The sequence below is a fragment of the Opisthocomus hoazin genome, chromosome 3 (genome assembly GCF_030867145.1).
Source record: "Opisthocomus hoazin isolate bOpiHoa1 chromosome 3, bOpiHoa1.hap1, whole genome shotgun sequence".
NCBI lineage: Eukaryota > Metazoa > Chordata > Aves > Opisthocomiformes > Opisthocomidae > Opisthocomus > Opisthocomus hoazin.
In genome coordinates this window covers 48,987,179-49,275,536 of record NC_134416.1, presented here as the reverse complement: position 1 = coordinate 49,275,536, position 288,358 = coordinate 48,987,179, and the positions used below count along the sequence as shown (strand labels likewise).

Here is a 288,358-nt window from a genome sequence, read left to right as displayed (position 1 = left end):
ACACTGTAAATGAGACCCCACTCTTTCACTGGCATCATCAGATTAACAAACTGGCGAGTCAGACGAAAAGGCATCAACTCCGGCACGCCCAAAAACTAGCCAAGGGAAAGGACAGTCAAAAGCAAACAAGAATTAAGAAGCCTTGGAACAGAAAGATTAGAAATAAATATTTTGCTCTTTTTAAGCTTTGAAGCCCTCTTTGTCACTTCACTGAAAATAATGTGCAACACGGTCGAACAGGACCGAGCTGTGACATCAAAGCTCCAGTCATGAATATTTAGTGACAGAGGTTGAAAGCATGGCTGAACCATACCAAACACCACCCTACAGACTCCATGACACTCTATAGCTCCCTGCTTGCCTGAGAACACCTGGAAACTGAGATTTTATTCTATTAACTAGAAGTAACTTGTAAAGATTATTTTGCATCAGAACAATGGCAAATGAGGAGCATCAAATTTAGTACTGAGAATACACGTGTAATTGCACATACTAAATGCAAAAGCTGTAACAAATTAATTAGAAAGCAAATACCTGCGTAGCTGCGCCAAAAGCGTATCCAAAGTCTATTCCCACCATGCCACCCGTCTCCTTGTTAATCATGAAGTTGGACAGATGTCTGTCTCCAATGCCAAGTATCCAGTGGCTGATGCACATCAGCGCATGAGAGCTGGCGAAGTGGGACCGCAGAGCCAGGAAGGCCTCAGGAGACGTACTCATTTTCACAAAGGCTCGCCTTAACGAAGCAGAAGTCACTTGCTGCATGCAGGTAAAACCCCAACATTCATTTCACAGCATGCAGTCATTAACGGCGCACTTACCGCAGCAGGTCTTCTGGCACACTGCCTTCCCTGATTCTGAAAGACTTCACTGTTTCTCTACAGCTAGCGTTTCTGAAAATTAATGAAGGAATAATGTTAGCTATTGAAACAACAGCCCACTGGATGTTAAAAGTTAAGAAGTGTACATGGCCACATTAGCACATTTTGCTCACCCCAGTAAGCAGTACAGCACGCCACACAGAGTTTGCCCAGAATTTTTTATTTAGCCAGTGTGAGGTGAGTGGAGGTGATTGGGAATTTACTTCAAAAGCACATTCCGTATCTGAATGCAAGTATTAATGTCGACGCACGCAGTTAAACAAGTCAAAGTTTTCCTCTAGAAAGCAAGACGCTTGCTTAAGCAGGTTAGGAGCTCATCAGAAATGCTGCGCTGGGAACTTCGCTTCCCCCCTCTACAGTGCTCGATCTAGGCAGGTGTGGAAATTCCTCGGAGTGGATGCCCAAGTCGGGACCCAAATCACCAAATACTCTTAAATTCTCAGCGAACCACAGTGATTTTCTCTGTCCACCTTCAGCAGGTGCGCTGGCTCTGAGGCAGCCTACCTAATGACATAATCAGGAACAATATATCTAGAAAATACAGTTGAAGGGGAGAATCTGCTTCTAGATGCTCTCTTAAGGAAGCAAGCAAGCTGCTGGAAGCATTCCTGTGCTCTGGTGGGATTTTGGCAGTACTAAACTCCTGCAGAGCATTTCCAGCAAGACAAAGCAGTAAAATGTGAAAAAATCAGATCTAGCCAGCACACTGTAATGCAGATCATATTTTTCTTGGAATTTCTACAATTCTCTGTGTGTGCACACTCTAGTTTCTATATTTTACATGCAGTTCTCTTAAAACCTACCTGTACATAACATGGTATCGAGCGATGCCTTGTGCTTTCGCACTCATCTTGGACAGCCACTCAGAATAGGTAGCACGAGGTCCTTTTTTGCTAGGGACCAAAAAAAAACAAACAAACAAACAAACAACACACTGATGATTTCCCTATATTATGTTACCACTCTCTACTCGAATATCTGTAGGCTGTGTGCTGCTATGACCCATGTGACCCATGAGATTTTTAGGCACAGGAGGAGTCGGGAAGCTACAGCCTACATTAATTTTAGCCTTGCTATGGAAATAAAGTTTATGCAGCCAGTCCATATGCTGATCCATCCATCTTCTTTCCCCCAGCTTTGAATGCACTTCAGTCCTATTTGACAGAAGATCAGACATCTCAAAGGTGTTAACTTGTCAATATGTACTGTGAAAATTAGATGCTGCCTTGAGAAGAAAGACCCAAACATATTTCTCCAGGGAGGGAAAGGCTTAACACAGTCTCCTGCCCATTTGAGAGGCATTATGTAGCCTACCACAGTATGTGCTGCTGTTTGTCCATCCAAACAGGTAGGGAATGCAGGAAGGCAGTGCGTTATCTCCTCAGTGTGTACAAGAGGGGAGCAATGGGGGCTTGGACTTGAGGTATTAATCCATAAGAAGCCAGTCTTCATTAGCTGCACTGCTTATAAAATAATTTGATATTTTTCTCCCATCTTAACTAAATACACTAGACATTAAACTTCTATTCCAGAGAGGCAGCAACTTAGCAGAGCACCTGCCTTCTCTCTTCCTTCCAAAGCATGTTCTGAGACATAGAGACCCTTTCCATTTAAGAAGTATTTATCATTTATAGGCTGCATAGCCCATCGCTTTTGGAAAAAGAAAAGGATTTCAGAACTTCAGAAAGTTCTTCCCCCTACCCCAGCCAAAATATTGCCAACAAGGATTTCATTACAATTTTCCTTTGCCAGTGCTGTCATTCAACCATAGCTCAATATAAGTGTCTTAATTGACTTGATTGCAGAACGCATGGGAAAATATTTAAAGTCTATATACAACAATAAAATGAAGCTATTTTGGGGGAATACATCATTAACTGTTTTTAGACACTGATCTTTTACATTTAATATACTATAAATTTTCTCCCCTTACAAGGCAGTTCCATGTGAATCCTCCTCCACTTTCCCAGTGGAGAATCCCATTGAGACCAAGGTAATACCGCTGCTGTTCACAAGAGCGAACCAGACAGCAGTAATGCGAGGAACTGCAGCAGTTCCTAAACTGCTCACAAACCAAATAACTGTATAAATAAAGACTATTTGGAGTCCAATCTCCGTGCTGGAGGTTCCTCCAACCTGCCCTGTAAACAAGAAAACTAGCAAAAATAAATGGTGACAATACTTTGACAAACCTAAACAGAGATTACCTACTAAGAACAACATTGGTAAAAAACCCCCGTATTTCTAAATTCTAGGATAGAAGCAGGCCAAAATGCCAGAATGAAATCAATTTTACAAATATTCATCCTCCAGTTACAATCAAGAGAAAGCAAGCTAATTTATTCAAACCCAGCATTTATATAAAGTCAGAGTGTTCTTTTACAGTTGTGTTTTGTGCATCTGCTGCCGATTCCCCCCCCCTTCCTTGTCGCTGAACCCAGGCTCTGATCAGGCCTGCCTTTGCTCTGCTCCCCTCCACTCCGCTCCCCCCTCGCTGACCTACGTCCATTTCCTGCCTGATCAAATCTAGAGATCAAAATCCTCTGCTTGTAAAATCAATTCGCTGACAAGGAAATGGTGATGATAATGACGTCACACCTGATTGTAAGCCTCTTGTTTAAACAAGCTGGGTGGAGGATATCCCAGGTACAGTGGTACTCATTAAACAAACAGTTGCCAATTACTAATTTGGGTCTGGAAGTACAAACTGCGTCCTTGCTTATAGGTACTTTTATTTCATTCTTTAAAAAAAAAAAAAAAAAAATAAAAAAAAAAGAAAATGCTGCCACAAGATAGTCAGTACCAAAAATCCCATTAGTAGTGGTCTCTATTAAAGCAGACATCTAAACCAAGCATCACCTGTTATAGTTGATGTCTTCCTCTTCAGTCATGCTATTCTTCAGGAATTCTTTTAAAGTACAAGTATTTTCCAACCACTGGATGAGTCCCAGTCTGGAACAAAAGAAGTCAGAGATGTGAAGAAGTATCTCAGAGCTGAACTTCAGAGGAACACCATACATGGGAAGCAACACATTCTAGTGCCGGATAAAAGGTTGAAAGCTACCAACTTCATTATACTCTGAAAAACAGTTTCCAGACAAAGCAATTTCAGTGTTGTTTGAAAGGAAAAGGAAAAAAAGCTAAGCCAAGACACAAAACACTCTGAACCCGAATCTGGCACACACACAGAGGAATCTCACCTTCCAACATCCCAGCAGTAATAGATGTTAACATAAGGATTTCTGTCCCTTCAAGATAAAGCCTACCTTGTTGTCATGGGGATGACCTGGTAAGTTTTTAATTGCATATTCCTTTGGCTGCAGGTAGCATCTTGGGAAAGGATAATGTTCATTACATCAAACAGCTGCTCAATACGTTGGTCTTGTCGCAGGTCTTCACCACCTTTGACAAGAAAAGGATACTCCCGCTCATCACTGCCTCGGATCGTTATACGTTTTGGCTTCCTCAAGGATTCCATTACACTTATCTTGGAAGATAAGACAGGAAAAAGTAAAATATTTGTGACAGAAGTCTTGGCCTTATATAATCATTACTGAAATTAAGCATATCTGTCATTCCTAGATGGCATAATCAAGTTGCTCAGTTACTACTGGAAAAACAAAAGCCCACTTGCAGACCTTCCTTTATGTGCTGCAAGATGCACACAAGCAACGATCTTGCTAGCGTCAAATTCTTGAAATGGAATATGGACACAAATTTGTACCACACAGGATTTTGACTCAAACTTAAAAACCTACCCGTTCATCAAATCCAGAAATTTTTGCGTGGTACTCTGGCAGTGGTTTCCCTGTTCCATCATACTGACCTGACGTGGTAGTGGAAAAAAATAAAAGAAGAAATAAGTTACACAGACCGATTTTTTTTTTTTTTTTAAGTGCATTTAAGAACAGAACACTTCTAAATATTTTGTCAAATTGGCAGAACGATAACTATGTACAAAATATTTTAAAATGCATACAAATCCAACATACACATCACATGATTTTATCTGTGAATTACTAATATTCTTTCCTTGTTAAGCTGTTTGAATTGCAGCTCTTAGTAGTTTCAGAGGACACATTCTTTTTGAACTAGATTTAAACATGTATTAGATTTATATATCAGATTTCCTGGAGTTAGGCCTTTAAAAAAATACTAAGCTCTTAGGTAAGAGATACAATTTTAAAAATCAGGACTACAGCTTAAGAACAGATTTAAGAAGTGACGAATGAACAGAGTTATTTCAGATGAAATCTACCTCAGCATAAGCCCAGAAAGAAGGGCCATATAGCCAACATCAGAAGTAGAGCTCAAGAGTAGCAACCTTCTTGTAAGGGACAGTTCACCATTGACACTGAAGGGGAACTTACCAGGAACCTCTAGTTCGTTCCTCAGGAACTCGGCTTTGAATTCACTCATCCACGGTGAACATTCTTTCAGGTTTCCAGGTTCTTTATGGTTTTTGCTCATTTTTGAGAGGAGAGAAGTTGCAATCACATCAAAGTCACTGGCCTTCATCCCCAACAGTTCTGAACCGCCTGTTCCAAAGTGACGATCAAAGTCCTTCCCAAAAGTCTGAGGTTCATTTATAGAAAGGAATCCTGTTAACACAGTCCTAAGAACTCCCCAAGAACACCAGAATGGTACCTTCCTATCTGCACACACAGCTTCATCGGATCCCCTAAAGTATAGCAATTGTCCTTCAACTCTTTCCCCCCCCCCCCCCTTTTTTTTTTTTTCTTCTCCATTTTTTCTAGTCTGCCAGAATCTTTTCACTGCCTGTTCGGTAGACCCACCAGCTGTTCTCAACAGAAATATCCACATTTTACCAATTGTTTATTTTACAAATGGAAAAAAAAATTGCAGATGGATAAGTTAATTAATCTTCCCCCTTCCCCTTGAATACGAATACTCTCTGCTTCATGGAAGCTGTGGGGTTTTTGTTGGATTTTGGGTTTGGTTTTTTCCTGTTTTTTGGGTGGTTTGGGTTTGTTTGGTTCTTTTTCTTTTTTAAACCTGCAGCAGCCATGCTACATAGCAAGAAAATAGAGCCTAGCTGATTTAATATATAACTGTTTTGCTAACCAATAGATACATGTACACATAATGCATGTCATAGAGCTTCACGTATTAAGAGAATTTTCTGTGTCATATTAGAAAATATCAATTTAAATGTTTTATTTAATATCATATTTATTATTCATGATTTGTCTGGAGATAATTTTGGATGTAAAATGCATAAGCCCATATTTTAAAAGTATTTTAAATATCCTGACAAAAGAAAAGCGCAAAGACATTTCATACTGATCCATTTAATGCACAAAATAAGTATTATCTGCAAGTAGTTGACTGATTTGACTTCTTGTGCTCATAATTCAAAGTTCTAGAAAAAACAGATGTCTCTTCTTGGACCTCACTGGTATTAACGGCTTGGAAAGATATGTAAGCTCACTTGTTTTTTCAATGCCTGACCATTTTTCTCCCAAGCTATGAAGGACACAGCTATTTCACTGAAGTGAACAAAAATACAGAAAATATTATCCTTCTGAAGAACAGTCAACATCTTTGTCTCTTTAAATCTATTTCCAGACGATCATCTGATTGCTTTCTCTCTTCTGTTCTTTGACTTCTTTTAAAATTCAAGGCATCAAATACTTAATAGCCTTAACACTGTATTTTAATTCATACAGTCCATCAACAGTGTTTAATTTATGCATTACTGGAATTTCATATTAAAATAAAAGCAAGGTTCTTATTGTTCAAGTTACATTTGAATGTGCACATAAATATTACATATCACAAAAGTACTCCACAAATACGAGGAGTTTTATGTGTCGGTCAAGAGATACAGCTTTTTTTTTTCCCTGCAAGGACACTAGAAACTATGCAGTTATCCTCATAGCACACTTTGTTTCTTCACCAATACTGTATCAAGAAGGCAAAGAATTCAGAGTCTGTGCACCATCACCCTGACCCTCTGCTGCTGCAGCCACTGGTGTGAAAGGAATACAGCTCTCCCTCTTCCCTTCCACGGAGAGCAACAACCCCACCACCCTCTTCCAGCATCTCCCTTGCTCTTCTCTCCCCATTCAGTTGATTCAGCAGCAATTAAAAATCCATCAGCACTGCTTGCAGTATCCTCTACTACTGCACATTTCAGCTTTTTAAAGAGCCATGGATGTTTTTGCTGAAGTGGGCCAAAGTGCACACAAATCATCCCAACAACCAAATGCAGACTGCCTCCGTCCTCATGCCTGCCAGGTCCCTTGCTGCACTTGTACCCTGTATGGCTTAGCCTACAGCTGCTCTCCCCCTCTGCTCCCACCCTGACAGCAGCATGTCCACCAAATTCTTATCCCCATACTCTTAAGTTTAAAGTCATTATCATCAGAGACCCAGCTTACCTTGCAGACACATATTCACAGGGCTAGTATGCCCCTAAACTCCTAATTGCCCTTTCTGCTGCTTTGTCACCTTACCTCCTCCCAACTCCACCTCACCCTCATCCTCCACCTTTCCTGCTTGTGGGGAAGAAATCTCCCTAGAGAGGAAGGAATCTCCCTAGAGACACTCAGGTAAGTTTATCCAATGCTAATGTGACACAAGAGTGGCCAGAGGGGAGAGACCTGGATCCACCCAGCCCTGGCGATGGGGCTATGTGCGTGCAGCACAAGGGTACAGCCACGCTTCTCCAGAAGTATCACTTTCCTGGCCCCCAGCAATTCTCAGCTCAGGGATTTCTGGACACAGAAGCGTGCATTTGTATGTAAAAACTCTCAGAGCATTTTCCCCCTCTCCATGCTATTGTGTATTTGCTATTCGAACCTGTAATACCCTGCAGCAGGAGTTCAGCACTGAAGTGGGTACTGAATAAGGAAACACTTCTCCCTGTTTGTTTTGAACCTGCCACTGCCATCGAATATCTACTTATGCTTGGCACTCCTGATGTTAAGAGCTTTATTGTATCTGGCCTCATTGTGTCTTTTCCAGTTGGAGGAATGCTAAGGTTGTTCCTTCTACAGAGGTTACCCTGTACCTCTGATTATTGTTGCGGCTCTGAACCTTCTCTGGTTTCATTGTATCTATGTTGAGAACTGCAGACCAGGACTACAGTGTTGAAGAAGCAAGAGTCAGAGAAGGCTGCTATGTCAATGTATAAATCCATGTTTTTTTCTCTATTGTTAATAATGACTAACTGTCGCTTTTCTTTCTTGACCACTCTTGAGCATTCACAGCCGATGTTTTCACAGAGCTATCACAAATCAAGATTTTGTTCTTGAACTGCAACAGTCAGCTCAAAACCAAAGAATTTGTATGTGAAAATATGTAACAAATAACTTGCCCTACATAACTCAGTATCAGCAGCAAATTTGAGTAGCATAGTATAGCTAAATACCCTAAAGCGCTCATACAGCCTTGGCAGCAGGATAAAAACCAAGGCCAGATTCCTGTGCAGGTTCACGGATGGTCAGAGAGGCCCAGGCCCCCAGAACCCGGCAGCGCACAGAAAGGGGAGGCAGAAGCTGAGCAAGAGGGAACATATAGTCCTGCAGGGCAGTCAGAAGTGGAAGCTGAACTATGATAAGTCCATAGGTGCTAGCAAAGAAATCCCAGACTTGTACTCCTGACCTGATCTTTTGTCTCATCAAGTTCTGCAGCATCTGTAAAAGCTGTGATCTGGTCCCCTTTTTTGACTTTCTAGTCCTTCTGGAAAAGCACACGATGCCAACACTATTCAGTAATCATACATACCTGAACAAACCTTTTCCTCAGCAATCCAAGGCCAGGAGCCTCTAAATTTCCCAAATTCTTGTACATTCCTTCATACATTTCCTTGAGCTTATTTTTGTTCCTCTGAGCTTTTACCAACTCATTTCTGACATCCTCAACCCAATCCTGCAAACAGAAGGAGAGAGATGAATACTGAGAAAAAGTTTACTGACCCTCACTGTTTGGTAAGCTGCTCAGATTGCCGTATTTACTAACAGTCAATTGATGTATCTTTTGACAACCAAAAGGCTACGGAAATATTTCCCTTTCATTCTGCCTCTCAGTAAAATGTTTCTACTTTATTAAGATAATTATGTTTACCACCATAGTGTCTAGTGCAAACTAAGAAAGGGCCAGGAGTGGTACCAAACAGAAGACAAGAATTCTTTGGACAACGGGGTCAGAACGCAGACAGAGAAGCCCAGCAGAGAGCAGGGAAAAGGCGTAAGAACACAAGTAGTCAGAAGTTACAGAGATGCCCACAAATGATAATTCTGTAATGGTTTCAGAACGATTAAGGAAGACTGACCACAGGGCAGGGCAGAGACCCTGAAGGAGAAAGCTGAAAAGAGCTGGTGCAAAACAGCCAGCTGGCACAAAGAGGGAGACCCTCGCCAGTGAAATCTGCTGACAGCACCCCGACATCATCACCAGTTGATTCTGGGTTGAAACACTTCCTGTGGCTGTGGTGTCAACCGAGCTGTGGCACGCTCTGCCCAGCACTCGCTTTCCTCAACAGAGGGTGAGGAATGAAGGGGAAGCAGGGGGAAATAAAAAAAAAAAAAAACACAAACCACTTTACCTTAAAAAGCATTATAGGATTAGAGAGCTGTTCCAGGGAGCGAACAAAATCTTGAACTACTCCTCCTCTGTCCAACTTATTCTTGATCCTTTAAAAGAAAAAAAAGTGCATCAGAATGCAACAGGAACTACCATCACCACCTAGACTGCAGATAAGCAATGATCCAGATTGCCTGCTATATTCAAGAATCTGGTAAAATAATCTGGGGGTAGGTAGTAGGACTCCCTCAGAATTCTCTTCTGGGCTGCATAACTGTCCTTGCCATGCAGCTCCCAATTTTTTAACTGTCTCACTACGAAGAGTGGTTGGGGAGCGGAAAGCGTACTTGCAACAGCAATGGGTATTAACCAGACTATACATCCTGTCACAACAGTTATTCAAGGGCGACAGATTGTGAAGCACAAGACTTTATCTTCTTCAGTGCAGAAATTCGGCAAACACATCAGAGATTTGAAACAAGGCAAAAGGACACCTAAAATTGTATTAGTGGTTCTACAGCACTGTGTGATAAAAGTTGACTTTTGCCTGGGGATTAACCCAGGTTTCATTGCACGGCAAAATGGGCAAGGAGGGCATGCAGAGGAAGGCACATGCTGCACACCAAATACATAGAGAAGAAGACAACAAAGAGCTGTCATTCCCCAAAAGACAACATGCACCTATTTCCCTGGCCCTCTCTGAAGTCTGGTAAGAGCATCTATTCTGTTTAAATATCTCTGCTCTCGCTTGGTATTACAATGACTCTAGATGTCCAAGCTAGCTTCATCTTCATCTTTGACGGGTACTGAGTTCTCACTGCTGTGAAGTCTACCACAGTAGGAGTAAGATTTCCCTTCAGCCTCAGCAGAGAGGAAGAGCAGAAAGAAACTTTGACTGCCACAGAACTACCAGTAGAAGGGGCTTGCCTCTCTTTGGTTGTCTTGTTTTTCTTTGAAAAAATTCTAACTTCCCACAGCCTGGGGACTATACGTAGTCAACACTTCAGAAAGTATTCAGGCCACCAATCCAAGTATGTCTAATACTAACAGAGCTTATGTATTGGTTTTCCTTGTGCCTTTAAATGAGAACACAGCGCGCACGGGACTACCCTCTAATGTTTCTCATGCCCCCTAAAGAAAACAGTTTCACTAGAAAAAATAAATAAATCTCTCCACTCCTGAATGAAACAAACATACAAAAGAGCTACTCTGATTGCAAGTTCACCTTTCTACAAACTCCTTGTTCTTATAACCAGCTGCAGTATCTCTGAAACAGTAACTTTCACTGCTGATCATGAAAGGGTAGATGATTGCTTGGGGATAGGTATTTGCGATCTCTTCAACAGTATGTTGCACGGCTACTGCTTCGTCCTTGTCAAGTAGTGCCATCATCTGGCTAATCCAACCAATGAACTGCCAACAGGGAACCGCAGAAAGCTGCAAAAACACAGACACCACTTTCAGCTTTCATCCTCCTTGAAAATACCAAACATAGCAAACACAGACAAAACTGCTTTGTAGCCCAGGCTGACAGGCAGAAACACATGAAAAGGAAACACAGAATGTCAACTAGGTTGCACAAAACATTCCCCAATAAAGCAGATATTTCGTTATTATTACTATTGCCACCACCACCACTGCTGCTTCACAGGTTTTCCATTACCTGTCCATTATGCAGCTTGTTGGTGAAGATGAGGCTTTATACTCAAACTTGTGGCTTTTCTGGCTGGAGGCAATAAAATAATTTTAAATTGCTACACAGAAACAACTGAAAAATTTGAAGGGGTAGTTCAGACACCATTGGGTTGAAGTTCTGATTTGAGCAGAAACACCAGGAAAGGGAACACTGGAACTCCTACTGCAGTTTTGTCCTTTCTTCAACTTTAAACAGGTTTGGGCTTGCTGACAGATATTCATTTCAGTAAAGCACCCCCCTCCAATATACTTCAGGCTCACTTCCTTCCATAAACCGTACCACTTCTTTCAAAAAGAGTGCGGCAACATGTTTTCTTGTGATAGCGAGAGGCCAGACTCTGACTCCTTTCCTCCTATCTCATCCCTTCCTACCTTTCTAACAGAGATTAAGACCAGACTGCCAGTACTTATCTCACAGAAAGACAGAGGAGAGGACAAAGAACTGTCTGGTGAACTCCTTTTCTGGGTGAGGCTTGTCAACTGGACCAGGCATCGGATTCTGTTTGAGCCATCAGGGTTTCACTGTGGCCACACCTTGTGCACCTCAGCCTCTTTTGCTACGTTCTCAGTTTTTTGGGGTAACTAAGCCGTGTTTCTGTCTCTCTCGAGCTCTTCCTCACCCTGTGAGCACCAGCACAATGATAGGGGCTTGGAGAGGAGGGCAGGCCAAGGCAGGAGCAGGCATGAGTCACAGAGGAGCTCTCGGCTTATCCGTCCCACGGCAGCAGGGAAGGCAGCATGGCGCATGGTATCCTGCCATGGAATGTCAATGGAGGACAGGCGTGGAAGAGAGGAAGTGGGAAACACAAAAGAGGAAGAAGCTGTAGTAACCTCTGAAGTGAAGCAGGACAGGGAGAGGTGGGAGATATGGAAAATGAGTCTGAAAAGCTGCTGGCTTCCTGCATACAGCAAACTCAGCCTACAGAAATAAGATACATTCCTCACCCTAATACTAACAGCTGTTATCAGCCCATTTAGATTGTTCTGAAGGAAAAAAAAAACAACCTCCAACCCACAACATCGTTTTTCTCCAGCAGCTCTCAAAGTAACATTTGGAATCAGAATAACGATAAAAAGTTAAAAACTTTTCAGAAAAAAATTTCAGTCCATATGAATTAGACTCAGTAAGTTAGAGAAAAGACAAGGAACAATGATGGGATAAAATTTATCTGATTTACCTGAAGCAAAACTTACCAGTCTAACCTCTCTGTCCATCCAACCTCCACCCCCACCTTTTAAATTTGATTTATAGCAACATCTGCTGCCAGGAAAATGGAAGCAACTAACCTCTCGTGTCACTAGACCCAATGTCTCCGCTGGATATCTTTCAATTATTTGCAGCAGTCTAGGAAATCTCAGCCTGGCTTCTCTGGAGTTCAGTTTTAAAGCTTTTATCATTTTCTCCACCACAATAGCTGGGAATAGCTGCAAATCTGCAGTTTTAATTTCTGCCAAGAGACACGAAATAAGAATTATCAGAAACACCATCACTTGTTCCACATCTTTGATCATACGGGACATTCATCCTTACAATTCAGTGTCTTTTTTCAGTGTATTTTGTATTTTTACTTTGTTCTCCTTCCCATCTGTTTGAACTGCACACATCAGCAACACATGTACTTGGGGACTGTAAGGATTAGCTTTATCATGAAGCTGCATCACTGCTGGTATCTTGCCTGCTTTAAATACAGCACTGCTGTGGTCTCGGAAGGAACACGGGAAGCATCTGCTGGATATGATATATATCTCAAGTGAGAGGGAGACTACGAGTGATTCACTAGCACCAAAGCTAGCAGTAATAGTGGGGGGGAGAAAAAGGAATATAAATACTTTTGAATGGGAGAACAAACTGTTCCATTTAAACTCAAACTGCATTGCGCAGGGAGATCTCCTGGGTATCACAAAAGCTCACATATCACAGATAAATCCCTCACATGCTTAGGAGAAATTCTGACTAACCAAGCAAGCCTTCTTCTTCCTGACGCAGATGCTGGTCACAGAAACGGACCAAAGTCATATACGCGTCTGTAACTCCCACCACGTCTACGTGTTCCATGGAGTGGGACTGCACCTCCTCTTCAGATTTCCTTGCAGCACTGCTGAAACACTGAAAAGCCTTCCTATGCAGACCTGCCAACACCTGAAATTCAGCCGTAAGAGAAAAAAAGACACTTTAGCAAGTAGCATTCAATAATTCTTTTGAAACTGGAGCTTGGCTACAAGTGTTGAGTAAATAAAACTTTAACTGTATTAGAAGTTTTGAGCAGCTGATAGAAAGGAAAAAGATTGGGACCTTATTTCTAGCAGTAATTTACAGAATTCTAATTTCCACAATTTTCAATGGAAAAAACCACATTTTTAACTTATATTAGTCTTTGGATGTGTTATGTGGATTTTTTTATAACTGCAAAAAAACTAATGCTACTAGCATTTCTGTAAACAGTTAACAGAAAACATAATTAAAAAATGCTGGTTTTTTCCTATTAAGACATATCTGCAACATCTGCATAACAGCTATGGTTAAAATTTGTCTTAAAAAAGCATGCATCAAACTATACTAAAATCTGATACCTTCTTCCCTATTACAAACACAGTCATATTGATCATACATTTCAAATGCAGTTCATGCAATGAAGGACTTGACAAGATCCTTTACAACTCATTAAGTTGAGTACATATGGTCTTATATTGTCACCAAGCTTACCAACCTCAGACATTGCAGCTATTGTAGTTATTAAGTAATATACAAAATTGCTGCAGAATGAGTTGGAAAAACTGAAAAATGCTGTAACTGAAATTAAAGAGTTTGCATTTCAGGTAGATAGAGGGAAACTACCAGGGTCAGAGTACTGCTTAATACTAAGCTAAAATACGGGTAAGCTCCTTAATCTTACAGAAATATCTGGTATCCCAATATGACTCATCTGACACAGAAGAGCTTTTATGCTCATCGTTTAGATTTCCTTAAGAAGAATGCTTTTAATAATCAGCTAATAAATGAAGCTTAAGCTTTTGCTCAAGTTTCTACAGACCTGAAAATTTAAAATACTTTTTGCAGGAATCTCTTCTTTATCTGCTTTTCTTTAACAACCATAAAAACATAAATTAAGAACAATTTTTTGATGTTTTATACTGATACAGTTCACATCTAAGGGTCTTCATAGTGGCTTTAGAAATTAATAGAAGTCAGTCAGCAGTGGTACTTCTTAATCAATTTGACAGACAAGAGGATCAGTGCCACAGCATCTGGGACAACCGACAACATAGACAATTTTAGATGCAGCACAGTCTGTCACTGTATTCTTCAAATGTGCACTTCACCAAAAAGGCAAAGATTACCTGCACATACTCTGTCTCAAAAACCCTCCTCTATCACTAAAATTATTCAGAAAATTCAAAATAAGTGTATCAGTATCACTACCAGTATTATAAATATCTCTTTAAGAAATAAGATAGTCTGACAGCATGAAGAAGCTCAGAAACGTCCAGCTGATGTGAAGGCATTCTCTGAGGATCATGTTCCCAAGGTTCGTCCTGCCACTGTGCATGCAGGTGCTATGACTACGTCTTGCCTGCCCACACAAAATGCAGCAACAGAGAAACACAAGAACACTCTCCCAATTAAAATGGCTACAGTGCTGCAGAACTCCAGGACAGCAAACACCAGACAAAACAGTAACCACAGCATTTTGAACAAGTTTTTTTTTTTTTTTTTTTTTTTTTTTCTTCCCCTAGCTGGTGTTCTTGGACAAATTCCTACTAACAGCAGATGGGTTTCACATTCTCTGTATATACATCCATACTCATCAGTACCTACTGAAATACTGATGACAATACTTAAATACCTAAAAGCTTTTCCCTTCCCATTTACCTTTCCAGGACTCTCAAGATTTTCTCCTGATAGTACAGATATTTTTCCAGCTTTTTCTTCCTCTATTTGCTCAAGACATCTTGGATCCTGACTAAGAGCACTGGCCATGATGTTATACGTAGTACCCAGAAGAAGATTCTGGTTTCGGAAGGCCATTATGTTCTTGCTAAGATAGTCAGATTTGGTATCTTCTGTTGGAATTCAAAACCAAAGTTGGTAATTTGACAACAAAGCAGCTTTGTATACTAAACATGAAGCAAACAGAAGGTTGTTACCAAGCAGGGAGATGGTTTTTAACATTGAGAGTATGCGTTCAGGACAACTCTGGCTCCGGCTGTAACTATGTGTAAAGCGGCAATAGGCGTAATTCCACCTCACCAGCCAGTCTTCCCTTGTTTTGGCTTCTTTGCGTAGGTCTTTCAGAAGCTTCTTGGCAACTGAGAAGCTGTTCTGTATTCAGATTAAGACAGAATTTTCAGATAATATATCTGAAGAGGAAATAAAACCTTTCTGCAAACAAATTAAGGGATGAGAGGATTTAGATAACACAAGTAAAGCTATAATAAGATGAAGAGAGGTCCGCTGCTTGTTGGGTCTCATATTTAAAACCAGATTTGTGCTAATGGAGAAGTTTGAAAAGAGAAGAATAGCGGTTTGACAAATTCAGGAAACTGAAATAATTTGATCTGCATGACTAAGCAGGCATTAACTGTTCTGCAGTACAAACACATAAGAAATGTAACTTAGTTTATAAGACCATTAAGCAAATCACTTTTGCTTGTGTTTTGATGAAAAGTTTCATATAAGTAACTTTAAAGGAAATATTTTCATTTACTCCTTTAAGAATGTATGATCTACACAGCACTAATGTGATATTTGGTTATTTCAGTGCTTAAAATAAACTCTTGTCACTGATTGCAGATTTCTCCAACATCTCAGAACATGAGGGAGACCTTGCCTTAAATAGTCTGGTCTCAAGCCTGAAACACTAAAGGCCCATTATCAAAGAAGGGTATGTTTCAGTCGTTTTAACAGTCAGATCCAAAACAGAATTTCTAAGTCACTTTGCTTTAGTTCTTCACAGAAGTGTTAACCTAACAGCACTAATGAAAAACATAAAAAAAAAATCCACAAAATGTTTCATCATTGCTGTCTGAAGTAAGATATATTGATTCAGCCTGAATTTGATTTGTTTTCTTGTACAGCAGAGATTATTCTTAAGTGAGAAAGCACCATGTTTGGTTGGAAGCATCCCTTCCATTAAAGACTGAAGCATTTCAGACACTTTATTTATCTCCCCTTTAGAGGGTCGGAAACCATCTGTGGATCAAAGGGGACATCAGGCACATTTCCAGTAATGACAAATTATCATCAAGTTTTTAATTAACATCTATTCATTTGTTTTCTTTCTCTGTGGAACGGACTTTCTTGAGCTTTCAAAATGTTCTGGACCGCAGGGTCAAAGAAAGATAAGGTCTGCCCTGCTGAAAATGTGCCCAAGACTACCTACAAGGCTTTTCCAGCTGTAGTTTCTACGTATTTTCTCACAAAATTGGAAGCTACTGGACAGTACAGTCACCTGTTTCCTGGCACTTTCTATCATCTTCATTTTCATGTTAAATTTGCAGCTTTTAATCATCGAGTATATGTCTTCACCCTGTTGATCCACTTCCATTTGGTCACCAGCACCGCATTCTTCATCCACCTCCATACTATCATCGGCCTGATCACAGAGAAGTTTCTCCTGCAGTTTGTCAAGAAAGAAACACCTGCACAATGACAACAGGAGTACAAATCACTCTGGTATGCATCCAAGGGAACGCCCAGTCAAAAGCGTTGATCTGCCCGACAGTAAACAAAGCTAAGAAAAAATGGCAAGCTATTGCGATCACCTTTAGCAAGGGCTAAACATACTCGTTAAAGTCTAGAAAGGGACAACGAGAGACAGATTGAACCTGAGGCATTCCAGGATCTTGAACTGAGAAGACCAAATATTAGAAAATGTCCATAACAGAGAGGGATTTTTCGTTAGTTTGTTCTTTTAAAATCGTAACTACAACGTTTAAGTTCATCAAGCCATAACCTGCATTCCAACTTGACAGAAGTGCAAACAAACAGGAGTTATGTTTCTACAGCGTAAGCGTCAGGCTGTATTTTATGTCAACTTGCAATAAAAATATATATGACACCAAGACAAGTCAACAGGTCCTTTGAAATTTGCATTGCAGAAAAGATTGGTGACCATACTCGACTTTTGAAAGGGAACTGCCATGAACCAGTGCTAAACACTTTTCATTCTACAACCAGTTCTATCTAATATAATAGCATCTCTCATTATGTAGACTGTTATTCAATGCAGAGGATAACATTGCAGTTTGGTGTGGGGCTTAGCGTTAAATAAAGGCACATTCTGTCACTACTTTAAGATGAGACAAAGGTTTAGTACAAACACATACGAGTGTGACACTGACAATCATTCAAGTCATAAATTTTTTGAGACTTTGTAAAGTACTGGGGAGAAGACAAGTCCAAGAAAGCTGGTTAAAATTCAAGGCCTCCTCCAAGCCCAGGAGCGATGCATCCCAGCAAAGAGGAAGTCAGGCAAAAATGCCAGGAGGCCTGCATGGGTGAACAAGGAGCTCCTGGACAAACTCAAACACAAAAAGGAAGCCTACAGAGGGTGGAAGCAAGGACAGGTAGCCTGGGAGGAATACAGATGAATTGTCTGAGCAGCCAGTGATCAGGTTAGGAAAGCTAAAGCCCTGATAGAATTAAATCTGGCCAGGGACATCAAGGGCAACAAGAAAAGCTTCTACAGGTATGCCAGTGATAAAAGGAGGGCTAGGGAAAATGTGGGCCCTCTCTGGAAGCAAACAGGAAACTTGATTACCCACGATATGGAGAAGGCTGAGGTACTCCACAACTTTTTTGCCTTAGTCTTCACCAGCAAGCATTCCAGCCACAACGCCCAAGTTGCAGGAGGCACTGGCAGGGACTGGGAAAATGAAGAACTGCCCACTGTAGAGGAAGATCAGGTTCGAGACCATCTAAGGAACCTGAAGGTGCACAAGTCCATGGGACCTGATGAGGTGCATTGACGGATCCTGAAGGAACTGGCAGATGAAGCTGCTAAGCCACTATCTGTCGTATTTGAGAAGTCATGGCAGTCTGGTAAAGTTCCCACTGACTGGAAAAGGGGAAACATAATCCCCATTTTTAAAAAGGGAAAAAAGAAAGACCTGGAGAACTACAGGCCAGTCAGTCTCACCTCTGTGTCCTGCAACATCATGGAACAGATCCTCCTGGAAGCTATGCTAAGGCACTTGGAAAATAAGGAGGTAATTGGTGACAGCCAACATGGCTTCACCAAGGGCAGATTGCGCCTGACAAATTTGGTGGCCTTCTGTGATGGGGCGACTGCGTTGGTGGATAAGGGAAGAGCAACGGATGTCACCTACCTGGACTTGAGCAAAGCATTTGACACTGTCTTGCATGACATCCTTGTCTCCAAATTAGAGAAACATGGATCTGATGGATGGACCACTCAATGTATAAGGAATTGGCTGGAGAAGGACTTTTTACAAGGGTATGAAGTGATAGGACAAGTGTAATAGCTTTAAACTGAAGGAAGGCAGATTTAGATTGGATATAAGAAAGAAATTCTTTACTCAGAGTGGTGAGGCACTGGGACAGTTTGCCCAGAGAAGCTGTGGCTGCCCCTTCCCTGGAAGTGTTCAAGGCCAGGTTGGATGGGACTTTGAGCACCCTGGTCCAGTGGAAGGTGTCCCTGCCCATGGCAGGGGGGGTTGGAACTAGATGATCTTTAAGGTCCCTTCCAACCCTTACCATTCTACGATTCTATGACTAAGCCATACCATGTATTCTGCCTAATATTTAACTGCAATAAGTTCTTCTGTAGATATGCTTTCCTGACACCCCTAGATAATGAAATAAAATACAGAGCACAGTGGGTATTAGCAGAGCTGTTGAAGAAGTTGTCCCCCAGAAAGGAGAAAAAAAATCTAGATTTGCACTGGAAGAATGGATTGGGATTAAGAAAGATACCACATTGAGGACAGAAAACTTTCAAATTCAAAAAAGCATTCCAGTTTCTTTGGAACTAATCCAAAGCAGCCTCCAGAGGGCCTTTGTTCTTTCTAGCAACAGTTGCACAGCAGAAGTCTCCAATTACAGCACTGGTCATTAACTTTCCTATAAACACGTGAAGCACTGATAGTGACAGGGCTGGGCTTCTTCTGTACACTCCCTAATTTTGGAACTGTCTACAAAGTAGGTAAATATTTTTATTCATAATGGACTGGCCTTTAGGGTGCTGTTTCACTGAGCTAAATGCAGCTGATACACTCAACTACAAGTACATGTGTTTATAGGGCTGCTGAAGTGAGCTAGCTTGTACAGTGTATGTAGTCACTGATGCAAGAAAATGCCAAACTAACAGCTATATTTCCCTATCAGAATACAGTTTATTCCCAGTCCACTTCTCAACCTCCTTTTGCTTGTCACCACAAGTTAGTCACACAAAAAACAGTTATACTGATAAAGCCATCACAACAGTTAGAAGTCATACATTGGATCAACAACTTCCCCCATATGAAAACAAGCAGCACTAGAAAAAGCACCTCAGAATTCAACAGGCAGACAGAACTAAAGCTAATCCAAGAATGTAACTGTACCGATTTGTAATGATATCATCCCAGATGTTCATAGGATCCATTTTAGCATCTGGATATCTGCTTGTCCAAATTCTGAGAAGTCTCTTAAGGGAAGTCTGTGAAGCTAAGTTACCTAGAAATGAAATAAGAATACCTTTAATGCATCTAAATCCAAACAGCATGAAGAACGCCTAAACCAAACACAGTCTAACATTCCAATCACAGAACTGCAACAAAACAACCCACTTGCATTTCTGGGCTTGCATTAAATACACTACTTGGTGATCATACTGCTTTTGTTTATGGTTGAAGCACAGAAGATTCAGTAAGGATACTAGTGTCATCTGTCACCGCGAATCACCATTGGGTAGGTATCTTTCCATACAGGAATCCACTGGAATATAGTGGAACCGTTAACTAAATTTAATATATAATTCAGTTTACGCACATAAATTTGTATTTCACGTCTGCCTTGGTAGCTATAAATTATATACCACATACATCTTTTATCTCTACTAACCACTATTTGCTACCAAAAGTGACCCAAACAAACACCTTAGTTTAAAACTATAGCTACACTTTTAAAAGAGATACTTAACTCTTACCACAATAGCTAGGCTAACGAAACTTTGCAGTACAACACAGAATTATCTTCAAGCCTATCCTACACAACTGCAACAGTTCTCACTGTCAAGACAACAGTAAGCAGTAATTCGAGACCTATGCTACTTCAAACAGGAGTTTAGACCTCTAACTGTGGTCACAGAAATTCAAAGTTCAGGCAACTAGGATTATTTAACAAAACACAAGGAAAATCACTTAAGAAAAAAAATCTTTACTTCTCTTGGTCGTAAAATTGATGAAATCCTGTATTTCTGTCAAAGCTTGTACAGACTGCAGTTTGGTCATTCGACTCTGATATAACAAAGTATCTATACTGGAATAGCTCTGCAAAGAAAGGGAGAGAATGGAAGATTTCACATACAGAATTTATAAAATGGTTCTATTCAGTGCTCTAACAAACTATTTATGTGATGTTGCTATATATTACGCTCTACTACCCTACCTTTTATGCGTAGTTTAATAACCTGTAATGTAAAAGCAGCTCTGCTCTGGACAAGTATAGAGGCATTTTCTAGCTGCAATTCCTATTCTAGGTTTTAGGACAGTCCTACAGTCTAATCAAAACTTGGTAACGGATGGAACTTGTAACCTCTCAATGTAATACCCTCTTTTCAAGTTTGTTCTAGGGACAGGAGGCTTCTGAAAAAAATGAATGAAATAAAATGCTATTAATCTTTGCAAACAATTACTCTGAAAAATTTCTAATAGATGACCTCAGCAAAATAAAACAAAGTAAAATGGGAGGATGCACCCTGCTGGCTGGCCAAACTCCCATCATTGCAAGCAGTGAATTGAAAGGAAGTTTTATCATATGATTGGAAAGCACCTAGAAGTCATTGTATTTGGGCCAGTGTTTCCCTCGAGAGTATAATCTAACAGCAGTAACAGCATCAACAGTTTCATTGTTCCATGAGTCCATACAGAAAAATCCTGTCAGAGATAGCAGAGATTGTTACCTGCATGAAGATCTGCATGCCATTGCTAATGTAATATTTGGCTCTGTCAAAATCATCTTGCAGAATGTAAAGGAGACTAAGCTCTTGGCTGTAATGCATTTCTATAACGGCTTTCTTCTGTTCTGTCTTCATTGCTTCATCAATAAAAGTTAGCAAAGTCTGGTCATTTTCCCCCCCGAGCAGTAACTTCAGCTTACTGCGTATTATATAGGGCAGATATGTCTCCTATAAGGTGAAAACACAGTCTTTATTTCTAGGAATGAAATATTAGATGATCAATTTTTTGTTATCAGTGGCAGATCAAATAGATATAAAAATATTTTGAATGGTTTTCTTAAATGTTTTCCCTTTAGACAAGTTCCAATTTGCTAACAAATCACAGCAGTCTTTTCCGATAGGCTTAAGACATTGTTAGCAAATTCCACCAGTTTCAAAACCAGTAGTTTGGTAACTCAAAACATGTAATAAATAAAAGTGATAAAAGAAACAAAAACACTGCAAGAAGATAACAAAGAAGATAAAGCTGATGCTGTATCATCAGCCATAGACTCAAGGTAAAAATTAAACATCCTAAAAACAGCAGAAGTAATTGCTTCAATTACTTTATATATCAGACTCTCTGTTCATTTTCATGATAAAAGTAACCCTAATAATACAGTACATTTTCTATTCCATTTCCACCCACAATCACGCTACTGCAAGACATCCTTCCAGTGATAAAACCAGTGCAGAATCAATGATTGATTTCTAAAAACCTGAAAAAATGGATCATTCCATGTTTTGCTTAGGTCTGGAGGTTTTCCACTATCAATATTAATTGTAGCACAATACTCCAGTGACTTCCACTCTGTGAGGTGGTCATAGCATTCCAGAGATGCAAGTTCCCAGAAGTCCTTCTCGGCTTCTGTTGGCTCCCCATCTTGCCAGTCTTCTTTAGAGAGTGCCTAGGGAATGAATTTGAGGGGGAAGAAGGTTCTCAGCTGGAATCTGGCACTAGTTTCAATTCTAAGTCACGAGGAAATTAAGAATAATTCATTGTCTCATAAAAATATCTATCTATTTACCAGAAGGTGACAGCAGGATTAAACGCAGAAAAATCAGGCTTCTCAGTATTTATATACAAATTAATTTCAGATAGCCATCTTCAGTAAACCTGCATTTTTAAGCAGCTCAGACTTTAAAAGAAGGTTTAAGAGATCCTTCTTCATTTTTACCCACTACAGTTCAAATTTTCTTTGCCATGAACACATGCAGTTTGCTCTCGGAGTACTAGTGAGCCCATGGTGTTTTTCACTTGTCTGCCTAGGTGGTTGCATATGTGAAGCTTTGTAGCAAACCATAAAAACTGTCACACTTACCGCTCTGCTATGATTGCTCATTTGTTTCCATGTCTTTACAGACTGAACCATCAATCAAACAACACACAAGGACATTTTACACAATATGCTGTTTCTCAAAATGTTTAACACTTGGCTTATTAGTTTTAAGCCAGGAGAGATTTATGAAACAAAAAAATCTTCTTGTTATTTTACCTCATCATAATATTTAGCTGCTTCAGCATAATCACTCCTTGCTTCTGCCAACAATGCTTTCTGTGTAATTTCCTTAGTCCCAATCTTACCACTGAAAATGCCACGAAGGACATCATAATCCCCAAGAGATCGGTAGAGCCTAGAAAAATTGAAAAAGGAAATGTTTAAATTAGTCAAACAGAGATAAGTGATTTTAAAAAATAATAATTCAATAATAAGCAGTAATAGTACTGGCTTGTAATAGCAGAAAATTTAGCAGGCATGGTGGTGTTGGGTTGACAGCTGGACTTGATGATCTTAGAGGTCTTTTCCAACCTTAAGGATTCTATGAAAATATAAATGTATGATCTTATATAAGAAACACCAAATTTTTTTTTAACTAGACAGACTTCATCTTGTAGGGTAATAACTGAACCGTGGAAACTCCTACAGTTGAAAACCTACGAACAAGGTGTTTTTCAGCCGTCTGATAGCACCATCAGGGTGCACAGCTGTTAAGCTTAACTGCTCTAACTGAAACATAGTAATTAACTGACAAGAAATTAAAAGCACATCTAAATCACGGAAAGACTAAAAAACAAATCCCACAAGCCATAAAGGCAGAGTTCTTCCCAAGGCAAACCTAAAGGGAGTAAATTGTCTCAAACAAGAATTTACTTAGCAAGTTCAATCCATCTGATCACATCTGGGGGAAGCTCTGTCTGCCCACGCATCCGCTTGGATGGGGGCTCCTCTGCAGGGGACAGAGCCATCAGGGCGTGCTCCAGAAGAAGGATGCCCACTGGCTGCTGCAAACTTGCAAGGCAGCTCGTGCTCACATTAGCTGAATCCAGTTCTAGTAGCTCTCTGTGCTGGTAACTCATTTCCTGTAAAATAAAACAAAACAAGTGTTTACTTGGTCTAAAACTATACTGATAGTCACCTTTGACAGATCACCTATCTGGTATCCCTTTTCTTACAGTGCAAGCTTAGGAAACAAGCCGTTAAATCTCCAGAAGTCCTCAGCTCTGGGAAAGCTGGAATCTTTTCACTCTGTGCTGTTGCCCTTTGGACAGAGAACAGTAGGGAATAATCCCTCTGCTTCGTCTGTCTCCAGGGCACAGAACAACTCTCCCAACAGAAACACAGGGGAAGTGTGGGAGAGGTAGATGGACACATCCACAACTTCAGTTTTCCCTTTGGTTTGTTGGCAGCGTGGTGCCCGCTACGTAACAGCTGCGCTTCACTTAACCTACCGAGCAGCGCACTCCTGCCGTAAGCCAAAGGCACAATTAACCACGATGCCTTCTCCGAGCTGGAGGCTTTCTATCCACACGCTTAACCCGGTTTTAGCGTACCACAGCTTCCCGTTAGACTCATTTGGTACTGTACTCGTCTAGCCCTGCCCACTTTAAAGACACGACAATATTTCTAGTAGATCTTTATCTTATTTAGCATAAGTCCAACTACAGAATAACGTCTTTTTCAGGGATAAACATTCTTGTTTACCTGAAGGTTTTTTTAAAATACTTCAATCATTATCCCCAAAACAGGTAAATATATTGAGAAAGTAGCAGACAAGTTTATTAAAGCCAGGGTGGTTTTTTCACTTAAGAACCTAATGGAAAGTTGAAATAATATCTTAACCAAACAGGAAAAAAAATCTACAGCATAGAATAGTGGTAATATAACTTTCATTACAAGAAACAGCATCGAGTTTTAGGACAAAAAATAACATTTGATTCTTGCAACACAGCATGTTCAAGAATAAGAAGCATAAAAGAAAAAAAGGTGTACTATTTGGAAAATGAACAGGAGACTGTGAGAACAATCAAGCTTCACTTCTTTGATCAAAGGCAACCACCACAAAAACTGCAGAACAGGCATCTGGCATAAGCAAACTCATTACACAATTTGTGTAGTTGAGACTCTCACACCAACAAATTTGTACTCAATAAAAAAGGGAAAAAGAACCACTTCTTGTAGCTTCCTGAGTTACAGACCAGGTGGATTCCAATGAGGGGTTAGCATACGCTGCACCTGCTCCTCAGGCAATTTCAACTAGCAGTTTCCATCAAAGTTGCACATGTGCCCCAGACACTCTTATGTACGGGCACATATTCCTTGACTGTCAACTTTTAGGCATTATGTCAGGGATGCAGTGCCAACTGCATAATCTAAAAAGTTACAAATAGCTGTGCTAAGGTAAGACCAAAAGCCCCTTCTCAGGGATGCCTCGGAAACAGTGTAAGAACTGTGCAAATGTAACAGTACATCCAGAGAATTAATACTTTCCCAAACTCACAATTTACAGATATTGTCTCACATCAAAGAAGGTATCTTTCCATTTAGTGCATTTTGGTGACTATTTGACCACTTCTCTTCTGAAAGCAGGGCGAATGTTCCTTCCTCTGTATGCAACGTGTTCTGTCTTTACTTGCATCGCATGTTCAAAGATTAGGATGAATGGCATCCAAGCTGGCCTGACAGCTGAAATATTTAAAAGGCAATTATATGTTCTTCAGAGGCCAGGTATCTCTATGGAGTCTATGTAAACCTTTGTCATGGAGTTAACTCCTTTCTTAATGTTTCAGCTGGCTTTCAATCTGTCCTGAAAGCCAATTCCAGAGCCTCAGAGTCAATTTTAAGATTATACCTGCAGATGAAAACAGCTCTTTCTATTAGCAAGTTACTCTCCTGATGGGACTTGAACATGTAGAAAACTAAGAAGTCAAACAACCAGAAGGAAACGGCAGTGCAGCAGGAAGCCTTTCTGAAACAAGCCAGTATTACACTGTTGGTATACAGGCAACAGAAGCTGTATCTCCAAATGGCCAAGACATTAGGACAGCCTTTGGGAGCCCAATGACAGTCTTGGCACTGTGTGCTCCCACTCTGCCATCAGTCTCTCCTGATCAATATGAACTCTGTTCCCTGTTGGGGAAAAGACTTCCTCTCACTGTTATGCAGGATGCTCAAATACACAGGCTGAGGCTTGCGTTCGTGCTGCTGTTCTTTTGTTATTGAATGGGGATGAGATACTCTTATCATTCTTACAAAGTCTGTATTTTTGACTAATTTTAACTTAACCTATTTTCTGAGTATTCATTTTACATCTATTCAGAAACAGAGTAGCCTAAAACAACAGTGTTATTAATAGGGTCTAACAGACAGCATAATTCAACACAAATATAATATCAAGACAGAGAACCAACAAATGCAGTGTCAAGAGGGAATATAAACAGATAGCTATTGTGAGATGCTGGCTCGAAAAATACCAAGACAGCGCAGAAAAATTCCCATAGCGTTTGACCTTCTACGCAGCTGCACAGAAAAAAAGTAAACAAGAAATTACATTTTTTCAGATGTGTAAATACGAGTACTAAGAAGCAAAGTTTGTCACTGTTTAAAAATCAGTCCAAACTAGACATTTCTCCTGTATTAGGAATGACATCTACTGTCACAGAGCATTTAAATTTCTGTGACAGAAAGAATAAACCATTACCTGCCACTCAAAAAAAGATTACTCTGAGAGCTACAAATCAGACACAACATTGAGATCAACACAGCTGACAAGAAACATTAAATACAGTGACAATGAGTATGTAACAGGTGCTTGGACAAGTTTTTTTTATCTCCCTGAAAACCAGGGTAAAAGATGAAGTTCTCAACCTGTTCCAGGTCAGTATATTCTCACAGTAGCAAGGGTTGTGTTCCCTTTCCAGTGAAACAGCAGTGGTGCACGCACTCATTCTTCAGTGGAACAGAGTCCTTCCCTCATTACTGAAAGTCCCCAGACAACTACTTCAGGGGACTAATTTGAAAAAATAAACAAGATCTGCTAACAGCAAAGTCTGACAGCTACTGATATCCTCAAGACATCAAAGTATTCCTCAGTGAGCACTTCCCAGAAACAGGAAGATAAGCACACGACACCCATGTAACCCTTTCAATTGTTGTGGCTTTCATTTACAATCAACTCTCTTCTTGTTATTGACTCTACACATGATAAACTGTGGAAACCTTGAAAAATCAGTTCAGAGGCATGAATTACCTTGTTCACCTTAATAAGAGTCACTTGAAACATCCATTTAGTTAACAATTCTCTTTCCATCTCTGTCTAAATTTCAGCAACAGTATTTAACCTTCACTACCACTGGGTTTATCACACATTCAGACAAAGACATTGTATTCAGTTACTTTCATGCCATACAGCAGGATTTACCTGGACACACGCAATGAATGGCGGGAAGTAAGACAGGCTCATACTCAGGAAATTATTGAAGTCATTAAGCAGCTTCTGGATGATGGCTTTTTTCTCAGAAGGAGTTTTAGTTTTTTCTACCTCATGAAAAATTCCACCAAACAAACTGCTGAAAAGCTGCTTGGCAAATGTTGGATCTTTCTGTAAATTACAACAAAAGCAGTAAGGCCACTGAATTTTGCTGTGATAAAATAAACTAATAAAGCTAAATTAAGATATATGACTCACCCTGTACCTAATCCCTATGTGGACACTTCAGGAGTGTGATATTTAGTCTGGCACACGTTACACCTATGCTGGGCATTACTGTACTATCCATTCAAATCCCATCTTAATTCTTCTACATAAAGAAACTCTAAGACAATGTAGGTTTCAGGCCAAAGTGTTGGTGGAGAGAAAGGAATTTACAATTTTTACATATTTACAATTCCCACTACAGGAACCAGACACCCAGTACCATCTTACAGACAGACACCACTGCTAGTGAAGAGGGTTTCAGGAAAAAACCAGAAGACATCAATGTGTGAGGAGACCCGGACCTAACATTGAGGGAGCCAACACAGAGAGACAGAGTGTCCGTACAGACAGACAGTTCCATCTGAGATTTAAAGACATTTTTTCAACCCAGACACACTTTTGTATGTGTAACATAATCCTGTGTATCCTAGTCTACCATGGGACTGGATTTTGGTCTAACTCTTGATCTAATGCTCTGCACATAACTCATGATTGCGCTACTTCCTCCTTTTACACAGAGATAAGGGACCATCAACATGAATTAAATACAAAGGTTATCAGAAACACTGTGACTTCCCAAACATTGTAAAGTGGGATAAGTTCAGTCTCCAGTTTCTACCGCTCTCAGGTGTGAAAAGGAATACCGGATCAGCTTTACCAAGTAGTCTAAGTCCAGTCTTAGACACAGTAACTTCATTCATATTTTTCCCACTCCACTATAGCCATATAAAAGAATAAAAATGGCTGTTTTGTTACTGTACAGCAAGATGTCCTTTGCACACATCCTTGGTTTCCTAAAGACCGCTACCATCTGTTTCTCAAGCAGAGGAACCCAGAGGCAATGGACAGCAGGCGATGTCTCAGGTCCTCAGTGTTCAACTTGGCTGCTCAGGTGAGGCAAGCCACCAGGCATCTTCTCCTATCACTGCACTGGCCCGGAGGTAGGAGAAACACTTCCTCAAAACAGATTTATTAAATGCGTGTCACAGTGGTTGACTACAAAACAACAAATCAATTCTGAAAGCAGTTGCCCAACCATACATCATTTTCCCTACAAGAACAGAAAACTCCACAAATGACCTTTGAAAAGCAAACAGACCTGGGCAAGGCCCTGCAGAGGGGCAATGAGACTGCAGTATTCAATCTGGATGTCAGGAAGGTCTCCTACTCGGTAACTTCTGTACAAAGTAACCTGGGCATCATACTTCAACTTCAGCTCAGATTTCATCTCCTGAAATGCATTGCTCATGTTAGAAAAATAATGATCATATTACTTAGAAAGAGCTGTATCTAGGTAAGACAAAATAAGGAAGAGCATTTCTGAAGCATTTTATAAAGTTTTGCCATGCATATTAAACAAATACATTTTCTATAAAGCTGCAATATTGTTAAACCCAAAATTATCTTACTCATTTAAAAACTCCAAAGTCTCGTTCATAGACTTTCTTCAGTGTCCTGGGTTTGGCCAGGACAGGGTTAATTTTCACCGGACTCCAGGAGGGGGCACAGCCGGGGGGGTGGGGGCTGACCCCACCTGGCCAAACAGAGCCCGGTATTCCATACCATGTGCCGTCAGGCTGGGTCCCGGTGGGGGGGGCGGCGGCGCCAGCGGGAACTCGCTCGCGGCTCGGGAGCGTGCAGCCGGTGCAGTCCGAGAGAGCGGGTCTGTTTTTGTCGTGTTTTCTCCTTATCTGTATCGTTGTTGTTCCTGTTTCCCTCTGTTTGCTGTTCTGTTAAACTGCCCTTATCCCGACCCACCAGTTTCTGCCTCTTTCTTTCCATTCTCCTCCGCACGCCGGCGGGGGGAGGGGCGGCCGCGTGGCGCTTTTGTTGCCGGCGGCAGCCGAAACCAAAACATTCAGTCATTAGCTTTTAATATTGTAGTTCCTGCTTCCATACAAGTAGTATTTAAGTCACTTCAAGAGAATTATTGTCACTGACAGCTAGTGAGCTGCTATGGTTTAGTAAGCTACTGCCTAGCAGCTGAGCCACAGTAGTCCATTATGTGATGGTTTTAGCCTGGACCAGGTGCAAAGTAAAATGAGGTTGCTAAAGCTAGTGTGTTTTATTTCACACAGCGGGATGGGGAGAGGAAGGAAGAAGGATCATAGAATCATAGAATAGTATCGGTTGGAAGGGACCTTTAAAGGTCATCTAGTCCAACCCCCCTGCAGCAAGCAGGGACATTTTTAACTAGATCATGTTGCTCAGAGCACTGTCCAACCTGGCCTTGAATGTTTCCATTACCCCCTGTCTTATCGCAACAGGCCCTGCTAAAAAGTTTGTCCCCATTTCTTGTAAGGCCCCTTTAAGTACTACAAGGCTGCAGTATGGTCTCCCCTCAGCCTTCTCCTCTCCAGGCTGAACAGACCCAACTCTCTCAGCCTGTCCTCACAGAAGAGGTGCTCTAGCCCTCCACTCAATTTTGTGGCCCGCCTTTGGACCTGCTCCAACACATCCATGTCCTTCTTGTGCTGGGGGCTCCAGAGCTGGAAGCAGGATTCCAGGTGGGGTCTCACCAGAGCAGAGCAGAGGGGCAGAATCACCTCCCTCAACCTGCTGGCCACGCTGCTTTTGATGCGGCCCAGGACATAGTTGGCCTTCTGGGCTATGAGTGCACAGTGTCAGCTCACGTCAAGCTTTTCATCCACCAGTACCCCCAAGTCTTTCTCAGCAGGGCTGCTCTCAATCCCTTCATCCCCCCGCCTGTACCCAGGTGCAGGACCTTGCACTTGGCCTTGTTGAACCTCATGAGGTTCACAGGGGCCCACTTCTCCAGCTTGTCCAGCTCCCTCTGGATGGCTTCCTGTCCTTCAGGTGTGTCAACCACATCACTCAGCTTGTTGTCAGCTGCAAACTCGATCACACCGTGTATGTTATTAATGCAGATATTAAACAGTACCAGTCCCAATACGGACCCCTGAGGCTCATCAACCTGGTAGAACTGATTCCTAGTAAAACTTAAAGCAAGCCGTAACAAAACTGTTGTAAACTGCAGTTGTTAAGTAGCTGCCCTGTCTTTTGCTGAGGCTTAAAGGAATACATTTAAATTGAACAAGAGCTACTATCAGATATAGAAAAAAACCTATCTCTTCCTCTGCCTTTCTTCCTTTTCATAGCACTGGTACGCTATAAGGAAATCGGCAGTAAGTTTAAAGGCTGGAATTTTATTTTTAAATACTGCCACTACCAGTTAAACCAGTAGACATTGTGTGGATATATACATTGGTAGAACGGAAGAAGGAAACAGAAGAAAGCTTGAAGATTTTCTTCTCTTCCGTAAACCCTTCCTAATTTTGCTGTTTGATCCCATTTTTCTTCTACACAATTTCAAAGGGATGGTTTTAAAAAACTTTTAAGAGAAATATGCTGGGAGAAATTCGGACTTTGCTAAAGCTATGCCCAAATACTTTCTTGCTCAGGATCTACTTTTTCCTGTTTTGCCCCATCAGGTATGGTATTAATGCAAGCCACCAAGTTCTATGTGTGTTTATGTACAACAAATATCTTGAAAAGTTAAGAGATCCTGTCAGCATTCATAGTCTCCTCTGGTCTTTTATTGCGGAGTATCACAGGGTATTTTGTTGGTTGCATTTTGGACTGTCATACAGAATGCATTTACAGGTTCTCTCTTGCATGGTGGGAAGGAATGGTAGCTTTAGACTGCAGGTAAATAGAAATTGGCTAAAATAGGTGTTTGTGTGGTTCTTCCAGACATAAATTCTGTTTACATAGTTGTCTGCAGCTGCAAAGGATTATAACAGTGTCACAAGCTGGTAGCTCTCAATCCCAAGTTCCTTTTCTCTTGATCTAACTGCTATCATTTTTGGACGATAACATACATTATTTTCAGTAACATAAATATCTGAAAAACTGTTACGGAGCTTAAAAGTACTAAAACTTATTGTAAGCACATAACACAACCACAAAACCCACATAGTACCATGTTTCCAGCCTTGATAAACACTCAGCATATTATTATTACTGTCATTCCTTCAGGTTAAAAGTACACAACAGTTCTGGTTAGTCCATCAGCTGTATCACAGTTTTGAGTTCACCTTCAGACACTGGATAATGTACCCCAACTATTTCTGCAGACTACTGCAGCTTCAAGGCTCCTAGTTTCCAGGGTGACAATTGTAAAGAGCTTCCCATAGCTGTTAGGGACTCCATCACATAAAATCACTTCATATATACTACGTGGTAGACTGGAAGTGTTAGCATGAGTGAGAAAAGAGCTGGATGATAAGTAACACCATTTAACTTTAAGCATATAAATAGCATGATTTCCAAACAAAACCTTCTTAAGCTCTTAAAGTAGCAAGCAGCATCTCACGCCTACCCTTTCTTCACAAAGTTGCTTCTAGAGATGAAGTACAAGACTGCAAATGGCATTGGGACTTCAGGTTTTAAACTTATTTGGGTTGACCAACCTTTTCTCTTTTCTGTTCAGCCACACTTTTTCTAGCATAAATCAGACTGAGTTTCTCTTGATCTTTCAAGAAACGTCTCCGCAGCCTTAGAATTTCTGCTCGTTCTTCTATACCTAGGGAATATACAATCATGTCCACAGCTTTTCCCTCCTCAAGCAAATTTCAAATTCAAGGCAATAGCATCATTAATAACAATCATCATCTACATATTTACTAGCTTACCAGCTAGTCTCCTAGCTTTCATATCCAACAACTCAGTGCAAGGCCTTTCAACAAGAAAGCAAATGGAAATAAGTGAAGTTGCTCTTAGGAAAAGAGGTAATAAGCATTTAGATAAAAATTTTAAGCACAAGGATGAGGTATAAGAGGTAAACTATTGTACTGGGAAAGGCATTAAAACTCATGAACAAATTTGCCCTATGGGATGGATTTACTTTAAGCTCTCAAAGGAAAATATGGCATTTGCACTGTATTCAATAAAGTATATAGCTCCCTACACAGAAGAGGTGCTAAATATATTCAAAGACTGGATAATAATAAGTTACTATTACAGAATTGTCACTGGATCAACTCCTGCTCAGGAGAGAAAATGTCATGGAGAAAGGCCACTTTATGGACTGTTCACTTCAGTCCATTTCCTAGGAAAGAAGAGTGAGCAGACAAAAACATACCACTATAACTGGTATTCTCTTGGCAGAAGAACAGGGACTGACGGGAAGGCAGAGTGAACTCTCTCTTTCTAGTTCAGCACGATCTGTGCAAAACTGCCCTGAAATAACCTCTCAGGTATCGAAAAGGTCAATCTTTACTGCCTGAATATCTATTCTCATCTTTCCAGTCAAAATTTTAATGACAAGGTAGACATGGGTGAAATGGGGAGTAAATGGGGAGAAGGAGCCTAAGCCACTCCAGAGCAGTACTGATATTTTTCAGATATCGGCTGGGTGGATGAAGGAGCATTCTCAGAAAACAGCAGATAGCTCTAATGCCAGATTGCAATCTGTTACAGATCATGTCAGCACAGCTGAAATGGACTGGAAAAAATACATTTAAAGAGATAAGCAGTTAAATTTAAAACAGAAGGGACTGAGTTGTCCGACATTCATGCTACGATCATCTTAGGGAGAGGTAGGAATGCAAAGATCACACTGGCTGGTTTCTTATCCAGTCAGTTCTTCTGTCTAGCAACATACAGTTTTGCAATTACTAGCACAATTCTAGCTTTTTGCCACATGTTATGTATCAACGCACATTCCTGGAAACAAAATCTCAAGTTAAACCTCAGTCAGATGCCTCAAAGATAATGGACTGCCAGCCACATAACTGACAAAGATGGTGTACAAAAATGTAATACTTTTATAGAAATTGCACCATAAGTCTTACAGACCTTTAGTTTTGCTGTCCAGCTCATCTCCAGGCAAACGCAACTTTTTTTTCCCAAAATCCGGCCCCACTGGTTTAAAGGATGTTTGTTTAAATTTTTCACTCCTTTTGTTAACCAACAGCATGGTGGAAGACAAAGATTCAGAGGATGAAGGAACTGCATACTCTGCCAATGTGTCAATGCTGCTTCCAGTTAGCCAATTAAAAGAACTTCTACCACCTGTAAAAAAAAAAAAGTAAAAAAGCTGTAACACATCTGAATGTAAACCAGGTGAAAACATCTATGAAGCAGGTCGTTTTCCTTCCCCCAAAATATAATTCCCAGTGTTTATAGGCATAACAGATTTCAAGCTGCTAGATAAGAAACAAAGCAGAAGATAAGATATATGTGAGACTAATAAATATATGATTGGATGTTTTTTCTCATAATGCAAAAAAAAAGCCCTTGAAAACAAAATATTAAATGCATTTCCACTTTTACACTAGAAATTCATAAGCAACAGGAATGAAGAGAATGAATTCATTCCTACAACTAAGAAGAAAATTTCAGCAGACGCTGGTCTGGACTTACTGACATGCTGTGTAGGTGTAAACTCATATTGCCATTGGGTAGCCCTCACTCGACCACTGACTGACCCAGAAGCAGAAAGGGATCTTTCTTGTGATAAATTCCTGTGGATACTCTGAGAAGCTTGAGTCTCCACAAACATAGGTGTGAGCACAGTACTTCGATAACGCCAGCTGGAATCAATTACAAAGTCCTAGGAACACAAAAAGATTTTAATGAGAACAATAAGAATGAGGACTTTTTCCTTCCTTAAGACAGGATGGCAGAAGTTAAAGTACAGTATTTATAACACCATCTCAGGTACAGAGGCAGCACTGGACTATTAAAAAACCAAATACATAAAAGTTCTCCACAGTCCAGCAAAAAAGCTCACTAATTTGGACTGGTCAGCAGAGGACTGATCTACAGTTCTTGTACTAGTATTCCTATTTCTCCAGTTTTTCTCCACCTTGTGGGTGCTTCTCTCCACTACCCTCTTTTTTAAGTATTTAATTATTCTACACATCAGCTACACTTGGTATATATAATTATTTTAATTAAATCTTACTTTTCTGAAAAGAAAGCAAAATTATCGCCCCCACAGAATCATCAAAATTCTGTTACTGTGCATAAACCGTGACTGTTGCAGCTGTTAACTATGGAGTACAAAACACACTTTAAAAAATCTCCTTCACTATGTCATTCTTGTCCCAAGTGGTAACCACAATACAGAATGAAATTTGACACATGGTTGCACACAGGATAACACATTACAATTCACCTGAAACTTGCACTCAGACAGTGGATGCTCAAATATTTTTCTGGAATAATCCGGGCTCTTGCTAGTCATTTCAAGCAAAAAATTTGTGATTAGACTCAAGTACTGTGTTTCAATCTTGGTGGAATATAAAGAATTTAACAACGTCAGCATGCGATCGAGAATATTTGCAGGTAACCTTGTCTCATCACTCCAAAAATTCCTAACAATTAATCTGCAAAGGCAAGAAATAAAGTTATTCTTGGTTATCTGCAAACAGAAAACACAACACTATCAAAAAAGTCAATTTAAAAAAACACAGTAAGATCGTAACACCTTCAACTAATCCTTTCATGCCATGGATCTGCCACCGAATTATAACAAATTCCTCATTCATCTACCATGTTCTATGCCATTCGACTGACATTAAATGCTTACTCTGAACAAAACATTTTTATTATGTTGTTTTCCTCTTGAAAAGTGCTAGAGGTCGATAAGCACAGAGATCTCCTCTCTTCTGCTTCACCAAAAAATTAAAAAAATCCAGCATCCTCCAACCTGAATCTATTTTTGTGTGTCTGTGTATAGCGAAGGCCGCTTCGTTGTTAAAAACTCCAGAAATGTAACGCAGCATTAGGTCTAACATACTGAAACAACTTCTCCATGGCTCAGAAGTTTGTTCAAAATCTCTGCTTCACTTAAATTTGGTGTAACATTATGGGACACAATTTTGTAAATTAACTTATTGGAAGAAAAGGAAATAATGTTATCTCACTGTTACTCTGATATTAAAACACTTTAAAAATCTCACTCTTCTGCGATCAACAGAGCAATACAGGGATTTGTTTACTCACTGCAGTTCAGCATTCTCATCAATCAGTCCTTGAAGCAGGATTTCTCTTGCCAGTTTGAGTATTTCCTGAGAATCAACATCTGCTTGGCTTTCTGGATCACTGACGTTAGGAGAAAAATGTTTCTTAATGACTTCTCGCAAACAACCCGTAGTAAAATAAGAGGATGAGGATGGTGAGAGAAAAGGAGGAACATGCCCTTCTCACAAAAACCTGAGTTTGGCATGACAACACTGCATTTTTTTTTTTTATAATGTGAGGTCTTCACTGCCAAAAATGTCTTCTCTCTCCACTACTTAGAAAAGTAAAAACCAGAGAGCTAAATAATGCATGTTAGGTATTTATTATAAAGGCCAAACAGAAGTAATTCTGAGTTTGCAAGGTTAAAACTGAGAGAAGGGAAGAGAATTAGCCTTTCCCAAGTGATGCTGGAGTAAAAATTGCTTGTACTTTTTCTTCACAAAAATTACCCATTCAAATAGTTATCTTGGGAAAAAGCATATAATAGAACCCAACTAAGTTTGATGATTCAACAGCAACCCGCTTATCAAACTGAGTACGTGTCTGTTCCCTACTCTAAGGGGTCAAACAAAAAGAACATCTTTATGACGACAGATTGAAGGGATCCAGGTCATGCCAAAGTGCCTTAACACACTTTCTACCTACAAGCAAATTTCTGTAGTGCATAATCCTTACTAGTTACAAATTCCGGCAACAAGAAAAAAACTGTGAGATAGGACCTCTTATGCCATCATGCTGTGGTGATGCAATATCCTAGTTCTGGGCTAAAGTTCAGGTCTGAGTTTTTGTCCCTTAGTGGAAGTGATAAAATTGCCACCAAAGGCCAGAGATACTTCGGCAAACCACAGCCTCGATGCTTCTGAGAGCTGGGAAAATCCTGCACCGAGAGACATGAAGCTGGAAGACAATGTTACAAGCACTTTCACTCTGCCTGTGACAAATCACTGAAGGACAGCATCTGCAGTGAATACACACCTGTAATTATCATAAATCCACATCAGAATATCATACATGCGCTGTCGACATATTACGGAAGGGTGAGAAATGAACCCTGTCACTCCAGGAAGAAGTTCTTTAAGTTCTAGTGGTTTTAGTTTAAACAGCATCTTGTACACTATATCCAAACAAACCCTTTGCCTTTCATCATCCCTAAAAAGAAAGGAGAAAAAGAATAGTTCCATTGCTTTTCCCTCACTGCTACACACAGAATCAGAAGATCAGTTTAGGTTTTAGCAACAATAAATATTTGTTTTTGCTTAAAGGGTTTTACATAAATACTTTTGAGCTCAACCTAAGAGTAAGAATCCAACTAAACTAATACATACTACAGATATTTACATCCCAGTGGTGTTTCACCTTATCACTATTTAGGGTTTTTTCACTGTCAGATAGCCATCTTAACACTTAACTCCCAGACTCCATTAGCTCAAGTTAGGAAAGCAGCAACCAAAAAGTGAACGTGAATTATAAATGCTTCTGAAGGTAAAAATGTTGTGGCCAACACAGAAAATGTTACCAAAAAATTAAGGCTATGCAACCACTTTTCTAATCACATGACCACTCACCTGTGATTCATGATCTGGATAAAGTCTTTACTCTTTAACTGCAAGTGGAGATCAGGTATTTCTTCCGCTCGGCACATTATGATTTCCAAACAGTAGGTTTTCATCACACCATGAAGTTTGTGTATCAAAAAGAATACTGCATTCATAAACCTTAACATAACCAGAAGCCCACAAAGAAAAGCAAGTTATTTTCTAATAATCCTCTAGATCTACAACAAACATTCCACGTAAATCACAACATACCTGTCAGCAAGAGGTGGAAAATTCTTAACAACTTTATTCAAGCATTGAATAAACTTATCCTGTTGGATGTTCTGATGATGTTTTAATTGTCTTATGACACAATCGTAAAGTGGATCTTCACGTACCTGAAAATGAGAAAGACAGTAAGACAAGCATAGCCATGAAATCCATAACCACCTTAATGACACATATGTCTGCTGCTGTACTGTTTTGATTGTAGTGCATTGCACTAGGTGAGATCTACCCATTTCACCTTGACATTTATGGTGCTTCATGGCTGTTGTACAGCTGTGCCTGGCTGAAACACACTTGCCTATTTAAATAACACATTTCTGAGCTTCCTTTGATTGGTTTGGAACCAATGCCTTAATTTTGAAATACAAGTTGCTTAGTATGCTTACACAAATAATACGTAACTTCTCATTTGATATGGCAGATTTCCAACTAACGAACATAAAAAAATAGACATTTTTAGTGAAAAGGTGAAAAATAATCAGCAATCTTCACTTAACGTCAAAGAAATAAGCTTTGCATAGGACAAAATATGTGCACAATCTTTGCTCATTTTTTCAAAATACTGCTTATAATGGAACTTGGAAGACTGTGAAAGAGAAGACTGCAGAAATTCAATTTACAGAATATGCGCTACAAACAGTGAAAAAACAACCAGAATGCAATTAAGTGGGGAAAGAAGTAAGAAAAGTGTGCAGAGAAGTAAGAATAACCTACAAGGTTATTCTAATAACCCGCTTAGGCAATATCTTGGTATTTTTGTCTCCAACAGAAGCTGCAGAATCATATTTAGGGGAAGCACATGAGCCTGGCTGCATTTTGTCCTCTTTTTCTCTTATACAACCCAACATACATCTTCATTAGATTAGGAACCTTAGAGAGTACCTTGTTGCCTACTGTTTTTAGAACCTGTTTAAGGATTTTTTTTCTGCATGAATTCACCTAATTTCTCTTTGAACCTGCTGATGTTACTTACCCCTAGAATCTATCTCGGCAACGAATCCCAGGAGTTCATTAACTGTTATGTAAATAAGTACTTGTAGCATCTGTCTCCAACTGATTTCTGTGATCATCAAGCACTATCCCCTAGTTCTAGTACTGCCGGATTTGGTGAGTAACAGTTTTGCATTCACCTTATCCACTACCTAGAAAATAACTGGATTCTAAATTAAAGACAGTACCTTTACCTTTTACATCAAAACTTACAATTATTAAAATCCCTCAGATACAGAAATTCAAAAGATAGCCTCAAATCTCCTAACTTGCTAATTTTTTTCTTCTTTAAAACAAAACAAACCAAAACTTTAAATGTACCATGCCACTGTTGCTGGCTGCTAAAAGCTGAAGAAAGCCTCAGAAAGAGACCATTCAGTGTCAGCTCCAAAACAGCCAGGCAAAAACTCTGCACTTAGACTGCTCTTTAATTCTTTTCCTTGAGTTAATAGTTTAAACCTTTCACAGAATCACAGAATGGTAGGGGCTGGAAGGGACCTCTGTGGGTCATCTAGTCCAACCCTCCTGCCGAAGCAGGATCACCTACAGCAGGCTGCACAGGACCTTTGTCCAGGCGGGTCTTGAATATCTCCAGAGAAGGAGACTCCACAACCTCCCTGGGCAGCCTGTTCCAGTGCTCCATCACCCTCAGAGGAAAGAAGTTCTTCCTCATGTTCAGACGGAACCTCCTGTGCCTCAGTTTGCGCCCATTGCCCCTTGTCCTGTCACTGGGCACCACTGAAAAGAGCTTGGCCCCATCCTCCTGACACCTACCCTTCAGACAGTTATAAGCATTTATTAGGCCCCCTCGCAGCCTTCTCTTCTTCAGGCTGAACAAGCCCAGCTCCCTCAGCCTCTCCTCGTAGGGGAGATGTTTCAGTCCCTTCACCATCCTTGTAGCCCTCTGCTGGACTCTCTCCAGTAGCTCTTCATCTTTGTTGAGCTGGGGAGCCCAGAACTGGACAGAGTACTCCAGATGAGGCCTCACTAGGGCAGTGTAGAGGGGAAGGAGAACCTCCCTCGACCTCCTGGCTGCACTCTTCCTAATGCACCCCAGGATACCATTGGCCTTCTTGGCAGCCAGGGCACACTGCTGGCTCATGGTTAACCTGTCGTGCACCAGGACACCCAGGTCCCTCTCCACAGAGCTGCTCTCCAGCAGGTCCGCCCCAAGCCTCTACTGATGCATGGGGTTAACTTTAACTTGATCTGTTGGACAAAGAGTGTTGAGTTTTAAATACATCCATTTTTGGAGCTGAATTGAGTAGTCCTATAAAAGATCTAAGTAGAATGAAGTCAGGAATGGTTAAACACAAAGTACAGTTCACTTACATTTTCTCTCTCAGCAATGTATTGAAGAGCAAGTCCCAACACTTCTGCTGCAGCTGCATAAACTTCTTTATACTTTAACAAGCCCATGTTGCTGGTCAAAGCCTGAAAATACCTAACACAAAAGGCAGACCTGTTGTAAGCCACTATTCCAGCATCCAACTTCAAACTGAAGCAAGAAACCCTCACTTGAGCTGCCTAGGGAAACAGTGACTGATTTTAGATGAGTTGAAACATCACAACATGGATTTCCACCTGCAGTGTCTCAAATTCCTGCTTTGGCAATTCCTGACACTTAATTGCCATGAAACTGCTACCCTGGGGCCCACTGTAAAAAAGCTTACATTCTTCTAGATATTTTCCAAAATAAATGTGGCTGCAGTTTTCAGCTAGTAAAGCATTACATCTGACAGACAACAGCAAAGGGATCATGGGACAAACAGTTCCAATAAACAAGCAATCCAGCTCCCATACTTCATGCTGACAAGATAGACGTACTCTCTTTGTCTTAAGCTTTTATCAAAATCATTCTCCAAAAAGCTGCGTTGCTCACCTGACACGATCTATTTCACACTTTGGGTCAAAGGGAGGTAAATTGTTCGCAAGAACAATTCCCAGCAGCTGAATTCCCACCGAGTTGTCTTTTGTATCAGGGTCTCCACTAGAAAACTTTTCAAATATTAAACTGTTGGATAAAGACATAAAAGTAGTGATATACATGAAAAACCCAAAATATACACAGCATAAATCTCTCACTCTCTGTGTATATACAGATACATACACACACACAACCCGAACAAAACCAGCAGAAAATATGTATATATGCATATACCCTCCCACCAAAACCAGCAGAAAGCATATATTCAGAAAGAAGTAAGTATTTAGCTTCAATGAAGAAGTCTTTGCAAAAAAACAATTAAAAAAAAAAAAATCTAAAAAGAGATTCTAAGTCCACACAAATTCTCTGCAACAAGTTCAGGAGCACAGCAGATCGCAAAAGTCCTACTTAGAGTGCACCAATATTCAGTGATAATACCCAAAATTTCAAACAGAACGTCAGGCCTTTGTAAGACTACTCCTGCTTTTGTTGTCGCTGTTGTAATCCTCTACACGTTTTCCGTGTCTCTCTCCTTGTTGCTTTGCAAATTAAGTTACAACCTTTGGAGAAGTAAGTTCTGAAGTTCTACTGACAACTCTAGAGGCAAAAAGTTTACTACTGCAGTTGAATTTACCTTTTCATCCCTTTGATAACGTTCACTTGTATTCTTGAAATATTGATGAAAGAAAGCAATAGTCTAAAAGCTTACCTGTAAGGTATGGAGAGACAGTTCTTCCAACACTCTATAACTGTCTTTATGATTTCCAGATTGTGTTTGAACACAGCTCTTTTTTGGTGAAAGGCATTCTTCATCAAGAATTCAAGCAATCTGTTAGCTAAAATCTCATCCTTAATATTCCCCTACAACGAATAGGAGCAAAAATTAACAATAGCGGCTCCAACACGAAGACATATATTGTTTTATGAAAGCAAGCCAGTAAATAAGCCATTCTGGTCTGATGCAGCCTTCTGATTATTACCCCTCTTGGTAATGCAGGTTGGCGGGGACGAGATCACAGAGAGAAGTCCTAAGGCCATCGAAAGGGACTTCAGGGCACTGGGGCGACTGGTTGAGGGATCAGGGGCGCAGGTGGTGTTTTCCTCCATACCTTCAGTGGCAGGGAAGAGCACTGAAAGGGGCAGGAAAACTCACCTAATTAACAAATGGCTCAGGGACTGGTGCCATTGGTCAAATTTTGGCTTCTTTGATCACGGGGAGGTGTACACTGCACCGGGCCTACTGGCAACAGGTGGAACTCAGCTATCTCAAAGGGGGAAAAGGATTCTTGGCCACGAGCTGGCAGGGCTCTTGAAAGGGCTTTAAACTAGGTTCGAAGGGGGAAGGGGACATTGCCCAGCTCACTAGGGACGAGCCCAGGCTTGGCATGCCAGGGTCAGGGGTGAGATTGACAGCCCAGCTCAAGTGTGCCTACACCAATGCACGTAGCATGGGCAATAAACAGGAAGAGCTGGAAGCCATTATACAGCAGGACGGCTACGACTTGGTCGCCATCACAGAAACGTGGTGGGACAACTCGCATGACTGGCATGCTGTCATGGATGGCTACAGACTCTTTAGGAAAGACAGGCCAACAAGGAGGGGTGGTGGAGTTGTTCTATATGTGAGGGAGCAACTGGAATGCATTGAGCTTGGCCTGGGGGCAAGTGAAGAAGGAGTTGAAAGCTTGTGGGTTAGAATTAAGGGACAGGCTCACACGGGTGACATCACGGTGGGTGTGTACTACAGGCCACCTGACCAGGAGGGGGAAGTTGATGAGGCCTTCTACAGGCAGCTGCAAGCAGCTTCACAGTCACAGGCCCTGGGTCTCATGGGGGACTTCAACCACCCTGACCTCAGCTGGGAACACCACACAGCCAGGCAGGTGCAATCCAGGAGGTTCCTACAGAGCATCGATGATAACTTTCTGATGCAAGTGGTGGAGGAACCAACAAGGAGAGGCGCTCTGCTGGACCTTGTACTAACAAACAAGGAGGGACTGGTGGAGGATGTGAAGGATGGAGGTAGACTCGGCTGCAGCGACCATGAAATGGTCGAGTTCAGGATCCTGCGTGGAGGAAGTAGGGTGATAAGCAGGATCAAAACCTTGGACCTCAGGATGGCTAACTTTGCCCTCTTCAAGGAGCTACTGGGAGGAATCCCGTGGGCCAGGGCTCTCGAAGGCAGGGGGGTCCAAGAGAGCTGGTCGCTGCTTAAACGTCACTTCCTCCATGCTCAGGAGCAGTGCATCCCCCTGAGAAAGAAACGTAGCAAAGGAGGCAGGAGACCTGCATGGTTAAACAAGGAGCTTCTAGCGGAGATCAGGTGGAAGAGAGAATTTCCATAGAATGTGGAAAAAGAGGCAGGCCACTTGGGAAGAGTACAGGAATGTGGTCAGAGCGTGCAGGGATGCGACGAGGAAGGCCAAAGCCCACCTGGAATTGAAGCTGGCAAGGGATGTCAGAAACAACTAGAAGGGCTTCTTCAACTACATCAGCAGCAAAAGGAAGACTAGGGACAATGTGGGGCCGCTGCTGAATGAGGCGGGTGTCCTGGTGACGGAGGACGCAGAGAAGGCAGAGCTACTGAATGCCTTCTTTGCTTCAGTCTTCAGTGCCAAGGCAGGCCCTCAGGAATCCCAGGCCCCAGAGGTAAGAGAAGAAGGCCACAGAGAAGATGTCTTTCCCTTGGTTGAGGAGGACTGTGTGAGGGATCGCTTAAGCGATATAAACGCCCAAAAATCCCTGGGCCCTGATGGAATGCACCCACGAGTGCTGAGGGAGCTGGCGGATGTCATTGCTGAGCCACTCTCCATCATCTTTGAGAGGTCCTGGAGGACAGGAGAGGTGCCCGAGGACTGGAGAAAGGCCATTGTCACTCCAGTCTTCAGAAAGGGCAAGCAGGAGGACCCAGGGAACTACAGGCCAGTCAGCCTCGCCTCCATCCCAGGAAAGGTGATGGAGCAGCTTATCCTGGAGGCCATCATCAAGCAAGTGGAGGAAAAGAAGGTTATCAGGAGTAGTCAGCATGGATTCACCAAGGGGAAATCATGCTTGATCAATCTGATAGCTTTCTACAATGGTGTGACTGGCTGGGTAGATGGAGAGCCATGGATGTTGTCTACCTTGACTTCAGCAAGGCTTTCGACACAGTCTCCCATAACATCCTCCTAGGGAAGCTCAGGAAGTGTGGGCTGGATGAGTGGTCGGTGAAGTGGATTGAGAACTGGCTGAATGGCAGAGCTCAGAGGGTTGTCATCAGCGGCTCTGAGTCTAGTTGGAGGCCTGTAACTAGTGGTGTCCCCCAGGGGTCAGTACTGGGCCCAGTCTTGTTTAACTTCTTCATCAACGACCTGGATGAAGAGTTGGAATGTACCCTCAGCAAGTTTGCTGATGACACCAAACTGGGAGGTGTGGTAGATACACCAGAAGGCTGTGCTGCCATTCAGTGAGACCTGGACAGGCTGGAGAGTTGGGCAGAGAGGAACCTGATGAGGTTCAACAAAGGCAAGTGCAGGGTCCTGCACCTGGGGAGGAACAACCCCATGCATCAGTAGAGGCTTGGGGCGGACCTGCTGGAGAGCAGCTCTGTGGAGAGGGACCTGGGTGTCCTAGTGGATGACAGGTTGACCATGAGCCAGCAGTGTGCCCTGGCTGCCAAGAAGGCCAATGGTATCCTGGGGTGCATTAGGAAGAGTGCGGCCAGGAGGTCGAGGGAGGTTCTCCTTCCCCTCTACACTGCCCTAGTGAGACCTCATCTGGAGTACTCTGTCCAGTTCTGGGCTCCCCAGTTCAACAAAGATGAAGAGCTACTGGAGAGAGTCCAGCGGAGGGCTACAAGGATGGTGAGGGGACTGAAACATCTCCCCTACGAGGACAGGCTGAGGGAGCTGGGCTTGTTCAGCCTGAAGAAGAGAAGGCTGCGAGGGGGCCTAATAAATGCTTATAAATATCTGAAGGGTGGGTGTCAGGAGGATGGGGTCAAGCTCTTTTCAGTGGTGCCCAGTGACAGGACAAGGGGCAATGGGCACAAACTGAAGCACAGGAAGTTCCGTCCGAACATGAGGAAGAACTTCTTCCCTCTGAGGGTGATGGAGCACTGGAACAGGCTGCCCAGGGAGGTTGTGGAGTCTCCTTCTCTGGAGATATTCAAGACCCGCCTGGACAAGGCCCTGTGCTGGTAGGTGACCCTGCTTCAGCAGGAGGGTTGGACTAGATGACCCACAGAGGTCCCTTCCAACCCCTACCATTCTCTGATTCTGTGATTTTTGAAGTTGGTATCTAAAAGAAACAGTGGACTGATGTATAATATAATTTTAAGTGCATAATAACAAACTCATTCCTTACCAAATTCTCACAATAATAATAAAAATTAATTTCACATTTCCTTACTTTGGGAGTGGTTACACTTGTCCAGGAAAGCACAGTAACTACTATTTCCACTACCATGTAATGAATTCCTTCACCTCCATTATTCCCAGAAACAACAAGCTGCAGCAGTGGACCAAGCCACTGCTTTGCATAAGGTCGGAAAACCTATGGAGAACAGGAGAATCAGTGGTCCAGTACAAATTATCCTGCTATTCAATAACCTATTTTTCAATAGTCATTACAGGTAAGACTGCTAAATCAAACTCTTATCACCTTGCTTAACCTCTGAAGCAACAACCACAAGGATTTTGAAATAACTTTAAAATAGAAAGTATTCATAACTATATTTCTCACTTCTGCTTAGCAACCTTTAACCAAGTATTTGCATAAAGTTAATTACTTCAGTAGGACCCACATAATACTTCTCTCATACAGAAAACCTGTCCCTAAAGGATTTGAAAGAGCATGCCATTCATCTACCCTCCTATTTAAGACAGCTTTACTAATGAAGTAGCATTAAGTGGGTGTTAAAGCTTCTTGAATTAATTCTGGAATTCAGCTTTTTTGTACTTTGGATTATTTCAGACAGAGAAAGTACACTTTAAAATCACCATATGAAATAGGATGAGAATGTTTTATCCAAGAAAGCAAGCTATAAAATGTTTCTTCTCAGGCAAAGACACATTAAGCTATCTTAGTATCTTTTCACAATCAGAATATCATTTAGCTCTAAGGTTTTCCATAAGACTCATCTGTGACTGTTAATAAAACATTCTATTTGCTCCTTCAAAGATGGCAAACATAATCAGCCATTTGTCTTGCCTAGTATCAATGAGTCAATTACTTACAGTTCACAGAAAACACATATTGTGGACACCCTCTACTTACAGAAGTAGAGTTTGGGAGAAAAAGTATTTATATTACATTTAAAATACTGGCACTATCTGAAGTTTTGGGCTATGACGGCACCCTCTTTTATCACAGTAAACTACTTGATCTGAATGCCCCAAAAGTCTCAGCTGATGAGTTACACAGTTGATACTGTAATACAACCTATTATGTCAACAGAAAAAAAAGACAAAAAAATTACTCACATCCTCAGTATTAACAATAAGTTTTGCTATGAACAGGCGAATATTTAGTGGTACTGATGGGTTTCCTAATTTGCCATGCAGAAATTTCATCCAAAGAGGAAGATCTACTGGAACTGTCCCCTGAAATTTAGAAGAGATGAGCAAAAATCAGCTCACTTCTTGGACCAAACAGGCTTACCAAGCCAAAAAGCCCCCAGCTCAAGCCACACAGGACTCCTTATAACACAGCCATGAAATCAATAAAACAAAGGGATTCAAGCACGACTCTCTTTTCTTGGTATAACTGGTGAAAAAATGCCAATTTTTTGGTTAATACTGGCCTCCTCCACTTTGGGTGTGATCTGGTTCCTCTGCATATGTTTAATCAGAGTGGTCATAGAAGCCATACATTCATGTTGGTTGAGTTCATCCATTTCCAGTTCCATTTCATCATTTAAAACCATGTATTGCGTGGGCTCCTGAAAAAAAAAAAAGCGCTACTATAATTAACAACAACACTGTATTTCCTTTTACATCATGATAATGCCTTGAATCGTTCTGATCTTATCTGCGTTTACAGATTTGACTATACGCTCAATGCACACAATAGGCAATACATCAAGTGTGTGGTTCAAACAGACACCTCCCAAATACATGTACCAGCTGTGCACATCTTTTACTTTCTGTGCCAATAGATGTAAATCTCATGTTACTCTGACTTTACTACCTGCCAGGATAGGTGTGGCAACTGCTGGAAGCAGGAAGAGTTATCTGAACCTCACAGAAACTACTCCATTTCGTAGCTGAAAGAATGTGTTAGCACCTTCTACAGGAGCTAAGCCCTATTTTTATGCATGTCTTGTTTCACACTGATTAGCAAACACAGCAGCTCTCTCCTTTACTACACAGAATAAATCACAAAAGAAAATTGTTTATACTTAGAAATTATAACATTACTACACAAAGCAGATAGAAAGCACATTTCTGGTTAACTTCACTGCAGCTAAAATGCCTCCTTGCTCCAAAATACTTAAACAGTCTATCTTTAATAGACACTGAAGACCAAATCCGTCAAAATGACTGTTAAGATTGGTATACTCTTACAAGCTTTCTTCCTGTTTTATAGCAAATGTCTATCCTATCAGTATTACTGTTGATGAGACATCTCTTGACCGCAGAAGGAACACAACTTCAAGTCTTGGAAGATACTAAATGCTGTTCTTCCAGAAGTAACAGTTAAATACAAGGTGCCACAAACAGAGATACAAAAATAATGAAGTGTTTCATTATTTATTCCATGCATTTGATACAACCAACTTGGTCAAGTACCTTTAAAGATCAAAAGACGAGGGAAATGAGTAAACAAGGTGCCTAACAGCAAAACAACCATCACAGGATACTTCTGAGTGCATACAAAGTCACAAGCCACCTTTTCACAGCTCAGGCTGGACTTCACTCACACTACTCAACTTCAAAAGCCCAAGGTGGGGCTGTGCTTTTCTCCAGCTGTAGACAGTGGAGAGAGGCAAGAAGAAAAACAACCAACAGAACACGGCTCAGGTCCCCTCCCTCATCTTCTGGAGGAACCCATTCCGAGTCAAGTAGAGCAAGTACAGGAGACTATAAATTTCCTCTTTCTCAACCCCAATAAATGTATGCAATTGCTAGAAGGGAAAAAACTTTTCTTCCTCACAGTATGTAAGTCACTAAATTACCTTTCTCCTGAAATGAGCGCTGCTAGCTGTAACATCTTGGGAGCTGTAAGAAAAACCTTGGACTCCAGTAGAAAAATCAAACTGACTCATTTCCTCACTCAAACTGCTATCCATCATGTATGACGCAGAAGCTAAATACTTGGGTTCATCTAAATAGGAAAGAATAGATCAGTAATCAAGGTAATTACAAGAAACAAGCCCTTATTTGCCACTAAAACTTGAGCGTGGGTGGGAATTGGTTGTTAGATTAAGTACACTGAATGCTTTTATTCATTCCTGCTACTGCAGAAGCCACTTAGCAACACATCAATGAACACCGTATGAAAGTTAAGAAGGAATTTTTTTTGCAGTCATAAATGACTTTCATACCCTGATCGCTATTCCCTGCATCCCTGGCCTCCTTTCTAATAGCAATGTACCGCTTCTTCCTTTCGAGAGGCACCTAAACAGAAAGAAATAAAGATTGAAAGTTAACTAATTTTTTATTTATTTACAATTATTTATTTAAAGAACTGCCAAAAAATGATCAAAAACATTGAACAAGAGTGGAAATCCCATATTGTAAATCATTACAATTAATCTACAGAACAAAAGCTAAATTACTTCTTCCTACAGCCATTTATTACCAGAGTAAGTGTGCTAAAAAGTGTATTAAAGTCATATGCACTGCAGGTGTGTTCTAAATTTCAAGTCTGGATTTCTCTCAGAAAAATATATTTTAAAACATTAGAAGAGTACTCCATTTTTTATTCACTGCGGAATCCTCTCTCTCTCTGTATGTGAGAATTGACCTGGTCTACAGTGACTACACTGTTAAAAGCCATACTGATCTTTTTACTTCAGAACACTAAAGCCCAGAAATTGCACTTACCTCAATTTCTACAGGAAATGTATATTGATGCTTCAGGTCTATCAAATTTTCAAAAATCAGCAAGTTCTGCAAACCAAAGCATGTTTGGAAATATCAAAATTACAATGCTGCACACAATAACAATTGCTTTGAATGTATTTTGTTTCTTCTTAAACAACAGATCAATGTATAATATAGAAAATATGGCATGTTTTCTCTTTTAGATCAATACTTTCAAGAAAATTTTGCCATTCAACTTCTCAAGAATTCACAGCACAGACAATGTGCTCTGTAAAGAGGGTATCTCTTATTCAAATATATTCCAAGCACTGGAGAACTTAAACAATAGGTCTTTTTCTCATATTTTAGAAAACTGATTGAGTGTGGAGGGAAAACATGGTAAATGTATCACCTCTTCACCCATTCCCAAACAGATGCTAAAACCTTAATCAGCAATAAATTGCATGAAGGATGCAAGAAAGTCAGCAACATCTCCTTCTATTGCCTCATTGGGTAGTTTGTTAGTGTGATTGCATGTCATTCATGTTTGATTCTTTCATTCTTTGCAACCAGGTAAAACCACTTTGTGTCTCGTGCTCTGGAAGCCTTTCAACGGCAACAACAGCTTCTCACCTTTTCTGATTTCTCTGTAAAAAGAAAGCCTTGATAAAATTTACTTTCAGTGAAGACACAACTGATAACAGCAATAGCACAGTTATATGCTGCACAGTGATACTGTCTCCTCTTCTCCAACAGCTGACTTTCTCCTGCCATGTTTTCTGTAAATGTATCGTAGCATGACCTTAAAACACAAACAGGGAAGAAAACAACATCAAAACTCTTTTTACAAGAAGCAGAGGAAAGGCCCCAATCAGAGACCAGTGAATCAAGATAATTTCAAAAGATCTTTATTATTACAGCAGTATCAGCATTAAACCACATCAGACTTGTTCAAGTTCTCCGCAGGTATATTGCACTAAAAGGGAACCACTCAGCAATGACAAAGCCAACTTCCTTAAGTATTTACACAACAGTGCTTAACGTCAGGAATACGATGATAGGCCATTTGTTCAAATACATGCATAAATCCCTCTCATGGTCCTTTCCCAAGAAATTACAAAGGGACAGGCATGCTAAGCTATACTACAGATGAGCCAGAGAAACCAGTTTAGATGCAGTTTTTATAGGTCTTTTGGCCATAGCCATTTATAGATCTTCTGCAAATCATAGCCAAGTATGATTGGATATGTCCTCATAGGACATAGTAATGCAAAATAAAATTAAAATAAAAAAAATGAGCTGCAACTCAAGTATTTTTTTTTTACGTCTGAATAATAAACTAAATCATATTAATTGGCATATATATGCCAACTATATACTAGGAACTAGCTGCCCATGGTTTGGATGGGAGTACTCTTCACTAGATAAAGAACTGGCTGAATGGCTGAGCCCAGAGAGTGGTGGTGAACAGAGTTAAATCCAGCTGGGGGCCGGTCACAAGTGGTGTTCCCCAGGGCTCAGCGTTGGGTCCGGTCTTGTTTAACATCTTTATCAATGATCTAGATGAGGGGATTGAGTGCTCCCTCAGGAAGTTTGCAGATGACACCAAGTTGGGCGGGAGTGTCGATCTGCTTGAGGGTAGGAAGGCTCTGCACACGGATCTGGACAGGCTGGATCGATGGGCTGAGGCCAGCTGTATGAGGTTCAACAAGGCCAAGTGCCGAGACCTGCACTTCAGTCACAACAACCCCATGCAATGCTACAGGCTTGGGGAGGAGTGGCTGGAAAGCTGCCCAGCAGAAAAGGACCTTGGGGTGCTGGTTGACAACTGGCTGAACACGAGCCAGCAGTGTGTCCAGGTGGCCAGGAAGGCCAACAGCATCCTCCCTTGTATCAGGAACAGTGTGGCCAGTAGGAGTAGGGAGGTGATTGTGCCCCTGTACTGGGCACTGGTGAGGCTGCACCTCAAGTACTGTGTTCAGTTTTGGGCTCTTCACTAGAAGAAAGACATTGAGTTGCTGGAGTGTGTCCATAGAAGGGCAACGAGGCTGGTGAGGGGTCTAGAGAACAAGTCTTATGAGGAGCAACTGAGGGAGCTGGGGCTGTTTAGTCTGGAGAAGAGGAGGCTGAGGGAAGACCTTGTTGCTCTCTGCAACTACCTGAAAGGAGGTTGTAGTGAGGTGGGTGTTGGTCTCTTCTCCCAGGTAACTAGCGATAGGACGAGAGGAAATGGCCTCAAGTTGCGTCAGTCAAGGGAGGTTTAGATTGGATATTAGGAAAAATTTCTTCACAGAAAGAGTGGTCAGGCGTTGGAACTGGCTGCCCAGGAAGGTGGTGTAGTCACCATCCCTGGAGGTGTTTAAAAAATGTGTAGATCTGGCACTTCAGGATATGGTTTAGTAGGCATGGCGGTGTTGGGTGGATGGTTGGGCTTGATGATCTTAGAGGTCTTTTCCAACCTATGATTCTATATTCAGTATTAATCTTTTGTCCCCCTCTGTAGTGGCGATTATACCAAATTACACCTACTGGGTGTGCTGCTATACTGTGAAATGTAAATGAAAATCCATCCCATCCTATCATCAATCATATAAATACCTATCTTACAACACAGGACCACACTTTACATAAAAGTGTAAGTATACTGAAACTGAAATTGTGAAAACACAAATTAAAGGCCAGGAATCATACTGAAAGGCAAAAATAGAAGCACAAGCTTAACAAATAGGAAAAAAAATGGCAAGAACAGGAGGCGAAAGTCGTCCTGACACAGGATTGTAGTCTACGCTAGATATCATCCCATCAATGCAAATTCAATGCTGTGTACTCCATTTAAAATCAAAAGCTACAAAACAAATTACATTTACCCTTGAACAAATCAATCTTCTGCTTTATATGGCATACTTAAAAAATGTATCTGCCCAAAACCTAATTAGAAAGTAAATGGAAATAAAAGAAATAATAGTCTTACTTTATTAGTGTCTTGGTAAGTTCATTTCCTTCTACACTCATAGAGCCACGGTAAGCTTGGTTAATTTTAGAGTCCTTGGAGTAAACATCCTCTTTTGAAAGACGCACATACATCACTTCCAGCAGCTTGTAATATCCCATTTTCTTGGTGACTTGCGTTTCAAAAGTATGTTCATTGGACTGGAAATGAATAAGCAAAACCTCAGAAAGATATTTCATGGATCCAGCCCTTCCAAAGTAGCTCCACAGTTACTTTAGTTTCTACTAAACAGCCTTCAGCTTACTTTTACCTCCTAAAACACAGAAAAGAACTGATGATTTAAATAAAAGACTGACAGATCCTGAGTTCCTGTGTCATACAGTTATTAAAATTATGTTGACCTGCTCTTTATCAGGTGAGCTGTCATAACTACAAATGGCCTAAAGCATGGGAGTAAAGTAAGCAGAATACCAAGTAACAGCTCAGACTCTTGACAGCTGTAAGCAAAACACGCATACCTGTCACCATAATGGGTATCATTCATGAGTTTCTTTCTGCACCTTACTTTGGTTCCAACACTTGCAGCAACAGAAGCATGGTACAGGTGGCCCTACAGAAGTCTTAGTTTTAGCATTTGCTTTTAATAACTATTACTAAATTCGGATCATTTCAGCATCTTGTTTGTCCTGCTGCCTTTAAACAGCTGCATCAGCAAAACCAAGGGAGTGAAGATCTCTGGCAAGAGCAGGGACCTCCACTGACAACAAAATCACTGCCTGCAACTATACTGTAAATTGGAGGATAGGCTGTAAACACAGGAAAGAAAATCTATGCTCCTAATCCCTTGCTGAAGGATCTTTGCAATGATGAGAAGATGTGTTTCTTTCTCTAGAATTAAGGCATCTAATTTAAAATCTTTTATTATGGAGGTGGAATATCTCTCTCTTACAACGTAATAAAAGGCTACAATTTTATACAGCTTTTATATTTCAAAGTTAGAATGGGTTTTTGCTTTTGACAGGACTTCAGACCCCTTTAGATATATATAGATAGCATTCCAACTTCAGTTTTACATACAGTAGATACGCGAACATACATTAACTTCAAAGAACAGTACGTTGGGGAATAAAGAAAAGTTTCTCAATAATAATCAAATTATGTAACTGGCACAAACTTCTGCTCCAAGATACAGAAAACTGGAAAGCAAATGGTTTCCATTAGTGTTTCACTCAAAGTTAAGCAAAATGTACATACCAACACCAATATTTTATTTGACCTTCCCCAATCCTCAAAAAACAGTAATTCATACCTTTGTAAACCGGGAATTAAGTGTATCCATAGCCTGTACTATAATCTTGCCAAAGAATTCTCTCAGTGCATCCAAGCTGCAGTGCCACAAGAGAGTGAGGAGGGAGCGATCCATAAATGCTTGACGAGTAGTATTTGAAAGAAGGTCTTCACTCTGGAACATTTTGTGAACAGTGTCCAACAGCATCACCTGTTTGTCAGTGGTGCTCCTAAACAAGATAGAAATCTCAAGATGAAAACACTTTTACTAGACTCCATTTATGTTTCAAACTCCTGTGACATTTAAAATTTTTATTGTCTTCATTCATTCCCTCTTGGCTTATCGTTCTACAAGGCATGCAAGATCAGATTGAATCACCACTTATTGCGAAGCTCTCCAAAGAAAATCTCCTCTTCTTACTCTGCAACAGATGGTAAACTTGTTTGTATATCTTTGCTAGTTTAATCCAAAAGCAATCATTAGCTTTCTCAGTCCCTTTTCAATGAACAACCTAAAAAAAATTAAATTTATCTGGTACAAGTGAAGGATGGAGGCAAACAAGAAGGTAAAAAAGGAGAAGACTTCACTGTTATCCAGTCCTTCTTTGGCCTAACAAGTGTTTCACTACTAGATGAACTGTTGTTCTGAATAATTTTATGAAAGTTAAAGTTTCAAAATGGGATTTTGGTATAAGGTAAGTGACTTCGTCCAGGAAACTACATGCCCCAAAACAGTCACTACTTAATAGCCCATCGTGAATTGGAATGTTTGGTTTGGAAGACACTGAAGACCTCTTCTGTGGACAGAGTATGTTTGTGTCTACAATTCACCACCCCAGAAACATTCAGTTAAATAAACATCTTTTCAAAGGAGTTCAGCAAAATAATTCACTATCAGTTTAAGTGCTATCAACTTCAGTGATCATATGGGTATACAGGGACAGCAAATACAGGTATCGCAAGCAATTAGTATCTTCAACTGAATTCTACAAGAACAAGCTGATTTACAGAAGGCTTTACAAAATTTGCCCAGGCATTGGAAGCATCATCTGGAAATTGGTGTCACTTGTTCACAGTTCACAAATGTTTTGGAAGTGTGATGACCAAAGCAAAATCTGAAATAAAACTATGATGTAAAACTTTGTGGTGTAAATCATCACTATTATAAGTAAAACATAACAGAGAAAGCACATTTCCTTCAGCAAAAATTCAATGAGAACAAGATCAAAATCCAACAGACTATACTCACCTTCTGGAAATTCTTTTGAAGCTGGCTTGAAATAAGTCCTCCATGAAATGTATGTGGTCTCTACAGAGAACTTCTGTCATCAATTGTAACAACATTGGACTCTGAGACAATTCTAATGCATCTAAAAACTGAAAAAGAAGTAATGCATAACATAGGAAGCCACAGTAGATCAAATCAATTCCATCTAATTATGTAATTATTTTTCTATAAATATTTTTCAATGTACATCTGATCAGAAGCAGATGCACAAAAGGATAAACTTATTTAATGTGTATCTGTACATTCAATTTCTGGATAAAAACATAACTCAAACACAGAAAAGCTGATTTCCTTATGTAAACTGAAAGTCTCTCTCTAATTCCAGATCCTGTGACTTCAGTAAGGCCTTTGACTCTGTTCCCCACAGCATCCTCCTAGAGAAACTAGCTGCCCATGGTTTGGATGGGAGTACTCTTCACTAGATAAAGAACTGGCTGAATGGCCAATCCCACAGAGTGGTGGTGAATGGAGTTAAATCCAGCTGGGGGCCGGTCACAAGTGGTGTTCCCCAGGGCTCAGTGTTGGGTCCGGTCTTGTTTAACATCTTTATCAATGATCTAGATGAGGGGATTGAGTGCTCCCTCAGGAAGTTTGCAGATGACACCAAGTTGGGCGGGAGTGTCGATCTGCTTGAGGGTAGGAAGGCTCTGCACACGGATCTGGACAGGCTGGATCGATGGGCTGAGGCCAACTGTATGAGGTTCAACAAGGCCAAATGCCGGGTCCTGCACTTGAGTCACAACAACCCTATGCAACACTACAGGCTTGGGGAGGAGTGGCTGGAAAGCTGCCCAGCGGAAAAGGACCTGGGGGTGTTGGTTGACAACTGGCTGAACATAAGCCAGCAGTGTGCCCAGGTGGCCAGGAAGGCCAACAGCATCCTGCCTTGTATCAGGAACAGTGTGGCCAGTAGGAGTAGGGAGGTGATTGTGCCCCTATACTTGGCACTGGTGAGGCTGCACCTCAAGTACTGTGTTCAGTTTTGGGCCCCTCACTACAAGACAGACATTTGAGGTGCTGGAGCGTGTCCAGAGAAGGGCAATGAGGCTGGTGAGGGGTCTAGAGAACAAGTCTAATGAGGAGCAATTGAGGGAGCTGGGGCTGTTTAGTCTGGAGAAGAGGAGGCTGAGGGGGGACCCTATTGCTCTCTGCAACTACCTGAAAGGAAGTTGTAGTAAGGTGGGTGTTGGTCTCTTCTCCCAGATAACTAGCAATAGGACGAGAGGCAATGGCCTCAAGCTGCACCAGGGGAGGTTTCGATTAGATATTAGGAAAAGCTTCTTTACTGAATGAGTGGTCAGACATTGGAATAGGTTGCCCAGGGAAGTGGTTGAGTCCCCATCCCTGGAGGTGTTTAAAAATCGTGTAGATGTGGCACTTCAGGATATGGTTTAGTAGGCATGGCGGTGTTGGGTGGATGGTTGGACTCAATGATCTTAGAGGTCTTTTCCAACCTATGGTTCTATGATTGTTTCTACACATAGTTCACTTAGACTTCCAGTCACACTTATGTTAAAGATACAGACCTTCTTAACACAGTCTACATAGTTATTGTGCTTCAAGGTTCCTTTGGGAAACTCATCAGACCTCATGGGAAAATTGAAAGCTACAAGTTGATCAAGAGCGTTCCTAAGATCACTAAGTTCCTTTCCAGTCAAATTAGTGAAGAATGGGAGAATTATCACTGCTTGGCCCTGAATAAAAAAAAAAAAAAAAAAAAAAGAAATGCCATTTCACACACAAAAAATTATTCTTTAAGTATGAAACAAGCTGAATGGGACCACAAAACAGTAGCAGGGGCTGCACTTACTGATTCAGCGGCTCAGTGCACTGATAAAAACACATTCTATAGCTGCTCATCACTCAAGCGCTAGGTCAGAAAACAGCTTTGGTCACTGCTGGCTGGGAGTTAAAAGCTAATTAATATCTCATGGCTGACATGGCTATGAATAAGACCTCATTTTTCTTTTAAGCAAGTATCCATTCTCAGACAAGTCACTGATTTAATGCACCACCTGGCAGCTAAAGCAAGTTCCCAAACTTTATTCTGAATGCACGGGGAAGTACAAAACTGTCTAGGTAACTGCAGGCTGCCAGAGCAGCAACTATGCAAAGCTGCTTCATAAGTACCGAATTTTTAATCTTCTACTCCAAAGCTTACGGTCCAGCATCTTTTAGAACTTCTGCTTTCAGTTTGCGGTACTTTACCTCCCTCTCCTGACCCAAGGCACATATAGCAGTTAATCCATTAGTACTGGTCTCATACTTGCAGACATGGGCATTAAAATCCTGGCAGATGTTCATAAGTTCCACTATAGGAAATGTCACTCCTTGCTAGAAGCCTGATTAGCTGTCATTTCTCAAATGGATACTTTAGAGCTCTAAACAACATATAACTGACAGTAATTTTTTTCCTAAAAAATACATGCCTTTCATCTGGGCAAGAACAAACAGAGCACCTAAAACCAAAACATGATATCTGTGATACTGCCTTCTGCCTGAAGAACAAAAAGGATGATTTATGAGTTTTAGGATGTTGAACAGGAGGGAAAAAAAGAAGCAGCAGTGTCTATGTTACTGGGCAAACTAAGGTAAAATTTAAGCCCAATAAAAGGGAATTTCATGAACGACTAACATTCTAATCTGGGGAGGATGGGGAAGCCACCGAAGTGAGCAATTTACCTTAAGATTTAAGCCTAAATTCTGATCAGTAAGTAGACTGGTATAGGTATTGAAAACAGCTGTAAATGCCTCATGATTGGTATTGAAAGAAACTGAAGAGTCTATCTGGAATGACAGAAGAAATAAAAAAATTAGTTGTTTTTTTTAAGAATTAGTCAAAGGCATCACTGTATTAATGAACAATAAAAACTCCATAAGCTATAGCATTGTTTATTTCCAAAAATACACTGAGTTAACAGAAAGCACATACAGAGTGATTTTGGTTTTAAAAGGACTATAAAAAAGAATTCTAAAAGCTCCTACACAGTACAAATAAAATCATAACGTTGGATATTTTTCCAATTCAAAAAAATACTAAGCTCCTTCTCAAAGCCAGATTTCCTACTGCTCGCTTCACTGACAGCTAATACAGCAATACAGCTCACGTTCTGTGTCCTAACACATACCTTTAAAACAATTCAAGTTTAAAATAATTAATTATAAAAAAGAAAAAAAATTCTCAGTAAGTGATCTTGGTGTATATTTGCATACAGCTAATTTTACAAGTTCTAAATAAGCCATATAAGCAGATAAATCTATTTTCTTTCTCTCTTTCGAGAACATAAGACCAAAACAGCAATGTAACAGAAATTAACGGTCTTTGAAATAAAGATCTTTCTGCAGACTGTTGATAAGGGTAGAACTCCCCTATTGTGACTTTCTGGATGCCAGCAAGACAAAGAATGTTATAAGAGTCCGCTCAGTTTCAAAGATTACTCTCTGCACTTGTACCAACTCTCCAGAAGGAAAAGAGGCAGCTGAAACATGACAGCAATTGAAAAAAACAAATATAAAAAAGGGGCAGGGGAGAAGTGAACTGCAAAATCTAGTAATTTCTGCTTGTCCAGATATTTTTTTGTACTTGGCAAAAACCAGAAATTAGATTCTGATATTTTCTAACATTTTTTTTCCTTTTTTTTCCCAAACATAAAACATTAGAATGAAATAGCATCTCTTTAAAACAAGATACATTTCCTACAAAATTAGAAAAGTTCCCTGGATTTCGTAAAGGAACGCATACCTGGAGAACTTTTGCCAGCAAGGTCAAGACTGCCATTTTGCTCTCAGGAGCTGAACCTTTGGCCCACCAGCTGTCAAGTTTCTTCCAGTTTCTTAGAACAGCTGTGACCAGTTTCACTCCTTGCTGCTTGCGTACCGAACGCTCCCTGAAACTCTGATCCAACATACCGTTCAAAATGCTACCAACCTGGAAGGAAAACCAACACGCAGATTCTTGCACCGCAAATGAAAGGATGATATGATCTCTTCACTGGTATGGGCAATCATAAAAAAAAGCATCACATAGCAATGCCACATTTAAATCTCAAAATGATACAGTATAAGGCTCTCTGCAGGAAATTAAAAGCACACATTTTATAAAAAAAGACACTTCTATCCAATTTACTGCTGTTTTACTCAGAGTATAATGCAGCAATTCCTTCCCATACCTTATGTGTAAATATGAAGAAATACATGATAATCCAGAATAACTCTAAAGATAAATACTTGAAAACTTTATTTACTGTGAAGCTGAGAAATAGCACATATGCTAACTTATTTGCATACATTTTGAAAAGAAAAAATAAACTATGGCATACCAGATATGAACTCAGTATGCTTCAATCTCTTTTCTTCAAAAACTAATGGTCTCTGACTTTCAAACCCAAATTCTGCATTCTCCTCTCGAGTAATTTGCAACCACCTAATAAACTGGATTTATGTTATCTCAGCCTTGTAATTTCACCAGATTTGGATGGGTACAGTAAAATAAACCTTTTTTTTTCCTTCCTGTACATCAAAAATGCATAAAACTAAAGAAGAGATATCTTATCAAATGTGATCCATAATATATATGTGGGTCTTTTTTAAAAGTCAGAGAAAGAAGAACAGCAGGCAGCAGACAACAGAAAAGTGTTTGTTTGACCCATTCTGGCTATTTGCCTTAATTAAATTAATGAATTGAAGACTTTTAATACTATTACCATATGCAGCCTGTGTAAATTTGTAGCCTATCATTTATAAGAGACACTTTTACAAGTAAATCTATTGTGGCATGCTCTGCACAGGAAACACTACAAAGTCATCACAAGCACCAGCCTTTTAAAAGATACATACATCTCTCTACAATCAAATTAACGAATTTCTGGTATCACAGAAAACTATGCTCCCAGTGTTTTAAAATGTTACTTGGAAGTAACACCTTTAAGCATGACACCTTGGATTAAAAAAGATCCAATAATTTTTCACAGGATTATCTACTTTCCTGAGCATCGTTTTAAGCAAAAGGGAAAGTGGACTTCTGATCTTTCTTTCTGACCCTTCCATCTGTCAGAAGCCCTTGAATATATTTCCGGTCACGGGGGGTTGTGTCTGTGTATACGTTTGTCTCTCTGTTCTGGTCCTGTGGACTAAATGCCCATTAGTGGTTGGAGTTAATTTTGAATTTTAGTTTTATCCAAAACAAATTCAGTCTGCATGCTCTGAGACCACTCTAAAATTAAAATCAAAACACAGTAAATGGCAACAATCAGACCTGCTTTCAAAGGACATTCTTGATTTGAAGTACTATGCATAAAAAAAATCCTGAAATTCCTAGATTTCAGGATAGGTAATAGGTAAGCACTTTCCACTCTGTTTGATGTGAGAGGACAGACAGCCTAAGTTATGTCAGGTTGCCAGAGGTCATGAAGCTAGCACCAGTAGGCACCAGTAGGACAAGACAAAAAAAACCCGAACAAAGCCTATCAGTGCAATACTGTCCAAAGTGCAACCAAATGCACTTTTTCCCCCACTACACACTCAGTTACATCCACCTATAACAACAAAAAAAAGTGTCACTTCTGACATTCCCATTTGACTTTATCCTTTTAAAGAAGTCGTCTAATACCATTTGGGGATTGCTGACAGATGATTCCATAAGCTGGACTATGATCACATCCAGGTTTTTGAGCAGCTGTTGATTGATGGTCTCTGAGAACAGGCTGTAGAAATACTGTCCATGAGAGAAATTGATCAGGTTCTTCTCTGATGCTCCTGACAATGGCACAGATAACACCACTGTGTTCAACAGCAGACTTACTAGCTCCTCACACTGTGAAAATTAAGGTGTAGAGACAGAGTTACTTCGAGCACAATAAGTTCACTTATTTCTTAGAAAAGCACGTGAATTTTTAAAAGCTTCCACCTCAAACTCTTATGTTACTAGAAAGAACAAAAATAAAGTATAAACTGAATACTGAAATGCTTGTTATCTATAATTGTCATTCAATTAACCCAAAGAATCCTTACAGTTCCTCTGTAGGATTATGAATAAAACATCAGCCTTATCTACCCAAAATATAGCTAGAAGACTATTGATAATGAGTATTAAATGATGACTCAGTATTAAAACTAGAGAACAGCATCCTACCTGGTCATCAATAGCAAAGGCCAGCTGCAGGAGTCTATCAGCTAATCGCTTACTGTTGATGTCTAATGATGGAAGAGATGTCCTTTCACCCCCAGGTGCAATACCTTTATAAATGACTGAAAGAAGCTTAGAACCAACTGAGAAATGAGGCCCTTCATCCTACAGAAATAAACAAACAAGTGACAATTAATATAAGCTGAAAAAAATAACATAAAGGCCTTCCAATCTACCTGAATAGCTAATGAAAACACTTAAACTCCAGGTCATTTGCTTATAAAGTGACACAAATACACCATGACAAGACACCTTTCTAACTGAGGAACAAGATTTTTAACCAGACAATCTTGTCATGTACAAAGTTCAGAACAAATTAATAGTCATTTGAAAATCTTCAAAAGACTCTGATCCCTCTCCCAATTTTTTCAGATAACAACACTACTACAGAAGTGAAATGAACAGCTTAGTGAGAATGGATGGGCCACAAAACGCAGCTCCTTGAATATCACCAGCCTACAATCACAGCTTTAGCTTTTATTTAGATGTAGAGGATACGTGGCAAACAACCCACAGAAATTAAGTATTTTCTCAGTTGCTAAATACAGCCTTTCTTACCAGTAGACAAATTCTTTCGGTTCTTATGGCTGCTGCTTAGACTGTTTTCCTTCAATTGCCCAAAGTAAAATAGACTGATCACAATCAGAAAATTAGTGGAAAGAACTCTTTTGAATAACACAGCCTAGAACCCCACATCCCAACTGCTCTCCATCCTGTTTTCCTGCAACTCAGAGCCACTATATTGCTTCTGATCAGTCAGAATGTATTCCTTTTCTAACTTCCCTCATCAGCTTGAATGTTCTCTGTTTAAAAATTGTTGAAAAATGCCTCCTTTGTAGGATGGCAAATCCTGATTTTTTTTTGAGCTTTCAGTCTTGTGAAGCTCACTAAAAGCAAGTTTTAGGTAGATTCTGGTTGTCTCCAGGCCCTGGAAATCGGAGAAAGATAGATAATTATGACGATTGTTCAAACCTAACTATTGTGCTGCTCAGATTTGTAGAATAAACATAAAACATTTATTTCTGATCCTATTCAACACCAGCTCTTCACTGTTGATCTTGAAGACGTTGTGGAAAATGAGATCATTTGATCTGTTCTCTGTTTTCACACTGGCCTTTTACACATGAAAAGTTCTTTATTGTATAAAAATATTCACCATTATTTTCTGGATAAACAATTACCTGATTGTGAAGAACAGAATGAAGCAGGCCAGATTTCTGGAGTTGCTTGCAGGCAGAAAGGACAGCACTAAACCTAACTTGATCAAAACGTGCATCTGAATTAAACAGATCAACAGAACAAAGGTCCTCGAGGCTAGTACGAAAAGAGAAGCAATAACGTCATATTGGTGGGGACCTCTATGTGCAACTGTATGCAATGCTATTTACTTTGCATTTCTCACGGTTAGTGGCATTTGGTCTGGATTCATGCTTAACAGAAAGCCCCTACTTACCTCTGCCATGTGATTCTTTTTTTTATGCACAGTTTCAAAGATTCCTTATAGGTAGATTTCATCAAAGCTTTCATGAGTCTTACAGAGATATCTGGGAGATTTTTCATGACTTGCACATCAGCAGTGTTAAAGCCTACATGTGATGGGTCATACACTGTCATCACCAGAAGCTCTATAAGGCTTCTATTAAGCAATTCCTTCTCAAGTAGCTATAAAGAACAAAACATTAAATAGAAGCTTTATTTTAAAATCCATATAGATTTCTCTATTTTTTTCTTCATAACTTATCATTTGTCCTTGTATCTAAAATGAAACAAAACATGGAACAGTAACTATTCTCACTAAGTGACATTCTCTTTCTCTACAAAATGTCTGACTTTCAATCAATTGTACTAATACACAGAAATTAAGTATCAACAAAAATACACATAGGCTATATGCTGTCTCATCAAACTGCACATCTTTTATGCCCACATAGGCCTGTTTCAGTCTTGATTGTACACCTGTTTGCACCTTGAAATCCACATGTGCAGCACCTCTGTGCATGCTATTAGACATTAACTTCAAACAAGAGATAGTCACAGTCTCAGAACTAAACCTGGTGGTGTGAATTTCGTAAGGACTCATAAGTACTGTATTTTATGTAGTTAAATACAGTTTATACTGCACCAAAGCTAGGCAGATGGAAAGACCTTTGTATTTATACTGAATTCAAGAAAGAATTGCCACTATCTGCCTTTCTGCCTTTTAAGCAGCTATCACCTCCACACATTCAAGGTCATCAGGACTCACACAAGAAATATTCATAGCAAGTACTCCATACAGAATGACAATTTCATAGTCAATATACAACTGGAATATAGAGGAAATATTAATTCCTCTAATCAAAATGATATCAACCACTAAAATTCAACTGTGCAGTATAATTCTTTTCACTTACACAAAGATCATAACAGTTAGTGACGCTTAGTCATCAGTTCCAATTAAAGCATCACTAAAGATGATGTTCTCCAGCAAACTAACCTCACAATGAAAACACAAATCTTTAACTACATAGAAAATTTGTATCTTTTATCCAATACAGATTTCAGTGTCTACCTTCCAGAAATCCTGCTGACACGTTTCCAAGATCATCGTGACAAACTCCATGATTCGGACTATAATGGTACACTTGCTGTAATTATACACATCTCTCTCTTGTGGACTGAACATGCTGCCTTTTGAACTGCAATCAAAGCATTGCTCTGCTGCTTGGATATCATGCATAGCAACAGTTTCAAGGAAGAACTGCACAGCTTCCAAGAATGAGGATCTTTCATTTACACCTAAGAAGAATCATACTAAGTTGAACTGATACAGCAGCTCTCAACTTCTAAATACATTCTTTTGTGTTTGGAAAAAAACAGATGAACCGAGATCACAAACACAGCACCACCACACCTTACACCAGTATTTTCTGAAAGTCCTATGCCAGTTCCAAATATTCACATTCTGGGGAGTGAAGAGTAGCGTTCTACTTACCAATCATCACAAGCACTTACTAATGATGATGATGATTTAGGCTTGTGTGATAAAAAGGATCAAAATTTTAAATTCCTAGTTTTGAATAATTTAGCATTATGCTAACTGCATCCAACAATGATCTCACAGTATTGTTTTAAACCAAGAGATGACACTCTCTGTTTTAAACCAAAGATGACACTGACAGACAGACTACCTAGAACTTGTACAAGACTTCATATATGAAGTAATTGTGCAACTGTATTATCAGTGATAAAAAGCATTCTGTTTAGACCTACATGAATAACTAAAAGAAAAACTTTTTAAGACACCTAATGGCTACACAGGGTATTACTATGCACCTGATGAAAAATCAAATACAAGGATTTTGGACCTGATGCAGTTGAAGCATCAGAAGTTGCAGAAAGATGACATGTACAGGGCTTGAAGTGAAAAGGGGACTTCTTTCATTGCTTTCTGGTAGCTGCCTACAGACATTAATAAAGAGTAGGTAAACAGCTTTGGAAGGATTTAAAAAAAAAAAATCTATCTCTTAGTAAAAGAAGTTGCTGGTGATTGGATGACAGAGAAAAAGAAATTTAAAGGTATATTTCTAGGACTAAAAGGAAACATTTTAAGATACACTGTTAACAAAGTACTTCTCCACCAAAAAACATCCAGTACAACAACTGCTATTGAAACCTTTGCCAGAGTTCATAAAATTCCTCAACTTATCATTTAAGAAAAAAACACTTATAGTCCAAATTAGGAACTCATCTTGGATGGGCTTTGTGTAACAGACATGAATGAATCTAACGCAACAGTTAATCACTTACCCAGTATTTCACGAGGTTTGATCATTCGCAGCTCAAAAAACGTATTGTAGCAGTCCAGTGCTGCTAAGAACATATCCATCCACCGCATAACAGTCTGTAAACTGAAGGGCTCCTGCATACCACGGAGAGTTGGCTGAGAAAGGATCCCAGATGGACTTTCGGCATCACTGCCACCTCCTTCAAATTTGTTAATGAGGAAAGAAACATCTCGGTTTTTTAGAATATCAGCCAGCCAGGAGGATGGAGACTTGTTTCCTGATAGAAATAATAAAAGAAATACAAATTCTTTAGGAAAAACACATTTCAAACTAGGAAGGAATTAGAGGCAAATGGACTGACCTTCCCAAACTTTGTGTTTTAAACTGGATCTTCTAGTGGAGAAGGTATTGGTTCTGGTCTAGCCTTAGTCATACTATGTAAATTACCCACAAGGAAGAGGTCAATGTATGAAAAGCTCCCACTAGTTCCCAGTCAGCAAATACTGCCTTAATAGCCAGATACAACAGCAGTTCAGGGCCTGTAAGTTCTCCTTCCTGGCTGGAAGTTTGCAATAAAACCTTCTTTTATGCCCACAAACCCCCCACAGCCCTTGAGGTTGTCAAAATATTTGATTTCCAATATGAGAAACTACTCAGTTTCTATTTAACAGCACTGAGTGAACAGACATTTACTTAAAAAATCATTGTTTTGTAATTCATACTTTTCATAGAAAACCAAGGGAAGGTATTTAGAAAGCAAAGATAATAGTGCATTGTGACTTACAATACCTGGTAATAAAGGAACAAATTCATAGAAGAGCTCCATGGCTTTATGTCGGCACTCTGTCTGAGGTCGTCCACACTGCATTAAGAGCCACTTGACGACATCCAGAAGACTCACTGACTTAGTAGCTGGAAATCCTCTGCACAAAAATATTAGGGATTAACAGTCCTCACGACATCTACCAAGAAGTCATAGACTTCCAGTTGAAAAAAAAATCAAAACGTTTCATGAGCATTAGGAACGTCCTTTTATCTGTCTAACCACAGCTCATCGGCAGTACAAGATGGAGCTCTTCTACAAACACATCCTGCACCGCTTTCCTTTCTCCCCACTCTACTATGGATCCTCAGAGCACAGCCTTCACAGAAAAATTTTAGAAATCAGAATCAGGTCTCTTTCCTTTTCTTTGTAACACTCATAGAGACAAAAATGGAGATTAAAGCTTAAATAAGCCCCCACAGTCTTCCCTCGTCCCTGATTATCCAGTCTCCTAACTTCACATATGCCACAGCAGTGAACTAACTCCCAGGCTCCACTTGGCTGTTTCTTTAGGTTCACAGGATAATTCAGGTCAGAAGTGACCTTTGGAGGTCTCCAGTCCAACCTCCTGCTCAAAGCAGGGTCAGCTATGCAATCAGACCAGGTAACTCAGAGCTTCATCCAGCCTGATATTGAATCAATTCTTGCTGCTTCCACCTTTTTCATTATCCTTTCATCACTGATCATCCTACTGCAGCTTGTTGTACTTCTGCTAACACTTAAAGCAATTTAAAAAAAAAAAAACAACAAAAACTTGGGAGTTATTTCCTCCAACTCCAAATGCTTTGTAACACCAGTGCTAACATTATTATAATCACTGCTGTGAGGATCACATGCTTTTCTTTCCTCTCTGTCCTTGCAGACTAAGGCAATCTCTGTTCTGAGCTCACCACGCTGGAAGAAAGAATGATCACCATCATCCTTTTTCATCATGTCCAGCATTCCTCATCAGTGGTTCGACAGACATATCAAGGAGATCTCTATCAGCAACAGTCACAAGATGAATTCCTCATTCAGTCCTAAGCATTAATGGAACTACATACATTGTTAACCAAAATGTAACATTTAAAAAGCAAAAAAATGGCAAATTGCTGACCGTGGTACTCGCCGCTTTCCTTCCTTGTTCAGAGAAGATGCTTTATGCTTGATTATGCGCTTCAGGTGATTAACAGTATCACAGCATTGTTGAGTGGTACCTGTTAGAAAGAGAGAATTGACATGCACAATAAGTGCTAGTAACTTGGTTAAATGAATCATGGTATTATTACTATAGAAATGGCGCGAGAGATTTACACACAGGATAATGTCTATGACCTCTGCTACTCTGCTTCTACAGTAAATTTTTCAAGGCTGCAGAACAAGATCATAAAATAGCAGACAGGTCAACATGGCTTAAGCCAACTGTGAGGCCTCTGCTACAAAACTGTGTATTCTACGCTCCATGCTCATGCTTAGAGAAACTGTAAAATTTTCCCACAGTTTTCCCACATGCCTATTACTTCTGGAGCCAATTCTATTATATCCTGAACTGTTTCTCTGAAAGAAATAAATCTTTGTAACATCGGTTTTTGGTTTTATATTCTAATTACTAGCAATTGATGAAAGAGCGTGAAAAAAAGAAAAAGAGAAGAGCAAGCTTACTGAAGAATCATTAGTGCTGTGGAAGAGGTCACAGATTCTTCACACAGCTACATACTGTTGTAGAGAAGAACGATCAGGTAAACAGGAAAGGGTATTGCAAAATCATGGAGATCTTCCATAGAACACAAAGAAATTCTCATTTTTCAAGCATTTTGTTTGTTACAAAAGAGTAGACACCAAGATTTTCATCAAGCTACATTTTTACAACGTGTAACTACAAAACCAGGACTCAAATCAAAAGCACCACTAGCATTTTTCGTATTACTATGAAACTGTAAATCATCGTAAATGTAAAAAGGTTCTTCTCACGAGCATAAAAACTCCCACCTTTATATGCTGCAAGGAGTCGATTCAAAGAGTTCCTAGCTAGCTATCAACTGACCTCTCCATCAGTAACGAAAAATAATCCTTCCTTTATTGCAAAAGCAAGCATATTTACTTTTCCTCCAGTTACAGATTCATGGTTTGGTTTAGTTTTTCTTTTTTAATCCAAGATTCAACAGAATGACTTTTTTTCTTCATTCCACAGTTAATTAGTTTAGCTTACCTAATGATTTCTCATCTGTATGGGATAAGGCTAGACTTTCCATAAATACAACCAATGCTTCAAATACAAACTGCTCCACCAGAGAATTTTCTTCCCTTTAAAAATCAGGAATAAGTATGATGAGAAACATGAGTAGAAGAAGCACTAAGTATGAAATTCTAATTAAAAAACAAATTAAAATATTGTAGAGATAAACTGCACAAGATATTTGTATGACAAAATACATCTAAACCACTCTAAAAGAACAGCAATGAAGATTCGCTGATCATCTTTAAAAGGCATAAGTAGCTTCCCATAAACTTGTCATAGAAATTTAAGCCTCTACATACCCGACTTGCAGAAAGCCTGAACTACAAAATTATAATTAAAAATTACTAATCTGAGTAACTAATTTTTACAGCTATTGAATTAATTAATAGAAGGAGCACCAGTGGATGACTATTTGAGTTCTACGCTCGATTCTTTTTATCTCCTTGAATCTTTAGTCCAAGTTAGCTACTGTTCTGAGCTCTGTTTGCTCACCTAAATTCTCTGTAGATGCTGTTAAAAGCAAGTGCTGCACCCAGTCTCTTGAAAGCACTGGGATGAAGAGCAAGACTATACAACCGTTTAAAAAGAGACTTGGTGTTTGCTGGGCTTTTCTCTTGCTGTCTTGGTGTTGTCTGCTTAATAGACCATTTCAAAAATTCTCGTATGCACTGACCACAGAAATCTCTCAAAGTGCTGTCAACTGGGTCCACTATGCCACTCTGAAATTACAAAACATTATTTCATTACAAGAATGAAAAAAGGGCAGTTATTAGAGCAGCTTATTTACACAGTATTATTTTTAAGTTAAAAATAAAAGTACTCACACTTTTCCAGAAGTAATAAAGCTTCAAAATTAGCACTGTGCAAGTAAGGGGCAGTATCACCAGCCCTCACAGCACTGGATTAGGCCTCAAAGATCTGGATTTCTATTTCCATCTCAGCTACTGAACAGTTCAGAATCCTTGACTAAGTCACTTGTCTTCTGATAAGCCAGTTTCCCCTGCTTAGAAGTGGTGTGGCAACACTCACTTTAATTTACAAAAAGTAGTTCAAAACCTCCTGATCCATCTTGCCTCCAGCCACTTCAGCTCAGTGCAAAAGATAGTTTTAAGTTTAAAGCTTTTGCTCCCAGTGAAAGCAAAAAAGCTTAGAGGAAAATTAAGCACACATTTACATTCAGAGTGGGGGAAAAAATTAAGAGTTTCAGTATTTCCTTGTACACACTGCTGATAAAAATAGTGTTTCATTAATCCTATAATCACTCTTAAGATGTTACTGCATTTTGAGAAGGTCAAAGAAATAGAGAAATCCGTCATCAAAATCTCGGTTAAGAAACATTAAAAGATCACAAAATTGATAAACTGGTTACCTTCTCTCAGACAAATAAGGAGTCATAATATCTGTTTATGTGCTCCTGGTTCTTTCTGTAGTAAAATGATGCTAGTTTAAAAGAAAGTCATATGGCACACAAAAAAGAAAAGGAAGACTTATGACCTACCAAGATAGCTTCCAGTAACACCACCGTATCTTGACTCTCAAATTTTTTGTTGTTCGTAAACCAGTGAATGAGTTGCATGACTAAAGGCTCATACAACTGTCTTGTTACCTGAAAAGAGTAAAAGCCAAATACATTTCTAGGATGAATATTTTTCTATACTATTTTGCTATTCAAAATATGTAAGAATAAAAAAAAAATACTTATTTGAAAAAGGGTCTATAAAATGAATAATCAGCTTCAGAACACATTCCCATATCAAGGATTTAAAAAAAAAAAAAAAGTAATCTGGTTAGCTACTTTCTATTCAACTAGTCTCAAAAGATCTCTGAGCTTACTTCCAGTAAGATCCTCTGAGACAGAAAAAAACTGCATCCCACAGACTGATATGCCGACACACAGCCAGGGAAACAGAGTTTGGTTTTAAGCTGTATTTTGACCTAAAAATCTCTCTTAACCTTTACCACATACATTATTCTAACTTGCTGAATTTCAGTAATTCTACGTATGAGTCAACCTCATCAAACACTGTCATTCTATTACAAGAAGGAAAGAACTATTAAATATACGTGCTTACATACATACATGCTTACAATACAATGAGTAATTCCTGTGCACATTGGTTTGGACCAATGCAGATGTTATTTACCTATGGTTTATATTCAGCCACGTGCCAGCAAAAAGAATTTCACCTAAATTGGTAACATAGCTTCCTGTATATTTTAACAGAACACATATCCCTTTAGTCTGAAAATATAATCTGGATACCAGGGTCCAAAGAGCAGTCTGAAAAGGCACAAGACCTGTAATTTCAGTGGAGCTGAACCTATGTGTCTATTCTGTTTTGTATAAAGGAGGAGAAATATCAAGTTCAGGTGTTTGAATTAAATACATCATCCTCAGCTATGAACGAGGCAGCTATTCATTCTCTCCCAAATGCTATTCTTGTGGATTGTAGCTATGCACTCGTCCATTATTGAAATAATGAACTCAAAATTAACTTATCACAGAAAAAGAAAAATATGGAAATTAAATACAGCAATAAAGAGCAGCTACTACCACAAACACTTTGAATGAAACATTTGGGATACATTCTAACAGGATAGCTTCTAAATAACATTATAAATTAATTCCCACATTGAGAGGTACTTTAAACAAGATAAAACACTTATAAATTAATCTCTTCACCTGGTCTACGTCACAAGCAAGACGAAGCAGTACTGGAAATATCCGCTTATGTAACTGATACATGGGTGGGGGACCCTGATGTCCTTCTGGCATCTGAGATGCTTTCCCCAACATATACGTGACTATGCTATGTAGCAGCTCACATGCAGCAATCTGAAATTTAAAAATCCCTTTGGTTATGCATCCATTACTTTCACAGAGAAGATAAAATTGTAGGCAGGAGAGAATGAGTCAAAAGAAAGGGTGTACTTGAGAAATCATTCCAATCTATGCTAAATCACCATTCCAGGAATAGATCATGTCCATGGAAATAATTTACGCACATTCTAACCGGCCTTTCTCCAGATGTTTTAGTTTCTATCCTGGGCAGTCACTGTTCAGTTGGAGAAAATTCATCACTGCATAAGTCACCCATGAGCGTGTGTTCAAGGATACCCTCTGTTCTGGACTCTCTTTGGGCATCAACATCCCAGTCCAACAAAGCAACAAAGTATTTGCTTAAGCGCTCTGTTGGACTGGGCCCACCAGCTCATAGGCTAGGCATGAGAATGAGGCCCAACAACACTGATGGTCGATCAACTAGTTTAAAAAACTCATTTTTATGTGAAGTCTAACTCTCAAAGCACAATGGTGTCTGATACAGCTTACAGCAACTTCTGCTCTTTATTTTTTAAACACTCGGAATAATCTCATCATGAATGAGCAAGAAAGAAACACATTGCTACCTATGAATTAAAACAGGTATTTCTTAAGGAAGACATTATTTTATGCAGTATTTATCAGCTATCATTAAAAAAAGATACAGAAAAAACATCAATACTTTTGTTTGTCTGTCACTTGCAGAAAGAGCCAGTTCAGTCACACGAGGCAAGAATAAATCCAAGTAGATGACAGGCTTCATATCTGCAAACGGTACAGCAAAGCTCAGACGCTTCTCAGTGTCCCAGGATACACATTTCTTCATCATCTCTTCCGCAGAGGTAGCTAATGCATTTGAAAACACGAAAACAAGAAAAATAATTAATAATATACACAGAACAAGTATTCCTGTAGCTCAGTCAAAAAAAATCTGCAACCTTCCAACTTCAGCTAAATTGCCATAAAATGTTAATGCTTTATAAATCACTGGATGTTACAAATACCAGAAGTATGTTAGAAGGCCAGTTTTATTTGCACTTCCAAACAGATGTTTAGCCACCACGTGGGAAAACTAATTGCATTTCAGAAGACAGATGCAGCAGCCTCCAGTTTCAATACTAGTAAGTTTGGAAACAATTAAAAACCCAGAAGACATTGAATCACACTTGATCTAAAATACTTCTTTAAGACGTACAATACACTATTGTTGTCTTCTACTGTTCTAAACAATCAGACAGGAAGATCCAACATAGACACTCCTGCAGTTGCATAGAAAACGACTACATTTGTGGCTATATCCTCCAAGGAAAACTGCCGTACTAACTCCTCTCTCCCTATAGTCCCATATTTGTTAGTTTGGTTAACAAAGTCTGACCACACTTTAATTTCAAGGGAATAATGCTACTTTCCCACAGTATTTCTGAATAAACAACAGAGAAGTACTTGGCAAGAAGAAAACAGGTTGTAAATGCAGAAAAAAACAAATGTAAGCACTAAAAGAAAGGAACAAAACTTCTATACAACTAGATTAGTTTTTAGACTGACTAAATTTTGCACTGTATTTCTCCCTTGAAGTTCATGGTCAGGTGCTTACACTATAATTTTCCATTTTTGTTTTAATTAGATGTTATGATATTTAATAATTAAATTATAAAGCTTATTCACAGACTGAACAGAGAAGAGCAGAAAAACTTTTTTTTTTTGAGGAGGCACTCTTATGGAGCTCTACTACTTGGACACACTAAAGGCATAGTGCACCTTAAACTCTCTAGTGGAGAAGTAAGCTTGCCGAGACTTAGGCAATTCACTGGCTGCAGTTCTGCAAAACCAGATTAAGTGAGAATTGTAGTGAAAAGGGGGAAACAAGTACTGAGGAGTTAGACTGGCACAAAGTTTTAAAATAGCTTTGCAACCAGAGGGCAAAGGGGGGTGTGAATAAGTAAATACATATACTCAGATCCATACACTTTTTGCATTTAACTGAAGTTTTTCTACACACTTTCTGCATTCCATAGTAAGTCAATGAATACTTTGCTCTCCTAAACTCCAGAACTGAATAAAAGCAATTTTGTTTAAACAAGACCAACAAAAAATAGCTTTCCTTGAAAAGCTCATGCACTCTCATAAAATGATGTTGAGACCTCACTGAAATCAACTTTCAAAAGACAGTAGAGGCATGTAAATATTTTTTTTTACATGGACGGGACACTCACCTGTAATTAAGTTGTGGTTGATCTGCCCTCCCAAAGATCCAAGAAGGCGTGCCACTCTAGTCCTTACTGCTTCCAAGGAGGGACTGTCATCCTAAATAATCCAACTGATTTATATTAGTGAAGGAGGAGTTATTCCTATGCATAAGTAACTTAGCTTACACAGTACATCACGGTTTTAAGTCTCTTACTAACATATGGATGAAGAAGGTAAAATGAAGAACTTGTGGGGAGGACAACCACATCAAAGAGGAGAACAGTTTTGGTTCAATAAGCAAAAGAGAGGAAGACTGGAAAGCATTCTCATCACATTTTATGGGCTTTGAATTGCTGTTTCTGAAGTAAAGGTTAACATTTTATCATCGCAGATAACAAATACCTGCAGAATGCTGTAATAGTCTAAAAAGTGGAAATAAATCTGAAGTAAAAATTACTCTTTTACTTTGCTTTAATCCCAGAACTCAAAGTTTAGAATCTGTATCTTTATGTAAGCAGTCAGCTGATTTTCATAATCAGCCGGTATGGGATATAAAATTCACTCATTTTGTTTAAAGACCATTAGGTTGAAAAGAGTTCTATACATATATGAGTAAGTATTAGCTTCACATCTAAAACAGGTTTATTCCAAGCTAGTTTGAACACTGGAATATACAACTAAAACTACACTTATTTTGAACTACTTGAGAAGTCACTGGTCAAAATGATCGTACGTTTGACTTCTAAGACTGTGAACCTATCCAAAAGACAACTCAAAAAAAGGTCTAAAAACGTTACACATTCACAAAATTGTATTTGCACACCGCAACACTGCTAAGCTGGGACCTAATTCTAGGTTTAGGAGTTAAATTCTTGTTTCAACAATATATTAGTCCAGCAGTGATGCTGACTTACAAGATTCCTTCAGTTCACTTTCCTGCTCCGTTCCCATTCTCACACTAGAGTATGACAATTTTCCAACTGTGCTGATGCAACAGCTTTTTGAGCCACGTTGTAGAACAGGTTTCATTGAACTGATCTAATGTAGAAATAACCCTCAGAAAAAAGTTATGTATGCAAGAAAGGAAGGGAAACAGCGGGAAGTGATTAACTCACATTTAACTTTAAAAAGAAACAGCGTTCTTACCAATGAAAAAGTCTTTGCTTTTCTTAAACGCTGTATCACAACCTTATTAAATCCCTTCTGGGCTGCTCGAGAAAGTTTCCTTACTTCCCAGTTATTCTCGGATTCAACTGATGAATAAAAAAGCAGCATATTAATATTAGTTTATTGTAGCTGCACTTCACGCACCTACTCACAGTTTCTTTAAAAAAATCCACCCTCTTTTACCCTTGTTTCTATTTTAAGGATATGACAATTATTCTTTCATTTTAAATCTTTATTAGGCAAAATAAGTCTCTATTAGTGAAAACTAAGCTGATTTAAGGATACAAAGGACAAATCACAGAGAAGTGTCATATAAAATGGCTACAGTTAATGATTGTTTGGTAGTAGTAAATAAATGCTAGTTTAAGAAAAAGGTAAATTTTGGGCTGTAACAGAAATAACATTGTTGCAACCACAAGAAACACACAATGTAGACAAAAAGTATGCCACATTCATAATTCTAGGTGTAACTACGCAAAAACCGTTTTCCTCTCCCTCAACTAAAAATTCATTGCCTGTATGTACCTGTAGAAGTAGAGTTTTTCAAATAACCATCAAGAAGAGGTAGAACATCCTTGTAGTAAGGTTGCATTATTTGTCTGGGGATGTGAGCTGACCAGTCTTCCAAAGCATCCAGTCCCAGATCAGCCATTGGGGTACAGCTAAGGCCCAGCTTAAATGCATTCTACATGTCAAATGTAAAACCATTAGTCTTGCATTTTTATTGACTACTATTATTTAAAGGTTAAAAAAAAACCCAACCCATATTTGAAAGCATTTCGCATACAATACATCTTCCATCTTAACAATTTCTGTCTGCTTAAGATCTCACTCAGCATCACCACAGGAGATATATACCAAATTGCAGCATAGGCACTAACAGAGTCAGCTTAGTGCAAAAGCAAATTCTGACAATTTACTTGTTTATCCAAAAAGTGAAATATTCTATCTCACTGAAGACAGTGCAAAGCTTAACAGTTATCATTCTTACTCAATGGGATACTAACTTTGCTCCAGAATTCTTGTGTTTCAGGAAAAAAAAAAAGTTTTAGTTGTACGTCACTTGGACCCACCTGCAGTGCGGGAATATAGGCTGTGATATCAAGCATGATGATGTCATGTGGTAAGGAGAGCAAAAAATTGAGACAGGATGCTAACAACTCATCTTTATATTGTTTCATTTTTGCTGTAACCTAAAATTCAGATAAATAGGTCAAGAACAATCCTAAACCTTGTAAGATCTTGATTTAAGTATATCAAGACCCAGGTAAAACAAACAATTCAAAATCAATACTGGAATCTCATTCACCTGTAGATGGTTACCAAGAAGTATTTAATGCACATTTATACACTTATTGATGTACATTTGAGAAAGAAGTGACCAAAGCGCCTCTTCCAACACTAAGTAAAAAATGGTGAGAAAAACCCCACTATGTTGCATAATTCAAACAGTTGTAATACTTCTACCATATATGTATAACTTCCCAAAAGATGTAATTTTGATTGAGTCATTTATGCTTACATGCAGACTAAGAAAGTTAGCCAGCAAAGTAACTTACCTCTTTTCCAAACTTTACAAACAATGCAAAGCAAGACCTCTGTTCTGGGTCTTCAGGACATTTTTTGAGACTCTTTGGACTGACGCCCTACCAAACAGAAACCACAAGTCAATGGTATTAAAAAATGTAGTACACAGTACAAATACGAAGCACAAGCTGAACTCAAATCATAGAATCATAGAATCATAGAAAGTTTTGGGTTGGAAGGGACCCCTAGAGGTCATCTAGTCCAACCCCCCCGCAGAGAGCAGGGACACCACTAACTAGATCAGGTTGATCAGAGCCCTGTCCAAGCTGGTCTTGAATGTTTCCAGGGATGGGGCCTCCACTACCTCTCTGGGCAACCCGTTCCAGTGTTTCACCACCCTCATTGTAAAGAATTTCTTCCTTATATCCAGCCTAAACCTACCCTGTTTTAGTTTAAAACCATTACCCCTCGTCCTGTCACTGCTGTCTCTACTAAAAAGATTGTCCCCATCTTTCCTATAGGCTCCCTTTAAGTACTGAAAGGCTCCCCGCAGGTCCCCTGCAATCAGGTCTCCCCGCAGCCTTCTCTTCTCCAGGCTGAACAAGCCCAACTCTCTCAGCCTGTCCTCATAGGAGAGGTGCTCCAGCCCTCGGATCATTTTTGTAGCCCTCCTTTGGACCCGCTCCAACAGTTCCATGTCCTTCTTGTGCTGAGGGCTCCAGAGCTGAACGCAGTACTCCAGGTGAGGTCTCACCAGAGCAGAGTAGAGGGGCAGAATCACCTCTCTCGACCTGCTGGCCATGCTTCTCTTGATGCAGCCCAGGACACGGTTGGCCCTCTGGGCTGCCAGCGCACATTGCCGGCTCATGTCCAGCCTTTCGTCTATCAGTACCCCCAAGTCCCTCTCAGCAGGGCTGCTCTCGATCCTTTCATCCCCCAGCCTGTACTGATAGCGGGGATTACCCCGACCCAGGTGTAGGACCTTGCACTTGGCCTTGTTGAACCTCATGAGGTTCACACAGGCCCACCTCTCCAGCTTGTCCAGGTCCCTCTGGATGGCTTCCCGTCCTTCTGGTGTCTCAACCGTACCACTCAACTTGGTGCCATCTGCAAACTTGCTGAGAGTGCACTCGATGTCGCTGTCCATGTCATTGACAAATATATTGAACAGCACCGGTCCCAGTACGGACCCCTGAGGGACTCCACTCGTCACTGGTCTCCATCTGGACATTGAGCCGTTGACCACTACCCTTTGGCTGTGACCATCCAACCAATTCCTTATCCACCGAACGGTCCACCCATCAAATCCATGGGTCTCCAATTTAGAGAGAAGGATGTTGTGGGGGACCGTGTCAAAGGCTTTACAAAAATCCAGATAGATGACATCCATAGGTTTTCCCTTGTCCACCCTTGCTGTTACACCATCATAGAAAGCCACTAGGTTGGTGAGGCAGGACTTGCCTGTCCAATATGAAATACAATGCTGTCCAATATGAAATTGGTATCTGAAAACCTGACATATACATTTGTTCTCTCAGCGCTTAGAAACTAACATTAGTACTGTGCACTGAGAGTCAGCTTTTTGGAATACACTTAGTATTACCCAAAATAAGCAAGACATATAGTACTGAAAAATAACTTCTCTATGGCTTAATTTTCTCCTTGCCCTCCCATCTAACAAACCATAAAAGAAAAAAAAAAAAAAATCCCTAATAGTGGATGCCTGAGTAACAAGAATGAAGGTGGAGTATGAAAAAGGCAATTCCTAACATCTACAGTGCACGCATCTGTACCAATGAGTTCCCAAATTTGCTTCACTTGGTGCCATCCCCAGCTGTGGCAGGGATAGTTCTGGGCTGAGGTGTGCTACACACACAACAGGATGACACAGCATCACTTTACAATAGCTTCATACCACAAACGGCGCATGGTATTTCTTGTGGAAATCAGTGAATGGAATACAAGTACACCCCAGAAATTGAGTAATTGACCCATACACGTCTCTGCTGTTCTGGCTAGGCTGTTTCTGATAACCCAGCTATCTTCTGTACTGTCTGTACTGCAAGGGTATTTCCCATCCCTCTGTTCATCCAGCCCCAGGATTTTGGAAAGAGCATTACACATGTATGGCGTCTCTTCAAGAACAGGACTTCTAGTCTAAATTTTAACTTTGCATGTGCTTATGTGCTTGTAATTATGGATGCACAGGATACTGAAAACATATGAAACAACTGGGTAACAGCGTCAATGAACTATTTCCCATAGTGCATAAAAGACTATATATAAGGAACCGCACCACCATTAATACAACATGTTACCCCTCTGTTGGGAAAAGGGATCTTACCTCAAAGTATTTTATTTTCTTGGCAATTTTCATAGTAACAGAAAGCAACTTGTAGAATCCACTAATAAGAGGTAGTCTTGTTGAATGTATAATAAGCTCATAACCAAAGGAATACACCCAAGGTTTAAAGTATTCAACATGCTTGTCTGGAAGTATCTCTCTAAAACAGATGCATAGAAAACATGAAGGGGGTTAGAGGGAAGAAATGGAATAAAATATTTGTGTGGTTTTTTTTTTTTTTCTCTTCAAACTTTGAAGTCACTACAAGAAAGAGAAGTATTGCTATAACAAAGCAGCTCCAAAGACGATGAGGGAATAATTACATGCTGCCTTCTGAGGCAAGCATAGGAAGATTTTTATTTTGGTTTATAGTGCAAAGCCATTTCTTACTCATTACATCTTGCTATTAAACTTACTTATGCAGCAGATTTCATTACTGAGACTCCAGTATTGCTAGGGGAAATCAAATGGACCTTCACAGGCAAACAATGCTGTACCTTTCATTTAACGCCCCACACTACGTTATGAAGACTGTATTTCTTGTCTCTGAAGTCTTTGGTATATACGGTCAGCATAATACTAAAAGTATCTACTAAAAGCATCTACTGAAAGACAATTATGCCCAAATAATGAAAGCTGCTTAGTTGTCTCATGTACCCTTTAAAAATCCGAGCTGATGAGCTAGGATGTTTTGATGGTTGGACTTGATCTTAGAGGTCTTTTCCAACCTTAATGATTCTATACGTGTGACCCAGATGTCTGAAACACACTTACTGTCTCCCTGCTAACCGGCTTGAGCATTCTGAAATTGTCACAAGTCAGAAACAGGCACCTTACATAAATCTCACTTTTAAATTGCTTCTAACCGCTTTGTAACTTCCAAATTACATGAAAACATATGAATACCTGCAGAATTCCACTAGATTTATAAAGGCAATGAAGTCTGTTGGTTTCGCTGGCTGAAGGTTTGAAGCAGGGTCAGAACTAGGCCCAACCAAAGCCCTGTCAGTTTCACTTTCATCCTGAAAACAAATATTGAAGCAAGAACACTGGATCTGTGATAACACAGAAAGCATTTACACCTTTGTAGTCTGACACAGAAAAATGACCAGCAATTGGCACATCAATAATTCAAAGAAATAATATGGATTGCTTGCTCATAAGGATAAAGCAAGCAGAAAAATGAAAACCACTAGATCCCAGAGTAGGCATGACAGATTCTGCGAACTTCTTCCAATTCTGATGTTCCCATCTCCTAACACTGCAATGCAATATCCAGAAATATGAAGTCAAACATTTTGACTCGTATGAATGTTACTTCAACAACACTGTGAGGAGGTATACAAGCATAATGAAAACAAAAAAGGGAATGTGATTTTGATTCCCCTACAACAGCAGAAGTTAACGGACAAGTCGTCAGTCTCACCTGTTCATTGACATCCAGTTTCTCAACAGTCAGATCCAACTTCTCAATAATCTTCAAAATAGATTTTATGAGTTCATCATATATCAAGTGACTCAAGGACTGCAGCGGCGAATTTTCGGTAAGAAAGTTTTCATCTTCAAAACCACATTCCTTTGTAGGAAGAAAACGTCCACATTTGAAAACACCAGTGAGAATTATCTCTTGAATTTACAAACCAAAACTTGAACGATTCGGAGAACTTGGCTTTAGACATTCCTCAGCTATGGAAGCCTAAATTCACCCCTGTTTAATTCATTTACCAGCCACAAAATCCAACCAAATCCAGGAAACAGCTCTTTTACAGCATGGCATTTGGAAAAAGTCTAGGGTTAGAAAAGCAGTGACAAGCCTCAGGATTACTTTTCCTTTTGTATTTCCATGTTAACTATGTTTTTACCTTCATTGTGTCACAGTTCAGTAGACTTCTAAAGAGATACAGATAGTCCTTATACGTCGGTACTTTCCATCTCCCTGTCCCAGCCTCTCCAGCTTCACGTGAGTCTTCCGATCCAGAAGTCTCTTTTCCAAAGAAATCCTGAAAGGAAACAATATTTTTCAGAAGCACTGCATACCTGACTCAAGCCAAAACACAACGTAAACTTTCTTCTGCAGGTAAAACCATGAAATGTTTACCTTTCTCATTTAATCAACCTGAAAAGAGCACAAAACCCCAGCTCCTTTCAAAAACCTCTAAAGCTTTTCTCCTTCTGGTGGTCAGTTATTTGAGAAAATCTATTATAATTATCCTGCTGCTCAGGATTAAAAAGCTTTAAAATCCTCCCTTAACGCAAACCTTCAGTAAAACTTTTTAAATGTCCAAAATTTGTTAACCCAGACAGAACACAGATGACCTTAAGTACAACCTACTTTGTTACAGACAACCTCAGCAAACAACTGCAGAGAACAAAAGTCTATTTCCTGTTATTTTTTTCATTCAGCACAAGAGGCACATCCTCATTGCACTGAGCAGATCTTGAGACCAGAGAACTGAGTCAAAATTCAAAATTGATGGTAAATATTTTTGCTTCTTTGTGCCTTCCCCTCTTTACTGGGCTGGATCTTCAAGAACTAGAATGTATACTCTAGGAAGCTAGATGAAATAAGTATGTTTAAAGTATGTTTTACCTTTGAAACTGTGATTGGCTTAGAGAAGATTCTGATTAATCCCTGATGCACTGAAACAACAAAAAAATTTGCCTGAACAGTCTTAAAAACGCACAGAATCCATATCACTCATTATGTTAGCAATTAATTAAATCAGTCTTCTATTTTCTACATCCTGCCAAGATGAGGGAGAGGCAAAATAACACACGGTTTTTCTTTAAGGACAATCACAGCCAAAACCAGAGCCATAACTCTAGAATGTTTCATAGGGAATCAATTTTGAACTTGCTTCTTACTACTTTTTCTCAATACTGCTTTGATTATTTCCTGAGTGTGAATGCCCATACTGAAAAAGGCAAACTCCCAATGACTCTCACAGACACGGACTTAAGATCTCCATTCCAGCATGGTGCTTGAGTGCACCACATCTCAAATCAGGAACATGGTAAACAACGAAAATTCCACAGCAGTAAAGAAAAGTCACCGTAAATAACTGAAAGAAATTAAAAGTAGTTTCTGAAAATCATTATAGTGAAATATGAGCATGCTGGAGGCTACTACAATTGTCAGCTACCGATGCTGACACATTCATTATTACATTTGCAGGATTGTATCCAACTAACTGCATCATTTTTACTATGTACAAATTCCAGAGCATAAAAACATTGCATTTCTAATAGAGATGACACTCACCCTACTTTCTGTGGTACTTTGTAGGAATAACTGAAAGGGTATTGAACAGATTTTTGTACATTTTTCTGTGAAATCCCTTTCTCACACAATCCTTCAGAGTAGGAATGTAAGTCTGGTGTTTAAACAGATTATCATAGAGTAATTTGGTTTGGGAGCAAGCTTTAAAGTTCACCCAGTCCAGTCTTCCCTGCAGTGAGCAGGGGCATCTACCACTAGATTAGGTTGTTCAGAGCCCCATCCAACCTGACCTTGGAACAAAATTACATTCTCCTGTCCTTGATGATAGCCATTCTGCCATCCAAAACAGCTGTTAAATGTATTCTTTAAGTGATTTAACAATGGATATTGAAAAATAACACAAGAACCCTAAACCTCCATTATCAGAGGACAGGAAAAGCATCATTTTTGTCCCAAAACAGCTATTCCACATGTCTCTCTTAAAACCAGTTAATCAATTTAATGGAAAAAACCCCAAACCAAAAAAATACAAGTCCCCCCCAAAACACCACAAAGTTATATATCACTGACTCACCCACAGTGCTAATAAAGCTCCAGAGAACTGGACCTTTTCCTGAGAGGGCTAGAAATACCTTTATTATAGATCTGCAACAGACTAACTGCATTTTTTCACTGTATTGTGGAAAGCTATTGATTTGCAGCACAACTAGGTGTTCAAGAACTGGAGTGTATACTTCAGGAATCTAGAAGAAATAAAAACAAAACACCATCACGCTAAGACAATGATTATACCTTAGTATCAATGTGAAGAATTATGCTGAATTATTTCAGCAGATACTTTGTTACAAGGGTTTACATCTTGACCTGCTCTGGGAACAACAGAAGACTTAGCAAGTGAATTCATCTTAGACACAAAAAACCCCAAAAAACACACAAAACAAACACAGTAAGAAAATTTCCTGGAACACATTATAGAAAGTAGCTCCTGAATAGATTCGCGCTTTGGTGGAACAAGTCTTAAGCTTCTTAGAAAAGTACCAATTTAACTAAACAATAATAACAAAGCAGTATAATCTGTTCATACTTCACAATCTGAACACAGAATGCAAGTGAAAGTCTCTTTTCTGCCCCAATCTTAGTTCCCAGCTCCAGCTAGGATCCAGAAAGACCTCACTAGAACACAGACGGCATAGCATCAGAGGAAAATCAAACTATCAGCCTCAAAGAACATGCTAAGTATCAGTACCAAAAGAAAAAGCAGTAACAAGAGTGGTATAAACACATAAAGGGAAAGGTAAGGCTAGGTCCAAATAAATAAAAACCTATTTATATCTGGCTATCATGGTTTTCATTACAAAGCACTGTAGCATTTTATTTAGTATATTACATACATTTTCTTAATTCAAATAAAATCCAATAAAGTATTCTCCTGATATTCTTCTCATCCCCTAGGAGCTAAATGTTATTGTATTTCAGATAAAGAAATACATTCTGTCATAGCTAAGTTCACAGCTACTACCTCCTTATACACCCATAGCTGCATATGAAAAAAATTGACTGGTACTTCAAATACTCCACTTACTGTATCTATATGGAATATCACACTTGCAATGGACTGGAGGAAACTTGGTAGCTGATACAGATGGTCATCTATTGTTTCTGCTTCTGTGAGGTACATTTGCTTACAACGCTGAAGAAGCTCAATGTACATGTCATCAACATCCTTAGAATGTATAGCTTTACAGGGCTTCCAGAGAGAAAACAAAATACTGATTCAGCAACTTCTTACAGTCAAGCAAACACATACTGTAGCACTAAAACCCAGCCAAGTCTTCACTGAACCACAGTAAGAATAATCTTTTAAAATTTTTCAGGAACTCAATACCTGTGAATAAACTAACTTTAAGACTTCTCCTTGCTACATGTATGAGAAACATGGTACCTGCAATGAATTAAAATAATAGTTCACTGATGCAGTGTAATTTACTCTAAGAGTTCTTGAACTTTCAGTGACATGATTTCAAGTCCAGCCTGAAAAGGATGGAGTTAGCCTGTAAATATCTTAAATATGGCATTATGGATGCTAATATTCACTTATACTTTGACCTAGCTGCATCAAAGTAGTAAGTGGCTTACCTTAATGTGGCTTAGCAAATTATCATTCACAGGCTACTACTATTTAACATTTAACCCAGCAGCCCAAATTCTGAACTTTTGTTTTGCTGGGATCTGTACAAACAGAGGATAAAGACTACTCCTAAACTAATGAAAAAGCAGAAAGCATCCCAAACTGTACTACAGAGTATGTAGTAATGCTTACATATTTCTACAGAATGATTTGTAAATGGCAGTACTTAGCATGAGCTAGGTCAAAAAGCAGTCTTTGTGGAAAAGGAACCAGCAACCAGGTCACAACCAAGAACTGTAGCAGGGAACTGACCATGGAAAAAGAATGGACTGATTAAGGTAATGACAGAATACAAGAGTTAGGCTAAACCTTGAATCTAGTCCGTCTAAAAACATGCTGACAAAATTACGACTATCCATTTATTATTTGTAGCACTGCAAGTACTACTTTATTTCTTTTACTGTCTAATCATTAAAACATTCTGCCTTGAAACTGAATGAATCATCGAACTTGTGTTCAGGCTAAGGCCACTACTTGGAGTAGCAGCAAGACTTGGCTTCCCCACAATCTACTAGGTGATGCTTGGCCAAGATTTAGTCTAAGCAGGCTAATAACTACTAATGTGTCTTAACATATTTGTCCATATTTACAGTATGCAATTTTAATTAACAACTCGTGTTCCGTAACATATATTTTTAACAAGGTTCTTTCGATTCAGTAATTTGAAATATTTAATTTTTTCTGGAAACAATACCTTTAACGCAACTCCTTTCTAGCTCATATCATAGACGAGGAAGACTAGGCTTGAATAAAGCACACCGAAAATTCTACAAAACAAATGCACTCTGCGCAACAAAATGGAAAGGACTCAGCTGTAACCATTCTATCAAATTTCCTAACCTTCTCTAAATAACCTTTGAGATTATGTCACCTAATCTTTGGTTTGAGAGAGAGGAAGAGAAAAAAAAAAAAAAGGAACGTCTAGAATTTTGGTATACAAGAGTGGGGGTACCACCACCAAGCACATAGGCTGTGGATACATAAACACCACCCTTTCTTTACAGAACTTTAACTTTACTTTCATATTCCTATTTTAACTGACTGCTGGCAAAAATTGGAAGCTGGTTCTGAATGGTGCTTCCTGACAAATATATCTGCCCTCCACATAAGTATATAAGCATGGTCTCATTTTTTTAATTTGCAGTTGTTTCACAGATTACTTCCCAGTGTCTTGCAGTCAGCAGTGCATTTTGAGTGTTCTGACTGAGATTCCTGCTCTGTAGGAAGCACATCTGAACTGCTTCCAGAGCAGAGCTGGTCTGGATTCTATCATGTGAAACACAGAGCTAACGAGGTACCGTCTGTACCTAAGTGATTAAGCACATCCCAAAGTTTTGTGACAGCTGTATACAAAGCCCCTGTTTTTCCACTTCAGAACTACTGCACAAGGAGAAGTAACTGCAACCCTCAATGCTGCAAGTGCTCCCGCAAAAATAATAATTATCAACCACAAAGCTTTTTATAGTTAAGTTCAACACTTAATCCACAAACAGTTGCATTCCCTATATAACAAACTGCGTAAAATTGTAAAATGAATAGTATGAGTCCTAGCTTTAAAACCATCCAGTATGTTCCTTTATCAGAGTACATTTCCTGCACATACTGCTGCAAAAAGCCCATATCCGCGAATGGCAATGGACAGCTCTTTGTTGCTCGAATCCATCCTTCTGATGATTCCATAGAACTGCTCCATGAAGAACTGCAAGGTGCTCTTGTGTAGCTCTGCATCCTTAGCTACCATCAAAGAAACCTGTACAACAAATAAAAAAGTTTCAAGATTTCTAGGAATGTGAGAAAAGCCACAGAAAATGGCAATAAATTTTAGAAGACAAGTCATAATACAAAGCACTTCAAACAAAATAATTATTTGTTAAACAAACTTACTGACCTTCCAAGCACCAAATATCCCCACTATTTCAAGAAATTTGACTTTGCTTTAGTCTCAGAGATGCCAGTGAAGATACAGTACCTGCTTGAGGAATGAATCTAGTGCAGAATGACTGGCTTTCTTCAGCTCCTGATTTGTGTGGCCACACCATTTACACATTGCTTCAAAGAGGGAGACATAGTTGTCTAGCAGTAAGGTACCAAACTGAGCAGCATGCCAGCTGAACAACTGTAAACCAGCTGCAATTTAAAAACAATTCTCACTGAAACACAGATTTATATTCCACTTTGCAGAAACCGATCAGACTATAAAAGTCCACATTAGGACTTTAGGTAGGTACACCTACCATGACTGAACTTAAGCATGAAAACAACCCTCCAAAATCCTCTTTTTTAATGTATGCAATTATGGAAAGCACAGCAGTGTTCTGAAGTAATTTATATTAACAGTGAAAAAGAAGGAGACTGTACAGGCTACAAATAATAAAACTTGATTGCACAATTCACGAGGATTTGGTTTCTGTGGTCAGGACATAGGCCCAAGTCCCCTCCTCCACCAAACTGCCATGCAGACAAATAGCCAGTTCAGAATATAGGCAATTTCACAATCCCAAATATAAGCATAAATTAAATTTCAAGATCCCTAATGAATGAATTTTGTTTTCCCAAACTACCTTTAAAGTGGGTTTTGCCTTTCACATTTGCCTTGGGCCTAGCACTCAAACTTTGCATTTTTGCAATTTCTACATAAGCCACTCACATTTCACAGGCCAAGTTCTCATTCTCTTCATGAACTACATTTGTTTCAAATTTCTTTCTCCTTCTTCCAGTGAAATTCCCCTTCTCTTTCTTTTTTTTTTTCCTTTAACCCAATCCACCGTCTTTTCTCCTAATTTGCTACATTACTCTTATTTCTACTCCTACCATGATTCCGTTCTCATACCAGGGTTTTGTACTACTCCAAAAGGGCAGATGGCATCAAGGGTAACGCTGCTGTTCACAAGCTGACTAAACCTTGCTTAGTTTAACCAAACACATGTTTAACTCTTCAGATTGCAACTTAAAGTACACCAGCTTTGCTCCCCAATCAGCTTAGAAGACCAAAGACAGTCAGTAGAGAATAAACAACTCCAGACAGAAGACACCATTGTATGTATGGTATCCACCTCAGCATGAACTGAAATAATTTACAATCTCACCTAGCTGTACCGCATATCGCTTCTGGTCAACCTGTAATATCAGAAAAGGTTTGTCATATGTCATTTCTTCTTCATCAGGGCTAATTCATTTATGTGGAACAATTAGCGCGTGGCGGATTTACCTGTGGGTTGATTGCCTTCACTGCAAAATCAAAAATCTCCTTTGCAGTCTGAGGATCTGTGAAACAATCCAGTAAGGGGTATTTCGTTACTGACACGCAAGAGGTAAAGACAAATATATTTTTCTCCAGAGCTTGGCACGAAGAAGCAATACTGGAAAGCCTTACACACCTCATTTTAAGAGGCAGAGACGCTTCTTCCTGAAACACTTTTAAATTTGAAAAAAAAAAAAGTACATCTATACTCTTTGATTTTTCTGAATACCCATGTTTCAACAGACATGCCTCTTCTAAGGGAAACACATCTCTGTATAAGCTGCATTCCAGCTTCAATGTGGCTCTCACAGCTGCCCCATCTCTGGTTAGAAAACAGCACTTCAAACATTGACGTACAGGAACACACTGATGAAGCCGCTCCACACAAAGATAGACTACAAGGACCGTGTAACTGGATAGGTCTTGCTTTTGTATAAATCATCTACCAGTGATGGTACCAGTGAGGAAATTTTAATTCCGAGTTCACTATGAGAAATGGTGCCGCTTGGTGGCTGTATAATGATTAAAATACAGCAAATTGTATAACTGTCTTTCACATAGAAATAGAACGTACCTTCATCCACAGATTTGGTAAAGTTGTACATAAGTGCAACCAGTCCCCTCAGACATCCTGCTACAACAGTTAGTTTGGGTCCCCTTGTAGCTGATGTCATCTAAAAGAGTGGGAATTGAAAAAAATATTATCCTTAAACTAAGATAAATTTACACCAAGGCTTCCCAGTTCCTAGAAGTGTAGACAAAATAACACATTCCAACTTAATACAGTTATGTCAGCACCCACCTTTATGAACACAAGCCCAGAGAAACATCCCCTACTTAGAAGTTTCACATGATTTGGGAGGGAGTTTAACTACAGAAGCATAAGAAATCCTTCGAAAAGCATGAAATACCTTCCACCACAACCAACCATAGCAAAACTTAGATAGCACACACAAATGTCTTAAAAGTGCAGAATCCAGAAAAGTAAAGTTCAGCAGAACTGTGATATTTAGTTGACGTGCAAGGACTTTGCAGCTAGTAGAGATCAAATCAGAAGCCACCAGTGCATGGCAAGACAACTTTTATTGGACACTACTGCAATGATCATTACATGCCACCTTCTCTTGCAGTTAATTGGTTAATGCGTTGTCACTGATGGCCTTAAATTTTTACTTTGAAAGTTTCTCAGAAGCAGAGAATGCAAACTTCAACAATCCTTAAGAAGTAGTCATGATTTCCCAGTTAGAACTCCACAAACTGTACTAGTTAGAATAGTATTCCAACATACAGCACTACACACATGAAAGGAAAAAAATCCAAAGCAATACAAGCGTCTGAAAAGAAATTCCAATCATACCTGTGTTTTAAGCTCTCCCAGATAAGCTCGGAATAGTTTTTCGGAGTTGTTAATCATGTCACTAGGCTGGACCTCTCCCAAAACTCCCAGAAGCTCATAAATCTTCTCCAGTACTAGAAAGTAATTTAATATTATTACAATATTATTACTGAAATCAATACTTTGACATTTCCATTGCAATTCCTATGTAACTTGCAACCATGAGAAAACCATCCTGATGGTTTCATTTTAATTGGTGATTAGCATGTGGAAAAGACGGCTCTTTATGATGTACATACATATATATATCTACATAATGACGTGAGATGCATCCTCCTCTCACATTAATTAGTTAAACGTGGTTTAGAAAACTCATTAATAAAGGCCATATGCACTGAGGAAGCATTTACCACTAATGCAAGTTTGCTGCTGGCCTTGAGGTTATGCTGGGTCTTTTAAGTACCACCAGGGTTAAGGCCAACAGCTAGCAGAAGTTTCTAGGCTTGAGTTCAGACTAAAGAGCTCTATGCAGGCGCAGCAAATTTTGTGAAGGCTAGACCTGCCAAGCAAAGATTTCAGCTGTAACTAGCCAAGACAATCAAACTAGAGCTCATATTAGTATGCTTAACATCATAAGTAACATAATTAGGAAAGACAGGAACTGATGAGTTCATATTAGAGGCAACTGAAGCAGGAAAAAAACCCGCAGCTCCGAGGACAAAACTAGTCAGGGTTGTAATAAGGTTACAAAGAGTTTTAGCAACAGAGCTGGGGTTTATACGAGCTTTAACAGGGACAGGCAAGCCTCTGCTTTTGCTAAGAGCACGCACTGGCGGGACCAGGACTACTCTTAAGGCTCAAAGTTACAGGGGAATATATGCGTATAGTTATGAAACAGGTATAAGAGTAACTTCCAAGGTTCAGATGCACCAGGTTAGCACTGAACCTGGAAAAAAAAAAAATTCAAGAGCCTAGCAAAGTTAGCTTGGTTAACAACAAGAAAGCTGGAATTACTTTCAGGATTTAGACATTCAGGGACAAATAACAACAGATTAGACATACAAACACTCTTTTACATTGGGAATCCTAAACCAGATCCACACTTGAATTCAGTATGAACTGCCATCACTTAACTCAGTTATACGATTTCTCCCTCATGTTAGCTCATTTATATATATATATATATATATAAAAATAATACTTGCATGCTCATATATATTACATTCTCACACATGTATATATATGAGAATACATGTCTGCTGGGGAACAAATAACTGATCACGATCAGAAGACCTGAACAAATTTTACTAGTTCTAAGGCATGACAGCTACCATTTTTAAACACATTTGCCATGAGAATAACAATTATACATTTTCACGGGGTACAATCCAACAAAAACTGAGTGTAAATAACACAAAGAACATTGACAGAAAAAACTAAAGCCTACCCGTATCAGAAACTTTACTTTTTATGGCAAGTTCCCCATAAAATTTATTAAATATCTCCCCAACTTTCATTTCTTCCATCAGACAGGAACGTCGTAAACTTTGGAGCAACTATGATAGATTAAAAAAAAATGAAAATTTAGGAAACTCATTACTATCACTACCACAATCCTAATTGGTCTAAATAAAACCACATTTCGTATGTGTAACTTCAGCTTAAGTATGCTATTCAACGACAGAGATTTAAGGTGACCGGTCCAGGAAAGAGTATTTGCATGAAATTTACTTTAACAACAAATTACCTTCCTGTACACATATAAACACAAAATTTATAATTTTTGATTCATTATATATATTATATATCACCTACACAAAAATTATAGACAGTATAATCATATATATATAGGTACATAAACTCCACAAGAGCATAGCCTTAGGAAGTCTGCAGTAGCCTTTATCATATTGTATTTCTCTCACTGTCGCTGTAAAGCCAACACTATCACTATTCACTTGCTACTGCAGACTATACTGATTTTCTGCGTGATATAGCACAACTATAGTAATACAACAGATTTTCTACTCTTTCTAGAAACAAGAGAAGTTTATAAAATGCATTTACCTTAATCAGAAGTTCCAGAGCTGGGATTTTACATTTTGCTGCTCTCTCTTTTGTATAAACACTCATGCAAGTTCTCTAGATAGGAAGGGAAATGTGACATTGTAATACTTGTAAGTAGAGCAAGGAATTCAAAGATAACAATGTATTCATCTACCGCTACAAAGTATCTGTTCCTAACAGGTTTAAGGTTTTCAAAAAAGACTAAACCAATAAAAATATCCAGTCCTGAAAGTGGCTTCACTGACAACACTGTAGCACTGTCTAACATTATAACAAATCCCAGCTCAAGCAAAGTGCAGTTTCTGGAATAAAGGGCACACATAGCAAATTTTCTGCCTCCATACTATCATTCCTTACAATACGTAGCTACCAATTTGAGATCAGAAAATGCAGTGGTGCAGTCAAACATTCCTATGCAAAGCAGTATATTCAGTAATCTAGACTCAAGGAACCTCATTGTTAGAGATATTGTAATTTCCACCAATTTCTGCATATATTGCAAAAGTAACAACTATGCAGGAAATTTTTTTTAAAATCACTATTTAAAACTAACCATCACCTACAGAAACGTTTAAAATATTACACCTAAAAACATTACACCTGAATTCTTAATTTAGTCTGTATAAATAACTATTATTTTCAATAATCTGTTTTCAAAATCAAATCTGGGCTGCATCAAAAGCAGCGTGGCCAGCAGGTTGAGGGAGGTGATTCTGCCCCTCCGCTCTGCTCTGGTGAGACCCCACCTGGAGTCCTGCATCCAGCTCTGGAGCCCTCAACACAGGAAAGACATGGACCTGTTGGAGCAGGTTCAGAGGAGGCCACAAAAATGACTGGAGGGCTGGAGCACCTCTCCTGTGAGGAAAGGCTGAGAGAGTTGGGGCTGTTCAGCCTGGAGAAGAGAAGGCTCCAGGGAGACCTTGTAGCAGCCCTCCACTACCTGAAGGGGCCTGCAACAGAGCTGGAAAGGGACTTTTTACAAGGGTGTGTGGTGATAGGACAGGGGATAATGGCTTTAAACTGGAAAGAGAGTAGATTTAGATTGGATACAAGAAAGAAATTCTTTACTCTGAGGGTGGTGAGACACTGGGACAGGCTGCCCAGAGAAGCTGTGGATGCCCCCTCAGTTCAAGACCAGGCTGGATGGGGCTTTGAGCAACCTGGTCTAGTGGAAGGTGCCCCTACCCATGACAGGGGGGTTGGAACTAGATGATCTGTAAGGTCCCTTCCAGCCCTTAGCATTCTATGATTCTGTGAGTACCAGTTATGTTATATAAAGAGGAGTTAATAAAATTCTCTAGTTGAAGAAACAATTCCACACTTCTGTGTTGTATTAATTACACTTTATGTCAATTAAATTATTTCAGCTCTAACAAGAACACTGGAGAAGGGTAAGGCAGACCAGGAGGGGTGAAGGATAGTTACAAATTTGTTACGGCATGAGACCCACCAGAATGGTGGTGGTGCCCAGTGACAGGACGAGGGGCAACGGGCACAAACTGAAGCATAGGAAGTTCCTTCTGAACATGAGGAAGAATTTCTTCCCTCAGAGGGTGATGGAGCCCTGGAACAGGTTGCCCAGAGAGACTGTGGATTCTCCTTTTCTGGAGATATTCCAAACCTGCCTGGATGTGGTCCTGTGCAGCCTGCTGCAGGTGACCCAGCTTCAGCAGGGGGGGTGGACTAGATGATCCACAGAGGTCCCTTCCAGCCCCTACCATTCTGTGATTCTGTACTTATGCTAGAATTGTTTCAACCATCCGCCAAAGACCTTCAGGAAATAATTTTCCTTTACCCACCTTAATGTTACAGGCATAAGGATGAACTTTGTCACCAACTTTTTCCATGAAGACACAAAGAAACTTCAATGCTTCTTCCCTGCAATCTCGAAACTGAAAAGTCAAAAAAACCCCACATAGTTTTAGCACATGTAATATAACATGCTGTTCACATAGCACTATCTCAACATTTCTTTAAGAATTACAGTTTACCAGCTCACCTCCTCGATGCCGAGGGATCTGTGGATGAAAAGGAGTAAGCCGTGCTCTTGGGAGAACAGCAGGGACAGGTGCAGCGCTGGGGGGAAGCAAAGGGCAGGCGGTTGGTTTCCTCTCCGGAGCAGGCAGGACTGGGCACCCCTCAGCCCGTCTCCTGGGGCAGAGGGCGCCTTCACCGCCTCGGCCGGGGCTGCCGCCGGCCACCAGAGAAACCGCAGCTCCAGGCGGGAGCTCCCGACCTCCCCGCGGAGCCGGGCGCAGGCCCTGCGGGACAATCTAAGGCGGGGGCAGGTCGGCAGAGAGGGGCTCGTACCCAGGCATTTTTACCACGGGAAATGGCTATTTGGGGGCAGAGGCCGTCCCTCCCGCGGAACCAACCCTCCGTGTCACGCCAGCCGCCCTCAGGCGCCACGCTGAGACAAGAAATCGGGGGGGGGGGGGGGGGTGTTTCCCCCGAACGTTAACGAGCCCTCCCAAGCCTCGCAGCTGCTGTTCTGCGGCCACCAGCGAGGCAAAGACCGGCCCAGGCCTCGCCCAGAGCCCCCGAGGCCCCCCAGCCCCCGCCGCCACCCCCCGGCCAGGCCGGGCCGGGCCGGGCCCGAGAGCGCACCCTGCGCGCTGCCCGCCGGGCTGGTGAGGCAGGTCTCGCCCAGGCTGCGGAGCAGGCTGTAGCCGTGCAGGGCCGCGCCGGCGACATCCCCGGGCTGCAGGCAGCGGTGCAGCTGGAGCAGGTACTCCTGGACGCCGGCCATGCTGCCCCAGGCCGGCCGCGGAGGGGGGCGGAAGCAGGCGCGAAGCGACCGCCCCCGGCCGGATCCAACGCAGCCAGCGGAGAGGGGGGGGAAGGCGGGTACACACGCTGCGGTATCGGGACTGGTGCACTCCGAGGCAGAAACGCGGGTAGACCTCGGCCAGACCATGCCGAGCAGACGGGGGCGACACGGGCGGCACGATCGCCTAACGGGCGGTGACAGCGGAAACGGTTTGGGGCATCTTTCTGCCTCTCGCCGCAGGATCGGCTCAGTACGCGCGCATGCCGCAACCTGAAAGCACTGTCTCTCCCCCCCCCCCCCCCCGTGGAGAATGGACTGTTCCGACCTCCCCACGCGTCCCTGCCCGACCGCAGGACTAGTTTTGCCGCGAAAGTCGGTCAGGTGGGGGCGGTTCCACTCTGGGCTTGGAGGGGGGCGGGGGGCGATGTGCGCTTTCTGAGGACAGGCTCCGTCTCGCAGCGCAAGAACCACCCCGCAGCACACTTCTGTCCGTGCTGCGGCGGCTCGAGCCGGCGCGACCGTCACCTTGGGGGCCCGGAGAGTTCACCTCCTTCCTCCTTTCCTTCTTCGTTCTCCACCCCCTCCCCCTTTCTAAGCCAGTTGGGCGCTCCCGTTGCGATCGCGCCTCGCCATTGGCCAGAAAGCCCGCGAGCGCGCGCGCCGGCGACTCGCTTGGCGCGGGGTGTCCGAGGGCTGCTGGGGGCCGCGGAGGTGGGTGCGGGGTCCCTGCTCTTCCCGGCGGCTCCGCGCTCGGCCCGTGCGGGGAGAGGGCGGGGGTCCCGCGGGTGCGGGCTGAGGGTGCGGCCGGTGGCGGAGCGCCCGCAGCCCGCGTTCTTCTCGCCGCTCCCCCGCAGGTAGGACGGCCGCGGGAGCCGCAGCAGCGCCATGTCCTCGCCCGCCTCCACCCCCAGCCGCCGCCGCGGCAAGCGCGGCCGGGGCAGCAACCCCCCGACTCGTAAGTGCTGCGGTGGGACGGGCCCGGGGGGAAGGCGGCCGGGGCCGGGGCCAGCCCGCGGGGCCGCGCTCCCGGCCGCCGTGCCCGTCCCTCGGCCTGAGCGCCCGCTCCGCTTGTGTCTGGCAGCACCGGATGGCCGCTCTCCTCCCTCGCAGAAGCGCCGCACGGACGACCCCACCTCCACGGGAGACCTGCAGCCCCTGCCCACCTCCCCGCCCGCCGACGCGCAGAGCCCCGGCGGCCCCGACGCGCTCTTCTCCAGCCCGCCGCAGTTCCGGCACTCCGGTACGGCGGGGCGGGGGCCGGTCGCGCCACTGCGGGCCGCGCTGGCGGGGGGCATGGCGGGGGCGCGCCTTTCCGTGCTTGAACACCGATGTGGCTTTAAAATGCGGTACCGCTTTGAAGTTCTGCAGCAAAGCTGGAGTAAAACCCGGGGTCTCTCTGGAGAGATGTTAACGCAAAGAAAAGTTCTCGGTAGACCGGCAGCATCGTTATCACTGCACTTATTTACTGACGCTGTGTTAACAAACCACTGGAATTGGCTGATGATACGGGTCCAGAGGAGGGCCACGAAGGTGATCAGAGGGCTGGAGCACCTCTCCTAGGAGGACAGGCTGAGGGAGTTGGGGCTGTTTAGCCTGCAGAAGAGAAGGCTCCAGAGAGACCTTATAGCAGCCTTCCGGTACCTGAAGGGGCCTACAGGAAGGATGGAGAGCGGCTTTTCACAAGGGTCTGTAGTGATAGGACAAGGGGGAACGGCTTTGAACTGAAAGAGGGCAGATTTAGATGAGATATTAGGAAGAAATTCTTCACTGTGAGGGTGGTCAAAGACTGGAACAGGTTGCCCAGAGAAGCTGTGGCTGCCCCCTCCCTGGCAGTGTTCAGGGCCAGGTTGGATGGAGCTCTGAGCAACCTGGTCTAGTGGAAGATGTTTCTGCTCATGGCAGGGGGTGGGAACCAGATAACTTTAAGGTCCCTTCCAACCCAAACCATTCTATGATTCTACAGCAGTAGATTTAGAAGAATGATGAGACAAATGCAGAGGCTGAATTCCAGTCTCCTCTAAACGCAAATGTCTTAATAATCATAATAAAGCTCTTTTTTTTTTTTTTTTTCTTTTTACAGCCATTCCTCTTGACTTTGATATCAGTTCGCCTCTGACCTATGGCACGCCCAGCTCCAGGGTGGAGGGTACTCCACGGAGTGGTGTACGAGGAACTCCGGTGAGGCAGAGGCCGGATCTTGGCTCGGTCCGTAAAGCCAGACAAGTCGACTTACACTCGGATGGGGTAGGTAGACGTCTCCGGATTTTGTACCTGACAACTTCTTTTTAAACAACTACATGCATGTTTGTGTATGCGTAATTTGTTTCCGCGCAGCCGGCTGAGGACGTAGTAGCAACCGAGCAGTCTCTTGGACAAAAGCTTGTTATTTGGGGAACGGATGTTAACGTAGCTTCATGCAAAGAAAAATTCCAGGTGGGTTAACAACTTATTTTTTCCTTTTTCTAAATGAAAAGCTAGTTTGATTTAAATACATATTAGTTAAATCTGATATAAAGTAGGTGTTTGTACTACTAAATTCTGCTCATCTTTCCCTTCTGTCTTCCTGTTACCTCTGACATTCAGAGATTTCTTCAGCGTTTCATTGATCCGCTGGCTAAAGAGGATGAAGACATTGGCTTGGATCTTAATGAGCCACGCTACATGCAACGACTTGAAGAGGTACCACAGCGAAACATAACCGTTCTTTCTTAGTCTTGCAGCCCACTGAGCTAAAGATTTCTTTTCAAATATCTTGCAGATTAATATGGTTGGGGAACCATTCCTGAATGTAAATTGTGACCATCTAAGATCATTTGATGAAAATCTTTACAGGCAACTGATCTGCTATCCTCAGGTGAAGTAGCGCACTTGTGTTCTGGCTTTCAAGTGGCCCTTTCGTATTCCTGGCTTCTAGTATGTTTGTTTAAATGCAGTGTGTACTTTGCATGTTCAGTGTAATCTCTGACTTTTTTTACTTAATATAAAATGCCTTGTTTCATAGGAGTTAAAATTTGATGGTAAATATTGCTATGCGTACCTCGTGCAAAACTAGCTGGTAAACTGCAGTGTTCAGAGTCTTGTGGTTGGTTGTGTGTTTTGGTGTTTCTTTTTTTTCCTTTCTCCTTTGCAATACATAAATGAATAAACCTCCTCTAAACAGTAAGTTTCCTATCATGTAGGAAAATGCTCAGCTGGCATAACTTTTAGTCATCCCTGGCTGATCAGAAGCACGTAAAATGCTTTATGCAAAAATACTTCATTCTATGATTTTATTTTTTTTTAACTTCTAAGCTTAACTGTTTTTAACAATTTTACACAGGAAGTTATCCCAACATTTGACATGGCTGCCAATGAGATCTTTTTTGATCGTTACCCTGACTCAATATTAGAACATCAAATTCAAGTAAGGCCATATAATGCCCTGAAAACCAGGAATATGAGAAGTCTGAACCCTGAAGGTAAACTTTTGATTACTTATCGCGTCGGAAAGAATCTTAAGGATTTATATAAGCTTATTGAATGTTAACGAAGACTGTATAAAACTGTACTTGTGGTCCATCCAGACCAATGTCTTTGGTTTATACAAGTTTGTTTCAGAAGCAAATGCTTCAGAGCCCAAATGCAGAGTAATCTGCCCATAAAGGAAGTGTTTCCTGGCATCAGCTACTCATGTTTGTAGTTCCACAAGCGTGAAAGAGTCTGTCTTTTGTATAAATACTTCTGTAAATTTGAGTAATTGTACTATGCATATATGATTCTTTTTGCTTTATCTTAGGCAAAATACTAGTACCTAACCAAATGTCTGCCTCCCACGTGAAAACTAACGTAACAGGAATTTGAAGGTTATTTTAAATTTTAACAGTGTGAAGTGATGACACAAGTCTCAATATTTCTAGATATCGATCAGCTTATCACCATCAGTGGTATGGTCATCAGAAGCTCCCAGTTAATTCCTGAGATGCAAGAAGCTTTCTTTAAATGCCAGGTTTGCGCTTTCACCACCAGAGTGGAAATCGATCGTGGCAGGATTGCTGAACCATCAGTGTGCAAGAACTGTAACACAACGCACAGTATGGCACTGATTCACAATCGATCCATGTTCTCTGACAAACAGATGGTACGTTGCGCTTAGGCAGTGGCTAAAGTGAAACAATTTCTAATTTTTGCTCCCTCACCCCCCTAATATCATCGATAGCATTAACGTATGTATCTTGAGACTGAATGTTTTGACATGGGAAATGTGTTTTGGAACACAAGAGCAGCTGAAATAACTTACCCAAAGGGCAAGTATCCTTTGGAGAAGAAATGCATTAAAAGGATGAAATGAAGTATGTATGCATCTTAATGTTTCCATATGGAAGCCCCTTTATATATAGTATGTCCACATCTATCTGGACTGGATGAATCTTGTCTGTAACAGCATTTGAGCAATACCAGGAACAACTAGCAGAATTCTCATTTTCATCGTATGTTTTTATTAGTAATCAGTTTTGCTGTTTGCCTGGGTGTATTTGGTTCTTGAGAAATGTTCCTGATTCAAAATTATGCTGAAGGCTGCTAATACAAGATTCTGTTCTATGCTCTGTGGAAGAGCTTTGCTTTTCTGAAACTAAAACTTAATGTTTTTTTGCTAGATCAAACTGCAGGAGTCTCCTGAAGATATGCCAGCTGGACAGACCCCTCATACGGTTGCGCTGTTTGCTCACAATGACCTTGTTGATAAAGTTCAGCCAGGTGATAGAGTTAATGTCACAGGTAAGACTCTGTTGAGTATTTCCATCCTCCTTTTTCACTGGTCTGAACTGTCTATAAAGGGACCTAATAGGATGCATGCTGGCCGCTGTCTTTGCAAGGCCATTCGGTTATCTTTGAAAAGTCATGGTGCCTGGCTAGGCTAATAGAAGAAAGCCAATGTCACTCCTAGGGCAAGGAGGAGACCTGGAGAACTACAGGCCAGTCAGCCTCATCTTGACCCCTGGGGAGGCGATACAGCAAATAATCCTGTAAACCATTTTTAACTGTATGAAGGACAAGAAGGTGATTGGGAGTATTCAGCATGGATTTACAGTGGATAACAACCTTCTACAATGACATGACTGGAGCAGTGGGTGTTGTTTATCTCGGCTTTAGCAAGGCTTTCACCACTGTCTCCCATAACATGAGAAGAGAAGGCTTTGGGGAGACCTTATGGTGGCCTTTCAGTATTTAACAGGGGCTTATAAGAAAGATGGGGACAAACTTTTTAGCAGGGCCTGTTGTGATAGGACAAGGGGCAATGGTTTTAAACTAAAAGAGGGTAGCTTCAGACTAGTTAGGAGGAAGAAAAGATTTAGACTGGATATAAGGAAGAAATTATTTACCATGAGGGTGGTGAAACACTGGCAGATGTTGCCCAGAGAGGTGGTAGAGGTCCCATCCCTGGCAACACTGAAGGTCAGGCTGGACGGGGCTCTGAGCAATCTGATCTGGTTGAAGATGTCCCTGCTTACTGCAGGCTGGTTGGACTAGATGGCCTCTAAACTTCCCTTCCAACCCAAAGCATTCTATGATAACATCCTCATAGACAAACTGATGGTGTATGGGTTAGATCAGTGGGCAGTGAGATGGGCTAAAAACTGGCAGAGCTGCTGGGCTCAAAGCATTATGATTGGTAGCACAAAGTCCAGCTGGAGGTCGGTCACTATGGGCGTACCCTGCGGGTCAGTGCTGGGGCCAAGCACTGCTGGATTTCTTCCCTAATGACCTGGGTGATGGGACAGAGTGCACCCTCAGCAAACTTGCAGACAAAAGCAAAACTGGAAGGCAGCAGTGCTTGATAGACCAGATGCTTGTGTTGCCATTCAGCCAACATCTTCCTGGGCTGCATTAGGAGGAGTGTTGCCAGCAGGTCAAGGGAGGTGATCCTTCCCCTCTACTGAGCACTGGTGAGGCCCCATCTGGAGTACTGTGTCCAGTTCTGGGCTCTCCAGTACAAGGGAGACATGAACATACTGGAATGAATTCAGCAAAAGGCCATGATGATAACTGGATACTCTCTCATATATGGAAAGGCTGAGAAAGCTGGGACTGCTCAGCCTGGAGAAGAGAATACTCAGGAGGATTGTACCAGTGTGTTTATAAATACCTGATTTGGGGGGTGGGGTGGTGTCAAGAAGACAGAGCCACCCTCTTTTCAGTGGTGCCCTGTGACAGGATATGAGGCAGTGAGCACGAGCTGAAAAACAGGAAGTTTCAGTTAAACATAAGAAAATTTTTAGTGTTTGGGTGTCAAGCCCCAGCACAGGTTGCCTGGAGATGCTGTGTGAATCACAGAGGACTTTTCCAACCTTAATGATTCTAAGATCATCAAGTCCAACCATCACGCCTGCTGAAGCATATCCTGAAGTGCCACGTCTGCACGTTTCTTGAACACCTCCAGGGATGGTGACTCCACCACCTCCCTTGGCAGTCTGTCCCAATGCTTGACCACTATTTCAATGAAGAAATTTTTCCTAATATCCAATCTAAATCTCCCCTGATGCAACTTGAGGCCACTGCCTGTCGTCCTATCACTAGTTACCTGGGAGAAGAGACCAACACCCACCTCACTACAACCTCCTTTCAGGTAGTTGTAGAGATCAATAAGGTCCCTCCTCAGCCTCCTCTTCTCCACACTAAACAGCCCCAGCTCCCTCAGCCGCACCTCACAAGACTTGTTCTCTAGACCCCTCACCAGCCTCGTTGCCCTTCTCTGGACACGCTCCAGCACCTCCATGTCCTTCTTGTAGTGAGGGGCCCAAAACTGAACACAGCACTCAAGGTGCAGCCTCACCAGTGCCAAGTACAGGGGCACAATCACCTCCCTACTCCTGCTGGCCACACTATTCCTGATACAAGCCAGGATGCCGTTGGCCTTCCTGGGCACACTGCTGGCTTATGTTCAGCTGGCTGTCAACCAACACCCTGAGGTCCTTTTCTGCCGGGCAGCTTTCCAGCCACTCCTCCCCCTGCCAGTAGTGTTGCATGGGGTTGTTGTGACCCAAGTGCAGGACCCGGCACTTGGCCTTGTTGAACCTCACGCAGTTGACCTCAGTCCATCCATCCAGCCTTTCCAGATGGCTCTGCAGAGCCTTCCTACCCTTTACCATCCTTAGAGATATTCAGAACCTGACTGGATGTGGCCTTTAGCAGCCTGTTCCAGCTGACTCGAGCTTGAGCCTGTGGTTGGGCTAGACAATCTCCAGAGGTCCCTTCTGACCTTGACGATTCAGTCATTTTGAGAATGTAGGTGAGGAAGAAGCAGTATCTTAAATAGTGTCTGCTGTCAGGAAGAGTGGTAACGTAGAGTAAGCTTTGTGATACTGTAACTACACTTTATAAACCACTTTGCTTCAAAAACTGCTGTACTGCTAGCTGTTAGAGATGCCTTAGAAATCTATTATTAAATTTGGCACTTATAAAAGGGGATATGCTGACTTGAGACATCAGAGCTGGACTTTCAAAAACATGAAGCCTTAACTTTTTTCAAAACACTTAAGCATATTCCTTGTTGAGAACGCTTGTGATAGGAATGTTAAACATGTATGAACCTGCAAAAATATGGTCTAGACGACTTCACTATGTTCCATTGACTGGGAAATAAAGTGACTAAAGTATTTAGGCCATTTTGAAAAGCTTGTCAAGGGAAAATGTAAAATTTTTGTGCTTTGGAATTATGATGTTTCTTATCTAATGCTGCGATTAAACATTCTATTTAGGTATCTACAGGGCAGTCCCAATTCGGGTCAATCCAAGGGTCAGCAACGTAAAATCTGTCTATAAGACCCACATTGATGTCATACACTATCGCAAGACAGATTCAAAACGCCTGCATGGTGTTGATGAGGAAACAGAGCAAAAAATGTTTACAGAGGAACGTGTGGGAATTCTAAAAGAGCTTTCTAAAAAAGCAGACATATATGATAGACTTTCTTCAGCATTGGCCCCAAGTATCTATGAGCATGAAGACATCAAAAAGGTGAATCAAAATCTGTATTTCTCTTATAAGCAATATATTTATATGCAAGTACATTTGTAATTATTGTTTGCTATTGAAATTACTTGAGGCTTCAAAATTCAAAAAACTGTGTCTTGAGCAGTCTTAAAACTTCATGGTCTTGTCAGGATGGAGTTGGTTGTAAGTGTATCATAATTCTTTTCATGGTATTAAGAAGTCCTAATTAGGGGGAGGATATTAAAAAGGCAGGAAAACAGCAGAACTGGGAAGACTCAATTGCAGTATGCATCTTGGGTGTTCTAGAAAGTCCAGATTACTGGTGATCAAATAAAAATAAGTAGCTGTAACATAGTAAGTGACTGCTGAAAAGAGGCATCCACAGGAGAACAGTGGCTTTACAATGACATGTGGTTGACCTTTACTTACGGGATGTTAAAACAATTGCTTAGATGTATCCAAGAAGGAACTGTTCCAATAAAATGCTCAACTGAGGTACTACTTTATCAGTGCAGAAACCACAGTCAGTAGCGGGTATGAAGGTAATGTCAGACACCAAACAATCCCTTTCAAGTATATTCCTTTGTTTTTTTTCTGTATAGATTTACACATTATCATTGTTCACAAGTTTCTTAAATGGCTAGAACTTGAATTCAAGGCCATACAATGATTTCCTGCTGAAATGGAAATAAAATAACAACAATTCCATTTGTCATTATCTCCTCACCACACTAATAAGGCACATCAGGTGTAGTGGGTGGAGCTGAGGAAAGCTAGAGACCCTTCATTAAGGGAGATCTTCAGGTTCTGACCAAAATCTCTTCACAACAACATAAAAAATTTCTATCTTTAATACTTCAAAGTGCTTGAAACCCGCATGTCTGGGAGCACCAATACTCGGGGGCCTTGACGAACGTAACGGGGCAGGTCATGCTTCTTAGAACTACTGAACAGGTTTTACTGATCTCTGCAAGTTGTTCTGAGTGAGAACAGAACTAACAGAAATAGCTCATTCCATACCCCTGCAAGGTTTCTGTGCTGTAAGGAACTGTGCAGAGGCTTTACATGAAACAGTGTATGGTTTTCTTCACTTTTTTCCTTGCTGTTTCTAGCTGTCGTTGTCACTGACTATCACTTTTTTTTTTTCATTGACTATCTAGCATATATATGCTCCCAGAGAGAAAAAAAATACTAGGAAATGGTAAATTTTTAAACTAGTAAATTTGAAAAGGAAAAAAAATCCTCCTTGGGAATTCTAGCTAACTGATAAAATTGCAAGCATATGTTCATACTAATAATTCCAGTACTTTCAAAATACTGGAAGTTCTTGACTTTTATTTCTTTACTAACACTGCAAGCATACACTTTTTTTTAGGAAGTATAAAGGTGGAAGCGATGGTAAATTCCAGTGAAATAAAGACCTTAAACACTTTTAATCTTTATGTGCAAGTAAAGAACTTTTATTGAAGTAACGTAACACAGTAAAGCAGTTTTCCTGAGAAGAAAATACTTGGTTAGTTGTAACTAAAAAAGATTATAAAAATGGCACTTGTTAATGATACAAAAAGAGGTAATAATACTTTTGGTCCTAGATTAAACATAGTCTTAGGGAAAACAATAGTTTTTCTGGATTTCCTGTTGTCAGTAGAATGTTATCAAAATTTTGATTACCTAAGTTTTTGAATAGATTTAGAACAAATCTAATTTGAAACTTTAATTATAAGCTCAGTTTGTAGGACCTAGCAGTTTAACTATATGTTTGTAATTAACTGGAATTGAGGATATCTATAAAGAATGAAAGACTTCTAAAAACACTTTCCAAGTGTTTTCTTTCACTTCTGAGTTAATTTTAGTGATGTTTCAGTTCATTAGATGTTTCAGTTCAACAGCTGGATTTGCTCTGTTATGTGATGTTTTGATTTTGTAGGGTATTCTGCTTCAGCTTTTTGGGGGATCAAGAAAGGATTTTACTCAGACAGGAAGAGGCAATTTTCGTGCTGAGATCAACATTCTTCTCTGTGGCGATCCTGGTACGAGTAAATCACAGCTGCTCCAGTATGTGTATAACCTGGTTCCTCGAGGCCAGTACACATCTGGCAAAGGCTCAAGTGCAGTTGGTCTTACTGCGTATGTGATGAAGGATCCAGAAACACGGCAACTGGTTCTTCAGACAGGTGCACTAGTACTCAGTGATAATGGTATTTGCTGCATTGACGAGTTTGATAAAATGAATGAAAGCACAAGATCAGTATTACATGAAGTGATGGAACAACAGACTCTTTCCATCGCAAAGGTGAGTCTCTGTTTAATTCCAGGTTCTCTGCACTAAGCACGGTATCTGCTAGGCAGCTGAAGCCAAGAAGTTACCAGAACAACAAAGGATTACACTTTTCTGTTGTCAGTGGATCAATCCCAGATTATGTAACAACTCATTTACAGAAGAACATGGCTTTTGCAGCAAACTGTAGTATTTCCAGGTGTTTTTTGTTCTTCCTTTGCTCTAAAAGGTTTTTGCAATGCAGTTTATCGCTACAGAACCCATTTAATAACACTGGTGGTCTCACGAAGTTGGCGGAGGGGGGGAAGTGTTGGTGGCACATAGCTGCAGCTGGTTTCAGAAATGTTTTTCATTTTGACAGGCTGGAATTATTTGCCAACTGAATGCTCGGACGTCTATCCTAGCAGCAGCTAACCCTATAGAATCACAGTGGAATCCAAAAAAGACGACTATTGAAAATATCCAGCTTCCTCATACGCTGTTATCAAGGTACTCAGCTCCCACTTGCATGTCTCATTTTTATGAGATGTTATTCTTCCTCTGTGAAAATGAGTAAACATAGTAGAACAGAACAATTGTGCTCTTTGTAGCATAGTGGAAAACTTCTGCAGCATTTATTTTAAATGCTGTTTTTACAGCTTCTCTGTGAGCAGAGAACTGTCTTTTATTGTTTACATACTGACCTTGAACACAAGATCTGATGAGAACTGAAGGATATCTTTATTTATTTGTATATTGTTTTTTTCTGTTGTTTCACGATAATCTCCTAGAAGAGAGTTATTCTGGAATTTACAGCATTGATAACTTCTTCGAAAACTCAGGATGTTTTTCTTAGCTCTATAAAACTTTGAAAATGAAACCGATGATTAGGGAACTTGCAGCAGAGGTGGTAGGATCTGAAGATCTGTGCCTGCTTCATGTTGTTCTGTAGAATTCAGTCAGGGAGGTGGCAGTGCTAGCCTTTTGGGTGGCAGCTATTAGAGCTACATTTAGTATCTACTGATCTAAATTAAACTGTGTGCTGCAGTTGCATCTTGTGAGGAATTCCCACACTAGCTAGGAAATTTGAAGTACACTGGTATACTGGATAGTCTGAGGAGAGCTACAGCTTAGATTTCAATCAAGAGCTGCTTAACTTAGCCATTTAGTGACAAATGGTACCTTAGTATGGGTGTACTGAATGATAATAGGCTTGAGCAGTATCTCAGTTCCATCATTTATTGGATTTAAGGTTATGAAAATACACGACGGTCTAGCTAAAAATGTCTGCCTGTAGTTGAGCATAGATGAATCTACTGTTTGTACATGATACACAGTTTTATTTGGGATTAAAGTGTAAGTGCTTTTTTATTTATACATGTATTTATTTACTTAGTTTTTATATGCATAAAATAACTATATAGGTATATGCTGTTGCCTTTCAGGGCAGTTTCTTTAGCAGCAAGTTTGTTCTGCGTATATGGTATGTGTGTGGATTTTTTGGTTTGTGTGGTTTCTGTTTTTTTTTTTTTGTTTTTTTAAGAAAACAAAAACTGTCAGCCTTGAACCCGGGATCTGAATTTTACATAATGTATCTCACTTTTGTAGTTTCTAGTCCATAGGATGAAAGCCAGTCTACTGTGCTGTTCTGTACTTCCAGAATTCTAGAAAAATTATCTATTCAGTTTAATAGAGAAAGTCTTGCTTAGAGTAGCAGGTAACAGTCAACTCCTCCCTCTACTTGTTAAGTCATAAACCCTAAAACAAAGTACTTTAAATGGCAGGAAAGTATACACACTAATACTGGATTCTTATCTCGTTCAGATTTGACTTGATCTTTTTAATGTTGGATCCACGTGATGAAGCTTATGACAGACGTCTTGCTCGCCATTTGGTTTCACTGTACTACCAAAGTGAAGAAAAGATGGAGGAGGAATACATGGACATGGCAGTGTTGAGGGATTACATTGCATATGCTCGTAGTTACATAAATCCTAGGTTAAGTGAAGAAGCAAGCCAAGCCCTTATTGAGGTAAAGGAGTTGCTGTTAATAATGTTCCAAGTCCTTGTCAAAAATGGCAAAATCCCCTGATATGTATGCTTCCTATTTATATATAATTTTTCTATCAAGTCTATTCAAGCATCTCTAAAAATGACCAGTATTTATAAAGGAAAGAAGGTTCAGTATAAAAGTCATTTAGAACTATGATCATTAGCTTTCAGACGTGCTGGTTTTGGTTCTATCATATTAAAAAAGGCATAAAATTATACTGAAATGAAATGTGTAGTACAGACACAAGCACTATTATATACTAGTCCTAAGTTTTTAAAGTGATTCAAAACTTGACTCATTATCATGGCTTAATTGCTTTATAAGGGAAATGTGTCTATGTGATGTGGTCATCCTTCGTTGCAGAAGAATTTGAAGGTATATGAGCAGAAATAGTGTTTGGAACAGCCTGCCAGAATTGCTTACATTCTGAAATAAGAGGTGGGGGATAAAGGGGACTCTGAAAATAATATAAATAACAGGATTTACTGAAATATTTAATTATTTTCTTCTTTTCAGGCATATGTGGACATGAGGAAGATTGGTAGTGGCAGAGGAATGGTTTCTGCATACCCTCGACAACTGGAGTCTCTGATCCGACTGGCAGAAGCACACGCTAAAGTACGCTTTTCTGAGAAAGTTGAAACAATTGATGTAGAAGAAGCAAAACGCCTCCATCGGGAAGCACTGAAACAGTCTGCTACTGATCCAAGGACCGGAATTGTGGACATATCCATTCTTACTACAGGTCTGTGTTTTCATAGTGATAAAGCTGGGATGTTATTGGGCTTTTGTAATTTTAAAATGTAGCTTAACTTGTCCTCCTTAGTTTATTTCTAAAAGCTGTTTTCTTTCTTTTTGTAAGGAATGAGCGCCACAGCCCGTAAGCGGAAAGAGGAGTTGGCTCAAGCCTTAAGGAAACTTATCCAGTCAAAGGGTAAAACACCAGCTTTGAAGTACCAACAGCTTTTCGATGATCTCCGAGCACAGTCTGATACAGTAAGTTTCCTGCCTTGTTTTTACAGTTTCATTAATTTTAAAAGCATGTGTTTTTTCAAAATCAGCATTATCTTGTTCTCAAATCACATTATGGAGGGAAAGGGAGACACTATTTTTTTCAACTGACGTAACCGGAGAGCCAATTCTACGGATAAATGAGCTGAATCTTTGCTGTATCTTAGTTTATTCTGGCTTCTGAAATAGCAAACTCAGCTTCAGGGTTCCAGACCAGATTTCAAATTGCGAAAAGAACATACTAAAGTTTAAAAAACTCTTAAGAAAACTGGTAGGAAATAAGGCACTTCTACAGTCTTTAAAATATTTCCTCCCTCCCCCGCTGCCTACCTTTACTTGATTTACTTCTTTTCTTTAAGGCTGTTACTAAGGAAATGTTTGAAGAAGCGCTTCGTGCCTTGGCTGATGACGATTTCTTGACGGTCACTGGAAAGACTGTTAGACTGTTGTAAGTTAGCTTTTCCTTGCAAGCCAGCTGTCACGGCTTTACTTAGCCTTACTTAAGTAAGTCAGTCTGCAAGATCTTCAAGACTTGGGACTATCATTTGCTGTGACAAGTTTAGCCTTTCCTTGCAAGCCGGCTGTCACGGCTTTACTTCGCCTTACTTTCTATATTGCTAGTCTGCAAGATTTTCAAGATTTGTTACTATCAGTTGCTATGACAAATGTAGCGACGATTAAGTGGCACTACTGTCAGCACAAGAAATTACAAAGGACCTAAAAAATCCTGAGCTGAGTAATGGTATTTACATTTTAGCTAAATGTAATTACTGATTATGTCAAGTGCAACATATTTTTATGAGGTTTTGTAGAACATGGTAACAACGTTTTATGTGTTTCAAATTGAATTGTAAAAATTCATCTTAAGTGACTTTTTAGTGACTTTTTAGTAAATGCAATTTGACTATTAGTACTGCTGTAATTTGAAATAAAGTTCTTGGACTTAAAAGGGCTCTTTGGCATTCATTTCAAGTGAAAATGAGCACATCCTGTGCTGAGCATTCTTCAATCTAGAATTCTGCAATTTTTAAGCTCTCTACAAGCATGAAGGAGCTTTGCACTTTTTTTTTTTTACTTGCGTGTACTTTGGTAGTATCCTCAATGTAAAAATGGCAGATAGATGCTACTTGAAACCAAATTTTCTTGCTACGCATTTAAGCATGACTGAATAAATTAAGTTACCCGCCTTTGGTGTAATCTCATCTAATCGGTCCTGAAAGAACAAGGTCCATGAGCACATGACTGGAGAATCTTCCCTCATTCCAGGCAGGGTAGATGCTTTCAGCCATTGCATGCCAAGAGCTGCTGTTGTTTTCACAGCTGAGCTAGAAGAGTTCCCTAATTCACTTCAGTACAGACAGCACCAGGCTGATCTCAGCTGCTCACTTAACCTTTTTAAGCTGAAACTCCTGTTCAGGTGTAAAACAGACTTCAGCTCCCTTTCAATTTAAGATGGCTCTTAATTCACCATCTTCTGGTTTTTGGGTTTCTTTTAAAGTAAAATGCTTATTACGAATTACTGTAGTGTGCATGGGGTCACTTGCAGAATAATCCCGCTAGGTGGCTCTTAAAGCCTGTGTGTATTAGATAGTGATGATTTGTCTTCAGTCTGTAGTGGTTTTTTGTTGTTTTAAATAAGTGAGGACTGCAACTGCCACTTTGTAATTAAGTAGATACAGAATGGAAATGATTGTAAACAGTCTTTTGATTAAGAAAAAAATCTGATTAAAAGATTTTAACCATCCATGTTAGTTTAAGTGTACACAAAGCAAAAGGAAAATGAAAGTAATTACTCAGACTATTTTCCTTACTCTATGCAATAGTCTCAAACTGTCTATCATAATTTAATGCTGTATTTACCCTGTGCTGTTAGCAGTTATAATTAAGCTCATTTAAAAAATGTCATTTAAAGACCGGAATACGTAACCAGGGAAAAACACTCCTGCTGGAAACCTGATATTCTTAACATCAGAAATGGCATGTAAGAAAGGCATTGAAGTCTTCTATACGTGCTACAAAAGGCATAAAAAAAAGGTTATATGCCTACTGGCAGATATTATTTGTAATAAGTCACTTTGAGAGACCATAGTTGAAGTGATCTGCTATCGTGTCTAACACTACAAAGAAAATCTGCTGGTGAAATGAAATAGAATGGTACTCTTCTGTTTTCCAGGCACAGAATGCAATTGAGGTGGGTGGGTGGGTGTCATTTGCTACCACTGTGACTGGTTTCAAAGCTGATGAGTCACTTCTCTGTGAGCACAGATATGATTGGAAAGTGACTTGATCCAAGTCATCCTTATTTTATTAGGTGCTTCAGCAAGAACAGATGTAAACTCCTAAGTGAGAAACATCTGTCAAGCTTATCCCCTGCCCATCATAACCAAAATAAGGTACTCCTTAAGACTTGTGCTCTACTCGGCCTCATCAAACTTCAGTCTTACTTTTGGCAGTTACCCGCGAACTGAAGTTTTAACTCCCTAGAAGGCCACAGGACTTCCAGGATTATCTCAGGAAAAGAAAACAGTGCACTGAAGACTGTATGTCAAAGAGCTGGTCAGGGAAGTTGATTCCATCCCGCTTCTGCAGTGTATTTATCTAATTTCATAATTAGAGCTGCTATGTAGATTGCTGTCTGGATACCACAAGTATGGACTGAAGAAAGTAAGCATTCTACATTTTTTTTTTTCTGACTTGGCAAGACCACATGTAGTCTTGTAAAAATACATGCATAGTTTACTTAAAAAGCATGGGATTCATCATCTGTGAGGTAAACTGACAGTCAATATGGAGGCTGTCATCCAATTCTCAGTTTGCATGGGCACCTTACCATAACGTTTACACACAGCCTGGCACCAGCTTGTGTTATTTAATGCTCACACCCAAAAAGCTAGTTAATTGAGGGTTGTAAGGTTTCGAGAGTACACATACAGTAAGCACAAGCGGACTGCCCTTCTGACTGGCATCTCTGGACTCTGAAGTGATAAGGAAAACAAGAGCATTCTATTTGCTACTATGAAAAATATTTTAGAAGTCATAAAATCTGAGCAGAAGACCTACTAATTCTATGTATATAATTACTATATAATTATTTTGTAGATCCCTAAAGCATTCTCTCACATTGCCTCATAATTTGATTGCAGCAGAAACATTCATTTGTTTTGTTCAGTGACTCCTGATTCCATTCTACCTCTTAACTGGATAGGGTAGGAGTAGGTTTGGATTGCTTTGCTGAAATTTGAGCCCCTTTTCTAACGAAATGTAGAGTTTCCAATTACTGTATTTTGTGAGTGGAAAGCTTACCAGGCAACCACTGTAAAGCCTGTATAATTTGTTTTGAAGTTCTTGCCACATCTTCAGGTTAAATTGTTTCTTGTATAGATGTTATTAAAAATCTCACACATTTTTATGTGGCTTTGTGGTCCAACTATCTCTTAACCGTTATCATACAAATTGTTTTTTCTAGTATGAAGCAGGCTTTTACTAGTGCAACTTACTGACCAACATGGATCACATTTGCTATGCATCTAGTTAAGACTCCTTTGTTAGTCTTGATGAAACATCAAATGCTTCAGACAAAATACAAGAAAAATAATAAGAAGGTTTCCTCTAGTAATTAAAACCTTTACTAGCTCTGAAGCAAGAGTGATATAGTCTTTCCTAGCCTTTTTTATTGAAAACTACTAGGTACAATAATATCTAGACTCTTAAAAATAAAAATAACTAGGTGTAGGAAAGCTACTAAACTTTCTTATGTGGAAGATATATCACAGGGTATCTCTGATGACCTCTAAAAGAAATGCTAGGAAGTAGAGGAGCTTTTCAACTTTCCTCCATTTTAAGAAGTTAACTTTATTACAGTCCTGGTGCAGGCTTTTTTGTGACTCACGTTACCTGTCTAATTCTCAAGAGATACTAAAAAGCTTGAAACATTCATCACCAATAGTTCTGAACGCCTCAGACACCAAAAAAAAAAAAAAGAAACAAATTGGTAAGCTAGCTGTTCTTAAAATTATTTTTTCCTGTCATAGTCTTTGATACTGCCCAATGCTGTAGAACTCAAGTGTCATTTCCTTCCCTTGTCCCCAAAAGAAGTAACCACAACAGACCCCTCAACAGTTTGGCATGTCTCACCCAATGAAGAAAAGCTTGGCACAAGCTTACTGACTTGGGAGCCAGGGAAGAGTTACTTCCCGGTTCTAGTTCTTAGCCAGGAGCACTTTCCAGCTGCCAATCTATTCCAGCAGCACCAGATCCAGATTTGAACCAGGAGAATGCAGATACTATTCCAGGACATAACTGCACATTACTACATCCACAATTTAAGGCCAGAGAGAACTGAGCCTAAGTATCCAGATACATAATGTCGATCAAGTGAGCTGAGCTTCCAACCTGATGCGTATGTGGATGGGAAGATGAAGAAAGGGGAGGCACTTCCATCATCCAGCTAGTTCTTAGCCCATCTTTCAGTCTGCGCAGAACAGCTATTAAGCTCTTAAGCTTGTACTCCGTAATAATGAAGCTCTAAGGATATTATATAGGCAGAATTTTTTTCATTAACTGGGCATCTCCTTGATGTCCCAACACCTGGGGTTTGTTTACCTGGTGTGCAACACAGCAGTATACACACAGAAGTGTTTTATTGCATATTTGTGCAGATATGGGTGTCTGTCCCAAGACAGCACACCTTGTTGACAAATCAACAGTCATTTATAGACTTAACATTACCATATTAATCTTCCTAAGACAAATATGCATTGTTATTCTATAAAACAATTTGTTAAAGTTTCTTCGTCCAGCATGTAAATTAGTACGCATACTCAGTTTCTTCATATTTTGAGTCTGCGGTATAATTGAGGTAGGTGGTCCACAAGTCCCATCGCAATCTCCCCCTGCCAGAATCACCTTCTCCCTAGTTACCTGTTTCTTTTGTGGTAATTTCAGCAGCTTTTCATAGCTCGTTAGCTATTCGTACAATTCATCACACCCTGGTTCTGTTTTGGACAGGTACATCCTTCTTATGAAACAATAACGCATTACTCAAAATCCTGTTTCTTCATTTCTCTAAACCTAAGTATAGTTAATTTTAAACTTTTAACTATAATAAAGGTAGGGCTTTACAAAAATACCTACAGCAGCAAGAGTCTGGTTAATTTCAATAATCATTTAACATTTTGATTCCCCTTTTTATTCCTCAGTATAACAGCCTCACAGTCTCTCTCTAAGTGAACAGTCTTGGCAACATCTGCCTGGTTAACAGTTCCACGCATACTCCATCACTGTATAACAGCTACATACCAGGATCACACAGTTCCTGTCACTTCTAAAAAATAATTGCCTCTGTGACCCTTAATAAAAGAGTCTCTTATGGAATCTATGTGATATAATAAACACTCCAACCAAACTGAAATCAATATAAACAAATGAGTACTAAGTAAACGTCTTTATGGGCCTGATCCAGCTTCTCAGCAATACAGGGGCTAGCTGTAGAAACCCATCTAATTACTTCCTTATTGTTCTCAGCTTCCTCTCAGTAAATGAAAAGAGCAGCCCCAGGCTGATCAAGAAGCTAAAGCAGGCCTAACACGGTTTTAATTGCAAATGTGAGAATGACCCCAACAGGTAAGCTATTTCCCCTGGAATAAACAATAATGCTCCAAAGTGTCTGGTATGGTGATTTTTTTATAGCAAAATACAATGCTGTGTAAACCTCCCTCAGTTGTACAAAGTAGCACAACTGCTTTATAAGGTCTATTTTATCTAAGCGCAACGGGCAGGTTAGAATCCTTGCATAACCCTTTTTGCAAAACTCAAAGATAGATGTTACTGAGAAACATTCCAAACTGTGTACTCTGCCTTCACTTCATGAAGAGGGGAAAAAAAAAAAAAAGAAAAATCAATCTATTAACTTATTTGAAGAGGTCTTGGAATACTTGGTAGTCATCCTAAAAGAAGGAAAAGTATTCTTTCTCTGATAAGATTCATTATTAGGTATTCCCTAGAGACAGACGTGTAAGTTATCTTTGTCCACGCTTGTTACAACAGTTGATGAGGTAAGAAATCAAACATCAAAGATAATGATCAGGAATCATTTTTATGAGGGAGGTTTAGTACAGGATGTTGGTGGGACAAGAACCCAGCACCAACACAGTGTGCACTGAGAACAACCCTGCTGAAAATAAGCGTGTACACAGTAGGTATGAGCACCTGCCAGATTGCTGTCAGAAGGATGACACGTAGTATGACCATTCCAGGAATATTCTGTTCACTAATCACATTGAAAGTAGTCAATAAGACAAACTTTTTCAAGTATGCCCAAGAGTTCAAGGGAAGGTTAAGTTTTCAGCCTCCAAAGTATAAGCAGACACATCAAGAAGAGGAATAATACCAGTATTTTGCTAGTTCCATGCACATTTTCTTCCTCAGCCATGAACAGACAAGATGGGAGGAAATCAGTAGCCCTTTTTTCACACTGTAAGGTGCTTAGTTAACTTTCAAGACACAGCAGATTGAGCAGCACTGGTCACTAAAATCTAAAAAGCTGCACTTTGCTGTGCAGCTGCTTCTAGAAGGGCCAGAGGGAAGTGCACCATAAAGAAACACACAGCATCTGGAGAAGGATCAGTGCACCATAAAGAAACACACAGCATCTGGAGAAGGATCAGAAGAAGCTAATAGGTGTTAGGGGAAGTCAGTGAATCAATGAGATGGTCGAGGTTATCTCTGAAGCTCTAACACAAATATGACAGGCATTAGCCCCTTAAAAGCAGCTCTGGGAAAACAGGAGAGAAGGCTAAGGAGCTCTATTATAACCTGCACACAGGCCACAGCTAAGACACAGCAGCTGTAGTGTGTGTTCTAGGATACAGGCCTGGGGGGGAAAAAGGCGAAATCTTTTACCCTTAAACTTGAATTGACCAATCCAGTTCATACAACAGCTTCACAAAGATCATAAACGAAAAAATCCTGTACTTCTGGACAGGGACCAGAATGGGCACTTGGGGAAGAACAGGCTTCATGAACTGCTACTTTCCACTGTCTGATCAAACTATATCCTAGTTGGAGAAGTGGAGAAAAGACATGCTGATTGAGGTCTCTAACTATCACTCATCCACTGTTTTTCATAACGCCTGGAAAAACATTATATTGCAGAATTCTCTTTCTGCTAAAGTTGACTGAAACTGGCCATAAAGGGTCAACAGTTATGACAGAGGACTGACATATGCAGTTACATAAGCCTGATTTTGGGAGGGAGGGAGACAGGGAGCGAAGGAGAAAGGAAGGGAGGAAGGATATCAGTTTTGCTCCGATTAAAACAAAATGAACATTTTACCAAAATAGTCGCATATTTTCTTTTGGTAGTTTCCACTTCCGGGTAACAAAACACTGGAGAATGCGGGCATCGATCCCGCTACCTCTCGCATGCTAAGCGAGCACTCTACCATTTGAGCTAATTCCCACTCCCCTCAGTGTCAACAGGGATCACAAAATTCTTATCTCACGGTGGACTTAAAGTCTGCAGTTCCATACATGTAATACAGTTTTCTGTCTTGCACTGGTCTGTCTATTCACAAACAAAAACATATACAACTGCGATTCCAAAACAGGTGTCATATAATAAATTTGTAGTAATTCATTCAGCATTTCCAAATGAAGTAGTAAGAAACAAGACAAACCAGAAAAGAAACGTTTTCTAGGTGTATGAAATAAAAAAATTATATTAGTTGCAATTCCTGAAAAATACTTTACAGCACTTTTACAGCATTTAGTCTTCTCCCCATAAAAATCAGTTTCTGGTTTTTTGGGGGGTTATTTTTTGTTGGTTTTTTGTTTTGTTTTGTTTTAGGTATGAGTAATTCTTTTAATTTATTCTAGTCAAACATATGACAGCAGTTAGAAATGAGCTATGTACATCTAAACAGTAAGAGCGTATTTCACTTCAAAATTCCAGTTCAATACGTGAAAACATTTGCCGTAGCTGTTTTTTCTCTCAGCACCAGCAAAACATGACACTGGAGAATGCGGGCATCGATCCCGCTACCTCTCGCATGCTAAGCGAGCGCTCTACCATTTGAGCTAATTCCCCCCACAACACTTTCACTTATCCTGTAACTATAGTTTTTAATAACCACAAATACAAACTACCTTCTCTTTACCAACTCTGTTCTTTTATCATGAGTAGTAACCCCAGGGCAACTGCTCAGAACACTTAATAGCATTTGACCTTGAGCTTGCCTACTTTTTTGTCCAAGTCGACAAAATCCCTGAGTAACGTGATAAGGCACTTCACGCTAACCTGCATGACAAACTTGCGACCTGGAGCATTTCAGTGCCATCCAACTCACACTAGATTTACGCTTCTTTGAAGAGGGCAGCTGCTGCTTCTGTGTTGAGGGAAGTCACATCACAGACAATGGAGTGGTGCAGCTTGAAGATAATAAAACTTGCTTTGCCCTGATGTCCTCCACACCATCTTAGAAAGCAAAAGTCAAAACCTGATTAAACTAGCTTGTATCAGTTCACATTAGTGTTGCCAAACAGATGCACTAAAGTGATCTGTGTTAAATGAAAGTATGTGGACACAAAGTCTTCACAGCTGCAACACCCTAGGAGAAGTAAAAAAATTTAATTAAGAAGGCCAGATTATTTTCAGCCATGTACGTTAAGGAAATTCTCCCAATCAAGTGAAGAAATAAGAAAGTTTTACTTACCATCTTATATGAAAACTTGGCAATCACAACAAATTGAAGATCACAAAACAATAGGCTGTCAATTATATGAAATACACATTTTAATCACTTCAGATAGTACTATTGCAGAGGTCCTTCCTCACCCTTATCTGACTTCAGCACCAAATAAACTGTTTTTCAGTGAGGTGAACTGTCAAACTTTAGGCCTTTTCAGTGGCAGCAGAGTGAGATTTGGGAGTGAAAAATAAGGAAAGGTAATCTGCTATTTTCATACTGACTCTAACTGCATAGGATAGATAAAGAAAACAGTACTTAGAGCTGAACCTTGTGAAATACGACATGGGAAAGATCCCAGCTGCAGATGTGCTGTGGGCCGTCACTGAGCCTAAGATATGTGCCTGTGAGAAGGACTGAAACCACTTTTGTGTATTTGTTTTTCCCCTCCAGTTTACTCCAGTGAGGCAGATAAAGCCAGTTACGATACAGTGCAAGAAATAGTAAGAACACATTTATTGTTGTGCAGACACTGAGGAAAGGCAGGGGAATATTTAAATTCTAGGTGAGTATTTGCAGTGATACTGCAGTTTAAGTTTCACATCTTGGCCTGAATCTGGACTGTGCTAGATTTGAAGTACTACCTTACTTTAGACAAGTTGTAACTAGCTGATGCTTAATTTCATATTTTCATTTGACTAGATGCTGTCACCCAGTAAATTAAATGCATTAGACAAAACCACCAGCACATGTATTGTTGGATTACTGCACACATTTTACTTTACTAGCAGAACTTACTTTTCTGCATTTAAACAGCAAGTGAGAATCTTATATATCCATATATATCTGTCTTGGTTTCGGCTGCCGCCGGCAACAAAAGCGCCACGCGGCCGCCCCTCCCCCCGCCGCCGTGCGGAGGAGAATGAAAAGAAAGAGGCAGAAACTGGTGGGTCGGGATAAGGGCAGTTTAACAGAACAGCAAACAGAGGGAAACAGGAACAACAATGATACAGATAAGGAGAAAACACGACAAAAACAGACCCTCTCTCTCGGACCGCACCGGCGCCGCACGCTCCCAAGCCGCGAGAGAGTTCCCGCCGGTGCCGCCCCCCCCACCGGGACCCAGCCTGACGTCACATGGTATGGAATACCGGGCTCTGTTTGGCCAGGTGGGGTCAGCCCCCACCCCCCGGCTGTGCCCCTTCCTGGAGTCCGGTGAAAATTAACCCTGTCCTGGCCAAACCCAGGACAATATCAGATATAGATATATATAGTATCTGTATATGGGTGTATATATATTATAGATATATCATTTTCATTGCCTTTGTTGTTTTAATAGTGTATCACTGCAATCACTGTCACTGTAAACTACATTTTTGTTCTTTAAATCCAAAAAGCATTCCTTGATTTAATAACCTGTGAATAGAGCTTTGCCAGTGTGCTACTAACCGACAGCACTAAGAATGACTACACTTGAATTTTTATATTTCTGAAGTGTTTTTAGTAGCCCCATACATTTAAGATGAAATACTGTTTTAACTGAATCAAAGTCAACACAAAAAGGTAGATGTACCTAGAATGTAACTTACGAAGATATAAATGAATACTTTATCTCCACAGACTATGATAAACATGAACTTCTAAACCATTACATTTACCACTTACATAAAACTAATGAGAAAATAAAGTTGGAGAAGAGAATAAAAAGTGTTGAAAAACACAGAAAAATCTCATTGCCCTTCAGTGACTTCTAACAGTATGCTTTCTAGATTTACAATAATTTTGGTATCTTCATTGTGAGAGGTAAAAAAGCAGTTTTCACTCCTTCCTGAACAAATGCTAGAGAAAGATTTGTTCAGGAAAGTAAGTATTGTTTTATTGAAGTAACATAGCAGAAAACGCATCAGTAGTACTACTCCTCATATGTCAAGTGAGTATCCTGACTTTTACGCTAACAGGCTTTCCACATAAATATAGTGATGATTCAGTGTTATTAAATAAGCAGACTGACTCAAGAAAGTAACTGTACCTCAAGCAGCCACACTATGATTCGGCAGAAGTAAATCTGCCCTTCGTGTCACACAAAGAGGGGAATTAGCTCAAATGGTAGAGCGCTCGCTTAGCATGCGAGAGGTAGCGGGATCGATGCCCGCATTCTCCAGTGTTTTGAGAGACTGAAAATCTCTGGTAGCGTAAGATTTTCTTCCATAAATTGCTCAGGTTTGTGAAAGAAAATACTTAGATAGTAATATATAACATTTCATACTGCAAACAAAACAGGAAAATAGTCTCTATTACCACAATACATATGTGAACTCTCTGAAAAACTGTTTCTTCACAAAATCATCTAACACTAAAGTTGTTTTTCTGTAATACAGGAAATTAAATTCACTTCTGTCCCTTACAAGTGCACTGTATTTTATGTGAGCATTTTTTTAGTTTTTAATTATATGAAAGGTTAGTGAAATTCTCTATTAGAAGATGTAAAAATACGTAGTTGTTTATACAATCATCAGCTCACCATAGAATTACTGTCTCTGCAGCTACCTTTCACCTGCTGTAGATTGGACAGGCATGACTCACTTGTTCCTAACCTGAGTTTCACCTGACATTCAATCTCTCACAATTTCACTCAATTTCTTCCTCAATGCAACACAGGAAAATAATTTGCAGTTAAAAAAAAATGCTCATCTTTCATCAACATTAACAACTTAACTAATTCATACAGTGCACGTGCTTCTTAAAATGGATTTTTAATCCTTACAAAACTGCTACAGAAAAATGCTTCTAAATTAAAAAAAACCCACAATGTAAGGTAATATATACAGGGCACTAAAACTGTATCATCACAGCCAAAAATCAGAAGAAACAGTGGTATCTGTCAGTGTGCTTTTTTTTCATTCTTTAAAACCCATCAACACGAATTTATTTCTTTTTTGTGCAGGCAGTTACTTTAATTTTAGACAAAACAGCAGTTTACAAGCCGTTCTTTTCCAAACCAGAAAAAAAAAATTACAATTGGTAACTGAAAAAATGAAGTATGGTTCACAATGGCAACAAAAAGTAACACTTGAAAGTAGCAAATGGAGAATGCGGGCATCGATCCCGCTACCTCTCGCATGCTAAGCGAGCGCTCTACCATTTGAGCTAATTCCCCATACAACACAACTACATCTTCTTACTTTCATTTTCTCACCGACAGAGTAACTTTCTACAAATTACCTCTAAACTTAATCTGCTGTCTCAAGTACAAACAAAACTTTGTACCAAAAAATGAACTGATTTTCTACTCTAATATCACATTGGTAGCTGGGCAGTCAGAGCCCACTGCTCGAGTTGTAATCCCCTGCCGAAGTTTCTCGTGGGCAGTAACAGAACACAACTTTCTGGTGAAATGCAGGAACAATTAGATCTTTCTTAAAGTACACTGCTTTTGACAGCCTTAGTGGGACTTTTGCCTAACATGAAATCTGGACTCCTTGATTTAACAGCATGTCTTTTACTCAGCTAAGCTGCATCTGGATAACAGAACATCTGTGCTTCCAAGCAAATGTAGCTTTATGTTTGCACCAAACAATTGTGACTGTTTAGAGGAATCTGTACACATTTAAAGATTATGTTTTTCTAAAACTGATTTTTCCTATTTATAATCTCTAGACGGAAGAGCATCAGCTAAATGACTTTCCATATTTTACAATATAATGGACATGACTGAATAAGTAGAGTTCTTCCAGTTCTTTCTCTTGTGGCAATGGAGTTCTGGGCCCAAGTTACACAAAGGGGGGGGGGGGGGGGGGGCAAACAGGCCCCCAGGCAAACAGAACAATGGGAAACAAAGTAATAGTCCACATTATCTATCTATATGTCTCTGGAATTTTTAAGGTGTGACAATATCACCAGATAGACATGCACACTCACAGATACATATAAAAATCAACAATACATAATTAAAATGTAAAATACAATCATAGCTATAACGAAACAGCAGTGAAAATTCTGTTCAGTGGTTTGGTTTCAGCTGTGCAAGATCAGAGCCAGAAACACACAAAGTAGGGTCTCCAATGTTTCTTGTTATTTGAAGTTAAATACCAGAGCCTTCTCCCTTTGAAAGTTGCATTTGGGGGGGGGGGGGGGGGGGGAGAAAGTAATTCTTTATGATTTCACGCTATCATAAAATAGAAGTAAAGCAAGCAAAAGAGATCTACTGTGCCAGAACTAGAACATGAAGATTTGCTGACCTAATGTGATTGACATATCACAACACTCACGTATCAACACAGTTCATGTGTTTCAGTTTCTTACTTCCTCAATTTCTATATATCGTCATTTAACTTGGAGGATTGAAGCCATATCCAGCCTTATTTAGATATGTGCAAATAGCTGCTGATTCAAAGTGCTGGAAATGATCATAATATGTGTGTTATTAATCAGTGGTCAACTAACTGTTCATTAGAAAATAACGCTGATGTGGATACAAAGAAGCAATAGCAGGCAGTAATAGAGAGGCAAGCAGCTGACTTTGTTAAAACCCTAAGTAAAGGAATCTTGGGGAACCATGTTTCTTTTCCCTCTAAAAAGAGGAAGGGGAATTTGAGTGAACCCTTCAGAAACCTTGTAATAGTCTGGGGCTTTGTTTTGCTTCGATTCTAAAAAAAAAAAAAAGAGAAAGAGAGAATTCAAAGAATCATAGAATGGTTTGGGTTGGAAGGAACCTTTGAAGATCGTCTAGTTCCAACCCCCCTGCCATGAGCAGGGACACCTTCCACTAAACCAGGGTGCTCAGAGCTCCATCCAACCTGCCCCTGAACACTTCCAGGGAAGGGGCAGCCACAACTTCTCTGGGCAACCTGTCCCAGTGCCTCACCACCCTCAGAGTAAAGAATTTCTCTCTTATATCCAGTCTAAATCTACCCTCTTTCCAGTTTAAAGCCATTATCCCCTGTCCTATCACTACACGCCCTCATAAAAAGTCCCTCTCCAGCTCTGTTGCAGGCCCCTTCAGGTGGTGGAAAGCTGCTACAAGGTCTCCCCGGAGCTTCCTCTTCTCCAGGCTGAACAGCCCCAACTCCCTCAGCCTGTCCTTGTAGGAGGCATGTTTCATCCCTCTGATCATTTTTGTTGCCTCTGGACCCGCTCCAACAGGTCCATGTCTTTCCTGTGTTGAGGGCTCCAGAGCTGGATGCATAATTGTGAACTTCCATTTAATATTGTAAATGTAGTACATCCTTGCCTTTCTGGAAAAAAAGAATATCTGAAACTAAATTTATTAAGTAACTTTAAAAACAACTCTCTTGCAGTTTCTTTCTTGATTTGCCTGAGATCCTTTAAGACACATAAATCACACTGAAATATAAAGATCTTTCAAGTCTCTCCTCTCCAAGGACTCACTGAGTTCAGGAAGTACAACAACCAAATTCTAGGCTTTGCAGGACATGTAGGTAAATACCTGAATAATAGATATTTGTTTTTTTTATAACTGGGATTACATTTGTGTCCATGAAATAAACCAGAGTGTGAAATTTTAGAAGATTTTGGTGAGCCAGATATTTGAAAAACACATCCTATGTCATTCTCTGTATATACAGTTCTTGCTATGCCATGTACAATTCAACAAGCATGCCTGTGGAAATCCTCTGCAGTCAGGAACTCCGTACTCACCCATAACCAAAAGTTACAGATTCGGAGACAGTGGACGTTTATCAGACCGTATCAAATCCCTCAAAGTCAAATTATATGCAACCATGCTTTAAAAGTATCTGATCACCCTAACTTTTACACAGAAACTATTTGGACAGGATGTCCTCCAGATTCTATCACCTGTTCAACCCTGAGAACTAAGCTCCTTGTCATTCTGCTCTTCCAACTTGATGTGACTTTCAAACACATTACTCTTACTCAGCCCTGTTTCTTTTTTTCGAGGGGGGGGGGCTCTGGAAGATCCCAGAGAGCATGACATTGTTGCATTAGCAGAATCTCAAAAAAGGAGGAAAAAAGGTGTTAGCAGAAAGACATTTAAAGCAGAACATCTCAAGTTTACATTTCATAGAATCATAGAATCATAGGTTGGAAATAGATCAAGTCCAACCGTCAACCTACTCCACCATGCCTGCTAAACCATGTCCTGAAGTGCCACATCTACACATTTTTTAAACACCTACAGGGATGGGGACTCCACCACCTCCCTTGGCAGCCTATTCCAATGCCTGATCACTCTTTCAGTAAAGAAATTTTTCCTAATATCCAATCTAAATCTCCCCTGATGCAACTTGAGGCCACTGCCTGTCGTCCTATCACTAGTTACCTGGGAGAAGAGACCAACACCTGCCTCACTACAACCTCCTTTCAGTTAGTTGTAGAGAGCAACAAGGTCCCCCCTCAGCCTCCTCTTCTCCACACTAAACAGCCCCAGCTCCCTCAGCCGCACCTCACAAGACTTGTTCTCTAGACTCCTCACCAGCCTCAATGCCCTTCTCTGGACACGCTCCAGCACCTCCATGTCCTTCTTGTAGTGAGGGGCCCAAAACTGAACACAGTACTTGAGGTGTGACCTCAGCAGTGCCCAGTACAGGGGCACAATCACCTCTCTACTCCTGCTGGCCACACTGTTCCTGATACAAGGCAGGATGCTGTTGGCCTTCCTGGCCACCTGGGCACACTGCTAGCTCATGTTCAGCTGGCTGTCAACCAACACCCCCAGGTCCTTTTCTGCTGGGCAGCTTTCCAGCCACTCCTCCCCAAGCCTGTAGTGTTGCATGGGGTTGTTGTGACCGAAGTGCAGGACCCGGCATTTGGCCTTGTTGAACCTCATACAGTTGGCCTCGGCCCATCGATCCAGCCTGTCCGGATGCCTCTGCAGAGCCTTCCTACCCTCAAGCAGATCGACACTCCCACCCAACTTGGTGTCATCTGCAAACTTACTGAGGGAGCACTCAATCCCCTCATCCAGATCATTGATAAAGATGTTAAACAAGACCGGACCCAAAACTGAGCCCTGGGGAACACCACTTGCGACTGGCCGTCAGCTGGATTTAACTCCATTCACCACCACTCTCTGCACTCGGCCATTCAGCCAGTTCTTTGTCCAGTGAAGAGTACACCCATCCAAACCATGGGCAGCCAGTTTCTCCAGGAGGATGCTGTGGGGAACAGAGTCAAAGGCCTTACTAAGTCCGGGTAGACAAAATCCATAGCCTTTCCCCCATCCACTAGGCGGGTCACCTGGTCACAGAAGGACATCAGGTTGGTCAAGCAGGACCTGCCTTTCATGAACCTATGCTGGCTGGGCCTGATCCCCTGGTTGTCCTTCACATATCCAGTGAGCGCACTCAGGATCAATCGCTCCATAATCTTGCCCGGCACCAAGGTCAGGCTGACATGCCTGTAGTTCTCATGATCCTCCTTCCAGCCCTTCTTGTAAATGGGTGTCACACTGGCGATCCTCCAGTTGTCTGGGACCTCCCCTGCTAGCCAGGGCTGCTGATAGATGATGGAGAGTGGCTTGGCCAGCTCCTTCCCCAGTTCCCTCAGCACTCTTGGGTGGATCCCCTCTGGCCCCATAGACTTGTAAGTGTCCAGGTGTCATAGCAGGTCATTAACTGCTTCCTCCTGGATTACAGGAGATTGTTCCATTCTCCTTCCCTATCTTCCAGCACTAGGGGCTGACTACCCTGGGAATAACCAGTCTGATTATTAAAGACTGAAGCGAAGAAGTCATTAGAGTACCTCAGCCTTTTCCTCATCCTTGTTGGCAATATTCCCCCTCGCGTCCAATAAGTGATGGAGACTCTCCTTGGCCCTCTTTTTGTTGCTTATGCAGTTGTAAAAACATTTTTTGTTGTCTCTTACAACAGTGGCCAGCCTGAGTTCTAGCTGAGCTTTTGCCTTTCTAATTTCCTCTCTGCATGACCTAATGAGATCCCTGTACTTGAATTGCCTGCCCTTTTTTCCATAAGTGGTAGACCCTCCTTTTTTTCATGAGTCCCAGCAAGAGCTCCCTGTTCAGCCAGGCCGGTCATCTTCCTTGCCAGTTCATCTTGCAGCACATGGGGACAGCCTGCTCCTGTGCTTTTAAGACTTGTACATACACGAATGGTTTTACTACTGTACAAAGCTCTAACTGTGGAAAGGATGGGGAAACTCTGTGAAGATGCTTCTGGCTTTGTAACGCACCACCACTCTCTCATTACTTTTCTTGCAAGTTCCAGTCACAGCAGTAGAAAATTTCTGAATGACTGTTTTTTTCTGAACCTTTGGCTTTCTTGTCGAAACAACCTACCTCATCCTTTACTAATACAAGTCCCTTCCTTCTTCTTATGCAGTGCTTCCAAAGACACCACTTGCAAATTCACTTTTAAGATAAAAAATAGCAGCAGTTTAAGACAAATACAGCTTTCTTTTTTTTTTTAATCCACAGGAACTCTGGGAATATTGTTATTTTAGGAATAGTAAAATAATTATCATAACAAAAGGAACAGAGAACAGAATCTTCTTCAGATGGTAGGATAACCAAAGAGGTGAAGAAGAAGGAGTAAGACACCAGTTATCATTGACCAAAGAAAGAAGAGATAAAATTCACAAGCTAGCACTCCCATCAGTTATAGAATACCAACTTCACTTTCTGAAATTGTCAAATGCTACTGCAGCATCCAAGATGCCAATTCCCTCACTAACTGATGAGGATCACTGGTCTAACTCCAAATTCCCACACTAAAAGTCCTGTACACATTCTCCCATTAACTCCAGTATTTTGTCACCTGCTCCCTCACTCTGAAACAGCTGGCTTTGGGAAAAAATGTTTCTCCCCCTCATATTAAAACCTAATCAATATGGAAAGAAGCATCTGAAATTAATTTGCAGAATATAATTAAGTTCTTACAGCTGCAATTATTCTGCAGATACCACAGACATTTCAGCAACTGGTTCACTGAAAGCCCCACTAGTCAATACGTCTGCCAAAATAGGCAAGCTTGCTGCTACCTCTACTCTGTGATATCTTCACATGACCAATTGGATTCTTGCACCAAGACTTCCGTAACAGGTCAGTTCATTTGCTTAGTCATAGAGTAACTAGAAACACAGCACTTAATTACGATGGAAACATTCCAGAGCACCAGTGTGACTAAATCCTACTTTCAAAAGGATTTGAGTTATGCCACAGTTGTGGTACTACACGTTCCAGTACACTACAAAAACAAACTAGCTTCAAATGAATTGGCTCGATTACTAAAAATACCAGTCAATATTTGACCGTGTTTTAGTCAGAATGCCTTCTACTCTCTTTGTGTGATTGACAAAAATAAGTGATTTTAGATCACCTACAGAGAAAAAGCACGATTTTCCTCCAAACAGGAATACTTTACTCTAAGGTTTGTATTTCAAAGAGAACAAACACACACACCCAAACCAACTGTAACCCTTAAAGGGTTTTCATTTGTGTTTGGTTGGGGGTTTTTTCCCTAGTATTCTTTCAGAATAAAAATTACTCAAGTCTTAAAAACACCTAGGCTGTAAAACAAATAAACAGAACCCTTCTAATTGCGTTTGCATTAGGCTTGCATGAACACAGCCCAGAGAGAAACAGGTTTCACCATGACAGCTTTGGAATGGTGAAGCACATCTACAAGGGCTTAATTAAGGGAAGTCCCAAGCAGGCTTACAACTGCACACAAACTGGCAAGTACTGCTGCCTATGAAACTTTTTGTTACTAGGCACTGGTAGTCTTTAGGCTTTAATACACCAAGTAGGGGAAAATTTACTTAATATCAAACAAAACCAAGAACTAACTACAAATTAAGCAGTGACAAAAGAACGTAAGGACGGCTACAGTATGTTCAATTCATTCTTCTAAATAGCCTAACCTTCAAGTTGATAGATTTATCACTAAAATGAAACAAATAAATATGTCACCAGTTCTATATCCAAATCTGTACTTAAAGCATTGAAGTAAACGTGTTCTGGACCTCAGAAATGATTTAATCAAAATATGGAATTGGGCAACAAAATCAACACCCTTCTTTGAGAAAAACAAAACAAAAAAAGGTACTGTAAATCACACAAAAAGCCAAACAGCAGGTCTGTCACGAGTCAGAAGCAACCACCTCCCATAACTATTTCTGTTCTTAATAGTCACAATAAAGCTTCATTTGTTGATAATGATTTTATTGATTGGTCACAAAATACTGCCTCCATTTTACCACCGTTCATCATTTTGTACCCAAATCACAAAACAAAAGCATGCCAAAAATCCCTCAAAACAACTAACCACCAAAAAACACTACAAAAAAACCCCAAAACTAGAAAGATTTGCTACTTCTAGTAATATTTGCCACTGCTATTACCTTGTTTGAGGAACATCAGTACAGTCCATCTGGGAGGCAATGTATCAGTACAAAATGCTGTAATATTGATGAAAGAATCAATGTTGGAAACAGATTAGCCAAGCAACCTAAGTAACTTCAGTTAGCATCAGCAGCCACAACAGAAGCTTGCCAGGGCCCAAATAATTCATACAAAGCATGCTGCTTTTGGAAGAAGTACAAAACCATAACATTCTGTGTGTGTATTTACCAGGTTGGCATTTAAGTTAACCTAATGCTAAGGAGGTAGTGAGCTCAGATCTCAGCTCAGAGGAAGACGAGACCATACTTTTATGCTACTCTCTGCTATTTCTACCCGGACTACGCAAAAATCACCATCATGATTTCAACCCATAAGATCCAAAAATTGGGAGGAAAGCCGAAGTACTGAGCAAGACATCTGAGTTATCATTCTCTCTCTCTAAAGGCATCAATGGGTTTTAAATATCTGTCCAGATAATCACAACAATTCCAGATTGGCAAAGACTTAATTCTGTTTCCAGATGGGGAAACAGGAAGTCATACATTAATATGATTATGCATTTCGGCTTCTTTTTTAGGAAAATGGGATATATTCACACCACAACTTCCTTCTCTGAATTTCTGAGAATACTTGACATCTCTGCCAACTGAGGGTTTCACCAACAGTTTCAACATCACAGGGCTTACGTGCAATGCCCTCCTTGAACTAAAATGGCATTATAGAAAAACTGTATTATTCATTTTACATACTATCCATTTTCAGATACCTCTTCCAAACAAACTGTTTAATAATAGTCAGAAAAAGTTGTTACAGAAGCAGTGAGATTGACTATGCCTCAATCCAAACGGATTTGCAACCTTTGTCTTCTAAATCACCACCGTAACAATGCCAATTTTCTCCACATTGCCTGTAACTCCGGATAGGAGAGAATGTGTACTGGTTGCACCCTGGGCTCTGTGCAGGCCACCTGGCTAATCAGCTATCACTAAACAGCACATCCAGGATTTTCCTCATGTTCCTTTCGAGGGTCTGCAAAGCTATCTATTTCTACAAAACTCTGAACAATTTCCTTATTTTTCAGATTTTTATCCATCTTCCACTTCTGGTGAAAAAGTTAAGTGGGGTGGGAGTGATGAAGATTTCCCAGTTTAGAAGAAGATTAAGATTCCTACGTCCTGTGGATTTTACTAATGAACAGAACTAACAGAACTATCTACTCACTCAATGCGAATTTCTCCTGAACAACAGAGAAGTTTTCAGAACAATAACCTCATCCAAACAAACAAAACAGAAAAAAGACCGGAGGAACTGGTTATATAGAATGATCTGAAAAGTACATTTGGCTGCAATGTTCAAAGATTAGAGGTTTAATGTACACAGAACTCACTGAAATTCAGTGTGTGTTCAGCATCTGGTTACTTAGGTCCACATGAAAATCTAACAGCTTGTCTGTTTTGAATTTAGATACCACCATACTATACAGTCATTTCAGAATTACAACAGGCAAACCAGACCTAACAGCAGAAGAGTTGCATTCACTGATGACGCTACCTGCGCACAGCACAAACCCATCACAACCAAGCCGAATTAAAAACACAGAAAGTTTAAGTTAGCACCCACTTCAACAAGTTCTTCAAGCCGTGTCATTCTCCGATTTGATTCTTCCACCTCTTCCTTGGGCTCAGTGATGCACTCTGAGCGAACCCTGGCTGAGCAGCACCAGAACGGAAGGAAAACAGTTAAATTTTTACTCACGCAATGTAAGATTGGTGGTGTAGCAGGCACTGAGGGGGATCGAAGGAGGGCTGGAGCCTGACCCACGGCAGCACAGCACAGCGGTAGGAAGCACCCCAGAAGAACCCAGGAAACCAGCCCCCTCCCGAGGAGCAGCAGCACCCCTGTCACCTCAAAACTACACTCCGCAAGACCCACCGAGACGACCACCACGACCAGAAACCCTCCCGAGTACAAGGCGACAGACAAACCTCCTCCGCCAGCTCTGCCTTTCGACGCGCTCAGGCCGCCAACGCCCGCGCTTCCCGCCCCGCCGCCCCCTCAGGGCCGGCCCCGCCCGCCGCCAGAACATTCTGCGGCGGCCGCCCTACTCCCCCCCCTCCGCCGGTTTTTCCCCCGTTAATTACAGGCGGCGCGGCGCAGGGCAGTGGTGCTGTGCTGGGAGTGCTGTCGCTCGGTGTCCCCCCGGCCCTCGGGGCAGTAGCCGGGATGGCGGGCGAGCCCTCGGCGGGAAGGCCTTGCCCGCCTGGCGAGCCTGCCTCCCGGGCCACCCGGTGCTGGAGGCGTTGCCCCCTTCAGCCGGCTGCGGAGAGACCTGCGGTATCTCGGGGGGGGCAGGCCGTGTTGGAAAGAAGAAGGTTTTGTCCCGAATGCGCTGGCTGTGAGTTGCAGGAATAGCAGCGGGGGGTGTATGCCTTCAAATGAACCTTCCTGTTTTTCTTAGAATGTAAATTCATAATTAGGTTTATGCTCGTGCGTTTTCCTAGGCATTGCTTTGAGGGTGGAGGTTGGGAAACATAATAAAAAATGTCTATATTGATCTGTGTTTAAGCAGGACGGAATTCTTACCTTACAACCGCATTTCTTGTAGTTTATAGCACTTGAGAGTATGACTCTTAAATAACTTGGATATCTTTATTTAAAAAAAAAAAAAAAGGCACCAAAACTTCAGGCTGGTTTGCAACTGTAAAAGCTGCTCCTGTCTTACAAAAAAATCTTGGCCTTTGAACCTTTAACACCAACCCTCAAGTTAACTGCTAGCAGGAAAAGGCAGTTTCACCAGAGGATGGGAAAACCCACTTTTAATCTGTCTTGCTGGCAGGTTTGGTGACGTGCGGTAGGATGAGCTGTTCCAGCTTGCTCCCTGCTTCCTTAGGTCCTTAGAGTCTCTGAAAGTTTAGGGAATAACTCATCTCCTGCACAAATGTAACTTTGTTATCTTTGTATATTGCTAAATATTTTTGCTGAAAAAAAGTAAATAGGAATTCAAAGATTACTTTCAGCAAGACCTGGTTTTCTGATGGCAAATCTAATGCCTTTCTGTAGCTGAGTGCTTCTTTTCCTAAATATTGTTAGTAAGATTACAGCTACTTCAACACTTGTCAGATGAATAAAAGGCTATGAAAATATGGTATTAGGTAACCTGAAACATGGTAAGTGCAGACTTTGAATTTGTCATTTAAGTCATTTAAGATTATAGCAGCATTTGAACTGATAGTAGCCATCTCTAAACAACTTTCTGTGAGGAAAGCTTTATCTTCTCTGAAGATAAAGACAAAAATAGGGTGATTTTTTTTTTTAATCCCTTTATTTTGGAAGAACAATACCCAACCAGGAAGTTACTCAGGAATCCATGGCCTAAATATGCTCTTTGTCATCCCTGCTAAAAATGATTTACCTTTACTATGGAGTAATTAGTGTTGGTTAGCTACCTCGCTCTAAATGCCTGCAGATGATCAAGTAAGCAGGTGCTGTTAGGCCCAGATGAGAGTCCACAGGTGGCTGATTCTGCATAAACAAGACCACACGAAAAACACATGTGCCTTACTTCAGTTGGATTTTGTCTCGCAGTTTCTACTTGGGATAAGAAAGCCTTCCCCAAGTGAGAAATACAGTTGCAGCTTTTGTAGCTTTCCTTGTAACTATCCAAAGACTTCGCTCTTGGGCTGAATTTTTTAATTTAAATTTGATTTGACAGTTACGTGCAGCTGATGATGCCTTGCAAGGGTCTCCTTAAGCTTTGTGCTACCAGTATTTGATCAGTTGTTTTAATTGTCTTTCAGAAAGGAGTTCCTGAGATACAGAAAGCTATAATGTTTTCCACTCAGTCTTTTCAACATTGAAAAGGTGCTGAATCTTCTGTGCATGTTCTAGCAGCTGCTGTAGAAAAATGAATTATTTATGCAGCAAAGATCTCTCCTTACTTTGTGTTACCAATACCTTAATTTCATACTGTTTTTATTAAAACGTTCTAGAAACATTAAAAAAAAATCAACACAATCATTCATCCCCCCCTAAAAAAATTTCTTTAACTCTGGCAGGACTAGCTTTAGTATTAAAAAAAAAAAAGGCATCTAGCATAGCTTAAACTTACAGATGGCCATAAATCCACAGCACCTTTATTTCTGATTATAACTCTTGCTTGCACTGTTCATGCTCTTGGAGAGCTGACAACTAACATTTTCTGAATACTGTTACCCTTTCTTCTGCTTCCTATTTTCCTGTGGCTGGCACAGTCGGGAAATCTGCAGCGAATCAACAGTGAAGTGTGTCAAGCACTGAGTCAGTACTGCCACGTAGAGTAAAGACAAAGTATTTCTACTCCGTGTTGCCACCTGCTGAAGCAGCCAGCTCCAGGAACAACTGAGTGCGTATGTGCAGTAGCTGCAAGCCATCCATCGCATGTCAGGGCTGATGCACATCGACCAGCAGATTCGGCGTCACCAGAAGCCAGTAAGACGACATGAAAACAAGCCAGGCCAGTTAGAAACCAGTCCGATGGCGATCTCACCTCCACTCGTGCTCTGGTTTGATTTCCCCTCAGCCTGGCCTAGGCTTGGTGGGCGAGTGACACCTCCCATTCTGCTGTCGTACCCCTCTGGGGAAGAAGCGTGGCTTGACTTTGCAGAGGGCCCCGGTCTGGCACAGCACTGATGCAGCACAAGAGCGACCTACTCTGTAAATGGAGACATTTGAGCAACGGAGTGTCACCATGTGGCAGGCTGCGGGCTGCATGATTTGGCTGCGTGTGCAAGAGTGCGTGGAGCCTATGGGGAAGAGCAGGAGTGCGCGCTACCGTGTCAGACCGGGTGAGTTTGTAAACCCTGCTCGCCCGACGGGAGAGCCGGAGCCGCCACCCGCTGCCTGGCTACATCGCTTCGCAGAGACACCCGAGAGACTTGTTGGAGCAGTGAGCAGAGGAAGGTGTGATGAGGCGCTCGGCCTGTGTGCGGTGGGGCCCGAAGAGCCCGGGCTGACAGCTACCCGCACGCGCAGGCTGTCGGAAGCTCCTTCAGACCGTGGCCGAGCTCGGGTTTGAGGCTGCCTGGGGGCGGCGTCCCGATCCCTGCCCCGACTCCCCGGTCGCTCCCTCCCTTTCGTCTGGGTCCGGGGAAGGGCGCAGCAGCAGCGAGGAGCCCGGGAGGTTCGGCAGTGCCGAGGACCGGGGTGAGCGGCGGGGCGGGGGACGCTCGCCCAACCAGCGCGGCCGGTTCCCGGGTGGGCGGGGCCTCGCCCTCGGCGCCCCCTGGCGGCAGCGGCCGGCCTGGCGGGGGGGGGGGCCGCACCTCCCCGGGAGAGCGCGCTGCGCATGCGCCAGCCCGCCGGGCGCTGGCGGCTGGAGGCGGGCGGCGTGGCGGGGCGTGCGCGGGCCCGTCGGCTGAGGGGGTGAGATTGTTCCCGCTTTCCGGGAAGTGGCGGAAGGAGGGCTTGTGCGATCGGAAGCTTTGTCCCAATAGACCAACTGAGCTAGTAGTAATAGCTGACTGTCTCTCTGGAGCTGCTTTTTGAGTTAAATATTGGCTGTAAACAAGTAAAGGTGAAAATGGAAATGTTAAAAATGGGTAATTGCCATACATCACCATGTTCCTTGTCTGTGATGTGGGTTTTATGCTCGGTGTCAAGTCATGCAAGCATTTGTAATGCTTGTGTGTTCATTTTTCAAAAAGTCCGTGTTTTAGGGCTATTAAAAGTAATGTATTGATTATCAGGGAAGTGCCTTTGGTGAGGTAATAAATAAGGGGAAATAAGGTAATAAATAAGGAAAATACAGATATGTTTTATTTTCACTGGGCTGTTGCCCCAGAGAAGCCAGACACCTTCCAAAAGGATGTGTCTGTGTGCATATATATATACACACATATATATGTATAAGTTTTGACTACAAAACTCGGTTTCATTTGGGCATATAATATTTGTTATTCATTAAACATTTCCTGGACAAGGTTTTTCATGCGTGTGTCTTGAAAATTGGAAAGAACATGGGTTTCCTTCTTGAATTTGGAACAGTTGTTCAATGAAAGTTGGGGGTTTATTTCAATAACACATTTGGTTTCTTGTAAATAACTTGATCTTTTGGAGAGCTTGTTGTATGAAAACAGCTAAATAATGAAAACTTATGTTGCAAAAGAGATGAATCGGGTTATTTTGGTAGTGTACGTGCTGAAAGATGTAGCGCATGATTCTAGCTGTAAGTTGCAGTCGGTGAGTAGAAGGAATGATGCAGCAAGAAGCAATGAATTTATAATTGAAAGTTGATTGTGTTGTGGTTCTCAGTAAGTCCAGAGTGTGTAACTGTAAGTTCTGAAGTTTTTTTTTCAGGTGGGGAATTAGCTCAAATGGTAGAGCGCTCGCTTAGCATGCGAGAGGTAGCGGGATCGATGCCCGCATTCTCCAGTGTATGTTTTCAACTTTTATTTCGTTATAAACCAGCGTTTAAAAATATTTCCTATTTACACTGAATTTTCTTGTATAATGTTTAAAGAAACGTGAAAGAACTGTAATCTAAACAAAATTAACATATTGTTTTGAATATTTCATTTTTTCTTTTCAAAATCATACGTTTATTCTTTTCTTACAGGAAGAAAAACTATAATCCTTTCATAAAATAACAAAACTGACATTTTAATAAAATAATAAATGACAGAAATTACAGCGAAAAATGAGGGATTTGTTAGTGTGCCCTTAAATCTTGGGTTTATGATTTCATTCATTAGTTAAATTTATATTTGGTATTATAGGTTAGTGTATAATGAATAAAATTTTGTATTTCTGCTGTAAGTAGTACACATTCTTTTTTGCTCTATTTTGATTGTGTAGGCTATTAGAAACAATGGGATAGAATATGTTATAGCTCTGTCACTCCTGGTAGCAAGACTACATTCTTTGCTTGTGAATTTTCACATCTGTGAAAATCATGGAAATTTTTTTTTGTAAATCTATGCTTGCACGTTTGAAGCCTTCATGAGATTTTTTTTTTAATTCTAATTTGATTTTCTTACTAGTTCATTTAGGTATTTAGCTGCTTGTTACTTCTGCATTGAGGCAGCATGAGGAAATAAGCAAAATGTACTTCTTGCAAATAGAGTGAATTTCTGCAATCAGGATCTTGGGAGTACACATGTTAAATCAAATGGAAATCAGGAAACAAAAATCATGAATTGGGTTTCAAGTTAAGGAAGGAGGAGATACTGTGCTGCATGGATGTGCAAGTAGTACCTGTTGAGAAAATAAGGGAGCTTGGAAGATCCTCTGATGACATGACAAGAAAGGAGTTAACCTCTGAATGGATGGGATAGAAATTGAATTTGCTTATTTCTCCTGTATTGTCCATGTACTGGAGCGAAAAGAGGTGTTGTAACTTTAAGACTGCTAGATGCTTATTGTTAAAATTACGCCTGTTGGAGAGAAAAGTGTTATGGTCTTCAGGAGTCCTCTCTGGGCTCAGGAAATGATTTAAATGTCCTTTTGCTTGGAATGAGACTCTACAGTTGTTTACTATGTGATTATTATAGCTTCTATGTTTTCTGTGTTCCTGTTGTTGCTTAATACCTGACACTTTCTGTGCTTTTTAAAGAGGGCGAGTAATGTTGCTGTTCTCAGCTCATCAGAGGCAAGTTGTGCACTGATGAAATGAGAGAATTCGGTGGGGCTCTGTACAGGTGCAGTCTGCAGTCGCTCGCAGAACTATGCCTTCTGTGACTGTGAGCTGTCTAGACAAATGACTGTTACATTTATGTCCAGCTTCCTATAATGGGGCTCTCACGTCTGTTAGGGCTTGTAAATGCACCACGGTATGCATAGAAGTAAGAGCTTTTTCTCATCCCATGCGGTGTTTTATGTCTTTACTTTTTAGGTAGACCATCTTGTGAAGAGTTTACTGGATTGAGAGAGGCAAAGTTCCCAGCCCCCAAAGCGCTACCTGTGGGAGGAGATTACCTGGTGATGGGTAAGTAGTTTCCAGAGCTCCGTGTCAAAGGAGTGATGGCTCTGGCTCTGTCTGCACTTTCTGAGACAGAAGCTGCATAGAGATTTTCTGTGTGAAGAACCATGAGGGAATTCAGCTTTCTTTGATTTTTATTATTATTACCAGACTTGTGCGCTCTGTAATATCGTGCTTAAATGAGTTACACAAGTCAGTTATTCATTCTGTGAAAAGTAATTTGCTTGTACTAAACTTGCTGGAAGATACTGTTCTCCTATGTCTGTGTTTGTTGTAGTCTGAGGAAGGGGAATAATTATTCCTTACTTGTCTTTTATCAATACTTTGTTCCAAATATTGCTTAGAAAGGGTGGGATGGAGCTTGGGAACCATCATTCTGGCAACTTCGCAGCCAGTGTTTTACAGCAAGAGGGCCGTCTGTAGAATCTGCACTCAAAAATCTCAACTCTGTGAAATGCTGCTTTTAAATAAACTTATTCCACAACATGATTGTAGTACACTGATTTTTCTGAGCTGAGCATGCTGCACATCTCTCGTAAGGGATGCTGTGTGATGTTTGACAATAAAGTTTATAAAAGGTTTTTGTTGTAATGATTACCATTACCCTGTTTTGACCAAGTTGTAAAGCAGAAGTATTTCAAAGAACTCTATGCTTTTTGAAGAGTGAGAGGTGACTTCATTAACGATGTGTAAACTCTTCATAGCTTGGAAGAAAAGGAACTTACACCTTTGAATTTTTTCAGCTTCTGCTTGTCTGGTATTTTTCCTCAAATTCAATGTTGCAGAAAAAACCAACAACAAAACCCCAACCATTGTATCCCAGTAAACTTCCCACAACAGCAGAAGAGTGAAACAAAATACCTGTTGGAGTCATTCGGTTCAAGGTTCCTCACCTAGGCCAGCGAGCTCGTGCTTTTTTTTCCATTTTGGCCTGTTTTATCTTTATTTCCTGTGGCTGGAATTAGTATTGTAATAATTTGTTGCTGCTATCCATAAGATGGGCCCTGCATCCAGTGGGCGGGTGCAGATACGGACGGACGGTGGCGTCTGCTGTGGGCTCGCAGAGGCTCACGGAACACGAGTCGCCTTGGGTTTGGTCAGCCTGCAGCCCTCATGGTGTTGTGTCTCAGAGAAACGCAGGCGTGCTCTTCATCGTTAGCACAGGGTCACCTGAGAAACACAGAGGAATCCTCCTGAAAAAATAAGTAAGGTTTGTGTAGTGTTCTCCAACGTACCTTTTGCACAAAGAATAGGAAAAGAGGGACTACTCATGGTGGTTTTTTTTCTGTTCAAGGCCACAATATTTTCTACAGTGATGTTACAGTAGTTTGAGGAGAAAAACCTTTGAAAATTGTGACTTTTTTTTCCCGTATCCTCACTGAAATAGGCTACAGAAGGGAATCCCTACAATCAACTCGTTGCAACAACAGAAAGCTCCACAGATGGTTAAAATGTAGCTGTAGGAATAGTTTCGCTGTACTGGAAAACTTATAATTCTGTTGGTGTAAATATTGAAACTCCTGCTTATTCCCGTTACGGAAACCCGGTCAAAACTAGTAACTTTACAAAAGGAACTGTACACCGATGGAGGCGTTCGGTCGGTAGCGAGCTGTGGAGGGGAGCGCGCAGGCGGCAGGCGCTGGTACGCGCCCGGGTTCGCCTGACCCGGCCCGGCCCCGCCCGCTGCCGCCCCCGGCGCGGCTGCCGGAGCCGGAGCCGCTCCCTCGCGTCCCTGCGAGCGCTGGCGGGGCGCGCTCCCAGGCCGCCGTTACCGAGCCGGCCGCCCCGGGCGGGCCCCGCTCCGCCGGCTCCCCTGGCCGCGGCCGCAGCTCCTCTCCGCCACCTCGGGCCCCGCCCCCCGGCCCCGCCCCAGCCGCTCGCGCGCTCCCGCGGCGCGTGCCTTCCCGCGCGCGCCTCCGCCCTCCAGAGCCTCTGTCGCCCTGCGGGAAGTGACGGGCTGTGTCAAGCGGAAGTGACGCGGATCGCGTGCGGGCCCGGACCGGTGGGGGGGTTTGGACAAGATGGCTGGATCCACAGGTCTGTGAGGCGGGCTTGGTGGGCCCGGGGCTGGCGCGGGGAAGCGGGGCACTGGGCTCGTGTTCGGGGCGTGCCCCCGCGAGGGCTGGAGGCGTCTCATTTCGGGGGGGAGGGGGAGGCCGAGCCGAGCTGCCTCTGGTGGGAGCGACCCGAGGGGGGAGGAGGATGAGGAGGACTCATCTTCTGGCAGGGGGCAGAGGGAGGCTGCAGGGTGCCGGGCCAGGCTAGGCTGTGCTCCAGGCAGGGTCCCTCCCCTCTGTAGGGCGGCGGTCCCCCCACGGGGGCCTGGCCTCGGGGGCCAGCGTGGGAGCCAGGGCTCCGCTTTCTGTTAGGAGGGTGCGGGAGGAGAGGCGGCTGCGTCTGCTGAGGGGCTGGGACGGGTCGGGGCGTGTGCGGCAGCGGAGATGTCACTGGCCTGGTAAAAACGCCGCAGGAGAAAGATTTTTACGAAAGACTTGTACTGATGTGCCATCTGGTGAGCATGGGGGTCGTGGCAGAGTAGTCTCTAGGATAAGGATGGTCTCTTTCCCCTCTCGGTGCAGGGGAAAAGAGGTCAGGCCCGTGTTGTGTTTTGGGGCAGAGGTACTTCCGTTTGGTGGCCACTGCAGCGTGGTGGGGAAGAGCAGTGAAGCACTTGGCTCCCTTTCGCTAGGCAGCCATTGGAGCTGAAGGGTCTCTCTTACAGGCAAATGGAAGGGCAGAGAGCTGCAAGTCATCCCAGTAACCAGTATAGCAGGTGTTGAGCACTTGCATGGCAGAATATTGTGGAAGCTGGTGGCAAAGAAAAGGACAAGAATATTGCTTCAAGCACTAAACGCAGAAGTTTAAGAAGCACGATTATACTTTCTCAGTTTCATTTCGTGAGAAGCTTGAAATGTGAAGAGACCTTTCCCCAGTACAAAAAGCTGAAGTCCGCAGGGCCTCATTTCCCCTGCTCTCACCCCGGAGACTTTGTAAGTGGGATCGACAGAGCGCAGGACAGGGGAATTAATTGACCTCAGTGGTCAGGCTAGGGTGAACATTGGCCATTGACTGGTTTCTGCTTCCAATCCACTGGATCATTTAGGGATTGAGGCTATAACAAAACAGAAGAAACTTTGGTGTATTGAAACTGGTCTTGGTACCTTACTGTTGATTCTGTGAGGAGAGCTGGGGCAGATTTTTTGGGGTAGGAGAGTCCTTTCCACCTAGTAATGTGATTTTGGGGGTGTGGGATTTACAGAGTAGAATTTGGAAAGGTTAAAAAAATTGGGGCATAGGGCAGCTCTTGCAACTCTGTGAAAGAGCAGTCCAAAAAGATACATTATTGCCTATGATAAACTGAGCCAGAATGGATATATTAGAGAAACTTAAGTATTTACTTGGTGTGGATTACTGCAACTTATTTTGTTAAAATTTATTGACTTACTTTATGGTGTCTTAAGTTTAAAAGGATTTTATTATTAGTTTTATTATGTACCAACCCCCAAAGACTTCAGCTTGTGCTGGAGCTCAGGCCTGGGATTTGCTGAAGTGCAGAGGAAGTAAACGTGGTTTAGGTCATCTGTATTGACTACTGGTGTTTGACATCACAAGTCCATTCAGTCTGGCTAGTGTAGAATAACAGTTACTAAAAATTTGTATAGTAAAAAAAGCTATTTTCTTCCTACATAGCTCGACTCTATAAGAAGATGTATCTTTTGACTAAACTTCCTTAGTTTTACTGCTATAAATGCTCCTCGGAGTCTTACATGTGATATTTTAAAAACTCCTAGATACGCTTACTCAGTGTGGATGGTTTTGTCTCAGAAATATAGCTGCACCTACAGTTCAAAAAAAGGTCAGAGCTGTAGAAAACTATACGTGTATCTTCTCCAAACAATGTGAAGTGCTAGTACTGCATGTATGCATTGTTCAAGAAATGAAATAATTTTTAGTGAAATGAAGCAAGCAGATAGAATCATCAACAGAACTGCTGGGAAAATTAGTCAAGGCTTCTAAAGCAAAACACTTTATTCCTGTGGAGAAAATACCATTGGCTTTTTATTGGTATATGCATAGATTGGGGGGTGGGGTGAGTGTTTGCTTTGTTCTTTCCACATAGTACACAGAAATTTAGATTTTTAAGACTTCACCCAGGAGAACTGCTCTTGCTAGGTGGCTGTGTTGTATTTGTTTGTGGAAGAGGGAAGGGAATGATTTGCTGTAGATGTAAGATTTAACTCTACCTAGTTCTGTGAATTTAAGCTTCTCTTGCTATAACGTTCAACTTAATCCTTATTTATTTCAGAAAGAAATGAATGTTTTGGTTGCATGAAGTCCAGGAATGAAATTCTAGCACCAAGGAGGTCAACAGCAAAACTGTTACTAAGGTCAACTATCTTAGTTTTGTCCCAGAAATTCCTTCCCTGGGCTTGCTAGTTCTTTGAACAATCATGTAAAAAATGACATGCCTTTAACAACAGATGATTTAGTTTGAAAACAGCTGCTCTTTCATATGTGCTAAAGAAACTCTGTATGTCAGCGATATATTGTTGAATAGCTGTCTTCTCTGCTTTCTGAAATCACCTGTGTTGACTGATTTTGCATGTAGTTATTGCATGTCCTAGAAATGGACATTTGTAAGCTGCAGTTTAATTGATCTTCTGATATTGCAACTCTTTCTGCTTGAAGCTGGACCTAGGTTGTTTGTGAGGGTACTGCTGGAGGTCTTGGGAAAAGCAAGTCAGTTTTTTTAAAGAAGAGAACAGCTGTTGTTGATATGATCAGCCAATTTCGTTGGTTAGCTGGAGATTCATTCTATTAATCTCTTTGAAAATACAGAGCAGAAGATGTAATTAAAAACAGTTTCAGGTTAAAAGAAATAATTTACCACTGCATGCCATTTAAAATCTCTTGTGTAACTTGAGAAAAAGAAACGGATCGGTAATATAATTAAAAGGAGTTAATTTGGGAGTTCATTTCTGCATTGCCGTAATTTTGGTTTTACCTTATGTGTATAGGATATAGATGTATCTATCTAAAATGTGAATGCTTCCTAAAAGCAGTGTTCATGTCTCTAAGTGGTTAGAACTTCTGCGTGAAAAGATGAGAGTTGAGGCAATGGTGTCTAGTGCTGTGCTCTAACTATGGGGTGCTAAAGCTTTTGTCTCCTTCCTCTTCAACTGAGGGCTTCAGTAGCTTGGGGGAGGGTGAACAGGGCTAAGTTAATGAAAATTCCCCTTCCTTTGCTGATACTGTGCACTCGGGAAAAAATTGACCCTTCTAGTCAGCAATTGTATGTGAGATTACTGATGTACTTCTAGTATGTAGTCACGAACAACCTTTTTTGATAGTGGGTTTAACATCTTTGAAGGAGCACAGCTAGATCCAAAACAAGTATTTTTTCTGTAAAATCCGTACTTCTCATTTCCAGATGTTCTAATCTTTAAGGATGAATTGGCTTCTTTGTGTGACTTACGTTGCCCATGCAAAAATATCTTTCCCTTTGAATTTGCATGCGATTGATTCTATGAATAGAAATGGCACAATGCTCAATGTCAGTGCCTTGTTTTCTTAACTTTGTTTTTTACTTCTGTTTGCAAACATTTAGTGGTGGTGAAAGCAGTTCTAAGTGTGCATGACTGCAACTGTGAGAAAACTGATATTAAAAATGAGGGTCTGGAATTGGTCTTGAGTGCATGCAGTCTAACTCCCTGAGCTGTGAAGCAAGTACTGACTGTATCTTTCCTGGTTTTTGTTGTTGTTTTTGTTTTGTTTTTAAAGCTTTTTTTTTCCCTAAAACCCTCCATTGAAAAAGATTCCATAATGTGGGATAGGATTTTGTAATACTTTTGCTTAAATTCTTTGCAACTTCTCTCCATTCCAAATCAAGCTGATGTCTGTCTGTTCTGTGCTTAGTTAGATAGAGATTGATGGATCACCATACCTTGTGTGGAGACTCCTAGATATTAAGAGCCATTCAGAGGCGTAATGAAGCAATTTATTCATTAATGGGATGTAGAAGTAATGTTTTAGAGACTGTTTTTTCCATCTAGGTGATGGTATAATTTAAGGTTTGCATCTACAAAACTTGTGTGTTAAACACTGCACAGGTAGGCTTCACTTTTCCTTTGACCTGTTGTATGCCTGTTTCCTGCCTCATTTTTGCTTGTGGAGGAAATAATTATCTATTGTTTATCTAGTATGTTTTACCTTCAAGGATGTATTACTCCCCTTTTCTCTATTATGCCTCTATCACATTGGCCACTTATCCAGAACCTGTCCAAGCAGTCAGTTTAAAAGCTGTGTAGACTTTTGCAGTCCTCGAAGTTTGCTCTGTGTGTTTATAATGTTAGCTCTGTAAGCACGCACTTCCTGAAGCTGCAAGTAATCAGACAAAACAAAAGAAGTAAAATACTGTATTTTGCGAGGCAGCAAGCACTCTGTGTGGGGCGTTTTTCCATCCTGTCCTATGCACAAGGAATTGCAACTGTGATTGTTCTGCCTGCTTAAAAACATCTTGGCAAGCCACAAATAATTTAGATGTATTTCAGCTGGGTTGAGAACAATCTAGCTTACAGATGACTATTAAACTATATATAGACCATCAGTTCTTTCCAACTTTGTGGCATATATAGGCAAGATACTCTATTTCTTCTTGGAGCTTTGCACATACCATTTTCCTTGTCTTTGTTGCTGGTATTTTACAGCTCTGTCTTTAAATACAAGCCCCAACATAAGTCCTTCTGCCACAATAGCTGTTTAAGTGTATGCTCACAGGCTAAACACCTTACTTCTGAGCTAAAAAAGTGACCTGCTTTGTAGTCTTTTATTTGTTTATGAATTTGTTTGAAATGCAGAGATGTTATCAGGCAAAATATTAAAGCCCATTATTTAAACTGTTCTGTACAATCCTGGAAAATTTTAACCTGGATGCAGATACAACACAGAGAGTTTCAGGAAGATATGCCTTTCAGCAATTGGAGGCAGATGGTCCGTACTATAAATCTAAGCACGGATGGGAAGGTTTCTCATGTGTGAGAATTAGATTTCCAAGTCTTATGAGTAGATGGTGGAGTTGAATTACATACATGTTTGTTTGTGTTTTGTCTTATGGAAGATTTTTCCAAAGGCAGCGTTAAGTACATGCTGTGAAACTGTTCAGCCTCATTTTGTTGACAGACCCTTCCTCTTCTCTCTCCATACTATTTTATGTTGTTTTCTTAGATTATAGCTTGTACTTCATCCTGACCAAAATTTATGTGAAGTATTAGATCAGCGTCAGCTACTCATGTCACTTAGATTTTGTTGCCTTGCTGTCTCAGCCAGCCTGTGGGAGCCTCGGTGCGGATTGTGGAAAGACAAGAAGGTGCTATTGGGGAAGCATTCGAAATAGTCTTGCTTTAAGCTCCACTCAGAAGGGTTTTGCTGTATGACGTCCTGGCCAAAAGAGTGTTTTTCTTTGTATTTGTCATTTGGAAGACACTAATGAGATACAATTCAAACAATATTTTGAATAAAATCAGTACACCAGTGCAAAAACTTATGACTGTGAAGCTGTCAGACTGGTTCTGAATAACATGAGCTTCTGTTTTACAGCCTTTTCAAAAATGTGTGGTGCTTTAAGTACATGACTCTAAACCATCTCTAGTTAGCATTTTGGAACAAATGGAACCTTCAACACTTAGAACTTTAGAGCTCCAAATTAGTCCTTTATTTCAGAAGGATGAGAAGCTTCAACTAGATTGAAAAGAAAACGGTCAGAAAAATTACGTCTAACATCTAGATAGACTCAGTATCTCCTTTTTAAAAAAATTGTTGCATTAGATGACTTTAAATTGCACAAAGAAAAAACAATCACCTCCTTTCATTGCATTTGTGACTATTCATAACTGGATAGTTAAGTGCATTTGAAATTTCCTTGAATAAATAAAAAACGTTTTTCCCAATACATGTAAAAATAGTGTCCTTTATGCAGGATACCAATGTAGTCTTAGTAAAGTGTCCAGTTTTATTCATATAACGTAGAACTTATTCAAGGAAGCTTGCTTTCTTCTCACTGAAGTGGAATATATGATCATGTAAATATTAAACAGTTTGAACTTTTGAGACACATCATATAGAAAATAGGCTGAAATATGTCTGTCAGAAAAATAATGAAGGAAAAAAATTTAATGGCAGTTCTCATTACTAAATGTGTGGTGATTGGTACGTTTGCTGATTATATCCAGAAATGTATGCTTATGTGTGTAACTGAAAGAATAACGATGGATCACATTATTTGTTTTACATTGATGAAGGATCTTTATGTTTTGGACTGTGGGTGAGTGCTTAGTCATGTTGGAAAGGACCGTCCAGCAAGTCTGAGAACAACTGTTTGCTAATCAATGACTTGTAACCCATTTTAGAGAGCTTTACAGCTTTGCTAAACTAAATCCTTGATACTACTCTTCTTATCTGGGTCGCACATTTTATTCTTACTATTAAAGCAGACCCTGTGAAAGCCGTCTGTGACGAGATGTTGGCCTTTGCTGGGTTCCTCTAGTCTCCCACTTTTCCTGTCCCTCTATCTGAAACCAAATTTTTTGTGTCGTCATACTGTAAAAGACAGCTTAAAAAGTATGTGTTTGAAATCCTTTTTTCTCTTTACCAACACAATCTCAGGTTTAAAAATGAAACTTTCAGAAATTGAGCCTGTTGCCATTATAGCTTTCCTTTGGCCTTCCATGCCTTTATATAGCTTTGTTTTTAATAGTGAGGTTAGTTTGTGCTAAACAAGGGTGTTTTTTGGCTTTTGAGGAGAGAAATTGGAAATATTTAGTTGTCTGATAATATCTTGATTCCTTAGTCTATTAAAACAGAATTAATATTGCTGGTAGTTTTTAAAGTGACGGGTGTCCTTTCTAACCCCTCTTTACTGGCTTCCTGCCTTACGTTGTTTTGTACAAAACCGAAATAGTAATAAAATTCTGAATTTGGTAAGCATCACAGTGTGTCATTTTTCATAATCTATCACTTCATATACTAAAACATGCGGGACGATAGTTGAACCATTTAATATCTCATCTGTGTTTCATTCAGTGGTTGCTTATAAAGAGTTAACTTTTAAACCCCAGTCACCCTTCACCAAAACAGCTTGGATGTCAATCGATGAGCTATTTAGTGGCTTAACTGTTTAATTCCTGTATGGTTTTTCTTATGGGTAGGCACAACTGGACATGCAGTGTCTGGCAGGTCTAAATGAGTTTGCAACGGTCTTATTTGTAACAGGAAACTTGGCTTAGATATAATACAGATGACAAATTTATGCCATTAATATTGGTGCAAATTTGTAAAATTAGTTTTAAGCAATTTACACTAATTTTTTGGGGGGACTGCAATCTAGTGGTTTTTATACTATTATTTTCTACTGATGTGATAACTATTTTTTGATTTTTTTTTTTTGAATGAGGTATTTTAATTAGTTAAAACTTGTGTGAGAGCTCTTTGAGGCTTTTGTATTTTTTTTTTTTTCAGTAAGAGCTTGCTTATACCTTCACTGTTTTGTAGTCTAAGAACATATATATCTGTAATGGAGCAAGCTTCTTCATTAGCACAATTTATATGAGCACCATTAGTAATTCCATGCCAGCAGTTGTACTCGAGGTGATCGTATTTGCATGAAAATACAAAGATAGACTGAAACAAACTGTAGCTGTTGTTGCATCCTTGCTAAAAAAATTGAGTCCAGTTGGAGTTTTTATCACATCTGGACTGTGCTCTGTGTGTGCAGAGTCTTACTGACTTACTCTGTGTGCTTCTGCTCACTGACATACATATGATGGGTCTTATGCTTTTTTACTGTTGTATCTTGTACAACTTTAGGACATTTAGCGTACTGTTGCTACATAAAAAATCAGGAGACTGAAGAAGGCGTTTGGAAGTTAAACTGCAGGGGATGGGAAATGGAGTTTTTCAGTGAGGCGTGAACATTGGTAAGGAGAGGTGGTGCAGAATGGAAAAAACTTGCTGGGATTTGTGAGAAATGACTTCTCTATGGATGCTGATCAGAGGGTGGAGCAGCTCTGATAAATTAGGTGGTTAATGACAGCCAGTCTGTTACTCTTCCGACAAGGGTGAGTAAGGGGAAGGGGGTGACAGGAGCAGGGAAGGAGCAGAGAGAGTGGCCGTGAGCATGGTTAGAAGTGAATAAGAACTGAACAGATATAATATTTTCCTGGAGGATGTTGACCATCACAGGAACAGTCCTGTCCACAAGTCTGCCTTCAGTAAATAATCCAATGTATTACAGAACAGAATTGGTAGAACTCAGAATTAATAGGAGCAGTTGGCTCACCTCCTTCTGGTTACCTAGGAGGCAGGATGAGAGAAAGGGGAGGACTTCTTAGGTGAAGATGCCTTGATAATGGAGCTGTTTGTTCTACTAGTAATTTCTCACATTTAAAAACATAATTAATAGAACTTAAAATTGCACAGAGTTTTTCCTATGAAGTTATATATTTGGAATGCTCACTCTGCTGGAGAAGACGAGTTTAAGGTCTTGTCACTCTTACTGTGAAACCAACAGCAGCTGAAACACGTTGAATAAACCAGCGTCGCTTTTGCAGTTTTGAGATGCTGAGATGTTACTCCAGCATCAAGATTTGTGGTTTAAGCCACTTTAATGTGTGTTTGTAAATCAGATACATGTTTATGACATCCGAACTGCTAATTCCCTTCCCACTAAATAAACCTTTAATATTGATCATATATTGAAAGCTTTATTATGATTTTCTGGTGTTTAAACACTCTTTTTTTTCTTATTAAATGTAAGCTGAGGTCTTGCAAGGTATTACCACCTCTCCTTCCTTGAGAGGCTGTCCGTCACTATATAGTGCGTTCTCTATTTTGTGAGTGCAGTTGGTAAGATGTATGTGAAGGGTAAATCAGAGAATTGTATTCCACCAATACTACCGCTTCTGAGGTGGGCTCAGCCTTGAAAGTGGGAGCTGACAGGCAGTCGACTATACTTCTGCTTATGGCCTTTCCTTTCTTAGTAGTCTGCCTACCCCCAAAACTGCAAGTATAAAGTAAGTTCTGTTTTCCTTTGAAGACCTGTTGTACTGTATTTGGCAACTGAACCCGAAGTATGAGATGCAGGAGAGTAAGTTGTATTAAATGCAAATTTTGACTCAGTGCAGCTAGAACTACTACTGAATAAACAGGTCAACATGCAAATACCATTCCGTTTATGATTTGTCTTTTTTGATTGTTGTTGTTAGTAGGTAACTGACAGTGTCTTAATGTTACCAGTGTGCATAGTGAAATTGAAAGTAAGGGGAAAAATCTGCTTCTGTAAATCTATGTTCTGTCTTCAGTGAAATTACTAGGTATTTTTTAAACACTAGTGTTTGTGCCCTATCCTAAAGATACAAATGCCACTACACCCCTCCAGACCTTTTCCCCTAAGCCAAAATGTGCATGCTGTGTTGCAATGAATGACTGAGGCGTCTGCTGTATTAACATGGTTTCTCATGAGCTGCCTTCTTAGTATAAGCTATATAAAGAATGTTTATGGCTGTGGCTAGACTCAAACATAAAGGAAATCTCTGTGGAAGTTGTTTTCATGCAACCGAACTTTAGTTTTGAACTGTGTCTGTTAACTGAAATCTTAACATTTGTTGGTATCTTAAGTGAAATAAAGAGAAATAATCTCCAATATAATTCTGAAAAGGAGTATTACTTCAGTTATCTTTAACCAAAAGGTAGGTTTTAACATGAAGGTTTATAACTTTCACACTGCTGTGACTGTTTCTTGGCTCCTGCTTGGAAATGTTCCTTGGCAAGTGACATATCTTCTTAAGAAAAAACCCAAAAGCAAAACCTGATGAAATGAGTACTTTAAATTCAGTGTAGTTCATAGAATTGCACCTCCTCCTTAAAGTCTTGCAACCTGCATGCTTTCAAGTTGGTTTTTTTTTTTTTTTTAGCTTTAAGTATTGTGAAGGGCAAAAGAAGTTAACCAGTTATGGATCTCCTAAACAGTCAAATATATCATGTTTTATATACATATATATAATTTTAGTCCTGCAAAGAAGTGGAATAGCCTATTCAGTTCTTACCAGCTCTGTTGAGTACAGGCGATTTGTTTAATTCTTGCGAGATGGCAGTTTTCTAATGTTTAGGATTGTAGCAAAACTGGCTCTAAATTATTATAAATATTGAATGCATCAAATAAATGGCCGTTTGCTTTATATGTGTCCATTGATGTACATGTATTTACTTCAGCTGTGCACACTTACTTGCTGCTCATCTCTTTTCTTAGTGATTCCTATGGTTAGTTGTCTCGTTTTGTTTGTTTCTTTTGGGATGAGTAATTCCATTTTACATGGAAATGGATTTTTACCTGCTTATGTCAGATTTGTTTTTCTTCTTGAACTTCTATGCCTAAAAATTTTCCATGGGAATGCTTAGTTATTTTTTTGTGACTGCAGAGCTAAACTGTTGCGTACAGCTTTGTCATCTGTGGACAGTGATGACAAGATGCGATTCAATTAACCTGACACGATGCATACTTTTGACACTAGCAAAATGGAGAAGAAAGCGTTCGGAATCATTGTTGTTTGAGAGGTTGCCTGTGATTAATTTTGAAGATGCAAAGTGCTTACTGGATCTCTGTTATCTGTTGTCTCCCTGTGTCAACTGTCTGTGCTGAGTGGCTTGAATAGTCTTTCTGTGTTCTGTTATTGTTGATAGAAATGCATCTATTTGTTTTTATGTGACAGATTTAGTGATGACTGGAATGTTATGCTCGCATTACATGGGTGTTTCATCCATACATGCTAGAATTGCTTAGTACCTTATTCACCACCCTGATCAATGTGTACGGGACACATATTGCTGCTAAATACCTTCATTTCACCATTTAAGATAACATAGTACTTTCCCAATTTAAACTTAAAACTATTAATGCAGAATATTCTGTTGCCCGAATTTCGTCGCTTTGGGGCATACTTGCTGAAGGAAAGTAGAGAAAAATAGTGTATAGTAAGTGTAGCTTTATGACTACTGCTCATACACAGAAGTACAAATTTGAATTTTACTGAAACATATTGAAACTTGGTTGGAAAGCAGTTCAAAGAAGTGGGATGTACCCAAAAGTCTATGAAAGCAGAAGTTTCAATTAATAGAAATATTGAGATGTATCAAACCCATTTAATGAAGGTACAGTTTTCTCAGTGCAGGCTCACTGTTCATTCGGTAGCACGTGGTTGGCTGGATTCACAGATTGGGTTCCACAGCAGTAACCAGATGCTTTTGTTGTTACTGGGAAAAAATGTATTGCTTTTCACTGAAAATGTGTATTTGCCTTGAACAAGAGTCATGTACTTTTCTTGATTATTGAGAACAGAGCTTTTACTGTGTGTGTAGCAGCATTCTTGATTTAAAACAAAGTTCACTACAGAATTGCTGTATTCTACTATTAGGGGTAGCGTTGGAGTTCTTTTGTAGACAAAACTCCCATGTCCAACTCCCTTAATAAGCAAGTTACTACTAATACTTTTGGGTTTTGGAGCCAGGTTACTGTGATCAACCTTGGATAATTACAATGTAATTACAGTAAACCTGGTAATACTTCTTGATACTAGGTTCCTGACAGGAAGTCAGCCATTTTTTTGTGTGTGTGTATTCAGAGAATATTTTACTAAGCAAAATAATATGTGATGTGAGCAGGGTAACTGGCAAATAAAAATATAGGTCATGTTTTTAAAGAAATAAAATTTTTGGAAGACACTCTTCTCTGAAAAAAACTATTCCACAGGGATATTTTTTTGTAGCCAGATTAGAATATGTTAGCATTTCACATGCCCTAGCCCTCTTTCCTAGCTTTTTGGTGTATCACCCATTTTGGGGCCTATTTAAAGCTTTAGTTGTTTTATGTTCTTTTTGTGGGTGTGTTGTTGTTGTTAGTACAGTATTTCAGTTTCTTGCTTGATTTTCTCCAGAGCAAGATGACTTCTGAATTGTTCAGGCTGAAAGGAACCTGTTATTTTCTGTGTGTTTCTCTTTGGAATCTTTTATTTCCTCCCCTACCTGCCCCAGGAGAAATTACATTATGGCTTAGAATTTGCAAGGCTGACATCCCTCACCCCTTCCCTGTTATTAAAAAATACTTATTTTTCTGCCAGTCTGAAGCCGTTAAATGAGATTTGAGAGTTTTTCTTTTTGTTACCAAGATATACATGTTTTTTCAGTTTCTGTTAGCTGGAAGTCAGTGGGCAAAAGATAACTCGTACATTCAAAATTGTACTGCAGACTTTTCCTGACATAGCTTTCTCAATCAGGAAGAATGGCATCCTTGACAGTATCCTAGCTGTGTTAATGTATAATTTATTGGTATAATTTGTTCTTGGGTCCATATTAAGATTTGTTTTTATAGCTATGTTGGGGAGTGCGCTGGCAGTATGGGGTGTGCTGGTATTACTGTGCTAAAAGGCTCCTGGTATGGATGTAACTTTCAGGAATGACCGAAGCCAAGAGCTAAGGAAGATTTTAAGAGAAACTGAATGTTGGTATGGATATTGTAATAGGCAATTATTATAAAAAGTAGATTTGGAGACAACAGAAAACCTCACATTTCAGTCTTTGAGCCATTCCGTGAAAAATTTGGGGTATGGCTCCCTTTTATAAGCGGCAGGGAGAAGAGTAGAGTGTAGATTATCCCGCTCTTGTCTGTTACATGGCAGGGAATCATTTGATGTGCGGGAAGCTTGGACTCCCAGCTGCATTTGGGTGAGTGTGTCCATGTGAACTGTTAAAAAATGTGGTTTAGTGTAGCCAGTGTGCTCTGTGAAATGTGGCATAAGTGCAAGTGTGGGTTCAGTCTTGATGCTGATTGACTCTCTGGACTACCGGGTGATCTGGCATTACAAACCATGGAACTGTGTCTTGGCATACTAGTGAGAGCAGGTCCATCCAGCCAATTCCCCTTTATTGCTCCAGTGAAAATTGTTGATCCTACTAAAGGATACCGAAGCTTCCTTTTTTTTTTGTTTTCCCCTGATGTTTTTTCAGATTATGCAGATTCTGGATAAAAGCATAGCTGTAACTTCTTTTCTAACTTGTCCTGTAGCATAGTGTACTACTTGCTTCTGTTAGTTTGGTGGTTTAGAATGTGATGTCTGAAGCAGCTCCGTAGGTGTGAAAGTAGACCCTCCTGCATAATTTAAGTCTCTACTGATTCTGCTTTTATTCTTCTCATTGTTCCAAGGTATTAAATGCATTGTTAATTTCAAAGATTTCTAATAGATACCAGTTCCTGATTCATGATTTCATGATTAAAGGCCTACATTAAAAACTATTGGTAGATGTAAGCATCAGTGGGCGTTGGGGTGTTTTTTGTTGGTTTTTGTTTGTGGGGTTTTTTTAAGTGAAATATATTTACTTCAACTCTTTGTGAAAATTTGGTAAATACCATTTGACTGTTCCTGTGTATGATTTTGGGGGGTCAGGAGGTATTTTTCAGTAAAATCCATAGTGAGGTAAGCTTTGCAGATAAAGAAAAAAGGGCGGGTGTAATTTTATTTATTTTATTATTATTTGTTTTAATCTTGATGAACCCAACTGTACTTTCACATAGAGAGCCTTAGTCCATCGTTGCAAACAGCTGTGCTGGGTGCAGTGCTGTACCTAGCCGTTAATCACAGCCTACCGAGTGGAGTTTACCACTCCTGCAGCTCTGCCAGTGATAAAATCTGCATGACTGCTTTAATCCCTCCCCTTCACTTGGAAGCGAGAGATCTTAGCTGAGGGATGCCTATTACAAGTTGTAAAAACAACTTGTTTGCAGTTGCCTGAAGTTAGTGGTCCTATCAGCAAGTGGAATTAGGGAGAACAATACTTGGCAGGCCCGTGGTGATGACAGGCTAGAGGCATTTCTCTTTTCAGGTGTTCTAGAAGGTACATCTGGGGTCTGATAGTCAGCTGAAGAATGGGGGTGGTTTCTGTAATTTCCCATTGCTGATAAGCTGCGCGCCAGAACAGAAGGATGTTGTTTCTTTGTCCAGATTCTTCTGTAAATGAAATACTGATTCATATTCAGATGCCTTCAAGGAATATTTTAAAGTTTTTAGCAAATATTTGATGAATCGTATTGTCTGGATTAGAGCCAAAACTGTGAGTTGTGTATGGACCTTTAACATAAAAGTTAGATTGTGCCCTCTGGAATACGTGAAATAGTGGGAAGCATAAGGATTTTTTACTTTATGTTAGGAGCAACCTTAATTTCCAAAAGATCCAGGCTATCATTACCTGATCTGTTAGATAGAAGTTCTTGCTGTTCTTTTACTGTAAAGAATGTGCAATCTTGTATTCTGTTCTTCAAGCTAGGTAGGCTTGCATTATATAAAGGTTATAGCATGACCGGAGCAAACATGTAGAGTGCAATAGGGTGCACGGATGGATGCTCAGGATCATGTTAGCATTTCATTCCAGTTTGTTTTGCTGGTGATTTCTAAGACTGTAATTATAAAGGTAAGGTTTTTTTTTATCCTCTGTGTTGATTTTTAAAATATTCCGTGTTACTTGTCAGAAATCTATCAACAACAATTATCTAATAAAACATTCAGCAGTGCCTTCAACTGAAGTTTGAAGTATTGAGGATAAAACATAAATCACATATGCCAGGAACATAGCAGCAGTTTAGTTGTTTTTTGGTTGGGTTTTTTGTTTGTTTGGGTTTTCTTTTTGCAAGCTAGGAAGTAGTGACCTGATAATCCTTTAATGCAAAAAGCTCTGGTAGACATTCATAATTAAGATGTGCACAACTTGTTGATCTGCCCCTCTGATGTCAGTTGACAAATCAGGGCATCCCTTTGGAAGTAGGGTGGGAGAGGTTGTTGTCCAAATCTTAAATATAGAATTGCATAAAAAGAAAGATCTTGTGCATTTCCTATGAACTCATAAATAAAGGAATAGAATGTGTTTGTGGAAGTGAACTAAGTATCTTAAATATAGAAGTGCTCTTACGATATAGTGGTTTTATCTTAATTTATGCAATAATTTCTGGTGACCCCAACCCAAATGTTGTAGGACTATGTAACTTTCTGAAAGGGAACCTGTTTGAATGTCTCTTTAGTCTAGTTTTAGTTGACAGCTAACATTTTTTTTTTCTGAGAGTTTTTTAATGGGTTGGAATCTCAGTACGGTGGTGTGGGGTTTTTGTTGGTTTGGTTTGTTTTGTTTTGTGTTTGGTGTTTTTTTTTTTTAAACACTAGGTGTTTTGACTCTTATTTTTAACTTCAGAGCAGTGTTTTGCTACCTAGTTCCTTCACTGATAGGAATGTTAGTGTGGGGAGCCTGGCACTTGCAGTCGCATGTTTTTGTCTCTTTTGAAAGCAGATCTAAGTTATTTACTGGAGATGTTCTGGAGGTTTCCCAAGTCCTTCACTGCTCCTCTTGGGCAGTTAGGGGAACTAGTGAGCACAGACAGCTTAGCGGAAAAAATGTGATGAACACAGTTGTAAGGGGTTGTTATTTTCTAGTAACTGTAATCTCCAACAGTTTAATGTGTTGAGTACAATTTTATGATGCAAATAAGCCAGTCCAATGGCTTTTTCCTACAAAAATCTCCCTCATTCCCGTACCCATGGTTTTGCAGAGGAAGGCACTGAAAGACACAGCAGTCAGCTCTGGCATTTATTGATCTTCCTGAGTCAATTCAGTTGATTAACTGGTTGGCTTTGTTTTTTGCCTAAAGGAAAACCAGCTTTTTGCTAAATTAGTGTGCCATTTTGGCTAATAGAGGAGTGTGGTTAGCGTAAGAACAACAGAGTTTTGGGAGAAAGCATTGAACCTCTTCTCCTGGCAATGAGCAGTTGGGTCATCCCAGCTGCACTGAAAAATGATAGCAGGTGATCAGAAGTCAACTTTAAGCCTGTTTGCTACTGTCTTTGACGTGCTCTTTGAAGAGGTAGACTATAAATCGGAAGTTTTGTAGTCGGAGCAGTCCAAGAGAGTGATTTGATGGGGTTTGGGGGGGTGATTTTTGTGTTTTGTTTTGGTTTTTTTTTTTTTTTGTTTGTTTGAAGATCCACATACCAATCAAAAGCTATTTAGTTACGTGATGCAAAACATGAAGTTTAGTAGAAGTTTATCCTGCTGGTTTAATTTTTTTTTTTAAAGATTAGCATTAACCTTTTACTGGCTGGCTCCATTCCCGAGCAGGTATGAATCTGGAGCAAACGCAAAAACCTTGTGCTATATAACGTGATAGAAGTGTAATTGTCAGTTCTTACACCTAGTCTGAATTAGATGTGTAAATGTACAGGTCTAATGTTAATCACATTAACATAATCCTATAAGTCAGGATGGGACCAGGGAAATGGGCAAATGAATTTCAGTGAAGCTTTTTAAAAGGATCTATGCTAAAGTATTGGGAAGTGATCTGCTCCTTGATGTACTGTGCTAATACTTTCATGTAATTGTATGTGAACTCTTATCTGTGAAAATACGCTTCCAGAGTAGTTTAACTCCCTTAAAACATATTTTTACATGGAGGTTATCTGAGTGTTTGCTGCCTTGGCTGCGCTTTCATGCTGGTACTTGTCAGATCTCTCTGGGAGCTGGGCTGGTTTGTTAAGATGTCAAGAGACCAGCTAATATTGTATAATTTTCTGCTCAGTTAGCAAGCTGAAGTAGCTCATTATGGGCTCGGATGAATGGTAATACCAAAGCAGGAAAGAAGGTGAGGCCATACATGAGTGATATAATTTCCTTGCACTGTCCTGATACCATACTCTTAATACTTTTTCCTGGGAAATTGGAGAACTTGGAGACAATAATTTCTGCAGGTTTTAGGAGCCTCTCCCTAGTCTGTATTGGTGTGTTTTGTTTTTTTTTTTAAATGGTTTTAAACACAGTTTAAGAGAAATCATAGTTATGCAAGGTAAGTTATTTGAATAATTGCTGAAGGTATGTTTATCTATACTGGTCCATATGCATATGTATTGAATAAATAATCGTATACTGTTGGTCGTACTTTTTTGCATAGAGGTCACTTGGAATACAGACTAGGGTAATGTAAAACCTGAAATCCTGGTGCCTAAAGAACTGATATGAAAAATAGTTTTTTTTTTGACGATCATCTTTTTCAAACTTGCATAGTATATATTCCTGGCTAACAACTTTGAGTGTACGCAGTCTTAGAGTTTTAGTTTTATAGAGTACCTGGATTCTTCCAGTATAAGAAAGGTTCTGTAGTAAAAATATTGGAAAACACTGCAGCTGTAAGTAGCTATAAAAAAAAAAAAAATATGATCAGCCACAAGAAAATGGAAGTTTTATTGTATTGTAGTGTTGCTACTACACCACTGTGCATATTTGATTTAAAAATAAAAGCATACCATGATTGCATGCACAAATGTTAATTAGCTTTGTTCCCTACACAAGTGCTGAAATACCAATTTCGCTTCTATGATGTAAAGCAATTACACATCCACTTGTTCAATAACTATCAATATCTGTCTGTTTTCATGTATAATAACCAAATCCAGTAGTTATAGTTCAGTAAGTTAATATTACTTGGCTCTCTTTAGAGGCATTACATCTTCATATTCTGTTGTGAATATGTCGTTATCTCTCTATAACAACTTAATCAGTATTTCTGTGCTTTTTTTTCTCTAAGTGGGAATAAAAGTAGATTAAAAAAGACTTGATTTTTAATTTGTTTTCAGATATTAGTGTTTTGTGGTTTTTTTTCAAATCAAATGAAATAAAGTGAAAATGTTTCAATCTTTCTCTTGCAGTTTACATTTATAACATAATTTCTGTTAAATGTTGCATTCTTTAGTTATTTTTGGAGGGAATTTGCCCTGTCAATTTTATGTGGATTACAGTTGAGTAGAACTGGACAGACTGAATTAATTTTGAAATGTACTGGCTCTAAATAGTGCTGTGCTTGGGGAAGAGAATCTGAATTAAGCCACCTCAAACTAAAGAGACCTCTTACTTTCTCTTTCATAGTTTGTGTTGCTATCACGTGGTAGTAACTGGCTTCCAGTGAAGTGATTAGTTGATTCAAAACCGTTTGAGTGCTAAATAAATTCATGCAGGAAATATTTGTTTAGCTTGGAAAATATATTCAGAAATTGCTTGCGCATGACATATAAAAGCAATGAAATTGTTCACCTTTTCTTCAATGTGAGCAGCATTAATTGCATTTTTCCTTTTTCTCTAGTTAAAGTACCTCGTAATTTTCGCTTGTTGGAAGAACTTGAAGAAGGGCAGAAGGGAGTAGGTGATGGTACAGTAAGCTGGGGCCTTGAAGATGATGAAGATATGACACTCACCAGATGGACAGGAATGATTATTGGGCCACCGAGGGTAAGTGTGATGAATTAAAACCTTTTTATTAAGTTTGTAGGCAATACAAAATGCAAAAAAGATTACTTTGTTACTGTGTAAAGGAATTAGTGAAAATTTAATATATGAAGTTGTAGAAGCACTGTATATTCATGTTAGAATTCATTATTTCCTGGCATGTTAGTAAGTGTTTTCAGTCTAACCTCCCCTAGTACCTGTTTCTGCAGCTGTCACTATAAGCCGGTTGTGATTTGAGACTAATTACTGAGTTAGGAATATACTCAGTCTGTATTTCCATCATTACTGCATGTAAGTGTACAGTGATAATGCAGCAAACAGGGTAATTGTCTTTCCACAGTTCGTCATATGTGCCTAGTAATTTCAATTCTGTAGTGACCTGGCAATGCATTTTCAACTTTTATAAGTTTTATTAAATAGTCTTTCAGCATAGCAGTTTATGCAATTCAGTTGAATCATGCCGAAAGACCAAGGCAGTTCTTAAGTACTTCTAATAACATAAAAGATATACAGAAAGTTTGAATCATTCTGACCTTGTAAGTTCTGTGGAATGTCGTCTAGACTGATAAAATGAGCAAGAGAAGTAATCGTCTCTAGTGTCTGAGTATCAGCCTCATCAGATATGGATGGACACATCTTTACTTGACTTCTGTGCATGCTTTCTCATCAGTTACAATGTGATACAAAAGATCACTGTGTAAATGAGAACTTTAAATGAGCAATGCTTCAAGTAGCTCCAGGTTAGCATGTGTCTTTCAATGCTAACATGAGGTCACTATCTTGTGTGTCCTTCAGTGCTGCAGGGCTTATTGGAAGAACTATTGAAGACAAGAACTTAGATCAGAAATTGGCCTCAGTAAAGATAATGTTTTCCATAGTAACAGAGTTCCAAGGTTAGATTCAGTGTCATTCAAGCTCCTTTTGTAAGTCAGAATTAGCTGCAACTTGCAGCAGGCCGTGATGAACATCTGTATAACTGTGGTGAGCTCCTGAGATATGGATGCATTTGAGAGAGAAGCAATTTAAAATGTAATGATGGTATGCTTTGGATACTAGCTTCTTGGCATCACAGTGTTTGAATACATTTTAAAGAAGGTTTGTAGTCTTACAGGTCTTGAAAAGAACTTTAAAATGTGAGCTAACTAAAGTAGTGTCTCCCTGACTCTCCAGACAGCCTCCAGAACTGCCTGTGACTGGTTTCTGGTTCAACCTAACACATCTTTGAATGGAGTGATTATTATGTAGGAGCCCATATGTTTTAAAAAATAAAACAAAAACCAACCTGGGATGCACTCTTAATTCTGGTCAATTTATATTGCTGTCATTTTATTTTCTTTGTAAGAGATTACCTGCAACTAATATTTTGGGCCATTTCAGGGACATGCAGTCTTGCTGACAGAATGACTTGCAGTATGTGGTGACTGTAGACAGTGAAACCCACCAGCTCCCAAGCCAGTAGTGGCACCTTGTTACGAAGAATTGCATATCCGGTTTCAGGAGATGGGTGTTTTTGGAATTGGTTGAGTTACATAGACAGTGTGTAGCTAGGCAGAACACAGAGAAAGTTGCTAGTACTGTCCACATCATTAATTTCTTCACATACGTAGCTTCTACAGAGCTCTGCTACAATTGCTTATCGGGTTTTGGTTTTTTTTTTGTTTTTTTTTTTTTCTCCTTGGTTCATTTGAAGGGTGAACCAACATGGAGGGGGGAGGAGAAGACTTGTTTTCTATTAAAGGAAACATTTTTCTGACCCTGAAAAAATTGGGTTTTTAGGCTTTTTGGGAGCTGGTCAGGGATGATTGCCATGCAATAAAACAGTGACTTGAAAAACATCAGAATGAAGAAGCCACCTGGATAGGAGTAAGGGAATGAGAAGGAGTGCCATTCTTATGATTTTTTGGAGTTGTGAGAAGTGCATATACATTCTGGCCTATTTTCAATACAACTGACAGCATCTATCTCTGGGGAAGTAAATTGTTTTATCTGAATGAGTAACGAGAACGTTTGCTACTGTGTTTTCTTGCTGTGGTAGCAGCTATGTTACCTGTAGCAGGACAAGGTTAGTTTTATTTGGCATTTAGCTTTTAATGGGAAAGAATAATAGAAAGCATTTTTTTTCTAATATGTCCTGCTTTGCCTTTTGTCTTGCTGACTTGGTTGCTGCTCAGTCTCTGTGGCTTCTCAGGATTATAGGATGCAGTTAGGGTGCTTCAGTAGTCTGATTTCCACTGTGCCTTTTAATTGACCACAGAGTGGACTGTCATTTGATTACTTGACTGCAGGGTCATACTTCTACTTTTAGAGAGAGTTGGCTGGCTGATACACATCTTAAAGATGGTACTTCTGGGAAGTTCAGAGTCATATTACTGCTTTGGGTTCATGTTAGCTGTATCTGTTGTGCCAATGGAAAGACAGGTGTGTAGAAACTGAGTTTGTCTTCCTTGTGGAGCGTAGAGGCATGTGCATCAGTGACCAGCAGAGCCACTGATACTCTTTATTATGCATGGTCTACTTGACAAGATTGAAAAAAAGATGGAACTGTATTTATTTCTAGTTGGACTTTCTCACAATATATACTTGCACTTAAAATGATGTGTTCCATGGCCACTTTGGAGTGATGTCTTCTGCAAACTAGCTATCACTTTACTGTCCAAAGTTTAGAAATCCTCTTAGTAAGCCAAGTAGTACTCAGCTATACATATTTTCTGGAGTGTTATCTGGCTCTAGAATCTGTTTTTTGCAAATATTATTTTCATCTTGTTCTTGGTTGTGTCTTAACTGTTGGCTTATTGACATCTTTGCCTTTCCCAATTTCCATTTTTTTTTTTCAGTGTTAAGTATTGGGGGGGGGGGGGGGGGGGGGAGGAGAGAGATCATTTTCCTAAAGGTCGTTGATCTTTCCTTATCCCCCTGCTGTGCTGAGGGTGTTTTAAGGAGGGTGTTTTGGGAGTGTATGTGGGTAGGAGGGATAAGAGTACATGTGAATTAAAAAAAAGGATTGTGTTCTGTGAAAACTTTAGCATGGTACAGTCAATAAGTAGTATGACTTCTACATATTCATCAAGTAATCAATAAAACAAACCAGTGGAATATCAATCAGTATTCCAGGACCATCAACTGGTACATAATATTAACAGGTTTATAATTATTTAGTATTTCTCCATCATTATTCCTATTGCCTTTGCTTTGGTTTTGTTTTTTTTTTTCCTTTTTTAATATTCAGCTTTTAGTAAGATGCATTAGTCTGTCTTTTTGCTTTCTAGACAAACTATGAAAACAGAATATACAGTCTGAAAGTAGAATGTGGACCTAAATATCCAGAAGCACCTCCTACAGTTAGATTTGTAACTAAAATAAATATGAATGGAATAAATAATTCCAATGGAATGGTAAGTTGAAATGGTAAGATCAACTATGTTGTTAATATGTACTATAAATTATTTCTGAGAAAAACCCAGGTGAGGAATATGTATGTTGAACAGAGCTTTCATGTTTAAATTTTACAATGTAATGTAATGTATGTAATGTATTGTTTTAAATAGAATTTTGACTGCCTACATACATTCAGATCTTTAGATATTTAGAATATGTTAGTGGTTCGTAGTGGCTTATCAATGAGACAAGCATTATTTATAGTATTGAAACAGTTGTTTCTTGTAAATGAAGTTGAAGATTTTAGTTTTGAACAGCAAAAAAAAACCCTGTTTAAGCCATGTGTAGGTATTTGCCATGTAATACTCTTAGGAAAGGGGATTAGATTCATATCATAACAGGAGTACTACATTGCTCAAGACCGTTATTTATTTAGTCAGTAAAGGTTGTTTCAGTATCCAAACTTTGTCTGATGTTTCCGTTAATTAAAAATTGAGGTTATTCCTGATGAATCTCACTCTAGACGCAGTAGCTCCCCTGTAATGAACCGATGCATTTAAACTTTTATGTTCTTTGTACTGGGTTTATTCAAATCCAGAGTGATTCTGAGATTCAGTCTCAAGGTCTTTTGGTAGAGATATTAATCACTTTCATTTTAAAGATCCATTTGTAATAAGCTACTTTCACTGATCCCACACTTAAGGTGGGATGAATTCACGTACATGAGCAATGGCAGCAGCTCAAGCAAGTTTATTACTCCATTATACACTAGGTGCTTTTGTCCTGTGAATAACTCTGAAATACCCCATTGCTCAGTGAAAAGAGGTGTGAGCTGTCTTGCGTTTACAGTGGCATATGTGTACATCAGCAGGAAATATAATACTGTATCACTCTTGTCTGTTTGTACATTTGTATCTAATGAATGCAAAGTAATTGGGTTAAGGTAATACTTAAAGGTGAGTCAGAGAGCATCTTTGGATTTTAAATAATTTGCAAGGTTTAAAAGGAAGCTGGGCTTGTATCTGTGTAATTAATAGTACTGAAATGTGAAGCTTAAGTATCTCTGTGGCTATGGCAGAGGGAGAGATTCTCAGAGGTTCCTTTGAACTGTTGTAGGTGGTAGGGTAGTGTACTGGTTGGTCATCCAAAGCCAGTGCACTAACACTTCAGAAATAATCTAAAATTAATTTGAAAGTACTTCTTGCATAGCCAGCAATTTAACCTCTGAAGATCTTATTAAAATTGCTATCTACAAACCATGTGTTGCCCTTCATCTCAACTGTGTTTTGTTGCCTATAAGTATATGTGTTTATTAAGAAGTTGTGACTAGCAAAAGCTGCCAATCTGGAATGCGGCAGCGCTTTTGGTATGTTTATAATGCTATTTCATGCTCTCTCCCTAGTAACATGTATTATTCTGAATCAGTAAAGAAGTATGCTCTCATTGCTTCATCTGTGCATGCCTGAGAGTATAGGTATTTGTTTCCAGAAGCAGATTCTCAGACCTGCAGAGCCTGCAGCCTCGTGTTTACTGAGACAGTTGGTTTGAGCTTTTGTTTGGAGAAGTCCTCCATTCCCTCAGTTTACTGAGGAACAGGGTGAATCCTGTAACAGGAAATCTGCCTGGTGGTTTTAAAAGCACTGTTAAAATCTGGTCATCGCTACAGGAAAATTTGATTTTAATGTTTATAAGCTTATACAATACCTTCGTTAAATTTTTCCCCAACCGTTTTATAAACTAGTACATCTTATGAAGGACTTGCGGTGCAAATACATAACTTATTTTTTAAATGAATTTAAATAGGACTAGATAGTATTTTTAATTAAAACATTTTTCATAACTAATAAATATAAAATTCATTCATTATGTGATTTTTAATGTTCCCATTGTTCTGGTATCTTGCATTTTAGCTTATTTCACCATTGTGCTTACTGGAGTTGTGCCAGATATGTCAGATAAACTGGGGGCACCTTCAGCATTCCTGGAACAGTTCCTATTGCGGCTTCCTATTTTAGTTCCTTCCTGTTTCTTGCAAGCTATACTCTCACTTTCTGATGCTCTTCCATAGAATAGATCATAAGCAGTTTGCTGCATTCTTTCATGAATGATGGGGTTTTGTCTTCAGACAAGCTCTACTGTCCGTGCTTTTGCACCCTGTTTTTTTGGCATGTGGCCAGTTTTTGATTGTATTGGTTAAAAGATGAAAAAGTTGGTGACTTGCAGAAAAGAGACCTGAGACCAACAGCAACTGAAATTGTATGTCCTAGGGGTGTTATCATACTACTCAAAACATTTATGACGTTGCTATGGAGCGCTTTACAGGAGGTGTGTGCCAGTTAACACCTGAGGAAAAGCAGAGCCCCCAGTGTGAGTTTAGAGGGTGATAATTTCTGCTGAGCTGGAGTGCGAATGGTGGAGGGAGGCAGACAGACATGTGACAGAGTTACTGGGGGTCTAAGGAAGCTAGTCTGACACTGCCTTGTTGCCAGTGGTTCTCAGTCTTCTTGACTTGCAAGTCCCTTTAGGCTTTGCGTGAAAAGTGCACGTGTGTAATGAATGTAACTCAGTACAGATAAAAGTTTATTGACTTTCTGCCTGGTTGCTCTGAGAGAGGAGTTTTGCTTCTAAGTGACTTCTCCATCAGCAGCATATCTTCAGGAATCTCAGAGAGCTGTTCAATATATTTAGTGCGGGAAAGGAGAGGGCTACATCAGGGGTATTTTGTCTCAAAACACTAAACCTATGTGCTCTGAGTCACGCTGTTAAATTGCCTTCCTCTCTTCTTATCTGCAAGTTAGTTTTTGAGGTTTTCTGCTTTTCAGTTTGCCTGTGGAGCTATCACATTTGTATACAGATTTCAGATTTAGGGTATTAAGTTCAGAAAAGCTAGTCCAAGTACTTATGTAGGGCTGGACAAAATGCCTTTATGTGCTAATGGTGTCACTGTCATAAAATTGTATTTAAATTATTATTCTTAATGTTGTGTGGTCTTTTCTCTTGGAAACTTGTGTATCCTATATTGATAAAACACAGGTTGCATTCTGACGTGCTATTTATTTTCCCATGGTCTTTTGAGGATGTCTGACTTCTCCATCTGTGAGAGTGCTCTTCAGCAGTCTATCTTACAGGATTTGCAGTCACTTCTGTTCACTTAAATACCATTTACAGCTGGAAATATTTGTTTCCTTTAAACTCACATGGGATTCTGTCAGCTATAAATCTGTAAACTGTTGTCCAGTTATTACTTTGGGTATGTTTATTGTAGACTAAGCAGTTTTCTACTTCTTGAAGATATTTGGTACATTATAGACACTGAATGCTCTGCAATATTGTGTAGAATTACTCGTTTAAATTTCAATTGTTGAGAAAAAATTATGCATTATACATATTGCTTATCTTGCTATTGTTTAAAGATTTACAGAAGTGTAACCCCAGAATAAAATAGTCTTCAGGTTGCCATTTTTTGCTTTACTAGATTTTATGTGACCTTGAAATTTCTCCCGCTGTGTCCCAGGATGTGTACTTGAATATTGCTGATGCTTTTGTGTGATTTCAACATCGCTTGTATCATTCTTCCAAATTATCTTATCATTGTTCTTTATAAAGTGAATTTGTTGTACACTAACTTGGAAGTAAATTCTGCAACATGGAAAGCAGAACCTGAGCCAAAAGATTCAGACTAACGTGGAAATTTTTTAAACTATTGGTCTGCCAAAGGACTTAACACCAAATATGCAGGGAGTACTCTCACATTTTGTTTCATTTTGCAAAATTGAAGAGGATGTCAGGTTAGCTGCAGAGAAGTATTAGCAAATATTACGAATTGTGTGGGGGTGGGGTGGGAAATAAGCTCTTAAACGTCTGCAACTATATGCTAAGTGAATAGAAGATATGAGACCTTGTTTCTTCTGTTGCCGTGATACTTCGCCACCAGGAAGTTTTTCTTCTTTCTGCAGGACCCCATGACGAAAAATGGTGGTCTCATGCATTTCTCGTGGCATTTTCTATATGGAAAACAGTTTTGAGTAGTGCGATATTTACTGTTCCAACTTTTGAAATGAATTCATGTTGTTCCTAGTTTGCTGAGTCCAGCTCACTGGATACAAACTTTCGAGTGTCCTGCTTTAATCTTATCTAGAAGGATTAGGATGAAGAGATCTGCAAGAGCTTGGTACCTCAGAACAAAGATTCAGGCTAAATGATGCCTTAAGCTGCTACCTGATAACACACGTGATCTTTTATCAGAATTTCCCTTTTACTCACTGGTGGTTTTATCTTCTAGTCTGGTTGTTAAGAAAAGAGAACCTGTTTTCCAGTTACAATGATTATTCTGCTCTGATATTGCCTCATTTTTCTACCACATTAAACCAAATACCTCTTTAAAAAAGTAGTAGTAGTAGTCCAGCAATTGATGATGGTCTGATCAGTGTTACTTTCAAAACCTTTCTATATTAGCTTATACACTTATACAGATTTTAGACTGATGTGATCTTGCTGCATAATGGAGCTTTGCTTTTGATGCTCTTTTTCTATCTAATTTATTAATGTTTGCAATAATTATTAAGTAGTCTGACTGCCTTTAGTACTGTGGTTTGAATATATGCTGTCTCTGGCAGCTCTACTGATTTTAAGGGGTTCCTGACTCTGAGCAGAACATTATTTGTGTGAAGAGAAATGCTTACAGTGCTGAGCAGTGAATTGGATCAAGGATCCTACTAAGGGACTTCTTTCCAAGGTGTATTTTTTAAACTGGGTGGGTTCTATCAGCTCAAGTCAGAAAGTAGCTCCACATACATTTCATTGTTCACCTGAGCTGACAGGCAGTAGCACTGTTAAAGGAAGAAGTGCCTAGTGAGAGGGAGCAGAAGTTTCTTGTTAGTATTGCTGCCCAAGCCAGCACATTGTTAACCCTTGGCCTTAGTTTCCTCTTACAAAAAGTTTTAGTCTCATAGACAGCCTAACTTTGAACAATCTAGAAATATGACATCTGTGTTGACATTTCTGATTCCAGTGTTGTTTTTTCTTTCAATTTGCCCTAATTAAGATGGGATAAGAAACTTGTGGTGTTTTATGCTGCCTAAATCATAAAGCAGTGGTTTCCAGTACTCCCGTAGCCTTGTGGGCTGCCTGTGCTACTCTGCCAATGGAATTCAGTAGCGTGCAGTAGGCCTATTGCTGCCCATGGGCCTGTTTGCAGTTGCACATCTGTAGGCCCCTCTGTCATCTTAAGTTCCTCCCTGCAGGGGCTGGGTGGCCAGGACTTACCTACTGCCAAAACGATTCCTGAGATGACTTTCAGTTACTGACTTTCCTATGGAAACCTCTCTGTTATAATGTAATTGTGTAAATTGTCCCACAGGTTTTATAAACGCATAGGAGAAGTCCCATGTCCTTTCCTTTCAGTTCATATTCAGATTGGTAAGTGATGTACAGTAATCTTCGTGGCTCCATAAGATGACTTACTGTAAGAAGGATGCAAAGAACTAAGAAATGTCCGAACATTATGAATCAGTTCTTTCAACATTTAAAAGCCATTTCTTAGTATATGTAGTGACTCATGATGTATCAGAAGCACCATGTAATATCGATGTGAAATAAACCACTAATGACACTTGTAGCAAGGGAATAAGAAGGGAAACTTTCCTTTAGAAAGGTATTCTATGGACTCTTGTGTGGCAGGTTCTTTCAGAGAACTGAGGAAAACCTAAGTGTATATATTGGCATAATGAAGGTGATTATTTTTTTCTTTTTTGGGGGTAATTTGAAACAAATTTTACAAGATATGGCTTCAGTTTTGAAGTGAATGGTTTGCTGGTCTCCTCCCCATGCCCCCTTTCCTTCTCACTAAGATTAGTATCAGCACAGATGGAGGCGTCCACCTGCATGGAGTTTATTGCAGAATCTGTATTTGTGTGTAAGTATATGATTGATGTCTTTAAAATATTTTGTGAACACAGGGACTTTATGCCACAGAGAAGGTGTCAGGGAATGCTTAGACTCTTTCTTAGAACAATTAGGTCAATAGCAGTTATTTATGTAGAGAGTCTGTATTTCATCCTAACTTAACTACCTCTTTTTTTTCTAGGTGGATGCGCGGAGCATACCAGTGTTAGCAAAATGGCAAAATTCTTATAGCATTAAAGTTGTACTTCAAGAGCTAAGACGTCTAATGATGTCCAAAGAAAATATGAAGCTTCCACAACCTCCAGAGGGACAAACTTACAACAATTAATTTTAGCTGATTCTCAAACTTCTGTCTTAAAACAACAACCTTCTACTCATGTTAATGTCTTGATTAAATCTCACAATGCAAACACCCACACATTAGAAGAATTTCAGCTGGTATACATGACCTGGACATTTGTAAGAATATATATAATATATGTATGCCCAATATGTTTTCAGGCACTAAGGGAGAAAAAGGCAGCACAATTATTTTTTTTCTCTTATCAAGGCACTGTCATTGAAGCATAAACCTGAAATAGCCTAAAATTGGAATTCAGGTTTTACAAGATGAAAGCATGACAGAAAGTGTCAGATTGCTGTGGAATAATATATGTTTCTGAAAATAATCTCTTGAGAAGGCAAAATATAAATGGCATGCTTTATCCATCTTGCTTAGTAAAAGAGCTGCAGTTAAATTTGTTTTAAAGTAGCAGGTACAGTGAATACCGTTGCTCATCTTGTTTAATTTTGCAAGGGTGTGGGTGCCGACTACTAGAAGCGTCACAAAGTATGTTCAGGATTGTTTTGATACCTGTATTTATATGGGGGGATTAATTTCTGTTAAGCAGCTCCTGTGTGTTACATGTATTGGACATGGCAAATATTTGTTTACAGTCTTTGTTCTAATAAACCATGCATTTAAGTTTTAGTGAAACAAAGGAAATGTATGGATATGTGATTGAGATTAAAGTTAGTCTTAAAATGTAAATAAAATGTGGAAAGTGTCTGAGGCTGTGCCATTTCTATAATAGTGATGTAATATATGTACAGTAACTTGCAGAAGTAGTGGAAAGCCAAACATAATATTGCTGCTGGTTTTACGTGCACCTTTTATTCTTACCACTTTTGTATGCTTAGTTTACTTGAGAGGTCAAGGTATTCCATTTGTTGCAGGGGAGTAAGTTGTGTCATCAGTAGTACCACTTCTTTAGATAAGCTTGCACTGTATATATATATTTTTTTAAAAAACAAATAACTCTCAAATCCAACCCCCAAGTAAAAACAAAAAACCTTTCCTACCCACCTCCCCTCCAGATTCTTTTGAGAAATGAGCATAAATTTCACTTCGCTTACTTGACCTCTGAGGAGTTTTCAGACCACATTGCTGAAGTCTGTCCTAATTCTCAGTCCTTTGTCTTGCTTCTGCAGTTACTACCTTGATTCTTGCTTTCTTGCATCTTTTCCTTTTTTATGTTTCTTGGCTTTTTTTCTTGTCTGTTCCACTTCTGCCTTTTCTGAAACACACAAAAAAAACTTCAGGAAGCTTTAATAAAAATTACACCTGTGGTACAGATCATTGTATTTCCATCTGCATTCCATGTGTCATACGCCATGACACCACTGTCTTCGTAGCTAGAATGCTTTCTGCCTCTCCTGCAATTGTTGGTCTGTTAGTTCAATGTATTCTGTCTGATGGGAACACCGGATTTAGTTCTGTTACTGATTTCTCATAAGAAAGTAGTCAATACTGTCCTTTTGGAAATTACACCTGCTTTCCCCACCTCCTCCTTGGAAAATGCAAGCCTTTGTTCATTTTGGTGAGAACATGTAACCTTGGGAGTGAATCGGCTATTTGCATTCAAAATTTTATTTAGTGGTTCTTTTGAAAAAGTGAATATGATCAAAAGCCATCAACAGCCAGGTAGCTTTCTTTGATATGCCTTTGCCTATTTCTGATGTAACGAATGAACCTTTAAAAGCAATAAACTAGGTGTTCTTTTTTTTAATGGAAAGATTTAATTAGTATTTGTCAGTTTATGCTTTTTAGACAAGTTGGACGCTTCCAGAATGGGTGGATTTGTAGCTGCCAGCTACCTCGTGTCTGTATTTATAGAACATATCATTTGTGATGGTTTGGCTGAAGTGCATTGCAACATTTTCCTACTTGATTTAACTTGAATGATTTTGATGCTATTAAATCTTTTTTCTTACACTAACACTACTAATCTATATTTAATCAAAATAATGGAACTGTACAGTTCTGAGATGTGAATTTTGGGGAGAATTTCAGCGTAAACCATTGAGAGAATGAGAAATACTCGTAGACTATTATATGGTTGGTAACATAATTTAAGAGACTGAGTTACAGAGCATAAAAAAGGGTTGGTTGCTTGTTTGATTGTATGTGGTGCAAGTTAATCCCGCAACAGTTATTCCTGCTTGTCTGTACTCTAACCATTTGTATCTGTGAAAATCTGCATGTCCAGCTGTAAGCAGATAATGGTGGTGGAGGGAGTTGACCTGATCTCTGACACCAGGGTATGTAATATCAAGGATGACTGTAAAAATATTCCTGCAGTGATTTTAAGTGTGTTGATTTTCCATTATGCTCGCACTGGAAGAAGGCTTAAGTGTAATTAATTATGAAATTTTAAAATGTCCTTGACTACTGCATAAAGTCAAGAGACTCCTTGAAACTCTTATTACCTGAAAAAGATTTTGAAACACTGCTGCTTACTCCCCTCCAGAAAGGTGATGTTATTTTACAGGTATTCATGTCCGATCAGTGCTTACGTAGTAATTTAGTTTCTCGTGTTCTTGTGGTTTCTCTTAGGTAACCTCCTTAGATGCCAGAATTTTAATTTTCCCCTTAGAAGTATTTAATTTGTGTTATGTTCTTTTTGGCAAGATTTTAATTTGCAATTGTTAGCAAATGTGTATTTTTTTTTCTCAAAACTGTATTTGTACATCTTGCAAAGCAGAGCACCATTTTAAGCCAGTTGTGTGAGGGGCAAAGTGCGAAAGTTCTAAATACAATGTTTTTTCAAATTGCATTTGAAAATTCGTATCATGTTGGTGGTCATCAACTGGGATTTAAACTAGCTTTGTGCTCTGAAGTTCTTGTGTTTTGGTTGTTCAAGGGAGAGATAAGTTTACTATGAAGCAAAGTAAAAAAAACCCAAAGATGGTATGATTCATGCTTCATAAACCTTAAGATATGTGCAAGCCTATGGAAGTATCAACCTTACAAATAATGTGCCTTACTCTTTAGTAATAAAGTACATAAAATGTTGCAAAGTGTGCATCTACCAACTGCCTTGATTGTGCTCATCTTCCTGAAAGCAAGTTGAGAATACTTGACGCCCAGCAGGACAGAGTCAGGAATGAATCCCTCAACTATTATGAAATAAATGCATAATGCACATTCCTCATAAATGTTTGTTATTGTATAGGGGATACCTAAGTGAAAGTTTTAGAGTGTCCTGTGACAGTTGATCAACTATAGTAATAATAAACTGTGTAATTTAGACAAGTATTTGTGTTTTACATGGTTACTTATATGGTGAGTTTGTGGAAATGTATTTCCTATTCAGTAGCTTTTGGGACAATAATTCAGGGCCTAAAAATATTTATTACACTTCTCTTACACTATCTTTTGATGCAGAAGGCTCGTTTAGCCGGCCACCTGCTAGTCATCCTGTGACAGGGGCAGGATGTCTGACAACTACTTGTTTTTATTCCGATCTCTAGTGTTTGAAAACTCAGCCAGATTGCCCCTGCTGTGGCTAGTCTCGACGTCTAGAGAAGGAGGAATAAACTGGTATTAAGCAAATCTGAATGTGTGTTACTGTAAGGAAAAAAGGTGACTTAAAACTACTGTTGGTCTTTTATGCAAGTAAAATTCCAGATACAAGTGAAGCAGTGGGACACAATATGTTTCTCGTAATTTTTTCTAAATAATGTGCTCAGAACTGTTTTGTGAAGCCTGAGGTTTCTGAGGTGGGGAGGTACTGCCCACTTAGTAGAACACGATGAATGCCTGTGGTCTTTAATAATAATCTAAAAAAAAAAAAAAAAAGGCGCGCCTTTAAAACTTGTTAATACATCTGTATTAACTCTGCATAATGAAACGGTTGTGGGAGAGGGTATTCTTCTTTTACCTGTTGTGGTGATGGCGTTATCTCCTGAAACAGTGTTTTAAAACTTTTCTGTTGCAGATCCAACTGATCATGGGCTAAAATGATACGAAGGATGTTGCCTGTAATGCTGGAAGTATGAAAATAACTCACTTATGCTGCTTTAAAAAAAAAAAAATACGAAAGAACACATTTCACTGGCTGATCTCAGATTCCGTAGGAATGAGTACTCCATTCAATGGTTAAAACATTAGCTTTCTATGTTACCTTAGTGTGAATGCGTTAATAACGTTTGGGGTTTGGTTTTTTTCTGAAGTGGATCTGTACCTGCAGCTCAATTCATAAACAGTTGTAAATGAATGTACAGTAAAATTCCATTCTATAAAATACGTGTCACATACCAGCTCTCCAATAGCATTCCTGTATTCAAACACTTTCATGAAGTTTTTCAGTCTTTACCATTTTAAGATAGCGATAAATATAAAAAAACCTTCTGTTATTTATGCTAGTGCCAAATTATATAAATGAATAACTTAATGGATGATGTTGAGATAATGCAGAAATAACCAGTGCTTGGGATCTCTTGATATAATGCACGTTTCCTATGCTACTTTATGACTTTTCACCATTTCTTAACAGAAGCATCCCAACCTTCTGCTTTTAGTATATGCAGTGTGGATAAAATGTAAAAGTGGTTTTATAAAGTATAAACTATGCAGTCTGGGTTTAAAAAAAGTATACCGTATATTTATTAACTCAAACTTCAGCTGCTTTGTGCTTGTTCCCGCTCTGCTCCCTGGTAATTATGACAGATGCGTAGGTATGCTGATTTAACACATTGGCTGTTTTAATTTTGAATTATTATTGTTATATTATTATTGCTATGTTTTTAAGCATCCAAGAATGAGAAAGGGAGGGGGCTAAGAGTTTGATTTCCCTCTGCAATTTCTACTGATTAAAAATTGATAAGAAGAAATCTGGTAGAGGTGAACGCATCTGTTACTGACTTGACTTCGGAATTGACCATGAAAAATTGGCTATTTTTTTCTCGTTGTCGCAGGAGTAAAAGCTGTTACAGCTAGGATGAGAGCAGCTCGAACAGTAGAGATATGAAGTTATTGTGAAGATGTGAAGAGAGTGTTTCTAGAAAATCTTTCCAGTGTCATGAAAATTGGGTTAATATAGGTGAGAGGGTTGAACCTCATGGAATGACTGGGAGATGAAATAGCACTTGGAACTCCTTAAACTCAGCCTGACAGGACTTAACCCTGTTCTATTCATCTCTTTTTCACTTTTTTTGAGATAGACTATTCCTGCATTTAAAATTGTTAACCCTTGTGATAAGGACAGGAGGTTGAGATGACTCGGTTTCTTTTAGTCTTTTATACACAAAACTTGCCACCATGAGGAGCTGTGTAAACCAAAAGCATGGAAGTGTGTGATGCTGGTGGCTGGCTCTTTTGTTCCCAGGCTAATCGAAGCTATTGGTGATCTGCAGTTTTAAGTTTAGTTGTATGCACGTAGTTAGTAAGAGTCAGTACTATTAATGAGAAAAGTCTACGCTAAAAGCCCTTTGCTTTTGTCACGATCTCAGGCGAATTGCCAGCAGCCCCGACCGCTGCCTGCTCTGGCCAACGGTTTCTCCCACTGTTTGTTGTTTGCTGGACTGCGGTTTCAGGAGAGAGCATTATTCCTCATCTCTGGGCGGTGTGTCGCACTTGGAACTATGGGACCGAGCGCTTCTGAGAAATCTTGTAACTCCTTGCCGCAGCATCACAGTTTCAGGATTTGTGGAGACAGTCGTAGTCGTCTTAGTTTGTGTTTTCTGAGACAAGTTTCCTGTTGTATGTACATTTTTCTTCTGTATGAAGATTCACAGATCAAATTTATGACCTCGTATGGTACTACTAACCTGTAACAGTATATTAGGTTTATTACAGCCTTATCAGAAAAATGTTTCAAACATGTATGTCCTTACAGTCAGCATCAAATGTGTGAGCCATTGCATTTGTAGCAAAATTCTCATGCTAAGTTAGTATTATACTTTCATTCCCCAAATGCTGTAACTTTGAAGTACTGAAATAATGTGAAATGAAAATTTATAGCTGTGATCTTTCTAGTTAGCCAAGTTTTTATATCACTGTTCAATCACTATGATAATTATTTGCTTCCTTGAGCTGTCATTCAGATTGCACATTAAATACTCATTATTTAAAATCTTTTGAGTGTCGCCTCAGTTAGGCTGCTTTCAGTCTGTTTAAAAAGAAGTATTCTGAACCGCTCATGTTCCTTAGGATAGTAACTATTTCTTCTGGCATTTCAAAACTCTTCACTTTTACCTTCAGGTTTGTTTGGAATTGTTGTGTTATTCATTCAGCGTAACAATGTTAACTCTCAATCTCTAATGCTTTACTGTATTTTTGTGATTAGATGATTATATAATATCTGTTTAATAATTAGTATTAAAACAGAAGGCAACAAAAATGGTGCACTGCCTTACTTGACAGGTGCACAAATCGCATATGCTGCACTAACGAGCCTGTAGCTGAAGACAATGGGACAGTGGAGAGGGAAGGAATTTGTAGAATTTAAGTGTGTACAACTCCTGACACCATTCAAAAATACACTGTTCTCTGTCTACGCAAAACTGGGGTGCCAACTAGGTGTTTGCTTGGTTTTTACATGCCTGCTACTACACAGCTGAAATTACATTATATAGCCATCTAGATATACAGATGACTGGTAATTTGTGCCCAGGTAGGAGTGGTATAGTACAACCGTAGCAAGAATTTGAGTTTTGTTGTAGGTGCTTTTATGTGAAATAGCTGGAATCTGAATACGTCTGTACTATTTAAAGACAAGTGGCAAAATGTTTTAGTATTAAATTCATGCTGTATCACTAATGCTGTTTGGGTAGTTCTTATTTGCTGTGGCTTGTAATTTAGCAATATTTATTTTGTTTTCTCCACAGTATCAGTTGGGATTATTCCATCCTGGTATTCTAAAGGATAAAGAACATGTATATGTGCATGCATGCACATATTCTCACACTTACAAAATGTTTAGGCAAATTAGACGTCCACAAATCCATGGGCCCCGATGGAATGCACCCACGAGTGCTGAGGGAGCTGGCAGATGTCATTGCTGAGCCACTCTCCATCATCTTTGAGAGGTCCTGGAGGACAGGAGAGGTGCCCGAGGACTGGAGAAAGGCAAATGTCACTCCAATCTTCAAAAAGGGCAAGAAGGAGGACCCAGGGAACTACAGGCTGGTCAGCCTCACCTCCATCCCGGGAAAGGTGATGGAGCAGCTCATTCTGGAGGCCATCATCAAGCAAGTGGAGGAAAAGAAGGTTATCAGGAGTAGTCAGCATGGATTCACCAAGGGGAAATCATGCCTGACCAATCTGATAGCTTTCTACGATGGCATGACTGGCTGGGTAGATGAAGGGAGAGCCGTGGATGTTGTGTACCTTGACTTCAGCAATGCTTTCGACACAGTCTCCCATAATATCCTCACAGGGAAGCTCAGGAAGTATGGGCTGGATGAGTGGTCAGTGAGGTGGATTGAGAACTGGCTGAATGGCAGAACTCAGAGGGTTGTCATGAGAGGCACTGAGTCTCCTTGGAGGCTGGTAACTAGTGGTGTCCCTCAAGGGTCAGTACTGGGCCCAGCCTTGTTTAACTTCTTTGTTAATGACCTGGATGAAGAGTTAGAATGTACCCTCAGCAAGATTGCTGGTGACACCAAACTGGGAGGTGTGGTAGATACACCGGAAGGCTGTGCTGCCATTCAGTGAGACCTGGACAGGCTGGAGAGAGGGGCAGAGAGGAACCTGATGAGGTTCAACAAGGGCAAATGCAGGGTCCTGCACCTGGGGAGGAACAACCCCATGCATCAGTACAGGCTTGGGGTGGACCTGCTGGAGAGCAGCTCTGTGGAAAGGGACCTGGGTGTCCTAGTGGGTGACAGGTTAACCATGAGCCAGCAGTGTGCCCTGGCTGCCAAGAAGGCCAATGGCATTCTGGGGTGCATTAGGAGGAGTGTGGCCAGCAGGACGAGGGAGGTTCTCCTTCCCCTCTACACTGCCCTAGTGAGACCCCATCTGCAGTACTGCGTCCAGTTCTGGGCTCCCCAGTTCAAGAAAGATGAGAAGCTACTGGATAGAGTCCAGTGGAGGGCTACAAGGATGATGAGGGGACTGGAACATCTCTCCTATGAGGAGAGGCTGAGGAAGCTGGGCTTGTTCAGCCTGAAGAAGAGAAGGCTGCGAGGGGACCTAATAAATGCTTATAACTGTCTGAAGGGTGGGTGTGAGGAGGATGGGGCCAAGCTCTTTTCAGTGGTGCCCAGTGACAGGACAAGGGGCAATGGGCACAAACTGAGGCACAGGAAGTTCTGTCTGAACATGAGGAAGAATTTCTTCCCTCTGAGGGTGACGGAGCACTGGAACAGGCTGCCTGGGGAGGTTGTGGAGTCTGCTTCTCTGGAGATATTCAAGACCCGCCTGGACAAGGTCCTGTGCAGCCTGCTGTAGGTGACCTTGCTTCGGCAGGGGGGTTGGACTAGATGACCCACAGAGGTCCCTTCCAACCCCTACCATTCTGTGATTCTGTGATAAAATTGTGTTGGTCCTTCTCCTCACTGATTTGGGAGAGGAGTTAGGTGGGGTAGCGCAAATCTTTGTGTTGGAATGGCCAACTAATGTGAATCGTGTGGTAGCTGTATTTCTTCTGTTCACCACACCTCACCTCTAATCCAGATCGGCAAGTAGCATTGGTCTGATCCTTTGGTCGGTGAAGTGGATAGAGAACTGGCTGAATGGCAGAACTCAGAGGGTTGTCATCAGCGGCGCTGAGTCTAGTTGGAGGCTGGTGACAAGTGGTGTCCCTCAGGGGTCAGTACTGGGCCCAGTCTTGTTTAACTTCTTCATCAACGACCTGGATGAAGAGTTAGAATGTACCCTCAGCAAGTTTGCTGATGGCACCAAACTGGGAGGTGTGGTAGGTACACCAGAAGGCTGTGCTGCCATTCAGCGTGACCTGGATAGGCTGGAAAGCTGGTCAGAGAGGAACCTGATGAGGTTCAACAAGGGCAAGTGCAGGGTCCTGCACCTGGGAAGGAACAACCTCATGCACCAGTACAGGCTTGGGGTGGACCTGCTGGAGAGCAGCTCTGCGGAGAGGGACCTGGGTGTCCTGGTGGACGACAGGTTAACCATGAGCCAGCAGTGAGCCCTGGCTGCCAAGAAAGCCAATGGGATCCTGGGGTGCATCAAGAAGAGTGTGGCCAGCAGGTCGAGGGAGGTTCTCCTTCCCCTCTACACTGCCCTGGTGAGGCCTCATCTGGAGTACTGTGTCCAGTTCTGGGCTCCCCAGTTCAAGAAGGATGAAGAGCTACTGGAGAGAGTCCAGCGGAGGGCTACAAGGATGGTGAGGGGACTGGAGCATCTCCACTATGAGGAGAGGTTGAGGGAACTGGGCTTGTTCAGCCTGAAGAAGAGAAGGCTGCGAGGGGACCTTATAAATGCCTACAAATATCTGAAGGGTGGGTGTGAGGAGGATGGGGCCAAGCTCTTTTCAGTGGTGCCCAGTGACAGGACAAGGGGCAATGGGCACAAACTGAGGCACAGGAAGTTCCGTTTGAACATGAGGAGGAACTTCTTCCCTCTGAGGGTGACGGAGCACTGGAACAGGCTGCCCAGGGAGGTTGTGGAGTCTCCTTCTCTGGAGATATTCAAGACCCGCCTGGACAAGATCCTGTGCAGCCTGCTGTAGGTGACCCTGCTTCGGCAGGGGGGTTGGACTAGATGACCCACAGAGGTCCCTTCCAACCCCTACTATTCTGTGATTCTGTGATTTGCTGATCTTTCTAATTTCAAGGGAGCTACTTTCCAGGTCCTGACTGGAGGCAGCCCAGCTCAGCTTGCTTACACTTCCCAAGGAGGAGGGAACCGTGCTGGTGTCTGCCCATCCTCCTTACTCTGCCCGCACCCTTGTGTGAGGAGTCCCGTGGTCTGCATGGAAGCTGCATGGGAGTGGGACAGGGAGCTCTGTGGCTCCCAGGTGAGCTTGAAAGCATGTTTTTTCCCCGCATTTATATTTCGTAACTCTCCCTAACAAAGTAAAATTCAATTTATAACTTGAATCCATAAAGTGTTTACTCAAAGAAGTGTGTAGCTAGTAGCTCTCTGTGGTGATGAACACAGAATGTAGACCCTTTCTGTCCGTGTCCCCAGAGCAGCAGTTCACAGTTAGGCTGTGATCCCTCTGATTTAAGAACACTTATAAGTAAGGTAGCAAGCCTTGCAGAAGCAGGTATTGGAGTCATAAATGAGTGGAAAACCTGGGAAATGGTCACAGCCTGGATTCTCTGCTTTCCTTGGAGGGAGAATTTTATCTTCCGAGAAGGTATTCTTTCATCATTGCCTCTGGTTGGCTTTATCCATGGCAAAATTTGAGTTACGGAAGCTTTTGGATAAGCGGAGAGATCCTTGTGTGATGTTTGGAGATGAAAACTGATTGCAGAAAGCAGGACAATCCTTACGCAGACTTCACAGGACTGATAATTCAGCCTCCAAAATACTTTGCAGAAAGAAGATGCAAACCCACGTTCGGCACTGGGAGGTTTGTGTGTATGTGTGTGTGGGAGCATATTTAAGAATGACAGTCAAAATGTGGAGGTTTTAGGTCAAATTCTGACAGGGCAATTAAGCGGTACGTATTTCTAGCAGGGGAATTTCTGATACAGAATGCTTTTACAACCCCAATCTGCATTTGCCTTCTTCATCTAAGTATTCTGAAAATAACTATTTTTCTGATAAGAAAGGAAAATGTGTTCAGGTTTCACTGTGAAATAATGAATGAATGCTGTGTGTGCGTACATATCGTGTAAGGCCTTGTCTGTCCTCTCTAGAGTTGTGTCGGCTCCTGCATCTCTGGGATGCAGCTGTGCCCCCCTGCAATCTCAAATATCTCTCTGCTTTTTGCCTTCTAGCTTTTGGACCCTGGCCATTTGTGTGGTCCTTCTCAGAGGTTCGTGAAATGCATTTCAGATAAGCTAGCGTACTGATCGGTTTAAGTTAACTATAGAAGAGTCCTTGGGGGGGAAAAAAACCAAGTAATTAGGGGTCAAAGTTTGAAAACCCATTCTTAGTCCATTTTAGTTTTTAAAATTTGAGTGCACGAGTGGGTGTCTGTGAGAATTTGCAGTACAGTGGAGCTGCTGCTGCAGAGATGGGGTTGGATTCATGTCTGAAGGAAGTAGAGTTGTCAGCTTTGGCAGCTGAGGAGAGCAAAGGCAAATACTCGGTTGTGCTCTTACGGATGGTAATGGCATTCCTGTTTGAGGAAAAACAGCTGTCCTGTTTACATAACAAATTGTTGTGACATGGAATGAGGTATATCTGTGTTGTCTGTCAGCAGTGTGATTTAGCCCTTCCCCTAGAAAGGTAGCTTTAGTGTCAGGGTGTTTTTTTCCCCCTTTCTCTATTCAGTGGATTTTGTATTTCAATTTATGCTGCAATCTCTATAATACCCAGATCTATTCACATATACTGGTTTGATCTAACGCATCTAGAAAATGACATCATAAAAATTCCCATGTTCCAGAAATAAAGAAATGGGTTAAATGGAGAACTCAGGCCAGCCAGACTGGGCATTCTGGAATGAAGCAGCAGCAGGGTCCCAGCCAGGAACTCTGCTCATGTGCCTGCTTTTCTTGTCTGGGCTCTGCTTTCCTTTGCTCTGTTTTAAACTTGGAATAGGAGTAGTTAAACCCAAATTTTGTACGAACACAAATTAGCCGTCTAATCTCAAAACATTTTTGTGCCTAAACCCGAAACTAATGTCTGAGCTACTGTGTTTAATAAAACATTTGCCTCTTTTTAGACAAGAAGAGGTTAAAAGTAGAGTCAGAACCTGGCTGTTCCTCCTGCAATTCACCTTTGACTGGAGTGATTTAGTTGATCACACAATGTGTGTTTGTTGTTAGATAACTACGGATGTATTGGTACCAAAGATAAATTTATTTCCCTATGTCTGTAAGGAATCACAGACTCACAGAATGGTAGGAGTTGGAAGGGACCTCTGTGGGTCATCTAGTCCAACCCTCCTGCCGAAGCAGGGTCACCTACAGCAGGCTGCACAGGACCTTGTCCAGGCGGGTCTTGAATATCTCCAGAGAAGGAGACTCCACCACCTGCCTGGGCAGCCTGTTCCAGTGCTCCGTCACCCTCAGGGAGAAGAAGTTCTTCCTCATGTTCAGACGGAACTTCCTGTGCTTCCGTTTGTGCCCATTGCCCCTTGTCCTGTTGCTGGGCACTACTGAAAAGAGCTTGGCCCCATCCTCCTGACACCCACCCTTCAGATATTTGTAAGCATTTATTAGGTCCCCTATCAGCCTTCTCTTCTTCAGGCTGAACAAGCCCAGCTTCCTCAGCCTCTCCTCATAGGAGAGATGTTCCAGTCCCCTCACCATCCTCTTAGCCCTCCACTGGACTCTCTCCAGTAGCTCTTCATCTTTCTTGAACTGGGGAGCCCAGAACTGGATGCAGTACTACAGATGGGGTCTCACTAGGGCAGTGTAGAGGGGAAGGAGAACCTCCCTCGACCTGCTGGCCACACTCCTCCTAATGCATCCCAGAATGCCATTGGCCTTCTTGGCAACCAGGGCACACTGCTGGCTCATGGTTAACCTGTCGTCCACCAGCGCTCCCAGGTCCTTCTCCGCAGAGCTGCTCTCCAGCAGGTCCACCCCAAGCCTGTACTGATGCATGGGGCTGTTCCTCCCCAGGTGCAGGACCCTGCACTTGCCTTTGTTGAACCTCATCAGGTTCCTCTCTACCCAACTTTCCAGCCTGTCCAGGTCACGCTGAATGGCAGCACAGCCTTCCGGTGTATCTACCACACCTCCCAGTTTGGTGTCATCAGCAAACTTGCTGAGGGTACATTCCAACTCTTCATCCACGTCGTTGATGAAGAAGTTGAACAAGGCTGGGCCCAGTACTGACCCTTGAGGGACACCACTAGTTACCAGCCTCCAAGGAGACTCAGTGCCTCTCATGACAACCCTCTGAGTTCTGCCATTCAGCCAGTTCTCAATCCACCTCACTGACCACTCATCCAGCCCATACTTCCTGAGCTTCCCTGTGAGGATATTATGGGAGACTGTCGAAAGCCTTGCTGAAGTCAAGGTAGACAATATTCACAGCTCTCCCTTCATCTACCCAGGCAGTCATGCCATCGTAGAAAGCTATCAGATTGGTCAGGCATGATTTCCCCTTGGTGAATCCATGCTGACTACTCCTGATAACCTTCTTTTCCTCCACTTGCTTGGTGATGAGCTCCAGGATAAGCTGCTCCATCACCTTTCCCAAGATGGAGGTGAGGCTGACCGGCCTGTAGTTCTCTGGGTCCTCCTTCTTGCCCTTTATGAAGATTGGAGTGACATTTGCCTTTCTCCAGTCCTCGGGCACCTCTCCTGTCCTCCAGGAAAGTAACATTAACTTTCCTAATGCATTTACTGTTGCTTGTAGCCATTCACACAGTTCCCAGCAACAATTATTTTCTAAAGTCTTTGGTTTCCACCCAGACCACTTTTTTAACTTTTTCTTTTTTTTCTCAGACTGAGAGTTTCCAGGTGTAGAACTTGCATAGTATTTTTGACATCTTTAGGATGAAATGCCTGAATGAGCTGGCAAAAAACCCACACTCACAGTATGAGAAATTTGACTTAGGCCATTGCTATATCCTGATCTGGAGGTGCCCCCCTACCCTGGGCAGTGATGCCTTGGCAATGTGTTTCATTATGTTTGAGAAGTGTGAGTAGTGGGCCACGAGGAAACTTTCCGCTTTGCAAAAAATATAGGTCCAAAAGGCTTGGTTTTAGATAATTTGCGTGTGGCTTGTGTAAAGATCTTTTTTCTCTTTTGCCATTTAGTACTCGCTGACAACCAGGAACTGTTTGTATTTCCTCATTATATGAGATGAGACCCTTCCAAATTAGTCCACATGCCAGCAAGCGGAGAGCAACAAAAATCTTTCTCTGCTCTGTCTTTGGTAACCAAAAACACATCTTGGAGGTGGCAAACCAATGTTACCAGTTTTTCTTTATAGTAAATATTTGATATGCATCAAGTCTGTTCCTGCTTTGATTGAACAAACTAAATTGGGTAAAGTATCCAAGCTGAAATGAGTTGGGTAGTCTAGCAAATGGGTTTTATCTATCTAAAAAGAAATTTGACTTGAAATTCAAAGGAAATTATGTTAGAGAATAAGTTTTTTAGGGTGCCTGCATAATACTGAGAAGTCAGGGTTAAACTCAATGTCACTAAAGCCTAGGTTTTGTTTTATTTAATTGAATTGTGTGATTAGATTAGTGGATCAAGATCTTTGGATTGCCCAAAGCACAGCAAGTGATCGTCTCTTTAAAACAGACAAAGCCCCTACGGCTTAAACATCCCTGTCCTCTGACCAGTCAGCAAGGAGCTGGTGCGATAATCTTGCTACAGTGCTCGATCTGTTCTTGGAGTGACTTCTTCACCAGAGAGGTCCAGCTCTGACAAGTTTTTGTCTATGGATAGCCCCAGAAAACCAAGCCCAAACACAGACCAGCCAATCACTGCACCACAGCTACTCCATCCTTGTGTGGTTTTCCATTCTTCCCTCTTTCAGTCTCAAGGAGACTGAGCTTGGGCTCACATCATTCTTGTTGGCATCCCAAAGATTCTTGGAGGCCACTGTAATGTCATCACTTTTTTCCCATAGAACACACATGGAAAATTATGAAGAGGAGATGTTAATGGCAGAAGATCGTGGGCCTGATTTGATTTATTCTCAGGATTTTAGGAGGCAATGCAGCATCAGCAGAAGCAGTTTAGCATATTATCACTGCAAGGAGGAGGAGAGAGAACACCTGATAGCCCACGAGAGTTTGGATTATTTGCCTTCACACAGTAAAGTTTATAAGAAGTGGCTACAAGAGAAAACATACAGGTAAACTTATCTTAAATACTGTAAAGTTGCCTCTAAGCTGTGGGTAATTTGGACAATCCAGGGAGATGCCTGATAGCAGAAGTAATTAAGAAAATGTTATTTATTGTTTGTATACATAGGAAAATACTTTAATAGAATGTAGAAGGGGGCCAAGTGGTAAGCAACTTTGATTAAAAGCTTTTTTTTGAAAGTGCTTATGCCTTTGCTCCTGACAAATTATTAAATACGCAAAAAAATGTATTAAATACTCAATGTATACAATGTAAAAGGAAGAGACTTTGCAGAGTTTTGGGGGAATGTGTCTTACTGAGACTTTTCTTGAAATTCACAGCCTCTTAGTGTGATCTGCAGGAAAAGTGGTGTTTAAATCTCGGTAGGGGTGCTCTAGTCCTAGATGATACTAGAAATAAATCAGAAAGTATTATTGGTGCACAATTATTATTAGAAGTTTAGGAAAGATAGAACTAGAGGTAAAGGTTTGCACATTTATAGAATAGGTGCTCAGTGCATTAGTTGCAGTAGAAGAAAACAGAAATTACTTTGAAATGAGTTGCGAGTGCTCTGCTGAAAGCTTAATTGCGGAGTCACATAATGGAATTTTGAGAAGGCATCAGACAATCAGCATCTGAAAGCAGATTGCACTGCTACTTATATATTAAAAAGACAAAACAAAAAAATCTGACCCTATTCCTTACCCAAATGGAAATGGCTTTCACCTGAAGGTAGAGTTTTGTTGAGTGTACGCTTTTTAAAGAGATGTTGGCAAAAACAGCCGCTTGCTCATGCAATCACAGTTAATCACGAAAGTGCTCTAAAAATGGAACTTGCATGTTTGTGACAGGAAGCATGGCAAATATCCCTGTGCTACAGGCTGAGAGGTAACTGTGTTTTCCTATTTCTAGAAAAGAGTGGGATCGATGGCTGCTGATGGGGCTAATCGGAACAGCAGTTGGGATGCTGGGCTTTTTGATTCATCAGATAATTGACTCTCTCATCAAATTGAAATGGGACCTGGTGGAAAATTATCTGCAGGTGAGCAAGAGAAAGTCAGAGAGACCTCATCTGTGTTTGTTTATTAGAAAATCCCCACTGTAAAGTTTTAACTTACTAGAGGTGCTGCCTGTCTAGATGGGAGTGGAGATCGGATACCCTGCGGTGCTTTGTGTAGGTGTGCTTTGGTGTCCTTTGCTACAACTTAGCCTATACTATAGCATAATGTCTGATGGTGTTCTGGTCATGAGATTGATGAAGGCAGTCTTTAAAATATTGTGGCCTTCCTCTTTCTCCGTGTATACAAGGGGCACATGCTGCTTTGGGTAGTGTTGATGTCCAAGGGGAGGGATTAGTTTCTCTTAAGGTACTTAATGAATATGGACCTGGTATCAGATATGTTATTTCTTTCTATGTCTGGGGCAGCTATCTTTCGCTAATGTCATAGATTGTTATGGAATGATTATTTTGTCCTCAGTGGTTATTATAATGTCTGTGGTAATTGGGATGGTGGTGGTAAAAATCACTGAATGGCTAAACCCAATGTAAATATTAAGATGTTTCTGACACGGAGTGCTTGTGTTTCTCGCTTGTAGAGAGAAGCAGGTGGTAAAATTTCCATCTGATTTGTGATATCTGTGGTAGATAGTATGGATACTGAAGATCTCCTTGTGAGAAAGGGGCTTTGAGCTTTTGTTCCAGCTGAATCCTGGACGGGGAGGGTCAGGATTCAGCCAGTGCTGGGGCAGTCTGTATGACCATCAGGCACAGCGTGCAGCCAGCAGATGCAGTGATTTGTGCAGAAGGGGACCAGGGTCTGGACTGACAGTGCTTTTGTGCTCAGCGACGGTGACAAGGAGCTGCCAGAGATGGTTCCCAGCACCTGGGGGAGGGATTACCCCTGTCTCAGCAGAGGCCACAACCCAGAGCAAGCTTCCGAGGGAGGTTGCAGCTCTGCTGGTTTGGGGCTGCGGGCAGAGCCTGGGGCCTCTTGCTGAGGCTGGAGCATGGCAGATAAGCTCCTTGTCTGCACAGATACGGTAGGATAGCTGACACTACTGGAGGGCTGCAGTGGCTGGATACAGGCTCTTTAGGAAGGACAGACCGGGATGGTTAGGAGTGGCAGTTGCTCTTTTTGGTGAGAGAGCAGTGGGAATGGATGGAGCTCTGCCTTGGGACAAATGAGAGTCATCTGAGAGCATGTGGATTGGGGTTAGAGGGCACACTGATAAGTGTGATGTTGTGGGTGTCTGCTACAGACTGCCAGCTCATGAAGAATTAGATAAGGCTGTCTTCAGACAACTGGAAGAAGTCTCATGTTCACTGGCCCAGATCTTCATGGGGGTCTTTAGCCAACCACCCCACTATCTGCTGGAAGGACAACACACCAAGGCACAAGCAATCCGCAAGGTTTCTGGAGTGTGTTGGTAACAACTTCCTGATAGAGGAAGTCAAGGAGGGGACATGCTCCGCTGAACCTCGTGCTTATAGACCAGGAAAGACTGGTCAGGGATGTGAAGGCTGGGGGCAACAGTGATCATGAAATGATGGTGTGCAGGATCCTGAGATGAGGGGGAAAAAGCAAGAAGCATGATCACAATTCTGGACTTCAGGAGACCACTTTGGTCTGTTCAGGGATCTGCTGAGAAGAGTCCCAGAGGAGATAATCTTGGAGAGAACAGGGGTCCAAGAAGGCTGGTTGGTTCTCAGGGATTGTCTCCTCCATGATGAAGAACAGTCCATTCCAGTGAGCAGGATATCAAGCAAAAGGTGGCAGAAAGATCGTCACAAAACTCAAACATAAATAGGAAGCACAAAAGAGGTGGAAAAAGGGACAAGTGACCCAGGAGAAATACAGAGGCACTGTCTGAGTGTGCAGGGATGGGGTTAGGAAAGCCAAAGTGCAACTGGAGTTGAATCTGATAAGGGATGTTGAAGGGCAGCAAGAAAGGAAAGAGGTGTCTACAGGTACATCAGCAGCAAAAGGAAGACTAGGAAAAACATGGGCTTGTTGTTGAACTGGATAGGAGACTTGTTGATAAAGGACTTGGAGAAGGCCAAGGTACTTCATGCCTTCTGTGAGGGAGCTTGTGTTGCCACTCTAAATTCTTTGAAAGGTCATGGCAATTGAGGAGAGGTTCCTGAGGACTGGAGGAAGCCAGTGTCACTCATATCTTCAAGAAGGACAAAAAGAAGGATCCAGGGAACTACAGGCCAGTAAACCTCATCTTGATCCTGGGAAGGTGATACAGCAAAGAATTCTGGAAACCATTTCTAACTATATGAAGGACAAGAAGGTGATTGGACATAGCCAGCATGGATATACAGTGGATAACTTCTACAATGACATGACTGGAGCGGTGGATGTTATTTATCTTGACTTTAGAAAGGCTTGCATCACTGTCTCCCATAACATCCTCATAGACAAACTGATGGTGTATGGGTTAGATCAGTGGACAGTGAGATGGATTTAAAACTGGCAGAGCTGCTGGGTTCAAAGCATTATGATTGGTAGCACAAAGTCCAGCTGGAGGTCGGTCACCGTGGGCATACCCTGCGGGTCAGTACTGGGGCCAAGCACTGCTGGATTTCTTCCCTAATGACCTGGGTGATGGGACAGAGTGCACCCTCAGCAAACTTGCAGACAAAAGCAAAACTGGAAGGCAGCAGCTCTTGATAGACCAGATGCTTGTGTTGCCATTCAGCCAACATCTTCCTGGGCTGCATTAGGAGGAGTGTTGCCAGCAGGTCAAGGGAGGTGATCCTTCCCCTCCACTGAGCACTGGTGAGGCCCCATCTGGAGTACTGTGTCCAGTTCTGGGCTCTCCAGTACAAGGGAGACATGGATGTGTCCTCCAGTATTCTGTGAAATAAAGATAATGGAATAGTGCTGCCAAATGCTGAAAGACAGGTCTCAGTCGCTTCACAGAAATGCAAGGGAAGACTTAGTCTGTGGAACAGATGGAGGCTGAATGTATCACAGGGAATATCCAAGAAATGAACAAGTTTAGATTTTCCATGAGGAAAGCATATATAATGCTCCTGTGATGTTATTTCCTTGGGGTTTAGTATATACAAACTATGCATATGTTTATAAAATATGTAAACAGTGGATAAATACGCATGCATACATGTATATATGTATTTGTATGTATATACATATATGTGTGTATATATATACATACTAAAGTATAAGTAAAGAATGTATAAAAAGAAACCAGAGTTTGACTCCCGGGCCTCACAACAACCATGACACACACTGTTAGTCGTGTTGTATTATAAAATTTGTCTTATTGTATTAAACTAATACAGAGGGACAGGAGGTAAGCTCTCACAGGCTCTGACATCAGTATAAGCATGTAATTCCTGCCCTGGAACACCTCCCCATCTAAATACCCCCTTCAGCTGTGGTTGAGCAAAACTCGTTTCCGTGCACTTTGCTTTGCTGTTTGGCTGCTCTGCATGATGCGCTTGCAAAAGCCGTGATGGGATGTGCTGCTGGGAAGACTGCGGTGCCCGGCTGTGATGCTGTGACCTCAGAAGTCCCTTGGCCTGCGCACACAACGAACCGCAGCCGAGCGCTGCATAAGGCGGCAACGTGTGTGGGAGATGCGGAGCTCTGGAGACAGCACGGCTGCGGTCAGCCCGAGCGCAAACAAACAAACTGAAAACCCAGGGAGAATGAAAGGTGTTTTTCAAATGTGAGAAGGCCTAGTGTGAGAGGTGTCCTTTTGGTCAGAATAAAGCAGGAAAGAGCTTTTTGTATTCTGTCTATTGTAAGAACTGTAAATTCATAAGTACTGATGTAAGACACTGACATTCAGGCAAAATGTCTCCTGAAGTCACCTGTTACTGTTTTCTTGTGCATGTTCTTAAGGTACTTTAACTCCGCGACGAGTAACAACATATCCTTTATAGTGTTTTGAGAGATGGGCAAAAAGTCTCTGAAAAAGCGTGACTTGGCTCAGAAAGTCAGCTTTAACCTTACTGTTGTTCACTCCTGTCTGTCTGAAGAGACTGCACTGCTGGTTTTGGTTTTTCCCTGTGGTGCACCTTCTGCCCGCAGAAATCTGTGGGACAAAAGATCGTTGAAAAGCAGGACCTGGTCTGTGGGTGCCGATGTAGTAATCTGTTTGTCAACCGGGCAGGACGGCAACATCCACATGACCTGGCTGTGTGCGCTTGGGTCTGGGCTGGCCATGGTGGTTCTCTCGTCAGCCTCAGTGCTGGTAAGTGTCATGTCTCCTATGCAATAAACCTGTAACACTGTGATAAACCGAATCTCTTGCTCTTCGTATACTGGTTAATTTGGTATTTTATTTAAAACGAAAGGCCTCTATTATACAACCCAATTGGAGAGGTCTTTCTTGGCCTGTAATTCCAGCTGGATTCCACCACCCGTAACTTGTATAAAAGTGTCTGGGGTGGAATCGGTGGTGGTGGTGATGAAATTTACACCTAGCATGTGGTGTTTGTAAAATAAATACAAGTGGCAGCTGGAGTAACTTGTGAAAACTGGGTGTTTGGAAGGGGCCTAAGCCAAAGACCATCAGTCCATATAAAAGTTACTGCTGGTTTTAGATTGATCTTTTAGCTGTGCTGTGTGGGTATCGCTTGCAGCCCAGATCAGTACTTTTACAAGGCAGCAAGGCTGAAACATTGAGCCTTTCTGTCATTTACTGTCCTACTGTGTTCAATTTAATTATAGACAGGCAATTAACAGCATAGGTGAGAGAAAAAGTGAATGTTTTACTGAACTTCCCCCGAAATCCAGCAACAGTAGGAAAAGGGAGTTTGCTGTTGTACGAGTAGTAACTGACCAGTTTAAATCTGTCTGAAGTCTGAACTGGATGGACAAATCCCACGGGTTCAGGCATGCGCCCTGCCCCACAGACAGCCTGTGCAAAGAGGAGAGGCTGGTCGGCTGCTGGCGTCGGGGGGGGTGGCAGGGAGCTGGGGCGGGGGTGCTCCTCAGTCGTTTGCTTCTCTTGGTACCCCCAGTACAACGCTGTTGGGGGCTTGGATTTTTGTGTGTAGCAGGAAGTTATTTGGGCATCTACGTCATCTGTTTAATTCTGGGAAAGTTTGTTCATGAACAGAGCGAGGTGAGGGCTGGAGTTAAAAAACGTGTCCGTAGACGCATCTAACAGGTCAACACCTAATGATTGCTGACTCTGTTTCTCCTTTTTTTTTCCTTTGCAGTTCTTTTGCCCAGCGGGTTCACCATCTGGCTTGCCAGAAATCATTGGGTATTTGAATGGCACTGCTATTCAGCATCTTTTTAACATCAAGACCTTTTTAGGGACATTTGTCTCATGCGTGCTGGCTGTAGCCTCCGGGCTCTTCTGCGGGCCGGAAGGTCCCATGGTCCATTTGGGGTAAGAAATAGCAGATGAAAGTTAAAGCTGTCAGGCTGAGGGTATGGTTTTGCAATGTGTGTCTTGGTGGCAGCACTGCCTTAAAAAATACCCTGCCTCGGGGGCTCTTCTCACCTGTGCTGTCCCCTCCTTTGTGTTAGCACAACTATTCACGCTGTGCAGTGAAGAAAAGATTTTTTTGCTGTGTGTTTTAGATAGCGGCTCGGTTCCCTAGTCTGATTCCCCGTGAGGCTCAGCAAGCAGTTTTCTGGACAACGGCAGTCAGTTTTCTTTCTGAAAGCAGCCTGTCTCACAGCTACGGCCTGCCGGCTGCTTCGCATCTCATATGACTACTTTTACCTGTGCAGCGTCTGTGTAAAAATAAGGCCAGTCTCCAATGGCTGCGCACAGAAGGGACGATGTTTTTGCAGGCACCTGCACAAGTGCCGTCAGTGGCAGTGCGAGGCGCACGGCGGTGGACAGCCAGGTCCTCGGAGTCTGTGTCTCCAGCTTGCAAACACGGCAGCTGCTGGTGCCAGCTAAGGGCGCGGAACCGCGGAACCCGGTTGCTGCTTTGTGGGCTCTGCCGGTGGCGGATTGCCAGTCCATTGGAGCTGCTTGTTGTTCCCGCGGTGGTGTACTAAGCCAAAGTAGACTTTATAGGCTTCTTGGAGGATGGTGTTTTTATTCCCCCTTGCTGTACAGAAAGAAAGAGAATCCCCATCACCCTATTGTGGTCTGGGGCCTTGTGAGAAGGGGAGAGGACGGCTGCCCAGTCTGCTCTGTCTGTCAGAGTAGTTCTTAAAATTTACTGTGTTGCAATACAGCCAAACTTAGTAAGGACTGCAGGCCAGATTTTGGACTCTTCCGCTTTGTTAAGCGACATCATTTCCTTTATTCACCGTTTAGTGGAGAATCCTGCTGCACTTTATTACCATCATTAAATCGTATCTTGAGTAGAGATGGTAAAATTGGTCTCTGCTAATAAGATATAGATGGTTTGTCGACTGGCTTGCTTTTTTATTTCTGACCCTTTTTGGTTTTGGAAATTACTCACCCTCAAGGACGTCCTCTACCTCTTCACCGCCCCACCAAACCTCTCCTCCTCCCCACCACCCGTTCACATTTTCTGTTACTCCGTGGGTTCATATTTATTTATTTATTTTCACGGAGGTGCAGCACCCCAGGGGATGACTCAGATGTTCAAAAATAGGAGCACATGGTTAGTCAGAGGCAGCCACAAACCTTTCAGACAATGATTACCAAGGTTTACCTCTCCCTTTAGGTTTCTTTTGTTTTCTTTGCTTTCAGACATTTGTCTCCAGGAGCTCAGAGACTGCAGCTGTGATTTTTTTTTTCCTTTGTGTTGGGTTGGTAATAGTGATGCATGAGCCAAAGAATTGAATCATGTTTCCATGAAAAAAGTCAGCACGGTATTAACGTGATGCCTTTTCAAAACATAGGAATTAAGAGCTAGTTTAATTTAGTTTAGCTGGAACCTTCCACCATTTTTATTAAACATAAACACACATAAGTTGCTAAAAGCCTCTGAGAGATTTGTTAAGGCTCCTAATTTAAGTCTTGTAGAAAAGTCTTCCAAGATTGTACAATGAATAGATTTTTCATTTTACTAAAGGTTTGAATTTTTTTTTTCCCCCTTTTATATGTAGTTTGAAGTGCTGCCTGGGAACACACTGTAATGATTTAAATCATTGCACATCTTCTGTTAGAAGCAGGGCTGTTCTGACTGCCATGGTCAATCACCTGGGAACAGATGATTGAAATGATGGGCTGTAGTCTGATGTGTCACCACACTTGGGCAGACATTAACATGCAGTTCTTCAAAAGGCAGTTCATGGGCTATCATCACAGCACTCCTTGCAAAAGAGACATTTAAGTCTCTGAGTAAAGAATCTGAACGTCTTTAATAGTGTCCTGCTTTACGTCAATGGGACTTTGCATGTTTAAAAGACATGTTCAACATTTTCCATGTTTAAATCTGTTGAAACCAATCTAGCTTTGCTGCTGCATGCCGTCTAAGGCTCTGTCCTCCCCTGCCTTTAAACCATGGCAGATTTATGAATAATTTACCGAAAGAGTGCTCTCAACTATACAACATCACTTTTAGTGCTCTCCTGGGTTGTGGCCTGAGCCAGCTGCAGTCGGACACCCTCGGCGTCTACCTCCCAATCTTCACCAGGTTTCGGAATTCAGCTGACAAGTAAGTGATGGGTAGAGCTGTGGGGCTGGGGGGGGCCGCCCCACCGCCTGCCCTTGGCACCCCGGGTGTCTCCAGTGAGTCGCCAGCAAGCCCATTGCATCTGGAAGGAAAATAGAGATGCTGCTCCAGAAGTCTTCCAGCCTTCCTCCTGTTTGTCACTTTGGAATGGGGAAAATGCCAACCACTCTAATTAAAAGGAATTTGTTTAATTAAACAACTTTAAAGTTCTTTAATTAAAAGAGTTCACAGGTTGTTTTATTGAACTCTCGTGAAATAATATGTTAAAACTGAAGACCTTTTCCCGTTGCCTTCTGGGTTGTGTAAGGAGGGAGAAAAATGCAGGATTTTTAGACATAGGTTTTATCCTCAAATTAATGATGCTGGTCCAGGGAAAAAGAGATGAGAGGTATTGCACGATGTGCACAGGGAGCCCTTGCTTTATTTTTCTAGTTTTGAAGGAGTAAATTGTTTGTGACACTTTTTAAATCTATCTCTTCTCTGCTCATGCGTGTCTGTGAGATAACTCTGGTAAGCTCTCTCTTGTGAACAGTTCTACTGAAATTAATGAGAATGGTTTCCAGGAAAAGAAATTACAAACCAGTTTATGTTTTCTGGATGGTATTTATTGTCACGTTGACATAAAAAAAACATATAAAATGCTGATTTTTTTTTCTAAAGCAAGGAAAAAAAAACCCCTGTGTGTTAATTTCCTGTAGAAGTACAAAGAATTTAAATGAACAGCTACTATGAACTATCTGTAGCTTAAAAGAAAATCAAAGAACACCAAAGGGATAATACGGGATTTCCTTTGTCTTTAGCTTTTTAAGATCAGTCATTTCAATAATTCTGAGAGGTGCTGGTTAAATAAAATGTTAGTCATGGAAGAAATCAGCGATTGTGGTAAGAGAAGCAGTGAGAACTTTTGAAACTTTTTTTTTGCAGGATCCAGTTATAGTATAATAAGAAAGAAGCGTTAGCTTGCAGTCAGGAACCGTCCTGGGAGAGACAGGTTAGGTGGAAGTCCCCTTCACAGCGAAGGTTGTTATGAGCAGCAGAGACAAATTTCAGTCTAAGCAAGACCTCGATTCTTTACAAAGGCCAGGGTGAAAGACTCCCACTCCCTTGGTATGTTTTGGAGTTAAGCAGACTCAAGAGATGTACCCTCTCCAAGCACAGTCACAAGCAGGGCAGTAACTCGGTAAGCATTAGGGTGTGGAAGGATCTTGAGGCATCCCTCCATCAGGCAGCTGTAACGGATGTGTAGGAGGGGTCCGATTCCGTTGTTGATCCTACTGGTGGGACACGTAGCACATACAACTGAGTGGAGCAAGAGGTTGGAGACATCCAAGCAAAGCTCGCTCTGCTTTTATGGTGGTTTGTGGTACCTTTTGAGTTCCCTGCTGCTGGAAACAATGTCACTGTGAAGACACAACGCATAAGTAAAAATCCATGCACAAGAGTGTCTAGCTTAGCATTTGTGAGTTGGGAAATATCAAACATAAAGGTGCCTGTGTAGCTTTACTGGTGGGCTTTGTTAAGGGCTTTGACACAGGAACTAATCTTTTCTCTTATTTTCTGTCCATTATCCTCGTTGCCACCCATCTTTTACTGACAAAATTTGTGGACGCCACAGAGAAGTCAAAAGAGCCCCCTAAGTTTTAGAGATGACTCTGATCTGTTGGTGTTTTTTGCTGAGAACTTGCCATTTCTTAATATTAAAAATACCTAAGTGCTTTGTATACTTATTGACTGCAGCTAGTACTGAATGCTCAGTGTTTCTGCAAATTATCTCTGAGGTCTCAGGCAGCACATCCAGAGGATGCACGTTTTATAAGGTGGTGAGCACTAGTGATTAGTGCCTTATATGTATCAGCATCACCCCAGTATCCTCCGCAAAGGCTGGTCTTGAATCTAATTTTCCAAGGCAGAATTCAAGCATAATTTTATTTCTTCTTTCTGTACCCTGCCTTCTGATTTGCACACTGTGGCCTTCCTTAAACGTGTAACATTTGTCTGATGCAGGATGTTGTTTTCATATAATGAAATGGGTGCTTTGGAAAGAAAATTATGTTGCGTGTGGGAAAAAAAAAAATAATAAATGTATAAAGGAAGACTGTCCATTAATGCCTTTATTTACAACACTATAATTATTTTTATTTTTCTTTATTTTTCTTTCTTTTTTTTTTCCTTTTTTTTTTCTTTACTGGAGCTGGCTCACAGTGCAGATCTTTGCCATTTGAGCTCCTAGTGCAGCTTACAGCAACAGAAGTTTGTTGCTCCTCGGGGTGTATATGAGCTCCATGCCTCTACAGGGAGGGAGACAAGGCATAGATGTTCCCCATGGATTTCTCAGACATTTACAGACTGAGGCGGCATGTCTAGCCTACAGGCTCCGGGGCTGTACTCTCATTCTCTAGTGAATCCCAGACCTTACCTTTTTTGCCTGCAGTATTTCCCCCCTGGGACTGCACTGCTTCCCAGGTGTGAAGTGGCACACCTGCCTGGTGTTAGGCTGGCTGGCGCTGGTTCAGCAGCTCGCTGGTGTGGCACGCTGGTCCCTGTGTGAAGGTACAGGATTGAGGGTTTTGTCAAGGCCAGAGGGTGAGGCGAGTAGATCTGAACTCAGATCCTAGAGATGCAAGGCACGATAATAACCCCAAAACGAGCCAGCAGGTCTTTAAATTCAGCCCTATAAACCCATCTTTGACAGCAAACGATGTTTATGCAGCTGGCGTCTTTCTGTTTTTTTCCCCTGTTACCCAAATGTTGACTCTTCTACCTGTTGCAGGCGCAGTTTCATTACGGCTGGCGCAGGAGCAGGGATAGCTTCGGTATTTCGTGCCCCCGTCGGTGGGCTCTTGTTCACATTAGAAGAAGTGTCTTCGTTCTGGGACATCAGGCTGGCCTGGCAAACCTTCTTCTGCTGCTTGATGGCTACTTTCACCACGGATTTACTGTCCTCTTCTCTCTCTGGGTTTGTTTACAGAGGTCATTTTGGATTTTTTGAAGCAGAGAAAAGAATTATATTTTGGGTAAGTAAGTACTGTGTGGGCATGGGGAGAAACAGGCAAACCTAAACCCCTGCATCTTTCAGCATTGTTGCTGGGGGAGTAGCAGGGAAGGGGGACTGAGGAGGGGAAAGGGTGGTATATGTACAATTATCACATCGGTGGATATGGAAGCCTTCACACTTTACAGCTGATAATTGCTTAGATATGACACAGAGTTATTTTGTTCTAAATTGAAGCTAACAAATAGAGCACCTACTGTTTGCTTATTAGCTAGTCGTGTAAATTATGAAGATAACTTCCTGTATTGGTGCTGGATAGGAGATGGATATGTCAAAGTAAAGGAAAAGCAGGGAAGCTCTTAAATAGGGTGTCGTCTCCTTCTGTAGCTGGCTTGAGCTCTCTATTGTTGCTGCAGGCATCGCTGTACTGTGCCGCTGTTCCTTGGTGCTTACAGATTAAACACTGGAAAACATGTAATCACTGTTTGTTCCTGGTTGCACAATGGAGGTGACCTTCAGCCTCAGCTACCTTCAATTTATTCCTTCCAGCACGACACAACCTTGATCTTTGAATTTTACCTGGTGTCCACCTAAAAATAGTTGCATTTATTATCATGTCTTTCACTCATTTTTATTGCAAGGTGATTCAATAGTGATGTGCAAATATCATGATCTTCACTTCTTCTTGCCTAAATATCCTGCTTTCTGTTTGACTTGAAGATCAATTAGAGAGCCACAATAAAACCGTGGTCTTCTGAATCCCAGTCCACTTTGATACTAAGTCAGTTTTTTCTAAGGTAATTCCCTGATCACTTTGATCTTGGAATTTCTTCTGGCTTGTATCTCTCTCACAGTGCAAAACCCAGAGATCATGGTATTTTCTGTAAGTAGGCATACCTTGGTTGGGAAAATGGGCAACGTTTTTTTGTGTGTGTGCTGCCTGATACAATGATTTTGCATACACTATGCAAAAGTATTTGGGGTATATTTGCTTTACCACAAGTTTAGCTGGGGCAAACAGAGAACACATTGGTTTTCAACCCAGATCCTTTTTGTCAACCAAATCGTAGTGCAGTCCCCCAAACAGTTGCAGTGACACAACCAAGAAGATAAAAATTTTTGGCAGAAAGGTGAGACCATATGGACAAGAAAGAAGTCAGACTGTCTGAAACCAGATGCATTGCTGAAGCCAACGCATTGTGTAATGAACAGCTGCATGCACAAGGGAGAGTGGCTTCACTTCAGCTGGTATTTTACGATAAGCATTGGTCTTTTAACACTCCTTTCAGAATGTTTTCTGAAAAAAAGCCATGGATTCTGTCTCCTTCTATCTTTTCTTAGTGTCATTAGAGGAAATAGCTAGGTAAAATTATTATCAACATGACTTCTGGCAGGGTTCAATAGTTTTTGGCCCTCAGTGTGGTACAGATAACCAGAAACGTTTTCATTTCACTGAACATAGGACTCAGGGGAAATTTTGCTTCTTTCATGTTTTGTGGCATTAACCAACACAGTTTACAGTAGATAAACTCCGAGCTGAAAGCTTGTGGGTTATGTTTCTCAAGAAAAGTATTTGTTTGCTTTAGTTTCATTCTACCTAGCATAATGTTACAAGGGGAATTTATTGTACTCCAGAGCATGAGATTTTCAGGAAGCTTCACTTTATTTTTACGTAGACCATTGGATTATTTGTAGAGGGGAAACTTGCTCTGTAGGTAACAGATTTTTCTTGATGACTGGCCAAAGCCTGTGGTTGATACAACAAAAAAAACAGTACACTGTGCTCACCTTTCATTCCCAGCCTGTGGAGCACTTGTTTGACTTTACTTTTATTGCCACACACATGCAGTGTAATGTGCATATTACTTTAAAACAAACATCTAAGTATATCTTTCCCTTAGAAAAAATGGAGGTAGGGAGAGAAAACAATAAATCCATGTATGTCCATTTTTAGTTTTAATGCAGGATTGGAATTAATTAGAACATAATGCAAGATATTTGGATCCTGCAGTAAATAAAACAGATTTTTTTTTTTAACTTCAAATTAAGCTGCTGCTCTTTGAATTTCAACATCTTAAACATGAGATCTCTTTAAATCCTTTGGAAAAAAAAAAATTAAACATGATATTGCTCTCATCCTTGCTGCCTGTTGAGGAATCAAGCAGAAAATTCAGTTACTATTCTAGCTGCCAGATTATATTCTGTGTTTGTGATTTGTTGTTCTGCAAATTATTCCAGATCAGCATCAATTTTCATAGTTTTACTTAAATTTACTTATAAGTGATCTCAATGCACATGAATGCAGGTTGACAATAAATGAACTTTCCCAAATTATGGTGCAGATGTAGACACAGTGAGCAAAGCTCTGGTTCAGCGAGTCTTTTGCGGTGTCCGTTAAGGCCGGTATGTCATGTTATTTGGGTGTAAACTCGAGTGCTGAGTGCTTGTGGTAACTGCAAGTGCATCACAGAGGTTTCTGCTATGTGTGCCAACACAAGTGTCTACCTGCTGGTTCCACTCCTGTGAGGTGCGCAAGAAGAGTACACCATCCCTCATGAGATCAGCTTTAAATTAATTAGCTGAGCTCCCTAAACCGCAAGGAAAGATTTATTTCCTGTGTGGAAATTACTTTGTGGTATCAGGTTTTGTAAGAGAGGGTGCAATATATATTTCATGTCACGGGCAGGATGCTCAGAATATTTTTTTTTCTCCTTTTTTTAACTCAGGTTAAGAACTTGCTGGACATGAACATATTGGCCTTCATTCCCACCATCCTTCTTGGAATGCTTGGAGGTCTGCTGGGAGCTCTCTTTGTTTCCCTAAATATAAAGATTAATAAACTACGTATGCAGTTCTTTAATTCAATTCCAAAATCATCCCTTAGAAAAACAAGCAAGTTGTTGGAAACTATGCTCATCCTCGTAAGTAAATAATATGATTCCCTTGATTATGTAATGTTTACAGTGGCTAATGAGGGCAGGTCATAAATTGGCTGGATGGAAAAGGGGATCTCACCTGCTGGTACTTGATAATGTGCAACAGATTACAGCAAACATGGATTTCCAAAGTATGTATAGGTATTTAATGTTGGCGGGTATATAAGAATGGAGAAGACATGCTTTATTTTGGGATTTTGTTTTGTTTTTTAATGCTTGAAGTATTTTACCTGTAGAGTTGCTCTACTCTGATGATACTACAACAGCTTAGTGACATGTAGCAGTTATGCTGGTGTGCTTCTGCATTAATCTGCGATCTAGGGACGGCTGTCACAAGTAGATTTCGTCTGTTTTTTCTCCATTATTCCTTGCTAGTGAGTGATCCTCTCATTACCCCACACAGCTTGCTCATGTAGCAGAACCAGGCGGACATCCTCCTCCGCACCTCTGCACCTGGGCACATTTTCAGCTGTCACGTTGGAATGAACAATGAGGAGACTGTTACCATAACCATATGTATTTTTGCCTCAAGATAACAAAAGAGATCTCTGCCTGTTGTGAGAAGAATAGGTGCATGAAGAATAGATGTTGTAAAGGTCTTAGAGGTTACGGATAGGTACAGATAACTTTCTGGAGCTAGCTATGTGTCTGAGTCAGTTATCCCTAGTTGTTACTGATGGAGGTCAGCCTGGAGCTGCAGATGTCCTGATAAGGCGCGATGGGGCCATTTTACCTCTAGGCTTTGGAGTTTCCATTTGGCATTGTATGGCTTTGGGGAGGGCCATGCCATTGGAACGCAAAGGGTATAGACAAAAGGTCCCCATGTTTTGAACATTTTCATAATTTTCAATTTTATGCTTTGGTTATAATTTAAGTATATTGTTAAATGTGGAGAAAGTAAACCTTCAGAGCTTTTCTACTGCACTTTTAGTAAACTGTGCAAATTTGGGTTTCTTTGCAAATTTCTCTAGTGAATACCTGCTTGTCATAATTTTTCTTTTTTTCCACCATTTTCGAGGAAGTTTTTCTGAGCAGTTTTCAGAGCTTTTTAAGTGTTGAGACGACCTTTCTTTAGGGAAATCGGTGCACACCGAAGCTGCTTTCTTCTGCCCTCTTTTAGGCAGACTTGCCGGTATGTTTTATGTATGCTATATATACATATATGTGTATATATATATATTTTACTTTCTCTTCCTTCCCTCCTGCAGAGAGGCCTGCTCAATTGTAGACCTATAGGTTGGCCATATAGATGCTCTCCTCCCATCAGCCCAGACATGCCTTCAGCAGCCTCTACTCCAAGCCAAGAAAAGGACATAAGCTTCAGGGGAAAGCAATCACCTTGGCTCACACCAGTGACCTGGATGATACTAGGAGGAAAACAATTAGTACTTTAAGTATGAAAAGGGAAACTTTTGGATCTAAAAGTGTGAATAACGGTAGTTTGAGGCACACGGTCGATTCTCTGCAAGGTCTCCACAGATTGGTAGAGATGCGCACGTTTCCCATAGGTTGCACTTTTTTTGCTCTCCATAGGGTCATAAAGAGTGCATTTCATTTAGTGCTTGAAAGCCGTGCGTGCTGTGGCAGTCCAGCTCCTCCTCCTCCACCTAGTCCTGCTTGTTGCTTGGAGCAGCGCCCTGCTTGTTGGGTTCTCTGTTGGCACATCAGAGGTGACAGCTGACCCTCTGGCAGGAGGAAGAGGAGGAGATGGAATCCCCATGAATGGACTGTGCTGTAGCAGGTCCATGCCATTGGTGGCAGCCAGATTTTAGCTCCTCGTAGCGGCAGGCTGTCAGCTTTTCAATTTGCAGCCCTGTTTGTTCAGGATCTCGCTGAGGGGAGACACCTTGAGGAAGCTCACTTGAAGCTTTGTGCTTCCACCTTTGAAGGAGTGGGCAAGGTTGGTAGGGAAAATGTTTTTTTTTCAGCTCTAGGGAGAGTCTTTCCACTGCCCAGTCTTCTTTCGCTGTGCTACAAATTTGCTCCCAGGTCTTGCAAAGGAGTCGGGATTTTGTGCTGTTGAGCACTGCAATGAGACATCCTAACAAAAATCCAGTTTTCAAACCAGCAGGATAAGGAATGGAACCTCATGGGTGACTCCCATTAGTCCTGTGTAAACTCTACTGTTTCCAAAGGACCTCTATTTGTGAGGGGTCGGGTTTGTAACAATTATTGTTTTAATGATTTGGCGCTGGAGCTCTGTGTTTGACAGCCACTTCCCCTACTATTGGGAAAGGTTTGGCTTTCTCATAGTACATTACAAAAACCTTCCATAAACTACTTAGACACATTAAAAACACACGGTTCCTTATTACTTTTCAGGAAAAATGCAAAACAAGCCACAGCATAAGACAGCAAGACCCAGTGTGTTAGAAGATACCGTAGGATTAAACTTAAGATTGGCTAGCAAAGATTTAGTGTCAGATGTAAAGAAAAGGCCTCCTAAGAGCCATTTTATGTTCTTTAGGTGTGGTGCCTTACTGACTCCAAAAGTTCTTGGAGCAGTTAGCACCTTGCCAGATCATACCTGAAACTGGGAGAACAGCATCTGTTTTGTAGGGCTGTAGTGCTTACAGGAGCTTTTTTTGTTTGTATATTTTTGTCTTCATCCTTTACACTTTTTTTTTAATTCTGTTTTTTTACATTAACTTTGTAGCATGAACTGTTTTTCTTTTTTATTAGCTCTAGAAGATCCTGCTCAGGTCACAATCCTTATTTTATTATAACTTGGCAAAAAAAAAGCAGGAAAGAAACTGTTTGATCTGAGACAGAACCATACTATTTTTTTTTTTTCCTTCTGAACTCACATAATCAGGCAACTGAAAGAAGCTATGTCACAGTGACTTTAACCAAAAATAATCTTGTATAAACCAGTCTGAATTTAAACTTGGAAAGAACCCATCATGGTATCGTCCACACCCACAATATAACCCGGAGCACCATTCCTTTGACTGGAATTGAATATCTAATCTTCAACCCATAGATTAGGTGAAGCTGTCTTCCTAAGTGCCCTTCTGCCCCTTGGCCTGCATTTGCTTCTCCTCAGTTCATCACCTTTCTCTCTGTGAGGAAATCACAATGCAGTTAATGTTTTGCCAAGAATCTGGCAGAGCTATCTTTCTTTTTCTATTTTTTTTATCATGTTGACTAATGCTTCTGTTCCGAAAGCTCAGTGTTTCCATGGGCAGGGTGAATAATTTGAGGATATATGCATATATACTTAAACCATCAAAGACTTAAAAGGTTACTTGAAAGGATTTTTTTTTTTTCTACCTAGCTGTGGAGATAGGCTGCTGCTTTAAATATGTAGCCACTGGCTCCAGGCAAGCTGTCCTTCTTCTACCTCGCTTTGGGTCTTTGACAAAAACTTGACCTGGGTTTGAACTGTCCTGGGAGTTAAATTTTCAGAAACAAAACCTGACCTAAGCTTTGTGAAGACCGAGCTACTCCCAGTTTCATCTGTCTCTTGTAGATGCGCTCTGCCCATAAGCTTATAAACTTTGAGATACAGGGAAACAAAGGCTTGAGATATGATTGTCTGACAAATCATGACAACTGCACACAGCTGAATCTCAGTTTGAGGTTTTCTATAAATGTGCCACCTGAGCTGTTTTATAACAATCCACAGAGCACATGAAACCTTGTGCTTGGAAAATATATTATTATTATGGCTGTCTGTTCCAGTCATTTCTCTGCAGATGTCTATGGAAATCTTTTCTGAATAATTTTTTTTTTCATTTGGGTGATCTTCATTTATTTAGAAATGTAAATTGATGTCAACTGACATAAAAAACAACGTTAGTTTTGAATGAAATATAACTATGCTATATTGAACTATGTTATGTTGAAAAATATGCATAACTGAAATACAGTCATCTCCTGTAAAAACTTCCTTTGCTTTTGGCGAATGCAAAGCAGCCAGTGAAAACACCACCTGCTGTGCTCTATTTCAAATATTTTTGGATTCATTCATGTTTACTTCAAAATGTGTAGGTGGAAAGCTAGTAGAAGGACCCGGTGAAGGCTCTTCATCCATTTGGATTGCGATGTTTGTGTCCCTACTATATCGTATATAATCTGCATTAGGCATTATGGCTGTCCAGTATTGCGAGGATGTCTAGGAACTTCTTCCGGTCGATTGCCTGAATATTAATCCTTTCACAACATCCTCCTTAAAAGGGAAGGGAAGCAATAAGTTTGCAAGTTAGAAACAAACCTTTGGCTGTTTGTACTGATCAGGGACTTCAAATTTGCGTAAAGCAGGAAGTGACCTAAATTGAAGCAGTGGATTGTTTTTGACACAACACATAATTTTAAGTAGCAGCTAAAAACCTAGGGCCTTAATGAAAGACAGACAAGTCCTGAGTCCTTGCTGTGCCCAAGGTGCAGCCTCCAGCTGGTAGCCTGCAAGGAGCTCGGGCTGAACGTGGCACGGGGCGGGGAGGCCGGGCACGCGTAGAGCATCCCGTGTGCTGCAGATCTTTCTCTCTGGAGGTGGCGGTGGCTCTGTGGTGGCTGCAGAGCTGGAGGTCAATTACCCAGTTGCAACAGTTGGGTCTCTGAATTTAGATGGGATGAATCTGGGCCTCACTGGCTGCTTAGGAGCAAATGCCGATCTTCTGGGATACGTGAGCAAGACAAAAGGGCAATTCCCATGTGGTAACTGCTAGCACTAGTGATTTTAGTCACTTTTCTATCTGTTTTTGTCAGTTCCTACATCTCACGATAGTCTGTTTTGTTATTTTAATGCCTGCAGGTATGTACGACGACTGTTACAGTATACATACCATATTTCTTTCCTTGCACTCCAGTCATGAGCATGAGAAACTACCAGCTGAGAAACAACTCAGAAATGTAAGTGGAGAGAGTCACCAGGAGCATATCTATGTAAATATAATTATTAACCATTTCTCCCAGTTAGTTTTTACAGTGATATGGGATGGAAAAATTCAAAGGTGTATCAAAGCTGAATGTTTAAAATTAATTAATGTAGAGACAAGAATCACACTTAATCTTTTAATCACTTAAATTTAATCACACTTCAACTTTTGTAGTGAGAGGTATTTGCCATTGTGTCCAATTAAAGAGGAAAAAAAGGAGAAAAAAAGAAACAAAAGGGAGTTAAAAAATGAAAAGAGCCTGATACTTGGCTGTTATGTATCGTGCAAGCACTTTTTCAATTTAGAATCCTAATTTTGTTTTAAAAGGTGTTTAGGCCTTATATAAGCGTATATAAGTCTATAGGAAACAGGCTGTGCTTTAACAAAAAACTCTTCGTTATTCTCAGCTTCAGTCAGCTATTATTGACAGAGGGACATGATTTGATCAGTCATCTGTACAAGAACACCGATAGGTACCACATCAGAGGTGCGTGCCACTACAGCACAAACTCTAACTCAGGGACTTCAAATGACAAATATTGTGATAATAAACAGGCAGAGTATGTGGCTGGATGGCTAGGGATTTTATGGGTGATACAGTTGAAGAAATCCTTGAATCTGGTACAGATTTTGCAGTCCCAGTATTTTTCTTGATAAATACCTGTGAGGAATCCAGAGGAAGTAGAAAAAGGATTGCTGAGATTGAGGTTAAATGACAGTTTGGTTTTGCAGTCATTCTGAGTGGTCACTACCAACTTGTAGTTTTACAAATTTGTAGATTTGTAAAATTTATTAATTCCTCCTTCCACATGGGCAGCGTCATCTGTATTGCATAGTATGAACTGTAAATACTGAATAACTTGCCATTGGTGACTGGACTCTTAACAGTTTATTTAAGCATAAAGAAAGCAGATATACTTTCCTTGCCACTAATTCTAGACTGTTATTTCACTTGCAATACCTGGATCAGTATTGTTTGCCATAACATGTATTTACATATTCTTTATAAAAGCAAGCTTTGTCAGTTAGTGACCAAGTCCGGCTACTATTTGGATTGCTATAGGAAAGGCCTTTTTCCTCACCCCAACATCCTTTTTTATTTTAAGGACTAAATGCTTGCAAAATGTTATTTTTCAAAACAAAACTATTTTTGCTCTAAATGGAAAAACATCTGAAACCACGATAATTTCATGGCTTTTTTTGTCTGTCTCTGATCAAAAGTAGTCAAGCTGATCCAACCTAGAGGCTAAACGGTTTTCATGCCAGTTTTTCATTTGGTGTGGCTACAAGTTATGAAGAGTACATCCTGTCAAAAATGGATAGATCTGAAGGGAATTGAGCACCAAATTGCCATGGATTTTACAAGGCCATGCATATGCTGAAGGTAGTGGTGATGTCTCTAGTGAACTTGTAACAAGGTACAAGGCTAAACATGGAAAAGAAGCTTGTTCACTGTTGTCCCATTCTTAGAAATTTAAAAATGGAATTATGATTGCAGTTGTGAGATTTGAGTTAGGATCATTAAGATTTGGCTCATTTCAGCATAATCTGATATTCTTAGTGCTTTAGAGGCAGGTAAGTACCATTAACCTTTGAAGACCCAACAGGTTAGTAACAGGCATCCTTGCAGCTTTAAGCTATCCAGTAAGAACCATATAACAAAAAAAATTATAAGGGGCTTGTTTTTGTCTTTTGTACTGATCCAATTTGGTGAGTGGATGTTTTTTCTTTTAAACCACGACAGTACAAGAGCTGCAGCTCCAGATGGGGCTGTGCGTGTCTGTGCCAGTATGATGGCACTTTCTTCTAGCATAGCTTATCCTCATAAATTTGTACTGGAACAGTGCTTTCGGTAGTGTTTTGTAGCACTTCCAGCAGGCCTTGATAATCCTAGGAGAAGGAAGAATAGGAGGTCATGGGGAGACAGGAGGAGGTAAAGAAGTGATGGGATTCTTCCAGTAGCAGGTCTTGGTGCAGCACATGCATTCCTGCAGCACATGATGTGGCAGCGCAGTCCTCCCATTTGCATCAGGGAGAAATCTGTCTCTGATAAATACACTGATTTCAAATGGAAAGAGTTAGTGGTACAAAACCCTGTGTGTAAACAAGTCCTACATCTCTGTTCTCTGTGCTTTGTTCTTCTTACTCAACCGTGTATTTTAATTGTAAAAAATACCCTTTCTTCTGTTGTGTCTGTTATTTTGGCATTGCTGCAAGCTTCAGCCTCTCAGATGTGCTGGTGTTTGTGTGTGCCGTCCTTTACTGGTAGTGAAGACATTTGTATAGAACTTGAGGTTTTGCTATAGGTGGGTTAAACAATCACATGATTTCTAAAGCAGGATGAAGTAAAAAAGTTTTTTATTTTTTGTGGACCATTATGAATTTGGAATATATTCTTGTTTGAGTGTGTGGAATAACGTAAAAAGCAAATAGAAGACTAGGAAGTATCTTGTGTTCCTTTGGTTGCCAATCTGGGGTCTGGAAGAAATTTCCTCACTCTAGATGTTGGCTACATCTTAAATTTTCTGTGTAGTTCTGAGCAGGGATCAGGTGGGTCAAATACCATAGATCTCCTACTCTTTGTTCCAGAAACAGAGTTCATATTGTTACTGTTTAGGTTGTGGCAATGTCCAAAACATGCTGGGTGCTTTCCAGACTGGAAGAAGGAAGTTGTACCTGCTTAGAGGGTGCAATTGCTCCAGATGTCAGAGATTGAGAAAGTGCCCAGGAACAGCAGTACTGCACAGAAAGGCTGGTCATGGTCAGCATGAGAACCAGTAGCCTATGTTGCAAGATGGTGCCAGTATTTACTGAAGAAGAGCTTTAAGAACATGTTGGACAAACATTTTTTAGGTGTGATTTGGGTTTAGCCTGCTACTGTGGATGAGGAAACCTCTGAGTCCTTCCTGCTCTCCACAGCACTGTCCTGTGCAAAGCTTTCTAACTGCAAATGCATCTGTAAGCTTGGGGTGCTGTTGGCTCTCAGGAATGACAAATTTTTGGTCTGCTGATCCTGTTTTACAGAGTTACAATGGTATGTGTGGGCAAGGAGATCAAGGCCAGGGTGGGCATTTTAATCAGATTTTTTTCCCTGTTTTCTAGTTTTAGGGAGTGTAAAGTGATTCCTGGCTCTGGAAATTTAGGGTTTCAGCAGCAGGAGGTTTATGCAGAGTAATATGAGCATTAATAAACCAAATTTATTAGTTTAGTAGAATAATTAATAAACTGACCTAGTAAACTAGATTTATTAGTTAATAAACCAATTTAATTGGGAGAGGTAAGGAAAAGTAGGTTTTTTGTGTAAAATTTATATCTAGTAGACACATTCTATACAGGCACTAAGGTAAGTTATATTCATCCATTTAATAATTTTTTTTGTTTTTAATATTTAAGCATAAATCAGTTCAAGAGGGAAATTTCAGAATATAGCTGTTCATCAAGGACATGGATTGGTCCAGATGGAGTCAGATATTCTAATCAAACTTTCAATCAAGGTAAGGGGAGCTAAGTGGTTGATACCTGTTAACAAACTGAATTTATGTAACTTGAGGTGATGTCAAAGTATATTTACTCATAATGCAGGTTTTCTTCAAAGTAATGTAGTGTTCCCTTTTGAGGGATATATCAGAACTAAATTCCATATTTGAGCCAAATATGCTGGGTAGTTCCTGAGTTATTACCTCTGAAAGGAATGTGCAGAAAGCCCTGCTGAAGTAATACGGTTGCCTTTCTTCAGCTTAGATGGCTGCAGTTTCTCCTTGTTTAGATCAAGATTAACATCACACAGACCAGACTGGAAAGAAGAAATGTACCTTGTTTTCCTGAAAGTGCCCCAGATGCTTGAAGGTGTTGTGTAAACTTCAATTAACTGATCTATGTACTTTGCTGATTTTTAATTAGGTTTAGGCAAATAAGAACTACTGCAAACTGTATTTTTGTAAAGGATCCTTTTAATATTTTGTATCTGTCCACACTTTTTCCTCTGTGTTGCAGCCGCTGCGCTTCTAGTTGAAAACGGGAAGCAAGGGATCACGTATCTTTTTAAACGTGGGACTCATAAAGAATTTGGATATGCATCGCTCTGCACTGCTTTGGCATTTTATTTTGTCCTCAGCTGCTGGACGGCAGGTTCTGCTGTTGCCAGTGGCCTGGTTATTCCTATGCTGTAAGCTTCTCCCATCTTGGTTTGAGCTTCCTGTACAAAAGGCCTGTGTTGAGTCTGAATTGTAAGCAGTCTGAATTGTAAGCTGAAAGCCTGGCAATAGCAAAGCTATAATTGCTTGGAGGAGGTTATATAGGTGGAACAGGATGGTTTACTTGGAAAGAGATGCTAGAATTGTGGAAAAGAATGAAGAAAAATCATCTGAGAATAGCTGTGGAAGGACCATAGCCAAAAACGTGTACTTTCCAAGTATAGATCATTTGAATCCTTTGGGGACCCAGAGAGAGTCTCAGCTGCTGGCTCCATCTCTGTAACTGTAGAAATATGGGTTCAGATCCAGACTTTTCATCCGTTTCTTACGCACATAATAGCCTGAATCTTAATCTTGGACATCAACACCCTAGACTTAGGAGAAAGCTGCAGTTAGGTCTTTTGTTGTAGTTTTTAGAAAGCAGTGGTAGCCTAGAGCAAAGTTCTTACAGTATTGTTGAGAGGTTTAATGTTCAGCAGGCAAGGAGTAGTGACTGGAGAGTGGGTATCCAGCATAAAGCAATTCAAATATCAAAAAAATTCTAAAAAGAAAGATTGGTGTACACAAACTTCTGCCTTTGCCCTACCCCTGAGTATTCACTTCCTATCCTCCCCAGACTGTTATCTAGATCAATTTTTAATATGCTGTGTTTGCTGAAACATGGCGTATTTGGCTGCATACATATTGATAGACAAGTCTGTCAGCCATCTCCCATGTTTCTGACCAAATAACCTAATTCTTATAATAATTCTACAACTACTAGAAATGCACCCATTAATAAAATGAATCAATTGCCTGAATAAATGGGAAAAAGTTGTGTAATGGTGCAAGATGATGCTCCCCAAAGCAGATAATATATATCATATATATGGCTATTGTATAAATAATAATAGTTCACCATTTCTGGAAGGTGAATGTCTGTACAAATCCAGTTCTATGGCTGATGCTTGGATCTGTATATTTTATTCCTTGCATATGGAATGAAAGGCTGTGTCTTACACCAGCAATTACATGCCCAACTGTGCTAAATTTTGTTTTTGCTTTTCAGTGTGGCATATGGTTGGTTTGAGGACTCCTGGGTTCTCTTCACAGTTTCATTCCTGGTTAGCTTTGGGCAGGTCGTTAATATCTATTACTTCACTTTGCCCATTTGTTGTATGTCTGTAATATTTTACTTGCCTGGTTTATGGGGTGCAGGTAGACTGAATTCTAAGAAACTGTATAAGGCTGGAGCTCTAGAACTACGTGCTCTTTAGCTGAAATATCCCAGTGTGTGTGTCTGTGACCTATACTTTTGACTGTGTTCCCGTAAGGTTTATTCTCATTTGGCTTTGAAGAACATTAAAAAAGACGTGCTGATAGTCCTTTCTCTTCAAAGTATGGTAAATCTGGCAGTTTTGTGATTGGCACTAAGTAAATGCTCGTGTGAAGGAAGGATGCTAGAGCTTTTTTTGGGAAAGGAGTCGCTACAGAAATTGGCAAAATTAATCTGGGATCAGGAGATTATTAGAAACATTTTGAGAAAACACTATCATTGGCAAGAGGAGTGCTGTTTTTCTTCTTGCATACAGGTACACAGGAGCTTTGTATGGCAGGATAATCGGTTTGATCCTTGTGTCCATTTTTGGTGTTCAAACTAATGAATACGGAGCATGGATTGATCCAGGTCTCTTTGCTGCCATTGGAGCTGCCTCCTTTTTCAGTGGTGTGTCAAGACTAACCATCTCCCTCACTGTGATAATGGTAAGTATGTTAAGTTTTCAGGTATTTGTGTGGCCAGCGGTGAGTTGAGCTTTTACTGCTGCAGCTAAATGAACCACGGGTGGTGCCCCGTGCACATTGAACCACAGAGAAATAAATTCTTGGCCTGGCTATTTCTAGCTTGCCCAAAGAGGTTTTTTTTCTGGGAGCTTTTATTTGTGAAGTGTATGTTTGGAAATAACACTTTGACTGAGACGTCTGACTATCTGTTTTCCTATTTTTTAGATTTTTGGGGGTTACAGGAACGATAATAGCATCAGTGTTTTACAAACAAGAAAACAGAATATACTATCTTTTGTTTCTTGTGTATTGCAAAAAATTAGTAGATCACACCGCTTGGCTTGTGAATTGTTTTTTGTGGGAGGTGAGGGTCTTGTGCTATGCACCTTTTTATGTTGGGGCTGAATATGGCCTTCTGGATGGAATAAGTGAAGGATTTGCAGTAGTACAGGAAAGTGATGCAATGTGAAGCCTCCCAGGTCTCTCTGGTGAATTTATGCCTTATAGATTTCAAAATTTTGAGATTCCCTTGGCACATATTTCATATTTCTGTTTCCTGCCTCCCTATTTTTATAACAGAACATTTTGAGTCTGTGCTATGGTACTTTCCAGGAAAACCTCTGGAAGCTAAAGGTTTTGCAAATAATAGTCTTATAGTTAGAAAGAATGTTCTTTGCTCTCCCTGGTTGCAACACCTGGGGATGCTGAGTTGTAAGGCGCAGCTGAAATTCAGCTTAGTCAACAGAGAAGTGATGTTGAGCTCACAAGGGGGAAGATTTCACCCTTCCATGGCAGGACATTCAAGTCCTGTGAGTGTTACCGTGTGTGGAAATTTCACCCATGACTAAACCCAGTCCTGGCTGCCAGGCTGGTTTTGCCCAAAAGGATCTCATATAAAATCTTTGCAGATGTCAGAATTCACCCGGAATGACCAAGCCAGAATTTTCCCTCCTAGTACGCTGTTGCGCAGTGTTTGATAAAGTAGCTCTTTATCGGAACTCACTCAGAATTGGATTCATTTTACTGACAGGTTGTGTAAATTGGGTAGGAAGCACTTCTCTGATGTTTTAACTTGAAAGGTCTCGTATATGCATAAAAACTTCTCTGTTGTGAAATAATAATTAGGTTGATTATGGAAACACCTCTCCTTCAGTGTTCTCTTCATACTTAACACCGACTTATCCATAGAGTACAAATGCAGTCTGGTATTTATGCTTGTATTATTGCTGTTATGCATCTTTTGGAAGTTACTGTATGTTTTGTTGGTCAGTTACTAAGTCTGTAAGACAGGAAGCTGGTAAGCTTGGTGTATGAACACTAGGTGTAAGTTTTTGAGAGCCTAATTACACCTAATTGTAGTGTCTTTTCCAAAGCAGGCCTGAATTTTCTTGCAGTGGCTCAATAAATTTTAAGTATTATTTGCAAGCCATTGCTTTAAGGTCTTGCTGCAGATATAAGTCCTGAGAGGCAAAAGCAGTTGATTGACATCTTTGTGCTCATGAGGCCACGCTTCATCACAGGGAAGTGAGAGGTGATTATGTGCCAGAACACTTGCTGGTCCTGGATGACAGAACTGAGTTTCATTTGGCTCCAACAGAGAGAAAAAGTCTGCATTTTATTTGCTGCAGTTTCTCCCTGCCTTCCACATTACCTGCACTTGTTCTTTTTTCTTCCGAGTGCCTCCCTGAGCATGAGTGTATGATACATGCAAAACAAAAGTTGGAAACTGTTAAAGAGAGCTGTAGGAAACTCAGTTGAAAAGGCACTAGAAAAATGATGAGGATTGCATTGCAATGTGTTCTGAATTCCCCTAGGTGTCATGTTATAACTCTTCTGCGTGTCTCTCTGCATAGGCAGATTGTGTTTCAATTCATGTTCAGCCAAGATAAATAGCAGCATTGCTTGAGGAAATATTAATTTTTGAGGAGAAAAAAGGTCTTGGACATGACAATGCAAAAACATAATTAAAAGGTTGTGCCCTCAAACCATAAAATGCACATATTTTTCCTATATTGTGTGATGGGTTCAAAAAGTATTGAGAATGTTTGCTTTGGCTTTTCACACAGCCTTCCATTTGGAAACAGTTATGAATGTGGGACTTGTAGTGAACAGGTTTGTGAGACGCTTTTCTTTTTTTTTCTCTCGTGGCAGACCCCACAGGCATCTGCCCACCTCTTCTTTCTTGGCTGCCTCTTTCTACCCCCCATGCTGACACTTGACCCTCATCCTCAGCTCTTTGTGGCAAACGGTAGATGTGGTGACAATTTCCTTGGCAAGTACAAGGACCAGCATTATGACTTGTCCTCCTGCAGCCTTCTGTCTCCCACATCTTTGTAAGTGTCCTGTGTCCTGAGCCTGCTGGCCTCAGGGTGCTCTAGATGTGGGAAGAGGAATAGCATCTTCCTATGGTGTGTTTCACCTCTGGGTCATTCTGCATTTTTATCGTTCCTTCTGTATTTTTACCTCACAATTACACTGCCTTGCAAGGGTTAAAGAGGAAGGATGACACTGGGCTGGCTTAGGACTGGTGTTCTTGTCCAGTACTGGTGATGCCCCTGTGTGCAAGCTAAGAGGAGCTCAGTTTACACCGATTGGGATCCTCTGTCCTGAGTCCTCTTTCTTTCTGTCACATATGATGGAAAATAGCCCCGACTCTCTCCACTTTCTTGCCTGTTCTGTTCAAACTGAATTAAAGCGGTATATTAGTTCATTGACCTAATTTATTTCTCCAAGAAATCTCTTCTGATGGGTATGGGGAATGCAATTGATTCTGAAAAGGTTAAGGCTCAGAACCCTCCTCTGAGTGTGAAACACTGAAATATCAGGCTTTTAACAGATGTAGACTAAAGGAGAAAATAGAGTATTCATTAGGATTTTGAAGGCAAAATGCAGTGTTGTTATATAAACCAAAGGGAAATCTCCACAGAGGATTAAATTGCCTAAGGTCTGTCCTTGAGTCTCTGCTGATGGAGGGTGTGGCTGCTGTGAATGAATGGCCTGTGCTGAGATGTTGGTGTGATGTTGGTAGTGAAATAATATGACCGTCTGATGGGGGTTCAGGGCGTTATGAAAAGTTGCTTGTTGATGTCTGTCTGAGTCTGCAATATGGCAGAAATAGCAAGCTGTATGTAAAATCATCTGGTTCATAAGACAGTATTGAAGGCTCAGAGGTGAGGTTTGTTTGTGCTTTCTGCTCTGTTGCCTACATCAAGACAGGCATGCTGGCAGAGCACTGTGTATAATAAACTGCACTGTTGTAAGTGACTGCTCTCCTATCATTAGGAAATTTGGTATATTTGTTATAAACATTCCATTAAAAAATTAAAATGAACTTCTTTTTTTGCATAATTATTTGGATACCTCAGTTGTGATATATACTTCTGACATGCTTCACAGCAGCATCTAGGTCATCTTGAAGAAGTGCAATAAAACAACTGTATTAGCAGGTAGCAACAATTACACCCTAAGGTCTCCTGTCTCTCTGTATTTTGTTAGGACTTCTAATTTAGGCAAAATGTGCTTACTTCAAATTATAGGATTTATTGTTGGAAATTCTGTGACTACCCTTCTAACTTCCAGCTCTGAAGAAGCTTAAGTCCTTTCACAAGAAATTTAAGTAGAGCATCAGCTGTGGGCACTTGCAGTGGATATGACGGGCACATCTTGTTTTACAGATGTGATGTGAGAATATAGCACAGACAACCACCCAATGCAATTAACTAGGGGGAAATTACAAGAAGAGCAGAATGGTGATGTAAGATGTTAGAAAAGTAAGCACAAGAGTTCCAAAATTTGTGTAAAATCTTCCTGGTGTCCAGAGCAAGGTTTTCACAAGAGAACTGCGTTGCTTAGTGGTTGTAGGATACAAGATGCTGCATTTTGAACCATTTGCAGCAGTGATTATGCAAGCAAGAAGGATGGTTTTGAAAATGCTAAAACAAGTGTAGATTTTTGACTCTTTCCTTGTTGAGTGGAGGTGTCGGACAATATTGCATAGCTGGTTCTTGAAGACCAAACAGTGAAAACAATCCTGGCTGCTCATGGCCTTGCTTGTCTGTGTTGCTGCTAAAGACACCATCAGGGGACCAGGAATCCTCATTGATTTAAATCAAATTTCTCCTGAGTGGGGCCTGATCTAATGGATGACAGCTGTAAACTACAGGCGAAGATGGATAAACTGTACATTATCTGGGCAACAAAATTGTGATTTGTATTGCGCTTGGATTGAATGTAAATATTAATGGGTGTAAATTCTAGGAAAAAGTCTATATAGCTGTGCCTTTCAACATGCTGGGAGTACTTGGATGGTGGTGTTCTACACTTCAGCTTCTTCCTCTGTGGTGCTGGAGAGCCACGGACTGGATTGCTAGCAGCCATGTTTGGGTCTCAGTTGGTACCTGGTTGTACCTTGTAGCATTTCTATGGATTTTGCCTGCTCCCCTTTGCAAATTATTAATACTGTGCTCTTCTGAGTGATTTTTTGGGGCATATTTTAAACTTACATGCCGCTTCTTTTTTTTTTTTCTTTTTGGTAAGATCTTAAAAAGTTCAAAAGCAGAGAGAGTGTTTTAGTAGAAATGCTGGGTTGCCCGGTGAACTACTTTTCCTGTGATGTTATGCACATCTGTCAGAACATGAACGATGTTTCCTCAGTTTTCAGTTCCAGCCTGACTGCTACCCCACATTACCTGTTGCTGTTTTACTTGGCTGCTAGCAGGGCAAGGTCTCCCTGAGGAGGCAGGGAGGACGGCTCTGGTAGTGTGTATGCTTCTTGTCATGCGAAACAGCACTGTCTGTTTTCCTTGGGCAGCCTCCACCTCCATTTGGGTGGGGATTGTTTCTGCCACCTGGAGCTCCTACTTTTCCCTCTTGCCTTCTGCTCCTTGAGCTGGAAAGTAAGGATGGAAGAAGGTCATGATATGAAATGGTTGTCTTGTTTGGCTGTTCTCTCGGGTTTGTCCCACTCTGGTTTATGAGTGCCAGGGACTGTTGTGTAAGCACTGAGGAGAGCCTGCAAAAGGACCTGGATATTACTTAAGGAGGTGCTCCTGCAGAGCTGGCAGGACTTGGAGGTGCAAAGGGTCTTCCATGCCAACTGTGCCTTATGTGAGACTTGTTCATGTACTTGCAGTCTTCTTGGATCTTGCTCTATCAGGAGAACAAAACAGTAAAAAATACCCTTTGAACAGCTGACTTCAAAACAGCAACTACAGTGCAGGTGCCTTTCTGTAATGCATAGTTTCCACCTAGTTTGTCTTACTTTTTTTCCGGTAAATTATTAAATGCACAAGAGAAGTGCTGGCACAAAGCTAGGCTTGTGTACTGGTGCCCTTCTGCACTTACTGAATGGAAGAGCTGCTGACCTTGAAGCAGCGGGGCTGAAGAGCTGTGGCACTGGTGTGCTGTGGTCTTCAGAGAATGGAGGCTATTGGATTTTGGTCCGTGACAGCTCTTCAGGGCAGGTCTTACAGCATGAGTAGCTACAGGAAGCAGGATATTTTGCAAGATGTCAAATTAAATGATTTAATCTGTCCTTCTGGTCTTAAAAGAAACCAGTCTTGTTTTCGGCACATAAAATGTGGTGTAACATCTGACTAGTTGAAGAGAAGGGAGTTCCCTTCCAAACTTGTAATGCCATCCAAAGTGCGATCCTTTCCTTGACAGGGATCATGGTTTGCTGAAGCGTAAGGAGAAAACTTCTTGGAGTGCCGAGTATGCTTTTGGCGTACCAGCAGGCAGGAGAACAGACCGGTTTGAAATATGTTAATTTCTTGTTCATGTGAAAAATCTTATGGTCAAATACAGCAGAATGTTCTTCAGTGCCTAGCTTTGTGGTGAGACTGACTATAAACATGGAAGTCTGCAATAGGTTGTTTTTTCAGCACCACCCTGGTTAGAATGATTTTAAAAAAATCCCTTCCACTCTACTTTTGACTGAAAATGAGGCCCTCAGATTTGTTTTTTAGAAAAACCTTGGACATTTCATCAAAAAGCTGAACATCTGAAGAACAGAAGTAAAGAAAACATATTTAAAATGTATTGCTTGTTTCATGTTAGGATTTTTCTGTAAGGAATGAAAGATTTCCCATGAAACACCAAAGAGACTTCCTTGATATGATCGAGGAAGGAGAGGGAAGTACACGGTGCATTGTGGAAGACGTAGTTTAATCTGAGAGGCCAAGACAAATCCAAGCTTAAAATAATCAGGAGATGCCAAGATAGCATTCCAAATGAAACCTTTTTGGGTTTTAACCTAAAAAATGCTGCGCTATAGGGGTGATAAACAATTTGTCATGTCACTGGAACGTTCCATAAAAAAATGTATGCTTGTAGGGAAAAATGAAAGAAAACGTTTTTTCTTTCTGGATGGTAGCCTTGTGAACCCAGCCCAAGAACGTCAGAACGAGTCCCCTCTGATTCATTCATTCTTCGTCTGTAAAGAAGAACGACAACTATGGGACAGTTGATTAGTCTGTAGGTAATTCACAAATTAGAAGAGAATCCAGCTTTGTCTGTAATATAGCTGTTTCAGCTTTGGCACCAGGTTTTTACCAGTAAAATAAACAGACATGACTGAATTGTACATGGATTCAATTGGCATTGAACTTTTAGAAAGTTCAGTTGTGCATCTGAAATATTGAAATGGAGACGGCGTCTCTGTTTTAAATACACACGTTGGAAATGAAATTATAATGTGAGAAGATAACGTTTTTGTATAGTCATTTTTCTGGCTCTAGCTTTCAGTAGCTTTAAAGATATTTTATAAATAAAGCAATCTAGAGTATTACAACATACAATTGTACATTTGGGACGTGTAATACAAACCTTAATGAAACTTCATGAGAATTTAATGTGCAGAAGTTTTTTTTAATTCACAATATCTTATCTGTTTTTAATTTTTTTCAAATGACAAAGTGCAATTGGGCTGTATTATGTACTAATTCTTTGCCAACATTAATTTGTTTCCGAATTAAAGACATTTTTCAGTTACATTGTCACAAAAAGCATTTGAAACCATTAAGTTTTGTTATATTTTTAACTTCAAAACTTTTCAGAATGTTGCCAATAGTGTTTTTTCCAAATTTTGAGAAAATGATTTATCTCTGGGACAAAAGCTACCACAATAAGCCTATCACTTTTTTTCCAGCCTGAGGGGTTTATTATCATATTGAATTAAAATCCCCATGTAACCGGGTACTCTAATGAATGGGGGCTCGGGGCCAAAAATCCCTGTTTGATTGTTGGACCCAGCTGAAACAGGAGCAAGTGGTTACCCAACCCAGCAGCTGCTGGTCTGAGCACGGTCTGTTGGTGGGAAGGAGGCTCCTGCTGCAGGTCCTGAGAGAGGCAAATCCCTAATGAGCAGCATGATCTCCCCTCTACTCAAGATGGACAGAACAACGCGTTTTGTTGTTGTCGTTCCAATGGTCTCCCTGGCTTTTTGGAAGAGGAATGAGACTGGGTCCAGGACACACACACGGTGGTGGTGGTGGTGAGTGCTGGTGAAAGGAAAGGTGTGCTGCTGTCGTGAGCAAGGCTGAATGGAGGCAGGCACTGAGGAGAAGCCATGAAAGCATGTGGGAAAGTAGAAGTACAGCGGAAAAAAGGAGCATAAATGGTAGTCAGTGGGACTTGTCCCAGTGACAGCTCTGCTCTCATTTTGAAATATGAGTTCTTGAGTGCCTGATGGCTGTGTCTCAGCCAAGCTTGCATAGCTTGAGCTGCTTGTTTGCATCTCTGAAAGAAAACAACCCACCCCAAACTGGCAGTGGCCACCTGGGTTGTCCGCTGGTGAGTTTCGCAGCAGCAGGTGACTTCTGCAGTTGCTGATGCAATTTGTGAACCAGCGGGGCCTGGCTTTAGGAAGGGAGAAGTCTCCCTGCTGTGGTGATAGCTGGCGTGGAGTTGTCTGGTGCTTCAGATTGTAGAGCATGCAGACTGACATCAGGTTACTCTGGCTATACTGCTGCCATCTCGTGCTCTTCCTCAGCCTGACCCTTGTTCAAAGAAAATAAAACTTATCTGGAAGGCTTGAGTCATACTTCTCCCTTTCTCCGTGTTTAGCAGAGTGTATGCAATACTTGGGAGAGAACAGACAAAGAGAAGGGAAAGAACTGACTGTGAAAAATGAATACATCCTCTTGGTGCACTTTGGCAGCACAGACCTTGGGAGATCTCTGATCATGCCTTCCTCTGACTTGCTCAAGATGGAAGGGCATGAAAGGGACATTGGGCTCCTGGGGCAAACACAGCCTGGTGCTCTGGAGAGAAAAAGATAGGGAGCACACAGCTGCCTGTCGGGAGAGCCATTCCTGGGTCAGAAAGTCACAGAGACTCATGACAGGTCGTGTCATCATCTGTCGTGCTACATTGGTATAGATGAGAGAAGATTTTGATCCTTGCTTTAGAATGGGTACACACATATGTGCTCTGGATCAGGGGGCATTTTTTGCACTGCTGATGAATAAGGCACGTACTGCGGAGTCCCTACCGGAAGGGCAGGAAGGCGTTATGTGCCTGCTCAACAGACAGGTTAAAATTCTTCTCTCCTTAGATGCGTAAAAATAGTTCCGTACAGCGACTCCAGCAGAGTTACTCAGTACCGAGTTTAGTTTTGGTCAGGATTTTCCATGCAGCCAGAGTCTTAATTTTAGCTCTCCAGGAGAGAATGCAACGTGGTTGATTTTCCGTCTGATTTTGGTGGCGAAAGGAAAATCTGTTGCAGAAGCTGGAACAAATGGGTAGTAGTCAAGATTTTTCACATCATGTTTCCTTCAAAGCAGGCAGAGGAAGTGCTTAATTATTTGGAAACTCATTTGGCAGGTTCTTCCCAGTGCTAGGCTGTTTAATGCATCAGCCCATCACACTTAAATACTTTAGGGCTCACTTAATGTTTTTGATTACACCTGAGATGGTTTGCAGAAGTTGTTTTGACAGGGCCTAATTTTCTGTTACTAAGCTGCCTGATTTTTTCAAATGAAGAGTTTAAACCCTAGTCAAAACAATTTTTCAAAATCTCCGAGCCGGCAGTTATTCCTAACAGGTTAAGCATTTGCTCTGCTTACGCTGCCTGTCAGGAGGATCCCGGTGTGTTTGAATGGCATATTTAACATTATTTCAAAACCTGATTGCAAGTGATGTCACGTTTTTACAGAGATGGGGAGATGTACAGTAGTGTTGTGCTGATCCTAGTCTTATTGAAATTAATCCCAAAATAACTGAAGTAACAATACATAATCAGCAAACTGTTAAATACATAAAGTCCTACTATTTTCTGTTGAATTTATTCCAACTAGGGGAAGAGTGCCCTGTGTTTTTTGGCAGTAGCTTGTCTGGAAAATGAAATAAGTGAAACTGTACTCTCATGGAGAAGGGGATGGGGAACAGTTTCAGGACCTGAGATTTTGTAGTGCACTTCTTTAAGAAACTGGAGCCTCAGCGAATGAATACCTATACTCCTTTTGAGAACAACAAGCTTTTGTAAGCTTGTTCTGATATTTAAGGTCTAATCTCCTACTGAAGTTAAAGCTGAAATGGAGTTTGCAGCCTATGGCATAGAGCGTTTATCAAATAGCCGCGGTAAATCCACTGTCCTGTCTGCAGATGCCTGTAGTCTCAAGGCTCTTTCATCTCCAGCTTTTTCCAGACCTCGGGAGCTGGGGCCATGAGAATCATGGCGTTCTGGAGATGTTGGTTTTAGCGTCACTTAAATATGACAGAGGTTCACTGCGGTTGTCTATCTTTTTAAAAAAATGCTCATTAATAATAAAGAATTCTGCAGTACTGTGGGTTAAAAAAGTACAAGCTTGCTTAGCTGTGTTATTATACAGTACAGTGCTTGTTTTGAGGAGATTTGATATGTGAGCCTGCTGAATATTTAGGCATATTCAGCTATGCACACACACAACGCTGCTATTTTTATTAATAGAAGGTTCACTTGACACAGCATGCACCCGTGTTGCCTTCCCGAGACACAGACTTAGACGGCTTTGAAGCCTCCTTTCAGGGTTTGGTGTCTGCTACGTAAGTAAGATAAAGAGCCAGATTACAAAAAAAAAAACAAACCACCGATAGATATCTTTCCAGGGGATCTTGACAAGCATCGCTGCGATCACCTATACTGTTTCCGGTATCACTTGCATCCAGTGCCACAACCTGTCAAAACAGGTGTATTTATAGGCCTTGAGGGACTGAAACAAGAAATCAAACATTTACATAGCATCTTCCATCCAAGTTCCCAAGGACTGAGGCTCAAAGAGTTTTGATATGTTTCCAGAGATTACTTAGCTGTGCTGGGTATTTCTGAGTTCTCTTTAGCAATCTCCTGCTGCTGTACTATGTCTTGGAATTAGAAAAAATTGTTCTTTCTTTTAACAAGGAAACCATCAACAAAATGCTGGTTGGCTTCAGAAAAACTCAAACAAATATTTAAATCCACATCAGAGAAAACTGGGACGAGATCTCACTGAACGTTACGAATGAAGGTAAATTAAGAAGCAATGCACAAGTGTGATTAATTAGAACTACTTTGCTTAAAGAGAGAAAGTATGCGTCCTGTGCTATTTTTTCATGCTCTGTCTTGGCAGTAATTAAGCTCTAGGGTGCTGGAGGCTGCCTACTCCTCGTGATGGCCTGAAATAGTTAATGAGGTTGAGCTCTGGAAGAGGAAGAATCCCACTAATTGTGCAATCCTCCTGGCACTGGGGTTTGGCAGGACGTCCTCACAGTGAACCTATGCTGGGTGTGCCGCCCTTTGTAGAGTGCAATGACAGCTTCGTGTGCCTGAGGCTGTAAGAAATAATCATTTTCAGCAGTGTGAGGGACCTTGAATGCATAACTTTTCGGGGCTAGCATGACAATTGTGTCTTTTTAGGAGATTTATGTTTACTGTATTGCAGCATCCCACTTCTCCAAAAATGTCCAGCAGTGATGGTGATGAGTGATAAGGAGGTACAGTAAAGCAAGTTGAGTTAATGGGTGTAGTCCTAGGACTATAAAGGATTTCTTTAAAGGTGAAGTGCACAGGAAAGGAGTATTTTTCGCTTAGTTTTAAAGAGAGAGATTAATGGAAGTTCAGGAAGGGAGTATTCAGCTGGATCAATACGTGAAGAAGGGGCCTCTTTTGGCATAATCCCAGATGAAAATAGTGGACCATGATAGCGGCATATCAATTCATAGTTTGTCAGGACATTATTAAGTGGGAAGTAAAGTGACTCACGTGTTCAATGCACAGGTTGCTAAGGGCCAGCAGATCATAATCCAGAGATTAAAGAAATTGAAATGCAGATCTGCATTGTTTATGAAATGGCTGTGACAATACAGATAACTTAATCCTGGGAGACATTATTTCTAGAAACACCTATTCTCAAGAAAGCGGCATGAGCAGCTCTTTTACTGCTGTGAATAGGGAATTGTTCTCTCCTTTGCTTCTTTACGTCAAGCAATCAGCTTGCAAACTTGTTGGCATTTGCTCCAAGAAAAAAATGATCAAAAGTTTTCTGCTGGCTACAAGCCCTCCTGCCCTTTGGAAACGTTCTGTTAACCGTGAACGATTTTTTCTTGGTGTCTTTAATCAACAGTAGCAAAGATTTAAAATGAGACAAGATCTGGTTGTATGTGAGAGAAATGAAAGGTGCTTTCCTGGGGAAGTGTCTACTCTTCTACAAAATCTGGTGGCATGAAGACTGGGAAACTGTGCCAGGTGCAACCTCAACTCCAAAACTATTGGGTTTGGCTGGCAGTACCAAGACTTCATGTCCCTTTCCATCCACCCCGTTTTTAAACTCGCTCTCAAACATATTGTCTTCTACCTTTGTCCAGCAGCTGCTTGTTTTTTTCGCAAATATTCTCCAGATTCCAGGCCATTCAGTTAAGTGTGTGTAACGTTGTGAAGGATGACAAAGATATTTCTTTTGGAGAGTTAGATTTTACCAAAGATGATGGTCTTTATATTGTGTCTTTTGTTTGTTCAGTTTGCCAGGCAGCTCTACTATTTGAGCAAATCTTGAAAAATTAATTTGACTACAAAAGAAATCTTTTTTTTTTTTTTTCTTTTTGATATGCCTTCTCTTCTGCATTTGTCATTGTAGGCTGCAAGTAGCAAGGGAGCTCTCTTGCTAAGTGGGTTTTCAGTAGAAGAAAGAAAATTGATTTGCACTATGTAGCTGGCTGACGATCTTTTCTTCTACATTATTGGAAATATCAAGGGTTCAGGGAATATTCACTGTGTCAGCAGCCTGGTGTCTAATGAGGTTGTTTGGACTCTGTTCTATGAGCTACAGTAAAACCTTTGAATCATGCTAACCACAATTTGATTGAAAAGTGGAGGAGGGTTTTTAACAGTGAGCTTTAAGTAAACTGCATCTTTTTGAATTTCCTGGGCAGCTGCCTTTCTCTCTATGATGTACCATGCCTGGAGATGCTGTTAATGAAATGCATAATTATGTGTTATATAATAAAACAGAGCTAGCATGAAGGTGGCTAATAGATTATAATGATGTGGGGGCCTGAGAAACTCAGGACCATGGGGGTTGTTGAAAAGTGCCTCCAGTGATGAAGAAGATATTTAAAGAGGTTTGAATAACTGTGCTAATAAATTAATTGTGGTCTGTGTGCGTGTGTGTGTAAACGCCACTTTTCAAGATTTTGTATATAGAGAGAATATTGGAAAAAAATAGGTGCAATTTACTAGGCTGCTGATGTATGAAGTGTCAGTGCCGAGTGCTTCCAGCGCCTATTAGCGCTGCCGGCTTTGCATAGACGGGTGCCCTAGGCAAAGACATTTTTGGCACAGCCTGCCGCACCCGTAGGATCAAAAGGGGGGAAAAAAAAGTCTGGCAATATGCACAGAGAGTAAATTACATCCTAAAGAGCAGCCTCTAAAATGCAGGCTTGGAATGAATATCAATAAATGAAACATCATGGTTGATAGCTGAAGAGTTGTAGGCATTTGGTGGCTGCCCTCAACTTCCCTCCTTCCTTTCTCTGCTTTTGTCACCTTTATTTTATCTCTCCCTCTGTTCCTGTCCAAGATTCTTTAGGAACTGGTTTGAGCAGATAGATATTTTTAAAGGAGAGGCTGCATAACCTTCCAGCCCTGGACCACATGGGCTCCTCATGGCACTGGGCTGTGGCTGGGCTGGCTTGGCTGCGGTTCTGGGCTTACAAGGGCCTGTCTGCCGGGAGAATTAGTATGCAGGGAGCTCCTGCATGAATTTACAGCCTGCTAGTTACTTGGCACCAATTCCCTGGGTGGATGCTTCTAGTACTGACTAAGAGTGCTTTTGTGCAGGTTAGCTTTAAAAGTGCTTTTGTGTGAGTTAGGCGGGCTCGTTTTTGAAGGTGAAATATGTTGGTTTTCACTTCCCAAGCATCAAGGGTACCCAAATGGGCAGTTAGTGCAGAGGAACTAATACGCAGTAAATTCTCACCCAAGCTCACTGCACGCTAACTTCCTCATGCAGCTGAGTCCCGAGGCTCTGCTCTTTGTCTCTCTCGGCAGGGAGCAGATGGCCTTTCTCTAAACAGAGAATACTAATAAAGGCTTATGAAGAGTACATATATGTGTGTGTGTAGGTCTGTGTGTGTCCATATGTTAGTATAAGATGACTTCGATCTCTCACAGTTCTTGGATTAAATTGTGCTTCTTTGAGTTTTATCAAGATACCCTGAGGAGAGCTTTGCTGCTGCATTACCATCATCCTTGTCATTAATGGACTTAGGTTTTGAAGAATTCTTCCTTTTTCTTTGGTGCTAAGAGCGGCATACTTTGTCTTTTTCTTATATGAGTGACTGCATCTTTTGTGTGTGAATCTTTCTTTGCTGTGATTCCCTTCCCCAGCATTTATTATTTGACCTCTGGAGTTTATTCTTGAATTTGATGTGCTTTTATAGCTAACAAATGTTCTCCCCAAATTTGAGAACCTCTAGTAAGAAGGAACTAAGGTTTTCTCTAGCTTTCCAAGTACTTGGATGTGAAATCAAGTAATTTTTTTAATGAAACTTTTACTTTAGGCTGGCTTCATGGATAACTTGATCTATAATTAGTGTAGTTTCACTTTATCTTAAGGTCACATAATGGGTTAAATTTTCATGCAAAGTTTTCTTGAAATGTATAGATGTTTTTTTCTGGTTTTCGTGCTCATACTTCAAATGTGTCATTGATTTCTAAGTCACCTGATGATTTGCTTTATGTTTTTGCTCTAGTATTGCTTATTTACAAGAAAATTCCGTACCACAAAAATTGCCTCTCCAGTTTCCATCCGTAGTGAGAGTTCAGGACAACTCTATCAGCTCCATTTTGGCCAAGGTTTAAGTCTACTTACCTGCGAAAGATATTGCTCAAAATGCTTTTAACATGTCTTTCTTTAATGACCTCAGCCATGCTAACGTGCCAAAGATAAACAGCATTTCTGCTCAGCAGGCGTTAACTCCTGGAGGAAGTGAAGTCCGGCGCTGAACCCAGAAGCACTTGCTCTGAGCGTTCAATGCGGTGTTGTAGAGAGGAGCCATTCCTCCCTGGGATCCCAGCGCTCAGGAGAGCTGCAGGGCTGGGGAAAATCAGCACAAGCCTCAGAGTTTCTCAACAGCGGATGTAAAATGCTGCTGAATATTTGTGACAACAAAGGATGAGGGCCCGGGCAAGGCTAGCTTGACTGTTCCCGCTAGAGGATGGGAGGGTAGGAGGAAGGGATAAAATGGGGTGAAAAACAAGGAGGGGAACCTGGAAAGCCAGGCTCTGGTTCTTGCTGGTTCTTGCTGTTCTGGAGATACTCTGCATAGGTTAAAGAAATCACCTGAGAGTGTTTCTTAGAGTTTGAGTGTCAAGAGTTTTTAAATGTAGAGTTTTAGAGTGCTTTTATAGCTTTTAAGAGTGTTTTTATATTATTTTTTAATGCCTGTTTTGTTCCAGAAGACTTCCCCATAGCAAGATGCTTTCAAAAAAAACCTTAAAAGGAATCCACAATAAAGGAGTCTCCATCTGTGTGAATGAATTGCGGCAGATATGATGAAGCAATTCTTAAAATCCCACAGTTGCTGTTTTCCTTTCAACTGACATGTTCCTGGTGTTTTAAAATAAAACAGTTGAATACCAGGTTTAAAGAGACATTCAGAGAATGCTGTGATGTTATTAGAAATCTCTGGCTGTGTCCAAGCAGAAAGGACAGTTGCATGACTGTCGTACACGGCTGACCATGCCATATGAGTCCCTTGTTGGGATATACTGTAAATCATCCTGGATGTTATCTTTCCAAACCCAGAACAGAGACAGTAGGAGGGCGAAAGAATAAAGCCTGGATAAATTTGCTACAGCTTATCAGGCAGAAGTATGTTTACTGGCATTCTTTGAATGTAGATTCTTGGAGTACTTAACAATCTCTAGCTAATGAGGTCTATTAAATGGCAATGTGTTGCAATTCACTTTGTCTGAAATGGAGAGAAGTTTCTTAGCACAAGCCTCTTAGTGCTGGGAGGAAAGTTTGCATATTTAATCCCAGGATGATTGCTAATGAATACACCTTTTTAATAGGATGCAATGGTAGGAGAAATAGTGAGAAGTGAAAGGGGATAGTAATTTTTAATAAAAATTGTATTAAAGTAGTGTAAAAAGAATATTTCTGCACGGTCATTTTCACCATGAAAAATATTTGACTTTGTTCTGAGTTGGACATAAGCAATACTAAGTGCATTCCCATTACTCTTTACGTTGTGTATGAGGATTCACTTTACTCCAAGGCAGTTGTATTGGTGTGCTTCATTAAGTCGCTGCCACTGTAGCTGTTAGACATTTGCAGTAGTGGATCAAGTGAACTCAGTCTGCCTTTGCGCTGCAGTGAGCGAACAGCACTGTTACGGTGGCTGTGTCCAGCTGTGGAGAAAAAACCAAATAATTGAAGGGGGATAAAGTATTAAACATGCTACATACTTTGCCTATGAAGGGAGAAAGCGCGAGTGTACTTGGGCAAGATGTTTCAGGTGAGATACTATAATCTGTGCATACACTTTGTTTCTCTACAACTGGTGTCACAGTGCAACTTTCATAGATTCGCGGTCATGGGGACAGGGATGCCTGCACTGTGCCTTGTATTGCTGAATGCTGATGTTCCTGCTGCTTGATCTCCTGAGCTGGACTTCTGTTGAAAGCTTCTTGTTCCCTTTTCTGGCATCCTTCAAGACAGTGTTTGTACAAGGAGCTTGTTCTGTCAGGAAGCAGCAATATGGGAAAACAATTTTATATCTCCTGAGCTCAGCAAGCAAGAAAAAATATTTGGATTTGTTTGCATTTTTTAATATTTGTCACAATGCCAAGCTATTTTAAGCAATTTGGCTACTCTGTCTCTACTTACCCCCCTCTGATACTTCAAAATTATCACAAGCCACCTGAAATATGGGAATCAGATGTAAGTTTTAATGTAAATGCAGTGCTTCAAGCTGATAGGAACAGGAGGGGGAGCTGTCACTGCATCCGCCAAGACTCTCTGGTGGAAGTGTTGATTGATTACCCATCCCGGGGAAAGGAGAGGGAGCGCCTTTTCACTTTTAGCAGACTGAATTGTTTCCCGTTCCGTTGCAAAAGAAGTAGGTAGTCCATTGCCTGGACCATTGCCGTTGCCTCCAGGTATATGAAAATATGGAAAGTCCTTTGTTCTCTTTTCTCCTTAGGTAGAGATCACAAATGATGTCCAGTCCCTGGTACTGACAATGCTGGCTGTCATGGTGGCCAAGATGGTTGGTGACTTGTTCAGTGCATCCCTGTACAGTTCCCTCCTGAAGCTGAAACGCATTCCCTACTTGGATGTGGAGCCTTTTGTTTGTCACAAGAGAAAATGGTGAGATCTCTTATGCTACTGATCTGTAAGTTTTCTGTGTCATGTTCTGGACGGAGACTGTGTGGGTTCTCTGAGACCTGGAGCTTGAACGGACAAATGAGTAAAAGGAGACCCTTATCCTGAACAACATCCCCGCAGTGCAATGTGCTGTACAAACAGAACAAAAGAGATGCCCTTTCTCTTCAGGTCTATGGTAGGATCTGAATTACCACTGTCACGAGAGTCCTGAGAGCAGTCAGTGCTCTATAATGCCTAGTTAGATGCTGTTTATTAGTAGTCAAATTGGTCCGATGGAGAATCTCATAGAGATTTTCACAGACAGTTGTAATTCTGCTACTTGTGAGCAGATGCCGTAGAGCAGAGAAACAAAACCAGAGTAAGTAGAGTCCCTTATGGTGGACTTTGCCTTACCCGACTTCTGGATGACTAGTCTGGGCTTCCTATGTGTTTGGTGCCACAAGATGTAATTTTTCAAGCGGTGATTCCTGTCATCCAAGAAGAGCAATTTAACACAGGTAGGATGAATTGTCTTCTGGAAGTGCCTCACTGACTAAATGAATAGCTTGGAAAAATCTTATGTTTTTTCTTTTTTAACTTACATTAATTCACCTTGTCCCATTTGTCTTCCAGTGTGTGAGCCAGTGTCAAAAATTTCAGTCTTTCTGTGGGCATTTATAACCAGCAATAAGAACCATTTTCTCTCTAAATGTAGGTGCAGGGTCGATAGGTAGTGAGAACTCTATGCTATCGTCTTCTATAAAATAATTTGCAGAAATGCTGATTCTTATAGATAGGTATTCTTTAGGAATGAATTAGGTAATGTGGTGAAGAAACAGGAGGAAAAATGAATTTATTTATTTACCACAGAAAGACCTTTTGTTTTTCTTAAGGCATATTTGGGTAGTAAATATCCACAACCAAAGCTTTTTGCAGGACACTTAAGCTGTCATTTCTCCCAGTATTGAGGTCTACTGTACAATCTCGTAGTTTGAAAAGACCCTTTAGAAGAATAAAATATTGGCGACTCGTTCTGTCCATACTTTATAATTTTCTTCCAAAAATAGCCAGATCTGAAAGTTTTTAGCAGGCACATTGAATGCTGGGTATAATCTAAGTGTATTTGACATAAGAGGAAAAAGAGCCAGCAATGTGGTAGGAGGAAATAAAACCAATCTGTGATATTATGGATGACTTCTATATGTAGCATGGCAGATAAAACAGAGGGGAAGAAGCCATAGTTTCTCATGGTATTCCAGTTAGATGGCAAGTCCATGCAAAGAATTATAGCTGCTTTCCTGGTTCAGAGTGAGGTCCTATTCACTTGAAGGACAAATATATATATATATTCATATATACGGTATAAAATTTCATTTCCCTCCCACTCCTTTCCCTTTCCTCCCCAGAAATATTAAAAGAAGTTTCTGGATAACTTGGTCACAAAATATGCTGATACTTTAAAGCAAAATACATAGTATCACAACTTGGCAAAGATTTTATAGCTAGACACTTTACGGGCTGTCAAGTCTTAGTCTAAATCCACTTAGACATAGGCTGATACACATCTGAGCTGGCAGATACACGTGCTAAGCCACTTTCCATCATATTTGAAAAGCCTTGGCAGTCAGGTGAGGTCCTCAGTGACTGGAAAAAGGGAAACATCGCACCCATTTTTAAAAAAGAAAAAAAAATTAGGATCCCAGGAACTACCAGCCAGTTAGCCTCACCTCTGTGCGCAGTAAGATCATGGAACAGATCCTCCTGGAAGCTATGTCAAGGCATATGAAAGACAGGGAGATGATTAGACACAGCCAATATGGCTTCACAAAGGGCAAATTGTGTCTGACTAATCCATTGGCCTTCCACAATGGAGTAACTGCATCAGTGGACAAGGGAAAAGCTATGGATGTCATCTACTTGGAGTTCTGTAAGGCCTTTGATATGGTCCTGTACAACATCCTTATTGCTATGTTGGAGAGATAAGGGTTTGATGGATGGACTATTCAATGGATAAGGAATTAGCTGGATGGCTGCATCCAGAGTTGCAGTCAAAGGCTCAATGTTCAAATGGAGATCAGTAATAAGTGGTGTCTCTCAGGGGTCCATGCTGGGACTCGTACTGTTCAATATCTTTATTACTGACATAGTATAGACAGTGGGATTACACCCTCAGCCAGTTTGCGGATGACACCAAGCTGAGTGGTAGAGTTGACATGCTTGAGGGAAAGGATGCCATCCAGAGACATCTTTGAGGCTTGGGCAGTGGGCCAGTGTGAACCCTATAAAGTTCAACAAGGTCCTGCACCTGGGTGGGGGTAATCTCCAGTATCGGTACAAACAGGGTAATGAATGGATTGAGAGCAGAGAAGGACTTGGGGATATTGCTAGACGAAAAATTAGATATGAGCTGGCAATGTATGACTGCATCCCAGAAAGCCAATTGTATCCTGGGATGCATAAGAAGAAGTGGGGCCAGCAGGTCAAGGGTGATGATTCTCCCCATCTACTTCGTGCTCGTGAGACCCCACCTGGAGTACTGCGTCCAGCTCTGGGGTCCCCAGTACAAGAAAGGTATGGAACTGTTAGAACAAGTTGAGAGGAAGGCCATGGAAATGATCAGAAGGCTGGAACACCTATCCTGTGAAGAAAGACTGAAAGAGTTGAGAATGTTCTACCTGGAGAAGAGAAGGCTTTGCAACCTTTCAACACTTAAAGGGGGCTTATAAGAAAGATGGGGACAAACTTTTTAGCGGGACATGTTGCAATAGGACAAGGGGTAATGGTTTTAAACTGAAAGAGGGTAGATTTAGACTAGATAGGAGGAAGGAATTTTTTACATTGAGTGTGGTGAAACACTGGAACAGCTTGCCCAGAGAGGTGATACTTGCCCCATCCCTGGAAACATTTAAAGTCAGGTTGGATGGCACTTTGAACAACCTGGTTTAGTAAAAGATGTCCCTTGTCCACAGCAGGGGGGTTGGAACTAGATGATCTTTAAGGTCCATTCTAACCCAAACCATTCTTTGGTTCTATGGCACTGGCTCATTTCTTAATCTCTCCAGCATACTTCTTGGATGCTTTGTTAACCTTGTTATCCCCTCAAAGAAATGAAGCTTCACCATTCAGCTACCGTAGACCTCCAGGATTTTGACTGATCCCTAGATCTGTCATGTAACTCAAGGGAACTCTGCTTTATAATCTCTCTCTTAAAGTCATGTCATGATCGAAACAAATCATGAAGCCTAACATGCAGTCTTTGTAAGAATTCACAGAATCACAGAATGTTAGGGGCTGGAAGGGACCTCTGTGGGCCATCTATTCCAACCTCCCTGCCAAAGCAGGGTCACCTACAGCAGGCTGCACAGGACCTTGTCCAGGCCGGTCTTGAGTATCTCCAGAGAAGGAGAATCCACAACCTCCCTGGGCAACCTGTTCCAGTGCTCCGTCACCCTCAGAGGGAAGAAGTTCTTCCTCATGTTCGGACGTAACTTCCTGTGCTTCCATTTGTGCCCGTTGCCCCTTGTCCTGTCGCTGGGCACTACTGAAAAGAGTCTGGCCCCATCCTCCTGACACCCACCCTTCAGATATTTATAAGCATTTCTGAGGTCCCCTCTCAGCCTTCTCTTCTTCAGGCTAAACAAGCCCATCTCCCTCAGCCTTTCCTCACAGGAGAGATGCTCCAGTCCCCTCGTCATCTTTGTAGCCCTCCACTGGACTCTCTCCAGTAGCTCCTCATCTTTCTTGAACTGGGGAGCCCAGAACTAGATGCAGTACTCCAGATGGGGTCTCACTAGGGCAGAGTAGTGGGGGAGAAGAATCTCCCTCGACCTGCTGGCCACACTCCTCTTAATGCACCCCAGAATGCCATTGGCCTTCTTGGCAACCAGGGCACACTGCTGGCTCATGGTCAAATTGTCATCCACTAGGACACCCAGGTCCCTCTCCGCAGAGCTGCTCTCCAGCAGGTCCGCCCCAAGCCTGTACTGATGCATGGGGTTGTTCCTCCCCAGGTGCAGGATGCTTCACTTGCCCTTGTTGAACTTCATCAGGTTCCTCTCTGCCCAACTTTCCAGCCTGTCCAGGTCTCGCTGAATGGCAGCTCAGTTTCCGGTGTATCCACCACTCCTCCCAGTTTGGTGTCATCAGCAAACTTGCTGAGGGTACATTCTAACTCTTCATCCAGGTCATTGATGAATAAGATGAACAAGGCTGGGCCGAGTACTGACCCCTGGAAGACACCACTAGTTACCGACCTCCAACTAAACTCAGCGCCACTGATGACAACCCTCTGAGTTCTGCCATTCAGCCAGTTCTGAATCCACCTCACTGACCACTCGTCCAGCCCACACTTCCTGAGTTTCCCTAGGAGGATGTTATGGGAGACTGTGTCGAAAGCCTTGCTGAAGTCGAGGTAGACAACATCCACGGCTCTCCCTTCATCTACCGAACCAGTTATGCCATCATAGAAAGCTATCAGATTGGTCAGGCATGATTTCCCCTTGGTGAATCCATGCTGACTACTCCTGATAACCTTCTTTTCCTCCACTTGCTTGATGATGACCTCTAGAATGAGTTGCTCCATCATCTTTCCCCGGATGGAGGTGAGGCTGACCGGCGTGTAGTTCCCTGGGTCCTCCTTCTTGCCCTTTTTGAAGATTGGAGTGACATTGGCCTTTCTCCAGTCCTCAGGCACCTCTCCTGTCCCCCAGGACCTCTCAAAGATGATGGAGAGTGGCTCAGCAATGACATCTGCCATCTCCCTCAGCACTCGTGGGTGCATTCCATCGGGGCCCATGTATTTGTGGGCATCCAGATTGCTTAAGTGATCTCTCACACAGTCCTCCTCGACTAGGGGAAGGTCATCCTTTCTGCAGGCTTCCTCTTTTCTCCAGGGCCTGGGATTGCTGAGGGACGGCCTTAGCACTGAAGACTGAAGCAAAGAAGGCATTCAGTAGCTCTGCCTTCTCCGCATCCTCCGTCACCAGGGCACCCACCTGGTTCAGCAGTGGCCCCACATTTTCCCTAGTCTTCCATTTGCTGCTGATGTAGTTGAAGAAGCCCTTCTTGTTGTCTTTGACATCCCTTGAGAGATTCAGTTCCACGTTAGCCTTCCTAGTTGCATCCTTGCATGCTCTGACAACATTCCTGTACTCTTCCCAAGTGGCCTGTCCCTCTTTCCACATTCCATGGACCTTTCTCTTCCACCTGAGCTCTGCTAGAAGCTCCTTGCTCATCCATGCGGGTCTCCTGCCTCCTTTGCTAGATTTCTTTCTCAGGGGGATGCACCGCTCCTGAGCATGGAAGAAGTGGTGTTTAAACAGCAACCAGCACTCTTGGGCCCCACTGCCTTCTAGAGCCGTGACCCACGTGATTCCTCCAAGCAGGTCCTTGAAGAGGCCAAGGCTAGCTCTCCTGAAGTCCTGAAGATTTTGATCCTACTTTTCGCCCTGCTTCCTCCACGCAGGATCCTGAACTCGACCATTTCATGGTCGCTGCAGCCGAGTCTACCTCCGACCTTCACATCCTCAACCAGTTCCTCCTTGTTTGTTAGTACAAGGTCCAGCAGAGCGCCTCTCCTTGTTGGTTCCTCCACCACTTGCATCGGAAAGCCATCATCGATGCTCTGCAGGAACCTCCAGGATTGCGCCTGCCTAGCTGTGTGGTCTTCCCAGCTGATGTCAGGGTGGTTGAAGTCCCCCACCAGCACCAGGGCCTGTGACTGTGAGGCTGCTTGCAGCTGCTTGTAGAAGGCCTCATCAACTTCCTCCTCCTGGTCAGGTGGCCTGTAGTACACACCCACAATAATGTCACCCATATGAAACTGTCCCTTAATTCTAACACATAAGCTCTTGACTCGTTCTTCATCTGCACCCAGGCAGAGCTCAATACATTCCAGTTGCTCCCTCACATATAGAACAACTCCACCACCTCTCCTTGTTGGCCTGTTTTTCCTAAAGAGTCTGTAGCCATCCATGACAGCATTTTAGTCATGCGAGTTGTCCCACCACATTTCTGTGATGGCGAACAAGTCATAGCTGTCCTGCTGTATAATGGCTTCCAGCTCTTCCTGTTTATTGCCCATGCTACGTGCGTTGATGTAGGCACACTTGAGCTGGGCTGTCAATCTCACATCTGACACTGGCACGCAACACCTGGGCTCATCTCAAGTGAGCTGGGCGATGTCCGCTTCCCCTTCGAACCTAGTTTAAAGCCCTCTCAATGAGCCCCGCCAGCTGGTGGCCAAGAATCCTTTTTCCTCTTCAAGACAGCTGGACTCCATCTGTCACCAGCAGGCCCGGTGCTATGTAAACCTCCCCATGATCAAAGAAACCCAAATTCCACCGATGGCACCAGTCTCTGAGCCACCTGTTAATTGGGTGAGTTTTCCTGTCCCTTTCAGTGCTCTTCACTGCCACTGATGGAATGGAGGAAAACACCACCTGCGCCCCTGATCCTTCAACCAGTCGCCCCAGTGCCCCGAAGTGCCTTTTGGTGGCCTTGGGACTTCTCTCCGCAATCTCGTCCCCGCCAACCTGCATTACCAAGAGGGGGTAATAATCAGAAGGCTGCACCAGACTAGGGAGTTTCCCAGCAACATCCCTAACCCCAGGCCCCAGGGAGGCAGCAGACTTCCCCGTGGGATGGGCCTGCTCAGTATATCGGGCCCTCTGTTCCCTTCAGAAGTGAATTGCCTGTGACAGTTATCCTCCTTTTTTTCTTAGCTGGGGCAGACATAATATGTGGGGCTGACCAACTCGTCCTAGATAACCCCCCGGATGGACCTTCATCCACATCCTCATTTGCTGGGTTCTCACATTCCAGAGCCCCCTATCTGTTGCTTAAGGGCAGCTGGGGAGGTGAGCGAGTCCAGGAGGGGATTCGCTTGCTGCCCTGAGCAGGGACCTGTTTCTATTCCCCCCAATTCCAAACCCAAGATCCTATTACTTTACCTAGCATAAGAAATACACAGATTAAGAGAAGACAGTTAAAAAAAAATTAGTCTCTGCATATGTTTCCTTTTCTTTGCTTCCCCATCAGTTTTGAGCATCCATGAAACTTGAGTCAAAATTCTGTGGAAAGGTGGCTGGCTGTGACTTTTCTTTCCATGTGTTATCCCTGAGGACCAAGATTTCTCACGTGTTTTCTCTCTGACTTGTCCTGCAGCTAACAAGTTGCTGTGGGAGCCTGCCTATCTGCTTCTCTAGTGTTTCTTCTCAGAGTGATCACCCAGAGTATATGAGGCTCTGCTGTTTTAAGTTCCACTTATTTGCTGCAATTTGGGGATAGTTCTGCTCTTCAAATGCCTACACCCAGATGTCATTTTCACAGAGTATCTTCCTTCTCTGGGTGTGTCCGATTGGTTGAGGTTTTGCAATCATGTTGTTGCTGCTGTGGGCAAGTGTAGGTGATAGTTACATGTGTGGCAGGTTCTGCATCCTCTTTTTTCAATATTAATTATTCCGCCGGACCACAAAATGTATAAAATGTACCTTGCTGGATTCCCCAAAAGATAACAGGGACAGAAACCAGCTGTGTAGAAACTGGCAGCTAGCATGTGTTTAGAAACAGGTGCTAAACTGTATTTGTGCATGCAGGGTGACAGACTTGGATAACTAACAGCTTGCTTAAAAGCCATAGAAATGCCACATAAATTGGGATCCTTCTTAAGTGAAACTGAACAGCCTTTGGAAAACAGTACCTGGTTGGTAGCAGGGAGGAAAAATGAGAAACTCAAGTGTACACGTGTGTTTAGATCCTCAGCACTCTGACTGTTAGGGAAAAAAGTGCACAACATCTATTTCCCAAGTTCTTCATCAATGTTAAGGATGAAAAGACTTTCTGTATTTGATAATTTGTTGATTCCTCTTCCAGGGCTGGATAACATCTCCAAGCGGAAGATATGTTAGACATTGAACTGAGAAAACAGCCTTTAAATGAACAAGGTGGGGAGTGGTGTTAAGGCCCAGATCCACAAAAGAATTTAACTCCTAACTGCTGCAGCAATCAGTGGGTACATCAAGAAGATAAATTGTAGAATCCTGGAACCATAGAATAGTTTGGGTTGGAACGGACCTTTAAAGGTCATCCAGTCCAACCCCCTGCAGTGAGCAGTGACATGTTTAACTAGATCAGGTTGCTCAGAGCCCCATCTGACCTGGAATATGTCCAGGGATGGGGCCTCCACTACCTCTCTGGGCAATCTGTTCCAGTGTTTCACCACTCTCATTGTAAAAAATATCTTCCTTATATCCAGTCTAAATCTACCCTCTTTCAGTTTAAAACCATTACCGCTTGTCCTAATTGCAACAGACCCTGCTAAAAAGCCTGTCCTCATCTTTCTTATAAGCCCCCTTTAAGTACTGAAAAGCCACAATAAGGTCTCTCTGGAGCCTTCTCTGCTCCAGGCTGAACAGCCCCAACTCTCTCAGCCTTTCCTCACAGCAGAGAGATTTCAGGCCTCTGATCATTTTTGTGGACTCCTCTGGACCCGCTCCAACAGCTCCATGTCTTTCCTGTGCTGAGGGCTTCAGAGTTGGATGCAGGACTCCAGGTGAGGTCTCACCAGAGCAGAGCAGAGGGGCAGAATCACCTCCCTTGACCTGCTGGCCACACTGCTTTTGATGCGGCCCAGGATATGGTTGATTTTCTGGGAGGCGAGCGCACATTGTCGGCTCATGTCCAGCTTTTTGTATGTACCTGCTCACTGTGAAGACATCTGTGTAAATACTATTATGTGTGAAAATGGTGGAATTACTACCTAGATCCTCAGTAGCATTTCACTACCTAATTTGTATTCAGGCACTGGCATCTCTGGATACTTTCCTTCCTATGGAGTAGAGAGGCTTGAGATTAGTTTTCTTAATAATCATTATTTTTCTGGAACCTTGTTGATCACCCTGCCTGTTGTATTTTGTGCCCTGGGTGATAATGCTCTACACACAGCTGTATCTAGTACAGGGCTGCTACGGTGCACTGTGATTTCCAGCTACATCACACACCACTGTAAACACCCCACTTATAAAATCTGGTTCACTGGAACACTCAAAGCTGCTGGCTGCCAGGGAATATTCTTTAATGAGGGTATGGAGTACTTGAACACATCTACGACTTGGCAACCCTTCCTGCTTTTTATAAGCTACTATACACTTCAGAGAGAAAATATCTTAGAGGCTACTTTTTAATGGGACAAGTTTACTTAAGAGCTGAGTGGAGCTGGTGCCAGTAGTTCTGTTTTGTTCTAGCTTAGTGTTAGCCTTGTCAAAGTTCTTATAGTGTCTCCTGGGTGTTTCTGTATAGCATACCATACAAAGCTGTATTTGGGAGTGAAGAATTTTGGCTGGAATATATATTATAGTGGTCTCATTATATATATATTTTTTTAAGGTGTATCAGAGGTGGCTCTATATTAAAGATCCATGGAGCAAGGCTGATTTTTTTTCTCGCTCCCTACTAGTTTTGCCTTAGCCCACACCACAGACATTGGATCCAGAATATGAGCCAGCTCGAGTTTGAGAGTTGTTTGGGATCCAAGGTCCTGGTTTGGCCTGTTATATAAATTGGGGTAATTAGTGAACTTTTTAGATGAGGCTTTGGATTTTGAAAATCACCAGCCTTTGGACAGGGAGGGGGGTGTTTTTGGTTTGGGCCTAGACTAGCGACTACCTTAAGATTCCTTACCCATCTTGCTGACAGAAATGTTCATTCAAAGACAACTTACCAAGATGCATGTGGTGTATCCCAACTCACCTCTCTGAGGAGCCGGTGTGTTTCATGGCTGCTTGGTGCTTTCATCCTGAGAGGCATCATTAGAGGGTGGACTTGGCAATGTTTTCGCATCAGAGGGCATCCAGCCCATCTTTTGTAGAGTGTTTGTGGTGGAAGCTGGATCCTGTTCCAGCTGCACAAAGGAAAAAGGGAGCTGCTGTAACAAGGCCACGCTTTGTCTGGGGAGAACCCTGGCTGCTACAGAAAAGATGGAGGGGGAAGGTGTTGAGATGTGGGTGAGATTTATTAAAATTACATTTGGGCTTTAAGTTGCCTCTGTGTCAGGCTTAAGCAAACATGGCAAAGAGCCATTTTTAGTCCCTTTTTTGCCTATTCTTCTTTGCCGGGTTTTGAGTATAGTGTGATCCCGTTACCTGAGAAGCAACTGTATGGAGCCATGAACAGCGATATTGGTCTCCTGACAAAAATACTGTGGCAGAGCCAGACGTCGCTTTATGTGCATGGAAGAACAGCAGCATGGCATTGCCTTTTTTTTGCCATGGGGTTTGTGCTCATGTGGGATGGATGAAAGGACTTAGTGGTCCCTCCTGCACCTGTACCAGTTCCCACAGTTCTTTGTGGGAAAGTCCAGCCTGTCTCCCATCACAATCCTTTTAATCTGGCAAGAGGCTGCTAATAGCTTGCTTCACTGTGCTCAGGCATTCAGACTGTGCTTGGCTCCAAATTATCCAGAACTGCTCCTGAAAAAAAAAAAAAAAGTGAAGACAGTGCACATGAATCTGTGTGAAGAAGGTTGTCTTAATCTAAACAGGAATGGAAGATGAACTTCCAGCTGGGCAGAGTTACTGCTGTATATTAACCCCAGTACGTATGTTATGGATGCATTTTTTGCTCTGTGACAGGTGGTGATAAACATAGTTTTCAGGAGATCTGATTATCTCTCTTCATAGGATTTTTGGGAAAAACAAGACTTAGTGACACTGAGTGATCTATAAAAATGACCTAATGGGCCTTTTCAGTCTTAATCTTCAGTGACACTGTTTTCTCAGAATTTTTTACCATTAGGTTGCACCCAAAACTTCAAATTTAGCATGAAGTGATTTCAGTGTCCAAATCTGAATCATATCTCTTAGGAAAAAAGTCACATGCAAACAGCGTAATCACGTGAATATGAATATTCAGATGAGACAGGAAGAGAAAGGCTATATGGAAGGAAGAGGGAGACCAAGGAGGAGTGACTGTTCTGTTTTTGGGTCTGCCCTATTGCCTTATGTTGCTTTGCCCATAACAATTTATTTTTCAGTCTTCTCAGTTACAGAAGAGAAAATAGTTCCTATATACCTTGTGTGTCTTTCAGCATCTGTTGTCTTTGCCAAGTATTGTCAAGTCCTTAAATGAAAGGCCTTATGTAAAGGCAGAATTTCTTGTGAACTCTAGAACATGATTTTTGACCTGCTCTAAATTTGACTGTTTAATGAAGCTACTAACTAAAGGTACTACATGAATCAAAATTACTTTATTTATTTAGACTGCTAAACCACATAAAGATGCCCAAGATTCTGGTTGCATTACTGTTTATTTTTAGAGCAGAATCTGAAGAAATAAAAGAAACTACTCTTCCCATGCTACAATAAATACCGACAGATATAACCCCTCCTCCAGCCTAATATAAACCTTTCCCACCCTTTGCTGTTCCCTTTCCTAAAATGTCCAGGATGAGAGCTGGAGCTGTGCCCTCAATGTTAGGAGCTGCAGGCTTACACAGAGCAGTGGACGAGGAGCAAGCGTGGGGCTGGCTGAGAGGATGGCTAGCAGAAACCCAGCCAGCAGCACTCTCTTTTGATGGAAAGGGCTGGAGGTGTAATAGGTCACTGCAGACCTGCTGTGCTTGGAAGTGTGTTGATAGTGACTGCAGGCCTCATAACCGCGTATATACAATAGAAGCATGAATACAGCAAAATAATGACAAAGGTAGTGAAGATGAGCCAACAAGCTGTCTGTCTGAAATCCTTGGAGGGGCTTGTAAATACATTAATGTTTACACAGGGCCTGTATATTTGAACAATTACTTTTCCATGAGCCCAAAATGTTTTACACTGGAATGTTTTCAGTCTCTAAGAAACTATCTTTCCTGATATATTTGAACACTGCAGGCTCAGCTTCTCTGTCGCCCCATTTTTTCATGAACAATTAAAGCTGGATTCTCCCTCTGCTTCCACCCCTGAATATGCAAAATGTAAATGGCATGTCTACTGACTGTGATCACAGTGTGCTAAGAAGAGAACGTTTTGAATTTATAAGTGAATGTTGTACTGTAAATTATCAGACAGATGCAGCTATGTGATCTGCTTTTATTAGAATTCAGAAGTGGTCATAAAAATGGCTTTCCCATTAGTGAAATTTTTAAGAGAAATAAACTTATAAGAAGTTTGAAAGACTGGTTTTGTGCAGTCAGGGAGACTAGGGAGAAATTTTGGAGGCATGAACAGGTGGATCACATACAGTGAGTTCTGAAGCAGCCATCCTGTTCCTCTGGTTTCTGTCACAAGGCACTTCTCTTACCTGTCCAAAGCAACGTCCCTGTCAGAGTGTGAAAGGGACTGTCGTGGCCTTGGCAAACCTGCTGCAAGTATAGGGCGTGCTGTGACAATCAGCAGGAACTTAATATGGGGTTCTGGTTCCTGGTGTAAGGTCCGTCGTGAATCAGTCCTTCTATGCCAAAGCACTGCTACTGAGTGTAACACAGATCCCTTCAGGTCACAGAGAAGTCTTTCCACAGTTGTCTTAGTTGCTGCTGCAGCCTGCCTGATGTTGAGGGAGGGATAGCAAATCCACACTGACTTTTGGTGTGTTTTCCATTTCTGGGGAGTCCCGTGAAGCCGAAAGAAGTGACTTCTGTGAACTTTTCACAGAAGGAAAGGCACTGAAGCAGCATCTGTGTTTCCCAGCTCGCTGGTGGGCAGTGAGTGAGCCGCTTCGGCTCCTGCAGGGCCATATGTAAAACATGCACACAGCAACTTCCAGCTGTGGGAAACCTGAAACAGCTTCTGCTGGCCCAGCGAGGAGGAGACGGACTCTCTTTTGGCTCACCTGGGAGGACAGGCTGCCTGCTGCCTGTACGGGTACCACCGCAGCCTTCAGATGTGGTAGCACGCAGGTGGAGCATGCAGAGAAACACGGAGAAATCGCATCCGGCCATCGGATGGGGTATTCCACTAACTGGTTAAGTCTGCTGTGGTGTCTGGCTGCCATTTGGCAAATGCTGACAGTTTCCACTTACAGCGTGCCAACCTCACTGGAAAGCCAGCTGCGCTGGCAGAGCAGCCAATCTCATGAACATGTCATTGAACAACGGTTTGAACTCATTCAAGAAATGGTGGGTCTGCCTTGAAGTGGGCTGAAATCCCGTGGGGGTCTTTGCTGAATACGGGAACACAGACATCCATTTATGTAAGAGATATACCTCAGTGTTCCCAAGTTACTTGTAAGAATATTGTCTTCATTCTGGCGCTGGGGACTGCTTCCAAGTTCACCTTAAGCTGAAATGGATTCTCTTTGCTGTTCACATAGATGTCACTTTTTCTGTTCCTGTAAGTGTTGCTACATCTTCATAAATATTAGTAGCTTGTCATAGTGGCTGCCGTGATGGAAAGATTTATTTATTTACAAAGAGGAAACAGATGGCACAAAATACTTTAATGAATTTCAGCATGTTTGAGAAAAGAAATGCCCTTTCTAGATACAATATCAGTTCTGCAAAGCCATTAAATGCTGTTTCACACAATCATAAGGGAGGCTAGTTCTTCAGTACGCTGAGTGTAAGCAGAGCCACAGCACAAGTAAGGCAAAAAAAAAGGCATAGAATGGGGTAGTTTTATGAACAGCCATAAAACCATGAGCATAGTTTCATTAGCTGCTCCCATTCGGTAGTGGAGTTGTGACAGTAGGTGAGTGGGAGATGAAAGCGACAGCAGATGGAAATAGCCTGAGGAAGCCTGCTGTTGGGGATAATGCAGGAGAGAGGGCAAACAAGTCAGAGACACAAAATCTGTTCCCAAAATTTCGGGTGCATATATTAACCGTGTTTCATTATAAACACACTGTCAGGTGCAGAGACATCACCACTCATTTTCTGGAAAAGCAGGTAAGTACTACCAGCATTCATGATCTTACTTTTAACTGGGATGTAAGTACATGCATATTCTCCACTTGTAGTGATGGGTCCTTGCCATAAAGTCACAGAATCACAGATTCGCAGAATGGTAGGAGTTGGAAGGGACCTCTGTGGGTCATCTAGTCCAACCCTCCTGCCGAAGCAGGGTCACCTACAGCAGGCTGCACAGGACCTTGTCCAGGTGGTCTCGAATATCTCCAGAGAAGGAGACTCCACAACCTCCCTGGGCAGCCTGTTCCAGTGCTCCGTCACCCTCAGAGTGAAGTCCTAACCTGGGAAAAAACATGTGCCGCACATGAATGGTACTTAGAGAGCAGGGGGAGTTAGTTGAATAAATATTTTTTTTAATGATAAATATATGTAGAAATTTGTAGCTTTATAGTATTTTTGTGAAAAAATTGATTATGATACCCAGCATGCTTGTGGTGTAAGAAATGGTCTAGCTTTGTTTTAGAAATGGGATGCTGAAGTTTGAGAGGTTAAATGCCTTTCCCAAGGAAGTTGATTGTACAGCTGTAAGGAGAAGTGCCTTTGCCTGAAATCCTGGTTAGAAGTGTCAAAACCTTCTGTTTACTGGACTGGGAACAGGGTATAATCTGAAACTCCAATGTTATGGTTTAATAACCTGACTACACTTTTCCACTAGAAAGTGCCTGATTCTCAGAGGGACTGAGCAATTTGAAATATTTTCGTATTTTTTCCTATCCATATTACTTTAGTTTACTCATTTTTTGATCTGTTAGACCTAAATCTCTGTACCTCATCTTTACTAAAAGGTCATCTGATAATCTGAGTCTGATTATTAAAGCATATATTGCTGTCACTGTCCATTACCAAACATCTTAAAGCCAGCGTTTCTAATATACTAGTTGGTGCTTTCTTGGACGAGGCAGAGTGGAAAAGCTAAGGTGGCTGGTAAAGCACATGAGGGTGGAGGCCCTGAATGAAGCTTTCATAAAAACTGTCTCATAGGAGCTTTCCTCTCTTCTTTCCAGTTTGGATTAGGCTTTTTGGCATACATTTGCAAGAAACTCAGCCTGTCATTGCATTTGAACTGCAAGAGCCAGCTTAGTATTTTGTGAATTTCCCTCGGAAATTGCTCTGCAATGATCTATCCAGAGAAAATGTATTTCCCTGTTTGTTTGGTTATAAGCAAGATCATGAGGTGTTTATTTTACTGCTCAATTTACTTGTTTCTCTCTCATTATTCCTATGGAAGTTTGTTTGAAACATTTCTGTGAATTTAAGTAGCTTGTACTGGTGTCATTTAGAGAAATGAGTTTCTTTGCCTCTAGTTGGTTATAATGCCAAGGGCAGATGGATTTAACACAAGCTTAACACTTCTTTCTCTCTCTCTCTCCTTTTTTTTTTTTTTTTTTTTTTTTTTAGGAAAAAAAATTCCTACAGGCTCAGATAATAATTTGGACAATACAAGAATAGCTGGATCATTCCCATTCTGACTACAGTAATAATAACTAGTATGTCCACCAGGGTTAACCCATTAGACATCAAGATAGCTAATCCGTCTTTGGATCTTTCTCTCTGTGTCCATTCATACGCATTCGTGTGTGTTCTCTTGGCTAGGCTAGGCATTGCTTGCGGGGCTCCTCCTTTCCTGACCATTCAGCTGAGCGACCTTGGCGGGAGGGTGTTTGCTCCTGGCCCCCTGAGAGCCTGGGTGCTGCAGCATCCCCCGTGTCTTGGGGATCCCAGGTGAGGGTTCAGGTCCCCCATGGCTGAGGTCAGAAGCCATTCTGGATCTCCCACATTTCCACCAAATGTAGTTTTCTGCAGGTCATATCTGTTGGATATCACTCTTCAATGGCCGTGGTGCAGTGCCTTGTGATGGACTCACAGTGCTGTTGATACATGTGTGAGGGCTGAGAGCAGCTGTGTGCCAGACAGCTGCTTGTTTGGACTAAGGCATTTCCACACACACTACTAATCACGTAGGGAAATGCACAATTCTAAACAGAAATGGCGAGTGAGTTTAGATGCCTTCAGGTTTGGGTGGAAGTAGTGAGCAGGCACCGTCAAAAGCTCTGAATATTTAAATGCCTGACATGGCTACAGTAGGCTGCTAGTTGCAATTTGTAAATTTGTTTTTGGACTTGTGCTGTGAAAACTAAACCAAGAACTATGACCTTTATATTTTTACCTACGGTTCTGCATGTGGTGTGCTAAGGCCGTAGTTTTTAAGCTGCTGTTTTTGTAACTCCAGCATGTGGATCCACTCACATGATCCTTTGCCTGTTTATCCCAAGGTCTCATGCACAACATAATTCATTTTTTTAGAGCTAAATGCCCTTGCAAAAACAGCTACATCTATGCAAATTGGATAGGAGCTGCTATTTTTACAACTTGGTAGTATTTTATACTGACAGTGCTGGTGGGAAAAGCTTCGTAAGGGATGAAGAAGCAGAGAAGCAAGATCTTGGCAGAAAGCCCCCAAATATTCAACGTGTGGCACCACCCCTCACCTTCTCTTTTCCAAAACAAAAAGACTTTCTTATCTGTTCCCTGTGTTTCTTTTTTGTTCTGCAAATTTTTAAGCATTAGAGAGAGATAGTTTCCCAGCAGATTACGAGACCATGTGGAAATCCATTTGTCTTTAGCATACAGTAGTTGCTAAACATATATAACTTTCAAATCCTCTCTGGGAAATAAGTGACAGAGACATTCAGCTAACCCAAACAACACATTTCACAGTAAGTGCTGTGCTATGAAAAGGCCTTTAGACTGAATAGCCAAGTGTCCCCTCATTTAAGGATACGGAGGGAGCCAGGAACAGGGGATGCTGGGAAGCTTGTCATCCTACAGTCAATATAAATATTTGTAGATATACTGAACAGAGACTGAACTCTGCCAGGCTTTTGGCTCCTAATTTCACTAGAAGAATTTCTCACTCAGTTTATTGCTCAACTAAAAGAGAGACAGCAAGGAGTTGTAGGCTTTGTTGGCTGTGCAAAGTTCCGCTGAAAACTGATTTTAAATAGATGTAATTAAATGAAAACACATCACTAGCATGCATGTGTTTACATCAATGCACATGGTGATTTTATTGGTCTAATTTAACTTTAAATCAGTTTAAATTAGTCTATTTCAGGGGTTAGCACTGAGTGGAGCAAATCAATTTTGAAATTAATCTAATTTTAGTGGTGTCCTTTTCCAGTGTAAGGAGGTTTTATAGAGCTTTTTGTTTCCATTTATTGATCTCAGTGGTATTCTGTTCAGAGCATACTTAAAGAACAATTCTCTTCACAGAATTCACTTGCAAAACTACTGAAATAAGTCATCTGCACGTGATTAAAATTTCTGTAGTATATATACTATTCTATTATATATTGAGATCAATATTGGCATGTAACTTTTGGATAAGCTTTTTCATAGTTGGCTTTTACCAAATGTCTTGTGGAAAAGAAAATTGGTGGGCTTGTGACAAGTATGTAGAAACCTTTTTTATAACTTTTTAAGAAAAAAAAAGGAGTTAAGTGTAAGAAATTTTCTGTAATGTTGTGAATTTATTCACAATGGAGTTTCTTTAGCAATGGTAGAGTGAAAGACAGCTAATATAAATAAACTATATTTATAATGTAGTAGCAGCTACAGGGTTTCATAGCAGTGTGGCTGGTAGTGTACTAGAATGAAAATTATGAAATAAATCTCTTCAGTTTTTCTGGCCAAATGAAATGTATTTATCAAAAAACTACTCCCCCGTCTCAGAAAATGCAGGAATAGTAGAAACTAGGATGGAATAGCTCTAATACTTGGGTATGTTTTTAACAGAGGCAGGTAATTGTAATGACCTCCAACCTGATAATGTTCCCTTAAGCTAACTAGCCTGCCCTCTCAATTGTTCAGAGTCCTGACTATGCTCAGACTAAAAATCACCACAAGCCTTAAGCAAACCCCAAAACAACCTCCTGAGAACTATTTATACAAGATGTGGTGGCCAGGCAGGGCAATAAAACAATGGTTTACAAGAAGCCCAAATAAAACCTAGGGCTGTTCTGAGCAGGACAGTCTGTGGTGAGTCAATGGGTAAACATTCTCAGTGCAGAAAGAGGAGGATGGGAGTGACAGCTAAAAAGGATGAGGGCAAGTCTGTGAATAAATCCAAGCATGCTGCACTGCCTGTGTTCTCATGCACCTTGGTCCTTGGAGTGTGTTTGAGTTAGGATTACTTTCTCTCCCACTCCCCTTTAAGTCCTTTTAATCATTTGAAACTTGCATAAAATATAGAGTAAACCCTATTCGAAGAAAAGTTCTCTTGTACTGCGTGTTGTCTAAGGAAACCTCCATGTTATGATTAGATCTGTTATGGTTAGATCCTTAACAATTTATTTCAGTGGGAAAACTTCCATTGGATTTAATAGCAACAGGGCGCAAACTACATTTCCATGAATCATTTGAAGACAGTTTACCATTCAGGGATATTGACTACTTGCCAAATGTCTGTCTTCTTATTTAGGTCATAAGGCACATTGTCTTCATTCCATGTTATATCCAGTCTCATGGATGTGCTCTTGAAAGGAAACGGAAACTTGGATATCACAACTTTGGAGAAATAGCCTTAATACTCTAACACATTATGCTACTATAGTGAATTACATTTTGAGAGAAAATGTTCTCATATGTCCTATAAAAGAAAAAATTACACTAGATCTATTTTAGTAGTGTGGCTACAGCTCTATGTCTCTCCTAGAGGTAAATCTAATCGTGTAAGAAAGATCTACTTGATAAAATCCAAATGCAAGTACCTCTCATTATTTCATATAAAAAAGCATTTTCAAAATGGTAAACAAAGTGTCCTTGCTTGAAACTATGTTGTGAAACTGAGGGATTTGTTGCATAAACACAATAGTGCAGCAATGGCACTCACCAGCTAAGCTGAGCGCCCTTGGGAGGCATTCGAGAAGGCTTGTAGGTGTGCAGGAGAAGGGACCCACCAGTGGTGGGGACCCTGCCCGCAGGGGCTGATGCCTGGGTACAGCATACATTTGCTCTCTGACTGGCCCGTGGGCAGCACTGCTGCCTGGAGGGCTGTGAGCATGGGCTGGGCAGCTGGCATGGCTGTTGGTGGGCTTGTGCACATGTAGGTGCCTGGGATGGTTTTTAGGCTCCTGTTCATAGTTTGTACTCTCCTTCTGGCTCTTCTGTGAGTTTCCCTTGCCATCTTTGAATCTTAGCTGCTGCTGTAAGGCTGATCCTCATAAAGGTGTGTTGAGCACCCATTTAACAGCAGCCTGAACCCCCAGTTACACAGAAGGAGGGGCCCCAGGAGACCATAGTAGGTTGTGGTTGGCAAATGGAGACTGCCATGATGGGGAAGGCTGGAGACCTGTGACTCCTGGCAGTAAGAAAACAGTTCCTTCCCCACTTTCACGTCTGCACCTGAAGAATAGATTTAGTGTTCTGGTAGCAGATGGATGGGGACACATGATTTAGTGACAGCAGCCACAGGTAAGACACTCAGTGCCTTGTTTCCTTCACTGTCTACCAACAAGGACTCCCACATTTCTGAATTTAGTTTAAGAATTCAAGGAAAATTACCAGCAACAGATATGGACCAAGCGAAGGATTACTCGTGAGAACTTGAGCCACAGAAGTCCATGAGACCAGATAGGCTGCACCCAAGGATGCTGAGAGAGGTGGCTGATGTCTTTGCAAGGGTGCTGTCTTTCATCTTTGAAATGTTGTAGAGATTGAGGGAGATCCCCAATGACGGCAGAATGGCAAGTATTGCACCTGTGTTCAAAAAAGACCAAAAGTTCAGCCTAGAAAAATACGGGTCAGCCAGCCTCACTTCAGTCACTGGGAAAATCATTAAGTGAGTCCTCTTGGCACAGGTTTCTGGGCATATGAAGGAGAAGGTTGTTATTTGGAACAGTCAGCATGGACTGACCAGAGGTAAACTATGACCTGATTGCCTTCTATGCAGAAATGATTTGGTTTGTGGATGAGGGGAGAGCAGTGGGTGTCATTTACCTTGACTTTAGAAAGGCTTTTGACACTATCTTGCATCATGTTCTTGTATCCAAGATAAGATGTTACAGTTTAGAGGCTGAACAACCAGATGGTAAAATAACTGGTTGGGTGGTTGGCCTTAGAGGCTGGTGGTTACTGGATCATACACTGCCTGGAGGCATAACAAGTGGAGCACTGCAGGGTCCATCCATGGACCTGGCCTGTTGAACATTTTCACAGATGACATGGAGCAGACAACGGAGTGCACTTTTATCAGACTTGTAGCTGTTGCCAAACTGGGATGGTCAGGGCTAGACCACCTGTGCTGTGAGGCTGCAGGACTGGGGCTGATTCAGCCTGGAGATACGGAGGCTTTGGAGGCAGCTAACAGTGTGTCATCTCATATGTCTGTCTCCGTCCTCCCCCCCTCCTTGTAACTTTTGGAGATCGTTGAGAAGATGGAGCCACGGTCTTCACAGTGGTGCATGGGGGGAGGGCAAGAAACAACAGGCACAAGTTGAAAAGAGTGATGCTCATACTGGATATGAGGAAATACCTTTTCACTGTGAAAACAGTGGGGTAGTGGCACAGGGTGCCCAGGGTGATTGCGCAGCCTCCATTCTTGGAGGTTTTTAAGACGTGACTGGAGAAAGGCCCAGGCACATTGAGCTCATGGCTGAGTCTACCTTGAGCAGGAGTTCGGACTAGAGAACTGCTGAGGTCCCTTCTGACTTGAATGATCCTTGATCCTTATGATCCTACATATAGAACTCCAGTTTGGCTTGGTGTTTGTCTGAGAAGCAATATATTGTTAAAGGCTTTCTGTAGCCAATTCTTTTTAAAGATGCCTTGGCCTTGTAGCAGTCTTTCATGAAACAACTCTTTTGCCTGCTTGTCTGCTCCCCACCAAAGCAAGGTTATCCTTTACAGCAACAGACAGAAAATTAATTGAAAGAAACGTCACTGACAATGAACAGTGAATCAGCGCCAGTCTTTAGTGCGTTCTTAACATCTGAAAAAGCTGACCTGTGGTAACACAAGGTCTGTAGTTTCTGTAGACAATACAGACACTACATAATCCGAAACAAAGCCAAGATCACAGAACCGTATAACGAGTTGTCCCTTGCTTTTACACAAATGACCGATTTCACAAAACTGAAGGAAGTTTTATGGACTCCTGCAATAATATGGAATATTTGCTTTCTGTATAACAGAGTAAAACTGTAGAGTTGTGAAGATGGAAAACCTACGTACTGCGAAGAAATACACTCTAGCAACTGCTGGAATGTAACAGTATTCATGTTGGTTTTATTTAAAAATCATTCAGAGTCTGCACGTATTTCATGTAATTCAGGAAGCAGCTATTGTCATGAATCATGCTTTCACATTATGTCCACTGTTCTAGGTACAGTACTTTTAATAGTAATACAGTATATGGTATTTATAGACAAAGTTTAAGGCAGGAAAATACAGATTTTTATCTTGCCTATGGAGATGGAAAAGAGGCAGAGGAAGAACAGGAATCTACTCATTCAGGAAAAGAAAATATCTCTGGTGGAGTGTTTTACCCAACAGACAGCAACAGCAGCACAGTTCTGACAGCAGCTCATTCTGGACGGCATCTGTGGTTCCCGCTGAGTTCTATCACTTGTACTCCATCAACTGGTAGCACTCAGTGAGACTAAGAATGAAAAAACCCAACTCTTTGGGATTTTTAGGTTTTGTTTTCACTAGTTGATACTAAATTCTGCACTCAGCCATTCTGATTTGCAAGGTAAACTACTGTTCATTTTAAGTCAGAAGCAAAATGCGGTTCAGAGAGGCTCATTTTTCCGGAAGATGGTGTTCTGGTCCCTTGAAACATGGCTCTGTAATAAGATGGTGTTCCAAATTTTCATTGTCTGCAGTCTGTTTCATATAATGGGATGGGTATGACGTGGTTTGAAGCATAGAAGACTGTTCTTTTTCAGGATTCATTTAAACCCATCCCAGTTTAGAAGAAGAAGAAACTTGTTTCACAGCTGTGTAACTGGCGTGTATGCACTGCATTGCCTTCAGTGTCTTTAGTTCAGTTACTCTTAGGCAGGTGGTCACATCACAAACCATCAGAGTAACCTTGTGTCTCTCAGGAGGGAGGACAATAATTAACAGCATATGCAAAGAGCTGCTTTTACCAGAGGGATGAAAGGTACATTGGTGAAAGAGGATGTGGGAAAATTTGTGCTCCAGTTGTCTCTGTCTGTGGTTTGTGTCAGCCTGTGTCTGAACAGGAGATTCTGGCTTATGGTGTGTCCATATGATAGTCAGAATAATTAATGTATTTTTTTGAAAATAGAAAATCTAAAACCAGCTTAAAACTAGAGCAGTTCATTAACTTTTCAGTTGTCAGCATCTGGCCGACTGTAATTCCATCGAAATTACTGCTGAATTTTGCAGAAAGAATCTATATTTTTCATTTCGCTCTACTGTCAGAAATAGTGGGTACACATGTTTTTCAGTTTTGTATGTTCATAATTCCTGAAACTTTGCCTAGAACCTGAAAAGTGTTAGAAAATACTGGAAAAACAGTGTTTGATTTGTAAGCTATCTGTGAAGGGGCTATCTTTCTAGTTTCTACCACTGCAAAAAAAAAACTATTGCAGCGATAAGCGTAAGACTGAATTTCTCCAAAGTGCTTAACTTTAAACTATTTGATATCAGCCAGAATTCCAGAGGATTTCAGCTCAGATTAAACATTTTTTTTTAATGTGAAAAGTCATGCAAGTTGATAAATAAGTCTTACGATATCCCGTCTAGGATGACCATGTCATGCATATGGTTAGATTTATCTTGTATCACACAAAGAAAGGCAATGCTTAATAAGCAGTTTTATTGGGTAATTACTTTTTTCTTTTTACATTTGCAAATAAAGCAGATGATTGGTTTCCATCTTGAAGTAATTTACTAACATATTATAAGCTCATCAACGTGGTACAGTACGCCTCTTTTCCTGTTTACTAAATAATCCGTTGGCTGTCTGTTCTGTGTCTTTCAGGTTGAACCTGGAATTGTTCTCTGCCAGGGACATCATGGAGCCTGGCGTCAGAGTCCTTCACCTGAAGGAAGACATTGCCTCCTTGGCGCGGCTTCTTGCAAGTACAAGCCATGGCGGATTCCCAGTGGTTTGCAGGCCCAAGCCAGACCACGCAGAGGTGTTCCAGGGAACTATTAAAAGGTAAAAATGCTATCAGACTGATGTCATGTGATGTTTCTGGCCATGCATCAGGTATTTTTTCTTTAAGCATCTGTTTGTGAAGATTGTTTGGGATAGGTATGAAACTCGTTCCTACTTTCTTTAGCATAAACAGCAGGTGTCCTTTTAAAGAAAGGACCTAGGTCGTTTCTAGTACAAGGTCATCTATTGCATCAGGGATTTATTGAAACAGCACCGATGAAATGATCTTAGGGAACTGTAGAAACAGCGAAAATTGCCCTTCAGAGCCTTCTAGGTTCATTGAAATAGTAATTTAAAAGGATTTGAATCTAGTTGCTCGTGAAATGTCCCATGCCAATTCAAAGCTGGCCCTCTCTTTCTTCAAAATTTTTAAATTTTATTAGTGTATGCTTTTACAGGAAATGAATTAACAAGAATCAAATCACAGATGAGATAAGCAACAAAGTCACTGGAAGTCACATGGAAGTAACATGCTAGGGTAAACAAGAATTAGACTAAAGGAATCCTTGCCATGCAGAAGACTCTCAAAAGGCATATAAAATATCCTGATAAATGAAGTATTTATGGTACTGTTATTTCCTATGACTGCAAGAGTGAATTCATGCTTTCAGGAAAGTATCTTAAGACTGTCTTTTCAGTGGTGGGTCATGAGTGGGAGAGGCAGTGACTGAATTTCCACCTTGAGTATCCTAGAGGAAAGGAGAAGATGCACATACAGCTCCTACTGCATAGGAGTTCACACAGCAAGCCCTATGAATTATGCTTCCAATAACTGTGATACAAACACATGGCCAGTTTTGTATTGTAATATCATAATATTTCTTAATGTGCATGATGACGTTTGTCCTGAAAGGCCATAGTATTCTACATCTTTTCTTGTAGAGGATTTTTTTTATCCACATCTGGTGGATAAAAAACACCTTAACTGCATGGCAGTTGGGAGGTATCTGTGAGCAAACAAGGATAACAGTATTTTCTTCTGTTGATCTGGATGGGGAAAAATGTTATCCATGCATCATCAGTGGAAATTTGGTTAGGACTTGTCTTCTTATTTTATAACAATTTTCAAGGATGAACCACTGGCAGCTGGATCACACGTACTTACCTTATAGCAATGGTGTCAGCTGCCCTTTTGGAGCAAGAAGAGGAGATGGGAGTGAATATTTAATGAAAATGGTGACCTTGCTTGATTGACAAGTGAAACAGTTTGTATGAGCCTTTTAGGAAGGCTGCTTGGAATTTCTGCTTGGAATGAGAATTGTACAGTGGAAATTGTTTGGGTCACAGTTGCCTGCAGGAGTAACGACATCAGGAAGTGCAGTATCATATATATCATATACTTGTATGTGATATATATACTTGTTCCTCGTGGTGATGCTATCATAAACATTAATAATAAGAAATGTGCTAAGGCACTAAAACCTAGATTGCTGAGTGATAGTCTGCAGTGTGCACCAATCTGAAGATATTGTATAGCATAAACTAGTGTGCTTCTTTAGTTCTCAGCTGTCGACGGCAGTTAAACTAGAAAGCACGCTAACTGATATAGCCAAAGTTCCTTTGGAACTCAATTTATAGTCTCATAATTTCCTTATTAATTGACCAAATCACCCTGCAGTGAGCATCCCAGGCTGCTGAGGAGTATGCTGAATTTATGCAAATACTGTTGTGCTTTGTAATGCAGAGCAAAGTGGTGTGGGAGCAAAGCAAAAAGGGGGGGGGGGCGGAAGGCTGATCATTAGCACATCCCAAAGAGGCGCCTTCAGAGAAAAGCTGATGCTACCTGACAACGTGGGTAGGCTTGTGATTTGCTTAATCCCCAGAGCTCTTTTATGCTACATTCTGTTATAGCCTTTTAAAAAGGATGAATGAAAAAGTTTGTTTCCCTGTCACTTGCAGCTTAAGGAAGCTGTTGCTAGACTGCTTTGAGTGAACCCAAGATAATGTTTTAAATGGCTGACAAAGAAGTGGCAAATGGCTTTATTGGCTAGTCAGTTGCTGACTCCAGTGAAACCCATACAGAGACATTGTGTGGGAGCAAACATTGCTTTCTGGGGGGCTCTGACAACACCCTTTCTTGCTCCAGTGTGTGCCCAGCAGCCCGAGTACTTGCGTGATGAGTTCTGGGTGCCTTGTCCCCAGTGGGAACCACGGGTGACTTTGCTGTTCCGCTGTTCTCACCAACACCAGGATGGGAATGCTCTGTAGCCATCCTCTGAAGCAAGCCTCCAAAAATGTGATGTGTCATGGAATTAGTGTATTCATAACCATAAGCAGTTAGGATTCAGGTTTTCCATCTTGCTCATAGAATTACAGCTCTTGCAGCATGTAACTGTTAAGACCAAGATGAGAAATGCTGTGAACTCCTTAAAGGAGAAGGCTGCTGTTCAACTTCTTACCCTATGAGATCCAGTGCAATCCCATGTGGTGGTGACATGGCCACAAGCAGAAAAATGATGAATTATTTTTCCATCTTGTACATCAATAATGTTAAAGTGGAGGAAATGTAGCTTGCCTGGCATTTTTTATAAAAGTTGACTTGGGAAATACGCAAAAAATAATTGCCATGATGTTTTTCTTGAGAGTTGCCTTGAGCACTGTTATTGATTCTCAAATGTGTGGGTTTTTTTCTGGTATAAAAACGTTGTTATTAGGTTAAAAAGAAGAGGACAACAAGCTAATGAAGGGAAAGAAGCAAACAACCTGCTAAGATTGCATGAAGGCAGCAGCAGCATCTCATAATTTTTAATACTGTTTTTCTGTACCATTTCTTCTCATGAAATAAGCGTAGATGAAACACTGTAAATTTGGACCAAATGTAAAAGTTATTCAGTACCTGCCCACACCTGGAAACTGTAGCGATGAGAGTTGCTGTACAAGGACAATATGTTGTTATGTTTTGTAATACATACGAATGATTCTGACCCCTTGGAAAGAAAAGGTCCATGTCAGTTCTTACAAAAGCAAGGACTGTGGCCAAGCAATGTTGGCTGGAACTTGCATGGGCCTACAAATGCACCTCAGTGCTGGCCTGTAGCAAACACCCAGATATTCCAATTTTATTTAAAAAAAACCCAAACAAACCTCCCCAAATCTTCCAGATCTGCTTGGTGGGGCCAGATTTTTCTCCTACTCTTTATGATCTGGATGGTTACCCACTGGGGATCAAGATGAGATCACCAAACAAGTTTTTATGTGGGTGACCTAAATATGAAGCTGTTATCTTCCCCAGTTGAGTAAGTTGTAGAGACTAAAAACAAAAGCAACTACTAAAGAAAACTCCTGGCTTTAAAATTGTTAAAGAGGAAGCAAGCTGTAGCTGAGAAGAAAGTTTCCAAAACAAAGATCTCCTTGGAGTAATACATTTGACACTTTGCCATCGGCAGAGCTCTGTGCATGCCTAGGAAACCCTGGCAGATTTTAGTTTGAGGAACGTGTGCCTGGTGAACTTGATGCAGAGCACGGATGGGGATGATCGACTTATTGTGTGCAACACAGAGGGCCGAGGGATCCTCCTTCGTTTCTCCCACATTAATGATGATACTTGCATATCAGAATAAAACAAGCTATTCTTTTGCACTGCAGCCGAAATGCCTCCCCTGTCTCCCCGCAGTGACTGCAGGAAGGGAGCTGGGCTGTTATGAATGCATTAGCCCAGAGTCTGCCAAGAGCTATAAATGTCATGCCCTAAACGGTATGCCTTCCTGGCTAGGTGGAACTCTTCAGAGACCTGAGGACAGGACCACTGCCTGCCTTCCCACGAAATTTCTGCCAGAGACACTGTATGAGGCTGTAAATGCATATTGAGGAGTTGTTGGGAGGTCCCCTGGCTCTCTCTTACCTTGGCTGCTCTAGGCTGTGGCTCCAGATCCTCCTCCAATGGGAAAAGACAGAGTTATCTTTGGTCTGTGAGACCAAAACTGAAAAAAATCACTAGTTTTTCAGTTCCACATTTGTTACAATGTACTGGTGTAGGGCCATTGTGAGGCAATGAAGGGTTTTTTTGACATGATGAAGAGATTAGACACATCATCGCTTGTGTTTTGCTGCTTCATCTTCTTTGCCACAGGTTACTTTATAATGTAAAACACAGTAAAAACAGAAGACTTGGAGGATTTGAGCAGGAAAGCTGTAGGTAACAAATATCTTTTCCCTGGCTGTGGATACGGCTGGGATATAACATATAATATGATGATACCTCATGGTCATCAACAGTGTCTTTGCTGCCACGCTGCGCAGCCTCCCACACATGATCACTTCCATCCACATGCATGTGTGATGCTCACGTACTCTCTGATTTCCTCCACCAAAATGAATGACAACATGTTCTCCACCTAGGTGCTTTTTTTCTGAGGTGCTGTTTATCTCTTATTGTATGTAAGTTTCCTGCATATCTGTGACTGAGAAATACCATGTTCCTCCCAGGGACTGTTCTGATACTGGTGGCTTTTCTGTCCTTCACTTTTGCCAAGGAAAATGAAGGAGCAGGGTTTCTGTACTGCAGTTAAATCCTCCTGGTATTCAGTGAAGAAAAGCAGGTGGATGCTGGTGCCTTGTTAGGCCAGGATCTGTCCCTTCCATTTCCTTTGAGGAGAAGCGGTGCAGAGAGGCAGAAGCTGGAGTGCTGCCCGGCAGTCTTAATTTCTGCCTTGAACACAGCTATGAGACAATTTTCCTGGAGAAACTACTGGGCTGATGAATACCACTGAGTTTGGGAATTTTACCATAACAAAGAAGCCATTTTGTTTATGCCTGAACCTCTCGGATCTGTACCGTACATAGCTCTCCTGCTGTAAGGCCGGAGGCTGGATTCCCTGTTTTTGCCTTTGCACTCTTACCTACGCAGCTGTTAGCCATTACTCTGCATTTTGTTTGTCTGTCTTGTAGCTGAAGGAAATTTTTTTTTTACTTGATTTAATTTGATTTGGAGAAAGTAATTATGCAGAAACCACAGTATCTCTGACTGTAAGCAGACGGTGCAGAATATATCTGTCTAAGCAGAAATGAGTAAAACTTGGTTTTCTGCTACTTCTGTACAGGATATGACATTTCTGGCATTGTGCCTGCATTTTTGTGAGTATTTTTTTACCTAGGAAATCCCATCTTTTCCCACCCATCAAGTTTACTGAAACTTCAGCATTTGTGGTTGATGGAAATTGTTATTTTGAGGCCAAAAAGAAATATCAATAAAAATATTGTAGATAAAGTTGTCGAAAATCCTATTAGTTTATCATGTTTGTTTGAACTGTTTTATTACACATTTTGATATGCTATATGGGAATCTATTGACTATGTAACTGCCTTACTCAAACTAAATTTGTCTGATACAAGTGAAGCGTTCAGAGTGCCTAATTCCCATTTTCAGAACAAAGTTGAGAATTAAGATCCTTTCAGAAAACAGAACTTTGCACTCTAAATCAGAAAAGAAATATATTCAAAAGCTGTGGTCTTCGTGTAGTTGAAAAGTTACCAAAGCTTGGACTTTCAGAAATGCCTACTGACTGATAGCATGGCTTCCCAGCTGAAGACACTTAAAAAAGTCTAATATTCTGGAAAATAGATTTTGTCCATCTTGAAGTAAAGCCTAATTATTTCTGGCGATCTTGTTCTGAAAGGGGAGGCAGAGCCTGCTCCTCTGTGTAATTACACAAATAGCTCTAAGTTTTGTGAGCTTCCCTTCAAAATGCCTGGCTGTCCCCAGCTGAGCTGCATGGGCCCGCAGAGCACAGCATCGCTGCTGTGACATTGCTGGCTGGCCCAGTGGGACTCCATTGCTGACCTGGAGCTGGATGTGGAAACTTGCTTAGAATCATAAAATCATTATGGTTGGAAAAATCCTCTAAGATCATCAAGTCCAACTGTCAACCCAACATCACCATGTCTACTAAACCATGTCCTGAACATCTGTACGTTTTTTGAACATTTCCAGGGATGGTGACTCCACCACCTCCCTGGGCAGCCTGTTCCAATGTCTGACCACTCTTTCAGTAAAGAAATTTTTCCTAATATCCAATCTAAACCTCCCCTGATGCAACTTGAGGCCATTGCCTCTCATCCTATCGCTAGTTACTTGGGAGAAGAGACCAACACCCACCTCACTACAACCTCCTTTCAGCTAGATGTAGAGAGCTATAAGGTCCCCTCTCAGCCTCCTCTTCTCCAGACTAAACAGCCCCAGTTCCCTCAGCCTCTCCTCATAGGACTTGCTCTTTAGACCCCTCATCAGCCTCAGTGAGGCTGGGAGCAGTGGCAAGAACCTTGAGGGTTATGTCTTTCCACTTCAGAAACTCAGGGGAGACATTAAACATCCGTCTGGTCAGCAGCAAACTCCCTGCTCCAGTTCTTGCTCAAAGGACGTCACAGCTAAGGGACCAGAACTGCTGGAGACCTGCACCTGGGAGGAGGATTCCTGCCTCAGGTTGGTCCCCGGTCCAGAGTCAGAAGAACTGCCGGTGGAGGGAGCCAAACTGCATTTCTGTTGGCAATATTTATTTTGCTGCTGTTCTTGCTGTGCCGCACTTTCTGCTTCCTTCGTGGTGGGAGGAAGCCAGGTACAGAACACCGCGTACTCATCAACCTCCTACTTGACGGTCCTGCTTTAATTTCCCTGTTTGTAAACTGTTATGGGAAGGGCAATACTCTGCTTTCCACAGTCAGAAGACATGGTAGAGCAGCTGTTCCCAGTAACAATAATGACACTATTGCTGAGACAAACATTTTCACGATGATGCATGGGAACAGTAAATCCAAACCACATTGTTTAGCTAATGCATGCTTTCACTCTGCTAAAGGGGAATGTCACATAACTGAAAGTAAATTGAAGAGATCAGAGTTTAGAAAATATGACAAAGTTGAAAACTTAAAGCTGCATTACACAGTAACGTCCTTTAGCAGAGAAATCATTGATCCAAAGTGGTGTGTGTATGTGTATTTTATGGCATTTTACTAGGTACGACCCACCGCTGGTCAGGCCAGCGAACAGAAACCGTTGTGAGTCAGGAATGCTTTCTGCCAAGCACTTCGGTAAACCGAGTAGAGCATACTGATATGTGCTGTGGGAAAGGAGATGTAGCATTGCAACATACCGTAGATATGTCAGGCTGTAGGTATGGTTTCTGGTATTTTTCTTTAATCTGCCCTCCCAGTTGGGACTAATGAAACGCTGCTCTCGAGGCGTGTGCGTGCGCATGTGTGCAGAGAGTCCACACGCTGGTTTAATAAGGCAATACCTTTATTTTTCTTAGCAAGAGGAGAAGTATTTGCCTTCAGTAAGCAATGCGTTGCAACAGCTTAGGGACAAATGGAAAGTTAAAGGCAAACTGAGACCCGAAACATTTAATGAATAAATTAATTACCGAGCTTATCAATATTTACCTTAATATCACGAAAGCCTTGCTGCTGGCACTCTTGAAATAACTCATACAGATTTGAGAGTTTGTTGGAGAGCTTTTTACTTCTGGCACTGTTTTGGGGAGGTTGCTAAGTTTAGGTCACAGGAATGCAAAGTTACTCAATCAAACACAGAAGTCTGCAAAGTTCGTGCAATAGATGGAGATAAAAATGAGGTTTTGCTTCTTACTAGGGGATCATAGACAGCTTTCTCCCCTCCTGCTCCCCGTGGCTTTGCTGTAATTTCTGGGTAATGGTGATTCTGCCAGGTCTGATCAAAGCTAGAAACACTGTTGGCAATGGTTTGAAGGCTGCATCTAACTCAGCCAGTGAAGAAGAAAAAAAGGGGAGTGGATGCACGTTAGCGACTTGAAAGCTATTTTTAGGTGTGCAGACCAGGGAGCTGACAACAATATCAAAGCGCATTTGTGATTGCTTGGTTTTCATGTGAGAGGGTAGAATCTGTCAGCACGTTGTTTGTTTTTACTGTCCGGACTTCTGCTTTTGAAAAGCTGATCCAGTTAATTTCAATGATACACTATACAGTAATCTTGCCTATTAAAATAAATGGAATCCAGCACTTTCAACAAAAGCACTTGACATTATGATCCTCCCCTGCATTGTCAGGGTCCTGGGGCATTGCAGCTTATGAATAACACAGATGGAGGAAGGTTTATAGAGTCTGTGCAGTGGTTTTATTTTGTATCTGAAGTGCGAAACATTTCTTCCAAAGAACATTATACGATACCTTTAAAGTTAGTAGGCCTGTTTGGCCATACCAATAATTGTGCAGGTGCTGTGGGACTTTGTGACAGAGCCCTTTGGAGGGAAAACTGGAATGTTGCAGAGGCTGCGTGCTAACTCAGAAAGCTAAATTAAAAACGTATGCAACCTCGCTGCAGCATGTGGGTGGCTTTTAGGTAAGTGCAGAGTGTTGTTAAATGTTGAAATCAAATATAGGCATGGGGAAAACTGGTGTGTGAATGGAAAGACTGATCACATACTTGTCCTGTCGTTTAAATGTGTGGTAGGTTCCTCTGAAACTGAAAATCTGCCTGGTAACAAGCCAGCTTGTAGGGAAATACAAATCTGATCCTAAGTCTTCATCTTTGTCTAAAATCTGGCCTTTCTGTAGGTTTGAAATGCTAAGTTTGCGTTTACAATTTATTTACAGCTGCCTTTGCATTTTCATGTTGAGGCTGTGGACTTACTGACTGCTTATTCACCCTGATGGTGGTGCCCATAAAACCAGACAGCTGGCAACTGAAGTAATGAATTTTAACCTCAAAACACAGCTCTGAGGTAGAAGAAATCCCTGTTTTGTAGATCTGAAAACTGAGGTACAGAAATTAAATATTTGTTCAGCATGCTTTGAAAGGCTGCGGCATGGACAGGATTTGATCTTCGCTCTGGAAAACCTCAGTCCAGTACTTGATAATGACCTTTTTATCATCTTGTAGGTAAAATGCCAAAAAATTCATGCAAAGCTGCTTGGTTTGAAGAACAAAATATTAAGTAAACAGTAACGAATTAGGCTGCTTAACCTGAAACAGCCCCGTAACCCTGAGATTTTGCTGTGAAAGGTAAAGATCTGGTGGATTTTAAAACAGTTCCTGGTGTGTGATGATCTAGTCTTTATCTACTGTCTAGGTCACCATGTGCAGAATAATCTTTTTTACCAGTTAAAAAAAAGCACAATGTTATTTGAAGTTGGGGAAAAATGCATTTAGTATACTATCAGCTATCTTACCAAGAACATAAAATGATAACCATTCTTAAATGGAATTTACATTTTACTGTCTGTGTAAAAAGTTTCTCTCATTGTGCCCTTTTGCAAGAGTTGCATGCTTGTGCTAGGACTCCTGCTGAGAGCAGAGACCGAATCCTGAAAAATCCTCTAAGCACGCCTTTCATTTTGCCTGCTGTGGAAGTTGAAGAAACAAGACACCAAGTCTTAGCTGCAGCAAGTTTTCAGAGAACTGATATCATAAAATAATTTATACCAGCCAGGTATCAGGAAGAGGAGGGACCGTGAAGGGTTTCAGGGTGCCATATTCACTCACTTCAGTGTGAAATTTATTGTTACTTCTTACTGTTCTTTTGTCATCATTTTTTCAAACTGATTGACATCAATCAAAATTCAGTAACTGATGTCACTGCCTTTTGAACATGTTTGAGAGAAGCCCTGAGACAGTAGATTTTTAATGCATGGAAGGGACATTTATTTTATTCTGGTCAGAACACATTAATCACTGGTGCCCACTGACTTGGATATTGGCCAAAACATCAGATTATAATCAGCTATAAAATAAAAACAATGCAGGTACCTTTGGTGGATTAATGCAGGAGAAACAAGCCTAAAGCTTTCTGAAGCAAGTTAAAAATGATGCTTCAGGTTCTCTAATCCTCTCTCCTTGCCCTGCTGCACTGTGTAGACATTTTATCCATTCAATCTGTGAGCCTCCTGCCAGTGGATACTTTTGCCAGTGACACCACCTTTTAATCTTCCTTCTATTCATTTGCAGCTACTTTGGAGCTGCAGTTCCTTTTATGTCACTCCCCCACTATTTAGAATTTGTAGTTTCCTCAGATAATTGGCCATCTCGACAAGGAGAGTGACACAATCAGCTGTCAGATACTTTTCATTCCTGACTTCCATGCCAAATCTGACACGTGGATATTGGGATAATAACGTGTTATCTTAATTAGGTGTATCTTCATGATGCATACTTTATAACAGATACAGCATATGAAACTACTGCAATGCTTTGCCAGGGTATCTTTGAAATGAGATTCCCTACTTAAGGGCTTTCTTCCTTCTTAAATAAATAAAGAGTAAACGAACAATTGCAGAGTCCAAGTCTGAATCCTAGCACTTCCTGTTAAACCTCACAAAATAGTGCAAGAAACATGTTTGGTCTGCTTTCTAAGGCTTGATGATGTGATAGGAAGGATGTTGTATGTAACATCAAAGAGTGGTGGTGTTATACCTCTGAAGCATGACTTCTGGAAGTCCAAGTGAAATAATGTATGTTCATTTTTCTCCTGAATATGGCAGTTTTTAATAGGCTTGGATTCTTATCAGAAATGTTCCAACAATTTCCTTCATTGTGTTTGCGTGTGCTTTTTTTTGACTAGCCAAATTTCTCTCACACTTCCCAAAGCCCTGTTAAGTGACTCCCTGCTGGGTTTAGTTAAGAGTGGTGCTGAGCAAATTGCAAGCTGCCAAAACTGGCCAACAAACCACTGGTGATGAGCAAATGTTTCTGCTCTTTCAGCTCATGGTCAATGTTGCTGTTTTTTTAATTCCAGCCCAAGATGTTCAAGTGGAAAACAGTGAAGTCTGGACTGTGGACAGGCATGAACAGTGTTTTGGACCTGAGCATAGAGAGTCTGGCAAAGGATCGGGGTGGATCATAACTTTTGCACTTGACATCTATATATACATGTTAAGATTAAAGTTTTGACAGTATTCACGGCTAGTGATCATCCTTGAAATTGACTTCTTGGAGCTGTATGCGACGATCTCGGAGCAGAATTTAGGGCTGTGTATTTATATCTCATGTAGAACGATTACAGACTTGTTTGTGAAAGTCCATAAAATGCGAACCTTTGGAGAGCCCTGAAGAACAAATTGTGTAATGCACCAAATGTAATTCGTAGGGCATGACTGAATTAGTTTCTTCTCCAAGTCCTCTCCTGTAGTGACTATATTGTAAGTATATAACGTTTTCCTCACTGTCCTCCTTCAGATGTAGCCTGATGTTCCCTGAGGGGAATAGAACTTGCCTGTTGTAGCGTGCCTATACTGTTCTTTTTAGTGTGTTCTCATGATTGTCCTCAAACCCAAGTCCATTAACTGTCTATGCGACTTTCCCATATACTGGCATGCACATGGCAAGAGGCTTAGGGCAAGCCAGTGACTTTCCCAGGAGGAGAGATGTGAGCTCAGGGCAAAGTACTTCCTCAGTAGAGTTTTCTCAGCAGTTCGTTGTTCTGCTGCAGCGTTGCGCTCTGCTTAGTAATCTGAAAGAGTGTTGTGGTTTAACCCCGCAGCTAGGGACCAGACAGCTGCTTGCTCACCCCTACCCTCTTCCCCAGTGGGATGGGGAGGAGAATGGACAAAACGGGAAATTTGTGGGCTGAGATAAAGACAGTTTAATAAAATAACAAAGGTAATTACTACTGCTACTACTACTGATTATGCAAAACAAATAATACACAAAATTTTTTTCTCACTGCCTGACAACCAATTGCATAGCCAGTTCCTGAGCAGCAATCGCAGAACATGGAACTCGCGGATTTCATTAATTTTGCAGAACTCCTCAAAAACCGAACTCATGGAAAAGTTTGAAATCCTGGAAAAGGAGGATTAAAAAAAGGAAAAATCCTGCCACCCCCTCCAACTCCTATTTATAAACTGAGCATGATATCTATAATATGGAATATTTCCACTGGCCAGCTTGGGCTGGCTGCCTGGCTGTGCTCCGTCCCAGCTCCTGCACACCTGCTCATTATCTGAATATGAGAAACTGAAAAAATTCCTTGATTTCTTAGCAACAACTGAAAACATCTGTGTTATCAACATTCTTCGCCCTGTGAATGGGATGTGCTTTAAAGGCAGAAGAAGCTGAGATACTCCTATTCCTGGCTGTGCCAGTGATTTTCTTCAGAATGTTTTCTTTTCCTTCCCACAAGTTCTTTTCACTCTCAGGTCTTCACCTGTAAAAGGATGATACCTATATCCCAGCTACAGGCATACTTACTTATAAATTCCATTGAGAAACTTAGATGAGAGAGCAAGGCCGTGTCTGCATTAGCAAAATGCAGATTTCGAGACTGCCTCTATGGAGTGAAACAGCTGACTCTTTCAGGAGAAAGGGGACTGCTCTGCAATGTAACTCATGGGAGGTAGAGGTGATAGGGTAGTTTCCTTCAAAAGTGTGTTTCAGATCTGAACTAAACTGTGGAGGTGGACGCTCCCAAAGAATCTTGTTTTTAAGTTGGAGAAAAGACCTGAAACGTGAAACTGCAGACAGTTTAATATAATATATTGGAAACTAGTTTAATGTTACATCTTCATATGTGAGAGCTCAATGGTATTTCATAATAAATTTACTAGGTTTTTTCTGCACTCTTTACAGTTTTGATCCAGCTTCATGAAATGTGGGACAAAGAAGTACAGAATAGTGAAGGGGAGACTGTTTGGAAAGAAAATAATAGAATGGCAAACAGCCTGCTGGTCAGGGCAGCCAGTGGGAACGGGGGGGGGGGACCGCGTTGTACAGATCCCTGGTTATGGAACCCCTCCAACAGGAGAAATTAAGACATGCCATACATAGCCACTAATGTGCTCGTTATGAAGGAGAGCGTGGAGAAAGGGCTTGAACCCAGTTCTTCTGTATCCTGTCCCTAGGGAGGGCACTAACTACCAGCTTTTGGAGCTGGCAGGCATGTTATCTTAGTGTAAGTCCTCTGCTCTGGAGTGCTAATCCCACCTTGAACACAATTAATCTTTCCCGGGAGACACTGTGTTAAAACTAGTAAATTCCTGTAACAAGTTTTGATTTGAACAAATTAAATATTTTCTAATATGGAAATATTTATTTGAAATACTCCCATCGTAAGCTTGGTGTTCCAGTCACAAAAGCCACTTTGTACCTCATGTGTATTTGTCTGATGCCCTAATGAAGATTGTGTGTCTGCTCTTCTCTGGGTCCCTGAATTGCATCATTTAGCAGTGTGTTGCATATCTTTGTACTACTGTAGTAGCTCCTAGTTGTAACCACAGACCAAGGCTGACATAGTATGAAGTATGGTGCAAACCAAAAAGCTTCATGGTGGTCCCCAAGGTGTTTGTTGTCTAAATATAAGTTAAAAGACTGGAAGTGGATAGTGTGGATGGGGGTGTGTGTGTAAGCAAGAAAACACAAAGATAGAAATGATAAATTGACATATTTCTTGTCAAGGCTTTTTATGTGTGGTGCAGAAGTGGAGAAGTCTAAACAAAGGTTTGAAATGATGTAATAATTGATAAAGGTGTCTTTTCACATGACTAAGCGAGAATATTAAATGCCTTAATGCACTCTGGAGTGTAGTACTGTAACAGAAGGTTTCACTGATGATTTAAAATGTGACATGAATTTTTGGAAAATCTTGTATTTTAATGTAGATGTTACTTAAGAAGGATGTGGGAAGAAGCAACAATCTATCTACTTATTTTCAGACAATCGTATTTGCTTCTTATTGGTATTGTCTTGTTGAGTGCAAACTACACCATGCATGAGCTGTTTCTGCCAAGCAGGTTGATCCAGGTCAAGAAGAACATGCAGGACAGCTGGTGTCCTATAATCTAATTAGCCAAACCTAAACCAGCAAACACCTGTGTGATGCTGCTTTTGCTGATGGAAATAGAGGAAAGTGAAATATGTGGTCAGCCCACTAATACTCTATCCACCAAATATCTGATGGTAAAACATTGCGTGCTTGATTTTTAAAATTTGCCCCTCATAATGAAAGTAGTCCTTTTCTCTCCCTTTTCTGTGCCTTGTTTTTTTGTTAACCTTAGATTAGAGCTGTGCATGCTGCTGGAGAATGAGCACATCTTCGAACCAGAGACAAACGATGAGTCTTTCTCCTCTTCTCATCCTCTCTCCTATGAAAAGGTAACCTCTTTTCTTTCAGCTTTTCCTCATTTAATCAGCATGTATATTGCGTGATTTAGAATAAGCTCTCCATGAAGGAAAAAATGATGTAATATATGTGGTTGAGATTAAGAAGTGGTCAGGTAGGATTTAAATTCAAGGATGACCAGAGACCTTCCAGGGACAGCTGTCATAAACTGTAATGCCACTTGGAGTCTGAAAGTTGTGCAAGACTGCTGGCAAAGAATTTCCTTGCTCTGATAGGCTGTTCCAATCTTCTCTCTCTAACTTCTCCATGGATAGTAGAATTATTATAATATTTAATTCTGTATGGGATAGCACCTCTCTGAATGATGAGTGTTTATAAAAGCTTTCAAACTTGAAAAGCATGTAGCATTCTTCCCTTTGATAGATGACTAAAGGATTTTTAGTAATAGTAAACATGAAGTGTGGCAGAAGAAAATCATGTGTTAGGAAGGCAAGACTAGTAATGGAGGTTTGAGCAATTTATAGAGACAGGCACAACTGGAAAGTCATCATATATTACTGAAGCTTGATCTGCACATGGAAATCTGGCTGGCAAAACAATGCTGAGAAGGAATAGGGCAGTTGTATATGGGATGAGGTGCCAGGATACAAAGAGGTACTCTTATGGAAGAGGGCTGAAGCTCAGCTGATGGCTGATGCCAGTTTTGTTACATTTTTCTGCACTATGCTATCATGTAATTACCACTTAGTGTGTGAATTTTCACAGTGTGAAAAACCTCACCCCTAAGCCAATATAACTTCCGTTGTCTTCATAAAGATAAAGGTACACTAAGGGAAAGAAATATTTTTGTAAGTAAAGAGTGTTTTATTTCAAATTGCTAATTTAAGCCTTATTGGCAAAAGAATTTATAAAGTTTGGGCAAGCTCTGCCAATGTAGCTTTTCTAGAAAACTTTTTCTTAAGAGTCAAACTGAAAAGCTTTTCAACGTTGGGTTCTAATGTGCAGCACAGAAGGAAAGAGAAATGGGTTCTTGCCTATTCCAGATAACAGTGGAGAAGCTGCCCAATCTGCCGCGCCTAACCATGCTGCTGAATCGCTACACTACAGATCCCCGGTATCAGCAGCTCTTCATCAATCTGGTAAGACTGAAGCCAACTCTAAAAACAAACATTTCCTCCATGAACAATGTGTTTGTTATATTTTCTCGTTTGTTTATGATGGCTGTGTCAGCCTCACTGATTTACATAAACACTGCCAATCCTGGGACCTTACATTCTCAACAAAAGTAGCTGAGTACAAACAGCATTCCGAAGTTTTAATTCATATTGTATAAACATAACAGATGTTGATAAAATGAGCCAAAAAGAAAATACAACAAAGGAGACCATTTCAAGGGGGCTTTTGATTAAAATACATTCCAGATTGACAAAATGATACAATGTTAATGGAATAGATCATTTAAATGTCATTATTTGGCTCTTATAGTCATATAAAGCAAATATAAAGCAACACTTTTGAGATTTTAGGCTCCATTATGGTACAGTGACTATACATCAACTTATAAATAAAGCTGTATTTCTTTCCCCTTTCTTTTTTTTTTTAATCCCTGCTGTGACATTGCCACATTTATTTCCTAAATACTGTACTAAAATACTGGGTCCAAAAGCAATAGTGTGTTTGGTATACTGAATAAGGCCTAAAATAAATATATTATAAACAAAATAAATGTAGTTTCTGCCTCAGTGAATTTCCAGTCTACAGCATGGAAACTGAGGTGGAGGGACACTGGGGAAATCCAGGCCAGAGAACCTAATTCAGATGGGTTTTATTTAAAAAGATATAAATTCTGCTCCCATTTACTCATGTGTAAAGAAGATGGGACTGAGTTCGAGATCCATCCAGTCTGAATTTGTTGCTTTGAGAATCTCTAGAAGGCAAGAAAAGTCATAAAAACCACAGTGCTCCTAATATCTATTATCTGATATGGTTTAAGTTTCCTTTTACTAGATGGGGAAACTGAGGTGGAGAGAGGACACACGGCTTTCCAAAGTTCAAGAGGAGGTCATACATGGGAGTAGAAGCCAGCTCAGCTGAGACCCAGTCCAGAGCTTGCGCCATTGGGCCACATAACCTTTTTGTTATGGGGAAGCTATTGCACTCTATTAGGTTTCACAGATGCCTAAATGTTAGTACCTGATGTGATCCCTGAAGCACAAAGTTTAGCATCCCTTCCAACAAGATGTTGTTATCACTCATGAAAGCTCTGTTTCTGATATGCACAGAAATATCCATTGTGAAGTTCCTGGGTGTAATGATCTCCTGTGGCAGTGAGTTCCACAGCAGAATTACGTGTGGTATAGAAAGAGGAAACCTTTTTACTGTTAATTTTTGTTTCCTTCTTATGTCTTTGAATGTCTTGTCAGTCTTGTAAATGAAAGAGGAAGAAGAGACATGCCCCTCTGTACCGTGCATTTATTTATATTATTTTATCATGTCTCTGTTTCATTTTTCCTCTCTCTGGGGAGGCTTACACTTGGGAAGCACAATACACCCTCTTTGACAGAACTGGCCAAGTCATAAAAAGGATACTGTAGAATTATGTGAAAAGTAAAAACTTAGTGAACACTGATATAAGTTATAAAGACCAGCTTGGTTAACAATAAAATGGTCTTTACCTCTGTTCCTATCAGGAAACAGTTATAGCCCTCATAGTTTTTAGTGATCAGAGTTCAGTATTTGCAGGCCCTCTTCTTCTCACAGCCGCATGATTGTTTTCTTTGTCCTCTTCCTCACAGTCTGTGTTTCTACATGAATTGACTTTTCTAAGCATTTATTGCAAAATATTCCAGGATGTCATAAATGGATGTGTAATGAGATAGCAGCTATAAAAAAATCTAGAGACTTAATAAATACTAGGGTCACTGTTTCCAAGTCAAAACTCAGACCATATCAATGGAGCTCAAATTTGCTTTTCTAGCCTGTGAGATTTGGGTACATTCTGGCCATAATAATTTATTTAGAGTCAGACTGATGGTTTACCAAAAAAAGAAAGTGTTTTTTTACTATGGTATTTCCTGATGTTTTAGGTATAATTGGGGATGGGGAACAGGGAGAGAAGAACTAATGTTCTTATTGGCTCCTGTCCTTCAAGCCTGATAGCTCTCTCTCCCTGGCCTCCTTCCTCTGCCTCTCCTTCCCCTCCCTGTGGCAAGGGATGCACTCATGCTTTTGTATTTTCCTTATGTCTCCTCTCTTTGCCTTACAGGAGCCATACATAAATAAATCAGCAATGTCAGTCCAAGCTCATCTCTCGCTGCAACGCACCTATATCATCTTTCGCACCCTGGGGCTGCGCCACCTCACAGTTGTTGACCTGCAGAACCAAGTGGTGGGGGTGATCACCAGGAAGGACCTGATGCCTTTCCCACTGGAGGAGAGGCTCAGGCTCCAGCTGGTGCCACAGAGCCCTGGTGAAGGTGAGCAGCCCCTGGATTCAAGGCCACGGATGCATTCTTAGGCTTTGTCACTTCTTTTTGAGCCCATGTTCTTCAGGAAAAAATAACGAGAGCTTTTCCACTTGATCCCTTCTGGAGAAGAGATGCTTAAAAGCTGTTGTATCTAGATGTGTGGGATGGTAGCCCAGAGCCTCTTCAGCTGTTTGGTGATTGCAAAATTCATTGATTTAACTGCTTGTGAGACGAAAATAGGAATTCATGTGTTTATGGAAGACATAGATAATATCAGATGTGAAGGATGGATGTCAAGAATGCATTTGTCGCGCTGCATGTCCCAGTGGAAAAATGTCATAACCATTAGCAGCAGTTATCACAGAATCACAGAATGGTAAGGGTTGGAAGGGACCTCTGTGGGTCATCTAGTCCAACCCTCCTGACGAAGCAGGGTCACCTACAGTAGGCTGCAGAGGACCTCATCCAGGCGGGTCTTGAATATCTCCAGAGAAGGAGACTCCACAACCTCCCTGGGCAGCCTGTTCCAGTGCTCCATCACCCTCAGAGGGAAGAAGTTCTTCCTCATGTTCAGACGGAACTTCCTGTGCTTCAGTTCGTGCCCGTTGCCCCTTGTCCTGTCGCTGGGCACTTCTGAAAAGAGCTTGGCCCCATCCTCCTGACACCCACCCTTCAGATATTTGAAAGTACATATTAGGTCCCCTCGCAGCCTTCTCTTCTTCAGGCTGAACAAGCCCAGCTCCCTCGGCCTCTCCTCGTAGGAGAGATGTTCCAGTCCCCTCACCATCCTTGCAGCCCTCCGCTGGACTCTCTGCAGTAGCTCTTCATCTTTCTTGAACTGGGGAGCCCAGAACTGGACAGAGTACTCCAGATGAGGCCTCACTAGGGCAGTGTAGAGGGGAAGGAGAACCTCCCTCGACCTGCTGGCCACACTCCTCCTAATGCACCCCAGAATGCCATTGGCCTTCTTGGCAGCCAGGGCACACTGCTGGCTCATGGTTAACCTGTTGTCCACCAGGACACCCAGGTCCCTCTCCGCACAGCTGCTTCCCAGGAGGTCCGCCCCAAGCCTGTACTGGTGCATGGGGTTGTTCCTCCCCAGGTGCAGGACCCTGCATTTGCCTTTGTTGAACCTCATCAGGTTCCTCTCTGCCCAACTTTCCAGCCTATCCAGGTCTCACTGAATGGGAGCACAGCCTTCTGGTGTATCTGCCACACCTCCCAGTTTGGTGTCATCAGCAAACTTGCTGAGGGTACATTCCAACTCTTCATCCAGGTTGCTGATGAAGAAGTTAAACAAGACTGGGCCCAGTTATGTTGGCAAAGCCTTTCAGTGAGGACTAAATCTTCAACCTCTGAGTATCTGCCTGTTAAAAAGGAGAATGTTTCCATATCAGCGCTTCTATGTTGAAACATGTATGCTTAACTGAGAGGAAATACTGCCTTGAGAGAGGCAGACAACTGAAAGAAACAAGGGATTGGCCTTTTCTATTGGCCTATGTGTATTAGAAATTGAAACGGAGAATTGTATGTAAGAGAAAGAGATCAACTGCGGGGCTCCTGCCAAATTCCCATCACACTTCTCGGTGAGAGAAACTTGATGTTTTTCTGTTGCCTACATTTCTTTCAATTTCTGCAGCTCCTAGAGTAGGCTGTCTTTCTCTCCTTCCACCTGATACGATAACATTTTTAGTAAAGTTCAGGAGCAATGAGGTATGGGGCAAATTTTAATGATGGGGAAGCAACATGATAAATTGTGGGAGTAGTTTTTGGGCATATAGCAGCATATTTACAAACTGAGCACAAATTAAATAATTCTTCATGATTTTGGAGTCGTACAATCTTGGAAAGTGTTGTTTGTTAATAAATAAATGTGAATGTTTTTTTTTGGATAAAGATGCTTTTAGAATTCCTTCTATAACTTTGTTATTGGTGTTTAATTTTGTTCTGTTAAATACCAGAGGGATTCCCACAGATTTGGATATTAAAATCAAATACGTATGAAGGAATCCACCACTATTAATGTTGTTATAATGAATACCAAGGAAAACTAGTAATAATTTACTGGTTATAAAAACTTGCCAAAATTCCTGAAAGTGAATTTCTGGTATTTGAATCATGCAGCTTTGAGTCTCCTATGAATCAAAGATTTGTTGGATTTTCTCCTGTTTTCCCTGCTGGATCTTGTCTTTGTTATGAATAACACTGCTTTTGTAGCACCACAGAGAATGCACAGTAATTTAAAACTTAAGTGTCCAGTCAATGCAAATAGCTGGCAGCCCAGAAACCTGTGAAGGTACATGAAAAAGACTCTTTAAATGGTCAGTTGAAATGTATCATATGCAGGGTAAGAAATGCTTTGCAAATTGTCCATCCAAGAGACATGGAGGTGGATGTTTGTTTTAGATCCTGTTACAGTTAGTAATCTTTAGTTCATTGGTACACCAGTAAGGTCATTGTCACTATTGATGTATGCCTCACCTACCTGAAAAATGCAAAGTTTTTCTTGAAGGATTGGAGTTTGTGTGCTAGCAGAATGAGAAGTCTAATCTAGAAACCCTTCGTGATTTCCCCTTAAGGCAGTGAGAATCCCTTCTTCTCTTGATAACCAAATCTGAATAACCTTGCCATGAATTTGCATTTTTGGTTCAAAGCCCATTGCTGATTTCCTTTTCCTTGATTTATTGAGTACACAAAGTATCACCCTTCTAAGACCTGAGTAATGTATTTTCTTTTTGCTTACAGTATCTGTGGCTAAATGAGTCGTTGGGGTGTACTTTGCAGCCTATGAGAGCTGTAGACAGCCAGGCTATCTACAACTCGTTAGACAACTTTGAATTAGTCACTTAAGTGCTTGGTTTATCATTTACTCTGCCTTTAAAGCTGGACCAAAGATATGGATCCACAGTAGTTAGTGTGAAAAGTATATATGTGAAAAATATTCTAGGAATATAAACTATTTATAATAATATTTTGTGCAGGCCAGTTATAAAAATCAATGCGGGATTGGGTTTTTTTCTCCTTGTCAGCAACATGTGTAATTTCTAAGGAAAAATTCACACGATTTACATGGAACTTCTCATAACTGTGTTGTGAGCTGGGTGGGGAACAGCATGCTGCATTTTTCCCCACAATTATCTAGTTCCATGGCTAGGTGAGTTTTTTTTGTAATAGATGTGAATTCCTGAAGCCACATGAAACAGAACTCCTCCTAGGTCTTCCTGAAACAAGGGGCTCCTTTATATTCTGGACTCCAGTGACAAATCTGTCTCATCACAAACCATAATAGCATAACACATATAGGAAAGTGAAAACAGATGAAATTTGTAGGAAGCTTTACATCAATATGCGATTCTCGTGATCCTTATAGAAAACAGATCTCTAAGGAATGGCAGTGACAAGTGGACACATCATTTGACTCTTTGGCATGAGATACTTCTGTTTCTCTTCTTGTCTGCTGTTAGTGAGTGGTAAATTTTCTGCTGTTTCTTCATGTGATCTAAACCAAAGACTACATATTTAGAGCCAAGATGCTATTTTTATATGAAATATTTTAAAAATTAATTTTCACAATTTCTGAACACATATCTCTGACAAAGGGCTTCACAACAAAGTTCAAGTCACTGGCATTATTTTTAGTTTGTGCTATGCATCTATACCTCTTTCATCTCACCCTCCTTTACGATGGTGTTTTCCTAACACTTCTCTCTCTATTAAACTGAAATATGGCATAAAACATGGGCAGACTGACCTTTAGAACTAGGTTTGAAGTGCTGCCATGCAAAATTGTCCCCATTTAATTAGAAAAAATGCTTTCACATTAGAAATATTAAGCCATCTGTCCATTACATATCCCTATGAATGAGTATGAACTATTGTGAGAAGGTTTTTGTGGTATGCAGCTTTAATGTACGGTTTTACAGGTATCCTGTAATGTGCACATTCTTATGCTAATGCATGTAACATTGGTGGTGTTTTTCCTGTCGTGTGATACTTACATACTTTAGAGTTAATTGCCTGATGTTTTTAAACTGCCCAGTTTATCCCGCTGGAGAACCTTTTAACGTTTTCTTGGTTTCCAATTGATTCGTGCTTACATTTTTAAGTGGGATATTGTCCTTTAATCACATTTGTTTTGCTGACCATGAACAGAGGAGCCTAAAGGAGGGAAGACGAATGCAGAAATTCTTAGTATGTACTTCATATAAAAACAATGACTTTAAGGATGCAGGGACCAACATTGCTAAGCGTACTAATAATAGGATATGATCTATCTTACTTCAAGGCTGAGATAGCCTTGAGGCAAAAAACCTAAACAGGAAAGCAAGTGCAACTAGCTGTACTCTGTAAGAGGTAGCGCCTGGAAAATCACTGATGAGGAAGTGCTGTAAAATGTTACTGTTGTCCCCGCTGCCCCTTTTTACATAGCTGCAGCTAACAGAGCTGTCAGTGTACCTCTGGTGATCATGAAATGAAATCACTTAATGAAATGAAGTGTAACCAGCTCTCTACTAAACTAGTGGTTAATTAAGTGTGACCATCAAGTGATGGGAACCATAGTAGTATACAAGGGAATGCTTGTTCATTCCTGAAAGGCCTATTAAAGTAAGAGAATATATGTGATCAGCACAGTTGTCTGAATGTCTAACACAGTATGGCGTGGGAATGCCAGCATCAGAGTTCAAATACATGAGGAGTTACTGCTGCTTACTTGAGGTACTGAACAAACCAGAATAACTTACATGATGTGATTGTAATCAATGCCTAGCACACTTCTGAGGGGCCAAAACAATGAAATTGTTGACTAACTTGCAGTATCTCATTAAACTGGTGAATCTGGCTTGTCTGAGATCACAGATCATGTGCAAAGACTCAACGTTCTGCCACTGAGGCCACTCCTTACTCTGTGTCAGCAGAGAAACTGAGGAACTGCCAGTTTCTGCATGTTTTATTTTGAAGGGAAACAGAAAATAATTTATATTTTTATGCAGTTTACATTTGCAAGGAGCTCTGTAGGTGTGAATTCCCATGGCTTCTGCTGTGATGTTGCTATAATCACCCCTCTTGTATATGGTGGAGCTGAGATGTGGATATGAAGTAGCCTACTGAGGATCAGAAAGTGAGTCTGTGGCAAATCTAAAATGAGAACTTCAGACTCCTGACTTCTTTTCTTCTCAATATTAATCTCCTACTTGTAAAGCAAACACAAAATCTAGCACTAAGGGAAGCCATGGCCAGTTGTGTGACTCACATGTCCTCTCACATTTTGTCAGCTTTGATACACAGGAGAGAAGTGTTTCTCGCTGGGTGATAGGGCTGTCCCTGGTTTACAGAGCAAAGCCACCCACGCAACAGGGAAGGCTGTGAAGACTGCAACCTGTGCAGGAGGCACTGTAGTCCTGTGTACGTGCTCTTAACGGGAACATAGCCTGGAAGCCTCCCTGAGATATACCGGCGGCAGCTGGTCAGCACAGCAAAGGATGGGACCACTGCTGAGCCACTGCATTGCAAATGCAGAAAGTATGGACCATCTGTGAAAGCATGAGATGGAAAACAGTAAATGCACAAGACTCCATATGTCTGGTATGTGTATATACATGTATAGATGTGAACATGCATATGCAGGTAAGGAACATAATAATTTTGCTGCTATCATTTGTAATATAGAAGGTAGGGAGCTGGGCTAAACACTGGATGAGGACACACATTTCCTTTTAGGAAAAAATGGAAACAAACTGTGTATTTTAAGCTTCATTACCCTACAATCATATGACTACTACCTACAGAAACCTTTTCAATCCTCAGAGGGCAAGCAATAGGCTAAGGATTAGTGTTGATGCGAGTTATGAGTTCAAAGCAGGGCACAGAGGTAAATTAGACAAAGGGATTTAAAGTATCTTGGTGAATCAAACACCTAAGATAGCAGTGTCTTGCAGGACATACAAATAAGAATGAGCAACATTAATCTGAAATGCTGACAACAGTATAAAACATAAACATTATTCACAAAAATGCCATGACATTTCTTTTATCAGCCTGGATGGGTTAGGTCTCTGACAGAGATCTTTCTAACACCTTGTTTTTAAGGTGAGGAACATCTCACAACATCAGCTCTTTGAATCTAGAAAGCTGTTTCACAGTCTCACAGAAAGACTTAGGTTGGAAGGGCCCTCTGAAGGTCACCTAGTGCAAGCCCCTGCTCAGAGGAGGTGTAAGTGGATCAGGTTGCTCAGGGCCATGATGAGACAAGGCCTTGACGCCTCCAAAGATGGAGAGCCCACATCCTCTATTCCAGTATTTGACCACCTTCATGGTAAAATATTTTCCTTCTATTTAATTAGAGTTTTCCGTGCTCCAACTTGTGCCCATTGCCTATCATTGTGCACCTACAAGAGGAGTCTGGCTCTCTCTCCTCTGTACGTTGAGGTCAGGCAGTTTCAGCAGTCAGGTGTCCTCTGAGCCTCCATTTCTCCAAGCTGAATGGACTCATTTCTCTAAGCCTTTCCTCACACACCTGTGTTCCAACCCCCTGACCAGTTTAGTGGCCTGCTGCTGGACTTGCTCCAGTAAGTCAATATTTTTCCTGTACTTCCACCCCAAAACTAACTTGTACAACATGCTAATCTTCTCTGTATCATTCAAATTTTAGTATATATGCTGCCAAAGAGAACATGATTTCATTAGAAGATAAGCTGGAACATTTTTTAAAAAGAAACTTGGAAACAATGGAAATGAAAGAATTTTAACCTGTTTCTGCCTTCTCCCCCATTACCCACTGTGTCCTTATGTTCTGGTCTTTTTCTCAGCGCCCCATATTCAGTGGCTTCCTGCACTGTCTTCACAATCCCCTCTCAGCAGCATCCTGGGAGAAGCATTTACATCAGCTTGGGCCCCTGCCTCTGTGTGTGTCCTCTGCCTCTCTCAGAGCTCTCCTGTCTCTGCCTGTGCTGCAGGCTCCTCCTCCTTGTGCGTTTCTCCACTCTGTCTGACCTGCTCTGCACTCCAGAAAATTTTTCCCCCAAAAGTTGCTCAATTGCTCTTGGAAAAGCACAATTTCCTCCCCTTTCCAGAAGATGCCCCCTGACTGAGTGCAGCCGCAATGTTCTCTTCTGTCTTTTGAAAGGAACATAATGCCTGTTAGCACAGAGCAACTCCAAATGAAGAAATTAGAATTACACACTCAACATGTTAACAGAAACATCCACAGCATTGTTTTGAAAAATTATTCATTAGGGTCTGGCCATGATTTTGGAAATTACTCAGGGTGGTTTTATAACAGTCAAAAAATGTAAGGTGCTGTGTATGAGGCTTTGGGATTTGGACATCTTTTTCCACAACTCTTTACATTTGTCAGTGAGAACATACAGCTCCTTTGACGGTAGGAGTTGGGTGGGCTGATGGTTGCTGGATGCTGTAATAGGAGGTTGGCGGGACACAGAATGATAAACTTACTTGTCAACAGCCTCTCTGGCTTCCTCAGGACAGGCTGAGCTTTGTACCTCTGCATCTTGTTTCTCCTGCAGTCCTCGGTGATTTCTCTGGTATGGGTTAATTGATTTTGTATTTGTTTTGCTGTTGTTTTTGCGTCTGCCCAACATGGAACCCTTCTCAGCCACAGATGCTCATTTTCTATCTATTATTCCCTGCTTCGTTATGTTGCTTCCCTCAGCCAGAAAGAATTCTCCTTAAATTGTTTGCATGTTGGTGGCAACGGAGATGGAAGACCAAAGAAAATAAAAGACGAGATCCACAGTAAATGTTGAAAATGGGGTGCTTCCAGTGTGTGGGATGGAAAATACGGCTGCAAGCACCACTAGGGAGATCTTCAGGGGGGTGACCACAGCAATGAGAGCCAGAAGAGTTTAGAGAGCGCATCAAGAGGAAGCAGACCTATGGCTGCATCTGCATACAGTAAGGCACTTTCCCTGACAAGCAGGCTAGTGGCATACATGGGGGCCAGGTCAAAGGGCTCTGTAGGGACCTTTGGGCCTCTGCACCTGCATTTCCTTTATGTGAGACCAAACTACTGTGTAGGGTTGGTGCTCACTAAAGTTTCCCATGGCATGGAGTTGAGATGGTTAAGATAGATGCACAGACCAGGGAGCTAAAACTACGCTTGGGTACTGTAGGCCAGATGCCTTAATGACCCGTCAGCTCACGGTTCATCTGTGACCACTTTCTCTTTGATATTGTGAGCATTTGCTGTTTCTTTCTCATACAGCATCTTTTTATTTCCTACTAATCATGTACGAGTTGCAATGCAGTTGTATTAACAGCATTTTTCCACAGTAAATTTCACTGTTACTTTCTCTCCATAGCCTTTTTTTCTCCCTTTCCCCTTTCCTTTCCTTTCCTTTCCTTTCCTTTCCTTTCCTTTCCTTTCCTTTCCTTTCCTTTCCTTTCCTTTCCTTTCCTTTCCTTTCCTTTCCTTTCCTTTCCTTTCCTTTCCTTTCCTTTCCTTTCCTTTCCTTTCCTTTCCTTTCCTTTCCTTTCCTTTCCTTTCCTTTCCTTTCCTTTCCTTTCCTTTCCTTTCCTTTCCTTTCCTTTCCTTTCCCTTTCCCTTTCCCTTTCCCTTCCCTTCCCTTCCCTTCCCTTCCCTTCCCCTCCCTTCCCTTCCCTTCCCTTCCCTGTCCTTGGCATTATTTCTTCATCCTTGCTACTGATTGCCTCTTCCTCATTGCTTTGCATGAGAATTCTTTTGTTTGCAGAAATTCAGGAAATTATGCTTGCTGTACTTCAGATCCTGGATATTGGCACAGAAAATGAATCACTTTTGGTCTCTTCTTGCTTCTCCTTGTTACCATTTTTCAGACCTGTGCCAGGCTTTGAGTCCTCCTGTTTTTACTTTTAAAACAGAGGGCTCTGAATTTCCGTTGCTTGGCACCGCAGGTGTGGTCAGAATGGCTTCCTTCTGTGTCCATTTGCTTGCTGGACATGGACTGCACAGGTCCAGCCCAAGTGGGCTCAGAATACCCCTCCATAAGGCTAACTAAGGCAAGCTCACAGCCCTGCTGGGGTGAGATGTCACCTAAGTGAATTTCACCTATTTTGTTGGTTTTGTACATTTGAGTGATCTTGAGTAGAACTGTGTGAAAAGTCTCCTCATAAATAAACATCAGGGGCGATGTGCAGTTTTCCCTAGTGATTTATATATTTTAAGATTAGAGCTAGCATTTTGTGAAATGCTGTTTGAAGTTGTTAATTAGGTTTGCCTGAACAGACTAGAACAGAGAGAACTAATTGGTTAGGATCATAGCTGAAAGATTGTGACCTCTCACTGTGAAATGTCTCGGTGCATGTTCTTACTTAGGTCTGTTCTTCCGTTTTTTTGGAGGAGGCAGATAAAACATGCACCGTATCACTGAGATAGTGAAGAATACTTTCTTGGCATTTGAGAGTAGCATCTCTACCTCAAATCTGCTGTTGTTAATGGGATTTTTTTTACTAAATACTTCTGTGTTCACTCTACTTGTATTTTTGACAGGAGGAGCACCATCAGGTGAGTTTTCAACTTTTTGTGAATAAAACCTAATAGGAAGCCTTTTCATGGCGTCAGAGCATCCATAGGTACAAAATAATCAGCTCTCACAATCCACGCAGTTACTGGCAAACTGATTCATTTTATGAATAATTTTACTTGGATCTTAGTAAGAAAAATCTTCCTACGAACAAGCATGAGCAACAAATTTCCAGACAAAAACATGGAGGAGGGAGAGTATGTATAGACACAGTCTGTGGGGGCCTGTGACCTCATCGCCCTTCACACGATAAGAGGGTTCACTTCAGGAGCTGTTAGCAGGATGGAGACTTGAAAGGCTGGGCTCCAGGAAGCCGGGACGGTGAGTCAGGAAACGGCAGCCTTCCCTCCGAGTCACCCTCGAACTGCTGCCCTGGTGTGCTCATGGTGGGGGCGGGATTAGCGGAGATACTGTTCCTTCAGAAGAGGTTTCAAACTTGGGTCGTGACCGTCGGATGTCGTTCAGCGTTACGTGCTGCTGCTCATCCAGAGCACGGATTTCAGATCTCCTGCCCCCGGCCTGATCAGCGTGGCCGGCTTCTCTGCAGCATGTGGGGATGTGCCATGCCTCTTTTCCCACCCGGCTTTCCATCCCCGTGCCCCAAGCCCTGTCACCACCCGCCTTGCTTCTCGACAAAGCCACCGTGTAGCCATTGACCTGGAGGTTTCTCACCTGGTTGCTAAACAGCTGTAATCTGCTGCATGCACATTATTTTCTGTAACATTTCATGGGCTCACCAGGAAGAGAAGGGATCTCTGTCAGGGGGTGAAGAGCGTTGTTTGGCGGGTGCTGGCTACGTGGAGTGACCGGTCAGGCAGGCGGGCAGCAAGCCTGAGGCCGTCATTCAGATCACACCTTGGAAAATCATAGAACTGTTCAGGTTGGAAAAGACCTCTAAGATCATGAAGTCCAACCGTCACCTCAACACCACTGCGCCTGCTAAATCATGTCCTGAAGTGCCAAGTCTACGCGTTTTTTGAAGACCTCCGGGGATGGTGACTCCACCACCTCCCTGGGCAGCCTGTTCCAACACCTGACCGCTCTTCCAGTAAAGAAATTTTTCCTAATGTCCGACCTAAACCTCCCCTGACACAACTTGAGGCCATCAAGAGGCACCTTGCGGGGTGCTGCGCTCGCTCTGGTGTCGCTCACAACTGAGAAGACGAGGTTAGGCTTTGCGGGGAATCACTGCCCGCAAAGAGACGGATTGCGGCCGGGGCGCCAGGCCGGGGGCCACCGAGGGACACGGGCCGGCCGGGCAGCAAGGAGACACCTGTTCCCTCCCTCCCTCCCTCCCCTCCCGCCGCCTCAGCCCCGGCCCCCGCCGCGCCCCGCAGCCGCCGCCGAGCGGGCCCCGGCCTGGGGGAGCGGCGGCGCCGGCAGCGGCCGCTAGATGCCGCCCTGCCCAACGGCTCGGCGGCGGGGACGCGGGTGCCCCCCTCGGCCCCTGCGCGCCGGCCGGGCAGCGCCGCTCCGCCCCGCCGCTGTCGCCGGGCCTGGCGCTGGCCGCGCCGCCGTCCTGTCCCGGGGAGCAGCGCGGGGGGCCGCGCCGCCGGGCGGTGTTTTCCCGGGGTCAGGGTCAGGCACAGCCCCGGCATGGCCGGGTAGGGCCGAGGCCAGGCGGCACCGCCGGCCTCACGAGTCGGCGGGGCTGGAGGCTGCGAGGGGGACCGAGGGCCGGGAGCTGCGGTGAAACGGGGCTCCTGAGGCGCGGGCGGGGCTCGGAGGGGCCACCGGTGAGCTCGGGCAGTCGGGTCCGTGGCGCTGGCCGGGATTCATCCGGCTGCTCCAGGGAGCACAGAGCTGCCGGCACGGGGGTCGTCTCATGGCGACGGAGGGGTGGGTGCCGGGGACGGAAGCCCAGTGCTCTGCCCATCAGAGGGGTTCTTAGATGGTCTTCAAGAAGAAGCAACGACAAGAAGCCCTCGTATGGATTAGGGCAAGTGGTCTGAACGTTGATTTTCAGTAGCGGTTGACTCTGTTGCCCATTTGAACCCTGCGAGTTTTGGTTTTCCCTGATCGAGTGTTCTTAAAAGAATGGGTGCGTTGACTGCATACATGGGTTTGGGGAGCAAAATCGTCTGAAGAACACAGCCCCATGCTCTTAACAGTCGGCTGGCTGTGTGTGTTCATCGGGGAAAAAGTCAAGAGCAGTTAGCCCACGCTTAAAAGACTGGCTCTCAAGGAGGCCAAGGCCACTGAGATTTTGGGATTATTCATGTTTCAAAGCCAGTTCGCAATACAAAATTGTACAGCGGCTAAAGGAATGTAAGCAATTGTCATTTAGGTATGTTGTTGGGTTTTTTTTGAGACAGGTTTGTATTGCTTAAAAATTGCTTACAATTGCTATTGAAGCATCTGCATGAAATGCTGTATTGTCTGGACTCCTGTATTTGCAAACAGGGCAGACAGCAGAAGCGTAAGCAATTCCTTCATGGCTTCTTGGCTGCGACCTGGTCTGACCCCATGAATGGCAGGCAGGGGTGAGCAGTATCGGACCTGGATGCTTTCTTCCGTTATCGCTGGTGTGTTATCCCAGCAAAACTGCTTGGCTTCTCTGCTGAGCTTGCCACGTAGCTCCATCTATAATGTAAACATCTGTCTACTAACTGCACTGAAACCACTGTTTCATTTTGTGTAGGCTACCGAACAGCTGTCAGATGGGAATAACTTTGGTTATTGTATGTCTTAACCAATGTCCTAGATGCAAGAGATTATGAGTCCCTTTATCCTTGCTTCACTTGCCTGTTTCTGGACTGGATCCTTCTCAGCTATATGTTTTCAGTCTTTTAGTAGGCTTTTAAATAACCCCCAAGAGTGTGCTGGATGTTATCCTCCTACAGAGCTCAAGTAGATTAGACAGGAGCATTGAGTTCACTGTATTGCTGTGGATCCATTCAGTTCTTCCATGCACCTCCTATCCATTAGTGTCTCATCTCTAAGAGAGTTTGTGATATTAGTTTTGACAGGAGGCATTATGCTGTACAAGGTTATATCTTAAAATCATAAAACTATGGAAAGAGGATTCCCAGGATAGCATTACAAGGAATTGTAATGGCAGATGAGATAAAACCTCTGAGAATTTTCTTCTGTCGGCATGGGCATGCGTGTTGGTTTCAAGGTGACAGCAGGGTACGAGTGAGCATACCTATGCAGCAGAATATACTGTAGACTTGGAAATCATAGAATCATTAAGGTTGGAAAAGACCTCTAAGATCATCAAGTCCAACCGTCACCCCAACACCACCATGACTGCGAAACCGTGTCCTGAAGTGCCACATCTACACGTTTTTTGAACACCTACAGGGATGGGGACTCAACCACCTCCCTGGCCAGCCTATTCCAATGCCTGACCACTCTTTCAGTAAAGAAATTTTTCTTAATATCCAATCTAAACCTCCCCTGGTGCAACTTGAGGCCATTGCCTCTCGTCCTATCACTAGTTACTTGGGAGAAGAGACCAACACCCACCTCACTACAACCTCCTTTCAGGTAGTTGTAGAGAGCAATAAAGTCCCCCCTCAGTCTCCTCTTCTCCAGACTAAACAGCCCCAGTTCCCTCAGCCACTCCTCATAAGACTTGTTCTCTAGACCCCTCACCAGCCTCGTTGCCCTTCTCTGGACATGCTCCAGCACCTCCATGTCTTTCTTGTAGTGAGGGGCCCAAAAGTGAACACAGTACTCCAGGTGCGGCCTCACCAGTGCCGAGTACAGGGGCACAATCACCTCCCTGCTCCTGCTGGCCACACTGTTCCTGATACAAGGCAGGATGCCGTTGGCCTTCCTGGCCACCTGGGCACACTGCTGGCTCATGTTCAGCCAGCTGTCGACCAACAGCCCAAGGTCCTTTTCTGCTGGGCAGCTTTCCAGCCACTCTTTGCCAAGCCTGTAATGTTGCATGGGGTTGTTGTGACCCAAGTGCAGATCTCGGCGCTTGGCCTTGTTGAACCTCATACAGTTGGCCTCGGCCCATTGATCCAGCCTGTCCGGATCCCTCTGCAGAGCCTTCCTACCCTCGAGCAGATCGACACTGCCAACTAACTTGGTGTCATCTGCAAACTTACTGAGGGAGCACTCAATCCCCTCATCCAGATCATTGATAAAGATATTAAACAAGACCGGACCCAAAACTGAGCCCTGGGGAACACCACTCTTGTCTGGCCCCCAGCTGGATTTAACTCCATTCACCACCACTCTCTCCACTTGGCCATTCAGCCTGTTGTTTATTCAGTGAAGAGTACACCCATCCAAACCATGGGCAGCCAGGTTCTCCAGGAGGATGCTGTGGGAAACAGTGTCAAAGGCCTTACTAAAGCCCAGGTAGATAATATCCACAGCCTTTGCCTCATCCATTGGCAGGTCAGCTGGTCATAGAAGGAGATCAGGTTGGTTGAGCAGGACCTGCCTTTCATGAACTCATGCTGGCTGGGCCTGATCCCCTGGTTGTCCTGCACAAGCCCGGTGAGCGCACTCAGGATGAATCGCTCCATAATCCTGCACGGCACTGAGGTCAGGCTGACAGGCCTGTAGTTCCCGGGATCCTCATTCCAGCTCTTCTTGTAGATGAGTGTCACATTGGCAATAGTCCAGTTGTCTGGGACCTCCCCTGCTAGCCAGGACTGCTGATAGATGATGAAGAGTGGCTTGGCCAGCTCTTCTGCCAGCTCCCTCAGTACGCTGGGTGGATCCCATCCGACCCCACAGACTTGTGAATGTCCAGGTGGCACAGCAAGTCATTAACTGCTTCCTCCTGGATCATGGGGGGTTTATTCTTCTCTCCGTCCCTGTCTTCCAGCACTGGGGGCTGAATACCCTGGGAATAATTGGTCTGACTAAAAGACTGAGGCAAAGAAATGTTTGCTGTTGAAGAAGAATGCTCTTCGCATACATTACTATGCATTTAGCAAACAAAAGCTGTGCTGAGAACTCACCAGACTTTTTGAAATCAAATGGGAGTTTCAAACCACTTGATCCTGCAGAGCAGGCTGTCCATATATATGAAGGAGCCTTGTAGAGCTCATTCTGAAGTTAGAGAAGCAGCCTCATTGAAGAGATGCTCATACATGTGGTTAGGCCTCAAGGCTTTTGAAATTTGGGATTTATTTGGCTGAATACCCCAGAAGTCATCCTGAAGTTCTCTGTGACTCATCTAGGCTGCCTGAACTTCTCAGGCTGAAGAGAGGAAGCGACGAGCAAGTTCGCTTAGGACAGAGCTTCCTGTTGTGCCTTGAAAAGAAGGTGTTTAGAAAGACCTTTTGCATTATGTTCTGCTGATTCAAGTTGAGTTCAGTGACTGGACAAAAGCAGGAGAGAAAATGCTGGCTGTGGGATGGTGGTCTTGCCAAACCTTTTCCATCTCCAAGGGAGGCTTATTTTGGCAGAATGTCTTTTTGAGTTGCTTTTTGTTTGGGGAGGCTGATGGGAAAGATGCTCCTCCCCAGGCACTGAACTATAAATTTTTGACTTTCATACAACCAAAATGCCTCTGAGTAGACGTGGAATAAGTGAGGAAAAATGAGCTTTTACCAAACCTGTGGAATTCATTTGAACTTTGCCAGGTGTTTAGCTGTAAGACTGTGAGGTCCTGTATTTAACAGCTCATATACTTTGCCAATAATATGTGAAGTGTTTCATTATCTTGTACACTGTAGTTGGCACACATCGGTTTGCAAAGAGCAATGGTTTATGATATTTGTGGATTCCACGTGCTGTTGTAGCCATGAAATGATGTGTGGTGAATAAGACAAATATGTAAGAATGAAAGAGCTCATATAGCAAATACAGGATACTTTCAAGACTATGATAAGTAAAACCATAAATTGTTAAGTAACATCAGTATTTTGATTTTTGTTTCCTCTTATGAATGCCAGGAGTGAAAAACAAGTAAGAGTCTTGCCTTTAGCTCACCCAAGATGTTCAAGGAGTCCTTGGGATAGATGAAGAGCCTATTTATTTTGAGGCTGCAAAATAGCCAGGGCTTTTTAGGGTATTCAGCCTGAAGGCCAAATTTTTCACTAATTAAAGCTTAGTTTAGGTGGACAAGCTTATTGGACCAACTGTGTACTCACACCAATTCCCAATATCCAGTGAGCTATTTCAGTCAGTATTGAAATAATTACTGTGAGGTTCTGGTTGGACGAAAAGGTCTTTGTATTTTTATGGATCTTTTTCCCTTTGGTGTTTTTTCTGTTTTCTGAGTTTTAGTATTTCCAGAGAAAAATTAAAATGCTTGAAACTTTACCCTACTTCTAAGTAAATCTCTGACTGAACAAGTTTTTAATGTGTTGCTTTGCAGCATAGCAATGTGTGCAAGCGTGTACTTCTCTATGTATGAATTTTTGCTGAGGTAGGGTCTAAGGATGAGAAGCGACTGACTGCTTACACCAGCAGCTCCCCAGGCATGGGAATCTAGTGTGTTGCAAGAGTGGCGACATTTGCTGTGGCAGTGCTTGCAGCAGCCTGTGTGGTCTGCCCTCCTGGCCTCAGCAGCCCGTCTGGAGAACTGGCAGGAGCGAGCTGCCCGGGAGACCTCGGCAGACCTGGGTGAGCTCTCTGACAGCCCACCAACGAGTCATGGGGCTGCTACCCAGCTGCGGCAAGCAGGGAAGCTCAGGGAGATCTGCTGGGCATCACCAGTTCTAAGCCAGAAAAAAACAAGCTCTGGGTATCGAGAAGAGCAGGGAGCAGAAGCACTGTGGAAATGAGAACCAGGAGCTTCTCACTTTCCTGTCTTCTGCAAGGACTTTGACAGACTCTGGTGCATTTGTGGTGGTTGTGCTGGTGGTCAGGAACTCTGTCAGATGCATTTTCTTTAAAGAGCTAGTGAACTTTTGTGTGTGAACAAGAAAGCAGGTCATTTGTTTGATGCTGAATTTTGATATTTGTAGTACTTTTCCCCTTGAGGTGGTTTAGGAGTATAGAAGATAATTTTAATGAAATTTTCTGCATTTTCTGTGCTATAAACACTGACTGAATGAAAAGGTCAAAGACAGTCCCATCCCCTGTGGGACTGGAGTCTAGTATTAGCCATCTGACCAAGAAACGATTGGCCGAGTCAGTGGGGAAGACGAGGTGATGAGAGGACACGGTATGAGTAACACTGTGTCTATTTGTCTAAATTAGTAGACTGTAATACCTGCGTAGATGCAGATGATCACTAGTTCGAAACAGCTGTTTCCTTTTCAAGGTGTTCTTATTTCTTTGGGGGGAGAAGTTGCAAGTAGGGTATTTGAAGTTGTCTGAATTCAGTCGTTTCTCACTGTCAGGGAAGCAGGCACTTCTAAGAGATGCAGGTTTCCCTTTGTGTTTAAAAAAAGCAAAACCCAAGAAACCTCCAAAAGAGCCCAAATCTTTTAAGGAAAATGATGAAAATAAAGCTTTCCACTGAATCTGCCTTGTTGTGCTTGTACTTTTGTGTTTAGTCTCACTGCTAGTGACTGCACAGAGATCTGTCATTCATATTCCTGACGTGACTGTTATGAAGCTGTTTCTCTGGCACTGATGGCGTAGCGCGCAGCAAGACCAGAGGATTCCTAGATTGACTTTCTTTCTGCATTCGCTGCTTAACCTCCTTAACCTCCCTTTTGAAGAAACTACCTTATCTGGAGCAAGTAGCATACAGAGGTTGAGATCCGGCAATGTTTTTCGGCCAATAGCCGTTCAATATGCCATTTTTATTCTCCCAGCTTCCACAGTGGAGTTCACTATTTTCTATTTCATGTTGGTTGTCTGGACTCTCCACGCACTAGATGGACAGAAACTTTCCACAGACATCAAAAATGATCAGCAGTTTGACAATGGAAATATGTGTTTAAAACAGGCATAGATTTAGAGAGGACTTAAGAGTGTCCTAACTATTAGTCTGTCATCTATTTGCGCTTGTTGAGCAGAAAACAATTCAGTAATGTCTAGCATTTAGTGATAATACGTCATGATTAGGGTGTTTATGTAGGATAAGGATAGCAGAAAAATTCTGAGAAGGCTTGCATGGTACATTTCTGAGTGGCCTAACCCCAAATCTGGATCAATTACTGACGCTCTCCGAACAAGGTAGGAAAACCAGACCTGTCTGTTTGGGCCATATGAAATGTCCTCTAAATAGCCTTTGAAAACTTGAGCATGCTGTAAATTTTGGTTATTATTAATGAGCTGGTGTTTGATTTTGAACTACTTCTTAAATGAGAGAAACATGAGATTATTAGTTTATTTTTATCATTATCAGTAATAACCTAAATGAAATTTCATAAAGATACTTGTGAATAATTAATAAAATAAAATCATTGACGTTTTATCAAATCTTTGTCGAAGATAGATCTTGTGAAAATATGCAGTTTGCATGAATTGAAATAGAAAAGCCAGAATCCCATCTGCCTAAAACAGAAACCTGTACAATGCAGAGAAGGAAGGTACAGTTTAGGATACCAGGAATTTGAGATACGATTCCAGTATTTTTTCGTCGTTGTTCTAAGACATCAGTGCATGTAGAAATAACAAGACACATCCGTATTTCAGTGCACATCATTTTAGGTCCAGGAGTGCCAAGTATGAAAATAATTTTTCCGTGTGTTGCACTTTAATGAGGATAAAGTGACAGTTTTAGAGTCACAGAGTGCACATAACAAGATGAGCAGTGCTGCTTCAGCACAACTTGCATGTACTGTTAGAAAGAGGTATATACTTAGCAAGCAAATGACAGCCCCGAAGTTATGGTGATATTGTAAGGCATTGGTATACAATGGTTATCTTTTATATCACTCTTAGAAGCTTGGCACACGTAGTTTATGCTCTAGAACTTAATTTCCTTAGTATTATATTCTTACAGTCCTTAAAATCTGCCATATATCCAGAAATGAATACAGGCAATTAAAGAATATCGTAAAACTTAGTATCTTGACAGGGAAAATTATTAGAAAGCTGAACATTTGTATCAACATCTTATTTACAATACTGTCTGTTCTCTCAGTATATGCTCACAGCTCTCCATTGTTGTTATTGGGAATTGCATATGCTGAAGTCCAGCCAAATTAAGCTTTCATGAGCAGATAATTAACAGATAAATGTAGTATCTCTGAGCTCTGTAAATTAGATGTTCGCCAGAGCCCTGGTTATGTTTTTTAACCTCTGGTTATGTTTTTTTGCCTAGCTAAATTTCGTGTTCTTACCTGCTATTTTTTTATTCAGTCTATAGTTTTTGAAAACAACAATATGCTTCATGGTGACTGATGATTTTTGTTTAAACTGATTCTACGCATTGCCATGAAATATTCTTATATTACAATGTAACTTAGAAATATGATCCATTTCTTTAGGTGTAGTTAATAATGCTCTGGACTTTTACTGTTGTAATGGTGTTAATTTTTCCCAGTGTCTGTTATGCTGGTCTGGCTTGCGCAAAGAGTTTAAAAAAGGCCAGGAACCTAAGACCACCGGCATTGCACGGAAATAACATCTGAAAAGCTCCCAAACTTACAGTCTGCCCTCCTGCTGATGAAGAGCAATAGAAGACTTGATTTGGGTTTATTTGTGGATGACTATTTTCTAAAAAATAACAAATCAAAGAAATAAATCAGTGCAGATCTTATATGGCATTTTATCTGCTTTGATTTGTTGCTTGCTGTAGCATGACTGATAGAAAAAGAAGTATTATTTTCCTTCTGGGAACATGCTTAAGCTTATTTCATTTATTGTGGTACATTTCTGTCATTTTGCTCGTACTTTGAAACACATTCTACCACTTCTTTTGCTTTTTACTTTTTTTTCCAAATCCGCAGATTTTATAGTCATCGGTTCCTACTCAGTTTAAGTTCGTCTTCTTTTTTTGCACCTTGGGTCAATCCTGCAGTTCCTATTTAGTCCTTACTTTGGAGAAAAGCCTTAGTGACTTCAACAGGTGGTGTCCCGGAATCAGCTCTTGGTTGTGCTTTATTGAGTGCCTGGTGTCTTTGAGAGAAATGCAGCTGACAGCACTCTGGAAGTGTAAGCCAAAATCTTTGTCACCATTCAGGCCCTCCAGAACTGAGCTTTCGATTTGGTTTGTTACCGAAGTCTCATCGAGCTACTTGCATGATGGTCAGAGCAGTAAAGGGCGACTGCAAAGTCGGTACCCTCCTTTCAGAGCCCTAAGAAGGAGGCATAAGAGTGTACCTGTGACTCTCTTCACAGACAGGTTCAAAAAAGTCTGCTATTGCTTAGGTTGTGTGCTGCCTCAGCAGCTGAAAGGTGCCTTCTTTATTCAAATGATGGACTGTGGAGTGGAGATGTCCTGTTCACATGTACACATAATGCATGTGCTGTAGGATGGGGCGAAATGAGATCCTGAGTTTGTTTTTACATCCAGAATCTGCTCCGTTAAGTTGCCAGGTTCCTTACTAGTGTCCTTGAATGCGGAAGCATGTCTGTTTTGCTGGTGTTTTGCTAAAATTGTGTTTCATTGTAAAGAACAGGTCTTATCCCTTTGGTTTTTTTTAATGCTACATTCACTTGTGGAATCCTATAAGCAATTATTAATGGCCAGACAGTTAACAGTAAAATAAAGGTGTGTATGTCTTTGATTTGGACTTAAGTCTTCAAATCATCTTGTGCTGAGTAATGCAAAATGCTTCTGTTGTGTGATCATTTGTATCATCGCTAATGAAGTTGACACACCCATGATCTTGGTTTTGGCTTTGATACCTGGAGGACTTACTGAAGCAGCGGGAGGGTTTGGTTGTGTTCCACATCTCACAGCATCATGTGACACTGGGACAGTAGTTGCCTCAGCGAAGCAGGTGATCAACACTGGCATCATCAGTCTTCATTTTCACTCCCACTTTGATTCTGCTCTGCTTCCTTTTAGCTTCTCACTTTTCCTCAATGCAACAGCAGGAGAGCATTGTAACTTGGTCTGTGCAGACAAAAAAAGACTATAGATGGCTTGATCTCCATTTTTTAAGTACATATCTGAGCAAATGTAGGTGATAATTCAAGGTTTTTTACTTTGTCAGGGAGGGTTTACAATATCTAAATACTGGACATTTAAAGCTAATGAGATTTAATCTGGGAATAAAATGAAAAAGAAGTTAAGCAAAGGTAAGTAATTATTGGGAAATTGCTAAGGTATATAGTGGACTATCCATAAGGAAGTCTTTAAAATAAGATATGTTTCCAAAAGACATGTGCTGTAAATCAACCAGAAGTTATAGCCCGTGTGTCAGGAGGCTGGTCCAAATGGAGGTGGCGGTTTCTGTTGTACTGCAGAAAAGCAGTAAGGAAGAAGGGACTTATTGCTCCTTTTCAAGTTACAAACACCTCTTGGCTTTTCTGTCAAATAGGCCTTATTAAAAATGGGTTGTATCTTGACAAGAAGGATAAATATTTAAACTCCATGGGTTTTTTCTTTATTTCATTCTTAACTGAAAAGGTAGTCTCTCTTCAGGAAAAACAGCCATGTTAATAACTTTTAATTGTTAAAAATTATTAAAATGTGCTAGTTTGCAGTGTTGAGAGACTTTGCTTCAGTTTTAGTGTAGGAGAGGAAAGCTCTCTCCCTCCTTTTTCTTTAAGCTGTCTGGGTCCTGACCTCAGATTCGGGGGCATGCCGTGCTGTGCAGAAACCACGGACTTCATCCTTTCTCCTCCTCCACTGTCAGTTTGGGAAGCAGGAATAATGGATCTCCTGAATGACGGCAGTGATGTTAGTATGGGATTTTGCTTGTAAAATGAAGTCTTCCCTTCCAGATGGGGAGGACCTAGCATCATCCTACCTGGTGCCACTGCGACGGCTGCAGGACTAGACCTGGCTTTTCCCACTGCTATGGAATGTAGGCAGAGGTGGTACACTCGTCCTCGTCAGCCACGAAGAAGTGCTGTGAATTTATTCAGCCCTCTGAAAGTGTCCTGTTTGTGTTCGGCACATTTAGAAGCTCAGAAATGATGTTAATAGAAGTATGCTAATAGGTAGAAGGAACAAAAGTAGCTATAATATTAGCGTAGAAAACACACAGGAATAACAGAATAGCTTTGCTGGTGGAGAAGTGGCACAATACATCAAAATTCAGGTTCAAACAAGCTAAATAAATTAAGTGTATCACAGTATGCCTGCGGATTCCAGTTAGAAGGAGTATTATAATGTTGTGGTTACAATATTGATCACTTGGTTGGGCAACTAACAATGAGCATGATATGCTAAGAGAAAGTAAAAAATCACAATAACAATGAAAACCTTTGTTTCTGTATAGACAGTATAAACATCACATGGGTGTATAAGACAGAGACTCTCTTTTTTTTTCTTTTTTTTTTTCGGCTTGTGATTTTGGCCTGCGTTACTGTGCCAGAGATGGCCCAAAAGGTAACTATTGCAGACTCAGTGCAGTAGCGATCGCCATGTGCTGAAGCTCAACATTCTTGTGGGAGTGAAAGAGCCACAAAGGTGACAGGTAAAACTGGGGAAGCCTCTCTGAAATGAAATTAAAACAGCCATAATGTTAAATTTCTTGAAGTACCATGAAGTATAAGGGGTGTTTTTAGGATCTTTTTGATAGGTAGTGTGCATTTTCTCTCTGAAAATTAGTTTCTGAACAGCCTAAAAAAGAATGAAAGAAAGAAAAAGACGTAATTGAATATGTGGAAGTCATTCCAAATAAGTAACATACAAAACAGAACAAACCTTCACAAGATGCATGTCAAACTGTAGTAAGGTACACCAAAAAGATTTTGAAGAAAATTGCAGAAGACATAAAGGTAAATAAATTAACTCTTTTATTTCAAACACATTAGAAGTTGAAACTCTACTGGCATATCTGTAGAGTCGGTGTATGAAAGAAATGTGATAGCATTGTACTGATATTCAGTATGGAGAAGCTTACAGCTGCTACAAGATTTTTTTGCAGGAGATGAGGCAAGGAAACATATTCACATTGAGGCAGAATAGTTTTAGGCTGAATATAACATAATTTTTACAAAATTATGAGGACAGATGCTGCTTAACCAGGAGTTTAAATAACACAAATATGAAATTGCTGAATTGTTAATTAGAGTCTGTGTCCTGGCTGTTACTAGTAGAGGGACGGAAAGTGGCTGTTCATGTTGTCAGTCTAGAGTGTCTGACTTTGTGGCAGGCAGACTGTTAGAAGCTAACCGATAAAGATTAGGTGGGGAGACGCAGGGATATGTGTCATGAAAGATTGTCGCCGTGGTTTTGTAGCCCTGCTTCACCAGTCTACCAATTTTTCTGAAGGAGCCAATGTAGGGCGGTTGGATGCTGTATGCTGCCTCTCCAAGAAACATGGTCCACCGTCATCACCATTCCTCTTATAAAATTATGGTGGTGTTCAGTAGGTAGGAAAGTTCCCTTCTGAGAAGGATGTGAGAAGTAAAAATTTAACTTTTAAGAGCAAAGTTTTTTTCCCACTAGGGTCTTACTGGGTTAGTCTGTGTACATGGGCCTATCAGTGTATTTATGAGAGGATGAAGCACAAGGTTGGCTTATTCAATCAGGAAAGTCCTTTGTAGGGCAGCAGAAAAAGGTCATAACACTTAATGACTGAAAGATAAAGTGGCAGATGAAATTCTATATTAATAAAAGCAAAATAATCAATTTAGGGAGGAAAACCAGCTGCGACTGTATGTTATTCAATCCTGGACTCTACATTAGCTGTTACTGTCCAGGGAAGAGACCTTGAAATAGTTGCAGGCAGGTCTTTGCAGGTCTGCAAACTTCAGCTCACAGCTAGTCAAAAAGATAAATAAATTTTAGGAATTAATAGGAAGGGAAAGACAGCTAAACAGAATCCATCCATGACTGCTTACATGCAGGATAAATTTCTTGTTATTTGTAAAAGGCCAAGTAAATAGATGTTAATTTACTTAAGTACTGACGGATTTCATAGGAAGCCTGTCCAATTTAGAAAAAAAGAGGCTCAAAGGGTGATAAAAGCATCAAAATATCTAAATGAAAGTTTTTTGAAGTCACTTTGCAAATCGTTTCTCCAAGCCCTTACAGCTGTGGGATTCACAGACTCTGTTAGTTGGCTATACTTTAAAAGTGTCATGATTGATGTGTCATACCATAACTACCAAGAAACATCAGACTGTTAGGAAAACAGCCTAGTGAGCAACGCACAATACTTATGGAGTCATTTCAGTATCTCTTAGCATGTAAAGTTGTCTGTGATCTTTGAATGGGCAAACATCTTTAGGTTTTTTGACATCTAATGGTACGGGGTGATGTTTAGTATTTTATGTTAGAGGTTACAAGTTAACTGTAAAACTAAGTTTGTAGCAAATGACACTTCATGTGCAAATCATTAGTTTAAAGACACAGTATTTCAATGTTAATTTTTATTAGAGATCAAAGAGAAAGAAGATGCAAGGTGAAAAGCAGAGGTCATGTTTTCTTGTGAGAGGAACAGAGGTATATAGTCATGCATATGCCATGCATGTCACCCAGAATTTTATTAACAGTTACCTTAGCTTTCTTTTCTCATTCCCATGCTTTCTGGGATTTGAAGAGGGAGGGTCACCTCTCCTGCCCTTTCCTGTGCAATAAGTAGTTAACAACATGGGCATTTTCAATGTCCTAGGGCAGTCCTTTTGAGTTAACAATTAACATAGGAGAGACACCCTGACAGTTATTGTTTCAGCCTCTCTTTCTGCAGACTCACAGAAGTATTCTGGTTCATGTTTGGAAATTTCACACTCAGAAGGATTTCTGTTATCCAAAAGGACTAGGTTATTATTATTATTTCCTTGATGTCAGCATAGATTCTATAGGCTCTGGCAGAAATGGTGAGGACAATTGGCCTTCCCTCTGCTTGAGATCTGACTGTTACATAAATGTAATGCTTAGCGATATCCATCAGTTTAAATAAATATGTATAATATATCCATATATGCATATAGATAAAATGAAATCTGTATTGCTTGTTTGTTACCCTTGGGCTACCAAAAGTTTTGGAAACACGTAATGATGTCTGTTGCCTTAGCAGAAGTTGCGGTAAGTCTGTTTACTTAGCATTATTTTTTGGATGGACATACTGACTGCTGTAAGTGACATCAAACTCAGGCTGAAAGTTTCCAAACTGAGACAAGCTCTGCCAAAACAGAAAGAATTCTGTTATTGTTGAACTCTAGATGCCTAATGTGCAACTCTCAAACAGCAATGCTGTGTTTTGGGAAATTCTGATCAACTGGGACCCAGAAGCAGGCAATGAAAAGACACTGCAGGCTCCAAATGACAAACTCCCTTTTCTGAAAGGGCAAAATGAAGGGAGGTAAGGGATTTTCACAGAAAGTGCTTGTTACTCCTCCTTCCTTACACACTTCTAAATGTGCAGTTTCCTATCTGACAGGGTTTCTCTGCTAGGTAAGACTTATATTTCTTGCAACTGATCAAACTAGAGGAAAATAGAGTAGTAAGATCAGCACGGCTAGTAAAAATGAGACTGATTCTAAAGCATACCATTCAACTTTGTATTTTGTAATTTACTGTAAATTACGATACTTTCATATTTTTTAGAATCATAGGTTGGAAAAAAATCTCTAAGATCATCAAGTCCAACCATCCAGCCAACACCACCATGCCTACTAAACCATATCCCGAAGTGCCACATCTACACGTTTTTTGAACACCTACAGGGATGGGGACTCAACCACCTCCCTGGGCAGCCTGTTCCAATGTCTGACCACTCTTTCAGTAAAGAAATTTTTCTTAATATCCAATCTAAACCTCCCCTGGTGCAACTTGAGGCCATTGCCTCTTGCCCGATCACTAGCTACCTGGGAGAAGAGACCAACACCCACCTCACTACAACCTCCTTTCAGGTAGTTGTAGAGAGCAATAATGTCCCCCCTCAGCCTCCTCTTCTCCAGACTAAACAGCCCCAGCTCCCTCAGCCGCTCCTCACAAGACTTGTTCTCTAGACCCCTCACCAGCCTCGTTGCCCTTCTCTCAACACGCTCCAGCACCTCAATGTCCTTCTTGTAGTGAGCGGCCCAAAAGTGAACACAGTACTCCAGGTGCGGCCTCACCAGTGCCGAGTACAGGGGCACAATCACCTCCCTGCTCCTGCTGGCCACACTATTCCTGATACAAGCCAGGATGCTGTTGGCCACCTGGGCACACTGCTGGCTCATGTTCAGCCAGCTGTTGACCAGCACCCTGAGGTCCTTTTCTGCTGGGCAGCTTTCCAGCCACTCTTTGCCAAGCCTGTAGTGTTGCATGGGGTTGTTGTGACCCAAGTGCAGATCTCGGCGCTTGGCCTTGTTGAACCTCATACAGTTGGCCTCGGCCCATCGATCCAGCCTGTCCGGGTGCCTCTGCAGAGCCTTCCTACCCTCGAGCAGATCGGCACTGCCAACTAACTTGGTGTCATCTGCAAACTTACTGAGGGAGCACTCAGTCCCCTCATCCAGATCATTGGTAAAGATGTTAAACAAGACCGGACCCAACACTGAGCCCTGGGGAACACCACTTGTGACCGGCCACCAGCTGGATTTAACTCCATTCACCACCACTCTCTGCACTTGGCCATTCAGCCAGTTCTTTATCTAGCAGAGAGTACACCCATCCAAACCATGGGCAGCTGGTTTCTCCAGACGGATGATGTGGGGAACAGTGTCAGTTAGGGGAATTCTTCAGACTTTTCCTCAGCTAACTTCCGTGGGAATTTATATGAGTAATGACCTCAGGATTCTTGATGTGGAAATAATTATCCTCCTACTGGATGCTGCCTTGTCAGCCTGTCTAGTACTACCACAGATCTCTGTGTGTATTCAGCAAGGCCAAGCCTTGAGAAACGAAGCTTTATCACGCTGCTTTGCTTTTCCTGTGTCCTAAGACTGTATACTTCTAGAAAGTGTGGCCTTCGTTCCTAGACCTGGGAATGACTGACCAAATCACCCATCTGTTTTCTTCTTTTTTTTTTTTTCCTCTGTTTTTTCTGATTAGCATCTTAGATGCGTTGTTCATTCGTTCTTTTTGGTGTCTGCTGATGCCACTTCTTGGAATATAAACCTACAAAGAAAAATACCTCCCTACTTGCATCAGAATGGTAATATATTCAATAAATGCTCATTTGCTTCTTTTGCTCACTTCTGTTTATTTAATGAACTACCAAGGTGTTGTAAAGGACAACTCATAATCAGGAGTCTGAGGATGTACAACGTGACATGACAATGTTGTTCACTCTGAGATATGAACGATGTAGACTTTGGTACTGACACTGTGCTAACTGGTAGCTCCACACTTATCCTACTGGGAGTGCAAGCAAGGTCAGCAAATTGAAAATGACAGATGTCGAGCACCACAATTCTGGTAAGGGCAAAGGTTTCAGGGCATCTGTGCGCGCAGTCTTGCCTTCAGGGACATAAAAACTCACATGTAGCTCGTCAAGAAACAGACATGTATCAATAAAATAAAGCCAGTGTGTAATTAAACAATAAAACATGACAAGCAGTGCATTTCTAGGGAATTACAACATGCCTTGGGTGGAGTTATAAGACATGAGGCCAAAGGCTGGATATCTTTAATCACCCAAGACACAAAGAAACCCCCTAATGCTGATGGTGCTAGAGAAAGGAAGAGTGGTATGGTGTGGGCAGTGTTTCTGCATGCAGTTTAGAAACCAAGTTTTTATTTTCTCCTATTTGGGTATAGAACTGTCTGTATCGCCTCCATCGCTTTTGCTGTGTATGGCCTCAACTGGTTAACCTACTAAGACTGCAGAATGGCGCTGGCGCATCCAACCAGCTAGTCACTTCTTCAGCGCCCAGATAGATGTCATGTGTGGAGCAGAAAGTTCTACCCTGGATTAAGGCAGATTTTTCAGCCTCTGTGCCAGGGCTGGGATTTCCATGAGTAGAGCTCAACAGCAATAAGAGCAGCCGCTACCTCTGGTACAGGGAACAAGGCACCGGGAGAATGAGAGGATCCCTGGGATGCTGTAAGCTGGATTGCTGAGGGGTCTGTGCTGAGGCTAGGGATGGGGAAACTTGAGGTGATATATCTGGGGTAGCAGACATCCTGCGACCATCGACTTGGCCAGAGAGGCCCAGAGGATGAGCTGGAAGCCAGAGTTGCATCATCCAGTGAAGTGGGACGAATGATGAGGGAGACCATTTCAATGCTTTTCAGTGTGGGTGATTAAAATACAATTGTGATACCATCAGGTGTCCTGATGGCTACTATTGTATTTCTGTACAGGGGGCTGTGAGATTTCAAGGAGCTGTGGGTGGGATGGTCAGCTTCTTGCTCTTCATGCTGATCTTCTCCAAGTGACCTTTCAAAGGATCTGAAGCTTCACCCAAGAGACAGGTATGAGGCAATGCTTGCAGGTGCAGTGTTTCTCTTACCCTCTGCTCTTCCCCTCTGTTATCTTCTGGCATTTGGCTGGAGAGGTAGAAGACTTCTGCAGAGCCAGAAGACTTCTGCTGAGAACGGTAGCTGGCAGCAGGATGTCATATTTCAGTGAGGGGCAGAAGCAAAACCCGGAGTGCTCGCTGCAGTGGCAGCTCCCAGGAGGGTGCGAGAGTAGCAGGCTCTTGGAGAAGAGGTCCTGTGAGGTGGAAGCCTTTGTGTCATGCTGGTAATAAAACGTTCGAAGACGGAACATGCTGATTCACAGAAATTGAGACTGTTTGTGGGAAAGGGTTGGCTTTCACAAATATCTTGACTTGAAAACTATTGTGGAAATAAAGTTTTAGAACTGTCAGAATGTTTTGGTAGTTTCGAACTGAATGGCTTTCTCATTCAAAGTTACTTTGTGTTTTGAAAATTAAATGTAATAGAATATTTAAGAAGTTGAATTGAAAAGATATGTTTTGAAATCGTCAAAGTAAAATGTTGGCCTTGAACTCCAGCATTTTTTTCTTTGCTCTAGGTCTTTAGCTTTGAAAATTTTAATAATTTAAACCTTTCCTTCCATTAAGTGTGGAAAAACATATTGATATCTGGAAAACTGTTTACAGGGAAACCGTTTCTCTCTCAGCTTAACATAATGGACTGTCCCACTTCAACATGGAGTAACCATGTTTAAAAACAACAAGTTTCTAATAAATTCACTTAAAAAAATAAATAAAACAATTCTATTGCTCCATAAGCCACCTTTTGCTGCCGCAATTAGTCTCCCACAAGTACAACCAGGTTTTCTGATTTTAGGCTTAAAATGATTATGGATGATTGTAATGCACTCGAAAGAAACCAAATACAGGTGGTTAAGTTTGAACAATGTTTTTCTCACACAGTATTTAACATTCAAGAAAGTCATAAAACAAAGAAGTCCCAATTCAGTACTGTGCAGCATGTCCTGCTGATGTGTTTATTTCTGTTGCCTGGATTTTAATCACTGGGATGTGCTCACTTCAAATGTGATGCTAAACATTGCCCATTATTGTAATGCATTTCCCAGGAACGTGCATTCTGACTAGCATGCAAAGCGCAGGAGAAAAGCATAGGGGGATTATTATTACTTTTTTTTGAATGTGGCCTTAAGAAAAACAATGGTTCATTCTTTCATGACCTGGATTCTGACTCCTACTTCTGCTGTTACCGTTTAGCAAAGGGAAAGGGCCTTCCAAGTGAGCGTGAATTACAGCTGTACCTGCGGCCTGGCAGTGCCAGCGGGCCATACTCGAAGTGTGAATTCAGCTCCTCACAACTCATT

General features: G+C 41.3%; 4 protein-coding genes and 4 non-coding genes across 10 annotated transcripts in view; 5 read left to right on the top strand and 3 right to left on the bottom strand.

Moving 5' to 3' along the window:
- PRKDC (protein kinase, DNA-activated, catalytic subunit) overlaps positions 1-91,393 on the bottom strand; it is a 94,706-nt gene extending 3,313 nt beyond the window's left edge. The window contains exons 1-84 of one of the 2 annotated variants that reach the window (XM_075416189.1): positions 91,220-91,393; positions 90,612-90,688; positions 90,412-90,504; positions 88,613-88,687; positions 87,996-88,104; positions 86,570-86,682; positions 85,787-85,886; positions 85,180-85,235; positions 85,058-85,088; positions 83,941-84,098; positions 83,575-83,721; positions 81,366-81,530; positions 80,358-80,526; positions 79,154-79,203; positions 78,426-78,563; positions 77,990-78,139; positions 77,470-77,585; positions 76,564-76,723; positions 74,252-74,338; positions 73,766-73,885; positions 73,218-73,377; positions 72,672-72,778; positions 71,552-71,642; positions 70,021-70,184; positions 69,201-69,353; positions 68,016-68,123; positions 67,010-67,236; positions 66,488-66,582; positions 65,396-65,495; positions 64,266-64,399; positions 63,499-63,753; positions 62,261-62,487; positions 61,163-61,371; positions 60,891-61,023; positions 59,656-59,814; positions 59,134-59,337; positions 57,268-57,453; positions 56,208-56,312; positions 55,052-55,219; positions 53,487-53,614; positions 52,260-52,467; positions 50,972-51,150; positions 48,634-48,802; positions 48,022-48,087; positions 47,520-47,592; positions 47,151-47,299; positions 45,777-45,914; positions 45,457-45,576; positions 44,384-44,527; positions 40,704-40,855; positions 39,950-40,081; positions 39,400-39,511; positions 37,063-37,187; positions 36,820-36,969; positions 36,230-36,403; positions 35,237-35,335; positions 34,407-34,617; positions 33,650-33,839; positions 33,083-33,298; positions 31,696-31,808; positions 28,362-28,493; positions 26,987-27,166; positions 23,440-23,648; positions 22,783-22,921; positions 22,006-22,194; positions 21,251-21,475; positions 20,510-20,618; positions 19,692-19,803; positions 16,577-16,766; positions 15,273-15,447; positions 14,998-15,188; positions 13,086-13,266; positions 12,414-12,574; positions 10,657-10,868; positions 9,454-9,541; positions 8,634-8,777; positions 5,252-5,456; positions 4,640-4,707; positions 4,148-4,368; positions 3,741-3,833; positions 1,685-1,774; positions 822-893; positions 535-736; positions 1-95 (exon numbers count right to left, since the gene is read on the bottom strand). The exon at positions 1-95 is cut by the window's left edge and continues 94 nt beyond it. In XM_075416189.1, coding sequence (XP_075272304.1) covers positions 1-95; positions 535-736; positions 822-893; positions 1,685-1,774; positions 3,741-3,833; positions 4,148-4,368; positions 4,640-4,707; positions 5,252-5,456; positions 8,634-8,777; positions 9,454-9,541; positions 10,657-10,868; positions 12,414-12,574; positions 13,086-13,266; positions 14,998-15,188; positions 15,273-15,447; positions 16,577-16,766; positions 19,692-19,803; positions 20,510-20,618; positions 21,251-21,475; positions 22,006-22,194; positions 22,783-22,921; positions 23,440-23,648; positions 26,987-27,166; positions 28,362-28,493; positions 31,696-31,808; positions 33,083-33,298; positions 33,650-33,839; positions 34,407-34,617; positions 35,237-35,335; positions 36,230-36,403; positions 36,820-36,969; positions 37,063-37,187; positions 39,400-39,511; positions 39,950-40,081; positions 40,704-40,855; positions 44,384-44,527; positions 45,457-45,576; positions 45,777-45,914; positions 47,151-47,299; positions 47,520-47,592; positions 48,022-48,087; positions 48,634-48,802; positions 50,972-51,150; positions 52,260-52,467; positions 53,487-53,614; positions 55,052-55,219; positions 56,208-56,312; positions 57,268-57,453; positions 59,134-59,337; positions 59,656-59,814; positions 60,891-61,023; positions 61,163-61,371; positions 62,261-62,487; positions 63,499-63,753; positions 64,266-64,399; positions 65,396-65,495; positions 66,488-66,582; positions 67,010-67,236; positions 68,016-68,123; positions 69,201-69,353; positions 70,021-70,184; positions 71,552-71,642; positions 72,672-72,778; positions 73,218-73,377; positions 73,766-73,885; positions 74,252-74,338; positions 76,564-76,723; positions 77,470-77,585; positions 77,990-78,139; positions 78,426-78,563; positions 79,154-79,203; positions 80,358-80,526; positions 81,366-81,530; positions 83,575-83,721; positions 83,941-84,098; positions 85,058-85,088; positions 85,180-85,235; positions 85,787-85,886; positions 86,570-86,682; positions 87,996-88,104; positions 88,613-88,687; positions 90,412-90,504; positions 90,612-90,688; positions 91,220-91,361 — 11,972 coding nt within the window. In that variant the 5' untranslated portion in view covers positions 91,362-91,393. Of the gene's footprint in view, positions 96-534; positions 737-821; positions 894-1,684; positions 1,775-3,740; positions 3,834-4,147; positions 4,369-4,639; positions 4,708-5,251; positions 5,457-8,633; positions 8,778-9,453; positions 9,542-10,656; positions 10,869-12,413; positions 12,575-13,085; positions 13,267-14,997; positions 15,189-15,272; positions 15,448-16,576; positions 16,767-19,691; positions 19,804-20,509; positions 20,619-21,250; positions 21,476-22,005; positions 22,195-22,782; positions 22,922-23,439; positions 23,649-26,986; positions 27,167-28,361; positions 28,494-31,695; positions 31,809-33,082; positions 33,299-33,649; positions 33,840-34,406; positions 34,618-35,236; positions 35,336-36,229; positions 36,404-36,819; positions 36,970-37,062; positions 37,188-39,399; positions 39,512-39,949; positions 40,082-40,703; positions 40,856-44,383; positions 44,528-45,456; positions 45,577-45,776; positions 45,915-47,150; positions 47,300-47,519; positions 47,593-48,021; positions 48,088-48,633; positions 48,803-50,971; positions 51,151-52,259; positions 52,468-53,486; positions 53,615-55,051; positions 55,220-56,207; positions 56,313-57,267; positions 57,454-59,133; positions 59,338-59,655; positions 59,815-60,890; positions 61,024-61,162; positions 61,372-62,260; positions 62,488-63,498; positions 63,754-64,265; positions 64,400-65,395; positions 65,496-66,487; positions 66,583-67,009; positions 67,237-68,015; positions 68,124-69,200; positions 69,354-70,020; positions 70,185-71,551; positions 71,643-72,671; positions 72,779-73,217; positions 73,378-73,765; positions 73,886-74,251; positions 74,339-76,563; positions 76,724-77,469; positions 77,586-77,989; positions 78,140-78,425; positions 78,564-79,153; positions 79,204-80,357; positions 80,527-81,365; positions 81,531-83,574; positions 83,722-83,940; positions 84,099-85,057; positions 85,089-85,179; positions 85,236-85,786; positions 85,887-86,569; positions 86,683-87,995; positions 88,105-88,612; positions 88,688-90,411; positions 90,505-90,611; positions 90,689-91,219 lie in introns of those variants that run through there. The other variant, XM_075416190.1, reaches the window with a different exon arrangement.
- Positions 91,394-91,739: 346 nt separating this feature from the next.
- MCM4 (minichromosome maintenance complex component 4) lies at positions 91,740-105,588 on the top strand. Of its 2 annotated transcripts, none has more exons than XM_075416188.1 (17): positions 91,740-91,763; positions 92,237-92,337; positions 92,464-92,622; positions 93,463-93,626; positions 93,717-93,815; positions 93,966-94,061; positions 94,141-94,236; positions 94,702-94,840; positions 95,279-95,499; positions 96,017-96,137; positions 99,119-99,378; positions 101,282-101,647; positions 101,994-102,121; positions 103,436-103,643; positions 104,181-104,409; positions 104,527-104,660; positions 105,035-105,588. In XM_075416188.1, exons 2-17 carry the CDS (start codon positions 92,268-92,270, stop codon positions 105,125-105,127), a joined length of 2,583 nt encoding a protein of 860 aa, XP_075272303.1. In that variant the 5' UTR covers positions 91,740-91,763; positions 92,237-92,267; the 3' UTR covers positions 105,128-105,588. The 2 variants fall into 2 exon arrangements, with proteins under 2 accessions (XP_075272303.1, XP_075272302.1); XM_075416187.1 differs by lacking the exon at positions 91,740-91,763 and adding an exon at positions 92,031-92,093.
- Positions 105,589-112,688: 7,100 nt separating this feature from the next.
- Positions 112,689-112,761, bottom strand: TRNAA-AGC (transfer RNA alanine (anticodon AGC)). The gene has a single exon. It is a non-coding gene; the product is annotated as a tRNA-Ala (tRNA).
- Positions 112,762-115,447: 2,686 nt separating this feature from the next.
- TRNAA-AGC (transfer RNA alanine (anticodon AGC)) lies at positions 115,448-115,520 on the top strand. The gene has a single exon. It is a non-coding gene; the product is annotated as a tRNA-Ala (tRNA).
- Positions 115,521-116,443: 923 nt separating this feature from the next.
- TRNAA-AGC (transfer RNA alanine (anticodon AGC)) lies at positions 116,444-116,516 on the bottom strand. The gene has a single exon. It is a non-coding gene; the product is annotated as a tRNA-Ala (tRNA).
- Positions 116,517-130,033: 13,517 nt separating this feature from the next.
- On the top strand, positions 130,034-130,106 carry TRNAA-AGC (transfer RNA alanine (anticodon AGC)). The gene has a single exon. It is a non-coding gene; the product is annotated as a tRNA-Ala (tRNA).
- Positions 130,107-133,582: 3,476 nt separating this feature from the next.
- On the top strand, positions 133,583-162,356 carry UBE2V2 (ubiquitin conjugating enzyme E2 V2). Its single transcript, XM_075416185.1, has 4 exons — positions 133,583-133,689; positions 151,865-152,010; positions 155,274-155,399; positions 161,468-162,356. The coding sequence occupies exons 1-4, from the start codon at positions 133,674-133,676 to the stop codon at positions 161,612-161,614; spliced, it is 435 nt and encodes a 144-aa protein (XP_075272300.1). The 5' UTR covers positions 133,583-133,673; the 3' UTR covers positions 161,615-162,356.
- A 13,852-nt stretch (positions 162,357-176,208) lies between these two features.
- LOC142360851 (chloride channel protein C-like) lies at positions 176,209-261,267 on the top strand. The gene is made up of 16 exons (XM_075416184.1): positions 176,209-176,459; positions 177,362-177,491; positions 181,598-181,678; positions 182,652-182,827; positions 184,935-185,027; positions 187,816-188,059; positions 190,764-190,958; positions 195,730-195,827; positions 199,247-199,347; positions 199,847-200,018; positions 201,618-201,789; positions 218,470-218,636; positions 241,535-241,714; positions 255,672-255,768; positions 256,780-256,875; positions 259,002-261,267. Exons 1-16 carry the CDS (start codon positions 176,209-176,211, stop codon positions 259,251-259,253), a joined length of 2,505 nt encoding a protein of 834 aa, XP_075272299.1. The 3' UTR covers positions 259,254-261,267.
- Positions 261,268-288,358: the final 27,091 nt, after the last annotated feature.

What these genes read in the sequence shown, in the direction of transcription:
- MCM4 (XM_075416188.1), top strand. Translation starts at nt 92,268, where the DNA reads ATGTCCTCGCCCGCCTCCACCCCCAGCCGCCGCCGCGGCAAGCGCGGC. An exon ending in GGGCAGCAACCCCCCGACTC is followed by an intron (nt 92,338 to 92,463) that starts GTAAGTGCTGCG and finishes TGTGTCTGGCAG; the next exon opens with CACCGGATGGCCGCTCTCCT. An exon ending in CATGCAAAGAAAAATTCCAG is followed by an intron (nt 93,816 to 93,965) that starts GTGGGTTAACAA and finishes TCTGACATTCAG; the next exon opens with AGATTTCTTCAGCGTTTCAT.
- UBE2V2 (XM_075416185.1), top strand. An exon ending in TGATTATTGGGCCACCGAGG is followed by an intron (nt 152,011 to 155,273) that starts GTAAGTGTGATG and finishes TTTGCTTTCTAG; the next exon opens with ACAAACTATGAAAACAGAAT. An exon ending in TAAATAATTCCAATGGAATG is followed by an intron (nt 155,400 to 161,467) that starts GTAAGTTGAAAT and finishes TTTTTTTTCTAG; the next exon opens with GTGGATGCGCGGAGCATACC.
- LOC142360851 (XM_075416184.1), top strand. Translation starts at nt 176,209, where the DNA reads ATGTCATCACTTTTTTCCCATAGAACACACATGGAAAATTATGAAGAG. An exon ending in TCTCGTCAGCCTCAGTGCTG is followed by an intron (nt 181,679 to 182,651) that starts GTAAGTGTCATG and finishes TTTCCTTTGCAG; the next exon opens with TTCTTTTGCCCAGCGGGTTC. An exon ending in GTTTGTCACAAGAGAAAATG is followed by an intron (nt 218,637 to 241,534) that starts GTGAGATCTCTT and finishes TGTGTCTTTCAG; the next exon opens with GTTGAACCTGGAATTGTTCT.